This window comes from Macaca mulatta, chromosome 6 (genome assembly GCF_049350105.2).
Source record: "Macaca mulatta isolate MMU2019108-1 chromosome 6, T2T-MMU8v2.0, whole genome shotgun sequence".
NCBI lineage: Eukaryota > Metazoa > Chordata > Mammalia > Primates > Cercopithecidae > Macaca > Macaca mulatta.
In genome coordinates this window covers 68,387,300-68,628,295 of record NC_133411.1, presented here as the reverse complement: position 1 = coordinate 68,628,295, position 240,996 = coordinate 68,387,300, and the positions used below count along the sequence as shown (strand labels likewise).

Below are 240,996 nucleotides of genomic sequence, written 5' to 3'. Positions count from 1 at the left end.
CAAGGGAAGCTGTGAACTAATTTTCTAGACGGGTACATTGTCCTCTCCAACGAAATTAGATTCTGTTAGAAAGAAGGTAAGAGGTGAAGTTTGAGTAAGCACCTGATGTAACCTCACCCACTGACAATCCACCACCATGATGGGCCATTATTTTGCACAGAAGTACATATAATTTTTCAAGTGTCTAAATGGAAAAGTGATTGAACACACTTATTTAGGGCCAGCACTGTGCCTGGCATCAGCAAATGATTAAATCATTACTTTTGGATGAATATATATACACATAAGTTACACATAATGTATTATATATAATAGATTCATTCAAAATGATATACTAATATAATTTAAAATATAGTCTATATATTATAATTCAGTGTATATATTTAACATATATTTTTCCATCAGTATACTATTTGTATAGCCTTTATTATCTTTATATAAATAGTATTGTTGTTTCTCAAGCTGTTACAGTTTATCTATTATTGACTAACAAATCACCCCTAAATGTGATGACTTACAGCTACATCAAAGCTACATCTCTCACTACTTTGAAGGATCAATGATTTGAGAAGCTGAGTGGTTATTGTTTGGGGTCCCTAGTGCAACTGCAGTCAGACTGTGGCTTAACCAGGAACCAGGGGGTTGAGGCAGTGGGGGATGACTGGAGATCTCTGTGTAGTCTCAAGTCCTCTCCGTGTAATCTTTCCCCTTGGGCTACTTTGAGCTTCCTCAGAGCATGGCAGTCTCAGGGGAGTCGGACCGAAGGCTTCAGCAGTAAGCATTCCAGTGAACAAAATGAGAGCAGTATTGCCTTTTATAACATAGCCATAGAAGTCAGGGAATGTCACTTCCCCTGTACAAAAGCCCACCCGTTTTCAAGAGGAGAGGACACAGACCATGTCCCTCAACGGGAGGAATGTAAAAGTTACCTCATAAGAACATGTAGGATGGGAGAAATACTGTACTTGGAAAATACAGTCTGCCACACAAAGTATTACCTAAAATGGATAGGAATACTTATTTTTCTCTTTAGAAGAGTTAAAGCCTATCTTTAATTCACACAGTTCTGGTTTGTATTGACTAGTTCTGTAGATGAAAGTAAGTGCTGTTTTATTTTTTCACTAAGAAAATGGCCCCTTGCACAGAGAAATAGACTCAGATTTGAGTGTAGAGTTGAAGGTAGGTCCCTTGATTAAATGAGAGCAAGGGTTATAGTTCTCTTTGTTTCAAGCAGCATAAGGTACATAATGATTGGGGAGGCGGTGGGGATGGAAATCCCTCTAGATGTTTCTAGCAGATACAACCACAATATAACAGGCCACACAACATGTCTTTTATACCAGGCTGCCCCAGAGAGAGGGCCACAGGGCTCTTCCTGGTGCTGGCTGGGCATGTTCATACCTTTTATTGACAGCCGGTATCAGGTCAGGCTGTACATGTACCTATAACTCAACAAAGTTACAAACTATAACACTCTTCAAATCTAAATATGAACATTTTTGCCTATATTCAAACTACAGCATTATGAAAACATTGCTGCACCTTGTTTGTATTCTAGGACCTACAGGATTCAGTGAGTGTGGGATGCACTCAGGTTACTAAAGGGAGAAAGCTTGGCCTGAGGTAGTATCTCTAAGTGCCCAGGCCACACCAAAGGACACTCTGTACATAGTCCTTACAACTTAAGTAAGAATGATATAAGCATCTGAGTATTTGAATGTGGAGATGTAAACTCAGAGCTACTGTGTTCTTTTTTCTTTTTTTCTTTTTTTTTTTTAAGAGATGGGTCTTGCTCTGTTGCCCCAGCTGGAGCACAGTGGCACCTTCATAGCTCACAGTAGCCTTACACTACTGGGTTCAAGCAATCTTCCTGCCTCAGCTTCCTGAGTGGCAACATGCCTGGATAATTTTTTTTATCTTTTGTAGAGACGAGGTCTTGTCATGTAGCCCTGGCTGGTCTGGAACTCCTAGCAGCAAACGACTCCCACTTCAGCCTCTCAAAGCACTGGGATTACAGACAGGAGCCCCCTTGCCTAACCTTCCATCTTAAAAGTTGCACAAATTCTGGTCAGTGTGTCTTTTGCCCATTAGGGGTTATCTCGCCCATGAATTTATACCTTTCCTTTTATTCTTGTGGCCACCCTCCTTGTTCAGACCCGAATAATTTTTCCTAGATTATCATATTATCCTAGATTATAATATAGTCTAGATTATATTATAATAATATTTGCCTAGATTATAATATTATTATATTATCTCTGTATAAAAGCCTTTCATCCTACTAGATGCTGTCATGGTGAGGAAGCATGGTACACTGGTTGGGAGCACAGCCTGCCTGGTGAAATCCTGACTCTGTTTTTTAATCGCTATATAACCTGGACAGCTTCTCTGTCTCTTAGTGTCCCAACTGAAAATGGAGACAATACTTCTTTATCCAGTTATTGAGGGATATTAGATGAGTTAAAACAGGGAAAACTTTTAGAGCAGTGCTTTCCTTCCAGTTACTCAGGCTAAAAACCTCAGAGTCATCCTCAGGTCCTTTCTCTCTCACTCAACGTCAAATCCAACAAGAAATCCTGCTGGCTTCCTCTCAAAGTATAACCAGAATCTGACCAACCCTGGGCCCTTATCATGTCATGCCTGGATTCCTGGAATAGCTTCCTGTCTGACTCTCTGCTTCTGCCTTTACTTCCCTAAAACTTCTTGTCCAAATAGCAACCAAAGTCATCTCTTGAAATATACATCAGACCATGTAACTCTTTTCTTCCGAACCCTCCAAAGGTTTCTGGTTTTACTGAGCATAAAAACTGTGTCATTGCTTCTCTGTTCTCACCGCGTACAAACCCCCACTTTGCTCCCTCTGCTCCAGCCACACTGGCCTCCTTGCTGGTCGCTGGACCATTGTAAGTGCATTTCCATCTTAGGGTTCTTCATTTATTTTTCTCTGCCTACAGGACTGTTTCCAAAATAACTGCTTGGCTAAACCCTTCAATTCCCTCCTTTGTTCAAATCTCACTTTTTCAGTACTGCAGCCTGCACCCTGATCTTTCTTTTTTCTATACAGCACTTATTACCTTCTAACATGCTATACAATGCATTTAGTTACTATTAATATTGTTTATTAACTGTCTTCCTCATGAGAAAGTAATCTCTTCAAGGGTAGATGATTTTGTCTATTTTGTTCACTGCAAGTGCCTAGAACAATGACTGGCATGTTACAGGAGTTCAATAACTGTTGTTGAATGAATGAATGAAGCACTAAATAAGCATGTGCTATTGTTACAAGTTTTCTTCCTCTGCTCACTCTAGTGGTTTAGGCAATCATCCAACAATTTGTTAAACTCCTACTGTATGCCAACCACTGTGCTAGAATATAAAAAAACAAGTCAAATAATACCAATCCCCACAGAGATTTTCACTTGGCTAGAGGGCAACAAACATGTAAACAAGTCAAGTCAGATATTCTGCTGTTAAATGAGTAGTTTTTGTTTGTTTGCTTGCTTGCTTGTTTGTTTGTTTTGAGATGGAGTATCTCTCTGTCGTCCAGGATGGAGTACAGAGGCGTGATGTCAGCTCACTGCAACCTCCGCCTTCCGGGTACAAGCAATTCTCCTGCCTTAGCCTCCTGAGTAGCTGGGATTGTAGACACCTGCCATCACACCTGGCTAATTTTTGTATTTTTAGTAGAGACAATAAAAACTGGACCCCTTCCTTACACCACATACAATGGATTAAAGACTTAAATGTATAACCCCAAACTATAAAAACCCTGAAGGACAACCTAGGTAATACCATTCTGGACATGGGAACAAGCAAAGATTTCGTGACAAAGATGCCAAACGCAATTGCAACAAAAGCAAAAATTGACAAATGGATATAATTAAACTAAAGAGCTTCTGCACAGCAAAAGAAACTATCAAGAGCATAAGTAGACAGTTTATAGAATGAAAGAAAATTTTTGGAAACTATGCATCTAACAAAGGTCTGATATCCAGCATCTACAAGGAACTTAAACAAATGTAAAAGAAAAAAAAATATTAAAAAGTGGGCAAAGGACATGAACAGTTTTCAGAAGAAGACATATATGCGCCCAGTAAGCACATGAAAAAAAAACTCAGCATCACTGATCATTAGAGAAATACAAATCAAAATCACAATGAGATTTCATGTCACACCAGTCAGAATGACTATTATTAAAAAGTCAAAAAATAAAACAGATGCTGGCAAGGTTGCAGAGAAAAAGAACACTTATACACTGTTGGTGGGAGTGTAAATTAGTTCAACCACTGTAGAAAGCAATGTGGTGATTCCTCAAAGAGCTTAAAACAGAACTACCATTTGATCCAGCCATCCCATTACAGGGCATATATCCAAAGAAATATAAATCATTCTATCATAAAGACACATGCACACATATGTTCACTCCAGCACTATTCACAATAGTAAAGACATGGAATCAACCTAAATGGTTGACTGCATAAGGAAAATGTGGTACAGATACACCATGGAATACATGCAGCCATAACAAGGAACAAGGTCATGCCCTTTGCAGGAAACTGGATGGGGCTGGAGGCTATTATCCTTAGCAAACTAACACAGGAACAGAAAACCAAATAACACATGTTCTCACTTATAAGTGGAAGCTAAATGATGAGAACGCATGGACATATAGAGGGAACAACAGACACTGGGATCTGAGGGTGAAGGCTGGGAGGAGGGAGAGGATCAGGAAAAATAATGAGAGTCTAGGCTTAATACCTGAGTGATGAAACAATGTATGCAACACACCCCCGCGGCACAGGTTTACCTATATAACAAACCTGCACATGTACCCCTGAATTTAAAATATAAATAAGTAAATACCAAGAAGCAGCTTCTCCTCTCCTTCTGGAATCTCTGCCTGGTTCAGCCCACCTGCCTCCTCTCCTGCCTCCACCATGTCCATCAGGATGACCCAGAGGTCCTACAAGGTGTCCACCTTGTGGGCCCGGTGCCCGCATCCGCTCCTGGAGCCTCTCCCAAGTGGGCAGCAGCAGCTTCCAGGGTGGCCTGGGCAGAGGCCATAGTGGGGCCAGTGGCATGGAAGGCATCACCACCATCATGGTCAAGCAGAGCCTGCTGAGCCCCCTTACCTGGAGAGGGACTCCAACATCCAGGAGTCCGCACCCAGGAGAAGGACCAGGTCAAGACCCTCAACAACAAGTTTGCCTCCTTCATAGACAAGGTACAGAGAACAAGATACTGGAGACCAAGTGGAGCCTCCTGCGGCAGCAGAAGAAGGCTGGGAGCAACATGGACAACATGTTCGAGAGCTACATCAACAACTTCAGGTGGCAGCTGGAGGCTGGGCCAGGAGAAGATGAAGCTGAGGAGATCAACTTCCTCAGGCAGCTGTATGAAGAGGAGATCCGGGAGCTGCAGTCCCAGATCTCAGACACGTCTGTGGTGCTGTCCACGGACAACAGCTGCTCCCTGGACATGGACAGCGTCATCGCTGAGGTCAAGGCGCAGTACGAGGAGATGGGCAACCGCAGCTGGGCTGAGGCTGAGAGCATGTACCAGATCAAGTATGAGGAGCTCCAGATGCTGGCTGGGAAGCAGGGGGATGACCTGCAGTGAACGAAGACTGAGATCTCCCAGATGAACTGGAACATAAGCTGGCTTCAGGCTGAAACTGAGCGCCTCGAAGGCCAGCGGGCTTCCCTGGAGGCCGCCATCACAGATGCCGAGCAGCCTGGGGAGCTGGCCCTTAAGGATGCCAACGCCAAGCTGTCTGAGCTGGAGGCCGCCCTGCAGCGGACCAAGCAGGGCATGGCACGGCAGCTGCGTGAGTACCAGGAGCTGATGAACGTCAAGCTGGCCCTGGACATCGAGATCGCCACCTACAGGAAGCTGCTGGAGGGCGATGAGAGCCGGCTGGCGTCTGGGATTCAAAACATGCGTACCCATAGGAAGACCACCAGCGGCTATGCAGGTGGTCTGAGCTCGACCTATGGCAGCCTCACAAGCCCCGGCCTCAGCTAAGGCCTGGGCTCCAGCGCCTTCGGCTGCACCAGCTCCATCAGGGCCATGATTGTGAAGAAGATCGACACCGGCGACGGGAAGCTGGTGTCCGAGTCCTCTGACGTCCTGCCCAAGTGAGCAGCTGAGGCGGCAGCCCCTCCCAGCCTGCCCCTCCTGCGGCTGCCCTGGAGCACGCGAGGGCGACCGCTGTGCAGAGGAGAACAGAGAATGGGAGACCCACCCACCTGAGGCTCAGCCCTAGCCCTCAGCCCACCCCCAGGGGAGTTTACTGCCTGAGGATCCCCCTTGCCCGTGCCTCCAGCTACAAAACAATTCAATTGCTTTTTTTGGGGGGAGGGGAGGGGGTCCAAAATAAAACCTCAGCTAGCTCTGCGGAAAGAGAAAGAAAGAAGAAAGAAAGGAAGAAAAGAAGGAAGGGAAGAAGGGAAGGGAAGGAGAAGGGAAGGGGAAGGGAAGGAGAAGGGAGGAGAAGGGAGGGGAAGGGAAGGGGAAGGGAAGCGGAAGGGAGGAGAAGGGAGGGGAAGGCAAGGGGAAGGGAGGAGAAGGGAGGGGAAGGGAAGGCGAAGGGAGAAGGAAGAAGTTTTTAGCCTGTACAATGTAGGGATAGAAAGGAGAAATAGTTCTATCTGGGCTGTGGGTAGGACTTAAGCAGAGACTTGAAAGGGGAGGTAATAACAGCTGCCTCATGAACAATAAGGGGATGTTTGTTAGACAGAAAATGAGGGAGAAGAGTGTGCCCAACAGGTAATTGCAGATGAGAAAAGGAAAGAAACACCCTGGCCTGAGCTTGAGGAAAATGTGAAAGGCGAGCCCAGTGTTTTGGCTTCAAGAGTGCAGGACCAGGAGAAGTATTGATTGGGATGGGAGGGGCGGGGTGAATGGTGAGTTGTTTGTGGTCAGAGAAGATGATTGATGTTATTTGTTTTCCCGAATGTTTTAAGATTTGTTTTGTAGTATATCTATGGCCTATTCTTGAGAACAATCCATGTGATGAAGAAAAGAATGTGTATTTTGCAGCTGTTGGATGAAATGTTCTGTAAATATCTATTAGGTCCCTTTGTTCTATAGGGCAGATTAAGTCCAACATTTCTTCATTATCTTTTGTTTGGAAGATCTGTCCAATCCTGAAAGTGGGGTGTTGAAGTCTCCAGCTAATATTGTGTTGGGGTCTATCTCTTTCTTTAGCTCTCATAATATTTGCTTCATACATCTGGGTGCTCCAGTGTTGAGTGCACATATATTTACAATTGTGATATCCTTTTGCTGAATTGACCCCTTTATCATTCTATAATGACTTTCCTTGTGTCTTCTTATAGATTCTGTCTTGAAATCTATTTTGTCTGATATAAGTATAGCTACTCCTGCCCTTTTTTGGTTTCCCTTTGCATGGATTATCTTTTCTCATCACTTTATTTTCAGTCTATGTGTGTCATTACAGACAAAATGTATTTCTTGTGGGCAACAGATCATTGGATTTTTTTTTTTTATTTATTCAGCCACCCTATGTCTTTTAATTGGAACGTTTACTCCATTTACATTCAATGTTATTACTGATAAGTAAGGACTTTCTTCTGTCATTTTGTTATTTGTTTTCTAATTGTTTTGTAGTCTTCTCTTCCTTCCTGACTTCCTATTAGTGAATGTTATTTTTTGTGGTGGTATGTCTTAATTTATTTTTATTTTTTATTTTTTTTGCATCTGTTGTATATTTTTAGATTTGAGGCTATCATGTGGCTTGCAAATACTATCTTATAATCCTTGTGGTTTTTTTTGTTTTTTTTTTTTTTTTTTGAGACAAAGTCTTGCTCTTCTCCCACAGGCTGGAGTACAATGGAGCGATCTTGGCTCACTGCAACCTCTGCTTCCTGGATTCAAGCGATTCTCCTGCCTCAGCCTCCCGAGTAGCTGGGATTACAGGTGCCTGCCACCACAGCCAGCTAATTTTTGTTGTTTTTTGTTTGTTTGTTTGTTTGTTTGAGACAAAGTCTCACTCCGTCGCCCAGGATGGAGTGCAGTAGCGCAACCTCTGCTGCCCGGGTTCAAGTGATTCTCCTGCCTCAGCCTCCAGAGTACCTGGGATTATAGGCACCTGTCACCGCATCTGGCTAATTTTTGTAGTTTTAGTAGAGACAGGGTTTCACCATATTGGCCAGGCTGGTCTTGGACTCCTGACTTCATGATCCACCTGCCTCAGCCTCCCAAAGTGCTGGGATTACAGGCAGGAACCACTTCACCCGGCCTTAATTTTTGTATTTTTAATAGAGACGGGGTTTCATCATGTTGGCCAGGATGGTCTCGAACTCCTGACCGATCCACCTGCCTCGGCCTCCCAAAGTGCTGGGATCACAGGCGTGAGCCACTGCACCCAGCCATAACCCATTATTTTAAACCAATGATAGCACTGATTGCATAAGCAAACAAAGTAACAAGCAAAAAGAAAACTAATAAAAACTCTACACTTCACTTCATTTCCCCACTTTTTAATGTTTTGTTGTTTCCATTTATATCTTATTATACTGTGTATATCTTAAAAAGTTATTGTAATTATTTTTAATTGGTTCATCTTTTCATCTTTCTATTTAAGATATGAGTACTTTACATATCACAATTACAGCATTATAATATTCTGTGTTTTTCTGTGTAGTTACTAAGTGAGTTTCATGCCTTCAGGTGTCTTATTGTTGCTCATTAACATCCTTTTCTTGAAGACTGATAAACTCCCTTTAGCATTTATTGTAGGACAGGTCTGGTATTGGTGAAATCGCGTGGCTTTTGTTTTTCTAGGAAAGTCTTTGAATCTCCTTCATGCATGAAGGATATTTTTGCTGGATATACTATTCTAGGATAAAAGATTTTTTTTCCCTTCAGACCTTTAAATATGTCATGCCACTCTCTCCTGGCCTGTAAGATTTCTCCTGAGGAGTTTGCTACCAGACATTTTGGAGCTCCATTGTATGTTATTTGTTTATTCTCTTTTGTTGCTTTTGGGTCCTTTCTTTATCCTTGACCTTTGGGAATTTGATTATTAAATGCCTTGAGGTAGTCTTCTTTGGGTTAAATATTTTTGTACTTGAATATTAATACCTTTCTCTAGGTTTGGGAAGTTCTCTGTTGTTATTCCTTTGACTAAATTTTCTACTCCTCTCTCTCTCTACCTCCTCTTTAAGGCCAATAACTCTTAAATTTGTCCTGTTGAGGCTATTGTGTATATCTTGTAGGTATGCTTTATTCATTTCTATTCTTTTTTCTTCTGTCTTCTGTGAATGTGTTTTTCAAACAGCTTGTTGTCAAGGTCAGTAAATCTTTTTTCTGCTTGATCAGTTCTGCTATTAAGAGACTCTGATGCATTCTTCAGTGTGTCAATTATATTTTTCAACTCCAGTATTTCTGCCTGATTCTTTTAAATGATTTCTATCTCTTTGTTAGATTTATCTGATAGGATTATGAATTCCTTTTGTGTGCCTTGAATTTCTTTGAGTTTCCTCAAAGAGCTATTTTGAATTATCTGTCTAAAGGTCACATGTCTCTATCTCTCCAGGATTGGTCTCCAGTGTATTATTCAGTTTATTTGGTGAGGGGGTGTTTTCCTGGATGGTTTTGATGTTTGTGGATGTTTGTCAGTGTCTGAGCATTGAAGAGTTCAGTATTTCTTGTAGTCTTCACAGACTGGGTTTGTTTGTACTCATCCTTTTTGGGAAGGCTTTCCAAGTATTTGAAAGGACTTGGGTGTTGTGATCTAAGTTTTTGGCCACTGCATCTGTGGTTCTTGCAGACTCATAGAGGTACTACCTTGGTGACCTTGGATAAAACCTGGAAGAATTTTCTGAATTACCAAGCAGAGACTCTTGTTCTCTTCTCTTACTTTCTCCCAAACAAATGGAGTCTCTTTCTCTGTGCTGAGCTGCGTGTAGCTGGGAAAGGGGTGACACATGGACCCCTGTGGCCACCATGACTGGGACTGCACTGGGCCATACCTGAAAGCAATACAGCCCTAGGTCTTGCACAAGGCCCACTGTGACTACTACCTGGCTACTACCTATGTTTGCTCAAGCCTCTAGGGCTCTACAGTCAGAAGGGGTGAAGCCATCCAGGCTTGTGTCCTTCCCTTCAGGGCAGCCAGTTCCCCTGGGTCCCAAGCAGGTCCAGAGATGCTGTCTAAAAGCCAGGACCTAGAGTCAGAAACCTTTGAACTCAACCTACTGCTCTATTCTACTATGGCTAAGCTGGTACCAAAACCACAAGACAAAGTCCTTCCCACTCTTCCCTCCCCTTTCCATAAGCAGAGGTATCTCTCCCTGTGCCCCTACCACCACAGATCCACAGGGAGTACTGCCAGGGTGCCAGCAATGTTCACTTAAGGCCCAAGGACTCTTCAGTTAGCTTGTGGTGAATGCTGCCAGGCCTGGGACTCATCCTTCAGGGCAATGACCTCCTCTCTGGCCCAGGGTAGGTCCAGAAATGCTGTACAAGAGCCAAGGCCTGGCGTCAGGGGCCCCACAGGCCTGCTTGGTGCTCTACCCCAGGGTGGCCAAGCTAGTATCTAAGCTGCAAGACAAAGTCCCCTTTATTTTTCCATCTCCTTTTCTTAATCAGAAGGAGTTTCTCCCTATGACCATCACAGCTGGGAATATGATGGGTTACACATGACGCTAACACATGTGAGTCTCGTCCAAGACCCATGGAGTGTACTACCTGGTTACTCTGCTGATTATTCAGGGCCCAGCCTTCCATCAGCAGGTCATGAATCCTGCCAGGACTCGGTTTTTTCCTTCAAGGCAGCAGTTTCTCTTCTGGCCCAGGGTGTGTCTAGACATGTCATCTGGGAGCTAAGGCCTGGAATAGGGGCTTCTCAACTCTGCCTGGTGCCCTATTGTAATACAGCTGAGCTGGTATCCAATTTGCAAGACAAAATCATCTTTAAGAGTGGTAAGCTACAGTGCCTGGGTTTGTGAGAGGGGTGGTGCAAGCTCTTCCTTAACTGCCCTGGCTTGTGTCTTACTAGGTTGCATGCCCTCCAAGTCCATTGGCTCTGAGCTCACCTAGCACAGCACTCAGACTTGCCTGGGAGTTGCAATCCTTGTGGCCTAGACTTCAAGTTTATTTAGTTCACTAGAGCACTTTAACCTGCAGTGGCGAGGCTTGCTGAAACTCATGTTCTGACTGTTGGCATGGGTGGTTCCCCTCTAGCTAGGGCTGGTCCAAATGCGCCTGCTGTGGACATTGGCTGAGTTCTGCCTAATGTTGACAGCACTGAGTTCCAATGCAAAGTTTCACAGTCACTGTGTTCTCCCTCCCTAAAGTGCACAGATTATCTGCACCACATGGCTGCTGCTGGGGAATGGTGGAGGGGTGGTGTTGGTGATTCAAGACTGTCTTTTCTACCCTCTTCAGCACCAGCACTGTGACCATTCATCTGAGTTTTGGTTCTTATGAAGGTGCTTTTTTGTGTAGACAGTTGTTAAATTTGGTGTTCCTGTTGGGAGGACGATGACTTCTGTTTAGCTATCTTGCTCTGACTCCCCAGGATATGTTTTTATGGCTGAAAAGAGCTAGGTAGCAAACATGGGCACTCACTTATAATTAAAGACAATATGAGCTAATATGGAAAAAGAACTTAGCTGTATAGATAAATAACTTTTACTGTGATACATGAAATAAGAAAGTGGAACAGAGTATTATCATGGTTTAAAAGTAGATAAATAGGTGGGATTCTTCACTATCATGAGAGCTACATTTCAATCTTTTCCCTGTAGTTAGTTGATGATTAAATAACATATCAATCCTTCACAGTCTCTCTTTTTATTGTTTTACAGTTAACAAACTGTTTTTAAAATAAGGCAGAAACGTGTGGTTTAGGTGTTTAAAGACAGTAGAGGGTAGAGACGAGGTCTTGCTGTACTGCCAAGGCTGGTCTTGAACTCTTGACCTCACAAGATCTCCTGCCTCAGCCTCCCGGAGCATTACAGGCGTGAACTACTCTGCCTGGCCTAGAATTTCCTCTGTGTGTGTGTGTGTGTGTGTGTGTGTGTGTATGTGTGTGTGTGTGTTTTAAGGCCAAACAGTACTGTATATAAATACTACTTTTTTTTTTTTTTTGAGATGGAGTCTCACTCTGTCACCCAGGCTGGAGTACAGTGGCATGATCTCGGCTCACTGCAACCTCCACCTCCTGGGTTCAAGCAATTCTCCTGCCTCAGCCTCCTGAGTAGCTGGGACTACAGGTGCTTGACACTGTGCCTGGCTAATTTTTTTATTTTTAGTAGAGATGGGGTTTCACCATGTTGGCCAGCCTGGTCTCGAACTCCTGACCTCAGTTGATCCACCCACCTCAGCCTCCCAGAGTTCTGGGATTACACACGGGAGCCACCGCACCTGGCCGTAAATACTACATTTTAAAATCCATTCAACATTAGGGATTGTGGCAGATAGGTGGCAGGACTAGATGGTAACTTTGACTTGGATGGACAGAACAACATGTGGAGGAACCACACGATCCGAAAAATTCACATAGTGAATTCACATAGTGAATTTTTGCTCCAGAATGACTACAGGAATAAATCAGGAAACCCAAGAGGACCCACAGACCCTCTGAAGGAAGTGGATTGTTCCTGCAGGACCCAGGATACACCCCAAATACTGTTCTGGTATCCACGACTGAGGGACCCACTGACGGTTCACATCACAGGACTCTGTGCAGACAATCCAGTACCAGCCCAGAGCCTGGTAGACTTGTTGAATGGCTGGATCCAGAAGAGAGATAAAAATCACTACACCTTGGCTCTCAGGAAGCACATCCATAGGAAAAGGAGGAGAGTACTACATTAAGGGAATAGTGGGGCAAAAGAATCTGAACAACAGCCTTCATCCCTAGACCTTTCCTCTGACAGAGCCTACCCAAATGAGAAGGAACCAGAAAGCCAACTCCGGTAATATGACAAAACAAGATTCTTTAGTACCCCCACAAATCACACTAGTTCATCGGCAATGGATCCAAACCAGGAAGAAATCAAATCCCTGATTTACCTGAAAAAAAAATTCAGGAGGTTAGTCTTTAAGCTAATCAGGGAGTCACCAGACAAAGGTGAAGCCCAATGTAAGGAAATTTTTAAAATGATATGAGAAGTGAGGGAGAAATATTCAATGAAATAGATAGCACAAAGAAAACAATAAAAACTTCAGGAAACATCGGACACAGAGAAATGCAAAATGCTCTGGAGTGTCTCAGCAACAGAAGCAAACAAATAGTAGAAAGAAATTCAGAACTCGAAGACAAGGTCTTCAAATTAACTCAATCCAACAAAGACAAAGAAAAAAGAATAAGAAAATATGATCAAATCCTCCAAGAAGTCTGGGATTATGTTAAACAACTGAACCTAAGAATAAGCAACATTCCTGAGAAAGAAGAGAAATCTAAAATCTTGGAAAACATATTTGGGGGAATAATCGAGGAAAACTTACCCAGCCTTGCTAGAGACCTAGACATCCAAATACAAGAAGCACAAAGAATGCCTGGGAAATTCATCACAAAAAGATCACTGCCTAGGCACATTGTCATCAGGTTGTCTAAAGTTAAGACAAAGGAGAGAATCTTAAGAATTGTGAGACAAAAGCACCAGGTAACCCATAAAGGAAAACCTATCAGATTAACAGCAGATTTCTCAGCAGAAATCCTACCAGCTAGAAGGGATTGGGGCCCTATCATCAGCCTCCTCAAACAAAACAATTATCAGCCAAGAATTTTGTATCCAGTGAAGCTAAGCTTCATATATGAAGGAAATATACCGTCTTTTTCAGATAAACAAATGCTGAGATCATTCACAACTACCAAACCACCACTACAAGAACTACTAAAAGGAGCTCTAAATCTTGAAATGAACCCTGGAAATACATCAAAATAGAACTTCTTTAAAGCATAAATCTCATAGGACATATAAAAAAAATACAATTTAAAAACGAAAAATTAAGGTATACAGACAACAAATAGCACAATGAATGGAATGGTAACTCACATCTCAATACTAACACTGAATGCAAATGGCCTAAATGTTCCATTTAAAAGATACAGAACTGCAGAAAGTATAAGAATTCACCCCCCAACCATCTGCTGCCTTCAAAAGACTTACCTAACACATAAGGACTCACATAAACTTAAGGTAAAGTGGTGGAAAAAGACATTTCATGCAAATGGACACCAAAAGTGAGCAGGAGTAGGTATTCTTATATCAGACAAAACAAACTTTAAAGCAACCGTAGTTAAAAAAGACAAAGAGGGGCATTATATAATGACAAATGACTTATCCAACACAAAAATATCACAATCCTAAACATATATGCACCTGACACTAGAGCTCTCAAATTTATAAAACAGTTACTCATAGACCTAAGAAACGAGATAGAAAGCAACGCAGTAGTAGTGCAGGACTTCAATACTCCACTGACAGCACTAGACAGTTCATCAAGACAGAAAGCCAACAAAGAAAAACGGATTTAAACTATACCCTAGAACAAATGGACTTAACAGATATATACAGAACATTCCATCCAGCAACCACAGAACATACATTATATTCAACAGCACATGGGACTTTCTTTTATTTGTTTATTTATTTTTGGTTTTATTATTTTTTAATTATACTTTAAGTTCTGGGTTACATGTGTGGAATATGCAGTTTTGTTACATAGGTATACAAATGCCATGGTGGCTTGCTGCACCCATCAACCCATCACCAACATTAGATATTTCTCCTAATGTTATCCCTCTCCTATCCCCCAACCACCACAGGCCCCAGTGTGTGATGTTCCCCTCTCTGTGTCCAAGTGTTCTCATTCTTCAACTCCCACTTATGAGTGAGAATATGCAGCGTTTGGTTTTCTGTCATTGTGATAGTTTGCTGAGAGTGATGGTTTCCAGCTTTATCCATGTCCCTGCAAAGGACAAGACCTCATCTTTTTTTTATGGCTGCATAGTATTCCATAGTGTATATGTGCCACATTTTCTTAATCCAGTCTATCACTGATGGACATTTGGGTTGGTTCCAAGTCTTTGCTATTGTGAAAAGTGCCACAATAAACATACATGTACGTGTGTCTTTATCATAGAATGATTTATAATCCTTTGGGTATATGCCCAGTAATGGGATGGCTGGGTCAAATGGTATTTCTAATTCTAGATCCTTAAGGAATCACCACACTGTCTTCCACAATGGTTGAACTAATTTACACTCCCACCAACAGTGTAAAAATGTTCCTATTTTTCCACAATCTCTCCAGCATCTGTTGCTTCCTGACTTTTTTTTTTTTTTTTTTTTTTGAAACAGAGTCTCACTCTGTCACCTGGCTGGAGTGCAGTGGCATGATCTCAGCTCACTGCAACCTCCACCTCCCTGGTTCAAGTGATTCTCCTGCCTCAGCTTCCCGAGTGACTGGGACTATAGGCATGCACCACCACACCCAGGTAATTTTTGTATTTTTAGTAGAGACAGGGTTTCACCATCTTGGCCAGGATGGTCTCAATCTCTTGATCTCATGATCTGCCCGCCTCGGCCTCCCAAAGTGCTGGGATTACAGGTATGAGCCACCACACCCAGTCGTTTCCTGACTTTTCAATCATCGCCTTTCTAACTGGCGTGAGATGGTATCTCATTGTGGTTTTGATTTGCATTTCTCTAATGACCAGTGATGATGAGCATTTTTTCATATATCTGTTGGCTGCACAAATGTCTTCTTTTGAGAAGTGTCTGTTCATATCCTTTGCCCATGTTTTGAGGGGGTTGTTTGTTTGTTTCTTGAGAATTTGTTTAAGTTCTTTGTAGATTCTGGATATTAGCACTTTGTCAGATGGATAGATTGCAAAAATTTTCTCCCACTCTATAGGTTTTTCCCATTCAAAATAAACCATCTGATGATAGTTTATTTTGCTGTGCAAAAGCTCTTTAGTTTAATTATATCCCATTTGTCAATTTTGGCTTTTGTTGCATTGCTTTTGGTGTTTTAGACATGAAGTCTTTGCCCATGCGTATATCCTGAATGGTATTGCCTAGGTTTTCTTCTAAAATTTTTATGGTCCTAGGTCTTACATTTAAGTCTTTGATCCATCTCGAGTTGATTTTTGTATAAGATGTAAGGAAGGGGCACAGTTTTCTGCATATGGCTAGCCAGTTTTCCCAACACCATTTATTAAATAGGGAATCTTTTCCCCATTGCTTGTGTATATCAGGGTTGTCAAAGATCAGATTGTGGTAGATGTGTAGTGTTATTTCTGAGGCTTCCATTCTGTTCCATTGGTCTATATATCTATTTTGGTACCTGTACCATGCTCTTTTGGTTACTGTAGCCTTGTAGTGTAGTTTGAAGTCAGGTAGCATGATGCTTCCAGCTTTGTTCTTCTTGCCCAGGATTGCATTGGCTATGCGGGCTCTATTTTGGTTCCATATGAAGGTTAAAATAGTTTTTTCCAATTCTATGAAGAAAGTCATGGTAGCTTGATGGGGATAGCATTGAATGTATAAATTACTTTGGGCAGTAAGGCCATTTTCACAATATTGATTCTTCCTCTCCATGAGCATGGAATGCTCTTCTATTTGTTTGTGTTCTCTTTTATTTTGTTGAGAAGTGGTTTGTAGTTCTCCTTGAAGAGGTCCTTCACATCCCTTGTAAGTTGGATTCCTAGGTATTTTATTCTCTTAGTAGCAATTGTGAATGGGAGTTTGCTCATGATTTGGCTCTCTGTTTGTCTGTTATTGGTGTATAGGAATGCTTGTGATTTTTGCACATTGATTTTGTATCCTGAGACTTTGCTGAAGTTGCTTATCAGCTTAAGGGGATTTTGGGCTGAGAGATGGGATTTTCAAAATATACAATCATGTCATCTGCAAATAGAGACAATTTGACTTCCTCTCTTCCAATCTGAATATGCTTTATTGCTTTCTCTTGCCTAGTGCCCTGGGCAGAACTTCCAATACTATCTTGAATAGGAGTGGTGAGAGAGGTCATCCTTATCTTGTGCTGGTTTTCAAAAAGAATGCTTCCAGTTTTTGCCCATTCAGTATGATATTGGCTGTGGGTTTGTCATAAATAGCTTTTATTATTTTGAGATACATCCCATCAACCCCTAGTTTATTGAGAGTTTTTAGCATGAAAGGCTGTTGAATTTTGTCAAAGGCCTTTTCTGCATCTATTGAGATAATCATGTGGTTTTTGCCTTTGGTTCTGTTTATGTGATGGATTACATTTATTGATTTGCATATGTTGAACCAACCTTGCATCCCAGGGATGAAGCCGATTTGATCGTGGTGGATAAGCTTTTGGATGTGCTGCTGGATTCGGTTTGCCAGTATTTTATTCAGGATTTTTGCATTGATTTTCATCAGGGATATTGGTCTAAAATTCTCGTTTTTGGTTGTGTCTCTGCCAGGCTTTGGTATCAGGATGATGCTGGCCTCAAAAAATGAGTTAGGGAGGATTCCCTCTTTTTCTATTGATTGGAATAGTTTCAGAAGGAATGGTACCAGCTCCTCCTTGTACCTCTGGTAGAATTTAGCTATGAATCCGTCTGGTCCTGGACTTTTTTTGCTTGGTAGGGTGTTAATTATTGCCTCAATTTCAGAACCTGTTGTTGGTCTATTCAGAGATTCAACTTCTTCCTGGTTGATTTTTGGGAGAGTGTATATGTCCAGGAATTTATCCATTTCTTCTAGATTTTCTAGTTTATTTGCTAGAGGTGTTTATAGTATTCTCTGATGGTAGTTTGTATTTCTGCGGGATCAGTGGTGATATCCCCTTTATCACTTTTTATTGTGTCTGTTTGATTCTTCTCTCTTTCCTTCTTTATTTGCCTGGCTAGCAGTCTATCTATTCTGTTGATCTTTTCAAAAAAACAGCTCCGGGATTCATTGATTTTTTTTTTGAAGGGTTTTTTATGTCTCTGTCTCCTTCAGTTCTGCTCTGATCTTTGAACTTGTTTTCTCTCCTGCTTTCTCTTATGGGCAATTGGTGCTATAAATTTCCCTCTGCACACTGCTTTTGCTGTGTCCCAGAGATTCTGGTACATTGTGTCTTTGTTCTCATTGGTTTCAAAGAACATCTTTATTTCTGGTTTCATTTTGTTATTTAGCCAGTAGTCATTCAGGAGCAGGTTGTTCAGTTTCCATGTAGTTGTGTGGTTTTGAGTGAGATTTTTAATCCTGAGTTCTGATTTGATGGCACTGTGGTCTGAGTGACAGTTTGTTGTTATTTCTGTTCTTTTACATTTGCTGAGGAGTGTTTTACTTCCAATTATGTGGTCAGTTTTAGAATAAGTGTGATGTGGTGCTGGGAAGAATGTATATGCTCTTAATTTGGGGTGGAGAGTTCTGTATATTCTATTAGGTCGGCTTTGTCCAGAGCTAAGTTCAAGTCCTGGATATCCTTGTTAATTTTCTGTCTTGTTGATCTGTCTAATATTAACAGTGGGATGTTAAAGTTTCCCATTATTATTGTGTGGGAGTCTAAGTCTCTTTGTAGGTCTCTAAGAACTTGCTTTATGAATCTGGGTGCTGCTGTATTGCGTGCATATATATTTAGGATAGTTAGCTCTTCTTGTTGCATTGATTCCTTTACCATTATGTAATGACCGTCTTTGTCTCTTTTGATCTTTGTTGGTTTAAAGTCTGTTTTATCAGAGACCAGGATTGTAACCCCTGTTTTGTTTTGTTTTGTTTTTTCTTTCCATTTGCTTGGTAGAACTTCCTGCATCCCTTTATTTTGAGCCTATGTGTGTCTTTGCACGTGAGGTGGGTCTCCTGAATACAGCACACCAATGGGTCTTGACTCTATCCAATTTGCCAGTCTGTGTCTTTTAATTGGGGCCTTTAACCCATTTACATTTAAGGTTAATATTGTTATATGTGAATTTGATCCCGTCATTATGATGCTAGCTGGTTATTTTACCTGTTAATTGATGCAGTTTTTTCATAGTGTTGACGGTCTTTACAATTCGGCATGTTTTTGCAGTGGATGGTACTGGTTGTTTCTTTCCGTGTTTAGTGTTTCCTTCAGAAGCTCTTGTAAGGCAGGCCTGGTGGTGACAAAATCTCTCAGCATTTGCTTGTCTGTAAAGGATTTTATTTCTCCTTCACTTATGAAGCTTAGTTTGGCTGCATATGAAGTTCTTAGTTGAAAATTCTTTTCTTTAAGAGTGTTGAATATTGACCCCCACTCTGTCTGGCTTGTAGGGTTTCTGCTCAGAGATCTGCTGTTAGTTTGATGGGTTTTCCTTTGTGGGTAACCTGACCTTTCTTTCTGGCTGCCCTTAACATTTGTTCCTCCATTTCAGCCTTGGTGAATCTGACAATTATGTGTCTCAGGGTTGTTCTCCTTGTGGAGGGTCTTTGTGGTGTTCTCTGTATTTCCTGAATTTGAATGTTGACCTGTCTTGTTAGGTTGGGGAAGTTCTCCTGGATAATATCCTGAGAAGTGTCTTCTACCTTGATTGCATTCTCCCCATCACTTTTAGGTACACCAATCAAACATAGATTTGGTCTTTTCACATAGTCCCGTATTTCTTGGAGGCTTTGCTTACTTCTTTTCACTCTTTTTTCTCTAATCTTGTTTTCTCACTTTATTTCATTAATTTGATCTTCAATCGCTGATATCTTTTTTTCCGCTTGATCAAATTGGCTATTGAAGCTTGTGTATGCTTCATGAAGTTCTCGTACTGTGGTTTTCCGCTCCATCAGCTCATTTAAGCTGTTCTCTACACTGGTTATTCTAGTTGGCAATTCATCTAACCTTTTTTCAAGGTTTTTAGCTTCCTTGCAATGGATTAGAACATGCTCCTTTAGCTCGGAGAAGTTTGTTATTACCAACGTTTTGAAGCCTACTTCTGTCAACTCATCAAACTCATTCTCCATCCAGTTTTGTTCCCTTGCTGGTGAGGAGTTGTGTTCCTTGGAGGAGAAGAGGCATTCTGGTTTTTGGAATTTTCAGCCTTTCTGCTCTGTTTTCTCCCCATCTTTGTGGTTTTATCTATCTTTGGTCTTTGATGTTGGTGACCTATGGGTGGGGTTTTGGTGTGAATGTCCTTTTTGTTGATGTTGTTCCTATTCCTTTCTGTTTGTAACCATCCAGCCCCTCAGCTGCAGGTCTGTTGGAGTGTGCTTCAGACCCTGTTTGCCTGGGCATCACCAACGGAGACTGCAGAACAGCAAATATTGCTGCCTGATCCTTTGTCCCAGAGGGGCACCTGCCTGTATGAGGCGTCTATTGGCCCCTACTGGGAGGTGTCTCCCAGTCAGGCTACACGGGGTTCAGGAACCCATTTGAGGAGGCAGTCCGTCCATTATTGGAGCTTGAACGCCATGCTGGGAGAACCACTGCTCTCTTCAGAGCTATCAGGCAGGGACATTTAAGTCTAGAGAAGCTGTCTGTTGCCTTTTGTTCAGATATGCCTTGCCCCCAGAGGTGGAATCTAGAGAGGCAGTAGGCCTTGCTGAGCTGAGATAGGCTCCACCCAGTTTGAGCTTCCCTGCCGCTTTGTTTACACTGTGAGAATAGAACTGCCTACTGAAGCCTCAGTAATAGCGGACGCCCTGCTCCCTGCCAAACTTCAGCATCCCAGGTCAATCTCAGACTGCTGTGCTAGCAGCAAGCAAGGCTCCGTGGGCATGGGACCTGCTGATCCAGGCACGGGAGGGAGTTTCCTGGTCTGCCAGTTGGGAAGACCGTGGGAAAAGCACAGTATTTGAACAGGAGTGTACTGCTCCTCCAGGTACAGTCACTCACAGCTTCCCTTGGCTAGGAAAGGGAAATCCCCTGACCCCTTGTGCTTCCCAGGTGAAGCGATGCCCCATCCTGCTTTGGCTCGCCCTCCGTGGGCTGCACCCACTGTCCAATGAGTCCCAGTGAGATAAACCAGGTACCTCAGTTGGAAATGCAGAAATCTCCTGTCTTCTGTGTTGATCTCACTGGGAGCTGTAGACTGGAGCAGTTCCTATTTGGCCATCTTGGAAGTGACCCTTTTTGTTTTTTGAGACAGAGTCTTGCTCTGTCACCCAGGCTGGAGTGCAGTGGTGTGATCTCAACTCACTGCAACCTCTGCCTCCCAGGTTCAAGTGATTCTCTACCTCAACCTCCCAAGTAGCTGGGATTACAGGTGCCTGCCACCACACCTGGCTAATTTTTTTGTATTTTTAGTAGAGACGGGGTTTCACCATCTTGGTCACGCTGGTCTTGAATTCCTGACCTCGTGATTCACCCACCTTGGCCTCCCACAGTGCTGGAATTACAGGCATGAGCCACCATGCTCAGCTAGAACTTTCTTTAAGATAGACCATATGATAGCCCACAAAATGAGCCTCAATAAATTTAAGAAAATTGGAATTATATCAAGCACTCTCTCTGACCACAGTGGAATAAAACTGGAAATTAACTCCAAAAGGAACTTTCAAAACCATGAAAGTACATGGAAATTAAATAACCTGTTCCTGAGTGATCATTGGGTAAAAAAATGAACTCAAGATGGAAATTAAAAAATTCTTCAAACTGAATGACAATAGTGACACAACCTATCAAAACCACTGGGATACAACAAAGGCAGTGCCAAGAGGAAAGTTCATAGCCCTAAATGCTTATATCAAAAAGTCTGAAAGAGCACAAACAGACAATCTAAGGTCACACCTCAAGGTACTAGAGAAACAAGAACAAATAAAACCCAAACCCAGCAGAGAAAAGGAAATAACCGAGATCAGAGCCAAAGTAAATGAAATTGAAACAAACAAAAACAATACAAAAGATAAGTAAAACAAAAAGCTGGTTCTTTGAAAACATAAATAACATTGATAGACCATTAGCAAGATTAATCAATAAAAGAAGAGAGAAAATCCAAATAAGCTTGATAAGAAACAGAATGGGAGATACCATTTGTTATGCTCTCAGATTCCATGGATCAGAAATGCAGACAGGGCATAGCATACATGGCTCATCTCTATTCTATGCTATGAGATGTTTGGCCTCAGTTGGGAGGACTCAAAAGGCTGGGAGTGTCTTAAAAGACTGAGGCCTGGAACTCTCTGATGGCTGCTTGATTTACATCTGGTACTTGGTCTGAGATGACTTGAAGGCTGGGCTCTGCTGAGACAGTCAGTGGTGCACCAGTAGTTGGCCTTTCCATAACTTGGCTCCTCACAGCATGGTGGCTGGGTTCCACCGGTGTGTATCCAGTGAAGGAACATCTGAACAGAGAGTGGTCCGAGAACATTAGGGGAAGCTGCATGGCTTTGTGGCACCTAACTGGAAATCACATGGTATCACTTTCGTCATACATTTTTGTCTGAGTCACAGGTTCATCCAGATTCACAGGAGGAAACATAGAGCTCACTTCTTAATGGGAGGTATTTCAAAGTGTTCTGAGGCCATGTTTTCAAACCACTGCAGTTTTAGATTTCATGTAGCGCTACTGCACCTTCCAAACTATCCAGGTCATGTGCTGCATTATCAGCTTGATAAATGATGTGTTTGCAGGTAATTTCAGTCTAGCCTTGCAGTCTAAACAGAGTCCTTTAATATACTTTTTTTTTTAACCCCCAAATAGCCCAAGTATTCATTCTCTGAAACAAAATGTGTGGTTCAGCCATCTCAGATGTGTTGGTAGAGCTTTTTAAGTGCTCGATTCTTTTCCTTGTCTTCCCTGGAGCATTCCCGATATATCATTTTTGACATTAGAAAAGGAAATATTTCCTCTGGCTGTCTGGCCTCTATTTTCTTGTATTAAACAGATCAACCAATTGGAGTTATAGTCCCTGCAGAGCAGAACAAAACTGCCCTTGACAACTCCCTGCAGCAATAGGGGCATGAGACCGCTTCACCCTCATGACTACCTTAGAAGCAATCAGAGAGCTAGAGAAGTCTCCAGCCCTGGCTCCCTATCACCCAAAACCAGCTCTTTCATATAGTTCTTAGCTACTTCTATTTCATCCCTGGCATTCTTCCTTTGTTTGTTGTTTGCTCAATTTTCTATTAAAGGTTTTATATTTTTAAAAATAATGGCTCTTTTTATATTTACATAGCAAAGTTTTGCTTTTTTTATTTTAAAACGTAACATTTAAAAACACTCGATTTTATTTTTTTATTTTTTATTTTATTTATTTATTTTTTGAGACAGAGTCTCATTCGGTTGCCCAGACTGGAGTACAGTGTCATGATCTTGGCCCATCGCAATCTTCACCTCCCGGGTTCAAGCAATTCTCCTGCCTCAGCCTCCCAAGTAGCTGGGATTACAGGCGCGTGCCACTACTGCTCAGCTAATTTTTATATTTTTGGTAGAGATGGGGTTTCACCATGTTGGTCAGGCTGGTCTTGAAGTCCTGACCTCAGGCGATCCGCCCACCTCGGCCTCCCAAAGTGCTAAGTGCTGGGATTATAGGCATGAACCACCATGCCTGACAGGATGGCTGCTATAAAAAAAAAAAAAAAAAAAAGAAGAAGAAAAAAAAGAAAATAACAAATATTGGAAAGGATGTGGAGAAACAAACCATTGTGCATTGTTGGTGGGATTATAAAATGGTTCAGCTCCTATGAAAAACATATGGTGGTCCCTCAAAAAATTAAAAATTGAATTACCATTTGATCTGACAGTTCCACTTTGGGTATATATCCAAAAGAACTGAGCAGGGTCTTGAAGAGATATTTGTACACCCATGTTCATAGCATCATTGTTCACAATAGCCAAAAGGTGGAAGCAATAAATTGAAAGATAAATGGATAAACAAAATGTGGTATAGACATACAATATCATACTATTCAGCCTTAAAAAGGAACACAATTCTGACACATGCTACAATATGGATGAACCTTGAGAACATTATGCTAAATGAAATAAGCCAGTTACAAAAAAACAAGTGCTTTGTGATTCCACTTACATGAGGTACCTAGTATATTCAAATTCATAGAGACAGGAAGTAGAATGGTGGTTGTCTGGGGCTGGGGGGAAGGCAGAGTCAGGAGTTGTTCCATGGGTACAGAGTTTCAACACTGCAAATTGAAAAGAGTTCTGGAAATTGGTTGCACAACAATGTGAATGCACTTCCCACTGCTGAACTGTTCACTTCAAAATAGTTAAGCTCATAACTTTTGTGTGTTATCCCTTCCCCTTTGCATTTATTATGACCATCAGATTTGATGTCAGAGTTATGCTAGCATTGTAAAAGGAGTTGGGAAACGTTTGAGTTTTTAAAAATCTTTTAGAATATTTTCACATAGCATAATAATTTTATATAATTTTGAAGAATCATTCCATTTAGTCTCTGGCTCTCCTCCCAGCTATCACTCCTAAAATTCAGACCTTCCTCAACATCCTTTTGGTGGTAACCCTTAACCATTACCACTGCTCTCTGTTTCAAACCATTTCCAGTGCTGGGATGAGCAGATTTTTAGTGGTGCCACGTCTTATGGTGGCAAAGGAGCAGATCCTTTGGAGTAAGGGGGGAATGAAAGTAAAACCTCTGCTAGGCACTTCCTTCCTTTACCCTCTCACCTACCCTCTTTTTCTCCCCTCCAAAGATCCGAATAAATTGCCAGCTCCGGTTCCATTTATGTGCCTTCCCTCAGAGACCCCCACTCTACTTTTGGAGACTTTTGGAGTCTATTTGTTTACTGGCTTTGTGTTCCTAAAGTCTCATCATCAATTCATCAGTTTCAGGCTCGCTTTTGTATTTCTCTACTAGGCATAAAAGAAAAATGGGGAACAGAGAGAGTAATGGAGGGACAGAGAGCTTAGCAAGAAGCCCATTAACTAGATTTCCCATTGTCCATAGAAATCCTTAGAGGGCAAAAAAAAAAAAAAAAAAAAAAAAAAAAAAAAAGATGTATGCTTGTTCAGTGGTGGGAAGTGACAGTGAAATTTCACAGACACCACCCTAGAACACATTACTCGTCAGCTCTCTCTACTACACTATTGCAAAGAGACTTCCAGCTGGCATGCTAACATCCTGCCTTGCTCCAACTAATCATTTCTGTATTAGACAATATCCCTTTTAAAATATAGATCTGGTTATGCCTCTATCCTGCTTAAGCCCTTTCATAGCTTTCTTACTAAGAATACACTGAGAATAAAGACTAAAACCCTTGGCCAGGTGCAGTGGCACACCTTGTAATCTCAGCACTTTGGGAGTTCAAGACCAGCCTGACTAACATGGTGGAACCTCGTCTCTACTAAAAAAAAAAAAAAAAAAAAAAAAAAAAGCTGGTCGTGGTGGCACATGCCTGTAATCCCAGCTTCCCGGGAGGCTGAGGCAGGAGAATCACCTGAACCCGGGAGGCAGAGATTGCAGTGAGCCGAGATCACACCACTGCACTCCAGCCTGGGTGAGAGAGCGAGACTCAACAACAACAGAAGAAGAAGAAGAAGAAGAAGAAGAAGAAGAAGAAGAAGAAGAAGAAGAAGAAGAAGAAGAAGAAGAAGAAGAAGAAGAAGAAGAAGAAGAAGAAGGAGGAGGAGGAGGAGGAGGAGGAGGAGGAGGAGGAGGAGGAGGAGGAGGAGGAGGAGGAAAGAAGAAGAAGAAGAAGAAGAAGAAGAAGAAGAAGAAGAAGAAGAAGAAGAAGAAGAAGAAGAAGAAGAAGAAGAAAGAAAAAGAAAGAATAAGAAAGAAGAAGAAAGGAAGAAGAAGAAAGAAAGAAGAAAGAAGAAGACCCTCAAGGAGTCAGCATCTGCCCAGACTTTTAGCTATAGCTGCTGTATAAGGACCTAAATATTCTTTTGGTTTCTCAAATGTTCAAGTTTTAGGGGTTGGGTGCAGCGGCTGACACCTGTAATCTTAGCATCCAGGCTATGTCTAAAAAACAAAAACAAAAACAAAAAAATGTCCAATTTTCCCAGCTGTGTCTGAACCTGCTCGCTTGACTACCTTCCTCCAGGCTCTATCTCCCCACTAACAAGAACATAAACCCCTCACCCTTGGCTTCAGTAACTTCTACCCATTTTTCAGACATTAGGTCTCAGTTTATATTTTTAGGAAAGCCTCTTCCTAACTACCCAGTATGTATCAGATTCCTTGTTACATTCCTAGAACTTAGTCTATTTTGGGAGTACTTAACCTATTTTTAGTTAAATCAAAAATTTGATCAAAATTTGATTAAAAATCAAATGTATGATCACCTGATTCACATTTTTTGCCTGATTGTTCTGGCTAGGAGTTCTAGTACTATGTTGAATAGGAACGGTGAGAGTGGGCATCCTCATCTTGATCTGCTTCTCAAGAGGAATGCTTCCAGCTTGCGCCCATTCAGTATAATGTTGTCTGTGGATTTGTCATACATGGCTTTTATTATTTTGAAGTATGTTCTTTCAATGCCTAGTTTATTCATGTTTTTAACATTGAAGGGCGTTGAATTTTATTGAAAAAGTGTTTTCCAGATCTATTGAGATGATCATGTGGTTGTGTTTTCAGTTCTGTTTATGTGATTCACATTTATTGATTTGTATATATGTTAAACCAACCCTTGCATCCCAGGGATAAAGCCTACTTAATCATAGTAGATAAGCTTTTTGATGTGCTGCTGGATTCAGTTTGCTAGTATTTTGTATCTATGTTTATCAAGGACATTGGCCTGAAGTTTTCTTTCTTTTTTTTCTCTGTCTCTGCCAGGTTTTTTTTTTTTTTTTTTTTTTTTTTTTTTTTTTATATACTTTAAGTTCTAGGGTACATGTGCACAAGTGCAGGTTTGTCACATATGTATACATATGCCATGTTAGTGTGCTGCACCCATTAACTTGTCATTCACATTAGGTATATCTCCTGATGCTATCCCTCCCCTTTCCCTCAACCTCATGACAGTCCCCAGTGTGTGATGTTCCCCTTCCTGTGTCCACGTGTTCTCATTGTTCAATTTCCACCTATGAGTGAGAACATGCAGTGTTTGGTTTTCTATTCTTGTGATAGTTTGCTCAGAATGATGGTTTCCAGCTGCATCCATGTCCCTACAAAGGACATGAACTCATCCTTTTTTATGGCTGCATAGTATTCCATGGTGTATATGTGCCACATTTTCTTAATCCAATCTATCATTGATGGACATTTGGATTGGTTCCAAGTCTTTGCTATTGTGAATAGTGCTGCAATAAACATATGTGTGCATGTGTCTTTATAGTAGCATGATTTATAATCCTTTGGGTATATGCCTAGTAATGGGATGGCTGGGTCAAATGGTATTTCTAGTTCTAGATCCTTGAGGAATCGCCACACTGTCTTCCACAATGGTTGAACTAGTTTACAGTCCCACCAACAGTGTAAAAGTGTTCCTATTTCTCCACATCCTCTCCAGCACCTGTTGTTTCCTGATTTTTTTAATGATCACCATTCTAATTGGTGTGAGATGGTATCTCATTGTGGTTTTAATTTGCATTTCTCTGATGATGAATGATGATGAGTATTTTTTCATGTGTCTGTTGGCTGCATACATGTCTTCTTTTGAGAAGTGTCTGTTCATATCCTTTGCCCAATTTTAATGGGGTGGTTTGTTTTTTCTTGTAAATTTGTTTGAGTTCTTTGTAAGTTCTGAATATTACGCTTTGTCAGATGAGTAGATTGCAAAAATTTTCTCCCATTCCGTAGGTTGCCTGTTCACTCTGATGGTAGTTTATTTTGCTGTACAGAAGCTCTTTAGTTTAATTAGGTCCCATTTGTCAATTTTGGCTTTTGTTGCCATTGCTTTTGGTGTTTTAGACATGAAGTATTTGCCCATGCCTGTTTCCTGAATGGTGTTGCCTAAGTTTTCTTCTAGGGTTTTTATGGTTTTAGGTCTAACATTTAAGTCTCTAATCCATCTTGAATTAATTTTTGTATAAGGTGTAAGGAAGGGATCCAGTTTCAGCTTTCTACGTATGGCTAGCCAGTTTCCCCAGCACCATTTATTAAATAGGGAATCCTTTCCCATTTCTTGTTTTTGTCAGGTTTGTCAAAGATCAGATGGTTGTAGATGTGTCGTATTATTTCTGAGGGCTCTGTTCTGTTCCATTGGTCTATATCTCTGTTTTGGTACCAGTACCATGCTGTTTTGGTTACTGTAGCCTTGTAGTATAGTTTGAGGTCAGGTAGCGTGATGCCTCCAACTTAGTTCTTTTGGCTGAGGATTGTCTTGTCAATGTGGGTTCTTTTTTGGTTCCATATGAACTTTAAAGTAGTTTTTTCCAATTTTGTGAAGACTGTCATTGGTAGCTTAATGGGGATGGCATTGAATCTATAAATTACTTTGGGTGGTATGGCCATTTTCAAGATATTGATTCTTCCTATCCATGAGCACGGAATGTTCTTCCATTTGTTTGTGTCCTCTTTTATTTCACTGAGAAGTGGTTTGTAGTTTTCCTTAAAGAGGTCCTTCACATCCCTTGTAAGTTGGATTCCTAGGTATTTTATTCTCTTTGAAACAATTGTGAATGGGAGTTCACTCATGATTTGGCTCTCTGTTTGTCTGTTATTGATGTATAAGAATGCTTGCGATTTTTGTACATTGATTTTGTATCCTGAGACTTTGCTGAAGTTGCTTATTAGCTTAAGGAGATTTTGGGCTGAGATGGTGGGGTTTTCTAAATATACAATGATGTCATCTGCAAACAGGGACAATTTGACTTCCTCTTTTCCTAATTGAATACCCTTTATTTCTTTCTCCTGCCTGAATGCCCTGGGCAGAACTTCCAACAGTACGTTGAATAGGAGTGGTGAGAGAGGGCGTCCCTGTCTTGTGCCAGTTTTCAAAGGGAATGCTTCCAGTTTTTGTCCATTCAGTATGATATTGGCTGTGGGTTTGTCATAAAGAGCTCTTATTATTTTGAGATACGTTCCATCAATACCGAATTTATTGAGAGTTTTTAGCATGAAGGGCTGTTGAATTTTGTCAAAGGCCTTTTCTGCATCTATTGAGATAATCATGTGGTTTTTGTCTTTGGTTCTATTTATATGCTGGATTACATTTATTGATTTGTGCATGTTGAACCAGTCTTGCATCCCAAGGATGAAGCCCAGTTGATCATGGTGGATAAGCTTTTGGATGTGCTGCTGGATTCAGTTTGCCAGTATTTTACTGAAGATTTTTGCCTCAATGTTCATCAGGGATATTGGTCTAAAATTCTCTTTTTTTGTTGTGTCTCTGCCAGGCTTTGGTATCAGGATGATGTTGGAGTCATAAAATGAGTTAGGGAGGATTCCCTCTTTTTCTATTGACTGGAATAGTTTCAGAAGGAATGGTACCAGCTCCTCCTTGTACCTCTGGTAGAATTCAGCTGTGAATCCGTCTGGTCCTGGACTTTTTTTGCTTGGTAGGCTATTAATTATGGCCTCAATTTCAGAGCCTGTTATTGGTCTATTCAGGGATTCAACTTCTTCCTGGTTTAGTCTTGGGAGAGTGTATGTGTCCAGGAATTTATTCATTTCTTCTAGATTTTCTAGTTTATTTGTGTGGAGGTGTTCATAGTATTTTCTGATGATAGTTTGTATTTCCGTGGGATCGGTGGTGATATCTCCTTTATTATTTTTTATTGCATCTATTTGATTCTTTTTTCTTCTTTGTTAGTCTTGCTAGCAATCTATCAATTTTGTAGGTCTTTTCAAAAATCCAGCTCTTGGATTCTTTGATTTTTTGAAGGGTTTTTTTGTGTCTCTATCTCCTTCAGTTCTGCTCTGATCTTAGTTATTTCTTGCCTTCTGCTAGCTTTTGAATGTGTTTGCTCTTGCTTCTCTAGTTCTTTTAATTGTGATGTTAGGGTGTCAATTTTATATCTTTCCTGCTTTCTCTTGTGGGGATTTAGTGCTATAAATTTCCCTCTACACACTGCTTTAAATGTGTCCCAGAGATTCTGGTATGTTGTATCTTTGTTCTCATTGATTTCAAAGAACATCTTTATTTCTACCTTTATTTTGTTACATAACCAGTAGTCATTCAGGAGCAGATTGTTCAGTTTCCATATAGTTGAGCAGTTTTGAGTGAGTTTCTTAATCCTGAGTTCTAGTTTGATTGCACTGTGGTGTGAGAGACAGTTTGTTATAATTTCTGTTCTTTTACATTTGCTGAGGAGTGCTTTACTTCCAACTATCTGGTACATTTTGGAATAAGTGTGATGTGGTGCTGAGAAGAATGTATATTCTGTTGTTTTTGGGTGGAGAGTTCTGTAGATGTCTATTAGGTCCACTTGGTGCAGAGCTGAGTTCAATTCCTGGATATCCTTGTTAACTTTCTGTCTCGTTGATCTGTCTAATGTTGACAGTGGGGTGTTAAAGCCTCCCATTATTGTTGTGTGGAGGTCTAAGTCTCTTTGTGAATCTCTAAGGACTAGCTTTATGAATCTGGGTGCTCCTGTATTGGGTGCATATATATTTAGGATAGTTAGCTCTTCTTGTTGAATTGATCCCTTTACCATTATGTAATGACCTTCTTTGTCTGTTTTGATCTTTGTTGGTTTGAAGTCTGTTTTATCAGAGACTAGGATTGCAACCCCTGCCTTTTTTTGTTTTCTATTTGCTTGGTAGATCTTCCTCTATCATATGTCTGGTAGAACTTATGAAGCGCTTTTTCTGATTGTAGGCTTTTTATTTCTGATTCAATTTCAGAACTCATTTTTGGTTTATTCAGGGTTTCAATTTCTTCCTGAATCAGTCTTGGGAGATTGTATGTTTTCAGAAATTTATCTATTTCTTTCAGGTTTTCTAGTTTGTATGCATAATTTCTAATAGTGTCTGGAGGTTTTTTGTATTTCTGTGATGTCAGTGGTAATGCACCCTGTGTCATTTCTAATCATGAGAAAAGCTCTTGTTAACAGAAGAATACCTGTTAAAAATGTAGGAGGAATGGTTGAATTAGAAGATCATTATTTGAAACCACCAGTGTACTAAATTATACAGTGAATACTGTCAAAAAACATTGAGTGAAAGTTTGTTGGGGAACGGGATATTTGTATGGTCGCACAGTATCATCCCACATATTACTTATTAAGTATAAAGGAAAAGGTTATCTTTACAATGGGGACATCTGGTAGGCACTACCCTATCCAAATGATTAAATTTAGCTTTAGATAATGGGACAAACTGACACTACATTCTTCCTGATTTGATACAACTGGAAGTGCATAAAATCATCAACATACTATTCTTGTTCAATTTTCAACATGAATTAAATCATAAGGAACAATCATTATAGGGCATTCTATGATACAAGTGGTCTGGACTTTTCAAATTTGTCAATGTCTAGTAAAAAGGAGAGAGATTATTCTACATTATGGAGAGTAAAGAAACAAACCAAACGCAGTATGTAGTCTTTCTTTAAAATAGCTATAAAGAAATGTTTGAGGTAAATTGGAGAAATGTATATATGAATCATATATTAGATAATATTATTTTATCAAAGTTAAACTGTAAGTGTAAAAGTGGTATTGTGGTGAAGTAGAAGATTCCCTTGTTCTTAGGAGATACCTGTGGAGATATATAGTTCACCCTTGAACAACATGGGGGTTAGGAGTACCAATCCCCTGTGCAGTCAAAAATCCACATATAACTTTTGACTCTCCAAAAACTCAACTACTAATAGCTTTCATATTTTGTATGTTTTATGTATTATTTATTGTGTTCTTATAATAAATTAAGCTAGAGAAATGTTTTCAAGCAAATCATAAGGAAGAGGAAATGTATTTACTATTTATTAAGTAGAAATGGATCATCATAAAGGTCTTCATCCTCATTGTTTTCACACTGAATAGGCTGAAGAGGAGAAGGAAGAGGAGAGGTTGGTTTTTCTGTCTCTGGCAGAGGTGAAAGAGTTGGAGAAGGTGGAAGGGGAGGCAGGAAAGGCACGAACAATTGGTATAACTCTTATTGAAAAATTTCATCAAAATGGACCTGCATAGTTCAAACCCATGTCATTCAAGTCAGCTGTATATGTTCAGGAAAAAAAAAAAAAAGTGTGCATACAGGTGCACGCAGACGGAGGGTGAGTGAGACAGAGAGACAGATGGCAACTGGAACAAAATGTTAACAATTTATGTATGTAGGTGGAGAGTACATAGGTGTCATTGGATTATTTTACCTTTTCTGTGCCTTTGAAATTTTTTCTAATAAAAAGTTGGGTAGGTAAGTGGTTAGATGACTTTAGGTCTATGACTAAACGAGCTTGCTGATACTTCCTTATGCCTGAGTTAGTCATAATTATCTTGTCATAGTCACTCCTAGGCAAGAATAGACTTCTCCCACTTACTGCTCCCTCTGCCCCTTACGTAAGGCCTGGTCTTATAAAATTGATGGCTCAGAACAGCAGTACAGAATTGGTAGATTTTGCAGGCAGTCAGATCCCGCAGATAACCCAGAAGTGTCTGAAACATGCTTTCCAGTTTTACCTCCTAAACCACCTGTTCAGACAAGTTACAAGGCCAGAAATACTCCTCAAGGGCAATGGTTCTTACGCTGGATTGCACATTTGAATCTTATGCTTGGGAATCTTATGCTCCCCGATCCCAGAACCATTAAACTACAATCCATGGAGGTGGAACACAGGCATCAGTAGTTTTGAAACTCCCCAGGTGATTGCAATGTGCAGACAAGCTTGAGAACCACTGCTTTAAGGAAATTTCTCCATGTGGTAATATGACTAAGAGCAGAATAGGTATTCATTCTCAATATCAGTTAAGGAAGAAAATAAACCCACCCGGGGCTCCCAAGTTGGGGACAGAATGCAGATTTAGAAAGAAATATGCTCCTAGGAACTCTTACAATAGAAAGCCTGTATTAGTCCTTTCTCACACTGCTATAAAGATCTACCTGAAACTGAAACTGGGTAATTTATAAAGAAAAGAGGTTTAATTGGCTCATGATTCTGTGGGCTATCTAGGCTTCTGCTTCTGGGGAGGCCTCAGGAAACTTACAATCATGGCAGAAGGCAAAGAAAAGCAGTTACATGGTCACATGGCCAGTAGGAGAGAGAGTGAGAACAAAGGGGGACGTGCTACACACTTTCAAACAACCAGATCTCATGCAAACTCACTCACTATGACAAGAACAACAAAGGGAAAAATCCACCCCCATGATCCAGTCACCTCCCACCAGGTCCCTCCCCCAACATTGGGGATTACAATTCAACATAAGATTTTGGTGGGGACACAGAACCAAACCATATCAGAGCCCTACAATTATTCAGCCCCTACCCTGCTAGAGTTCCTATCCTTGGCTTCAGGGATGGTCCCCAGTGGTACATAGTGGAGAGAATTCCTCCTCCAATTTCCTAGCAGGTGGGCTTGGGGAAGGAGATACAGAGCTTGCCAGTTAGACCCAAGAACGGAAGAGTTTGTTAACATATTTAAGTGTGGTGGTGACATTCAATGGTAATACTAGTAGAACAGTAAATTTGCGGTATTGAGGGCTCAATAGGCTCTTGTTGGGAGTGTTGGCAATCTTTCTATAATGTATAGTATTTCCAGTTTATATAGAATATTTGTGTTTTGAGTTCAAAGAATGTATTTACAAATAAATGTTGGGATTATAATACATTAATACCTGGACTCTTTTCTTTTCCATTTGTCTATCTTTATACCAATGCCACACATTCTTTTGATTACTGTAGTTTGAAATCGGAGAGTGTTAATCCTCCAAATTTGTTCTTCATTTTCAAGTGGCTATTCTAGGTCCTTTGCATTTCCTTATAAATTTTGATATTACCTTGATGTTTTCTATGGCAAATCTCATCTCTGATGAGATTTTGACTGAGATTGCATGAAATCTATAAGTCAATTTTTGGAGACAAGACATCTTTGTTATGTGAGTCTTATGATGCATGGACATTATGTATCTCCCTATTAATTTATGTCGTTAATTTTTTAAGTGTTTTATAGTTTCAGTGTGTGGTCTTATGCATCTTTCATAAGGTTTATCCCTAGATATTTAACCCTATGGGTTTTTGATGCTATTACAAATGACATTTTTAAAAATTCAAATTTTTGATTGTTCATTGATAGCATATGGAAGTGCAACTGATTTTTGTTTATTGATTTTATATCCTGAAAATGGCAAAGCTTTCTTATTAATTCAGTAGCTATTTTGTAGACGTCATAATATTTTCTACATAGACTATAATGTTTTCTGCAAAGAAAGACAATTTTACTTATTCTTTCCAACCTGAAGAACTTTTATTTCTTTTTTTGCCTCACTGCACTAGCTAGAACAACCAATACAATGTTGAATAAAAATAATGAAGGCAGTTGATTGGGGCAAGATGGCTGAATAGGAACAGCTCTGGTCTTCAGCTCCCAGGGAAACCAATGGAGAAGGCGGGTGATTTCTGCATTTCCAACTAAGGTACCCAGTTCATCTCATTGAGACTGGTTAAACAGTGGATGCAACCCACGGAGGATGAGCAGAAGCAGGGGGGGTGGGGGGGTGTCACCTCACCCAGGAAGCACAAGGGGTTGGGGAACTCCCTCCCCTGGCCAAGGGAAGCCAGGAGGGATCATGCCGTGACGGATGGAGCTATTCGGCCCAAATACTATGCTTTTCCCATGGTCTTCACAATCCACAGGCCAGGAGATTCCCTTGGGTGCCTACACCACCAGGGCCTTGAGTTTCCAGCACAAAACTGGGCGGCCGTTTGGGCAGACATCAAGCTAGCTGCAGGAGGTGGTTTTTTTTTTTTTGTTTGTTTGTTTGTTTGTACTCCAGTGGCCCCTGGAAAGCATGTGAGACAGAACTCTTCACTCCCCTGGAAAAGGGGGCTGAAGCCAGGGAGCCAAGTGGTCTTGCTCAGTGGATCCCACCCTCACTGAGTCTAGCAAGCTAAGATCTACTGGCTTGAAATTCTCATTGCCAGCACAGCATTCTGAGGGCAACCTGGGATGCTTGAGCTTGGTGGGAGGAGGGGCATCCACCATTACTGAGGCTTGAGTAGGTGGTTTTCCCTCACTGTGTAAACAAAGCCACCAGGAAGTTTGGACTGGGCAGAGCCCACCACAGCACGGGCAAAGCTGCTATAGCCAGACTGCCTCTCTAGATTCCCCCTCTCTGGGAAGGCCATCTCTGAAAGAAAGGCAGCAGCCCCAGTCAGGAACTTATAGATAAAACTACCATCTCCCTGGGACAGAGCACCTGGGGGAAGAGGCGGCTGTAGGGGCAGCTACTGCAGACTTAAACATTCCTGCCTGCTGGCTCTGAAGAGAACAGCAGATCTCCCAGCACAGCACTTGAGCTCTGCTTAGGGACAGATGCCTCCTCAAGTGGGTCCCTGACTCCCGTGCCTCCTGACTGGGAGACACCTCCCAGCAGGGGTTGACAGACACCTCATAGAGAAGAGCTCTGGCTGGCATCTGGTGGGTGCCCCGCTGGGACAAAGCTTTCAGAGGAAAGAGCAGGCAGCAATCTTTGCTGTTCTGCAGTATCCGCTGGTGATACCCAGGCAAACAGGGTCTAGAGTGGACCCCCAGCAAACTCCAGTAGACCTGCAGAAGAGGGGCCTGACTGTTAGAAGGAAACATAACAAACAGAAAGCAATAGCATCGACATCAACAAACAGGACCACCACACAGAAACTCCATCCGAAGGTCACCAACACCAAAGACCAAAGGTAAATAAATCCATGAACATGAGGAAATACCAGTGCAAAAAGGAAGAAAATTCCAAAAACCAGAATGACTCTTCTCCTCCAAACTCCTCGCCAGCAAGGGAACAAAACTGGATGGAGGATGAGTATGACAATTGACAGAAGTGGGCTTCAGAAGGTGGGTAATAACAACTCCTTCGAGCTAAAGGAGCATGTTCTAACCCAATGCAAGGGAGCTAAGAACCTTGATAAAAGGTTAGAGGAATTGCTAACTAGAATAACCCATTTAGAGAAGACCATAAATTACCTGATGGAACTGAAAAACACAGCATGAGAACTTCATGAAACTATACATGTATGAATAGCTGAATCAATCAAGTGGCAGAAAGGATATCAGAGATTGAAGATCAACTTAATGAAATAAAGTGAGAAGACAAGATTAGAGAAAAAAGAATGAAAGGAATGAACAAAGCCTCCAAGAAATATGCGATGATGTGAAAAGACCAAACCTACATTTGATTGGTATACCTGAAAGTGACGGGGAGAATGGAACCAAGTTGGAAAACACACTTCAGGATATTATCCAGGAGAACTTCCCCGACCTAGCAAGGCAGGCCGACATTCAAATTCAGGAAATAGAGAGAACACCACAAAGACACTCCTTGAGAAGAGCAACCCCAAGACACATAATTGTCAGATTTACCAAGGTTGAAATGAAGGAAAAAAATGTTAAGGGCAGCCAGAGAAAAAGAGTGGGTTGCCCACAGAGGGAAGCCCATCAGATTAACAGCAGATCTCTCTGCAGAAACCCTAGAAGCCAGAAAAGAGTGGGGGCCAATATTTGACATTCTTAAAGAAAAGAATTTTCAACCCCGAATTTCTCTTTTTAAAATTATTTTTATTTTTATTTTTATCATACTTTAAGTTCTAGGGTACATGTGCCCAACGTGCAGGTTTGTCACATATGTATACATGTGCCATGTTGGTGTGCTGTACCTGTTAACTCGTCATTTACATTATGTATATCTCCTAATGCTATCCCTCTTCCCTCCCCCCACCCCATGACAGGCCCTGGTGTGTGATGTTCCCCACCCTGTGTCCAAGTGTTCTCATTGTTCAATTCCCACCTATGAGTAGGAACATGCAGTGTTTGGTTTTCTGTCCTTGTGATAGTTTGCTCAGAATAATGGTTTCCAGTTGCATCCATGTCCCTACAAAGGACATGAACTCATCCTTTTTTATGGCTGCATAGTATTCCATGGTGTATATGTGCCACATTTTCTTAATCTAGTCTATCATTGATGGACATTCGGGTTGGTTCCAAGTCTTTGCTATTGTGAATAGTGCTGCAATAAACATACGTGTGCATGTGTCTTTATAGTAGCATGATTTATAATCCTTTTATATGGTCATAATGGGTATATGATCAGTAATGGGATGGCTGGGTCAAATGGTATTTCTAGTTCTAGATCCTTGAGGAATCACCACACTGTCTTCCACAATGGTTGAATTAGTTTACAGTCCCCCCAACAGAGTAAAAGCATTCCCATTTCTCCACATCCTCTCCAGCACCTGTTGTTTCCTGACTTTTTAATGATCGCCATTCTAACTGGTGTGAGATGGTATCTCATTGTGGTTTTGATTTGCATTTCTCTGATTCAACCCAGAATTTCATATCCAGGCAAACTAAGTTTCATAAGCAAAGGAGAAATAAAATCCTTTACATACAAGCAAATGCTGAGGGATTTTTTCACCACCAGGCCTGCCTTACAAGAGCTCCTGAAGGAAGCACTAAAAATGGAAAGGAAAAACTGGTACCAGCTACTGCAAAAACAAACCAAAATGTAAAGACCATCAACACTATGAATAAACTGCATCAGCTAATGGGCAAAATAACCAGCTGGCATCGTAATGACAGGATTAAATTTGCACATAACAATATTAACCTTAAATGTAAACAGGCTAAATGCCCCAATTAAAAGGCACAGATTGGCAATTCAGATAAAGAGTGAAGACCCATCAGTGTGCTGTATTCAAGAGACCCATCTCACATGCAGAGACACACATAGGCTCAAAATAAAGGGATGGAGGAAGGTTTACTAGGCAAATGGAAAGCAAAAAAAATTTTTTGCAAACTATCCATCTGACAGAGGCCTAATATCCAGAATCTACAAAGAACTTAAACAAATTTATAAGAAAAAAACAACCCCATCAAAAAGTGAGCAAAGGATGTGAACAGATATTTTTCAAAAGAACACATTTATGCAGCCAACAAACATGAAAAAAAGCGAGAAAAGCAAATCAAAACCACAATAAGATACCATCTCCTGCCAGTTAAAATGGAGATCATTAAAAAGTCAGGAAACAACAGATGCTGGAGAGGATGTGGAGAAACAGGAACGCTTTTACACTGTTGGTGGAAGTGTAAATTAGTTCAACCGGCTGGATGCAGTGGCTCATGTCTGTAATCCCAGCACTTTGGGAGGCCAACGTGGATGGATCATGATGTCAGGAGTTTGAGACCAGCCTGGCCAACATAGGGAAACCCCATCTCTACTAAAAATACAAAAAATTAGCTGGGCGTGGTGGCGGGTGCCTGTAATCCCAGTTACTTGGGAGGCTGAGGCAGGAGAATTGCTTGAAGCTGGGAGGCAGAGTTTGCAGTGAGCTGAGATTGCACCACTGCAGTTCAGCCTGGGAGACAGTGAAGACTCCATCTTAAAAAAAAAAAAAAAAAAAAAAAATTAGTTAAACCATTGTGGAAGACAGTGTGGAGATTCCTCAAGGATCTAGTACCAGAAATACCATCTGATCCAGCAATCCCATTACTGTGTATATACCCAAAGGATTACAAATCATTGTACTATAAAGACACATGCACACATATGTTTATTACAGCACTATTTACAATAGCAAAGACTTGGAACCAACCCAAATGCCCATCAATGATAGACTGGATTAAAAAAATGTGGCATATATACACCATGGAATACTATGCAGTCATAAAAAAGAATGAGACCATGTCCTTTGCAAGGACATGGATGAAGCTGGAAACTATCATTCTCGGCAAACTAACACAGGAACAGAAAACAAAACACTGCATGTTCTCACTCATAAGTGGGAGTTGAACAATGAGAACATACGGGCACAGGGAGGTGAACATCACATACCAGGGCCTGCCAAGGGGTGGGGGGCAAGGGGAACGATAGAATTAGGAGAAATACCTAATGTCGATGATGGGTTGAGGGGTGCAGCAAACCACCATGGCAGATGTATACCTATGTAACAAACCTGAACGTTCTCCATATGTATCCCAGAACTTAAAGTATAATAAAAAATAAAATCAAATTTAAAAAGACAATACAGAAAGTTACATGGATGTAATAAAAAAATAATAATAATGAAGGCAGACATCCTTGCCTTGTTGCTGATATTAGGGATAAAGCATTCAGTCTTTCAGCGTTAATTGTAATGTTAGCTGTAGGATTTTCATAGATTCTTTTTATCAGGTTGAGGAAGTTTCTGTCCATTCCTTAGTTTGTTGAGAGTTTTTTTTGGTACCAAGCATCCATGGTTGGTTTTTAAAATCAGGAATGGATGTTGAATTTCGTCAAACGCTTTATTGGTTTTTATGTTCTTGTATCTGAAAAAATCTTTTTAAAATGGAAATTTCAAACATAATAAAAGTAGACAGAAAAGTAACAATAGTCCCTCGTATACCCATCATCTCCCAGCTCCAGCAATTATCATTTACAGGCAATCTTGTCTGTCTCCACCCATGCCCATTCCTCCATATGATTTTTAAGCACATCTTAGAAATTGTATCCTTTAATCATGTATATCTCAAAATATACATCTAAAACAATTGTTTTTAGCATGTGGTCTCCAGACTTGCACATCACAATCTACTGGAAAGTTGTTCAAAATGGAAATTCTCAGGTGCCAACAATGTCCTACTGAATCAGAATTTCTTGGGGACTAGGGCCCAATCATCTGTGTTTTAATAAGTACTCCTGGTGATTCTGATGCCCACTCCAGATCTAGAATCACTACCTGAAAGATTCAGGAGTTTCTTTTTCTTTTTTTTTTTTTAATAACCACAATACAACAATCATGTGTAAAAAATTAAACTGTAATTTCTGATTATCCTCAAATAGCGATTCAGAATTCCAACTTCCAATTATCTCATAATTGCTTTTAAAATTTTTCATTTCATTATGTTTACAGTTCATTGAGTAATGATCTAAATAATGTCCACATACTGTGATTAGTTAATTTGTCTTAAATATCTAAGTCACATTCCCTCTTCCTGCAATTGCAAACACTTGATCATGTATAGAATTTCCCACATTTATAAAATTTTACTCGTTGCACCCCCACCCCTCTTTGCTTCTATCCTCTGCATTCCTGTAAATTGGTAATTGGATCATAATGATGAGGTATGGTCAGTTTTAGGTTAAATTTTCGGGCAAGAACTGTCAGTAGATGGAGCTGTGGTCCTTATTTCTTTAAAGGTTCCTGGTCACAACTTGGCTCTGGCTATTTGCACTGCAGCTTACAGTTGCTCCAACCTCTGCCTCAACATCCTCTCTGATTGTACCTCCTCTGTTTCCATCTCTTTCAGCTCTGTACTTTTCCTGGCTCAGTTTGAAGACTTGACTTGAATCTCTTTATGACCTTTATCTAATATTCCTTTAAGATGCTACTTCTGATAGCTTGAGCTTCAAGCACAGAAGAACAGCAAGAGCTATTCTCTCCTAGGATTCTGCCCAGGTCCTCATGACACTTACTAGCAAGGCCTGCAGAACCCCACTTTCAGCTGTCAGCTAGCTTGCAGGAGGAGATCAGGTAATAATGGCATTTCTGGCTGGACAGGGTGGCTCATACCTGTAATCCAAGCAGGAGTTAAAGACTAGCCTGGATAGCACAGCAAGACCCCTTCTCTACAAAAATTAAGAAAACAAATTAGCCAGGTGTGATAGTCCTAGCGACTCAGGAGGCTGGGGCAGGAGGATAATTGAGCTCAGGAGTTTGAGGTTACAGTGAGCTATGAGCTATGATTGTACCACTGCATTCCAGTGATGTCATTCGGTGACAGTGAGATTCTGTCTTAAAAAAAAAAAAAAAAAGGCCTGGGCACGGTGGCTCATGTCTGTAATCCCAGCACTTTGAGAGGCCTAGGTGGGCAGATCTCTTGAGACCAGGAGTCGAAGACCAGCCTGGGCAACATGGCAAAACCCCATCTCTACAAAAAATACAAAAATTAGCTGGGCATGGTGGCATGCGCCTGTGGTTCCGGCTACTTGGGAGGCTGAAATGGGAGGATTGCTTGAGCCCAGGAAGCAGAGATTGCAGTGAGACAAGAGATAACACCACTGCACTCCAGTTTGGGCAACAGAGTGAGGCCCTGTCTTAAAAAAAGAAAAAAAAAAAAAAAAAAGACATTTCTGTGGTAACTCTTCTGGTCCCTCTCTCCTAAAATCAGCTACTTTCAAGAGCTCTGAAGTCAGGCCTTGGTAACTCTTTTTAAAATACTTTCCAGGGTTCTGGTTTGTTGACAGATTTGGAGGCAACTTCATAGTGAATTCTGCAGAGCCACTCTCTCTACTAATCCCTCATTGGAACTGGAATAAAACCACTGCCGTGCAAATTAATTCCAGGGCAAGCCAAAGGCTTTTCAGAGAAAGTTAGACAAGAAAATGCAGTCAAATAGGTTTCAATGTCTAGAAAGTCACTTTTTAGTTTTAATTGAAACAGGAAAATTCACAAATGGTAGATCCAGTCAAGGCTGAAATTGGATACTATAAGAGTTTTGTCTATTAAATAAAATCCTTTTCTCCTTTTCTCCTTAAGTTTTCAACATTGGTTTTGGGTTATAATGTAGAGGGACTAAATTCCTAGTAACTTGTGTCTCAGCCTCCGTTCCCTTTTTGGTCTGCTATATAATTTTTCTTGCTTCTTTTTTTTCTTACACAGTAAAATATCCGTTTCAGCTACCCTTAGTGAGTAGAGACTGGCAGTGGCATGAGAGCATCTTCACAGGTGCTGGTCGTGCTTTGTTTCTTGAACTTGAACAGCTGGATTCAGAATCCAGAGTGTTCACTATTGCACTGTGGAACTGCTGGAGGAGGGATACTCTTCATATATTGTTTCTTGATCTGGGTGCTGGTTACAGGCTGTGTTTAGGTTGTGAAATTCGCCAAGAAATATAAAGAAGATGTGTGTACTTTTCTCCATATGTGTTTTAGTCCATTCTTGCATTGCTATAAAGAAATACTTGGGATGATAATTCATAAAGAAGAGGTTTAATTGGCTCACAGTTCCACAAGCTGTACAGGAAGCATGATGCTGGCCATCTGCTCAGCTTCTGGGGAGGCCTCAGGAAACGTACAATTATGGCAGAAGGCAAAGGGGAAGCAGGCTCATCTTACATGGTGGGAGCAGGAAGAAGAGAGAAAGGGGAGAGGCGCTATACACTTTAAAATAACCAGATCTCGTGAGAACTCCCTCAAGAGAATAGCACTAGGAGGATGATGCTAAACCATTAAAAACCACCCCCGTGATCCAGTCACCTCCCACTAGGCCCCACCTCCAACACTGGGGATTACAATTTCACTTAAGATTTGGGAAGGGACTTAGATTCCTACTAAAAAAGAATATATATCAATGTATTATAACCCCCCCAAAAGTTAAAACATCAGTTGTAACAAATGCACCACTGTGGTGGAGGATGTTGATAATGAGAGAAGCTATGCACATGTGGGTAAAAGGGTATATGAGAAATCTCTGAACCTTTCTCTCAATTTTGCTGTGAGCCTAAAACTACTCTAAAAAGTCTTTTAATAAAATGTATTTTTTTATACCACAGAGGATTTATCAGATTCAAAACATTTAATATGATTAAATGATAAGCCTATATTTGAACTCTCATTAAAACCTTTGAAAATAAAAGAAAGATAGAAAAAGCAAAAATATTAAGAATAAACAAAAGTAAAATATAAAATCTAATCATCATCAGCAAGGACAAAAGCTTAAAATGATTTTGTTTTTTATATTTTTATATCCTTGCAAGTTTCCGTTGCTTGGCTCTGCCAGAAAATAAGAGCAGCAGCGTTGTGGGCGAATACAATAACCATTGTTGCCTTTGTTAGCCCTTCAAGGTAGCCCAATACATACAGACACCCTGCCCCAACCCCAGCTCACAGACCTTCCTTGTTCCCCAACTGCTTTTGCTCACAATCTCAATTTCATCCTGTTTCTGGCTTAGTGACGCTGACCACTATCCATTTTTTAAAATTTATTTATTTTTTTTCAGAGACAGAATCTCACTCTGTTTCCCAGGCTGGAGTGCAGTGGCATGATCATAGCTCACTTCAGCCTCAAACTCCTGGACTTAAACAATCCTCCCACCTCAGCCTCCTCAGTAACTGGGACCACAGGTGTGTGCCCTCAAGTCTGGCTAATTAAAAAAATTTTTTTTTGTAGTGACAATTGTTTCACTATTTTGCCAAGGCTGATCTCAAACTCTTGGCCTCAAGCAGTCCTCCGCAGTCGCTGAGATTGTGCACCCAGCTACTCTCCACTTCTGATTCTGGGTTCTTGCATGTGCGTGTGGTCCATGGGTCTAGGCATCCAGGACGCTCCGCTGTTGAGTCCAGGTGTAGGAAATTTCCTGTTAAATATCTTCCTGAAGGAAGCAACTTCTGCCTTGAGCACCTTACTTCTTATAAGTGTCTGTAGGATCTGGCAGTAGTGCTTCCCAAAAGTTCTGTATATTCCCCACCCTTCCACCCTGACTTCCTTTTTACGTTTTTAATTGAGTTTCCCCCCCGCCCCTCCCCCCAGCTAAATTAAGTACAGTTGCTATTTCGGGGACCATTTGTGATGAATCTTTAAAAAAAGGCAATAATTTTATCTTACTTTTTTCATTTCTTTTAAAACTGAGCTTAGGTGCCATGGGCCAGAAAACTGATCTGCTAATACTGGATATCAAACAATATATTGTTTGACTATGTGTCAGCTACCCCAAAGTTCAGTAATATGCAATGATTTGTAATTCTGCTAAGGCAGAAACTTGAATCTTGTGCCTTTAAGAGTAAAACAGAGGAGAAGGTCTTTGATGAATGTCCAGAGCTTTAGCCTCCAGGGATGGAGCCAAGAGTGGGACAAGCCCCTATCATAAGATCTATCAAGGGCCCAAGGAAGGCTGAGAGATTGTGGTACAGGAAGAGCCAGGTGCAGGCAGATAAGTCTAGACACAGGGGTGAGGCAGTAGTATGAGGGCCGGAGAAACAGGTCAGTCAAGGCCATAAACCAAAAGGCTTGAAATGGGACATTGGAAAGGTCTTCTGTTCCTCTCTGTATTCTTTCTCCCTCTAACTTCCCCAACTGGACTTTTCTCTATTAGAAAAGTAGAAAGCCATATTGAGCTGAGGATCTCAGGTGGCTGGATGGGCTTAATTACAAGCTGGATGATATTCTCTTACACTCCATCCCCTGAGGTGGGGATTTTAAGTTTTTGATTCATCAAAATTAGAAATCTGTACATATCAGGGATCTTTGGAGCTACTAGCAAATAGTCAAACAGTAAATTAGCTATGGGATCTAGGTACTTCTAGGTACCTCTGTGGGTGGAACCCATAAAATTGAGTTTTATGCACTTTACTATGCATAAGAACCGTGACACTTCTTATGCACAGGAAAGTCTGAGACCCCTTCTCCATGTTCCTTCTTGCTTACTCAGACAATTCTTCTTTCCTTATGGTTAATGGCACAATATTTTTTGCCAGCTTTCCAGAATATATTTGGAGCCTTCTTTGACGTTTTCTTCTCCCTCATCCCTTGTAAATAATTACTCATTAAATATTGACTTTTTTCCTCCCATTCCTACTCTAGCCATAGAGTAACTAGAACAAGCATTTGAGAATTTTGTATGTAAAAGGTACATTAGTTTTGTGTTGGCACATAGGAAATTACTACAGATTTACTGGATTTTAAGCAACATTTATTTATTAGTTCACGGTTCAGTTGGTCAGAAATCTGGCACAGTGTGGTGGCTCTCTGCTCAATGTATCAGGTATTGGGAGGCTGAAATCAAGGCATCAGTCAGCTGAGTTCTCCTATAGAGGCTCTAGGGGAAAATTTGCTTCTAAGCTCATTCAGGTTGATGGAATTTAGTCCTGGCTTTCCTTATACAACTAGTTGGAGAAAATTCTGTCCTTTTAAGGAGCTCATATGATTAAGCAGGACCACCTAGATATTTGTCCTACCTCAAGATCAACAACCTTAATTACATGTGCAAAATCTCGTTACAGCAGTATCTACATTAGTGTTTGGTTAAATAATGGGAAGAAGGTTTATGTATATCAGGGGCTGGGGGTCTCAGGGGCTATAATGGTTAATTTTACGTTAACCATAAAATTGTGGTTAATTTATCTGCCACAGGGTACCCAGATATGTGGTCAAACATTATTCTGAGTATTTCTTGAGGGTGTTTTTGATAGTTTAACATGTAAGTCAATAGACTAAAGTTATTGCCTTCTCTAATATAGGTGGGCCTCATCCAATCAGTGGAAGGCTTGAATAAAACAAAAGACTGTTTCTCTCTTGAGTAAGAGGGAATTTCTTCTGCCTGAATGCCTTCAGGCTGGAACTTTTTTTTTTTTTCTCCTGACTTTAAACTCAAACTGAAACAAACGTCAGCTCTTCCTGGTCTCAAGCCTACCAGACTTCAAACTGGAGCTATGCCATTGGCCCTGGTTCTCAGATCTTTAAACTTGGACTGTAAATATACCATCATGTCTGCTGGGTTTTCTGTTTCCCGACTACAGATCTTGGGACTTATCAGGCTCCATAGTTATGTGAGCCAGTTCCTTTTAATAAATCTCTGTCTGTCTTTGTCTCTTTCTCTCTGTACATATATGTATATGTCTTCTATTAGTTCTTTTTCTGAAATAGGGGCCTTCTTAGAATTCTGCCTACCATATAAGGGAAACAAAATTCTAAGAGCTTTGTATATATTTCCTCAGTTAAGTCTTTCAACAACCCTATGAAGCAGGTACCATTATTATTTCTATTTTACTGATGAGGAAACTGATAATCAGAGAAGTTGAGTCTTGCTCAAGATTATATGGGTATTTTCTCATAACACTCTATTACTCATGGAATTCTATGCCTGTATTCCTTCAGCTGTCTTCCAAATGGCTTTCTTATCTTTAGAATCTTCCTCCTTTAATTTATCCTATATTTCTTGGCCAGATCAATGTTAGTTAAAAACTTTTTTCATTACATCTCTTTCCAAGGTGTAGAGAATTATACTTTACCATATATGCCTTGGCATAACTGTGATGTGTCAGAAATTGAGCTTATTCTCAAATATGAAAATCCATTTAGCTATATTCTTTGGCACAGGTTTTATTATGGTAACTTTGTACTGTAATGGTGTAAGTGTGAGGCGGCAGGAGGTGGAGGGGCAATTATAACACAAGTCATGGAGTATGTGCAGATTGTATTTTCCCAAACTCAAAAGCTCAGAGGACTTTAATGATAAAAAGTAAGAGTTTTAAAAACAAATCTGATGCATTAAAATAAAAATATAAAAGCTAGCTATTATTTTGTTCCCCATACTCATATGAGAAATGGCAAACAGAATGAATGAATCAAATTGATCTTTAAGAAATGAATAACTTCTAAAGCTTAGTTTCATTTGCTCACTCATTTACTCACTCAGTAAATGGTTATTGAATGCCACTATGTGCCAAGCACCACACAAAGCAAATTTATTTACTTTCTCCAATAAGGTATTGTAGCAGCTTCCTCTACTGATTTTCCTGCCTCCTTTCTCACCCTCAATGCCTACCCGAGTCCAGTATCCACACATGGCTAGAGTGATTTGGCCAAAATGACTGGCCAAAGATTAGCAGAGTGATTGTGATCTGTTTTGATCACTCTGTTGATCAAAACTTTCCAATATATTTTCACTAATTCAGAATAGTATCAGAATCCCATGGCCCATAATGTGGCCTGAAAGCCCCACTCCATTCTGTATTCAACCCCATCTTCTCCACTGCCCCTTTTACTCCCTCACTTTAGTCAGCACCAGCCTCCTTCCCATGTCTCCTGAAAGTTTCTCATGGGCTGTTCATTTTTCGGCTTAGAAGCTCTTCTGCAGACAACTACCCCTTACTTCACTCAGATCATCTACTCAGATGTCACGTCATCAAAGATGCCTTCCCTGACTACCTGAACCAAAACAGCAACTTCACCCTACCACCCTCTCCACTTTAGTCTTACTTTTCTTCTCAGGACTCAATCACCACCTGATATATAATACATATTTGAATGTATTATAGCTAGCTTGTCATCCCTTCCTCTACTTAGGAGTCAGCTCCTAGAAGCTGCATTTTATCTATTGCATGATTTCAGTGACTGGAATTACAGCTGGCACACAGTAGTGTATTCTTACATACTTGCTGAATAAGTGAATGAACAAATGTAAAACCTCGATTTCTTTGAGGCATTTATTTATTTATTTAGAGACATCTCACTGTCACCCAGCCTGGAGTGTAGTGGGGCGATCCTGGCTCACTGCAGCTTCCACCTCCTGGGTTGAAGCGATTCTCCCACCTCAGCCTCCTGAGTAGCTGGGACTACAGGAGTGTGCCACCACAGCCAGCTAATTTTCGTATTTTTAGTAGAGACAGGGTTTTGCCATGTTACCCAGGCTGGTCTTGAACTCCTGGGCTCAAGTGATCCACCTGCCTTGGTCTCCCAAAGTACTGGGATTATAGGCGTGAGGCATCACTGGATGACAACCTTTTATTGACCCTTTTGTAGAGAAACAGTGTACATGTTTGTGTTGTGTGGGTGCAGAAGTCTGGGAAGGGTGCTGCACGGCATTGTCCAGATGCCCCCGGCCCCTGCAACGACTCTTTGTGGCTTCTGATATGTAGATCTTTTGGAAGTATGCCTTTCTAGTAATAGCCATCTTGTCTATGGCTAATAACAGGCTCTTGGGAAATGCTCAAGAAGCTGGTATCATTTAAAAAATATATATATATAGTTCTTTTTATTACTGATATATGCTGGGCACTGTAAATATATGCTGAGCACTATATTTAGCACTTTACATACATCCTTACGACTCTGCAAGATAATCATTAATGTTCCCAGTTTACCAGTGCGTAGATGGAAATTAAATAATTAGCTTGAAGTCACTCCGCTGGTAAGTAGTACCAGTCATTATTGAAATCCAGATCTATGGAGTTTCACAGTCTGTAATACTTACAGAACTAGAGAGCTGCATAATGCTGGACACGATGTTTTGTATCAGATTCCAGTTTCACCACCATCATAGACGGTGGCAGGTCTCAGACAGACAAGGCTCTAAAATTTCCTTTCTCCTGTTTCTTGTGTCAAGAACACAAGTATCCCTTTATATTCCTTGCCAAGGACAAGCAGCACAGAAGACAAGCTCTCTTCCATAGAGCTTAGAGGTTAAAAAAAAAAAAAGTTCTGATAAGGATTCACTTACTGGAAGTAACAAAAAAATTTTTAATTGTTTTTTCTAATTACAAAAGCAATATGTATGTATCATCTTGGACATTTCTTGGGCTTTCTAAGTAAAAACCTAAAGCAGCAAATGGGTGGTGGTAGTGGTGTGGTTTTGAGGATGAGAAGAGGTGGGAGTCCAATCCCTTACTTAGGTCTTTCTCATCATGTTATAGGGGAGCCAGAGGTCACTTCCAAGCTGCCTTTTACCTCTTAATGAGCTCTCCAGCTGTATCTAGAAACCACACTGACACCAGGAAGATTACCAGGAGAAAAGTATACACATTTTATTAGTTTTACATACACATGGGGATCTTCACAAGAGAGTGAAGTCTGAAGAAGTGGCCGAAGATGCTTTCACTTATTTTTTTAGACAAAGAGATACATTTGAGAAGAAAAGCCATGACAAAGAAAATTTGGCTAAGGTGTTACAGTATAAGTAGCTAGTCAGGCATGAGCAGGGCAGGAGAGGGCTCCCCCTCATACACACACACATCAGGAATGTCAGGCAGCCATCAGGTGATGGTCAGGCGGTTGTTAATTGTCTCTCTAAAATAATAGTTGGTCACAGCCAGCACCAGGGAAAGGCAGTCTCCTAATAGAAAACACTTGAACTGTTGATCAGAGGCTTCCTGATAAGATCTTAGGAGTTGGGCAAGTGGGCTCAAGTATGCGCATGTGGACAGCCCACCCCAAGGGAAGAATTAGGAGAGAAGTAATGCAAAGCCCCAAAGCAAGACCCCAGAAGTATGCCAACGTATAAAACCCCAGGTCAAAAGGTCAAACTATGCACTAGATCTCTCAAGTCACCGGCTTGGCCCTCTTCCAAGTGTACTTCCTTTCATTCAAAGCTTTTTAATAAATTTTCACTTCTGGTCTAATACTTGCCTGGGTTTCTCCTTCCGTCTTAAGCCCCTCACTCGAATTCTTTCTTCTGAGGAGGCAACGATTGAGGGTGCTGCAGATCTATAGGGATTCGCTGCCTGTAACATACTTTGGGGTGGTGTCTCGGATATGGGCAGCTGCTAACATATTTTGGTGCCCTGTGACTCGAGTAACTTCCATAGCTCACAAAGACAGTAACATTTTCTAGGGAGTCACTAGAAGATAAATGTAAAAAATTTCCTGTATCTCCTAGTGGAAGATAGGGTTACTTCGTTAAGAATGTTTATTCAGGTCAACTGCAGCCTTCAATTCCAAGCCTTTGGTGATACGGACTATTTTCTCACCGTGGTAGGGAGAGGATGCCCGACCCAGAGAAATCTTTATGGCCTGCTGCATCGGAAGAGGCCGGTCAGCTTGCCCTTTCTGAAACTACCATTTCTCCAATGTTTTCCACTCGAAATAATCAATATACCAATTACGCATATTTTGGAATGGCACATCTTCACTCCTTCAACGTCTTATCCTGGGTACTTACAGAGATGACCAAATTTGAGTAGGGTACAGAGTCGTAAGTATATGGAGTTACTTCATTTGTCCCTCTGAAATATTGCAAATCGGACAAGCAATTCCCAGGGGGAAAATTCTAAGCAGTCAAAAAAGGACTCACAACCCTATTGCCAAGGACTAAAAATATCAGTCCAATACAAAACATAGAACTCAAAGGAGAAAAGACTATCAAGAGAACAAACAGAAGATAATCTGGGCTCCCTTCCCGCTCTTTATTGCCCTTACATACTGTCTACGTTCCTTGTGGCCATGTGCTCTCTCTCCCGTTTTTAAATGTCCCTCCATTGGTAAAAGCTGTCGCCTCGCTTCATTTCATTACCTGCTTCTCCCAGAGTTAGCAGCACCTCCAGGTTCATAGTGCACTTGGTAGGGAGGACAGGGATTTATCCACGCGGCCCAAAGCTGGGTTTCGGTCGTTGGGTAACACCCTTTTATTGACCCTTTTGTAAAGAATGCGTGTGTTTGTGTTGCTCCGACGCAGAAATCTGGGAAGGGCGCTGCACAGCGTTGTCCAGCGCGGGAGAGACGCCTCTGGCCCCGTAGTCGCACCTGCCCAGGTGTGCTCGCACGGTGGGACCAGGGTGGGCAACAGATTTCACCTCAGGCAAGTTGGCAGCCGGAGCTCCATGCGCCGCCGGTCTCGGAGAGACACCGACCTCCCCGCCCACTCTGCGCAGTTCCGGTGACGTACCTTCGCGCCGCCCAATCAGCGCCCGGAGCCCGCGGGCTTGGGATTCAAACTGCTGCTCCGCCGGCTGGCGGAGATCGGCGCTGGCGCGGCTGCTGCCGCTGCTGCCTACTCGCCATGGAGCATCGCATCGTGGGGCCCGGGCCTTACAGAGCTACCAGGCTGGTGAGTGAGTGTGCGGGGGCCTGGGCGGAGCCGCCGGTGCCGCGAGCTCCCACTCTACGAGCGGACAGAGTGCTTGTCAGTCTTCGCTTCTGCAGTTCAGCGGGGCCCGGGTGTGGAGCGTTTCAGCTGGGACTGCTGGGGCTGCTTTTTACTGGACCAGGCTCAAAGAAAGGCTAAAGGGGCCCAGAGCTCAGCCGGCCGGGGGTGAGTGCAGCTTTGTCCCGAGATGTTGACTTGGTTTTCGGCAGTAGATGGCACCTCTCTATTTAAAGACCCCAAGACCAGGCTGCTCCCTGCCTTTTGTCCTCTGGAATCTAACGGACCCGGTCGGTAACCTGAGGGCCACCACGTACCCCGTAACGCTCAGCGTTCGCTGCAGTCCAGGCAGGGCGTGTCTCCTTCCTGAGTGACACCTGATGATACCTGACGAGGTATTCGAACAAACGGTGCCCAGAACAGAGGGGCATCGTCCCGGCCACCTTTCCGGCCCCTGGCGTTTCTGTTTCTGTCAGCACCGATCCAACTGAGGAGCTGGCCCGGACAGATGTTTTAGAAGAGTCTTTGCCGACCCAGAGGGTCCCTGGGTCCGTTTTTTTTTTTTTTTCCTGGGAGAAAAGCTTTGGTATTGAGGTGTACTTGGTCTGCTTTATGGCCTGGAGCAAGTAATTTTAGTGATTTCTACCTCAAAGGCTTACTATAATGCAATAAAGGGTGACAATTTGGTAATATCTGCGGCAAGTGTTTAGAGGACTTTCTGTGGAAGTGTAATGGTAATCTGGGAGGACGGTAACTTGCTCCTTGGTCTGCCAACCTCTCTGGCCACATTTAACATGGGAATTACTCTCATCGCTCCATGCATCATAATGAATACACAGGAAAAGGTGGGAACTAAGATCCAAACTCTTACTCAGCTAGACTTATGGAAGAGGTGAGGATGCTGGAATACAGATAATGTAAATAGGGTTTCCTTTTCTTTCCAAAGCCAGCTACACACTATACCAGTAGGTCAAGCCAGAGCTGAGGCGGCCAGCTTCTGGAAGAGAAACCATAGTTGGTGTTGATGGGTCTTTTAAAATGTGGCTCATAGATCACTTTGAGAAGCTGATGAAGATTAAGGATCCTCTTCACCGAAAACTGCACGTGCCACATACTCATGAAATTTTACATGATTTAAGGGAACTTGGGGCTGGGCACGGTGGCTCATTCCTGTAATCCCAGCACTTTGGGAGGCCAAGGTGGATGGATCACCTGAGGTCAGGAGTTTGAGACCAGCCTGGCCAACACAGCAAAACCCTGTCTCTACTAAAAATACAAAAACTAGCTGGGCATGGTGGCACCTGCCTGTAACCCACCTACTTGGGAGGCTGAGGCAGGAGAATCGCTTGAACCTGGGAGGTGGAGGTTGCACTGAGCCAAGAGTGCATCATTGCACTCCAGCCTGGGCAACAAGAGCAAAACTCCATCTCCAAAAAAAAAAAATAAATAAATAAGAGGACTTGGGAGAGTCTGTGACATTGGCAAAAAGATAAGCATTTTATTTGATTATCCTTTGGATCAGTAATCTGGGCTAGACTCATGTCAACGGGTCTTCTGTGGAGTTCACTCATGTGCCACAAGTAATATGACTTGGCTAGTACTGGATGATGGAAGATGGCTGCTTGACTTGGTCCTGGCTATTACCTGGGTCAGATATCTCTAACAGTTTATCGGAGGCATCTTCACCTAGTGGTCTCATGGTTCCAACAAAGCTAAAAGGAAGTTTCAGCTTGTTACTTTTTGTTCAAATCTCATTGGTCAAAGCAAGTTAAACAGCTAAATCCAGATTCTAGAAATTCAACTCAATTTCTTGATGGGCAAAGTAGCAAAGCCACAGAGGTGCATGTGGAGAGGATGGGAAGAATTATTGCACTCATCTTTGCAAACACTCCATACAGACACCAGAATGGGGTCACGGCTATTGGTAGGTCTAACTTTAGGGATAAGGGTTGTACCTTATCAGGGACTTTCAAAAAGGTTTATTCTCTCTGCGGGAAGGAAAATAAGGCATTTGATGATTCCCTTCACCAATTTATTTACAGGACTTACACAAGGTAAACGTAGTGAGGCTCTGGTTCTCGACATGACTAGTCTTCATTCTTCCTGCATTAGACTACAAAAAAAAAAAAGAAATTACCTCATAATTGAAATTGTATTTTAGTCTCATATTCACAGAATTGTATGAGGTACTTCTTTTCATTGATGCAGAGGGCCCATATATAGATACTGCTGGATTCTTGAGTCACATTAAAATATTATCAAAGGAATTTATTTAATTAAAAAAAGGTGCTCTCTGCTCTCTAAAAGTCTTCAGTCTCTAACAAATGATATTCAGGCTAAATTTAGGTTAAGTTAAGAAGATAAATGACGTGGATAATTAATGAAACAAACACCTCAGTTTCACCAGAATTTCCCAGGTAATCATTTCAGTTCTCAACTTTATAGTGTTTGAGGAACATAATATTAAACTAAGATTTGGAAAGCAGAAAAAAATGGCCATTTTTATTTTTTCAAAAGTGAGTACTCCTGCTGTCAGTGATTGCAGCCAACATTGAAGATGCTTCTTTCCATTATAAAACCTGTAATTGTTTCCCCAATGTAATTCAGCTGTGACTTAAAGCTTTTGCTAGGTAAATCATATGTTGAATAGTTTGAGACTAGTCCTCTCTTTACTTATTGGACATAGCTGACCTTTCCTTCCTCCATCCACAACATACAATTTCCCCTTTTCCCATTATGCTCATTCTAAACTTTCTTCAGGGAAAGGTTGGTAAAAATCTATTGGGATACAAAAACTAGGCCTTTATTTTCTCCTTTCATGGCTCACTTTACTTTCTCAAAGCATGTACAGCTCCATTTTTCTAAAGCTCCAAAGTCTTATTTGAAAATAACATTTTATAGATTAGGTAAAATGTTATGGCAAAAGTCAAATAGCCCCAACTCATGATAAATGTGAAGCTAATTAGTCATTTATACATTTTCTTTGAAATCACTTTCATATAAATATGAAGCTAATTAGCCATGTATACATTTTCATTGAAGTCACTTTCATTTTTGTAAACTTGGTGTCAATAGTTCATTCAAGTAGAGAGAAAGAAAATTTTTTTCTAGAAACTGCTTACATCTTCTTATCTTTGAACTTATTCTGAGTTATATATATGGTCTGATGCAACTGATAAACTTTAAAAGACATATAGCTTTCACTGAATCTGAGAGTTAGAATGGCAAGATCACACAACAAGGATGTGGCAAGTACAAGTAGATCTAGAATTGGTTGCACTGAATTCCCACACCAATCAGTTTCCTTTATAGCACTGCTATCATAATATTTTTGGTACTAAGAAGAAAGGAAATGGAAAACCCTGGAGAAAAGAACAGGACGCACAGCAGTAGGTATATGTCTTATAGTTTGCCTCATCATGTTAAGCAAAAACAATTGTGTGATTTTGTTTTTTCCTGAGAAACTAGGGGACTGAAATTAATAAGTAAAGCAAAACAAACAGTGTTTTAAAATCATAAAACAAATGTTTTGTTCCATTTGCTATAAAGATTCTCTTCAAATATAATGTCATGAAAAAAAATTCAAGCTCTTTCTTGTTCTTTGTTGACATAGGATATTTTGTTTCCAAATGTGACTGAGAATGGTATATTGCTAGATTATTTAAAGATAATTATTTTTCTTTCTGAGTGGGGTAGCCAAATAACCCCTAGTTATATTTGGAAATAAGTGGGAACAGAGACCAAGGTGACCTCAGCAGGCTTTGAAAAATCTAAAGTATCTCATATATGAAGGAAATACAACCCATAATGATAAATGCCATTCAAAATCAAAATAAGTAAACTCAAAAGTCTATTTATAAATTGTCTTTTTAAAAGGGGCAATGAGACTTTGATAAAGATGTTTTATTAGACATTTTCTATTTCATATTTCTATTATGAAATAAAAGTCAGTAGCAATAGAGCAGTTAATCCATTCTAAATCCTAATGGATTTTTTTTCCCTGTGTGGGAGAATGCAATGAATTGAAAGCTCCTGCTGAAGAGTAAAAATCTGAGAGTTGAAAAGAATTTTCCCTCACAAAGAGAAATGAACCTCACAAAAAAGTTTTCACGCCGGTTGTAGTGGCTCATGCCTGTAATCTCAGCACTTTGGGAGGCCAAGGCGGGTGGATCACGAGGTCAGGAGATCAAGACCATCCTGGCTAACATGGTGACATCCAGTCTCTACTAAAAATACAAAAATTAGCTGGGTGTGGTGGCACATGCCTCTAATCCAGCTACTCTGGAGGCTGAGGCAGGAGAATCGCTTGAACCAGGGAGCTGGAGGTTGCAGTGAGCCGAGATCTCGCCACTGCACTCCAACCTGGGTGGCAGAGCGAGACTCTGTCTCAAAAAAAAAAGAAGTTTTCACATTCCCTCACAAAGAAGACAGGGGCCTTGTCCTACCAGAGATTTATACTAGGTATTGACTGTAATGACAACTGTATGGTATTACACAGGAACAGATAGTTGTTCAATAGGATAGACACAATCAAGAAATGTGATATGTAAGGTTACTTAATAGTGTTTCTGTTCATTTAGAAAAGCATGGCATAATTGACTCTTGATATGGTTTGGACATTTGTCCCCTCCAAATCTCATATTGAAATGTAATTCCCAGTGTTGGAGGTGTGGCCTAGTGGGAGGTGTTTGGGTCACTGGGGCAGATCATGAATGGACTGTTACTGTCCTCATGATAATTAGTGAGTTTTCACTCTGAGTTCATGTGAGATCTGATTGTTTAAAAGTGTGGCACCTGGCTGGGCGCGGTGGCTCATGCCTGTAATCCCAGCACTTTGGGAGGCTGAGGCGGGTGGATCACAAGGTCAGGAGATTGAGACCATCCTGGCTAACATGGTGAAACCCTGGTCTCTACTAAAAATACAAAAAAATTAGCCAGGTGTGGTGGCATGCGCCTGTAGTCCCAGCTGCTGGGGAGGCTGAGGCAGAAGAATGGCGTGAACCTGAGAGGTGGAGCTTGCAGTGAACCGAGATCTCGCCACTGCACTCCAGCCTCAGTGACAGAGCAAGAGTCCGACTCAAAAAAAAAAAAAAGCGTGGCACCTTGTCCCTCGCTCTCTTTTGCTCCTCCTTGCTGTGTTACGTGCCTCCTTCTGCCTGCTTCTGCTTCACCTTCTGCCTTGAATAAAAGCTTCCTGAGGCCTCACCAGAAACTGAGCAGATGCTGGCACCATGTTTCTTATACACTCTGCAGAACCGTAAGCCGATTAAACCTCTTTCCTTTATAAATTACCCAGTCTCAGGTATTTCTTTATAGCAATGCAAGAATGGACTAACACAATTGTCCATCCAGAAAAAAATAGAGATCCCCTGCCTCCCACCATACAAAATTCAGTTAAAGGTTTACATATTAAAAAAGATACCCTCTAAAATATTAAAAGAAAATTTTGATAAATATTTTAATACCTCTGGATAGGGAAGCTTTAAGAGAATAAACCCTGAACTGATAAAGAAAATAGATTTTATTTCCTTATAAAAACATCAACATCTACAACAAAAATCATTGTATAGCTACAGACTATGTAAATAAATTGATAGACTAAGATAAAACATTCTTAACATATAAGAAAAAGGTTTAATATTCTATATTCATCAGTACATATTAAATGAGTATACTATATGTCAGGCACTGGTCTTTGTTGTGAGGATATTGAACTGAACAAAACTGATTAACTTTCCTGACTTCTATGCCCTTAAACATTAACAGATTAAACAGTTCTTAAAATTGATTTTAAAAAAGAGACAACCCAATAGAAAAATGGCAAATCTCAGAAGAAGAAAGGAACATGACTAAAGGTAAATATATGAAAATGCAAACAAAATACGGATCTATAATTTCTTTTACATAGATTGGCAGAAATGAAAGGAATGATAGCGTCTAGTGTAGGCCAAAGTGTAAGGCTTTAGGCTCCCACATTGTTGGTGGAAGTGTGACTTGCTACAAATGATTTAAATATGCTGATATTTTTTAGAAATCTATCAAAAATAAACAAAAGCCTTGCTACTTTAGGTTATATAAACATGTATATACTTGTAATGTATTTGTAAAAACTGAACTGGGCACAACTTGGATGACCGTTTGTTAGAAAATGGCAGAAGAAATTACGGAACATTCTCAAGAATGGGCTAGATTTGCAGGTATGATGCAGAGAGATATCTATGTTAGGTGCAAGTCTTGTTGTATTATAACATACACAACATGATTGATCTCATTTCTTAAAATGGCAAACAACAACAAACAACACACCTACAAAGGAAAAATTCCGTCTATGTGTCTGTATGTGATAGGTATGGAGTAAGATATGCAAACTCTTTTGTGTATACTTCTGTATTTAATTCGTTTGTTTCAATGAGTGTTATTACTTCTGTAATTAAAAGAACAAACAGAAGAACTGCTAACCAAACTGGGTTAATTAGTGGATATATCTAGTGATATTTGGAAATATTGGGTCCCAGAGAGCCATGTCTTCATTATGTTTATGTAATGCATAAAGTATTATGCAGTAAGTAATTTTAGTTCATGATTATGATTGTTCAACCAACATAAAATAAAAATCTTTTTTATTAACCCTCCCCCCGGCTCTACATACTTCATTATGCCTTTTTGGTGCAAAAATCTAATGATAAATGAAAGCTAGGTATCAGAGCATGTATTAAAAAAATCAATAATCAATGATTAAAAATACGTGAAAATTGTTTAAAGGTGTGATAATATCCATAGGTACTTGGTATAGTGAAATGACTACTTGAAGAAAAGTCCGTAGCACGGGATTCCAGATCTTATTCACAGACTAAGTACCTGAATGACATTTGCTAAGTTGTGTATCCTGCTAAGGTCTTGATTTTGTCCCAAAGATTTTTTTCCAGCTCTAGAATAGATGAACCTTGTAATTTAAGAGATATCCTGGACATTTTATATATTATCCTTATATTTGAGGAACACATTTTTAACAAAGGACTTTTATAGTTATGATCTCATTTGATCTTACAATAACCTTGTAAAGTGGGTGGATAGGTAGAGAAGTTAAATCAGCGTTGTTGGACTCTTTATGGGCTCCCTTTCTACTATTCATTATTTAGCCTTTGCTCTGCTTTTCCTGTTTACATACTTTCCCTCCTTCATCCACTCACTTGGTTTCTTCTCCAACCTCCCTACTCTCTTCCACACCCAGTTTACCACCCCAACCAACCAGTTCGTATTTGCCATCTTTCATGTGAGTAATAATCTACAACTGTGGATTGCTCTTAAGGAGGATTTTAGTATGTGAGCATGTGCGTATGTATATTATGTGTTTTTGTTTTTAGGTGTTAATTAGGCATAACGTACATAAAAATGCTCAAAAAAATTTGTTGAGTTGTATAGAAAGTATACAACTCAACAAATTTTCATAAAGTGAGCATCCCATGTAACCAACACTTAGATCAAGGAATATCATATTACTAGCACTGTAGAAGTCTCCTTTCCCCCACTTGGTCCCTACCTCCTTATGAAGGTAACTACTATCATTACTTCAAATATCACGGATCATTTGGCCTGCTTTTGTACTTCAAGTAAATGGAATCATATGGTATTTACTTTTCATATCTGGCCTCTTCATCTCAGTATTATTTTCTGAAATTCGTCTATGTTGTGGCATGTAGCAATAGTTCGTTCATTTTCACTGCATTCTATTGGTGAATATATTAAAACTTATGTTGATGGACATTTGGGTTGTTTCTGCCTATTATGGATAGTGCCATTATGAATAATGTGTCTTTTGGGGAACATATATATGGATTTCTGTTGGGTATATGCTTAGGAGTAGAATTGCTGAGTTATAAGGTGTTCAGATATTTAGCTTTTGTAGATACTGCCAATCTGTTTTCCAAACTGGTCACACCAATTTACATTCCTTTCAGCAGTGTATGAGATTTCTAGTACTTTCACATTCTTACCAGCACTTAGTATTGCCTATCTTTTTTCTTATGTTTTAGGTCTCTAAAAAATTTTTTTAGTTTTTAAAATTGTAAACTGACAAATTATAGTTGTATATATTTGTAGGGAACAAAATGATGTTATGATTTATGAATTCAATGGAATAATTAAATCAGGCTAATTACCATATCCATCACCTCAAATACTTACATTTTTTTGTTGTACACTTGAAATTTAGTCTCAGATTTTGAATGTACATTATTATTAATATCTTTACCATGATGTGCAAGATACCTCAAACAAAAAAGATAATTTCCTGTCTAGTTAAGGCTTTGTTCCCTTTGACCATTATCTCCCCGTTCTCTACTCCCCTCAGTCTCTGGTTACCACCATTCTGCTTTTTGCCTCTTTGAATTCAGTTGTTTTAGATTCCACATATAAATGAGAATAGGCATTATTTGTCTTTCTGTTCCTGGCTTATTTCACTTGGCATAATGTTCTCCACTTCCATCCATGTCCTTGCAAATGACAACATTTCTTTCTTTTTTTAAAGGCTGAATAGTATTATATTGTATACGTTTACCACGTTTTCTTTATTCATTTATCTGTTGATGGACTTTTAGGTTGATTCCATAACTTAACTCTTGTAAATAGTGTTTCAATGAACTTGGGAGTGCAGACATCTCTTTGACATCTTGACTTTAAATCTTTTGGCCAAATACCGAAAAGTGGGATCGTTAGATCAGCCTGTCTTTCATTTTAGTTATTCTGACAGCCATGTCATGATATTGACTTGTTGAGTTCTTTTACATTGCATTGATAATTAATGAGGTTTAACATCTTTGTGTATGTTATAGGACATTTGAAGATCTTTTTTATGATATGCCTGTTTAAATTTTTTTTTTCATTTTTTAATTGGAGTGTCTTTTTCTTATTGATTTTTTTTGTTTTGTTTAGGCATGACAGATATATCTTATCCTACTCATGGCTTGCCTTGTTTCTGTGTGTTTTTAAATTAAAGATATTAAATTTGGACTAACTTAATTTGGAGCATGACTCATAACAGTGTCAAAAGAAGTAGACAGATTAATGTGGATAAGAATAAAAAGCTATTTCAATTTGGCCAGGAGGAAGACATGATTAGGAATTAGTGGGATTAAATTTTGTGAGGTTGAGAAGTTGGTTAAAAAGAGTAGAAAAAGTGCTGGGTGTGGTGGCTCACGCATGTAATCCCAGCACTTTGGGAGGCTGAGGTGGGTGGATTATCTAAGGTCAGGAGTTCAACACTAGCCTGACCAACATGGTGAAACCTCATCTCTACTAAAAATATAAAAATTAGCTGGGTGTGGTGGCTCATGCCTGTAATCCTAGCCACTTGGGAGGCTGAGGCAGGAGAATCGCTTGAACTCGGGAGGTAGAGATTGCATTAAGCTGAGATCATGCCATTGCACTCCAGCCTGGGCTATATAGTGAGACTCCGTCTCAAAAAAAAAAAAAAAAAAAAAAAAAAAGTAGAAAAAGTGAAAGATCGATTAAGCACTTGCTTACTGAATACCTAGTGTAGGTCACACACTGTGCTACACATCTGGGGTGCATGCATACACAAACCCCACTTCAGCCCCTCAGGCTCCTGCTGTTGTATGCTCAGGAATTATAAATGTGGCTGAGAAGGTTGGCCATCAAAAATAAAAGAGAAATAGAATAATAGTTTCTCAGGTTGTTGGGCAGCAGAGAGTATGAAATCTGGAAGAAAAGACATGATTAGAAGGGAAAACATGACCCAAGGTTGGGCAAAAAAAAACTGCAAAAAAACAAAAAAAATAACTCTGAGATCAGAAATATAGTTTAAAGAAAAAGGTGACATCAGAAAAATATGATTTAAATAGGAAGAGAGCTGAGAAATAAAAGATTCAGAATTTGTAAAATGACAGACTTGAATGAGAGGAGAAAATGAGAATATGACTATGAATTTTAAGGACATTAGGAGGACTGGCAGGGAGCCTATGTTCCGAAAAAGATGTTGAAGTAATTATGTAGGAAGAAATTAGAGATATATTACACAATAAAAGTTGCCTTATATTCCTTCTTCAAAAGAGATGACTTTTCTTTTTTTTTGAACAGTTTGTTATATATTCATTTAGCTTTTCACATGCATATACTAAAGCAGATAGGATCAGATTATATATAGTGTTTTGTATGTTTTTCTTCCACTTAGTTATATTTACGATATCTATTTCTATTTGGAACTATCGATAGTATTTTGTTTTATGGCTATTCCACACTTCAGTCAATTTTATTCAAATTAGTTCTGGGTTTTATCTGATTATAAAATGGCAAATTAGTTCTAATTTTTCTCTGATTATGAAACTTATAAATATAAGTATATAAAAATACTTATAAATGCTTTATCTGAAAAAGCACTCAGGTTTATTAAATATAATTCAACATGTTTAAATAAAATTTAACTTGTGAATACTTTTATCTTTCTTTGAGACAGGGTCTCACTCTGTCGCCCAGGCTGGAGGGCAGTGGTGCAATCATGGCTCACTGCAGCCTTGACCTCCCAGACTCAAGTGATCCTCCCACTTCAGCCTCCCACCTCAGTTTCCCGAATAGCTGCGGCTACAGGCACACACCACTACACCTGGCTAATTTTTAATTTTTTTTGTAGAAATGGGGTTTCTCCATGATGCCTAGGCTGGTCTTGAACTCCTTGGTTCAGGTGTGCTGCCCACCTCATTCTCCCAGAGTGCTGGGATTAGAGGTGTAAACCACTGAACCTGGCCTGTAAATGCTTTTTAATCTCTTATATTGCTGCTTTTATATAGTGAATCCCTAAAAGTAAAGTGGCTGGGAAAAAAAAAAAAAAGAGATCACATATTATATAAGCATTTATTAAACAAGTACTTATTCGATTCTTTTCTAGAGCTAGCTTTAAAACAATATGGAGATGAGACTGTTATTTCCCTTTAACATTTTTGTATTTTCAGCAGACTGTAGGTAGAACATAGGTTTTTTTTTTTTTTTTTTTTGCAGTTGCAAAATTTAATAGAGTGAAAACAGAGCTCTCATACAAAGGGAGGGTACCCAAAGAGGGCAGCCGTTGCCAGCTTGAATGCCTGGGTTTATATCCTAATCATTGTCCCTCCTGCTGTGCTCTCAGGCAACAGATGATTGGCTATCTTTACCTCCTGTTTTTGCCTAATTAGCATTTTAGTGAGCTCTCTTTACTATCTGATTGATCGGGTGTGAGCTAAGTTGCAAGCCCCGTGTTTAAAGGTGGAAGTGGCCACCTTCTCAGCTAGCCTTAGGGATTCTTAGTAGGCCTAGGAAATCCAGCTAGTCCTGTCTCTCAGTTTCCCCTCTCCACAGGAAAAACCAAGTGCTGTTGGGGAGGTTGGCCGATGACTGCTCTAACTGCTTCCTGCTGAATTGGGGCGTAGTAGGGGTTGTGCAGCTGAGATTTCCTCGGGAGGGGTGCCTTCAATGTCATTAACATCGGAGCATGGGCTAGCAGGCCAGTCTAGGGGTCTACGGTAGATCTTGGTCATGGACTGTATCTAGGGCTCCATTTGAAGAATGATTTGTAGTTTTACAGCTTTAATTCTGGAAGGGACAAACTTAACAAGGAGGTTAAAGATACAGAGTCCAAAGAGGTGTAGCAATATTATAGCTGTTAGAGGTCCTAAGAAGGGGAGAATCCAGGGCATCCATTGACTGAGGAGGTCCCAGGGTCCAGTGTTTTGAAGCTCCTCTGCTCTACATTGTATTTGATCTCTAATTTCTTTAACTTTCTCAGTGATGATTCCGGATTGATTAACATAATAGAATTGTCCTAACCTTTGTAAAACATCAATACAGCCATCAGGGTTATCTGAGAATTTACCTAGGTCTATTTTAATTTGCTTTAAGTCTGAGAGAGAAAAAGGTACATGCACTCCGGCTGGGCCAAATTCTCCTCCTCCCACTGCTTGGAGGAGGCATAATCGGGGACTATTGGCACTCTTTGGTTCGTTGTTTACCCCTTTATATATCTCCTTTTGGACTGTTTGGGTTGAAGGGGGGTCCTTATTAGTTGGAGAAGGAGTCAGGGGAATGCTGGGGTAGGGAGGTAGACTCTGAGGGCTTCCTGGAGGGCATAAATCACACTTTTTACATAATTGCGAGTTGTCTCTTAATGAAAAGAAAGTTTGTACATATGGCACTTCACTCCATTTGCCTTCTTTTCTACAAAAGAAGTCTAGCTGTAAGATGATGTTATAATTTATACTTCTCTCAGGAGGCCAGGTTTCTCCCCTTGAAGAGGATATCAGGTGGTACTGCAGAAGAATGTAAGTCATTTCTTCTTAGCGTCTGAGGGTCAAATTGGTCCCAGTTCTCCAGAATACATCTTAGGGGTGTTTTTGCCTTGCGGAGGGGAATATTTCCCATCTGAAAAAAGAACATAGGGATGCCAGTGCCCCTAGTCATTTTCCGATGAGCATTACTCCTAGAGTGTCCTCTATGATCCTAATGCTTATTCCTTTCCAGGGTATGTAACCATCCATGGACCTCTGCTTATCGGATTAGTTATGCTCACCAATGTAGCAGACCTGCATCCCTTTTCCCGCCTTTCTTGACCATAAAGAAAGGGAGCCGGACTGTTGGATTCTACTGGTCCTTTACCAGTGTGCCCAACATTGCCTTTGTGCTCAGGGGTGAGTCCTAGAACTGAACTGGGTTCCTATTTCATAATAACCCAGCTGCCCCATCAAGATGTGTACCCATAAAAGCAGTTCTTATGCAAATTTGTTTCAGTGAGGATGTAGGTAACCTTTTGAGTCAGGATTGAGATAGTCCTTTTTGATTCTGTAAGTACTTTAAGACTTGACGGGCCGGGCGCGGTGGCTCAAGCCTGTAATCCCAGCACTTTGGGAGGCCGAGACGGGCGGATCACGAGGTCAGGAGATCGAGACCATCCTGGCTAACACGGTGAAACCCCGTCTCTACTAAAAAATACAAAAAACTAGCCGGGCGCTGTGGCGGGCGCCTGTAGTCCCAACTACTCGGGAGGCTGAGGCAGGAGAATGGCGTGAACCCGGGAGGCGGAGCGTGCAGTGAGCTGAGATCCGGCCACTGCACTCCAGCCTGGGCGGCAGAGCGAGACTCCGTCTCAAAAAAAAAAAAAAAAAAAAAAAAAAAAAAGACTTGACGAAGTGCAAACAGCTTGTAAGTTTGAGGAGACCAGTTAGTTATTAGGCAATTTTTCTAACTCTGCTTCAACAAGAGTCTTCCTATCAATTACTGAATACCCATTGTGGTTTTTTCCTCAATCACCTGGGAGGAACCATCTATTGTCCTTTCCTGAAGGGAGTTCCTCCTAGGTCTGGTTGGACCTTAGTATGGTAATTAAGATTTAAGTCCCCTGTTAGGATCTGGGTTAAGTGAATTATCAGTGGTTGGTGTTAAATTACCTTTTTCTAACAGAAGAGCCCCATGCTTTAAGATTTTTCAGTTAGTAAGCTACCTTTTTGCTTTTTTGACTTAGAATAATTCTGAACTGATGAGGTGTGCTCACAATGAGGTTTCCTCTAAAAGTTATTTTTCTACTTTTAGCAAAGCAGTTGTTGCTACAGATTGAATACATTCGCGGGTTACTGGGTTAAGGATTTTTGATAGGAAAGCTATGGGTTGTCAGTGGTCTCAGTGTTTTCAGGCTACGCCCTTGTTTACGCTGACAGTGAGGTAGTATTGGAGTGTTATAGGGTCACGGAGAAGACCTTCAATTATCAATTATAGGTTTTAAATTTACCCTGGCTTTTAAAGGAATAGGGCACACTTTTTTTTTTTTTTTTAACTATTTCTTTCTCTTTTTTTCCTTTGACTTCCTCTCTCTCTCTCTCTCCCCCCCGTCTCTCTCTCTCCCCTCTGTCTCTCTCTCTCCCCCCGTCTCTCTCTCTTCCCTCTGTCTCTCTCTCTCTCCCCTCCGTCTCTCTCTCTCTTCCATGTCTCTCTCTCTCCTCCTCTTAGCCATTACAAACTTGGGGTCCTGGCAAGGGTGGTGGGGAACAGGTCCCACATAACTGCTCATGTGGAGAGCTGTATGCCTAAATTGTGAGGGACACCAGGGATAAGACTCCCTGGGTTTATAGCCTAGATGCCTAAGGACTCAGCGTAGAGCTTCCTCAGATCGCTTTGGAGATACAACTTGCTAGAGGAAATCTAAATCTAAAGTCTAAACCATTAGTACCTAGGAGGCAGGGATTGGAGGAAGTAGATTCAGAGGTAAGGAGAATTTTGGGGCTACGCTTTCAAGAAAGTCGTGGTCGGGACCCAGGAGGTATGGTCAGAAGGAAAGGTGGGGGCGCATGCATGGGCAACTGTTGAGTAGAGACTTCTGGCTGCGCCATGATCTGAACCGGCTAATGCCGGGGGTTTGGGACTACAACTTTCTGCCTCTAGTCCGCCCTCAGCCTCCCCAAGAAAACTGAAAGTGGAAGCTGGCTCCAGGCAGACCAAGGACCCCAACCCTTCTGGGGACCAGGCAGACCAAGGTCCCCAACCCAGAAGGGGTTGTTAAAAAGCTCTTCCTCAGATAGCCTCACACCTGAGTCTTAAGTCCCGCGGCCATGCTAATCGTTTTTAACTGGCTGACAGGTGCCCGGTATTTTCCTCCAATTCTAAGGAAGGATAGGACAGAATAGCAAGTGAAAGTGGTCCAATATTACTCACCACTTTGGAGGGCCCTTCGTGGTCGCCAAAATGTTACCTGGGGGTCCTTGCTCCCAGAGCTCCCAAGATGGTCCTGGGCCGTTTCCAAGATGGCGGCGGGTCGCTTCCAAGATGGTGGCAAGCCTTGTGTTCTCTGACCTTGGGTTCTTGGCCTCACGGATTCCAAGGAATGGAATCTTGGGCCATGCAGTGAGTGTTATAGATCTATTAGAAGCCGTGGGTCAAGGAAGAGAACCATGGAACCCAGTGACTAGTGTTCAGCTCGATTAGGATGAACCCGTGCACTTAGCTGTGCAGGAACAATGGCAAGCCTCTAGCCGGATCAGGAGCAGCAGTGGGCGCCTCGCTGGCTCAGGAGCACAGCTGACACCCTGCCGGATCCGGAGGGATGGAAGTCAGCAGCGGGTCTGCGATGGTATCAAACAGCAGTGGTGGACGGCGAGCTGTGGACAGCGAGCGAAAGCTCAGCTTGAGCTGTAACAAACATGGACCAGAAGAGTGCAGTTGCAAGATTTAATAGAGTGAAAACAGAGCTCCCATACAAAGGGAGGGGACCCAAAGAGGGTAGCCTAGAACGTAGATTTTTTAAAATTCAAGTTATAGATTTGAAAATACAGATTGGTTCTACCACTTATTAGCTGGGTAGATTTGAGTACATTTCTTAATTCCGTCTGAAAGATGGTTATTATGAGGATTTCATATATATAAAGACACAGTGGGGAGACAAATTTGGGACATATTGTAGTCTAATGGGAACAAAAAAGTCATTTATTTGCTTCCTGATTTCCTGCTCACTGATGTAACTTCACAGATATAAGGAGAAAGAGGCTGAGTTGTCATGAAGTTATTTGAAAGTAACATTTAAGAGAGACATATGGTTTTTGTCTTCAAGGATGCTATGAGACATGGCAGTTCACGTGCCCCCTAGTGGCATCTTGTAGTGGAAGGAAACTGGATTTTTTTCAGTTCTTAACCATGTGCCAGGCCCTGTGAAACCAGTATATGGCAGAACTGGGATTTGGACTCAGGTCTGACTCCATACCTCATGTTTTGCCCATTCCACAGGGATTGATTCTGTTATCCTGAGGTGGTCCAGTGTTTCTTAACTTAAAGGTTAGGATCATTGGGTGGTGAGCATTGCCAGCAGTGTATTACAATGAGTTAGTATGTACTTGATTTGACAAAGCAAGGTTCCTGAATAAAGTGGAAGCAATGGGATATATATTCCCTGGATTTAACTGAAGTGGATCCAAGCAGTGTGTGGTGTGCTGTTTCTTAGCAGACCTCTCATTTTAATTTCCATGATTTTTGACTCCCAAAATCTGAAATTTTCTGAGCTTCTGGGGCCATGTTTTTATTTAGGACAAATTCCTAGAGAAAAGTGTGAACTGTACCAAAGCCACATAGTTATTGGCAGATGCTGGACTAATGGCCAATGGAGACCCCATTCCGGGGTCTTTCCAATGTACTCACTCAGCTCTGACAGCCACACCCACCCTGATAATATTAATAAATACAGCAGCAATGATGCTATAATGGCTAATGTTTATTAAGCACTTCTTTCGTGACAGACACTGTGATAGGCTGCATCAATATTATCTCATCTGGTCTTTGTAACAACCCTATCATGTGGGTACTGTGTTACACCTGTAGTAACGGAGGCTTACCTAGCAATGAGTCAAAGGTTGCCCGCTGGTCAGTTGTAGAATAGGCCTCTCAACCCAGCAGTGTTTGACAGAGTGCCTGAGCTCTCTCTACCCGGTCTACTTTTCAGTGTGGTATCTGAAGATGTCATGCACACTTAAACTTGTAGGTCCTTTCCAAGGAACCATGAGGTAGTTTTAAACTAATATATATTGTTTGAGGTATCTAGTAGCTATTCTTTCAAAAAGCTTTGTTTTACGTGTAAGTAAAAACTGGCTCATCACTTTTCAAAGGTTTATTCTTTGTGGTTTTGAGCTGTTTGACATCAGGCACTGTATTATCTTTTTCGTCTCTTTTCCTCCCTCCACAATGCCTTTCACATAATAAGCAATCTAGAAATATTTGCTGAATGAAGGTAAAGTCATACTAAACAGGGGGCTCCAAAAAGCAAAGTTTGCATAGTAGGCTTAGTTTTAATCATTATTTATTAATAATGTACGTTATTCATTTATGTAAAATGAATTCTTCATTTATGTAAAAATCCATTAATAGGACAATCTTCATTTATGTAAAATGAAGTTCTTCATTTATGTAAAAATCCATTAATAGGACAATTTGATGGCAACCTCCTCAATAAATATTTCTTGAATGAATAAATGATGAACCACCCTTGAAAAGTTGTATTTTCTTTAGAGTTTTTTTTCTATCAATAATTTCTATTTTTGAGGCTGTGTGCAGTGGCTCACTCCTGTATATCCCAGCACTTTGTGAAGCCGAGGCGGCCGGATCACTTGAGGTCAAGAGTTTGAGACCACCCTGACCAGCATGGTGAAACTCCATCTCTACTAAAAATACAAAAATTAGCTGGGTGTGGTATTGGGCGCCTGTAATCCCAGCTACTTGGGAGGCTGAGGCAGGAGAATCGCTTGAATCTGGGAGACGGAGGTTGCAGTGAGCTGAGATCATACCACTGCACTCCAGCCTGGGTGACAAAGCTAGACTCCATCTCAAAAAAAAAAAAAAAATTATTTTTGTTTTAATTGTGGTAAAATATACATAATATAAAACTATTTTAACTGTTTTTTAAAGTGTATAGTTCTATGGCACTAAGTACATTCACAATGCTGTACAGCCATTACCACCATCCATTCTCCCAAACTTTATTAGAGTTTGAAGCCTGTAGATAAAACATTTTCAAGGCTCTACCTGTTATTAAAGCAATTTAAGTGGAAAAATTGCATTCTTTGCTTTAATTATTTGGGATGTAGTAATCTTAAAAAAAATCAGTTGATTACTAAATGCCATTCTCTTTCTTTCCCCTAGTGGAATGAGACCGTGGAGCTTTTTCGTGCTAAGATGCCCTTACGGAAACATCGTTGTCGTTTCAAGAGCTACGAGCATTGTTTCACAGCCGCCGAAGCTGTGGATTGGCTGCATGAGCTGCTGAGGTGCAGTCAAAACTTCGGCCCCGAAGTGACCCGCAAACAAACGGTCCAGCTGCTAAAAAAATTCCTGAAGAATCACGTTATTGAAGACATCAAGGGAAAATGGGGTCAGGAAGATTTTGAAGACAATCGTCACTTATACAGGTAATGGCAACATGTAAACCTGGAAGGTGAGGAATTGGGGAGATGAGTGAATCTGGTCCAAGTCTGTTGAAGCTTCCTGATGTGTAAAATTTACCTTGTTCACTGAACAGTGGGTCTAGTTGTGATTTGTTGAGTGGAGAACTGAATGTGTGCTACAATAAAACCAGTTGCGATTTTTCTTGGCTTCTTAGAGCACTTCAGAGCTGTGTTTTGTTGCAGTGATGTTTCAGTAAGGAAATCTTTTCTTGCCTTTTGCTCACCTGGGAAGATGGTGGCCATAACTTAGTACTTCTGGAGAAGCTGAAATGGTGGAGCAGTAGCTCTGGGTTCAGCTTTTCTGAGCAATGGGGATTGGTATATTTAGGAGGTTAGTAGCAGAGTGTGTGTGATCTTTAAACAGCTCAGGGCCTATGTGAACAATTATGCTAGAATTCCCTGATGTCTCAGATTAAGCTGACAATGTGAGTCTGCTTTTCTGCAAACATTTTTGCTCATGTTTCAGTGCTATTTTATCATGTGGACACTTACCACCAGATAATCCAAGGGAAAATGAAGATTGCTTGTCCTGCACTTCCCTTCTCACTGCATACTTGGCAGTTTTATTGCTGGAGGTGGAGGGGACCAACCTAAGATTCAGGTGTGGGAGAGGACTAAAGAGGAATGAAGTCACACAGGTCCATAAAGGAATTGTTGAGTTCTCTACATGGATTAAAAGACGGAATGGAGAATATGGACCCTTATTATGTGCTTTTTTTACTCCAGCTGAACAATAAGGAATGTGATTGCATCATATTCAGTGAGGGCATTCCACTGGGACACATGGCTTTGCACAGAGGAAATCTGGCTCTTTCATATCTGAACCATTTCTTTGTCTCCCTCTTGGACTAGCTGCTGAGAAAGGCAGAGAAGGGTGAGAGTGTCTGTCGTGAGTGCGTAGGGTGAAGAACAGACATTGCTGTGCATTAGGATCTAACTTCCTCAGGGAGCTTCATCAGCAGTCTCTTGCGTGCAGATATCAGTATTGTCATCTGGGCAATTAGTCATCTCTCCACTTGGTGGTTAGTTTTGGCTTTGCTGATTCCACTTTTAATTAGGATATTGGGTAATCTTGGCCTATTCTGAGACCTTAGTACTTAATAGCATCAGGCAGTGGAAATTTTAGCCCTGATTCTACATGCCACACTTTATTGGGAATTCTTAAATGATTATTTCTCTTGGAAAACTTTAATTGCTTGTACCCCAACAAGATTTAGCTAGAACACTTCTGAAAGATTCTCTGGATGAGTAACTTCCATTCTATTCTATTGCGACCTTAAACTGGGTACCTCCCATCGAGTCCCAGGAGGCTTTATGAGTCCCAGCAGAGTAAAATAGGAGCCGATTACAGAGCACTAACTGTCAGAACATGTTTCACTTCAATATTAAGACTTAACCATGTATCCCCTTTTAAAAAATAGAGTACACAAGCTAGATTAAATTCATCCATTAAACAATTATTTTTTCCCCCAGTTTCTCTTTTTATACTTTTTATACTTGTGAGTCATAAATGGAACAGTATTTTTTTTTTTTCACCATTTACTACTTGAAGGTTCATTATGGCTTTCCATTTTCCTGAGTGGAAGTTATATAAGTTAACCACTGACTTTTGCCAATTACCTAGATTAATCTGGGATGAAATCCATTTAGACATGTAAGTCATTTGTTAAGGTACTCGTGCCTTGAATTGAGAGTGAGCTGATGAGTGTACAGCCAGCCGTTGCATACATGCAGGCTTCTATTACAGTGCTCCACGAAAAGAGCATTTGCTGTCCTACCTGCCGTGTCTCAACTGCTTTCCTTGGGCGAAGAGTACTACTGCCAAGTTATGAAAACAGAGGAGGAGAGTATAAGCGAGAGGCAGGTTAGATTTGAAAACAGATGGAGAGTCAATGAAATGTCAAAATCCAGGAGCATCCTTCTAAATATCAAGCTTTGTGGAAAGGAGCCTTTAAAAATTTATTTCTTTAATTTATTTAAATTAAATTTTATTAATTTTAAATTTATTTAAATTAAATTTTATTAATTTTAAATTTATTTATTTAAATTTTAGTTTAATTTATTTAATTTTTATTACCATATAATAATGGTATATGTTTATGGAGTACTGACTGATACATTGATCTAAGTATGCAATGTGTAGTGATCAAATCAGGGTAGTTAGGATATTTATCACCTCAAACATTTATCATTTTTTTGTGTTGGGAATATTAAAAAAGCCTCTCCTTTAGCTTTTTGAACATATACAAGAAATTATTGTTATTCAACTTATAGCGCCACTGAACATTAGAATTTATTCCTCCTATATAACAGTAATTTTGTATCCATTAACCAACTTCTTGCTGTCCTCCTCTCCCCTTACCCTTCCTAGATTTAATAACCATAATATTATCCTCTGCTTCTATAAGCTTCTTTTTTTAGCTCCCATATATGAGTGAGATCGTGAATTATTTATCTTTTGGTGCCTGACTTATTTCACTTAACATGTCATCCAGGTTCATCCATGTTGTCATGAATGATAGGATTTCATTCTTTTTTTTTTTTTTTTTAATGGCTGAGTAGTATCCCACTGTGTATAGTGTATATGTATCACATTTTCCTTATCAGTGGGCACTTAGGTTGATCCATCAGTGGACACTTAGGTTGATTCCGTATCTTGGCTATTGTGAATAGTGCTGAAATAAACATAGGGGTACCGATATCTCTTTGGTATACTGATTTCCTTTCTTTTGGATAAATACCCAGTAGTGAGATTACTGGATAATATGGTAATTTTATTTTTAGTTTTTTTGAGAAACCTCCATACTGGTTCCTTTTTTTTTTTTTTTTAAATACTTTAAGTTCTAGGGTACATGTGTACAATGTGCAGGTTTGATACATAGGTATACATGTGCCATGTTGGTTTGCTGCACCCATCAACTCATCATTTACATTAGGTATTTCTCCTAATGCTATCCCTCCCCCAGTCCCCCAGCCCCCTAGCCCCGACAGGCCCTGGTGTGTGATGTTCTCTGCCCTGCGTCCAAGTGATCTCATTGTTCAATTCCCACCTATGAGTGAGAACATGCGGTGTTTGGTTTTCTGTTCTTGTGATAGTTTTCTGAGAATGATGGTTTCCAGATTCATCCATGTCCCTACGAAGGACGTGAACTCATCCTTTTTTATGGCTGCATAGTATTCCACAGTGTATATGTGCCACATTTTCTTAATGCAGTCTATCATTGATGGACATCTGGGTTGGTTCCAAGTCTTTGCTATTGTGAATAGTGCCACAATAAACATATGTCTTTATGGTAGCATGATTTATAATCCTTTGTGTATATACCCAGTAATGGGATTGCTGGGTCAAATGGTAACAATTCAAGATGGATTAAAGACTTAAATGTTAGGCCTAAAACCATACTGGTTTCTATAGTAGTTATCCTAATTTACATTCCCCCCAACAGTGTATGAGAGTTCCCTTCATACACTGTTTCCTTGGTGGTTTCCTTGGTCTATGAGTTAGAGAACACTACCTGAAATATAAGGGTTCTTTTTGTATATTTTAAAGAGAGAGAATTTGCATATATATGTTAGAGAATTTTATAACAAAAATGATGAGTAAAGCCCTTATTTTAGAATGGTCAAAAATGATTTCTAGATTTAAAAAAGGCATGTCATATTTGTTCTGTGAATGCATTTAAATTTGTTATTTTTTTTAAGACTCAAGATGTTCAGTATAGAAAATAGAAGGGAGGAGTGAATTTTAGTGTATAAGAAGGGAAAGCAAGTTTGTAATATCTGAATGCCTATAATAATAATGAGATGTTGCAGAGATGTACTCAGCACTATACTTCTTTCCTGTTAACCAATAGCAATTACTAGAAAGAGTTCTGGGTTTGCTGCTGGTGAAAACAATTTTAGATTTCACTAAATGGTGCTCATGGTTGAACCAGATGCTGTTGTCTGTGTCTTAAAGCTTCATGACCCTAAATTTATAATGGATAAGGAGATTGAATTATACTACTTTATTTGTTTATAAGAAATTTTGGTTTATGAAACATTTCTACTTCTGTGATATCATTTAATCTTTATGATCTCCTCTGATCTTTACGACAATTCTATGAGGTAGACAGGGTACATATTTAATCCTCAGACACTTTCCTCTTTAAAATGTCTAAACAAAATACCAAGAATGTTCTAGTAAAAGAAATTCTGTTCTTACTACTTCTGCCCATCTGCATATGTGAACAATTATGTAATATTATTTAAACCTAATTTAGTGGGTTCTGTACAAATACAAATGTATATTATGATAATTGTTTTGGATTATTTAATGAGAAAAATGTCCTGTTGTAGCTCTTTAGCAGGAAAGGGTTCTCTGGCATGGAGCCTATATATGGCTCCTGACTTGCTCTCATCACTGGTGCTAGCTCTGATGGGTGGCTGAACTGGAAAGGTTTTCATGGCTTGCAGGTAGACATTCACTGGCTCAGATGGTGGGGGCTGAGATTGAACATGTAGGGACCATTTTCTTTTTATTCTCCTGTCTGTCTCATTCCTTTTTTTCTTTCCTTCTCTTTTTTCTTTTTTGTTTCTACCTCCATGTGTGTCATTGTCATGTTTCAACCTCTCTTTTTCTTCCTCTTTATCTCTTTCTATTCCTTTTCTCTCATACTTTCTTATTTTTCTGGCCTATTTCCAAAATACTGATTTTAATTTGAAACTAAAGTTTGTTATGTAGCTATTGCCAATTTATTGAATAATGTTACTTTCACAGTTCTTAATATAACAAGCAGAGGAATCATACTACCCAGTTTTATGGCTTAGTATATAAAGCCACAGAAGTTAACACTATGGTATTGCTGAAGTGATAGATATACAGATCAGTGGTACAGAATAGAGAGTCCAGAAACAGATACATATAAATATGCCAATAGATTTTTTACAAAGATGTAAATTCAATTTAATGGGAAAAGATTAGTATTTTCAGCAAATTATGTTGGAATAATTGGGCATCCATCCATGTATATGCCAAAATAAAAAAAGAGCCTCAACATAAACCTTATACTTCATACAAAAATTAGTTCAAAGTGGATCATAGATTTAATCGTAAAACTATAGAACTTTTAGAAAAACAGGAGAAAAATCTTTGTTTTGGTATTAGGCAAAGAGTTCTTAGACATGACACTAAAAGCACCAAACATAAAGGAAAAATATGATAAACTGGATTTCATCAAAATGAACAATTTTTGCTCTGTGAAAGACATTGGATGAGAGGATGAGAGGACAAGCTACAGATGGGGAAAATATTTGCAAACCACATATGTGACAGTGGAGTGGTATCAAGAATATATAAGGAACTCATCAACTCAACAGTAAGTAAACAATCCAATTAAAAAATGAGCAAAAGACTTGAAAAGATATATCACCAAAAGTATGCAGTTAGCAGATGGGCATTTGAAAAGATGTTTAATGTAGTATACATTAGGGAGATGCAAATTAAAGCGCTAAGGAGATACAACTATGTATCTATTAGTATGTTCAAAATAAAAATACTAATGATATCTAGCACTAGTGAGGATGCAGAGTAACTGGAAGTCTTGTACATTGCTGGTGGACACCTAGATTGTTAGTCACTTTGGAAAAGTTGGTTTCTTCTAAAGTTAGTAAGTACATGGACTATATGATTCAACATTCCTACTTCTGGGTATTTACCGTAGAGAAACAAAAACAATGTTTACACAAAAACTTGTAAGTGAATATTTATAGATTGCCAATAACTGGAAATAACCTAAACATTCTTCCATGGATGAATGGATAACTATTGTTCACCCATACAGTGTAGCACTGTTAGGTGGGAAAAGGGTGCGAATGTAAAGGGAGAGCAGGAAGGAGCGTTTTTGGGAGTAATGGAATAGTTCTGTTTCTTGATTTTGGTGGTAGGTACACATATGTATACATGTGTTGATAGGAATATACACCAAAAATTTTTTTTTACCATATGCTAATAACTTTCTTAAGCTAGAGATTTGCAAAACCTGTATTTGTACCTCCAGTGAAAGAAACTCGAATTTAAGTTGTTTGAGGGAGGTGGCCCTTAAGTCATTTTCTGTGGCCCTGGGAAAAATTCTTTCATCGCTATCCAGTAGGTCTTTTGGACCCGTTTTAGATACCTCACCTTTAAATTAATGGACTACTTCCTCCCTCTAGTGGACATCTTTTGTTTTTCTAGGAAAGCACAGAACTGGTGAGTGTGATTGTATTTTTCCTTTGTCTTTACTCATTTCATTGTCATGGGTTGTTGTCCTGTGATTAGTTGAATAAGTTCTTAGCCTTACTGGGCATCAGTTTTCTCAAATATAAAGTGACAGGGCAACAAAGTGATACCCTGTCTTTACAAAAAGTTCAAAATTTAGCTAGGTGAAGTGGTGGCGTGTACCATAGTCCTAGCTACTCCAGAGGCCGAGTGGGGCAGATTGCTTGAGTCCCGGAATTCAGGGGTGCAGTGACCCATGATCATGCCACTGTACTTCAGCCTGGGTGACAGAGAGAGACCTTGTCTCATAAAAAAAGGAAAAAATGAAAAAGAAAAAAATGACAGGGAGGACTTGATCGTTAAGATCCTTTTTAGTTCTAAACTTTTATGTTTCCAGATATGGAGTACCTATCACATGTTTTCCAATCCGTGGCAGTGAAGGATCTAAAAAGGAAACATAACATGATTCTTTTATCTGCCTGGCTTTGTAATCTCTTTTGAGAGATAGAGTGTGTGTTTATGAAAAAGATTCTGCTATGTAGAAGAATCAAGACAGTATTTAATTAATTACCTAAAATAACCCATAACAAGCAATCAGTTACACTGGCAGTCATTGAGTTGACATATCTGTTTTGTTTGACCAGCATTGTGGTTTAGTCATTAAGTTTTTTTCTATCTTTTTATTTTTAAATTTTGTATATTTTGTGAAGATAATGCATTTATGTGGTTCAAAATTTACAAAGTGCAAAAGGGCATATGCAATGAAAAGCCTTCCTCATATATCCCTCCCCCAGCCACCTAATTCTTTCTCATAGACACCTAGCATCATTAGCTTCTAGCACAGTGTCTTAATACATTATGAACCGTAAAGTCTTTAGATGGGGCAAACTCACTCCAGTGGCCACATTCCCCACCATTTCCCTATAATATTATACCAGACTGTATCCTGATTATGTTATCTGCCTAGCCATTGTAGGAATTGTGTCGGTGATCCAATTGGTGTGGACTGGAGTGTTTGGAACCTCATGGAACAGGAGGAGGACAGGGAGGAGAAGAAGGAGGGGAAGGAGGCAGAGGAGGAGCAGGACTTCAGCCTGGGTCTGGTAAACATGGCAGGATCTGGATAATAAGAAGGGCTGAGAAGGAAAAGGATATTTCGGGTGTCAAAGATGGCACGATCAAGGCTGTCAGTTAGAAACACACAAATAAGCTTCCTGGAAGAAAAGGGAGGAGGATGACCCAGCTGGAGCAGAAATCTTAGGTCAGGAAATCATGAGGGATACATTTGGTGGAATTTCTTACATTTCTGACTGTGGAGTAGGCTTTTATTTCAAAAGGAAAAGTTATTAAAGCCAGGCACAGTGGCATGCGCCTGTAGTCTTAGCTACTTAGGAGGCTGAAGCCAGATGATTCTTTAAGCCCAGGATTTTTTTTTTTTTAAATGATACTTTAAGTTCTAGGGTACATGTGCACAATGTGCAGATTTGTTACATATGTATACATGTGCCATGTTAGTGTGCTGCAGGATTTTTAAGGCCAGCCTAGGCAACATAGTGAGACCCCGTCTCTTAAAGGGAAAAAAAAAAATGGTCACGTGCGGTGGCTCACGCCTGTAATCTCAGCACTTTGGGTGACTGATGCAGGCGGGTCACAAGGTCAGGAGATCGAGACCATCCTGGCTAACACAGTGAAACCCCATCTTTACTAAAAATACGAAAAAAATTTAGCCGGATGTGGTGGCGGGCGCCTGTAGTCCCAGCTACTTGGGAGGCTGAGGCAGGAGAATGGTGTGAACCCAGGAAGCAGAGCTTGCAGTGAGCTGAGATTGTGCCACCGCACTCCAGCCTGGGTGACAGAGCAAGACTCTGTCTCCAAAAAAAAAAAAAAAAAAAAAGAAGAAAGAAAAAAAAAGTAAAAAGTAAAAACAGAGAAGGCAGCTACTGTTAGTGTTTTGAGCAGTGATGGAGTCTTTGTTCTAGAACAGAGTTAACTGAATAATAGGAAGAGAATGGATTGTAAAGCAGAGAAGCTGGTGAGGTATTTAAGGTAACTGATGAAAGCAGTATTGCCTGGATGAGAATGCTAGCTGTGGGGCTGAAAAGGAAGGAAGGGCTTGTGTTTAGTAGGCAAATTTCAGGCTACACCCTGTAACTGCTCTGTATGTAGTCCATAAGCTTTGTTTGAAGTCTAATTTTTTTTAAACAAGTTTAAACATATTGTTCATTAATCTGAAATTGCTCTTTACATTTAGAATCTTTGTTAATGTTTAGCATCTGCTTATAGAGGCTTGGAATGTAACTGTAATCATTTTCAAGCCAATGAACAGTTCTTCGAACACACCTGCAATGTTTAGTGGGTGTCTGTCTTTGTGATGGCTTTGTTCCTAGGTAATGTCTCAAGGATTTTGGAGTCTCTGGAGCTGGGTGACTGTCTCAGAGTCTGCACCCACATCTCCCACAAAGGTCAAGAATGAATGTCTAGGTTGTTGTGGGATAATGATGAAAAAAATATATAGGGGACAACTTTGTTGCTACCAGGCATTTCTTTTCTATTTCTGTTTCTTGCCAAACTCCTTTTCTATTTTGTGGGAATCCCCATTTGTGTGAGTGTTGGTGGGAGGCAGGGCCCTGTACCCTACAGTGGAAGCTAACAGGGGTGAGACACTCCTGCTTCCTACCGCTGGCAGTGAGGGCTCAGGCACGTCTTCTCCTTGGTCATTTATATGTTCCTCCTTAGGACTTTGAATCTTGAATGAGGCATGCAAACGGGAAGCGACAACAATTTCCTGTGACAGAAGTGGTAGACTGCAGGAGCAAGGACAGAAGTACACAGAGGCATTCAGAGCTACTGGCAGTGGCTTTAGGACCAGATTGTTCCTGGAGCATGAACTCGCTTCCTTCTGTGTGTGCTGGGTGGCCTCCTTTTCCTCTTTCATCTTATCCCCCACCCTCATCCTGTTTCTCCAGCTCTCCAATTGATTTTGTGTACTATTTGATATCTCCAAATTCCTTTATGGTTAAATCAGCCAGAATTTATTTCTGTTCCTTACAGTTGCAACTAAGAACCCAGATGGATATAACAAGCAATGACTGTAGAGTGAGCAAGACTGAGGCAGCTTTTTGGGCCTAGGAAATAGCACAGTGACTATTATGTGTATGTGACTGCAACAGATTATTAGATGTATGTGAAAGCAAAGCAACAGATCAGACTGACCTGTAGCAATCAGAGATATTGGGGATGGATTTGAGTTCAGGATCCTTTGTAGGCACCGAGGCACAGGAGCAGAGTCTGCCAAGTATAAGTAGTAGGCCGGTTATATGTGGACCCAAGGTTCAAAGTTATGTATTAAGCTGTTAAGTCAAACTGATTCTGGGGTTATGTTATCACTGCCGTCTTTGCAAAAGAGTCAGTACCGACAAGTGTGTTAAATAGAATATTGAAATATACTGCCCTGAGTCATGAAAGATAATTCCTGGTTATTGATAGACTTTTGTTTTATAATGTTCTTTTTTAGGCTTTTTGGTGATTAACTCATGATAATTTCAAATCCATGGCTTATTCTTCTATCCTGATCCTTCATTTGGGGTCATAGTTCCTGCTGATTTATCCTTTCCCTTTGTATTTATTTGTTTTAAACACTTGGTCTTACCAACTGGCCTTGAAATGCAGTGGCACGATCTCTGCTCACTGCAAGCTCTGCCTCCCGGGTTCACACCATTCTCCTGCCTCAGCCTCCTGAGTAGCTGGAACTACAGGTGCCCGCCACCATGCCCGGCTAATTTTTTTTTTTTGTATTTTTAGTAGAGATGGGGTTTCACCGTGTTAGCCAGGATGGTCTCGATCTCCTGACCTCGTGATCCACCCGCCTCAACCTCCCAAAGTGCTGGGATTACAGGCGTGAGCCACCACACCCGGCCTACTCAGGTTTTTTTGCTGAGAATTCATGATGCCTAGTTATTAGCCACTAGTGTCATTGTCCTATTTATTCCTGAGGTTGCGATTTTTTGAATTTTTGCAATCAGACTTTGGTGGTGACCTTGAGCAGTAGGATAGTAATGACTCCTACATACTTAGCGTTCCAATAATGGAGCACTAGGCATAAATGAGTTTAAATAGGAAATGGAATAAAGGACTCCAGAAATATGAAAGGAGCACGGCTGACTAAAAGCTCCCACTTTACACAGAAGAGAACACTCTTAGAGAGAACGGGGATTTGGGGACTGAACAAGAGTAGTTCTCAGATATTATTGACCTAGAAACAAAATAATAAATATCATTAATCAGTTCTAAACTATAACTTGCTGAGAAAAGTGGGGACTTGCCTTGAGATGTTGGTTGTTAAGACTAGATTCATAAAAGTTGTTGAAAGCTGGGGTATACTATTCCCTGAATTTGTGGAGTTGACAAGCTCTCAAACTAGGAATGAGAGAGGCCCACCAAATGTTTCCTGTGAACATGAGGAAGCACAGTCGGCTTAAGCATTTTATGCAGCTAGTGCCCAGTCAGCATTTCCCCAGTCACTTGATTAACACTTCTTTTCTGGCTTCTTAGCTCGGTTTTGTGTTTTTGGGTCTCTGTTAATTAGATCCTCACATATGCTGCTTCTTCCAGTGCCCCCCCCGTCCCCCCTCCTTTCCTTTCTCAGGCATCATGGAGTTCCTGTTGCATGCCAGGCATGGTGCTAAACACTTTTGATGCATGCCCCTATCTATAGTTTAATTAGAAAGACAAACAGATAAATTTGAATTTACTATTTCAAATGCTGTAATGGATGTGAATTCATTGTTATAGGTGGGCTGAGGAATTTACTTGAATCAGTCAGAGAATGGTTTGCTGTAGAGGTGACACTTGGGTCTTGATGCATCAACAGGTGTTTGTCAGGGAAGGAAGGGAGAGAGGTTGGTCAGGGTGATCAAGGGGGTGGGAACCCAGTAAACAAGTTAGGTATTATTACACAGGCAGTTGTGGGAGATAAGGCTATGAAAGAATTTGCCTTTTACCTCTGTGTCCTCAACACCCAGCATAATGCCCAGTATTTATTGACAAAGAAGTTCAAAGGTTAGTCAGTGAGTTCCTTTTCTTACTGTGAAGGAGTTAAACAATAATCACCCTGCCTCTGTTCCCCAGTTAAGGTAGCTCAGTCCTCCCCATGTCAGGTGAACTGCAGTTAAGTATAATGTGAGCTCAGTATGGGAGGACTATAACAAACACAGGTTTAGAATGAGGCAGGCCTGGGGTCTAATCCCAGCTCTAAGTTACTACCATTCATATGATCTTAAGCGAAATGCTGACACACTCTGAATCTCTGTGACCTCATTTACAAAGTAAGACTGCTAACATTTCTGTTTTTAGGATATACTGGTCACCAAGAATAGCTGTAGGTATGACATGGTTTGCCTCTGTGTCTCCACCCAAATCTCATGCTGAATTGTAATCCCCACATGTCAGGGGAGGGACCTGGTGGGAGGTGATTGGATCATGGGGGAGGATTTCCCCCTTTCTGTTCTCATGATAGTGAGTTATCACGAGATCTGATGGTTTAAAAGTGTGGCACTTTCCCCTTTGCACTCTTTCTTTTTCTCCTGCCACCTTGTGAAGAAGGTGCTTGCTTCTCCTTTGCCTTCTGCCATGATTGTAAGTTTCCTGAGGCCTCCCCAGCCATATGGAACTGTGAGTAAATTAAACCTCTTTTCTTTATAAATTACCCAGTCTAAGAGGTTCTTTATACCAGTGTGAAAATGGACTAATACAAGGTATTTCCCAAGTCTACTGCAACTTGTGCTCAAATTGAATAAGCCAGTTTTTGGGGATACAGTGGGAACATGACAGACAGACTTTTTATCCTGGTGGAGCCTGTACAACAAGCAAGTAAGTATTCTTTTATCTCTGTATCCACCAGACCCAGGTCAGCAAACTTGTTCTGAAAAGGGCCAGATAGTGAATATTTGCAGGTCATATAACTTCTGTCAGAATTGCCTAACTGCAGTTGTAGGGAGAAAGCAGCCATACACAGCATGTCAACGAATGGGCGTGGCTGTGTTCCACCAGTAAGACTTTACATCTAATAACACAAGTGGTGGAATTTGGCTCACAGGACATAGTTGTTAGACTCTCAGCAAGTTTCCTGAGGGCAAAGACTGTTGTTTATTCTTGTATCTCTGTTACCTATTGGTGTCTGATATGTGGCAGGTATTTACATTGTTTGCACTGATCTGAGTTCATTACACATAGATAAGTACAAGTTAATAGGAGACTCTGTTAATTCAGGTCCTCTGAGAAGAGAAGCAAATGCCAAGAGGGAACTAGATGTGCAAGAGATTTAATGCCAGGGGTTGGGGTGGGGCACCAGGAAAGGATAAATGGGGAAGGGAACAGGAGGCGGTGGAGTGATCCTTTAGGCTGTGATGAAGGCCTCACCTCAGGGAAAGCAGAGGGGAAAGAATTGGGTAGGAAGAGCCTAAGACCCCATGCCGAAGTTCTGAAAAAGTTTCCCAGGCCGATGGGGAGTTCCTAAGCAAAGGATGCTGTTAGAAGAGTCTTAGGTCTTCTGGAAGGATTATCTTGGCTCATTACCTTGCTGTGCTCCTTGGTGGGCTGGAAGCAGCCTGGGGAAGTGTGAAAGGTAGAGCAGCTGGGAGCTGTTGGCTTCTTAGAGGGAGATGTGAGCTGTGCACCCCTATGGCCAGCACAGTCCATTTCTTGTGCTTCACAGATCTGCTTGCCCACACTTGTTGGTGCTTTCTTCCTGAGTGAAAACCTAGAAGATAGAAATTACCAGGAAGACTATAGCCCCTGTTGTTGCAGTTGGTCTCATGGCTGCAGCTGGTACTCATTGTCTCCCTCCCTGACTCTTCATCCTCAATCCCCTTACTGTCAGCCATCACCTTGGCAGGCCTTGGGTGCCTTACCTTTGTAGTGTGACCCAAAACTTCATTCCTGAAGATCTGGACCCATGGTAATCATGCACTTTTTCAGCTAATGTTTCTGTACAAACCCATTCACAGTTACAATGGGACAAGGAAGTACCAGGAAGTGCCATGTAGATCTCCTGGGTGCCACAGGTATTTCTCCCTGCCCCTGCTGTGTAAATGCAAGTCTCCTGCCTGCTGATCAGGATCCATGACCTCTGCCAAGATAGTGATTCCTTTTCTCTTCTCACCTGCTGCTCCCTGGCCACAAGGAGTCCAAAGTACCCTTACTGTGTCCCCTGGCAAGAATATGTCCCTTTAAGGGACAAGACTGCTAATTGCAGAGCCCAGGGTTATGGAGATGGGAAGCACAGGGAGGGATGGTAAGTAGGGCCACTCCTGCTTCCACTCTCTGGTTCCTAGTACATGTATTCTTCCTAGGGGGATACAATGCCATATAGAGTCCTCTGACTTAATTTATATACCATTCCATTCTATATGTGTAGCTTGTCTCCAATGAAGTCAGGTAATGTGAGTTCTCCAACTTTGTTCTTTTTCAAAATCGTTTGGATTATTCTAGTTCGTTTTCTTTTTCATATACATTTTAGAATCAACTTGTTTATTCCTGTAAAAATTCTTGCTGGGATTTTGAGTGAAATAATATATTTAGGTGTTTAATCTCTCAGCAGCTTTTTTGTAGCTTTGAGTATATAGATCCTGAACATTTTTAAAATTTTTTTTTTATTTTTTGTTTTTTTGAGATGGAGTCTCGCTCTGTCGCCCAGGCTGGAGTGCAGTGGCATGATCTCAGCTCACTGCAAGCTCTGCCTCCCAGGTTCACGCCATTCTCCTGCCTTAGCCTCCTGAGTAGCTGGGACTACAGGCACCCACCACCACGCCCAGCTAATTTTTTGTATTTTTAGTAGAGATGGGGTTTCACCATGTTAGCCAGGATGGTCTTGATCTCCTGACCTCGTGGTCTGCTCGCCTTGGCCTCCCAAAGTGCTGGGATTACAGGCGTGAGCCACTGCGCCGGCCTGTTATATCTAAGTAGTTCATGTTTTTTGGTGCAATAATCACCCCACCTATTTTTGGGGTGATTATTTTGGTGCAGTAATCACCCCACCTATTGTGGGGTTTGGTGCAATAATCACCCCACTTATTGTGGGGTTGTGCTATTTTAAGTGGTTGTAGTTTTTCTTGTAAATCTTGTATGTGTGTATTTATATATATTATATATGTATGTGTATATTTAAGTCATAGGTATTTTATAGATTTTTTTTTGCTGTTGCAGATGGTATTTTCTAAATAACTACCATTAATTTAAGGTAGGAGTATCTTTCAGATAAGCTCACCTCTCTCCTTAAAAATGCTCACTTGATCCTTTACTTACAATGGAATCTTTATTCATGTGGAATAAGGAAAGATTTCTGAGTTTGGATTTTCAAGCTTTCCTTAGTTTGGTTTCCAGCTTCATCTCCCATTCTCCTTTCCTCAAACACTTTATGTTCCTGACACACTTTCAGAAAGTATTGTGAAGTGTAATCGTTACCAGTTTTTCAGCATTTAGGTGATATATACCACTAATGGGCTCAAGAAATATGTTGGATGGGTTTACAGAGCACAGCAAAACCCTACAAATTGCTATGGTTTTGCATAACTCATGGATTTCTGGGAAATAGTAGTCTCAGAAAGCCCAGCCCATATATTAAACAATATCTGGCTGTGTTTTTTTGTATTGTTGTTTGCTTTTTGTTTTTGGGCACAAAGTCTGTAAATTAGTAAGGCAAGGAGGCAGGCTGGCCAAAGCTGTTGATGTTGCAGATTTCTACTGATGCTTTCACAGTATATAAACTCTGAAAAGGGCTTTAAATCACTGAGAGATCTGTCATTTATCAGTCAAGTTTATTAAGATTTATAACTATGTTTCTTTGTGGTTTAGATGCCTTTGAATAATTTTATTGATTTATTAGGTAATAAATCCTACTTTTTTTTTTTAACAAGTAAATTCACCAAAGGATAGTTCTGGTATGGATTATTTTAAAATTGCTTTTCTCCAGCCAATATTTGGCAGTGGTGGTAGCACTAGGAGACCTGCATTGTTTGGTTGGACAATTAGCTGTAGCCAGTAACTTTTCTGGCCTTAATTTCTTCAGTGTACAAATGTGTAGTTTGTTCTAGATGATTTCTAAGGGACTTTATAATTCTGGAATCCATGATCATGTTAGGATTAAATTTACAGTTTTTAAAACAAAATGAAATGTAGCCCACTAGAGGGAGCTCTGCTCTTTTTAAATGTTCTCAGTTTTATTGAGAAAGACATCTTTCATAGAAGAACATATGCTAATTTTTATTTCAGTAGCAGAAAATATTTGATATTGACTTAAACTTTTGCCAATTTGATGTGTGTGAAATTCTGTTTCATAATATTATTTTGAATTTCCTTGATTACTGATGAGGTTGAGTATATTTTTATGTTTATTCACCATTCCTGATTCCACATCTGGAAATGCTTGGTTCATGTGTTTTGCCTTTTTCCCCAGAAGTTTTGTCTTATAGATTCATTGTGGTTTAAAAAAATATATTCTGGGCCAGGCATGGTGGCTTACGCCTGTAATCCCAGCACTTTGGGAGGCTGAGGCAGGTGGATCACCTGAGGGTCAGGAGTTTGAGACCAGCCTGGCCAACATTGTGAAACCCCATGTCTACTAAAAAGCTACTTGGGAGGCTGAGGCAGGACAATTGCTTGACCCTGGGAGGTGGTTGCAGTGAGATGAGATTGCACCATTGCACTCCAGCCTGGGCAACAGAGTGAGACTCCATCTCAAAAAAAAAAAAAAAAAATATATATATATATATATATATATATGTATTCTGGATATTTTATACATATGTATATTCTGGATATTACTGGATATGTAATCCATATCAGTTATATGGATTACAAAGATCTTTCATGTTTTTCACTTTATGGTGTCGTGATGAACATAAAAGTTCTTAATTTTAATGTAGTTGAATCTATTACTCTTTTTCTTTATGTTGTATGATTTTAATATCTTTCTTAAAATGAGTCTCTTCATTACTCAAAGTCAGAGAGATATAATTTCTTTTGTCTTAGAATAAGAGATATTTTTGTGCCTTATGTTTAGTGGTTTTGCCCATGATTTTTTCATGCTGTAAGTTTGGAATTGTTTTGATTTTGTGTTGCTGAGAAACAATCTACCTCAAACTTTAGTGGCTTAAAGTAACCATTTTATTTTGCTCATGAGTTTTGTGGCAAGCATTTAGAAAGAGCTCACCTAGTAGTTTTTCTCTTCCAACAAAGGTGGCGTCAGTTGGGCTGGAAAATTTACTTCTAAGATGGCTTCTTTCTTACCTCACGAATGTGGTGTCTTTGTGCTTCTTGGCCTCTCTTTCTACATGAGGTTTCATCCTCTAGGTCATCTCCATGTGGGTTGTGCTTCTTGTAGCATGATGGTCTTAGGGTAGTCAGTGCCACCTCTGGGCTGGAGGCCAACCAACACAAAATCAGTCACTAAACAAAACTACAACCAAGGACCCTCACAGAGTCCACTTCACTCCCCTGCTACCCTCACCTGAGCAGATGCTGGTATTCATGGCTGAGGGACCTGAAGATAGATCACATCACAGGAGTCTTGGCAGATACTCCCCCAGTACCAGTCCAGAGCCCAGTATGCACAGGGTGGCTAGACCCAGAAGAGAAATAATAATTACTGCAATTTGGCTCTCAGAAAGCCCATCCTTAGGGGAAAGGGGAGAGTTCCATATCAAGGTGTTATGCGGGGCGGGGCAGCGATCTTTGTTCTTAGAGCTCCCAAGATGGGGGCGGGCCGCTCCTAAGATGACAGCAAGCCTTTTGTTTTCTGACCTGGGGTTCTTGGCCTCACGGATTCCAAGAAATGGAACCTTGGGCCATGCGTGAGTGTTATGGCTCTTAGAAACAGTGGTTCAGGAAAGAGAACCGTAGAACCCAGCGACTAGTGTTCAGCTCAATTAGGATGAACCCTGGGGCCTTAGCCATGCAGGAACAATGGAGAGCCTTTAGCCTGATCAGTAGTGGCAGTGGGCTCCTCCCTGGATCAGAAGCACAGCTTCCGGTCCGGAGGGATGGAAGTCAGCAGGCAGTCTGTGATGGCGGCAAACAGCAGTGGTGGAGGGCGAATGAAAGCTCAACTTGGGATGTAACAAACACGGACCAGAAGAGTGTGCTCAACTCGAGATGTAACAAACATGGACCACTTCTGTTCAACATAGTACTGGAATTCGTAGCTGGAGCAATCAGAGAAGAGAAATAAGTAAAGGCATCCAAACTGGTAAAGCAGAAGTCAAACTGTCACTGTTTCCTGATGATATGACTGTATACATAGAAAACTTTAAAAGACTCATCCAAAAAGCTCCTGGAACTGATCAGTGGATTCAGTAAAGTTTCAGGATACAAAATTAATGTACACAAATCATTAATGTACAAAATTAATGTACACAAATACCCCAACAGTGACCAAGCTGAGAATCAAATCAAGAACTCAATTCCTTTTATAGTAGCACCCCCCCAAAATAAAACCCAGAAAACTTAGGGAATATACCTAATCGAGAAGAGGAAAGCCCTCTACAAGGAAAACTAGAAAACACTGCTGAAAGAAATCATAGATGACACAAACAAATGGAAACATATTCCATGCTCACGGATGGGTAGAATTAACATTGTAAAAATGACTGTACTACCAAAAGCAATCTACAAATTCAATGCAATTCCCATTAATATATCACCGTCATTCTTCGCAGAACTAGTAAAAACAATCCTAAAATTTATGTGGAACCAAAAAAGAGCCCACATAGCCAAAGTAAGGCTAAGCAAAAAGAACAAATCTGGAAATATTACATTGCCTGACTTCAAGCTATACTATAAACCTATAGTCACCAAAACAGCATGGTATTGGAATAAAAAGGCATATAGAGCAATGGAACAGAATAGAGAACCGAGAAATAAAGTGAAATACTTACAGCCAACTGATCTTCAACAAAACAAAGAAAAACATAAAGTGGGGAAAGGACACCCTATTCAACAAATGGTGCTGGGATAATTGGCAAGCCACATGTAGGAGAATGAAAACTGGATCCTCATCTCTCACGTTATGCAAAAATCAACTTAAGGTGGATTAAAGACTTAAATATGAGACCTGAAATTATAAAAATCGCAGAACATCGGAAAAACCCTTCTAGATATTGGCTTAGACAAAGACTTCGTGAACAAGAACCCAAAAGCAAATGCAACAAAAACAAAGACAAATAAATAAATAGATGGGACTTAATTAAACTAAAAAGTTTCTGCATAGCAAAAGAAATAATCAGCAGAGTAAATAAACAACCCACAGAGTAGGAGAAAAATGTTCACAAAGTATGTACCCAACAAAGGACCAATATCCACAATCTACCAGGAACTCAATCAAACCAGCAAGAAGAAAACAATCCTATAAAAAATGGGCTAAGGACATGAGTAGACAATTCTTAAAAAAAGATATGTGAATGGCCCACAAACACATGAAAAAAATGGTCAACATTACTAACGACCAGGGAAATGCAAATCAAAACCACAATGTGATACCACCGTACTCCTGCAATAATGACCATAATCAAAAAATTAAAAAAAATAGATGTTGGCATGGATGTGGTGAAAAAGGAACACGTTTACACTGCTGGTGGGAATGTAAACTAGTACAACTATGGAAAACAGTGTGAAGGTTCCTTAAATAACTTAAAGTAAATCTGCTATTTGATTCAGCAGCCCCATGACTGGGTATTGACCCAGAGTAAAGGACATCATTATACGAAAAAGACACTTGCACACACATGTTTATAACAGCACAATTTGCAGTTGCAAAAATATGGAACCTGCCCAAATGCCCGTTAATCAACGAGTGGATAAAGAAAATGTGGTGTATATATATACCATGGAGTACTACTCCACCATAAAAAGGAACAAAATAATGACATTTGCAGCATTCTGGATGAAATTGGAGACCATTATTCTAAGTGAAGTAACTCAGGAATGAAAAACCAAACATAGTATGTCTTCACTCATAAGTGGGAGTTAAGCTATGAGGATACAAAGGCATAAGAATGATATGATAGACTTTGGGGACTTGGGGAATGCGTGGGAGGGTGATGAGGGATAAAAGACTGTACATTGGTTACAGTGTACACTGCTCCGGTGATGAGTGCACCAAAATCTCAGAAATCATCACTGAAGAACTTATTCATGTATAAGTAAACAAATAAAAAGCATTCTACAAAAAAGAACCCTTAAAAACTGAGTTCCTAGCCATGATGGGATAGGGGGTTGGACAAACTTCAATATGTCCATTCCTTAGTAACCTTTAACCAGATTTCTTCCCTAAGGAGTAAGCAGAAACCAGCTCTGGAAAACAAGAAACAGACGACTCGGCCGGGCGCGGTGGCTCAAGCCTGTAATCCCAGCACTTTGGGAGGCCGAGACAGGCGGATCACGAGGTCAGGAGATCGAGACCATCCTGGCTAACACGGTGAAACCCCGTCTCTACTAAAAAATACAAAAAGCTAGCCGGGCGAGGTGGCGGGCGCCTGTAGTCCCAGCTACTCGGGAGGCTGAGCCAGGAGAATGGCATGAACCCGGGGGTGGAACTTGCAGTGAGCTGAGATCTGGCCACTGTACTCCAGCCTGGGCAACAGAGCGAGACTCCGTCTCAAAAAAAAAAAAAAAAAAAAAAAAAAAAAAAGAAACAGACGACTCATTGCTTTATCATCTTAAGCCAGTCATCTGAGGCTGTGACTGGACTCTTCCCACTTGTTTTGCAATTTCACAATACATCCCTTGCTGAAAACTGGCCGCCATCTCCAGACCGGTTTTGGCTGACTGCTGGAGGATACACAGTGATGGTTTTGTGTCCTCTGCTTTATGTTTTGACATCAGTGGGCTGAAAACTCCATCCTCAGATCATGCTAATGCCACCATTTTTTGAACATGCAACCCACGAAAGGTACATGAAGCTCAATTGCACATGTGCATATTTCTCCTTTCATAAATATTCATGACTCTTCCTTTGGCTTATTAAATATGCATATTTGGCCACCTCGCTCAGCAAAAATTCCTGTTCCCTTTACCCCTCCCTCAAAGTGCTTGCTCTCAGCTGCTTCTGGAGGCTTTGCTTCCCAAACTGTGGGATGGCCAGCCTACAGACTGAAACCCTTTATGAGAGATAAAGCTCTTCTTTTCAAATTTATCCACCTCATCATTCTTAAGTTGGCACAATCCACACCTGGTTATTGCAGCTGTTATAAAAGAAACCAGTTGTCATTTTCATCATTCATCCTGGGAAATTTGTTCGCCAGATCCACTTTTTCTAGTTTCCCTATTACCACAGGTGACAGTTTTACTGAAATTCATGCCACTGTGCAACACAGATTTTTTTCTCCACCTTCCATACTGTTCCACAACAACTGCCTTACTGTTCTTTCAGCTTCTATTAAGAAGTCCTTCTGAGGCCCTTCATGCATCCATTTCACTGCCCGGTCCTGTTGCAGATGCCACAAATTTCGTTTCTAGTTATCTGTTGTTGTGTAATAAAACTGTGTCAAACTTAGTGGATTAAAACAACTATTGTAGTTTTTTCTTTTTTACGGGGAGGGGGGCGTTGTAACCCTTTGATATTATTCACAATATCCTAGAGAGACATTACTTCAAATATCACAGCGGGTGTACACCATGTGTGTACACCGTAATACTATTCGTAACATCCTAGGGAGATATAACGCCTAATATCATATAGTGACTATACACCATGTGTGTATTCCCTTGATAATTATTTGTAATACCCAGGGTAAATATTGTTTCTAATATCACAGAGAATGTATACCCTGTGATATTTTTCATAAAATTTTAGGAAGATATTGCTTCTAATATCACAGTGGGAGTACAAGATATGTGTACACTGTGTGATGTTATTCCTTACATCTTAGGGAGATATTACTCCCAATATCACAGTGGGTGTACACCCTGTGATATTATTAGTAATACCTTAGGAAGCTATTACTCCTAATATCACAGTGGGTGTCCACCCTTTGATATTATTCATAATATCCTAGGGGGATGTTAATCCTATTGTCACAGGGGGTGTACACTCTGTTACATTATTCATAATATTCCAGGGGATGTCACTTTTTTTTTTTTTTGAAACAGAGTTTTGGCTTTTGTTGCCCAGGCTGGAGTGCAATAGCACAATTTCGCCTCCCAGGTTCAAGCAATTCTCCTGTCTCAGCCTCTGGAGTAGCTAGGATTACAGGCGCATGCCACCACACCCGGCTAATATTTTGTATTTTTTGTAGAGATGAGGTTTCACCATATTAGTCAGGCTGGTCTCGAACTCCTGACCTCAGGTGATCCCACCGCCTTGGCCTTCCAAAGTGCTGGGATTACGGGTGTGAGCCACCACACCCGGCCGGGATGTCACTTTGGAAGTCACAGGGGGTGTACACCCTGTGATATTATTCGTAATATCCTAGGTGGATGTTACTCTTCATGTCACAGGGGGTGTTCACCATGTGAAACTGTTCAGAATATCCTCAGAGCATGTTACTTCTAATGTCACAGGAGGTGTACACCCTGTGACATTTTTCATAATAGGAAGATGTTACTGTGCAATTACTAATAATATCCTAGAAGGATGTTACCCCTAACATCACAAGGGGTATACACCATGTGTGTACACACCCTGTGATATTATTCATAATGTCTTAGGAACATGCTACTCCTAATTTTACAGAATATGTACACCATGTGTGTACACCCCCTCCGATATTATTCATAACATCCTAGGGGGATGTTACTGCGTATGTCCAGTGATATTATTTCTAATATCTTACGGGGATGTTGCTCCTAATGTCACATGGACTGTACACCATGTTTGTACACCTTCTGTGATATTATTCATATATTCCAGAAAAATATTATGCCTAATGTCTCAGGAAGTGTAAACCATGTGCAAAAACCGCCTTTGATGTTATTTGCAATATCCTAGGGGGATGCTACTTTTAATGTCACAAACGGTGTACAAAATGTCACAGGGGGTGTACGCCTTGTGATATTATAATATCCTAGGAGGATGTTACCCCTAAGGTCCCAGGGTATTTACACCCTTCAATATTATTTGTAATCTTACAGGGACATATTACTTTAAATATCACAGTGGATGTGCACCATGCGTGTACACTCTGTGATACCTTGTATCCTAGGGAGATATTATGAGTAATATCACAGTGAGTGCACACCCGGTGATATTATTTGTAATATCCTAGGGGAATGTTACTCCGAATGCCACAGGGGGTGTACACCCTGTGATATTATTTGTAATATTCTAGGGGAATGTTACTTTTATTTACTTATTTTTATTATACTTTATATTCTAGGGTATATGTGCACAGCATGCAGGATTGTTACCTATGTATACATGTGCCATGTTGGTGTCCTGCATCCATTAACTAGTCATTTACATTAGGAATATCTCCCAATGCTATCCCTCCCCCTGCCCACCCCACAACAGGCCCCGGTGTGTGATGTTCCCCTTCCTGTGTCCAAGTGTTCTCATTGTTCAATTCCCAGCTATGAGTGAGAACATGCGGTGTTTGGTTTTCTGTTCTTGTGATAGTTTGCTGAGAATGATGGTTTCCAGCTGCATCCATGGCCCTATAAAGGACATGAACTCATCCTTTTTTATGGCTGCATAGTATTCCATGGTGTATATGTGCCACATTTTCTTAATCCAGTCTGTCATTGATGGACATTTGGGTTGATTCCAAGTCTTTGCTATTGTGAATAGTGCCACAATAAACATACGTGTTCATGTGTCTTTATAGCAGCATGACTTATAATCCTTTGGGTATATACCCAGTAATGGGATTGCTGGGTCAAACGGTGTTTCTAGTTCTAGATCCCTGAGGAATTGCCACACTGTTTTCCACAATGGTTAAACTAGTTTACAGTCCCGCCAACAGTGTAAAAGTGTTCCTATTTCTCCACATCCTCTCCAGCACCTGTTGTTTCCTGACTTTTTAATGATCGCCATTCTAACTGGTGTGAGATGGTATCTCATTGTGGTTTTGATTTGCATTTCTCTGATGGCTAGTGATGATAAACATTTTTTCATGTGTCTGTTGGCTGCATAAATGTCTTCTTTTGAGAGGTGTCTGTTCATATCCTTTGCCCACTTTTTGATGTTTTTTTTTTGTTTTTCTCTTGTAAATTTGTTTGAGTTCTTTGTAGGTTCTGGATATTAGCCCTTTGTCAGATGAGTAGATTGCAAAAATTTTCTCCCGTTCTGTAGGTTACCTGTTCACTCTGATGGTAGTTTCTTTTGCTGTGCAGAAGCTCTTTAGTTCAATTAGATCCCGTTTGTCAGTTTTGGCTTGTGTTGCCATTACTTTTGTGTTTTAGACATGAAGTCCTTGCTTATGCCTATGTCCTGAATGGTGTTGCCTAGGTTTTCTTCTAGGGTTTTTATGGTATTAGGTCTTACATTTAAGTCTCTAATCCATCTTGAATTAATTTTTGCATAAGGTGTAAGGAAGTGATCCAGTTTCAGCTTTCTGCTTATGGCTAGCCAGTTTTCCCAGCAGCATTTATTAAATAGGGAATCCTTTCCCCATTTCTTGTTTTTGTCAGGTTTGTCAAAGATCAGATGGTTGTAGATGTGTGGTATTATTTCTGAGGGCTCTGTACTGTTCCATTGGTCTATATCTCTGTTTTGGTACCAGTACCATGGTGTTTTGGTTACTGTAGCCTTGTAGTATAGTTTGAAGTCAGGTAGCGTGATGCCTCCAGCTTTGTTCTTTTGGCTTAGGTTTGTCTTGGCAATGCGGGCTCTTTTTGGGTTCCATATGAACTTTAAAGTAGTCTTTCCCAATTCTGTGAAGAATGTCATTGGTAGCTTAATGGGGATGGCATTGAATCTATAAATTACCTTGGGCAGTATGACCATTTTCACGATATTGATTCTTCCTATCCAATAGCATGGAATGTTCTTCCATTTGTGTGTGTCCTCTTTTATTTAATTGAGCAGTGGTTTGTAGTTCTCCTTGAAGGGGTCCTTCACATCCCTTATAAGTTGGATTCCTAGGTATTTTATTCTCTTTGAAGCAGTTGTGAACGGGAGTTCACTCATGATTTGACTCTCTGTTTGTTATTGGTGTATAAGAATGCTTGTGATTTTTGCACATTGGTTTTGTATCCTGAGACTTTGCTGAAGTTGCTTATTAGCTTAAGGAGATTTTGGGCTGAGATGATGGGGTTTTCAAAATAGACAGTCATGTCATCTGCAAACAAGGACAATTTGACTTCCTCTTTTCCTAATTGAATACCCTTGATTTCTTTCTCTTGCCTGATTGCCCTAGCCAGAACTTCCAACACTATGTTGAATAGGAATGGTGAGAGAGGGCATCCCTGTCTTATGCCAGTTTTCAAAGGGAATGCTTCCAGTTTTTGCCCATACAGTATGATATTGGCTGTGGGTTTGTCATAAATAGCTCTTATTATTTTGAGATATGTTCCATCAATACCGAATTTATTGAGAGTTTTTAGCATGAAGGGCTGTTGAATTCTGTCAAAGACCTTTTCTGCATCTATTGAGGTAATCATGTGTTTTTTGTCTTTGGTTCTGTTTATATGCTGGATTACGTTTATTAATTTGCGTATTAATTTGCGTATGCATCCCAGGGATGAAGTCCACTTGATCGTGGTGGATAAGCTTTTTTTCTGTGTTGCTGGATTTGGTTTGCCAGTATTTTATTGAGGATTTTTGCATCGATGTTCATCGGGGATATTGGTCTAAAATTCTCTTTTTTTGTTGTGTCTCTGCCAGGCTTTGGTATCAGGATGGTATTGGCCTCATAAAATGAGTTAGGGAGGATTCCCTCTTTTTCTATTGATTGGAATAGTTTCAGAAGGAATGGTACCAGCTCCTCCTTGTACCTTTGGTAGAATTCAGCTGTGAATCCGTCTGGTCCTGGACTTTTTTTTGTTGGTAGGTGTTAATTATTGCCTCAATTTCAGAGCCTATTATTGGTCACTCAGGGATTCAACTTCTTCCTGGTTTAGTCTTGGGAGAGTGTAAGTGTCCAGGAATTTATCCATTTCTTCTAGGTTTTCTAGTTTATTTGCGTAGAGGTGTTTATAGTATTCTCTGATGGTAGTTTGCATTTCTGTGGGATCGGTGGTGATATCTCCTTTATCATTTTTTATTGAGTCTATTTGATTCTTCTCTCTTTTCTTCTTTATTAGTCTTGCTAGCAGTCTATCAATTTTGTTGATCTTTTCAAAAAACCAGCTCCTGGATTCATTGATTTTTTTGGAGGGTTTTTTGTGTCTCTATCACTTTCAGTTCTGCTCTGATCTTAGTTATTTCTTGCCTTCTACCAGCTTTTGAATGCTCTTGCTTCTCTAGTTCTTTTAATTGTGATATGAGAATGTCAGTTTTAGATCTTTCCTGCTTTATCTTGTGGGCACTTAGTGCTATAAATTTCCCTCTACACACTGGTGTAAATGTGTCCCAGAGATTCTGGTATGTTGTATCTTTGTTCTCATTGGTTTCAAAGAACATCTTTATTTCTGCCTTCATTTTGTTATGTAACCAGTAGTCATTCAGGAGCAGGTTGTTCAGTTTCCATGTAGTTGAGCAGTTTTTAGTGAGTTTCTTAATCCTGAGTTCTAGTTTGATTGCACTGTGGTGTGAGAGACAGTTTGTTATAATTTCTGTTCTTGTACATTTGCTGAGGAGTGCTTTACTTCCAACTATGTGGCCAATTTTGGAATAAGTGTGATGTGGTGCTGAGAAGAATGTATATTCTGTTGTCTTGGGGTGGAGAGTTCTGTAGATATCTATTAGGTCTGCTTGGTGCTGAGTTGAGTTCAATTCCTGGATATCCTTGTTAACTGTCTTGTTGATCTGTCTAATTTTGACAGTGAAGTGTTAAAGTTTCCCATTATTATTGTGTGGGAGTCTAAGTCTCTTTGTAAGTCTCTAAGGACTTGCTTTATGAATCTGGGTGCTCTTGTGTTGGGTATATATATATTTAGGATAGTTAGCTCTTCTTGTTGAATGGATCCCTTTACCATTACGTAATGACCTTCTTTGTCTGTTTTGATCTTTGTTGGTTTAAAGTCTGTTTTATCAGAGACTAGGATTGCAACCCCTGCCTTTTTTTGTTTTCCATTTGCTTGGTAGATCTTCCTCCATCCCTTTATTTTGAGCCTATGTGTGTCTCTGCATGTGAGATGGGTCTCCTGAATACAGCACACTGATGGGTCTTAACTCTTTATCCAATTTGTCAGTCTGTGTGTTTTAATTGGAGCATATAGCCCATTTACATTTAAGTTTAGTATTGTTATGTGTGAACTTGATCCTCTCATTATGATGTTAGCTGGTTATTTTACTCGTTAGTTGATGCATTTTCTTTCTAGCATCAGTGGTCTTTACATTTTGGCATGTTTTTGCAGTGGCTGGTAGCGCTTGTTCATTTCCATGTTTAGTGCTTCCTTCAGGGTCTCTTGTAGGTCAGGCCTGGTGGTGACAAAATCTCTAAGCATTTGCTTGTCTGTAAAGGATTTTATTTCTCCTTCACTTATGAAACTTAGTTTGGCTGGATGTGAAATTCTGGGTTGAAAATTCTTTTTTTTAGGAATGTTGAATATTGTCCCCCACTCTCTTCTGGCTTGTAGAGTTTCTGCTGAGAGATCCGCTGTTAGTCTGATGGGCTTCCCTTTGTGGTAACCTGACCTTTCTCTCTGGCTGCCCTTAACATTTTTTCCTTCAACATCGGTGAATCTGACAATTATGTGTCTTGGAGTTGCTCTTCTCGAGGGGTATCTTTGTGGCATTCTCTGTATTTCCTGAATTTGAATGTTGGCCTGCCTTGCTAGGTTGGGGAAGTTCTCCTGGATAATATTCTGCAGTGTGTTTTCCAACTTGGCTCCATTCTCCCCATTCCTTTCAGGTACACCAATGAGATGTAGATTTGGTCTTTTCACATAGTCCCATATTTCTTGGAGACTTTGTTCATTTCTTTTTGCTCTTTTTTCTAAACTTCTCTTCTCACTTCATTTCATTCATTTGATCTTCAATCACGGATACCCTTTCTTCCAGTTGATCGAGTCGGTTACTGAAGCTTGTGCATTTTTCACGTAGTTCTCGTGTCGTAGTTTTCAGCTCTATCAGGTCATTTTGGTGATTCTAGTTATCCATTCGTCAAATCTTTTTTCAAGGTTTTTTGCTTCTTTGCAATGGTTTCGAACTTCCTCCTTTAGCTTGGAGAAGTTTGATTGTCTGAAGCCTTTTTCTCTCAACTCGTCAAAGTCATTCTCCATCCAGCTTTACTCTGTTGCTGGCGCAGAGCTGCATTCCTTTGGAGGGGGTGAGGCACTCTGATTTTTAGAATTTTCAGCTTTTCTGCACTGCCTTTTCCCTGTCTTTATGGTTTTATCTACCTTTGGTCTTTAATGATGGTGATGTACAGATGGGGTTTTGGTGTGGATATCCTTTCTATTTGTTAGTTTTCCTTCTGACAGTCAGGAACCTCAGCGGCAGGTCTGTTGGAGTTTGCTGGAGGTCCACTCCAGACCCTGTTTGCCTGGGTATCAGCAGCAGAGGCTGAAGAAAAGTGAATATTGCTGAACAGCAAATGTTGCTGCCTGATCATTCTTCTGGAAGCTTCATCTCAGAGGGGTACCCGGCCATGTGAGGTGTGAGGTGTCATCTGCCCCTAGTGGGTATGTCTCCCAGTTAGCCTACTAGGAGATCAGGGACCCACTTGAGCGGGCAGTCTGTCAGTTCTCAGATCTCAACTTCTGTGTTGGGAGAACCAATTCTCTTTTCAAAGCTGTCAGACAGGGACATTTAAATCTGCAGAGGTTTCTGCTGCCTTTTGTTTGGCTATGCCCTGTCCCCAGAGGTGGAGTCTACAGAGGCAGGCAGGCCTCCTTGAGCTGCGGTGCCTCCACCCAGTTCGTGCTTCCTGGCTACTTTGTTTACCTACTCAAGCCTCAGCAATGGCGGGGGCCCCTCCCCCAGCCTTGCTGCAGCCTTGCAGTTAGATCTCAGACTGCTGTGCTAGCAATGAGGGAGGCTCCGTGGGCGTGTGACCCTCCCATCCAGGTGCAGGATATAATCTCCTGGTGTGCTTTTTGCTAAGACCCTTGGTAAAGTGCAGTATTAGGATGAGAGTGACCCGATTTTCCAGGTGCTGTGTGTCACAGTTTCACTTGGCTAGGCAAGGGAATTCCCTTCCCCCTTGTGCTTCCCGGGCGAGGCGATGCTTCACCCTGCTTCGGCTCTCTTTCAGTGGACTGCACTCTCTGTCCTGCACCCACAGTCCAACACGCCCCAGTGAGATGAACCCAGTACTTCAGTTGGAAATGCAGAAATCACTCGTCTTCTGTGTCACTCACTCTTGGACCTGGAGGCTGGAGCTGTTCCTATTCGGCCATCTTGGAACCCCCCACCTCCCCCACTCCCTGCTTTATTTTTGAGATGGAGTCTGGCTCTGTTGCCCAGGCTGGTGTGGTGCAGTGGCACAGTCTCAACTCACTGACACGTCTGCCTCCTGGATTCATGCAATTCTCCTGTCTTTGCCTCCTGAGTAGCTGGTATTACAGGCACACGCCACCACGCCTGGCTAATTTTTGTATTTTTAGTAGAGATGGGATTTCACGATGTTGGGCAGGATGGTCTCAAATTCATGACCTCAGGCAATCCACCCACCTTGGTCTCTGAAAATGCTGGGATTACAGGTGTGAGCCACTGTGCCTGGCCCATTGTAGTTTTTACGTAATTGTGTGGATCAGGAATTTTGGAAGGTTGCTTAGGTGGGCATGAACTGGGGCTGCTGAGGCTGGAGAATCCACCTCCAGGAATATTTGTTTATTTGCAGATGTGGAATTTTGGTGCTCCTTTACCTCAGTTTCTTTCCTTGCAGTATCTCGTCTTCTAGGGCCTCTTCCTGTTGCTTAGATATTTCACAACATGGTGGTCTCATGGTGGTCATACTTCTTATAAGATGGCTGGTTTCCAAGAGGGAGCTTCATAATAATGAGTTATACAAGAGTGAGAGTTTCAAGAGGCAGGAAGAGAGTTCTAGCCAGGTAGGCTAGTGCTTCTGCCTTATTGTATTTATCAAAGCAATTATAGGGGGCTCACCTAGACTTGAGAGGATAGAGAAAGACCCTCTGCCTCTTGATACAGTAGTGGCAAGTCATATTGCAAAAGAGCATATAGTTAGGAGGTATGATTGTAAACACCTTTGGAAATATGGCAGGCTGAACCAGGATGCAATTTCATTTTTTCCGAATAGGTAACCAGTTGGCTCAGTACTATTTATTGAGCAGTCCATACTTTCCCATTGATCTGTAATGTCTGCTCTATCATAAATCATGTTTCTAAAGAGTAATGTTTATTTGTTTTGAATTCTCTTTGTCTAGACCCATGATTTACAACTGGGGGCCATTTTGCAGAAGACATTTGGCAATGTCTGGAGAAATGTTTGGTTGTCACAACAGGTGTGTGTGTTGTGTGTAGGATGCTACTGACATCCAGTGAGTAGAGGCCAGGGATGCTTTGCACTTAGCAGCATCCCCCAGTGCACAGGACAGCTCCCCACAACAAATAACTATCCTGCCCTAAATGTCAACAATGCGGAACTTGGGGAAGTATGGTCTCTGCCATTAGTATTGCCCTATTATGTTAGTCTTGATATCTGATAGGGCAAGTCACCTCACTTTGTTTTTCTTCTTTAAGAATGTCTTATTTTTGGGCCTTTGCATTTTCGTATAAATTTTAGAATCAGTTGATCTTGTTTCTTGTTTTTTTTTTTTTTTACTTTAGAGATGGGGTCTCGCTTTATTGCCCAGGCTGGTCTTGAACTCCTGGCCTCAAGTGATCCTCTCATCTCAGCTTCCCAAGTAGCTGGGACTACAAATGTAAGTCACTGTGCCTGGCTTGGAATAAGTTTACCATGTTTCATAAAAATTTTTATATTAATGTTTTTATTAAATTTTCATTGTAACTATGTATCTTCATGGGGGAAACTTAACATTGTATGATATGGAATCTTATTCACTAAGCTGCGCACAGTGGCAACTATTTGTAATCCCAGCTACTTAGGAGGCTGAAACAGGAGGACAGGAGGATTGCTTGAGCCTGAGTTTAAGATAGAATCTTATTTACCAGCATAATATAGCTATCAATTTAGTTCTTCTTCAATGTCTTTCAATAAAATTTTCTAATTTTCTTTTTAGGGGGCACACTGTCTTTTTTTTGCATAAATTTTTATAATTTTCTTAAATCCTTTGATTTAAGATTTGGCTTGCAAATCCTTTGTGTAAGATTTAATTTGGCTTGCAAATCCTTTGTGTAAGATGGTTTGTTCTCTTGGCCAGTTGTGAAGCTTTTAAATTAGTTGCTTTCTTCTTTTGAGCCTTAATTTCTCTGAGTGAAAAATGTGGCATTTGAACTGGATCATCTTTAACAGTTGAAATATTACATTATTAAAATGTTAGGTTTAAATTACTAACTTTCAATGCCCAAAATAAAAGTACTCCACTGGAGGGAGCTCTTCTGCATTTTTTCTCAGGCAAAGTTGTCAGACTGCTGTGAAAATAGATAGCACATCTTCTGTTGGTAACTGCAGATGTTACTGACAGCAAAGATCTCATCTTCTTAGTGTGGAGGAAAAAAGTGATTTCCTGGTATCTCTTCAATCACAGTTTTACACGTAACAAATTCTACTTTGGTCTTTGGAAGATATTACTTTTTTTCTGGTTATGGGAATATAAGAAGCATCTTTTTGGACTTAGGAGAAAATTTATGGGTCATCCAATTTAATTCCTTCATTTGACAAATAAATGAATTATTATTTAGAGAGACTTATACTTTCTAAAGAGACATAGATAGTTTGTGAGAAAGCCCGGAACTCAGATCTGAAAATTTTTGTGTCATAGTTGAGGGGATGAAGTGGGAGAGTAAACAGAGGGCATTAGTGGTGGGATGGGAATAGGGATTTTGTTTAGTTTTGAATGAACTGAGAGGTGGATGATCTGTGAACATATCCTATGTGTATGTGAGCGTGTGTGCACATACACTTGCATAAATGCTGTACTTTGTCTGGAAATGGGCATTTGTTGGGATTGTTGACTTGTAAGAAATATAATTGGACTTTTATAAGCCACCCTTTATTTACAAAGAAAGATGCTTTGGCTATAGAGATTCATTTAGTTTATATTTTGGAATCTTTTGGGAACACCTGCCTTGGTAACTTGATTACCAAACTGTAAGCTATCTCTAACTTGATTCAGTGATTTCCAGATCTTTCTCTTTTTTTAACTGACCCCAAACTGATGTTTAAAATAGTTCTTGGATATTCTTTTCAGAAAAGATGAAATGCAACTTTTCTCCAGTAGTCATTCCTTTTCAAATCTATTGTGACTGTTTTTGAAACGTTTCTCTATTTGAAGATGAGAAATTATAGTTTTTGTCAACCTTCAGAAGTTCATACTTGGGACATATTCCTGCAAGAAAAGACAGATTAACAAGAGAAAAACGAGCAGGTTTGTTAATGTGTGCAGTGCACATTCCATGGGAGAAAAATAACTAGATGCAGTGCCTTAGAGTCCTAGCTTATATCAGGTCTTCAACAAAAAGCAATAAATTTTAGAGAAGCATCAGGTCACATGAAAGCAGTTTAAGGCTTCCAAAGACAGGAAAGTGTGGGAAAGTAAATTTATGGGGAAACTAATAAAGTCTGCTTAGATTCCTCTGGTGCAGTCTCTAAGCTGATAAAGGTTGTAAAGGAGAATTTACATACTGTTTTGAGGCAGGAAAGAGGGAAAGATCAACCTTTTGTCTTTATATTAATAATTCTCCTGCTCTTAGAGGAAAGAGTGCTTTTCTGTATTTGCTTCAAAAGGCCTTTAGATCCAAAAAATTATGTCAAAGAGGAATATTTTGAGGTGACACATTCTGTTTCCTTTAGTACTCTTGTTTGTGATTCTCTGGATTCACCTTCATATAAACTTCCCTTGAACACTATAGACATTTTATAATTCTTTATTTCTGCATTTGCTTTGAGATAAGGTCTTTCGTTATTTGTATGATTTTTTTTTCTATGGATAATATGGATTAAGCTGTTATTTTGGCTTAAGTAAATAAAAAGTCAAAATAAAAGTCAACAACCCACTGCCTTTTATATCAACATTAAGAACTAGAGTTCTTACATTGCTTTTGCAGTGCAATGTAATGCATTGTATCCTTTTCTAACAAGCCTACAGAAAAAGATTCTCTGATAAAAACTATGTATTCAATCACCTTTCTGTTATTTACCAGGTATGGTATAGAGCAGTTTTAAAAATTAAAATTTATTTAGACTTTTAGGTATTAGTCCAAGGAGTGATGCTGTCAATACACAGGAAGGCTAGGAACAGGGGAGAGTGTGGAAGGGCAGAATAAGGACATGGCCACTTTCTAGCTCCTTCCAAGATGGGTTTCTAGACCGAAGCTCCAATCTCAGTGTGAAGTGCTAGATATTCAATGGAAAAAGGATTAATCTTTATTAGAAATAGTAATACAAGTGAAAATTAAGCCAAATGATTTTTGTGTTAATGTATTCTTTCTTAGCAAGTATTACTGAGGATTTCTCTACCAATAATTTCTATATGCAGCTCACCATGTATGCATTTTGGCTGGAGTTATGAGGCAGTAAGGATTTTAGCTCAGTGAAAGAAATGGCTTAGTCTAGCATCTCCTTAAGAACCTCTTTGATCATGGACATCACATGATAAGAGAACAAGTTTTGTTTATTTATTTAAAAATGTGCCACATATTCAATTCCTGTTTTTCTCCATAAATGTTATTTGATGGGCATAATGAATGAATATTAAAAAGAAAACCATATTATTGTTGGGTACAATTAATCATGTGTAATAATTTGATTAAGTATGAGCTCATTTATTATCTGAAGTTTGTAATTACTGTATAACTTTACAGGGACACAAAAGTGGAGACTATTGTTAAAATATCTGTGTCTCCCACTGACTGCAGTAATAGAGAATTTCTTCTTGGGTTTTAGATTTCCTCCTTCTTCACCCCTGAAACCATATCCAAAGAAACCCCCATACCAAAAGGATGTTATTAAGTTTCCAGAATGGAATGATCCCCCACCAGGCACTTCACAAGAGAACATCCCAGTGAGGCCAGTTGTGATGGTAAGTGCCATAACTGAAAGACAGAGGGGCTGGCAGCAGGGAGAATCATCCATGAACTCTTAGGCTTGGTCTGTCTCTCTGTGGTCCTTTATGAACAATAGTTTAAACAATAGTTTAAAACAAAATCATACCTGCCAACAGCTGGGAGACCGGTAACAAAGAAAGACTGACTCTTGCAGTTTTTCACTCTTGCATGTAAATAGTTGTTGTATTGTTTAGGGCAGCAGTCCCCAACCTTTTTGGCACCAGTGATGGGTTTCGTGGAAGACAATTTTTCCATGGACCAGGGCTGCTGGGGTGGGGATGGGGGTGGTTTCAGGATGATTCAAGTGCATTACATTTATTGTGCATTTTATTTCTGTTATTATTACGTTGTAATATAGAATGAGATAATTATGCTACTTACCATAATGTAGAATCAGTGGGAGTCCTGAGCTTGTTTTCCTCCAACTAGATGGTACCATCTGGGGATGATGGGAGACAGTGACAGATCATCAGGCATTAGATTCTCATAAGGAGCACACAACTTAGATCCCCCAGATACACAGTTAACAAAAGGGTTCACGTTCCTGTGAGAATCTAATGCTGCGGCTGATCTGACAGGAGGTGGAACTCAGGCAGTATGTGAACAACAGGGAGAGGCTGTAAATACAGATGAAGCTTCACTCACTTGCCCAACGCTCACCTCCTGCTGTGCAGCCTGGTTTATTATAGTCTATTAACTGATACCAGTCTGTGGCCTATGGGTTGAGGACCCCCGGTTCGGGGAATAACAAGAAAAAATATCTACATGTTCTGTACAGATGAAACCATCCATTTTTTCCCCCGAATATTTTCAATCTGTGGTTGGTTGAATGCAGAGATGCAAAACCCATAGATATAAAGGGTCAATTGTATATGGCAGCTGTTTTTGTATGTTCAGACTGAGCAGGTTTTTGTTAAAACTCTCTTGTAACCGCCTTTTCCTGTATGTTCTATAATTTATTACTCTTTTTCCTCTTTGTCTCTTCCTCCTAAACTTTGTTATTATTGCCAGTTGAGGGTAAGAAGATTAGGGCATGGAATATTGTGGAATAGCCCCTGACCAAATATATAAACAAAGGTAGATTCTTCTAGTCTTGGAAAACCTAAGCTCATTATAGAATTGACTGCCTCTTTTTTTTTTTTCACATTTTTTCCTTAAAATATCCCCAGTAGAAGACCACCAGGATTGAGGTAATGCTAAAAAGCAAACAAACAAAAAAAACCCTTCTCTTCCTTTTGCCATCTTCAGCTGTCCTTGTGGAGCCTTTTGCAGATGCCTAAGATTTGGGGGCTACTTTCAAACATTGCACTTACTTGATATTTGCTTATAAAAAAATAGACAACCCTCAAAAGTAATACATTTTAATTTCATTTTCAATAATCAATCTGTACTGTGTGTGAATTTAGATATGTATTCCTTAATTTTTAATTAACAAACTTTTATTTCACTGCTATGTCACTGATTAGTTGAAACATCCCCAGGGAAAATTAGCTAGTTAATGCCATACTTATTGCCATAGCTCTTTTGTAATTCATGAATATTCATTTATAATGTGACCTAGTCTTAAGAATCACTCTTTGCTTCTCTGAGGTTCGCAAAGAAAGTTAGTTTATGTTTCTAATTATTATTTTAAGTCAAATTACAGGTGACCAAATCAAAGACATTTCTCATAAAAATCACACCACCTTATATTGAAATATTTATTCTCTCTCTTTCTACTGTTTCTCCTTCCCTCCCTTCTTACATCCCCCTCCATCAGAATTCTGAGATGTGGTACAAGCGTCACAGTATTGCTATTGGAGAGGTTCCAGCTTGCCGTCTTGTCCACCGCAGACAGCTGACAGAGGCCAATGTAGAAGAGATATGGAAGTCTATGACATTATCATAGTATGTACATTTGATATTAATGAGAAATTTTAGAGATATTGTTTCCTATTTTGCTACTTCTTCACTCTCTGCATATTTAATTTTCTGAAATTGTATATAAATATCTCCACTTTGCATTATTTGCAGTTGTGCTCAGTCAACATAGTTTAGCGGAATTCTGGGGATTATCTCCTGCTATTTATATAATAGGAGTTTAAAAGTTCTTAAGTGTAATAAAATACATAATAGAAAATTTGGTCTCCTAGATATTGATGTACTATTCGTATAAAGTTAATCATATACAGCAAAATTTTGTTTCTCATGAAGATATGCTAATAGTAGTTTCTTATCATTGGGTAAGTTAGTTTTTGTGTTGTAGTAATTTTACTTACAAAATTACTTTCTTGTCATTTGGCGTATTACTAAATCTGTGAAGCAAAATGTTAATAGCAAAAGGATATCTTTTACATTTGTTTTATTGTACTCCATTTCTACCCTTTTTGTCCCACAAAGATTGGGTGCAGTGCATGAAAATAAAGCATTATGAAGATTGATTTTTTGTAGTACCAAGTTTTTGAGTAAATATAATATGAAAGAAAGAACTAATTAATATAATTACTTATCTTTTAGTTTACAGAAAATTCTTGGCCTGGATTCCTTAGAAGAAGTTTTAGACATCAAACTTGTCAATTCGAAGTTCATCATCCATAATGTATATAGTGTTAGCAAGCAGGGAGTTGTTATTCTTGATGACAAGTCAAGTAAGTGCATACACATAATTTTGTTACTTATTGACACAATATATTGGCTGCATAGGTCCATCAGCTCCTGTTTGACCCTTCCCTAAACCCTGAATAAGTTTGTTCCTTCATTACATATATTCTTTCTAATACTTTTTAACAAATTGTTTGGATTAAGGCAATGTCATAGGAAGATGAATATCTAGGAATGAGAGCCTCAGCAAAATCCTTCCAGAAGCTAGTTCAGTGTTAGCCACCTTGGGCATTAAGTGGTTCCATATTCCCAGGGAGATCTCTGAAAAGTGAGAATATTCAAGACATAACTAAGAGTTTGAGTCAGTTTTTAGGTGGGCCCTGGGATCTGATTGCTTTTAGAATTCTCACTTACATGTTTGTTTTGGTTTCTCTGTGTTAGATTTTCTGGAATAGTCTTGGTTCTTTTTAATAAGGTAGTTTTTAAAATATTGATGTTGCTTTTTCATATTTCCCACCCTGGGCCAGTTTACAAATCAGAAAAACAAAACAAAATAAAACAAAACATATAACAGCCACCTAACCTGGTTTTTGATTTGTACAAATGTGGTTAGGGTACTGACAGTGGACCACAGCCCCCACACTGATTTTAAATCTTTCTGTGGATAAGGACCAGATTTGGATGGGCTCATTGATTTGTTCTTCCTTTAGTTCAAACCCTCGATGCTGGGAATTGGCTGGAACTTGATGATCTTTGGATGTGAGAAGATGGCATAATACTTTTTGACTTTTTAGAAATATGATTAAATTTAGGGCGGGAGGCTCCTGGGAAGCAGACAGAATATAGCAGAATAGCCTGAGCAGTGGTGAGAGGGGAAGAGATTTTTCTAGGCCATGTTTGCTGACAGGAGCAGAACCTGCAGAACCTATCTTCAGACCTGAAACACTTCTCCGTTTATAGTCACTATATAAGGAATGGAGAACAATGAGAATAAATTTGTGGTGACTTTATGAGTTGTGAAGTTAATATCAACATACAAAATTAAGTTCCATAGAAGGAGGGGGAGAGTGCAGCCTTTGAAATACGTCTAAAATTCCTCCACATTCTCTGAGTGTAACAAATTAATACTTTTAGTTATCAGTTAGATGATCAATCATCTTTCATTTTATTAAGTAAGATCTTAAGAAAGAAGAGAGCATTTTACAAGACTCCGGTTCGTTAGATCTAACACAATTCATCAAGTGTCTTTGCAGTTTTACAGAAATAGAGAAGGTGAAGTGGCAGCCCGAGTGCTAGTCCATCTCATCAGATGTCTGTGGCAGGGCCTGGAGGGAAGAGATTCTGTACCAAATGGTTCAGCTGGGATTTTTTTGTAGCAATGTTAGGTTACTGTTATTTAAAGGTTGTCCTAATACTAATAGCCTAACATTAATATGTAAGTGGAACTTTCTTGGCCTAAAGCATTTTGAAAATGGAAACATGTAAAATGATACTTACATTGCACCTACAGAATTACCCTTTTTGTGGGGCTGGTGGTGTTTGGTGAACTCGTTTCACAAATGTGTTTGATGACTAATATTTTTTCTTTTCTTTTTCTTCTTTTAATTCTTAAAATAATTGGTTTCTCTTTTGGTTTGTTTGGAGCAAACTGTGTGTGTGTGTGTGTGTATATATATATATATATTTTACTGTAGCTTTAAAAGGTGCATTGTGTCCTTAGAGAAATCTGTAGGCATGATTTATGTAAGCACATGTTGTTACTGCTGCCAAGGAAAGATTTCCATCTTTTAAATGTTCTAATTACATAAATTGGTGATTTGTGATTAGCAGATATGGTTCACATTACTTGTGCAAGTAATGCATTCTTATGATACCAAGTATGTATATGATTTCATGAGTTATATGGAATTGAATTAAAATTTTCTTCTTCTTTTTATTTTTCCTTCAGAAGAACTTCCTCATTGGGTGCTGTCAGCTATGAAGTGTTTGGCAAATTGTAAGTACTAATTATCTGACAGTTTTGTGAAATTAACAGAAATTAGTGCCCTAAATTAGAAAAAATTTCTGCTCAATGGCCTGAACATTGATTTGACACCTGTGAGACTGGCAGTTAATTATTTTGGGACTACTGTGCTTTTAGTGATAAATTTGTGACTTAGTGAAAGGACTGAATTCTAGAACAATTTTAAAGGGGTTTAGTACTTGTACTTTCTAGTAGATCCATCCACACTAGTTCTAATTGCTTCATCACAGGATGAAGGATGGTTTGGAAGGAGAAGAACCTGCATGTAGAGAAACGAGAAAGACTATTCCAGTAATTTGGATGTTAGATGACAGGGCCTGGACCACAGTGGTCCCTGTGAGGATATTTATAGGTGTATGAAATCCATTTCATAGGCATGTGATTTCGAGATCATTGAATATCATAGGTACTGTGAAGGCATTAGTTGTTATAGTATCTCAGAAACGCTACCATTCTTCTGGGAATTTTCAGACGGGTTAACCCAAAGAAGGGATTTTAATGATCAATGGCTTAACCCAAACAAGTAATTTTGATGGAAAGAGTTCCGGTTCTTTTGGCTGACTGATAATAGTGATATTTGGTCTGGAGTGCCTTTTGAGTCTCACAGATACCACAAGGTAGTAGTTTATTTTCCTTTCTTTTGTACAGGACTAGCATTACAGATATAGGTGTAAATTCTCTTTAAATTCGTGAGTTAGTAGACCCTAAAATATGGGTTTAGCTGGAATTAATTTTGTTTGATTATAGAATGAAACTAAAATAACTCTTAAGCTTAATGTGGGGAATCTTAGTGGTAATATATGGAACATGATCCTATGATTTTGAATAGCCTTTTGAATGAGTGTTATTCATTCTATACTATCCTTCTGTATATGAATAGTAACCACTAGTTTGTGTGAATCCTAAGTTTCTCTGGGTTTAATTATTAAAATTTTCATTGGTTTTTGGTTAAAATTTTGGAACTTCTGGGTTGCAGAGTACTATGGTCTTAGTAGGGGAAGTACTTTTTATTCTTCCTGCTCAGGCGTTTGAAGTAAATGAAATTTAAATTGCATCTTTGTCTAGGGTTGGAAATGATGAGATAGAAAGTATAAATGGGAAGTTAAACTTCCCATTTCCGAACTGGCAAACCAAGGATTTAGAAGTTGATCAGCTAGGAATGAACATAGGAAGCTAGTATAACCAATTTAGCCTGTAATATATTGTAAAATACATAGTAAGATGTTTATGATGTTGAATTTTCAGTGATGACTGAAATGTAGTAAAGAACATAATTTTCCTGCAAGCAACATGTGCACCTAAAGCCAAAAAACTTCTACAGAAAGCTTAGAATAACTCTTAATTTCTTATCAATGGAGAGCAAAGATGTGAGGGGTGAATTATTAATGATCTTCATGTGTGTGAGGTGGAATGATACTAGGTGGCAAGTGCTGGGAAAAGGGAACTTGTCTTACATGTATCAAGTACAATGCTTTGTGAGTGGTTGGCATATCTGTAAAGATGTTTATGTGTCAAACAAATAAAGGTGGCCAAAGGGCAAGATTAACCTTTTGAGTAACTTTATAAAGTCTGTGTTTTCTGAAATTACTGTTGACCCTCAAAATCTACTTCGAGTCCACCAAAGTCACGACCTGTTTCTTGTCCGTCCTGTCCTTGATAAGTCCAGATTTGCGTTACAGTCATCTAAAAGGGAACAGAAAGGATAGGCTGATTGTATGGTATTTTGAAGGCCTGTTGCCTCCTTTTCTGTTCGTGTGCTGCTCGCCTCTTTCTCTTCAGGCCCATCTGTGTTTATTGTCACACCCGTGTGCACATGGGCCTGTATACATTCATTGTTGGCCAGCCTCAATGCTGGTTACATAAATGCAAAACCAGGTTAACTGTGTTTTTCTTCTTTGCACATGTCCAGGATTCAATAAAAAATAGATACAGAAAAGTCAAAGCATTTCTTTTCCAGAATCCGTCAGCAATAACATTTATGAAAAAAATATTTATTATTATTAAAGTTCAAGATCACTGAGAAAGAAAATGTCATAAAAATATGGCTTCCTCTCATAGGGCTCACTATGCACTGTTTTTTTTTTTTAAACCTTTAAAATTTTTTTGCATATTTCTAAGAAGGATGATGAGATGTTCACAAAGGGGTACAACTGCTTAGAATGAACCACATACTTATCCTGCCAGGGAGTAATTCTAGGCAATGTGTATTGCTTGCTGAGACATATCAACCTAATTATTTTAATTGATTAAGCTTGGGATATGTCAGAGGACGAGGCAAGCAAAATGGCAACTACCTTTGCTGCTGGATTCATGTGGTACCACACACATAGATATTTCACAACATTCATTATTTTAGCCAATCAAATTATTTTATAAGAAGAGAACAGAATATTGAAAGGTAAGAGAGTCTTTAAGGACGATGAAAAAGCCATTTGATCCTGTCACGGTGACCTCAAAATGTGAAGACCTGGAATGCTTTACTGCCCTTTTTAACTTGATCCCCTTTCTTTAGTTACAGAGATTCTGTAGGAAGAATTTCCTTTCAATTTATCTTGGCTGCTGCTTTTGTTCCTCTGGGGATAGAGGTCTATTTGGGTACAGTTGTTTAGTCTTCTGCTGGGCCAGAACTAGCCAATGAGGATGTGGTCCTTTCTTCCATGCTGTAATGGAAATAGAGAAGGCTGGCTACACTGTTCCTCATGGGACCACTTGCTATTTTCCTCAAGGTGCAGGCAGCTCCAGTTCATCTCTCAACTTGGCATTGTAAATCTGTGGTCTGTGGATGGATTGGTGGGGCAGTTGTTGCCAACTCTGTAGATAAATTTCTTGCTCCTCTTTGGGCCATACACAAGTGGATGTTTTCCTTGCTTGTTGCTGGAGTAGGGTATGGTTGGGAGCAGGCCGTTTAAGGGTTTCAGTGGTTGCTTCAACTTTGCAGTATGACTTTGCTTGATAAACTGTCTTTTGATGGTTGGTCAGGGATCAAATAGAGCGTTTATAATCAGAGTGAATCAAGACAAAATATAAAATCCCCTTTTAAGGATTTAAGTTTAAATATTTATTAGTCTGAAATAGAGGCAGAAATTGATTATTTTGCTCAACTCTATGACTGTAGGATTTTATAATATAGCAATGATGAAATAATGAAAAGCTTTAAAAATTGCTTTATAACTTGTCTATTACAAATGTGAACTAATTGTTATCTTGGTCAACTTTATTAAGACTAGGATAATGTTGAGTATTTCAAAGAAAATTATCATTGTTTACATTTAATAAAAATGCCTTTCAGAAGAATTTTTTTAAAAAGACAGGTTTCTTTTAAAATGGAAGTAAGCGGGTGATTTTCTTCATTGTATTATAATAGATTTCAATTTAGACACAAAGCATATGTGTGTAGGCAAAATATAAAATGTCTATTTAATGAATGTCAATGTAGAATGCCTATTTAATTAATGTCAATTTTCCCCATAAAAACTTTTCTGTATATGTTAAATATCTGAATATCTGTACATGCCACACATATTCACAGAGAATAATACTTAGAGGTAATTACTCCATTAATATTTCTCTTTCACTCTCTTTTTGAAAATAGGGCCCAACTGTTCTGATTTGAAGCAGCCTATGTACTTGGGATTTGAAAAAGATGTCTTTAAAACCATAGCTGATTACTATGGTCACTTGAAAGAGCCTCTGCTTACATTTCATCTTTTTGATGCTTTTGTCAGTGTACTGGGTAAGTTGGAATATAATGAACATATATATGCATCACTGATATTGAATCGTTTTATTTTTCACTATCTTGAGACTTCCATTAGCCAAAGCTCATACCATTTTAAAAATAAAAACTGATAGAGTATTTGGCATAGCGAGAGTCTTGTTCTGTTGCTCTGTGAAGAAGTAAAAAAAAGTGGTTAAGCTCTATTAAGAAACTCAAAGCAAGGACCAGTAGGTTTTGTTTCTTAAGAAAGAATATAATATGTTGTATGTCATTTTTATTCAAAAGACTATTAATTTTATTGGCAGAGGAGAATGTAAGTTTGACATTTACTATTGCTGGCTAAATCTATTATTCTGGCTATGACTTCATGAATAGTCAAGTGTGGGAGGTGTATTTTCATTTAGAAATCTAACTTTTTTTAATAAAAGAAACAGATTTTTGTAGGGCTTTGTAATTTGAGACATATAAAATAAATATATTGACTTTATCATTCATTAAAACTTGTAGCTATTCCTCATATAGATTTATACTTTAGAATTTACACTGTGAAAGAAACATGGTAGAAAGGAAAGCAACATTATTGTTATAGTTCGTTCTGATACTCCTTTCTTTAAGGACCAAATTATTGTGTGGGTATCATATTCTGTTAGGTAAAGTTGTAGGAATTAGCATACTTTTGTTTTTGAATGTTGTTGGGTTTAACCGTCTTACCCTTTCCCTTCTTTTTCCTTGCTTACTCTTCCTCCTCTTCCTTCTCTATGTCTTTCTTTCATTTTGGAAACTATGGATGCTATCCTTGTATTGTAACAAAGTATCAGCAATGTGTGAATAAGTTACTTGATCTCATGAGAAATACTTTGGATTTTAAGCTTTTGTAGATTTCCTGATAATAACAAAATACAACAATTATCAATCATGTAAATAAGAGTCAGTGTTTTCCGACAGAACAATATTGGAACAAATTAAAGGATTAGGCCTATTACTGGGTTTTGAGACTACTGGATCTTCTTGGTATTTTTGTTCCAACTAAGGAGAATTGAGGGCCCATGGACTTGTGAGGGTCATGCCTAATGATGAATATATGCTTATGGACTAATTGGGTAGATTCCTATTACAGCCACTGTATTAGGAATTGCATTGCTGCAGAGAAATACCTGAGACTTGGTAATGAGTAACGAAAAGAGGTTTAATTGGTTCTGCAGGCTGTTCAAGAAGCAGTGTCTGCCTTTGGGGAGTCCTCAGGGAGCTTTTACTCATGGCAGTAGGCAAAATGAGAGCAGGCATCTTACATGGCAGCAGCAGGATCAAAAGGGATAGGGGAGGTGCTACACACTTTAAAATAACTAGATCTGGGGAGAACTCACAGTTGCAACAACGTCACCAAGGGGGATAATGCTAAGCCATTAGAAATTGCCCTCATGATCCAATCACCTTCCACCATGCCCCACCTCGAATGCTGGGGATTAGCTTTCAACATGAGATTTGGGCAGGGATGCATATCCAAACCATACCAGCCACTTACTGCCTTTATGTCACTGTTAAAATAAGAGTTCTGAAGATTGTATTAAAAATAACTTCTTATATTTCATTCTCTTTTTCTGTTTTTATAATGTTCTGTAGTAAAATCTGTTTTGGAAACTTTTTCAAAAACAAATTCCAGTTTGTATCAGTTATAATTATGATGTCACTGCTTTATTTTATCACAATTGTTCATTTTGATCTCAACTAGGAATGAAAGCTGGCTGTTTCTAAATTGGTATCAGAGTCAGCTACCCTCTAATGTATCATCTTTAGAGGCTTTAGGGTGGCATGGGATGGGCAGATTGGGGGAATTTATTGCCCTTAGGTATCAGCATGAATAAACTAATGCATGTGGATGGTAATTCATTAACCTTGTCTAATCCAGTCCTGTTCAAGTGAATATATTTGAGATATCCTACATCGAAAACTATTTTCTTAGATCCTTACGTAGAGGAAGTAGGAAGAAGAAGGTCTTCTAGATACAGAAGACCATAGTTTGTTTATATGTTTAACAGAGATTATCTAACATAGCAATCCTGTTAGAATCTATGGGAAAGGGTAAATATCTAGATATGTAGGTTGGATCCCAGTGGAGTTGACCCATCCTTTCAACCTTTTACTTACTTTGATTGGAATAGGATGTCATTAAAGTATTAAAGTAAATAATAAGTCTACTTTGTGTAGAAGCTAAAAATTCTACAGCATTTTCAATGGAAGTGATGTTCAGCTTAGTTAATGAACTTCTTTTGAGGTTTCTTCCTTTGCTTGTGGCATGGTTGGGCTTGGTGGCAAAGCTGTATGAGAGCAGTTAGTCATCACTGATACATGAGATGGGACATCTAAAGGTTCTTTAAAAAAGACTTGGCAGTTTTGGAGATGAGAATTTGTTACTTATATTAAAAAAAATTATTTAATTTGACCCAGCTGTCTGACCTACCAGTATGACTCCATTGTAATTGATCTTCATTTCCAAATAGAAATTCCCTGTAGTGAGATCAGAGCTCAGCTGACTCTTGAATGGGGTGATTGAGATAGAGTAGCATTCTTTACTCACACTCCACACCCAACCTAGAGTCCGTTGAGATGTGTAGCATGCTGTAATTTGGCATGTTGAGGAAAAGACGGAGGCAGATAGGAAGCAGAAAAGGCCACAGGAGCAGGGTAGACTGTTGTGGAAAACTGAGTGACTTGTAGGTTGTATAATCTGAGAACCCACACTGTTCGTCTGTAGGCCAAAGCCCACATAAATTCACCATGAATACATCTGATTTGACTTGTGTTTTTAAAAAGAGAATTTAATTAAATTGCCAATCCTTAAGAAATAGGAGATTCACATAAGAATTCATATTTCTGGCTTTTTAAAAAAATTTAGAAGATCTGACAGCCCTGGGCTTGAATTTTTGGTGGCACAGACTGCTGCAGCTGCATAGTGAGTGCTTCCACTAGAAGCAGCAAGTGTTTAAGGGGCATGAACTCCAGTTTGCCAAATCTCTAATATTCCTGATTGCTTCTCAGACTCTGAAGCCAAGTTCACTTGATGCTCTTCACTTATTTATTTCATTTGTCTGTTCCTGTAGGCAGTTGAGCTTGCAACTCCTGGTTTATTTGTTAGGAGACTGAAATACTGAGATAATAGCTCTTTGCTGTTCCCTTTCTCCTAAATGTTAAATATAGAAAATGCCATAGACATTCACTAGATTGATTATGCACTGGATCATTTAACTCAATAGGTTGAGATCTTCCGTTGTGATTTTTAACCTAGAAGCATCCATAAGGTTAGAATTTCCATTCATTGGTTCTTTTGTCTAGTGCCTTTAAGGAGACCCTCTGGAGCGGTGAAATCTTTGCCTTATTACCTCTCTGCCCTTATGTTCTTCAAGTTATGTCAGGGTCCCTATCCCATGGTAATTCTTAAGGGAAAGCAATTCTTTGTTTTTTTTTTTTTTTCAGAGTGCCTAGTTTGTGTGCTTAACCAGGCAGAGAGCTCTTGCTCATGTTAGTCCAAAGTTCTTGCTGATGGTGCTATCTGCTCTCAGAGCCCAGGGCTTATGGCTGGAGTTTTTTTTGTTTTGTTTTGTTTTCCTCTAGAGATGGAGTTTCACTCTTGTTGCCCAGGGTGAAGTGCAATGGCACGATCTCGGCTCACCACAACCTCCACCTTCTGGGTTCTAGTGATTATTTTGCCTCAGCCTCCTAAGTAGCTGGGATTACAGGCATGCACCACCATGGCCAACTAATTTTCTATTGGCTGGCGCTTTTAAAGATGCAGATGGGGTAAGGATGTTGAATTACCTCAAAACATAATGATTGCTGCCTACCATGATTGTCAGAATAAAGTGGAGCTAGGTATTCATTAAAGGTGGAAATTTAGTGAAATGCCTAGGTATAACCTGGTATAACTAAATAAACAAGCTATTTATTTATTTTTATTTAATTAATTAATTAATTAATGTTTTTGAGATGGAGTCTCACTCTGTCACCCAGGATGGGGTGCAGTGGCGCAATCTCGGCTCACTGCAAGCTCTACCTCCCAGGTTCACGCCATTCTCCTGCCTCAGCCTACTGAGTAGCTGGGACTACAGGCACCCACCACCATGCCTGGCTAATATTTTGTATTTTTAGTAGAGATGGGGTTTCACCGTGTTAGCCGGGATGGTCTCGATCTCCTGACCTCGTGATCCCCCTGCCTCGACCTCCCAAAGTGCTGAGATGACAGGCTTGAGCTACTGCACCCGGCCTATTTACTTTTATTTTTTAAGAGCATTGGGAATGATTTATTTCCAAGATTCATGATTGCAGATAATGTGTGGACAGCAAGTGGTCACAAAGGAGGTTCGCTGTATGTATCTGACTTGGAAGGAAAAAACTCTGATAGGACAGTGAGTTCTTTGGCTTCCTCATTCAGACCATGCATGCCAGTGCTTCTGTTTCCTCCTTCTTGGCCATTGCTTGGTCTCTAGGCAGATTAAATTCTTAGAAGGGTGCTGGTCACCCAGAGATTGCAGTTATGCAAAAGTTGGCTTTTAAAGTTTAGTGTCCCATAATTGGATTTTTCACTGCTGCAAACACTACTGCATGCCACTCTCTGCCATTTGCCTATGCGTCCAAAGGTGCCTCTTTTACATTTTCATCGGTAGTAGCTTTAAGTCCCTGACTCACACACCCAACATTGTGCTTCCTGGATTTGTGGGTATAATTTGTGAGTGTAAAGGGGCATCCTATACTATCTATTTCTGAGGCATAGTTTCAAATAAAATGGTATTTTATAGCCTGCATTAATGGGAAATTACTTTCAATTAGGATTCTGAGTAATTTGCATGTAATGTTTATAATGTGAAGGAAAAATGTCAAGCATTTCACTAACAAATGAAAGCAAAGCTCACAAGACTCTGCCAGAAATGAATTCCAAGAACACTTTCTTTATCATTTCTCCTTTCCGCTAACAAATCTACAGGCTGGTGATTTAGCCTGGGCAGCTCTTCAGGTCTCAGCTGGGCTCACTCCCAGGACTGCAGGCTGTTGGTAGGGGCCTCCCAGGTCTGGAGGTTGGCTGGGGTGACTCAGTTCTGCTCCACACGTCTCCCTCCAGCAGGCTACCCCTGGCATGTTCTCACAGTGAAGACAGAGCTTCTGTTGGAGTACTTGCCTACAGCTACTCTTTTTCCAAGCCTCCAGCATAGCTTTCTTGTATGCTTCCCAAGTCTGTTTCACAGTTTCTCCAGAAGAATTCAGTCATTTTACATGGAGTAGACAGATAGTCTTGCAGATCCTCTTCTTGGCCAGAGGAAGTCACCAGAGTAAGGAAGGAAAGAAGAGGTGAGGAAGGCAGCAGGGCCAGCTCCTCTTGGTAAAGTGTGAACACTAACTGAATAGTACCTACCATAGAGAAGGCAGGAGAGTAACTTCAGGGGTGAGGAGTCCTGTCCAGGCTCTAGAGAGAAACAGACGTTGATTCCAGTCCTGGCTTCTCTACTCACTGTGGGCAAGTTATTTATCCCCTAGCCTCAGATTCCTCAGAAGTGAAATGGGATAATGCTATTAACTACCGCCATAAGGCCTTTGTGAAGTTCAGATACACACAAAGAGCTTGGCACAGCAGCTGGCACATAGCAGGCACTCAAGGAAATGATGATTGTGGTAGTACTTAGGTGAGGGCATAATACAGGTTTTAAAAGGAATGCCCCGGCCTGTGGCTTATTCTGCTGGCTTATTCAGGACAAGGACAGGGATAGACATTTCCCCTGACTTCTCTTCACTTCCAGAAGTGCACTGGCGACTTGCCCCAGTCTTCTGTCCCCAATACCACCACACTCACCTAAAATCCCAGACCTGGATGCTGCATTATCCTCGCAGCTGTTGAGGTCTCCATTCCCCAGGCTGGCTTATATAAAGGAGCACCAGGGACCCAGCCTAGAGGCACCCCTGCTAGTTTGCCAGTGGTCCCTGGTGGTCAAATGTCCAAGGCCTTGGGCACTGAGTGCTTTAGAGGCCATAGGCCCTTGAAGCAAGGCCCGTGCTGGGCACTGCAGAAGGCAGAGGCCAGGTCGGGAGTGGCCACTGCTGTCCAGCTTTGGTCTTGTGGGGCCAGATGCACCCATGACTCTTAGGCAGGAGCTGGATATTCTGGGTAAGTTATATGTGGCCGCTGGGCTTAACTTCGCAGAGGGGGTGCTCTCGCCAGGTGGGTGGAGGCTGCAGGATTTGGGGCTGAGTGGGTCCAGGCTACAACCAAGGCAGGTGGCCTGGCTGGCTGCTCAGTTCGCAGCAGCTGCCTTTCCCCAGCATGCCTATGGTGGTGGCATCAATGATCTTGGCACGTGGGATGATGCCTGGCAGCCAGTTTGGGGTGAGGAGTGGCTTCCAGGACACGGGCATGGAGTGCTTCAGCCAAGTGTTGCCATTGCTGTGTCCCCGTGTGTTCTGAGTGGCCTGGGCTGCCCCGCCAGATGGCCTCTTAGTGCCCCTGGTGCCCCAGGTTCAGGCAGAGGGCACAGTGCCCAGGCGCAGTTTCATAGTTAATTAATGCAACAGCAACAAAATAGACAAAATTTTCCACTGGTCCTTTAGATAGGTTCTTTCCAACAGCTTTGGAGAGTGAGGGTGTCTCTTCATCCTCATCAGCACAGGACATCATTCATGTTGAACAGTTTTGACATTGTGTACACCAGGAATAGGTTTCGTGAGCAGGGAGATTCCCAGGATAGCCAGGATGGTTACAAAAATGGCAAAGTTCAGATAGTGTGCTCCACTTATTAACTTAGGACAGCCACCAGCCACCAACCAGTTTTCTGTTCTTTGGGTGAACTCTGTGATCCTATGAATAAGACTGACCACAATTTCAGTTAGACCCTAGAGCCCCCTGTTGATTGACTCTTTTATAGTAGATGGCAAGGAAGAAAATAACTATAATTGGAGGCCCTGTAATGAGCAATTTATTCTGGGTAATAGAAGAGTGGCCGATTTGGAGATATCTGTGCTAATAGGACCCATATGATCCAAATGAGACTTGCCAGGATGAGAAATAACCTGGAGAGTCCTTCTCATCACTTACCCTTTCCAGAATCCACTTGCTTTCCCTGGCAGTTGCTGATATATTGCCAGTGCCTTCTTCCTTTTCAGATCTGGTTTCCACAGATCTGCAGGGAGCTGGAGAGTCCTCCCCGTCACCTATACTCTCCAGAATCCACTCTGGATCACATGAAGTTGATGACATGTGGGAACATGTCATTTCCCTGAGAAGAAATCTTCCTCATTTCTGCTGAGAAGATCCTCAGGAGCAGCTGACAAGTCTTCGTCTTTACAGCTGCCCTCATAGATGGTGTCCAGGGGCTAATCATATTCGTTGATTCTTGAGGCTGCCATTGTCTTTTTTTTTTTTTTTATTATACTTTAAGTTCTAGGGTACATGTGCACAACGTGCTGGTTTGTTACATATGTATACATGTGCCATGTTGGTGTGCTGCACCCATCAACTTGTCAGCACCCATCAACTCGTCCTTTACATCAGGTATAACTCCCAATGCCATCACTCCCCCTTCCCCCCTCCACATAATAGGCCCTGGTGTGTGATGTTCCCCTTCCTGTGTCCAAGTGATCTCATTGTTCAATTCTCACCTATGAGGGAGAACATGCGGTGTTTGGTTTTCTGTTCTTGGATAGTTTGCTGAGAATGACGGTTTCCAGCTGCATCCATGTCCCTACAAAGGACACGAACTCATCCTTTTTTATGGCTGCATAGTATTCCATGGTGTATATGTGCCACATTTTCTTAATCCAGTCTATCATTGATGGACATTTGGGTTGATTCCAAGTCTTTGCTATTGTGAATAGTGCCGCAATAAATATACGTGTGCATGTGTCTTTATAGCAGCATGATTTATAATCCTTTGGGTATATCCCCAGTAATGGGATGGCTGGGTCATATGGTACTTCCAGTTCTAGATCCTTGAGGAATCGCCATACTGTTTTCCACAATGGTTGAACTAGTTTACAATCCCACCAACAGTGTAAAAGTGTTCCTATTGCTCCACATCCTCTCCAGCACCTGTTGTTTCCTGACTTTTTAATGATTGCCATTCTAACTGGTGTGAGATGGTATCTCATTGTGGTTTTGATTTGCATTTCTCTGATGGCCAGTGATGATGAGCATTTTTTCATGTGTCTGTTGGCTGTATGAATGTCTTCTTTTGAGAAATGTCTGTTCATATCCTTTGCCCACTTTTTGATGGGGTTGTTTGTTTTTTTCTCATAAATTTGTTTGAGTTCTTTGTAGGTTCTGGATATTAGCCCTTTGTCGGATGAGTAGATTGCAAAAATTTTCTCCCATTCTGTAGGTTGCCTGTTCACTCTGATGGTAGTTTCTTTTGCTGTGCAGAAGCTCTTTAGTTTAATTAGATCCCATTTGTCAATTATGGCTTGTGTTGCCGTTGCTTTTGGTGTTTTAGACATGAAGTCCTTGCCCATGCCTATGTCCTGAATGGTATTACTAGGTTTTCTTCGAGGGTTTTTATGGTTTTAGGTCTAACATTTAAGTCTCTAATCCATCTTGAATTAATTTTCGTATAGGGATTAAGGAAAGGATCCAGTTTCAGTTTTCTACTTATGGCTAGCCAATTTTCCCAGCACCATTTATTAAATACGGAATCCTTTCCCCATTTTTTGTTTTTGTCAGGTTTGTCAAAGATCAGACAGTTGTAGATGTGTGGTATTATTTCTGAGGGCTCTGTACTGTTCCATTGGTCTGTATCTCTGTTTTGGTACCAGTACCATGGTGTTTTGGTTACTGTAGCCTTGTAGTATAGTTTGAAGTCAGGTAGTGTGATGCCTCCAGCTTTGTTCTTTTGGCTTAGGTTTGTCTTGGCAATGAGGGGTCTTTTTTGGTTCCATGTGAGCTTTAAAGCAGTTTTTTTTTTTTCGAATTCTGTGAAGAAAATCATTGGGAGCTTAATGGTGATGGCATTGAATCTATAAATTACCTTGGGCAGTATGGCCATTTTCATAATATTGATTCTTCCTACCCATGAGCACAGTATGTTCTTCCATTTGTTACTGTCCTCTTTGATTTCACTGAGCAGTGGTTTGTGGTTCTCCTTGAAGAGGTCCTTTACATCCCTTGTAAGTTGGATTCCTAGGTATTTTATTCTCTTTGAAGCAATTGTGAATGGAAGTTCATTCATGATTTGGCTCTCTGTTTGTTTGTTACTGATGTATAAGAATGCTTTTGATTTTTGCACATTAATTTTGTATCCTGAGACTTTGCTGAAGTTGCTTATCAGCTTAAGGAGATTTTGGGCTGAGATGATGGGGTTTTCTAAATGTACAATCATATCATCTGCAAACAGGGACAATATGACTTCTTCTTTTCCTAACTGAATACCCTTTATTTCTTTCTCTTGCCTGATTCCCTAGTCAGAACTTCCAACACTATGTTGAATAGGAGTGGTGAGAGAGGGCATCCCTGTCCTGTGCCAGTTTTCAAAGGGAATGCTTCCAGTTTTTGCCCATTCAGTATGATATTGGCTGTGGGTTTGTCATAAATAGCTCTTATTATTCTGAGATACGTTCCATCAATACCAAATTTATTGAGAGTTTTTAGCATGAAGGGCTGTTGAATTTTGTCAAAGGCCTTTTCTACATCTATTGAGATAATCATGTGTTTTTTGTCTTTGGTTCTGTTTATATGCTGGATTACGTTTATTGATTTGCGTATGTTGAACCAGCCTTGCATCCCAGGGATGAAGCCCAGTTGATCATGGTGGATAAGCTTTTTGATATGCTGCTGGATTTGGTTTGCCAGTATTTTATTGAGGATTTTTGCATCAATGTTCATCAGGGATATTGGTCTAAAATTCTCCTTTTTTGTTGTGTCTCTGCCAGGCTTTGGTATCAGGATGATGTTGGCCTCATACAATGAGTTAGGGAGGATTCCCTCTTTTTCTATTGATTGGAATAGTTTCAGAAGGAATGGTACCAGCTGCTCCTTGTACCTCCGGTAGATTTCGGCTGTGAATCCCTCTGGTCCTGGACTTTTTTTGGTTGGTAGGCTATTAATTATTGCCTCAATGTCAGAGCCTGCTATTGGTCTATTCAGGGATTCAACTTCTTCCTGGTTTAGTCTTGGGAGAGTGTAAGTGTCCAGGAAATTATCCATTTCTTCTAGGTTTTGTAGTTTATTTGCGTAGAGGTGTTTCTAGTATTCTCTGATGGTAGTCTGTATTTCTGTGGGGTTGGTGATATTCCCTTTGTCATTTTTTTATTGAGTCTATTTGATTCTTCTCTCTTTTCTTCTTTATTAGTCTTGCTAGCAGTCTATCAATTTTGTTGATCTTTTCAAAAAACCAGCTCCTGGATTCATTGATTTTTTTGGAGGTTTTTTTGTGTCTCTATCTCCTTCAGTTCTGCTCTGATCTTAGTTATTTCTTGCCTTCTGCTAGCTTTCGAATGTGTTTGCTCTTGCTTCTCTAGTTCTTTACATTGTGATGTTAGGGTGTCAATTTTGATCTTTCCTGCTTTCTCTTGTGGGCATTTAGTGCTATAAATTTCCCTCTACACACTGCTTTAAATGTGTCCCAGAGATTCTGGTAAGTTGTGTCTTTGTTCTCATTGGTTTCAAAGAACATCTTTATTTCTGCCTTCATTTTGTTATGTACCCAATAGTCATTTAGGAGCAGGTTGTTCAGTTTCCATGGAGTTGAGTGGTTTTGATTGAGTTTCTTAAACCTGAGTTCTAGTTTGATTGCACTGTGGTCTGAGAGAAAGGTTGTTATAATTTTTGTTCTCTTACATTTGCTGAGGAGTGCTTTACTTCCAACTGTGTGGTCAATTTTGGAATAAGTGTGATGTGGTGCTGAGAAGAATGTTTATTTTGTTGATTTGGTGTGGAGAGTTCTGTAGATGTCTATTAGGTCTGCTTGCTGCAGAGTTGAGTTCAATTCCTGGATATCCTTGTTAAGTTTCTATCTCGTTGATCTGTCTAATGTTGACAGTGGAGTGTTGAAGTCTCCCATTATTATTGTGTGGGTGTCTAAGTCTCTTTGTAAGTATTAAGTACTTGCTTTATGAATCTGGGAGCTCTTGAATTGGGTGCATATATATTTAGGATAGTTAGCTCTTCCTGTTGAATTGATCCCTTTACCATTATGTAATGACCTTCTTTGTCTCTTTTGATCTTTGATGGTTTAGAGTCTGTTTTATCAGAGACTAGTATTGCAACCCCTGCTTTTTTTGTTTTCCATTTGCTTGGTAGATCTTCCTGCATCCCTTTATTTTGAGCCTATGTGTGTCTCTGCATGTGAGATGGGTCTCGTGAATACAGCAAACTGGTGGGTCTTGACTCTTCATCCAGTTTGCCAGTCTGTGTCTTTTAAATGGAGCATTTAGTCCATTTACATTTAAGGTTAATATTATTATGTGTGAACTTGATCCTGCCATTATGATATTAACTGGTTATTTTGCTCGTTAGTTGATGCAGTTTCTTCCTAGCCTTGATGGTCTTTACATTTTGACATGTTTTTACAATGGTTGTTACCGGTTGTTCCTTTCCATGTTTAGTGCTTCCTTCAGGGTCTCTTGTAAGGCAGGCCTGGTGGTGACAAAATCCCTAAGCATTTGCTTATCTGTAAAGGATTTTATTTCTCCTTCACTTATGAAACTTAGTTTGGCTGGATATGAAATTCTGGGTTTAAAATTCTTTTCTTTAAGAATGTTGAATATTGGACCCCACTCTCTTCTGGCTTGTAGAGTTTCTGCCGAGAGATCTGCTGTTAGTCTGATGGGCTTCCCTTTGTGGGTAACTCGACCTTTCTCTCTGGCTGCCCTTAAGATTTTTTCCTTCATATTTCAACTTTGGTGAATCTGGCAATTATGTGTCTTGGAGTTGCTCTTCTTGAGGAGTATCTTTGTGGTGTTCTCTGTATTTCCTGGATTTGAATGTTGGCCTGCCCTACTAGGTTGGGGAAGTTCTCCTGGATGATATCCTGAAGAGTGTTTTCCAACTTGGTTCCATTTTCCCCCTCACTTTCAGGCACCCCAATCAGACGTGGATTTGGTCTTTTTACATAATCCCATATTCTTGGAGGCTTTGTTGATTTCTTTTTCCTCTTTTTTCTCTAGACTTCTCTCTTCATTTCATTCATTTGATCTTCAATCATTGATAGTCTTTCTTCCAGTTGATCGAGTTGGTTACTGAAGCTTGTACATTTGTCACGTTGTTCTTATGTCATGGTTTTTATCTCTATCAGTTCTTTTATGACCTTCTCTGCATTGATTATTCTAGTTATCCATTCTTCCATTCTTTTTTCAAGATTTTTAATTTCTTTGCACTGGGTACGTAGTTCCTCCTTTAGCTCTGAGAAGTTTGATCGACTGAAGCCTTCTTCTCTCACCTCGTCAAAGTCATTCTCCGTCCAGGTTTGGTCTGTTGCTGGCGATGAGCTGCGTTCATTTGGAGGGGGAGATTCGCTCTGATTTTTTGAATTTCCAGCTTTTCTGCCCTGCTTTTTCCCCATCTTTGTGGTTTTATCTGCCTTTGGTCTTCGATGATGGTGATGTACTGTTGGGATTTTGGTGTGGGTGTCCTTTCTGTTTGTTAGTTTTCCTTCTAACAGTCAGGACCCTCTGCTGTAGGTCTGTTGGAGATTGCTTGAGGTCCACTCCAGACCCTGTTTGCCTGGGTATCAGCAGTGGAGGCTGCAGAAGATAGAATAATGCTGAACAGCAAGTGTTGCTGTCTGATTCTTGCTCTGGAAGCTTCATCTCAGGGGTGTACCCCACAGTGTGAGGTGTGAGGTGTCGTTCTGCACATAGTGGGGGATGTCTCCCAGTTAAGCTACTCAGGGGTCAGGGACCCACTTGAGCAGGCAGACTGTCCATTCTCAGATCTCAACGTCCGTGCTGGGAGAGCCACTGCTCTCTTCAAAGCTGTCAGACAGGACATTTACATCTGCAGAGGTTTCTGCTACCTTTTGTTTAGTTTTGCCCTGTCCCCAGAGGTGGAGTCTACAGACACAGGCAGGCCTCCTTGAGCTACGGTGGGCTTCACCCAGTTGGAGCTTCCTGGCGGCTTTGTTTACCTACTTAAGCGTCACCAATGGCAGGTGCCCCTCCCCGAGCCTCACTGCTGCTTTGCAGTTAGATCTCAGACTGCTGTGCTAGCAATGAGGGAGGCTCTGTGGGCGTGGGACCCTCCCGGCCAGGTGTGGGATATAATCTCCTAGTGTGCCATTTGCTAAGACCCTTGGTAAAGCGCAGTATTAGGGTGGGAGTTACCTGAGTTTCCAGGTGTTGTGTGTCTCAGTTTCCCTTAGCTAGGTAAAGGGATTCCCTTCCCCCTTTCGCTTCCCAGGTGAGGCGATGCCTCGCCCTGCTTGAGTTCTCGCTGGTCCTGCTGCACCAGCTGACCAGCACCGATTGTCTGGCACTCCCCAGTGAGATGAACCTGGTACCTCAGTTGAAAATGCAGAAATCACCTGTCTTCTGTGTCACTCGCGCTGGGAGCTAGAGGCTGGAGCTGTTCCTATTTGGCCATCTTACTCTGGGACCTGCCATTGTCTTTCATGGGACCTTTTCCACTGCCCAGTAATGAGGAAGCTGTTTCAATATTTCCTCAATGGGAAGGTTTTCACTTGCTTTTGAGTCTACCTTGACCACAAATAAAGTCTCCTCCTCTGACCTGTCACCTGGAGGCTCTTCGACCAGGTCTTCAGCCTGAGCTTCAGTGAATTATTCCTTAGGATGTATTCTGTTATGTGACCAGATGTGGATTTTTTTCACCCACTGCTTGGGGTGGGCAGCGGATCTTCCGGACCACTGAAGACATGTTCTCATAATCTCAAGGCAAAATTCTGAAGAAATCTTAAAACTGTTCCCACCACAAAATGTTCTTTGTAGGTCGTTCATGTCTGATACAGTCTTCTAACATTATCCACAATGTAGAGGTATTTCTGGAGGTTCACACCCTTTCAATAACAGGAGCACAATATTCTGCTGCATACAGATGTCTTCAGCAGTAGGAGTTCTTGCACTCATTTGTCTTCTGAGAATATTGTTGAAAATTTGAACACGTCTTTTTGGTTCTTAAAGTCAACGAGCTGTGGATTGGCTCCTAAGTGCTAAAGAGCCCACAGTTGCAGAGTTCCTGAGTGGGTTGAGTGCACCTTCAGTCTGTGGCTGGTTTTTATTTGTGCCTGCAGAATTTCCTTCATGGCAACCAGAATTTTGGAAACTTCTGTAGTCTTTTCTGCTTCTTTGTTTTGTTTTGGTTTGATTTTTGGTTAGAAATGCTTTTCTTTTCCAGAACAGCCATGCTCTTCGGGGCCTGCACAGTGCCTGCCACAGATGTGCAAGGCATCCCAGGAGAAAGCAAAGCCCCCACTGCTTGGTGGGGCCAGGTTGCTTGCTGTTGGTCTCCATGTCCTCCCCTTTCCCATCCAAGGCTGTTACTGGCTTGGGCTGCTCCCTTGGTTCTTGCAGCCATGCCGAGTGCACATCTCCCGATAGCTCCTACTCTGGGCAAGGAGCTGACTCGGCAGTGGACAAATTGAGGCAACCAAATAATAAACACAAATGGATAGTCAACACATTTTTTGAAAGAACATCTGAAAGACAAAATGGGGAATGGCAAGTCTGTCTAATACATGATTTTGAGAAAACTGGATATTCATATAAAGAAGTATGAAGAGGATTGTTATGTTGCACCACACACAAAAATCAACTCAAATTAAAGACCTAAACTTAATATCAGAAATGATGAAACTTTTAAAAGCAAACATAGAGTGAATGTATGTTTAGGGAAACTGAAATTCATGCTCACAGGTTGGAAAAAGAAAAATATGGAGAAAAACATAGAGGAAAATGATTCTGCCAATAATGTGGGTTGGAAATAATTTTTTCCTTTGTCACAAAAATCATTGCTAACAAAAACAAAAATAAGTGTGGGACTATAGAAAACTGAAGAGCTTCTGCATAGGAAAGAAAATAATCAACCAATACAGAAGGCATCCAGTAGATTGGGACAAAATTATGGGGGATTATATATCAGGCTTGTTATCTAACATGTACAAGAAATTAATACTACTATGTAGGAAAAACAACAACAACACAAAACAACAACAAATAACCAAATGGAAATTGGGCAAATAACCTGAATAAATGTTTCTGAGTAGAAGACATGAATTTGACTACTAAGTAAAAGGTTCTCAACATACCTAATCATCATGAAAATGTATATGAAAACTCACTGAGATATCGTCTCCACTCTAATTGGAATTAATGTTATAAAAAAGAAAGAAATTTTTTACAATGCAGTGATCAGTGTGGAGTTGGACAAAGGGGTACTATTACACTATTACACAATGTAGGGTGGAATTTAAGTCAGTATGCACACTATGAAAAATAGTTGGAAGTTGCTCAAAAAATAAAATACAACTATCATTTGCTGTAGTAATTCCACCACTAAGTATTAAGAATATTATACATTTCCATTAATTTTAAGCAAATGAAATCAGTGTATTGAAGAGATAGGTGAAATCCTACATTTCTTAACACATTATTCACAATACTCAAGATATGGAATCAACCACCTGTCCATGAGCAGATGAAGAGATAAGGAAAATGCAGTATATACATAGTGGAATGCTCTTCATCATAAAAATTCATGGAATCATGTCATTGCAGTAACATGGTGGACAATGTAAGAAAAACTCCCCGGAGAAGCTGTACAGAAGCTCCCTCCTCAACAGTCAGGGCCAGGGATGGGAGCTGTTTTTTTCCCAGGACAGGGCCCCAAGTCATCCCAAAGCTGCCATGGCATCCCCTCAGTCGCGTCATAAGGAAACCTACACAAGCTATTTATATCAGTGATCACTAGGATAATCCATAGAACTTTTGGGAAAGAAGTTTATGACCTTTCTCCCACCATTTCAGCAGGATAAATTCCAACTGGATTAGAAAATGAAATGTTAATACTGCAAATAAGTACATATTTATATCTGTATATAAAATACAGTTGATATTTGCCTGGTGTTTAGGTGTGTAAAGGACTTTCTAAGCATAAGAGCAAAAAAAACCATATAAATGCTATAGCAGTTTGAGACTATGCAGGAAAGCACATCATCATGTGCATGGATGAATCTGTATCTAATTTTAAACAATTCCCAATGGTGCCTATTTCCTTTTCTTTGAAAATCTCTGGAGAAATAGTTCCTCTTGCTGTATCTTTCTTTAGGCAAGACTTTTTACTGATTGATGTGTAGTCTGAATCCTGGCTAAGTATAAACCTTTTGTTTTTTATACCTGTTCTTAGCGAAAATGAAACTGTGACTTTTTTTTTTATTCCTTTGGTTGGTCAAAAACTGCAATTAACTCTTCTGAGTTTCTTCTCTGGCTGAACAAACAATGGTCCCATTGGCCTTTCGAGGAACTCTAGGCCCTCTCAAAAGCCTTCGTATTTCATTTCTTTTCAGAGCTCCCAAAAGGAATAGCTTGCTCTTGATGTTATACATGTTAGTGAAATGATCAGGCCTACTTTGCAAAGATGAAAAATTTGTGTTTCTAAGGATTTGAAAATAGAAATCCGATGTAACTTTTAGATACTGGGAAAGAGGGTGATGAAGGTAGATAACACCCAAAGCACCTAACAATTCTGAATAATTCTGTACTTAACCACTAATAATGTAGAATATTATACATTTCCATTAATTTTGATTGCATTTGTGTGTATCATAGGAACAGCTGGGTTTCCTTGAGTGTTAAATTATTTATTCACCTATTCCACTACAAGCCAGCTAAATGATTGTTTCCCTGATTGAAAAAGTCTCACAGATTGCACAATTTATTTGGTTGGATTGTTTATGCTCTTTTTATTATTTATTCTTGTTTCACCAATGAAAATATCACTAAGTTCTTTGGTTTGTTGACCTGATTGTACTTACTTTGACAAATCACTGCCTTTCTGGACCCAGTTTTCTCATTAAGTGGCAGTGATACCTGTCCTACTTACAGATGTGAAAACATGAAAGTTAAAGTATTGGGTGATACTTTCCTCCTATCTTTTTTTTATTTTGAAAAATATTAAAAATTGGCATAATGCATTAGTTAAGATGGAATAATCATATATTGATATCCAGCCATAATCTCTCAAATGATAGGAAGGTTTTTATGTGAAACTACTTGTGAGAGATCTTAACAATCTGTAGTTAGAGAAAGCATTATTATATCATTTGAAAATGCAAGAAACAAGTTACCTTTGGGGCAACAGAGGCCCTTGTCATTTTCTCAAAAGAAGGAAGAATCAGCATTTTGATGATGATGTTGAGATTGTAGAAATGATGAAGGTGAAAAAGTTATTCTGAGCTTATGTTTAGCAAAATGAAATGAACCCAAATAATAAAACAGTTACAAAATTGAATCTCTTTGGGGAAAACTTGAATGCTAATGTCCTTCAGAACTTCTTAAACCAGAACCTTAAAAAAAAGAAGCTTTTTAAAAATCAGTAATAGTTTATGATCTTGAAGGGTTTCAAAATATTTGATGAAGATATCTCTTGAATTTATTCTTGTGTATTTAAAAGCTAAGTTATCTTGTAACCATTTTTTTCTATACTTTTGTCAGTAATCTCTTAGTGATGAAATAAAAAAGATTAGGTAATCATCCAGCAATGGGAAAGAAGTTAAGGAACAAAGAGCTCAGATTAAACTAGTTTTTAGAATCTAAGCATTTCTACATGAATTTGAATCATGGAAAACAAAATGTAGCACTCCAAGATTCGATGCAAAACTAAAAGTGGAATACTGCTTTGACGTTTGAATGAATTGAAAAATAATTAACATCCTTAGAACTGTATGTAAAGAAGGACTTCACAAGTATTATAGATACCCACAACCTTAGCCCTTTTCCCATGTATCTCTTTGATCACATACCTACCTCATAGATCACCCATGTGCTGAGGACTTTCAGTTCTGTATCTTTATTCTAGATCTCCTGAACTCAAGATGAGAATATCTTTCTGACTTCTGTGTATTTCTGGATGTTATACAAGAACGTCAGTTCAAACTCAGTAGTCCCTAAACCATTGTTTTTGAAACTTTATGTTGGATATGAAATCTGTATTGTAGAATAACATTAAAAAAAGAAAAAATAGAATAGTATACAAAATATCAGAGTGCATTGTATGTAACAAGAGTAGGTATTTTCATAAACTTTTTTGTTTTAATTAAACACATGTATATGTATTGTTGCAGTCTAAAATGTATTTCTTAATTTGGATAAATATTAATGAGGATGTGGATAAATTGGAACTCTTGTACATTACTGGTGGGAATATAAAATGGCACAGCCATTTGGTAGAAACAGTTTGGCAGTTCCTCAAAAAGTTAAGCATACAGTTAATATGTGATATAGAAATTTTACTTCTAGGTGTATACCCAAGAGAGTTGAGAACATATGTCCACACAACAACTTGTACACAAATGTTCATAGCAGCATTACTCAGAAGAGCCAAAAAGTGGAAACAACTGAAATGTCCATCAAATGATGAAGGAGTAAAATGTAGTATATCCATACAATGAAATGTTATTCAGCCATGAAAAGGAATGCAATGTTGTTACATGCTATAACAACTTGGATGAATCTTGAAAATATTATTCTAAGTAAAAGATTCCATTTTTATGAAATGTCCAGAATAGGCAAATCTATAGAGACAGAGATAAGTGGTTTCCAGGGGTTGTGGGGAGGAGAAAATGGGAAGGTGACAAAATGTTCCAGAATTAGATAATAGTGATGGGTATAACTTAGTGACTATATAAAAAAATCACTGGACTCATATACTTTAAAAAAGATAATCCCATAAAAAAGATCAAGCAAAGAAAAATAACTAAATTTGACTTTAGTAGTTAAAAAGAATATAGTATCTCAAATGAAAACTTTGCTGGATAGGATTAGGGGTAGATTAGACACTCTAGAAGTTAAAGATCAGTGAGCTTGAATACATACAATAAAAGCTAGTCTAAACAAAGCACAGAGAGTAAAAAGAACAAAACAAACCTCCCACAACAAAACAAAACAAAAACCAGCAAAAAATACAGCCTCAATGACCTATAGGAAATATTTAGCAGTCTAATATACATGTAATTGGAGTTCCTGAAGGAGGAAGAGGGTAGAATGTATCTTTTTTTGTCCCCTATGACCGCTGTTAGGATTTTATTATTGATTTTTAGGAATTTCATTATATCTTGGCGTGGTTGTTTAAACAGATGTATAGCTTATCAACCAATGGTGGAGATAAAATAGAATATTTGAAAATACTTATGGATTCACAGAATCTAAGATGGCCTCCAATTTTCCTGCTACCTTGTACTCTTGAGTATATGTGGGACCTGTTACTTGCTTCAAACCAATAGAATCTCACACCAGTTAGAGTGGTGATCATTAAAAAGTCAGGAAACAACAGATGTTGGAGAGGATGTGGAAAAATAGGAATGCTTTTACACTGTTGGTGGAAGTGTAAATTAGCTCAACCATTGTGAAAGACAGTGTGGCGATTCCTCAGAGATCTAGAACTGGAAATACCATTTGACCCAGCAATCCCATTACTGGGTATATAACCAAAGGATTATAAATCATGCTACTATAAAGACACATGCACATGTATGTTTATTGCGGCACTGTTCACAATAACAAAGACTTGGAACCAATCCAAATGCTCATCAATGATAGACTAGATGAAGAAAATGTAGTGTATATACTCCTGGGAATACTATGCAGCCATAAAAAAGGATGAGTTCATGTCCTTTGCAGGGACATGGATGAAACTGGAAATCATTCTCAGCAAACTATCACAAGGACAGAAAACCAAACACCACATGTTCTCACTCATAAGTGGCAGTTGAACAGTGGGAACACATGGACACAAGGAGGGGAACATCACACACCGGGGCCTGTCTGGGGGTAGGGGATGGGGGAGGGATAGCATTAGGAGAAATACCTAATGTAGACAACGGGTTGATGGGTGCAACAAACCACTATGGCACATGTATACCTATGTTACAAACCTGTACGTTCTGTACATATACCCCAGAGCTTAAAGTATAATAATAATAATAAAAGAATATGTATGTCAAGGGTGACACGTAATTAAGCAAAGCTCAGTAAATTTAAAGTGTTTGAAATTGTACTAAGTTTTCTGACTATGCTAGAATTAAGCTAGAACTCCAGGTCTAGGTGGCTTACTGATCAATTTTACCCAACACTTAGGAATAAATAATGACATTTGTACGAAAGTCCTTTCAGAAAATAGAAGATGAGGAAATATTTACTGAATCATTTTATGAGGCCAGTATTCACATGGGTAATAAGACCAACAAATACATTACACAAAAATAATGTAGTGCATGATGTCCCTGGTAAAACCAAATGCAAAAATACATTAAATTTGCAAATTGAACTCAGCAATAGATAAAAAGGACAATAATACGTCATGGCCAAGTAGGGTTTATCCCAGCGAGGTAAGACTGGTTTAACATCTAAAATCAATCAATATAATTCATCATATTGATAGTATGAAGGAAGAAAACTCATGTGACCATCTCAATGATTGCAGAAAATATATGTGACAATATTCAACACCCATTCAGGATAAAAATGCTAAATAAATCAGAATAGAAGAAAACTTCCTCAGCCTTATCAAGGGTACCTATGAGAAAATTATGGATAACATTTTTCTTAGTGGTGGTAGACTGAATGCTTTCCCCTATGGTCAGAAAAATACAAAGCTCACTACTTCTATGCAACATTTCATGAGAGGTCAGCAGTGCTTTCATGCCTTAAAGGCATGAAAATGAAATAAGTGATTTAAGATTGGAAAGAAGAACTAAAACTACATTTGCTGATATCAAAAATCCCAATAAATCTGCCCCCAAAAAGCACGTATGAATTAATAATTAAACTTAACAAGGAAGCAGGTAAGACCACTGTACAAAAATCAATTGGAAAACTAAAACAAAACCCGAAAAAACCCAACCTAATAATCTATTTCCAATGACACCACAAAAACATGGAATACTCCGGGATGAATTACAAGTAGGAATAAACAAGGTGTATGCAAGACCTGACCATGAAAACTATTAAATGTTGTTGAGAGGAACTAAAGATGACTTACATAACTGGGGAGACACACTATGTTCATGGACTGAAAGATATGCAATATTGATAAGATGTCAATTCTTCCAAAATTGATCCATGGATTATTTAGCTTGGTAAAAATCCAAGGGCTTTTTTTGTAGAGTTTTCAAGCATTTTGTAAAATTTATTTGGAAATACAAATAATCTGAATAGCCAAAACAATGTGGAAAAAAGGAGAAAAAATTAGAGAACTTATATTACCTGTTTTTAAGACTTACTATAAAATCTTACTATCAAGTGTGATATTGGTATCTTATTGTAAAGTCTTCCTGTAAAGTATATTGATATTTAGTGTGATGTTGGCATAAGGATAGATATTCAAGCCTATGGAATGGAATAGAGGGTCCAGGAGTAGATTCACATATCTGTAGTCAATTGATTTTCAGCAAAGAAGCCAAGGGAAAGGGTAACCTTTTCAGGGTAGTGTTGGAGCAACTGGATACCTATTATGGAAAAAGTGAACCTTGCTGTATGTACTCGAATTTTACTTTGGAATAGATCATAGATTCAAACATAATAGATAAATCTAAAAACCTTCTAGAAGAAAGTATAGGAAAAAAATTCTTGCAATTTTGCATAGACAAAGATATCTTGGTTCCCAGAAAACATAAACCATAAAATAAAAATTATATCAAATAGACTTCATCAAAATTGGAAATTTCTGCTTTTTGAAATATACTGTTAAGAAAATGAAAAGACAAGAAAATTCCCATTACATAGCTCACAAAATACTCATAAATAGGATATGTAGAGAACGCTTCAATAATAAGACAATGCAATAAAAAATAAAAATTGGATACAACAGGAGTATATATGAAATACTCATAAGCACATGAAAAGATTATTAACATCATTAATCATACAGGAAATGCAGATTAAAACCACAATGATATACTACCATGTACACACTAAAATGGCTAAAGCCAAAGACACTGTCATAAGTTTTTGGTGAAATGTGGGGCTCCTGGAGCCCTCAGACGTTGCTGATTGGACTGTGAAATGACACAGCCACTTTGGAAAATGGGTTCATTGTTTCTAACTAAGTTAAACACACATATACCTTAATTTCATTCCTAGGTATTTAAGAGATAAGAACACGTGTGTTCACACAAACTTTGTGGTGCTTATAGCAGCTTTATTCATAATATCAAAACATTGGAAACAATCTACATGTCTATCAGCAAGTGAATGGAAAAACATTTTGTAGTGTATGCATCCAATGAAATATTACCCAGCAATAAAAATAAACTATGGATACATACAACAATATAAATGAATCTCAAAAATATGCTGAGTGATAAAAGCCATTTTGGTTCTATTTACATGAAATTCTAGGAAAGGGGAATCTATGGAGGCAGAAAGCAGGTCAGAGGTTGCTTTGATCTAGGGGATCGAGAGGCCTTACTGCCAAAGAGCACCAGTAGATTCTTTGGGGGGATGGGAAGAGTTTTATATTTTCATTGCTGTGCTGTTTACATGGGGGTATGCATTTGTCAAAACTCACTGAGCTCTACATTTAAAATGGGTACACTTTTGTAGTATGTTAATTATAAATCAAAGTGGAACAAAAAAGTAACACATGTTATTTGAGGACTTTTCATCTACTTTTGAGATTTTAAACTTGGGATGCCCTTGACTCATTTTACTCAAATATTAATTTGAGTAAAAAGTCATGTATATGCATGAAATACTAGCTGCAGGGGTGGCTTGTTCATCATAACTTTTCTCATAATAACTTTGTTTGTTTGTTTGTTTATGTATTGATTAATTTTTGAGATGGAGTCTCGCTCTGTCACCCAGGCTGGAGTGCAGTGACATGATCTTGGCTCACTACAATCTCTGCTTCCCAGGTTCAAGTGATTTCTCCTGCCTCTGCCTCCTGAGTAGCTGGAATTACAGGCATGTGCCACCATGCCTGGCTAAGTTTTGTATTTTTAGTAGAGACGGGGTTTTGCCGTGTTGGCCCGGCTGGTCTCGAACTCCTAACCTCAGGTAATCCACCTGCCTTGACCGCCCAAAGTGCGGGGATTACAGGTGTGAGCCACCGTGCCTGGCCTGCTAATAATAACTTTAAAAAACCTAACATTTCAAATTTGGATAAAACTCATATCCAATTGAAAGGGAAATACATTATTTAATAAATATATTACATCTAAATATTAATAAATTCGTATCTTATATGGTAAGTTAAAAAAAAGAGAAGAGATTAAGCAGGGGCTTAGAAACATAAACCAATATAAACAAATTTTACAAAACTGAATGGATTAGCAGGGTGTTGGGGCACACACTTGTAGTTCCAGCTCCTTGGAAGGGTGAAGCAGGAGGATCCCTTGAGCCCAGCCCAGGCAATAAAGCAAGACCCTATTTCTTAAACAAAACAAATAAAAAATGATTGGAGGAAGACATAGAAACTAGAAAAGAAAGTGTAAAACAACAAAAACACCCTAAAACTCACAGAAATTAAAGTGATTTTTAAAAGTTGAGTTGTTCATTTATTGACTATGAGCATGACTGCTCTACAGTCAGAAAAGATAAAATCGAGGCTCAGATGGGGAAATGCATGGTACTGCTTTTAGAACCATGCTCAGAAAGATTTGGTAGAGTTTAAACAAACAACTTCAGGCTTCTGTTGCCCTCTTTTATAGGAGTGAAAGAGAAAGGGAGGAAAGATTCATAAAGGTGTAAATTCCCTTGATACCGTGGACCACAGAGGCTTAGCAGAGAATGGTTCCTGTAAGACTTGAAAACTGAAAGTACAACATAGCTGCAATTTGTGACTAAGTATCACTGGTACAAAGGACTTAACTGATTAAGATATATCAATAAGTAATCTCTTGGGTGATCATACAGGAATGCTTAAAACCTCAGACCCAATTAATGGCAAAACAATGACCCTACATCTGTTTTATACACACACACACACACACACACACACACACACACACACACACACAAATGTTACAGCCTTTTTTCATGGACTGTCTTAGTTCATCTCATTTTGAGGAAATAGTTATTGAATGACTTCTGTGTGTATCTGTGACATTGTATTAAGTATTCATATACTTACTTCAATACAGACTTAAAAAAGTAACTTCCTCTTATGGCTATTATATTTTAATCTTCCTGGGAAAGATCATTATCGATTACCTGTCAGTCTCCTTGGTGCTTCCATGATATCCCCTTGACACATCTCTACTGTTGTCTTCCACATTGCTTTGTGATGGCTTACGTTCATCATCTTCACCAGACTGAGCTTCTTGATAACAAGATCTTTGTCTTTGTCTCACTGTTTTGGGATTCTTAGATCTCAGCACAGTCCTAGAACATTTTATGCTCTTTTCAAACCTTTGTTGAATGAATACATTAATGATTCTCAAGTATATATTTCAAATGTTGACCTGTCCCCTAAATTCCAGCTCTGCTGTCGTCATCTGCCTGTTGACTATTTCCATGAGTCTACTGTCTTTCACAAACCCAAATTGCTTCTCTTCCGTGACAAGTCAGCAGCCCCTCTGGCTCCACTGTTTTTGAAGTAGGCCCCCTTAAAACTGAAGATTCACAGTTTATTTGTCCATAATTGCCCTATCTTAACACCCTATTTTAAAATGTGTTTTTGTTATGCAGATTTTAAAAGGGTTAAATCATGGCCTTCAAACTGGTTTAGAGAAATTGAAATCTCACAATGAATATCTCATGAGAAGAGAAGCATAACGAAGACTACAAAAATATATTGCATTTTAAAAGCAGCATGTAGCTCTTGTGTGTGTATAGCACGAGAGAAGCTTAGAAGAGTGACAATATCTCCCAGGTGTCACACTTTTATTTTATATCCTTCAGTTATTTGTGGCAATGATGGAAACCATAACAGTATCATTGACATCCTTAGACTATTCATAACACTGTTTTTAGCCTGCGTGTGACCTTGCATTCCCTCAGACCTTTCACCATTTCTCTTTTAAACAAATTTTTAAATTTTCTAACAATCTCCAGTTTATAAGAATGGCTATAGTACAGTCCAAATAACTCTTTTTTTTTTTTTTTTTCTGAACCATTTGAAAGTAAATTGCTAGTCAAATGTTCTATCACCTATAAATACTTCTGTGTGTTTTTCCTGCAAACTAGGTCACTCTCCTATAGGACCAAAATATAAGCATACAAATCTGAAAAGTAACACTGATTAATTACTATTACATCTCATTCAAGTTTGCCAGTCATCCCAAAGTTCCTCTCTTTTGATTTGTCTGATGTTTCCTCATGATTAGATTCACACCATGCATTTCTCGAAGGTTATAACAGACACAATACTATGTTCTTCTTATTACATCCCAACAGGTAGTGCACAATCTTGATTTGGCCTATTACTGGTGACGTGCACTTTGATCACTTGATAAGGTGGTATCTGTCAGGTTTTTCCACTATATAGTTACAGTTTTTCTTTTTGTAATTAATAGTATTTTATGGGGTGGTAGCTTTGAAAAATGTTTAGGTAACTTTTCCCACATTAAACTTTCAATTTACTTAGCAGTATGGACTCCTGACTTTGTATTTTATTCACTGGGTAATAGTCCATTGCCTGATGCTCAAACTGTCTCAGAATCAGCCAGCAGGAGGCCCATCAAGCTGGCCTCTGTGTCCATTTGCCACTTGCCTGTCATTCTTGGACCACTTTCATTTATTATTATTACTATTTTTTTCCCCTTAGAAACAGAATCTCACTTTATTGCCCAAGCTGGAATGCAGTGGTGCCATCATATCCCACTGCTTCCTCAAACTCTTAAGGCATAAGTGATCCTCCTGCCTCAATTTCCTGAGTAGCTGGAACAACAGGCACTTGCCACTATACCCAGCTAATTTTTAAATTTTTTGTAGAGAAGGGTCTTGCCATGTTGTCCACGCTAGTCTTGTATTCCTGGCTTCAAGCAATTCTCTTGCCTTGGCCTCCCAAATTACTGGAATTACAGGCTTAAACCATCATGTCCAGCCATATTTTTTGTGTTTGGATACTTCAGGCTCATCTTGTACTTGCTTTTTTTTCGTGGAATTATTGTTTTGGGGTATTGCTCATGGAAAGAGAACAAAATTCATGAGTTCGTGTCCTTTGTAGGGACATGGATGCAGCTGGAAACCATCATTCTTAGCAAACTATCACAAGAACAGAAAACCAAACATCGCATGTTCTCACTCATAGGTGGGAACTGAACAATGAGATCACTTGTACTCGGGAAGGGGAACATCACACACTGGGGCCTATCATGGGGAGGGGGGAGGGATTGCATTGGGAGTTATACCTGATGTAAATGACGAGTTGATGGGTGCTGACGAGTTGATGGGTGCAGCACAGCAACATGGCACAAGTATACATATGTAACAAACCTGCACATTATGCACATGTACCCTAGAACTTAAAGTATAATAATAAAAAATAATTAAAAAAAAATTCTCAAACAACACTAAAAAGTGACCCTGCAATTTGATTTTCGAACTTCCATCAAATGTACTATTTGTGGGAAGGATTGTGATTAAATTGGCAAAACAGTAACATAAGACATCTGTGTATCCATCACTCTGATTTGCATTGTTGCAGTGATATCAGTGTGTTTATATCTAGAAGCAGAATTGTTAGATTGTTTGGTATTTACTTCCTTCCTAGGTCTAGCAAATTGCTTTCCAGAGTGGGTGCAGCAATTTACACACTAATATACTATTGGTAGTATATTCCTATAAGCATTTACTTACCAATCCTTGGTTTCATCAGGCTTTAAAATTTTTCTAGTCTGATGGGTGTGAAAAGGAATCTTATTGCTGTTTATAGGTCATAAGGGTTTTTTCTTGAGTGAAATGCTTTTTCTTTTCTTTTCTTTTTTTTTTTTTGGAGACGGAGTCTCGCTCTGTCGCCCAGGCTGGAGTGCAGTGGCCGGATCTCAGCTCACTGCAAGCTCCGCCTCCTATCCATTACCCATTTTTTTTGGTGGGGAGGGGAGTTTCTTTTTTTGTCTTTCTAAAAATATATTCTGGATAAAATCTTTTGCACCTTAGCCTCAAAAATACTTCCTAGTCTGTGGCTTATCTTTTGATTTTAATGAAAATATAAAGAACTTCTATGTTTAAGTCAAATTAGTTTGTGTGTTTTTTAAAAAATCTGTATCATTCAGTGACAAAGAGATTGTGTACTTCCAATATTTTAGTTTTTTTAATGTTAGGTTTCTAATTTCTCTTAATTCATTTAGTTTATCTTTAAAATTAACTTTATTGATGTATAATTAATATACAATGAAATACACTAATCTTAAGTACAATTCAGTTAGTTTTAATAAATATGTACTTGTGCAATTAATATACAGACCATTTCCATCAACCCTAAAGGTTTTCTTGTGCTGTCTCTTGGTCAGCCCTCTACCCCATCACTGGCACCAGACAACCAGAAATAGAAACTTTCTGTTTAGTTAGGTTTTCTTTTTTAAGAGCTTCATACAAGTGGAATTATACAGTGTGTACTTTGTATCTGGATTTTTCTGCTCAACATGATGGTTTTGAGATTTTTTTTCATGTGGGGCACGTATCAGTAGTTTGTTGCATATACCAGCAGTAGTTTTATTGCTAAATAGTCTGTTGCCTGATATATCACAATTTCTCTCTTCACCTGTTTAGGGACATGTGGATTCTTTCCAGTTTTGGGATTTTATGAATGAAGCTCCCGTGAACATCCATGTATCAGTTTTTATATGAATATATATGTATATCTTTATTTCTTTTGGATAAATAGGAGTTGAATTTCTGGGTTACATGGTGAACTTATGTTTACATTTATATGAAGTACTTTTTTCTAAAGTAGTCGTGCCATTTTACATTTCCATCAGCAGTGTATGAGAGTTTCAGTAGCTCTACGTCCTTATTAATACTTGGCATTGTTAGTCTTTTAAATTTTTGCTACCCAAGTGGGTGTTTAGTGGTATGACTTTGTAAATTTGCCTTTTTCTGATGACTGGTAACATAGGCATGTTTTCATTTGCTCATAGGTCGTCCATAGATTTTCTTTTGTGAAGTGTTTATTCAAATTTTCTGCCCGTTTTTTAAATTGGTTTGTTGTATTGTTGAGTCATAGAGTTATTTGTGTATTCTGCCTGTACATCTTTTGTTAGATATATTTATTATGAATGTTTTCACCCAGATTTTTTTTTTCATTTTCTTAACAAATGTCCTTTGGAAAGCAGAAATTTTTAGTTTTGATAAAGTCCACTTTTTATGATTCGTGCTTTTTGTGTCTCAAGAAATCTTAGCCTACCTATAAATATTATACCATTTTATGTATAATGTTACTCCCCTACAACAACATTCTTTAGTGTTTTCCTCCTGCTCTTTGTGTTATTGTTGTCATACATTTTACTCCTACTTATGTTATAAACTGTACTATATGTTATTATTTTTTCTTTAAACAGACAAGTTCTTTCAAAGAAATCAAGAAATGAGAAACAAGTTTTATCTACCCACATATTAGTCTTTTCTTGTACTCTTCATTGCTTTGTATAGGTCCAGGTTTCCATTTGGTACTACTTTCTTCTGCTTGAAAAACAACCTTTAACATTTTTTGTAGTACAGATCTCAGCAACAAATTCTCTCAGCTTTTTCTGTTCATTTGTTTCTGGTGGAAAGTGGTGGGGAGGATCTGTTTTGACTAAAGTTTGAAAGATACTTTCAGTGGCTATAGAATTCTAAATTGCTAGTTTTTCTTCGTTCAGCACTTTAAAGATGTCAGTATCCTGTCTCCTGGCTTGAATAGTTTTTGCTGAAAAGTCTGTTGTCATTTTAATTTTTGTTCCTCTGTTCATGTGTGTGAATTTCTGACTGTATTTGAGATGTTCTGTATCACTGATTTTTTTTTTTTTTTTTTTTTTTTTTTTAGGAATTTAATTGTAAAATCCTCTTATAGTTTTCTTTGTTTATTGTGCTTTGATTTACTGGATGTCTTTGATTAACTGATTTGTAAGTTTCATTAAATTTGGAAATTTTTTGGCCATTATTTCTTCAAATATTTTTTCTGTGCCTCCTTCCCCTTTTCTAATTACATATATGTTAGATCACTTGAAAATTTCCCACAAGTGGCTGTAGCTCTATTTATATTTTTCTACTTTTTTTTCTCTTTGCTTCTATTTCAAGTAATTTATATTACTATGTATTCAAGTTTTTTGATTTTTTTTCTTGCTGTGTTTAATCTGCTTTGGTTCTCATCTAGTTAATGTTTTCATTTGAGACAGCATTTTTCATCTCAAGAAATTCCATTTGGTTCTATTTCGTATCTTCCATTTGTTTTACACACATGAACATAGTTAGAAAACCTTTTTGATAACCTTTTCTGCTAATTTTTTTTTATCTCTATTGTTTCTGGGTCTGTTTTAATTGATATTCTATTGATTTTTCTCTTGTATATTGGTCACATTTTTCTGCTTCTTGGCATGAATAGTAATTTTGATATTGAACACTGAATTCTTCATTGCCGATTGTCTAGATTTTATTGTCTTCCTTTTAAGAGTATTGGGCTTGTTCTGTTAGTCAGCTAACTTACTTGTGTTTCTGCTTGCCCATTTCTATCTTATTTTTAAAGCTATTGTTAGGACAGAACTACATTAGCCTTTACTGAAGGGAAAATGTAATCTCCCTACTGAAGCACACTCTTTCTGGGCTTTCTACTGAATACCCTCAGCTGTCAGCAGGGTTCTTTTATTATGAGGGCTCTGGGAATTGTTTAGCTCATAGCTCACTGGCAATTTTTTGTGTGACTTCATTGAGTTTCACTTTATACACGTATATATATTTCAGTATTCCTCAAAGTTTCAAGGGGATTCTTATGCACATTTATGGAGCCATTTTTGTGCATAGCCCCTCCACTTGGAACTCTGCTTCAGAACATCCGGCTGATTCAGCCTCGCAGAACTCCATTCTTTGTCTCTTCCACTCAGCCAGAACTCCATGCTTGAGATTCCTGTCTCTGATCCATGGCTTGCAAGGCCCTTCTAGGCAGAGTCTGAGGATGATTGTAGTGCTCATTTGTCTTGTTACCTTTCTCAGGGATTATGGTCCTGTACTGTTGACCTTCACTCAGAAACAGCTGTTTCATAAAATTTGTCCAGTTTTCTGTTGTTTTTGGCAGGAGGGTTATTTGGTTCTTGTTATTCCACTACGATTGGAAACAGAATTTCCTGTTTTTCAATAAGGTAAGAAATTGTCATTTAATTTTTGTCATTTAATTTTTTTCTTACATGTGGTTATGAAATTGTTCCAACACTGTGCTTTGAATACAGTATACTTTTCTCAGTGATTTGTAATGTCGGTTCTGTCATATGTCAAGTTCTCTCTTGTACATACTTAGACCTGTTTCTAGGCTTTCTGCTTTATCCCATTCATCTTTTGTCTATTCTTGTGGTATATTATACTGCTTAATTAATACAGCTTTAGAGCAAATCTTGTTATCTTGTAGATTGAATCCCTACTCCTAATCTTTGCCATTTATAAACATTGCATAACTCCTTTTGTGTTTTTCCCAGTAAACTATCTATTTGAATTAATTGGATTGGAGTAAGAAGTAAATACAGGTCAGCAATTGTGGTTTGTCTTTGAAATCTTGTGTTCAGCCATGAACTTACTTTATCAATTAGCAGGTGACAAGTTATTAAATGCAATGCTTTTTCCTAGAAGTGAAAAATTCAAAATAGTGCTTTTATTAGTATAACTTTAAGAATACTGATAATAACTAACTTATTAGTATTTACTGTGTGTGTCACACTGCTTTCACCACTGTAATATACTACCTCATTTAATTTTACAACTCTTAATTATTTTCTCCATCTTACAAAAGTCCAAGTTAGGGCTTCCAGGTCAGATAGCTAGTTAGGTTGCAAAGCTTGTATAGGAACACAGGTATTTCAGTTTCCAGATAATCTTAATTGCTATGCCAACTTGTCCAATAGGCCTTTGCATATTCCTAGACCAGAGCAAATGTTCAAAATTCTAAATACTTACTGAACTTGGGAAAATCTTTACCACAGGGGTTTCTCAGTGGGAAATATGATTTAAAAAACAGAACAACTTTTCACCTGGATTTTAAGGTAGTGGCCTTGTACATTATACAGGCATACCTTGAAGATATTGCAGGTTTGGTTCCAGACCACCATAATAAAGTGAATATTGCAATAAAGTGAGTTACACCAATTTTTTGGTTTCCTAGTGCACGTAAATGATGTGTTTATACTATACTGTAGGCCATTAAGTGTGCAATAGTATTATGTCTAAATAAACAGTGTGGTGTATTACTTAAAAATAATTTATTACAAAAAATGCTAATGATCATCTGAGCCTTCAGCGAGTCATAGTCTTTTCACTGTTGGAGGGTCTTGCCTTGATGTTGGTGGCTGCTAACTGATCAGGGTGGTGGCTGCTGAAGATACGGTGATTGGCAATTTCTTAAAATAAGACAATGAAGTTTGCTGCACTGATTAATATTCCTTTTACAAAATATTTCTCTGTAGCCTGTGGTGGTTATTTCATAGCATTTTACCCACAGTAGAACTTCTTTCAAAATTGGAATCAGTCCTTGCAAACCCTGTGGTTGCTTTATTAACTAAGTTTATGTAATATTCTTAATCCTTTGTTGTCATTTCAACAAAGTTCACATCATCACCAGGAGTACATTCCATCTCAAGAAACCACTTTCTTGGCTCATTCTTAAGAAGTAACTCCTCATCATTTCAAGTTTTATCATTAGATTGCAGCAATTCAGCCCCATCTTGAGGCTCCACTTCTAATTCTAGTTCTCTTATTTCCACTATATCTGCAGTCACTTTTTTCACAGAGACTTAAACCCCCCAAAATCATCCAGGAGTATTGGTATTACTTATTCCAAACTTCTGTTAATGTTGATATTTTGACCTCCCATGAATCATGAATGTTCTTAATGACATCTGGAATAGTAAATTCTTTCCAGAAGATTTTCAGTGTACTTTGCTCAGACCCATCAGAGGAATCACTGTCTATGGCAGCTATTGCTTTATGAAATGTATAAATAATAAGACTTGAAAGTTGAAATTACTCCTTTCATTGTTTCCAGGCATGGAAACAATGTTAATTTCCTTGTACTTCTTTATCAGAGCTTTTGGGTTACTAGGTGCATTGTCAGTGAACAGTAATATTTGAAAGAAATTGCTGGCGATTTTTGTTTTTGTTTTTGTTCTGTTTTTTTTTTTTAGCAGATCTCAACAGTGGGCTTAAAATATTCACTAAACCATGTGTTGTCATTTCTAGAGTGCAGGTAGAATAGATGTAGCATAATTCTGGTTTTTTTTTTTTTTAGGTAGAGTCCTGTGCTGTCGCCCAAGCTGGAGTGCAGTGGCGCAATCTTGGCTCATTGCAACCTCCACTTCCTGGGCTCAAGCAATTCTCCTGCCTCAGCCTCCCAAATAGCTGGGACGACAGGCATATGCCACCATGCCTGGCTAATTTTTGTATTTTTAGTAGAGACAAGGTTTCACCATGTTGGCCAGTCTGGACTTGAGCTCCTGACCTCAGGTGATCTGCTCACCTCAGCCTCCCAAAGTGCTGGGATTACAGGCATAAGCCACCACACCCAGCCAGTTGTAGCATCATTCTTAAGGGCCCTAGCCTTTTTGGAATGGTAAATGAGCAGTGGCTTCAACTTCAAGTCACCAGCTGTATTAGCACCTAACAAGAGAGCCAGCCTGTCCTTTCAAGCTTTGAAGCCAAATATTGACTTCTCCCTTCCAGTTACAAATGTCCTAGATGGCATCTTTTCCCGTTAAAGGCTGTTTTGTCTACATTGGAAATCTGTTATTTAATGTAGCCACTTTCATCATGATCTTAGCGGATTTTCTAGATAACTTGCTGCAGCTTCTACATTAACACTTGCTGCTTCACCTTGCACTTTTATGTTATGAAGACAGCCTCTTTCCTCAAACCTCATAAACTAGCCTCTGCTAGATTCTAACTTTGCTTCTATAGTTTCCTCACTTCTCTCAGCCTTCATAGAATTGAAGAGTTAGGACTTTGTTCTAGATGAGGGTGGGGCTTAAAGAAATGTTGTGATTGGTTGGATCTTCTATCTAGACCATTCAAACTTTCTCCCTATCAGCAACACACTGTTTCACTGCCTTATCATTTGTGTGCTCACTGGAGTGACACTTTAGTCTCTTTCAAGAACTTTTCTTTGCATTCATAACTTGGCTAGCTGTTTGGCACCGGAGACCTAGCTTGTGACTTCTCTCAGCTTTTAACCTGTCACCCTTACTAACGTCAATCATTTCTTTGATTTAAAGTGAAAGATGTATGACTTTTCTTTCACTTGAACACTTACAGGCCATTGTAGGGTTATTAATTGGCCCAATTTCAATGTTGTTGTGTCGAGAGAATAGATAGGCCCAAAGAGAGGGAGAGAGACGAGGGAACCACCTATTGATGGAGCAGTCAGAACACACTCATTGGTTGATTAAGTTCACAGTCTTATGGGCATGTTGTGTGGTTCCCCCAAACACTTATAGTACTTATTGATCGTAGGTCATAATGATAGATAAAATAATAATAAAAAATGGAAATATTCTGAATTACCAAAATGTGCTACAGAGACATGGTGTGAGCACATGTTGTTGGAAAAATGGTGGTGATAGCCTTGCTTAACACAGGGTTGCCACAAAACTTCAATTTGTAAAAAATATAGTATCTGCAAACATTTCTTTTGGAAAGAAATGTCCTTAGTCAGATTGGGAAATTCCAGAAAGAGTCTCTCTCAGTGCTTCAGGAAAAAGGATCAGAAAGACTAGAGACCAGGCAGGTCAGAGGGAGACCTGGAGGTGCTTCTTTAGTTCACCAGATCAAATGTCAAGTGTCAGTATTTTAGGGTATTGTTTGCAGACCCCCAGTGCAATGATACAAGGCAAGTTACTGTTGGCATCAATAGCAAGCCCCAAGTGTGGCAGCACAAGATTTACATTCAAAAAGCAGGCCATAATAGTACACATTTACTTTGCACTATGTGGACCTTAGAGCTTGAATCCCTGGTGGCTTGACTGCTCTAGAGTGAAGGCAGGGAAACAAAGGAGTTTACACAGCCTGCTCTCTTGCCTCTGGGTGAGGGCCACATTCCTCGGGAGCAGTCAGGAGTTCAAGGGAAGGGGAGAAGTGGAAGCTCACTGAGCTCCTAGCCTGGCCCTGCTGGTCTCATTCGCCAGCCATAGTATAGACCTTCTGCCCTGTGAAAGGCTCCAGGAATGGCAGCCCGGCTGTACACTTTTCCAGGAGTGCACTCAGGACAATCCCATCAGGAGGTGATGAGGACCATTTGTTTGACCATTCCCTGATCAGGGATAATGGCTGGCACTGATAATGAGGCAACAGTTTTCTTCCTTCTGCTAATTAAGAGAGTCTGCCTTGGACTCTAGAAGCTGCAGAAACTGCCAAGTCATGCATTTAGATCACTTTTAGTTTTTACAAGTGCTGAATGGATCTTAAGAGTTAGTAACTTACCTTTCAAACAGTTAAGGAAGCATTTAAAGCATTTGCTTATATACCACTTATTAATTACAGAGACTGCCAGACTTCATCTTAAATGGTGTCGAAAGTATCATTGGTGTTGAGAGTCTTTATTGACACCTTGGTAAAGTTCAGTGTTGTCACTGTGACATTGATGATATTGGCATTTTGTTAGGACTGATTGTTAGAAAGTTGATAGATGTTTATTACCACTCTCCCATCACACCTACTTTCTTCTAAACAGGCCCAAACTGTCCCTGCTATAGAAATATAAAAAGAAGTTTCCTCACTAAGTTTCCCAGACAAACTTTGTCATAAACCATTGTTTGTTCTCAGGTCCCATTCAATTCCCAAAGGGAATTATTGACGATACATTATCTGGTCATTGGGTCCATTCATTCCCCCTGAAATTCATTGCTCTTGCGCCTCCCGTCTCCTCTTCCTCTGTGGTAGGGGGTGTATGGGCATTTGGACCCTACTGGGTTGTTGAGTGATCATTCTCTTGCTATTGTCCCATGCTATGCATGTTAGAATAATTTCTCCTGTTAATCTGTCTTTTGTCAATTTGTTTTCAGTGAACCTTCAGAGAGTGAAGGGGGGAGCTTTCCCTCTTCACCCCTATGGTATAAAAGTCACATCTATCTTGTTCACTAATATATATCAAAGGCTCAATAAAAACCTTGTTGAATGAATTGTAAAAAAAAAAAAAAAAAAAAGGGAAGTTCAATAAAACGAGGTTATACCTGTATATTAATAGGTGACTCCAATAAAGACTTCTGTAATCTTTTACAAGGGGCCAACTATCAAATGGCAACTGCAAAGATAGTTCTCTCATTGAAGCTAACAAAGACATCTACAAACTTTCAGCTGAAAAATCAAAAAAGTTTGAGTTGTTTAGGACCTTCTAACACCAGGGAACAAGACATATCTTTTTGTATGTAATAAAAATGCAAGTCTGAAAATCTTCCAGTGACTCACAGAGTAATAACTGTGACAGAGGCTTTCTGAATTACACATAGTGAATTTTACAAAAACATAATATGTGGATGATGTTTATGTAAGTTTATATCTTCTTCCGTACTATGTAATGTGGTTCTACAAGTGTTTAGGCATTTAGGGTTTAGGAGGGCATAATTAAATGATTTATTATTCAATAATATGCTTGTGTTGGGACATTGTGGAATTTTACCTGCTGTTGTTGTGAGGCCCAGAGCCAAATTTCATCTTATCTATTAGTGCACAATACATTTCTTAACCAGATTTTAAAGAAAATCTAGCTAAAGTTGTATGTGATTTATGTTGTGTCTTCCTCCTGATGTTAGTTTTAATGCTTTAAGGTAGTAGTAGCTATGACTGATGCCATTGAAACTTTCAGTTCACTTGACTCCTCTATATAGCCCATGGATACCCAGTATAGTCCATTGATTTGGTTTTTTGACTATTGATAACATTTTCTGATTTATGGAGGTTGACTTGTCCACAATCGGTGAGAGCTGGGATTTAATCCAGATATTCTGGCTACAATCCCAATAAGAGATGGGTCATTCTTATTCTTCATTCATGTATTCAAGTATTCATTCATTCATTCATTCATTCTTTACACAGAAATGTATTGGTACCTATGATGTACCAGGTATTTTTCTAGTTACGGGAGGCATATCAACAAACAAAAGTGTTAAGAATCCCTACCCTGTGGAGCTTAAATTCCAGTGGGGCAGAGGGGAAACAATGGTAGATAACATGATAAGTAAATTCTGTAGTATATTAGGTGGTAGTAATGTATACTTTGAAAAAAGTAAGCAGGTAAAGGAAATTGAGCATACCAATTTTATACCTCTTTGGAGGGAGAAATGAATTAAGTTTTCAATTTTATCTCATAAATTATGTCAAAATGATAGGTTTTGTCCCAAGCCTTTCCAAGCAGGTAACTTGGAACAAGTGTTCTGCTCTTCTCCTCCCTCCCCACTACTCAGAACACTGCTATAAAAGATGGCTAAATTACAAGATCAACTTACAGAGTCCTACTTAATTCATTATGTAGCTCAACTGTGGTTCAACGCTAGTAATGTTATAGACCTAACCAGTCCTTACAGTGGGTTTTCTCCCCAGTCTGGGAAACTGTATTCCATGTTCCAGCTGCAGGTGACAGGACCTCATCCTTTCATGCTGCTCTTTTAGCTTTGGGAGTAAGCAACTCCCTCTCCCTCCACAAGACTTCCTTCCATTAAAGATACTGATAGTGGCTCCTCCACTACCAGAAGCAGGAGGATGATCTTGGGGAATGATTATGGGTTTAAAGGAGGAAGAGATAGTAGCATAGGATTCTGTTTTCACAGGAAATAGGAAGGTTGACAGTTGGAAGGAATTGTAGAGGAGTCCCAGCTGGGATCAGTGACAGGAGGGAGGAAAAGGGAGACCCTGGTCTCACAGGAAGGTTGAGTTATTGGGATGTTTATGAGTCAAGGATAGTCGCTCATCACCCTGTATGTAGGTTTGTGTAGATAAATTCCTGAGATGGATTTACCTATGCCTTCTTCCTTGATTTCTTGTTTGCTTCTTGTTTCTTTCTCCTTTTCCCTTTCCTTTTCCTTTCCCAGGGTATTGCTCTTTTGCCGAGGCTGGAGTGCAGTGGTGCAATCATAGCTCACTGCAGGCTCAAACTCACAGGTTCAAGTGATCCTCCTGCCTCAGTTTTCTAAGTAGCTAGGCCCACAAGCATGCACCACTATGCCTATCTAATTTTTTTAAGTTTTTTGTAGGGATAGGATTTTGCTATGTTGTCCAGGCTGGTCTTAAGTGCCTGGTCTCCTCAGGTGATCCTCCTGTCTTGGCCTCCCAGAATGCTGAGACTATAGGCGTGAGCCACCATGCCTAGCCTCACTTAATTTTCACAAAGTCTGAAATTATTATCTACTCTAAGTTTGGCAAGGAACTGGTTGTTTAGAATTTAGTAATAATTTTTTGAAAAGATACAATGGATATAATTTTACATATTTGCTTAATATCATCCTCACAAAGAAATTTTTAAATTTCTTTTTATAAAATTCTGATTATTTTACAGCCCTGATGTACTCTTAATTTTAAAGTATATTTCTTTTTTAATAAATTATTTTTCATAAAGGCTTTATAATCATACTTTTATTATTTTTAAAAAATATTGTACTAATATTGTTGCATAACTTCAAAAATTATCATTTAGTAGCCATGTAATACTGACTAATAATATAATATAATATACTATAATATGTAGTCTATTGATAAATATGTATTTGAGTGTTTATCTGTTTGCCTTGTATTATACTAGGAAATGTGGCTTGCCAAAATAAATGTATTATGCTTTCAGTTAGCTTGTAGTCTCATTCATAAAGCAATGTAGATACAGTGTAGTAAGGATAAGGTGAAATCTGCCTTTGCAAAGGGATTTTTAATTTGGGAAAAGAAGGGATTTGTGGGACAATGAGATAGAAGGCTTTACGGAAAAACTAGATGGCTTTATGGAGAAAGAGAATTTAACTAGTTATTACCAGTTCAACTGCTACATCCCCATTCAGACCATCAGCATGCTGTGTGTCTTCCTTTTTCCCTGCTTTCCCCTTGTAGCCTACAAAGTTCTGCACAATCCGCCCCTTGGCTGCCTCTCTAACCTGATTTCTGACTTGTGTTTTTCTTACACTCACTGTCTCTTGACGCTGGCCCCATTCCTGTACCTTACACATTCCCAGCATGCTCTCACGTTATAATCTTTGTAATTGCCATTTGCTCCACCTTGAAAGTTTGTCTCTGCACTATTTCCCTGGCTTGCTGTCATTTCCTTTGGATCTCTGCTCACATGTTACCTGCTTAGAGAGGGCCTTCCTGAAAATGATAGAAGTGTTTTTTTGAGCACATTCCCTCACTCCCCAGCTCCTCTCCAGTATATTTTTCTCCATAGCATCTTTCTGCCTGACCTTGTGTTTTTATATCTTTTTGCTTTTCATCTTCTGGAAAACAAGCTCCATGAGATCACACAGGGATTTTGCTTTATTCCTCACTATATGTCCCCTCCTAACACAGTTCCTGGAATACAGGTGAGGCTTCATAAATATTTGTTGAGTAAATGAAAGAATATATTAAAATATGATCGTAAACCTTTTTTCTTTCCATGATTTGATGATGTGGAATTGAAAACAGGTCTACATAGATGATAATGATGTAATCAACAGCATTCCCGAGTATGTCTAGGATCAGCACTTGGTCTAGAAAATCTCTGTCTTCTGCCCTCCTTTCCTGTCCATGCACATCCACTGCCTTTGAGAATAAACCCAGTCTCCTTCATCTGGCAGTCAGGGCCTTCTGAGACCTCATCTCTGTTGATCTTTCTAGCTTTACTTCTACCAAGTCATTCCCCTCATAACCTGTGCTGCAGTCATATTGAGTGGCTTATAGTTCCCCTCCTGTGGCCCTTGCAGATATTTCTTGCATTGCCTTTCATTTGTCACTTATTTGTTTATGGGTTTCTCCTCATAGTGCATAAGCTCTTCAAAGGAAGAGGCCTGGTATGTCTTTGTATTTCCGGGATCTAGCACAGTTCTTGTATATTGTAGATGGTCAGTAAATACTTACTCAATATAAAAGATGTTTTTTGCCTCCCAAAGACTAGTGGTAACTTGAAATGGTTGGATATAGGACAGATAAACTGATAGAAGCAGTTTTACCTCATTAGAGGGCTTGGATATAAGTGTGTCCAGTGACAAATATAGTAAAAAAGAGAGCAATATTATAATATCCTTTAAAAAAAAAAGAGAGAGAGAGAGTCTGGCTGTGTTGCCCAGGCTGGTGCCATCATGGCTCACTGTAACCTCAAACTCCTGGGCTCAAACAGTTCTCCTCTTCAGCCTCCTGAATAGCTAGGACTACTGGCGTGTGCCACCATGGCAGCTAATTAAAAAAATTTTTTTTTTTTTTTTGTAGAAATGGGTTCTCACTATGTTGCCCAGGCTTGTCTCAAATTCGTGGCCTCAAGTGATCATCCCATCTCAGCCTCTCAAAGTGCTGAGATTATAGGCGTGAGCCACTGTGCCTGGCTAGAATATTTTAGCTTTTAGCAAAATCATACCTGAGATGAGGAAGGATGACATATAATATGATTGAATCAGCACACTTAACTAAGAAAGATAGCCTAACTGGAAGGAAGGATTGTTTGACAGGCCTTGTTTAGAAAGAAGGGGAGCCATTTGGCGGTGGACTATGTGGGCATTAGTCCTTTGTTTAGTCATTGAGAGTCATGCAAGGTGGTCAGCCTGCTGACTGATGACACGTTCATGTTCTTTCTATTTTGGACTAATTAACAATGTGAGTGTTGAGGGTTAGGGCAGTGTTAGCCTGGCTGCTCCTGGTTCAGGAAAGAATGCTATGAAAAGTGAGATATAGCTGTATAGTGTATGGGAGGAGAAAATGGCTGTATTTGGTTCTATATATTTGTCATGCCTGGTTGATGGTTTGTATTTTCTATAGCGATTTGTGAGTGACAATGGATCTATATTCAACTGACCCAGTATAGTTGAATATGTGATAATATTTTATGTAATTTTACTAATATATATTTTGTTAAAATATGACCATATAGAATCTACTAGGCTATAGGTGTTGAAAGATAACAATTTTTTTTTTCCTAAATCAGGTTTGTTACAGAAAGAGAAAGTGGCAGTTGAAGCATTTCAGATTTGCTGCCTTCTCCTGCCTCCTGAAAATAGGAGAAAGTTACAGCTATTGATGAGGATGATGGCAAGGATTTGCTTAAACAAAGAGATGCCACCCCTGTGTGATGGCTTTGGTACCCGAACACTGGTAGGTTGATTTTTAACATCAGATATGACTTTTTGGAATGAAAGTTGACTGAGTAAGGTGTATTAGTTTGGGTGATCAGAGGGAAGTACAAAGCAGGCTTGCTTAAAAGAGCCACAGTCAGTGTTCACCCAGACTTGTGGTCATGCTTTTGGTCTAAGTGTCTTAAAGAACATAATGAGAAATGGGGACTTGAGTAGGGGGCAGACTCTGTAGAGAGATCTGCTACATCCTGTTCTCCCACTTAAAATTATTTTAAATTTATTCTTAATTGACAAATAAAAATTGCATATATTTATGGGGTACAATGTGATGTTTTTTTTTTGTTTGTTTTTTGTTTTTTTTTTTTAATTTATTTATTATTATTATACTTTAAGTTGTAGGGTACATGTGCATAACGTGCAGGTTTGTTACATATGTATACTTGTGCCATGTTGGTGTGCTGCACCCATCAACTCGTCATTTACATCAGGTATAACTCCCAATGCAATCCCTCCCCCCTCCCCCCTCCCCATGATAGGCCCCGGTGTGTCATGTTCCCCTTCCTGAGTCCAAGTGATCTCATTGTTCAGTTCCCACCTATGAGTGAGAACATGCGGTGTTTGGTTTTCTGTTCTTGTGATAGTTTGCTAAGAATGATGGTTTCCAGCTGCATCCATGTCCCTACAAAGGACACAAACTCATCCTTTTTGATGGCTGCATAGTATTCCATGGTGTATATGTGCCACATTTTCTTAATCCAATCTGTCACTGATGGACATTTGGGTTGATTCCAAGTCTTCGCTATTGTGAATAGTGCTGCAATAAACATACGTGTGCATGTGTCTTTATAGCAGCATAATTTATAATCCTTTGGGTATATACCCAGTAATGGGATGGCTGGGTCATATGGTACATCTAGTTGTATACATTATAGAAAGAGTCAATCAAGCTAATTAACAGATTCATTACCATACCAACTTATCATTTTTTTTGTAATGAGAATGTTAAAAATCTATTCTTTTGGCAATTTTGAAATATACAATTATATTGTTATAATTGTGGTCACCATGCTGTGCACTAGAGCACTAAGACTTGCTCCTCCTGTCTCACTGGATCTTTGTACCCTTTGACCAACATCTTCCATTTCCATGCCCCTGTACCTCCCAGCCTCTAGTAACCACCATCTAATCTCTGCTTCTATTGGCATATGTTTTTAAAGAGAGTTTATTTTAGAATTTATTTACTAGCAAAATCTCTTAATTTTCCTCAAAAAATGTCTTGGAGGAAAACTGGTGCTTCAGTGGAATGTATGTGCTTTCCATATCCTGCTAAGCCACTGTGTACTCCCTGGGGATTCACTGGCCCTGTTTTAGAAGTAATAGAGTAAGATCAGAGGAGCACTTAGTGCCTAGGAGGGTTCTTGATCTCTGTATTGTTTTGGAGTGAGTGAATGGCTAGAGAGGCTAATGGACCTTTATGAAAAGCGGAAGAAAACTTTATATCTATTCTGCATGTAGAATACATGTGCAAAACTTTGCATGCAGTTTCAAGGCAATCACAGAGTCCCTGGGGTCCATGGTCTCCAGGCAAAAAGTTCTCTGCTTGTGTGTCTCTCTAAGTGAAGATCATTCGCAGTGTGTTAATGAAATGAAGTCTTAGCAGAATTACATGATTTTATGCTTAAATATTTTGAAGGAAGATTGTCAGCAATAAAAGTAGTGGGGGAAAAAAAAAAGCTAGTCCAAAGAACAGTATTAAGAATGGAGTAATTAGGCTGGGCGTGGTGGCTCACTCCTGTAATCCCAGCACTTTGGGAGGCCGAGGTGGGTGGATCACCTGAGGTCAGGAGTTCTAGACCAGCCTGACCAACATGGTAAAATCCCATCAAAAATTAGCTGGGCATGGTGGCGGGCCCCTGTAATCCCAGCTACTTGGGAGACTGGGGCAGGAGAATTACTTGAACCTGGGAGGCGGAGGTTACAGTGAGCCAAGATCACACCATTGCACTCCAGCCTAGGTTACAGAGTGAGACTCCATCAAAAAGAAAAAAAAAAAAAAAAGGAGTAGTTAATATAAATTATATGGAAATTATTATATTATATTGATACTATAATGTATTTTGTATTTCTGCTTGCTGCAAAGAGTCTCATCACTTAATGTACTTCTTGAAAAGTCCCATGGCTTTGTTCAAAGGTGATTGTCAAATATACATGGAAAATCCTAGAGAAAATAAGTTAACTAGGAAAAGATGTAATGGTTGAGGCATGTGGACTGTGTTAGCGGTTTAAAACAAATCAATAATGAAATTAGGATAAATAATAATTGACTAAATGGCTATAAAGTGCTTTGAACTTAATAGTGCTGCATGATTCAAGTCATGGTGATAATGATTTTCGAAATTTGTTTTCATATATTCATATGTGTGTATGTGTATATATATGTATGTATGTTTAAAATCATGTGTAAAAGAGGTACCTTTAAAAATTGCTCAGATAAGCATCTCTCTGCAGTCTCTTAATAGGAAGATGCACATTTTGTTTGTTCTGGTTGTTGAGACCACCAGCCCATTTGAGATAGCCGGGTACTCTTGGTAGAATGTGCACCCTGTGCCTTAGACCATTTATTATATTTGCTTTTTGCAAATTAGTTTGCACTCAGTTCAGAAAAATACTCACTGCATTTACTCCCCTCGCCCCGCTCTTTTTTTAGATGGTTCAAACATTTTCCCGGTGCATCTTGTGTTCCAAGGATGAAGTGGACTTGGATGAGTTATTAGCTGCTAGATTGGTAACATTTCTGATGGACAATTACCAGGAAATTCTGAAAGTCCCTTTGGACTTGCAGACCTCTATAGAGGAGCGTGTGGCTCATCTACGAAGAGTCCAGGTAAAGGAGAGGATATTATCAGTCCTATAAAATTGGCAATATTGAGTCATGTAAGCTTGCTAGTCTTCTTGGGGCATTTTATTGTGAGGATTAAGTGAATTAATGTTTATAAAGTACTTACAACAGGTCTTGGCACATAGAAAGCCCCTGCATGTGTTTGTATTATCATTGAAAAGTTTATAGAATGCACATTTGGTTTTGTTATATCAATCCATGCAGCATATTTTTTATTGCTAATTCCTTGAATAAGTTTGTTCAGAATCTACATATACGTACTGATGGAAATGATTTTATGTGCAATTAGTGTCTTGATTCATAATTGCCCTGTGACCTAGTTTAATATTGCCACTTTTTGCATGAAAAAGCTAAGGCACAAATTACTTAAATAACTTTGTTTAAGGCTACAGAGCCAGAATTCTGATGGATGCAGTCAGCCTCTGGAATCAGTACTCTAAACTATCATTCCATATTCCCTGTCTAAAAATCATAGTACGGTAGAAGAACACTGGCATGAGAGCCATGAAACCCTGGCCAAATTCCTAGCTGTATCCTTTCCGTTGTGTGACTCTGGGCAAGTCCCTTAACCTCTTTGGATTTTACTTTCTTTCCTCAGGCGTTAAAATGGGCCATTCTTACTTTATAAAGTTGTGAAGATTAGAACACTGTACTTTACAATTCTTAGGATGAGTTTCTGACATATGTCAGGTATTCTTTGAAAGGTAGCTGCTGCTATTGTCATGGTGGTTATATAAAAACAATGCAAAAGAAGTGTAATAATATATTACAAGAAGTGTAATAATAATATTACATAATAATAATAATAATAAAAGAAGTGTAATAATCATATATATACATTTTTATTATACTTTAAGTTCTATGGTACATGTGCACAATGTGCAGGTTTGTTACATATGTATACATGTGCCATGTTGGTGTGCTGCACCCATTAACTCGTCATTTACATTAGGTATATCTCCTAACGCTATCCCTCCCCTCTCCCCCTTTCCCACAATAGGACTCGGTGTGTGATGATCCCCTTCCTGTGTCCAAGTGATCTCATTGTTCAATTCCCACCTATAAGTGAGAATATGCGGTATTTGGTTTTCTGTTCTTGCAATAGTTTGCTGAGAATGATGGTTTCCAGCTGCAACTGTGTCCCTACAAAGGACACGAACCCATACTTTTTTATGGCTACATAGTATTCCATAGTATATATGTGCCATGTTTTCTTAATCCAGTCTTTCACTGATGGACATTTGGGTTGATTCCAAGTCTTTGCTGTTGTGAATAGTGCCGCAATAAACATATGTGTGCATGTGTCTTTATAGCAGCATGATTTATAATCCTTTGGGTATATCCCCAGTAATGGGATGGCTGGGTCATATGGTATTTCTAGTTCTAGATCCTTGTGGAATCGCCACACTGTTTTCCACAATGGTTGAAGTAGTTTACAGTCCCACCAACAGTGTGAAAGTGTTCCTATTTCTCCACATCCTCTCCAGCACCTGTTGTTTCCTGATTTTTTAATGATTACCATTCTAACTGGTGTGAGATGGTATCTTATTGTGGTTTTGATTTGCATTTCTCTGATGGTGAGTGATGATAAGCATTTTTTCATGTGTCTGTTGGCTGTATGAATGTCTTCTTTTGAGAAGTGTCTGTTCATATCCATTGCCCACTTTTTGATGGGGTTGTTTTTTTCTTGTAAATTTGATTGAGTTCTTTATAGGTTCTGGATATTAGCCCTTTGTCAGATGAGTAGATCACCAAAATTTTCTCCCATTCTGTAGGTTGCCTGTTCACTATGATGGTAGTTGCTTTTGCTGTGCAGAACCTCTTTAGTTTAATTAGATCCTATTTGTCAATTTTGGCTTTTGTTGCTGTTGCTTTTGGTGTTTAGACATGAAGTCCTTGCCCATGCCTGTGTCCTGAATGGTATTACCTAGGTTTTCTTCTAGGATTTTTATGGTTTTAGGTCTAACATTTAAGTCTCTAATCCATCTTGAATTAATTTTCGTATAAGGAGTAAGGAAAGGATCCAGTTTCAGCTTTCTACTTATGGCTAGCCAATTTACCCAGCACAATTTATTAAATAGGGAATCCTTTCCCCATTTCTTGTTTTTGTCAAGTTTGTCAAAGATCAGATGGCTGTAGATGTGTGGTATTATTTCTGAGGGCTCTGTTCTGTTCCATTAGTCTATATCTCTGTTTTGGTACCAGTACCATGCTGTTTTGGTTACTGTAGCCTTGTAGTATAGTTTGAAGTCAGGTAGCGTGATGCCTCCAGCTTTGTTCTTTGGCTTAAGATTGTCTTAGCAATGCGGGGTCTTTTTGGTTCCATCTGAACTTTAAAGCAGTTTTTTCCAATTCTGTGAAGAAACTCATTGGTAGCTTAATGGGGATGGCATTGAATCTATAAATTACCTTGGGCAGTATGGCCATTTTCACAATATTGATTCTTCCTCTCCATGAGCATGGTATGTTCTTCCATTTGTTTGTGTCCTCTTCGATTTTACTGAGCAGTGGTTTGTAGTTCTCCTTGAAGAGGTCCTTTACATCCCTTGTAAGTTGGATTCCTAGGTATTTTATTCTCTTTGAAGCAATTGTGAATGGAAGTTCATTCATGATTTAGCTCTCTGTTTGTCTGTTACTGATGTATGAGAATGCTTGTGATTTTTGCACATTAATTTTGTATCCTGAGACTTTGCTGAAGTTGCTTATTAGCTTAAGGAGATTTTGGGCTGAGACAATGGAGTTTACTAAATGTACAATCATGTCATCTGCAAACAGGGACAATTTGACTTCTTCTTTTCCTAACTGAACACCCTTTATTTCTTTCTCTTGCCTGATTGCCCTGGCCAGAACTTCTGACACTATGATGAATAGGAATGGTAAGAGAGGGCGTCCCTGTCTTGTGCCAGTTTTCAAGGGAATGCTTCCAGTTTTTGCCCATTCAGTATGATATTGACTGTGGGTTTGTCATAAATAGCTCTTATTCTTTTGAGATACGTTCCATCAATACTGAATTTATTGAGAGTTTTTAGCATGAAGGGCTGTTGAATTTTGTCAAAGGCCTTTTCTGCATCTATTGAGATAATCATGTGTTTTTTGTCTTTGGTTCTGTTTATATGCTGGATTACGTTTATTGATTTGCATATGTTGAACCAGCCTTGCATCCCAGGGATGAAGCCCACTTGATCATGGTGGATAAGCTTTTTGATGTGCTGCTGGATCCGGTTTACCAGTATTTTATTGAGGATTTTTGCATCAATGTTCATCAGGGATATTGGTCTAAAATTCTCTTTTTTTTGTTGTATCTCTGCCAGGCTTTGGTATAAGGATGATGTTGGCCTCGTAAAATGAGTTAGGGAGGATTCTCTCTTTTTCCATTGATTGAAATAGTTTCAGAAGGAATGGTACCAACTCCTCCTTGTACCTTTGGTAGAATTCGGCTGTGAATCCGTCTGGTCTGGGACTTTTTTTGGTTGGTAGGCTATTAATTATTGCCTCAATTTCAGAGCCTGCTATTGGTCTATTCAGGGATTCAACTTCTTCCTGGTTTAGTCTTGGAAGAGTGTAAGTGTCCAGGAAATTATCCATTTCTTCTAGGTTTTCTAGTTTATTTGCGTAGAGATGTTTATAGTATTCTCTGATGGTAATTTGTATTTCTATTGGGTCGGTGGTGATACCTCCTTTATCATTTTTTATTGCATCTATTTGATTCTTCTCTCTTTTCTTCTTTATTAGTCTTGCTAGTGGCCTATCAATTATGTTGATGTTTTCACGAAAACAACAACTCCTTGATTCATTGATTTTTTGGAGGATTTTTTGTGTCTCTATCTCCTTCAGTTCTGCTCTGATCTTAGTTATTTCTTGCCTTCTGCTAGCTTTTGAATGTGTTTGTTCTTGCTTCTCTAGTTCTTTACATTGTGATGTTAGGGTGTCAAGTTTAGATCTTTCCTGCTTTCTCTTGTGGGCATTTAGTGCTATACATTTCCCTCTGCACACTGCTTTAAATGTGTCCCAGAGATTCTGGTATGTTGTATCTTTGTTCTGATTGGTTTCAAAGAACATCTTTATTTCTGCCTTCATTTTGTTATGTAACCAGTGTCATTCAGGAGCAGGTTGTTCAGTTTCCATGTAGTTGAGCGGTTTTGATTGAGTTTCTTAGTCCTGAGTTCTAGTTTGATTGCACTGTGGTCTGAGAGACATTTTATTATAATTTCTGTTCTTTTACATTTGCTGAGGAGTGCTTTACTTCCAACTATGTAGTCAATTTTGGAATAAGTGTGATGTGGTGCTGAGAAGAATGTATATTCTGTTGATTTCGGGTGGAGAGTTCTGTAGATGTCTATTAGGTCTGCTTGCTGCAGAGTTGAGTTCAATTCCTGGATATCCTTGTTAACTTTCTGTCTGGTTGATCTGTCTAATGTTGACAGTGGGGTGTTGAAGTCTCCTATTATTATTGTGTGGGAGTCTAAGTCTCTTTGTAAGTCTCTAAGGACTTGCTTTGTGAATCTGGGTGCTCCTGTATTGGGTGCATATATATTTAGGATAGTTAGCTCTTCCTGTTGAATTGATCCCTTTACCATTATGTAATGGCCTTCTTTGTCTCTTTTGATCTTTGATGGTTTAAACTCTGTTTCATCAGAGACTAGATTGCAACCCCTGCCTTTTTTTGTTTTCCATTTGCTTGGTAGATCTTCCTGCATCCCTTTATTTTGAGCCTATGTGTGTCTCTGCATGTGAGATGGGTCTCCTGAATACAGCAAACTGATGGGTCTTGACTCTTTATCCAATTTGCCAGTCTGTGTCTTTTAATTGGACCATTAATCCATTTACATTTAAGCTTAATATTGTTATGTGTGAACTTGATCCTGTCATTATGATATTATCTGGTTATTTTGCTCGCTAGTTAATGCAGTTTATTCCTAGCTTCGATAGACTTTACATTTTGACATGTTTTTGCAATGGCTGGTACCTGTTGTTCCTTTCCATGTTTAGTGCTTCCTTCAGGGTCTCTTGTAGGGCAGGCCATGTGGTGACAAAATCTCTAAGCATTTGCTTGTCTGTAAAGGATTTTATTTCTACTTCACTTATGAAACGTAGTTTGGCTGGATATGAAATTCTGGGTTTAAAATTCTTTTCTTTAAGATTCTTGAATATTGGCCCCCATTCTCTTCTGGCTTGGAGAACTTCTGCTGAGAGATCTGCTGTTAGTCTGATGGGCTTCCCTTTGTGTGTAACCCGACCTTTCTCTCTGGCTGCCCTTAACATTTTTTCCTTCATTTCAACTTTGGTGAATCTGACAATTATGTGTCTTGGAGTTGCTCTTCTCAAGGAGTATCTTTGTGGTGATCTCTGTATTTCCTGAATTTGAATGTTTGCCTGCCTTACTAGGCTGGGGAAGTTCTCCTGGATGATATCCTGAAGAGTGTTTTCCCACTTGGTTCTATTTTCCCCGTCACTTTCAGGCACCCGAATCAGACGTAGATTTGGTCTTTTCACATAATGCCATGGTTCTTGGGGGCTTTGTTCATTTCTGTTTACTCTTTTTTCTCTACTCTTCTTTTCTTGCTTCATTTCATTCATTTGATCTTCAATCGCTGATACTCTTTCTTCTAGTTGATCGAGTTGGTTACTGAAGCTTGTGCATTTGTCATGTAGTTCTCCTGTTATGATTTTCATCTCTATCAGTTCTTTTAAGGTCTTCTCTGCATTGATTATTCTAGTTATCCATTCATCCATTCTTTTTTCATGGCTTTTAGTTTCTTTGCACTGGTTACGTAGTTCCTCCTTTAGCTCTGAGAAGTTTGATCGACTGAAGCCGTCTTCTCTCATCTCGTCAAAGTCATTCTCCGTCCAGCTTTGTTCCATTGCTGGCGATGAGCTGCGCTACTTTGGAGGGGGAGATGCGCTCTGATTTTTGGAATTTCCAGCTTTTCTGCCCTGCTTTTTCCCCATCTTTGTGGTTTTATCTGCCTTTGGTCTTTGATGATGGTGATGTACTGATGGGGTTTTGGTGTGGGTGTCCTTTCTGTTTGTTAGTTTTCCTTCTAACAGTCAGGACCCTCAGCTGTAGGTTTGTTGGAGATTGCTTGAGGTCCACTCCAGACCCTGTTTGCCTGGGTATCAGCAGCGGAGGCTGCAGAAAATAGAATATTGCTGAACAGCAAGTGTTGCTGTCTGATTCTTGCTCTGGAAGCTTCGTCTCTGTGGTATACCCTGCTGTGTGAGGTGCGAGGTGTTGGCCTGCACCTAGTGGATGTCTCCCAGTTATGCTACTCAGTGCCAGGGACCCACTTGAGTAGGCAGTATGTCTGTTCTCAGATCTCAACCTCCGTGCCTGGATATCCACTGCTCTCTTCAAAGATGTCAGACGGGCATTTACCTCTGTGGAGGTTTCTGCTGCTTTTTGTTTAGCTATGCCCTGTCCCCAGAGGAGGAGTCTACAGAGGTAGGCCGGCCTCCTTGAGCTGTGGTGGGCTCCACCCAATTCGAGTTTCCCAGCGGTTTTGTTTACCCACTTAAGCCTCAGCATGGCGGGCGCCCCTCCCTCAGCCTCACTGCTGCCTTGCAGTTAGATCTCAGACTGCTGTGCTAGGAATGAGGGAGGCTCCGTGGGCGTGGGACCCTCTGGGCCAGGTGTGGGATATAATCTCCTGGTGTGCCTTTTGCTAAGACCCTTGGTAAAGCGCAGTATTAGGGTGGGAGTTACCCGATTTTCCAGGTGTTGTGTGTCTCAATTTCCTTTGGCTAGGAAAAGGAATTCCCTTCCCCCTTGGGCTTCCCAGATGAGGCGATGCCTCGCCCTGCTTCAGCTCTTGATGGTCGGGCTGCGCCCGTGGTCCAGTGCCAAGTGTCCAACACGCCACACTGAGATGAACCTGGTACCTCAGTTGAAAATGCAGAAATCACCCGTCTTCTGTGTCGCTCACGCTGGGAGCTGGAGGCTGGAGCTGTTCCTATTCGGCCATCTTGGGCGCGCCTCCCAGTTATAATATATGTTATCCTGTGGACCCCAAAGTGGGGTTTTTATGTCAGTCTATGGGAGCAGAAACTCGGTAAAGGCAGACAGAAGGTCCACTTGACTCCTTCTGACTGACTGGACCTCTTCTCATTTGAGATCTTTTTGAGGCACCACAATTAAGGACCAGTGAACTGCGTCCTTCTGAGGTATTACAAAAATAATTAACTGTGCAGCTCTTTCTAGAAGGCAATTTTAAAATTAAATTTTTTTCTTATTTTTTTGCAATGATCAACCTAACACATTGAAGAAACCTGGGAAATATAGAAAAAACCACACCAAACGGTATCAGTGTTACACTAAAATGTTCATAGTCAGTATTACAGTTTTTCAGATTTTTTTTCTGTGTCTATATCCATGCCTGCCTTACTCTCTTCCCTCTCTCCTCTCTCCTCCCTCCCCTACCCTCCCTTCATCCCTTTCTTCCTTCCTCCTATCCTTCCTTCCTTCCTTCCTTCCTTCCTTCCTTCCCTCCTTCCCTCCTTCTTTCTTGCCTGCCTCCCTTCCTGCCACTTATGTTCTCTTAACATTGAGAAAAAATTCCCCCATCATTAATTATTCTTGATTGGCATGAGAGTGGCCGAGAGCACAGACTCAGGAGACTTTGAATTCATGACATGCTTTTTGTTAGCTGTGTGACCTTAGGCAAATTATATAACATGTCTCTGCTTCAACATCTGTCCCAACATTTCTCTTTCTCATCTGTAAAATGGGAATAATAGTAGTTAATATTTACCTCATAGGGTTTTTCTGGGGAATTAATACATATGATTAATACATGTGAGCTTAATACATGTGAAATGCTCACAATAATGTTTATCATATTGTAAACCTACAATTAGTAGCTGCCTTTGTTGTTGGTATCATCATTATTGTTATATTATTCTATAGTAATATTATTGGCCACACAGTATTCCATAATATGGATATACCATAATTTATTTAAATGATACTTTTTGGATGGTATTTAGATTGTTTCCATGCTTTCCCCCGTTTTGGAAGCAGTTACAGTAAATATTTTTAAAGGTAGATTTTTTTTTTTTTTTTTTTTGGCTGATCTGTGATTATTTTCTAAGAATAAATTCCTAGGGACAGCATTGCTTGGCCAAAGGCCATGAACATATTTAAAGTATCGATAGCATATTGCCAAATTTCCCTTTAGAATGATCATTTAAATTTACATTTCTGTCAGTGGTATAAGAAAGTGAGTGTTCATTTCTCTGCACCTTTGCCTACTCTGGATATTATTAATACTTGTACATACCTTTGCCACTTGCATGGGTGAAAAGTGTAATCTTAACTGCTGTTTTAGTTTAATTTTTTTTCCTCTGATATTTTTATGAGCCAAACCTAAAGAAAATAAAAATGAACCAAAATACTTCGCCAGGTTTCGCAAGGAAATGTTATAGCAGTGTATTAGTCTGTTCTCATGCTGCTAAGACATACCCAAGACTGGGTAATTTGTAAAGGAAAGAGATTTAATTGGCTCACGGTTTAGCATGGCTGGGGAGGCCTCAGGAAACTTACAATCATGGCGGAAGGGGAAGCAAACACATCCTTCTTCACGAGGCAGCAGGAGAGAGAAGCACCGAGCAAAAGGGAGAAAATCCCCTCATAAAACCATCAGATCTCATGAGAATTCACTCACTATCATAAGAACAGCATGGGGGTATAACTGCCCTGTGATTCAGTTACCTCCCATCTCCCACAACAAGGGGATTATGGGAACTACATTTCAAGATGAGATTTGGGTGAGGACACATCCAAACCATATCAAGCAATAACTATGTCGCCCTATATACTTGCTAGGTTTGTGTGTTCACATGCATAGCACAGGCATATATTGTAGTAACAGCCTTGTGAGCCCTTTACTATTGAAGTTCAGAAGGCTGAGCTATGGTGATTAATTTAACTGCAGGTAAACATGATCTTGTGAAGAGACACTGTGCTCTGAATAAAATCAATAGTGATTAATTTGTCCAGTTACCTTTTCTCTCTTGCAAATACATATTAGAATTGCCAAGCAGTTGTTCCATTCAGCACTCAAAACCTATAGATCATTGTTATCTTGATTAGGCTCCTAAGCCTCTACACTGTATCACATTTAGGGGAGTGCTTCTCTGAAAATGCAGTGTTGCTTGGATTATTCCAGTGATTGTTTTAGGACAGTTTCAGGGCTGACCCTGGGATACATTATGAGGTAGACAATGTTTTTGACACAAGCCTTCTGTGATCCTCATCTGCAACCTTCTGTTTCAAAAGACTCCAGACTCTGAAATTAAATATTTTCAATGTATGTTCATTTATTCACAGGTCTTTTTTTTCTTTTTTCCTCTTATTTCTTCTCCCTTATCCCTTCTGCACTGTCTGCACATTTGTTGTTTTACTTGATTCTCATGGGTAAGATGTTAGAAAATGGTTGTAGTACTCCTCTCTTCCTAAAAGCTTAGCTAAATGCGTGCCACTACTATCCTCAAGGCATTGAGAATCCGACTCTTCAGATGTGGGAAGGCGCCTGGATAGTTCCAGTGAATGTCCAACATTATCGATGTTTGAATCATTTTAGTCAATGTGTTTAATTTATGCTTGAATTTCAGATCTTGTTAAAAGAGGGCATGCCGAGACTAGCTTGGTCATGGAGACCCTAACCCAGTGTCGCTAGAGGAATTAAAGACACACGCAGAAATATAGAGTGTGGAGTGGGAAATCAGGGGTCTCACAGCCTTCAGAGCTGAGAGCCTTGAACAGAGATTTACTCACATATTTATTGACAGCAAACCAGTCATTAAATTTACTAAAAGTATTCCTTATGGGAAATAAAGGGATGGGCCGAAATAAAGGGATGGACTCTGGATGGTTATCTGCAGCATGAACATGTCTTTAAGGCACAGATTGCTCATGCTATTGTTTATGGTTTAAGAATGCCTTAAGCGGTTTTCCACCCTGGTGGGTCAGGTGTTCCTTGCCCTCATTCTTGTAAACTGACAACCTTCCAGCATGGGCGTCAAGGCCATTACGAGCATGTCACAGTGCTGCAGAGATTTTGTTTATAGCCAGTTTTGGGGCCAGTCTATGGCCAGATTTTGGGGCCTGTTCCCAACAAGGGCACAAGCTTTTTTGTTATTGAAATGGCTCTTGGGTTTACAAAGGTAAAAATCCCATTTAAAACTGTGGCTTTAAACAATAATATTTTGAAGTTATGGGAATGCTTTTACTTTTCAATATAGAGTTTCCCCCAATCAAATTTTGAGGACTAACATGGCATCGCTATGTTAGTACAAGGAGGTATCCCGCATTTGATCTGAACTAATTCTTATAATTTATTTGAAAATATGCTATATTCTTTCACTCTTAATCCTTTTGCCTCAGATAAAATACCCAGGAGCTGATATGGATATCACTTTATCTGCTCCATCATTTTGCCGTCAAATTAGTCCAGAGGAATTTGAATATCAAAGATCATATGGCTCTCAGGAACCTCTGGCAGCCTTGTTGGAGGACGTCATAACAGATGCCAAACTCTCCAGCAAAGAGAAGAAGAAGAAACTCAAGCAGGTAAAAGGATATTCTTTTTATTTTATTTTATTTTATTTTATTTTATTTTATTTTATTTTATTATTATATTTTAAGTTCTAGGGTACATGTACATAACGTGCAGGTTTGTTACATATGTATACTTGTGCCATGTTGCTGTGCTGCACCCATCAACTCGTCAGCACCCAACTACTCGTCATTTACATCAGGTATAACTCCCAATGCAATCCCTCCCCCCTCCCCCCTCCCCATAATAGGCCCCAGTGTGTGATGTCCCCCTTCCCAAGTCCAAGTGATCTCATTGTTCAGTTCCCACCTATGAGTGAGAACATGCGGTGTTTGGTTTTCTGTTCTTGTGATAGTTTGCTAAGAATGATGGTTTCCAGCTGCATCCATGTCCCTACAAAGGACACAAACTCATCCTTTTTGATGGCTGCATAGTATTCCATGGTGTATATGTGCCACATTTTCTTAATCCAGTCTGTCACTAATGGACATTTGGGTTGATTCCAAGTCTTTGCTATTGTGAATAGTGCCGCAATGAACATACACAGATCTAGAACTAGATGTACCATATGACCCAGCCATCCCATTACTGGGGATATACCCAAAGGATTATAAATCATGCTGCTATAAAGGATATTCTTTATAAATCATTTTTCTCCTCCCTACTGTTTTTTTTTTAATTTTAATAGGCTTCATATAAATCTCATCTTCTGAGCCATAGCAGTTTTCTAAGTATACTAGTCAGTTCATACATTCCAGAAGTCTCAATGATTTACTCACTATGGTCAGTTTCCTAGATCTATATTCTTCAGTGTAAACCTGTTACCATTGCCAAACTCTTCATTGACAGAGTTATTCTCTAATATTTGTCCTTTATTTTGGTATGTGGCATGATGTGAATTAGCAGAGCATCTACATTAATCTCAGAGTAAAGATCAGTGAGGGTGGATTTCTTTTCATGTTTTCAAAAGGCAAATCCGATGGAATTCACAGATGTAAAATATCTAGAGTTTGAAAGTCACTGGTTTTAGATAGCCACTATCAAATTAGTTTCTTGCCTCAGGTATCAGTACAAGTTTTTAGTTCCTCTTATGTTAGGGAACACAGCTTAGGGTTCCAGAGAATTGTTTTTAACTCACAATATGTTAATTTTGACTATTCATCACGATTGATCCATGATCAGGTGAGTGGTTGTTGTTTTTAAAGACCGAACTCTACATAGTTGGATTCGGGAAACATCGTACGTGTAGGGTTACACATAGAGCACCAGAGTTCTGGGTTTCTAATCATATTATTCTCAGAGTAATTCTGGAGGAGAGTTTGGTGGTGAAGATCAACAGAAAGTATACTGCCTCTCTTTTAAGCTTTTCACAAAGTAATATACACCAGAATATTCCCTCTTCCATTTGGGCAGAAGCTGGTGGGACTGAGTTGGAGAAGCAGAGAAATGGTGAAATGTAATTGGGACAAAATTTTATTTAGCTGTGTAGAACAGAAGTTATTTTGAAGTCAGAGTTACTTGTGAATATTTAAAAAGTGAGGTCTATTTGTAGTTGGCGGTGGGGGAAATTTTAAGAAACATGATTAAAAGGGGAACTTACTTGAAGCTTAGATCAAAAGAAAGATAGATTAACTCTATAGAAATTGGAATCAAATGGTTTAACAAAAATAAAAATAGGAAAGTACAGGCTCAGAAACTCTTACAATTTGGCTGCCTAATTTTATTGGCTTTTCTGTGTCTTTTTTTACTCTTCTTGGATCATTCGTTATTTTAGTTTCAGAAATCCTATCCTGAAGTCTATCAAGAACGATTTCCTACACCAGAAAGTGAAGCACTTCTGTTTCCTGAAAAACCCAAACCGAAACCACAGCTGCTAATGTGGGCACTAAAGAAGCCTTTCCAACCATTTCAAAGAACTAGAAGTTTTCGAATGTAATAATACTTCCACAGCAACAGGCGCCAGAGACCACTGTTGTTGTTTTGAGTGAATGGTGGTTAGGAGAAAGACTTCGGTGGTGGAAGAAAGAAAAGCATAAAACAAAGACTACTGAAATGTAGATAAAGATTGCCTTAGTTTTTAAAAATGTTTAGTCATTAGTATTTTTATAAAACTCAATGCTATTTTTAAAGTGTATAAATTGGTTAAAATTTATGAGTCAAATATATAGTGATAATGTTAACATGTTTGTAATTGTTACAAAATTTAAGGGCATTTTTATCTCTGCTTTCTTTTTTATGGTGTTTATTAAATAATTGTGTATATACATCCTAGCTACTAATATCTTTATTACAGCCTTAAGACTTAATTTTAAGTCTTAAAAATAGTGTGTATACTTGAATAAGAAAGACACTGGGTACTGTTAATATGATGCTATTGACTTAGTAGCCAATTATGATTTCTCCTGTATAAATTCCGGTTTTTATTGCTGCACATAAATTTTGTAATGTCTTATATTGTGATGGCTATGTCTTTTATTGCAGATTTATTGGATATTATGACAGATTTTACTAAAGCTAGTGTTTTTATAACGTATATATTAGTTGATGTTTACCTATAAGTGGAGTAGATTTTCATCTGCCTGCAATGGTATAATTTCAGTCCTAGCTAAAAATGGAAAGTTGAACTGGATAAATTCTTTGGGTACCCTTAGACCTGTGATTCTAAGTCAAACACAAATGGGTTAAATAAAATGAGACTACTTCCGTTATATATTTTCATCCTTTTGAAAGTAAGTGAAATGTAAATAAATTTATTTTTTTTTTAAATGCCATACCTCGTGTTTCTTTTTTCGCATTTATTTAGATCAGTTAGAGAGCATCCTCAAATGCCTTTGCCAATGATCTTCATCAGTCATTAATTTCTATGAGAAAATAGAAAGTAAGATTTGGGCTTTTGTATTGACTGGCCTTTAGGTGAGCACTTTGTTAATTTTTTAGCATTGCTTTGCCCTTTTGTAAAATTGTGGTGCACTTGGATTATGGAGCAGCTGAAAGTCTTCCTCTGAGCGCAATTACCCAAAAAGCTGAGAGCAACACCTACTAATTGACTTACAGTACTCCTTGGACTGATTTTTCTTTGCACTTAAGATTTGCTCCTGTTTTCTTGTAGCAAAATACCTCCTACAATTGATGCAGATTTTGCTTTTAAAAATGGATCAAAGTATTCCTAATGGTTTGGGTACCACCTTACATTCCAAATACGTAATGTAATGGGAGATTTTTAGTGTTTCGGGATTCATTCTCAGACTTTGGCATTCTGTTTAGAGCCAAGAATAATTACTCTTTCTGCTCTATTTTCACTCCAAGGTAGAGTTTATTTTTCAGAGTCTCTTTTCCTGTTGCTTATCTTTGAAAGTATATGTAGTTGTTTTCTTTCCTTTTTTTTTTAAGATTACTTTTTTAAAAAAATATAACATACTTATGGAGAGATCATAAAATATAAGCACCAACTAAATGTGAAATAGATGACTAGATAATAGCAGTTATCCAAAGTGGTTGTCCCAATTAACACTCCCATTAACAGTGTATGAGAACTCCTTTTGTTTAATATCCTCACCAAAACTTGATATTGGCAGAGTTTGAAATGTTGTCAATGTGGTGGGTATTAATAGTGTCTGATTGTGGTTTTAGTTTGCATTTCCCTGATTATTAATATGGCTGAACATTTTTTCCTTTTTTTTGACTTTTTTGTCTTTGTACAAATTTTAATATCAGATCAAGCCTACACACCACGCACACAGAGACACACACTCACCCTGTTGAGTTTTTTTTAAATTTTGATTGTATTATATCTATAAATCAATTTGGAGAGAATTGCTATCTACAATATTAGGTCTTCTAGTCCATGACCATGGTTTACCCTTCCATTTGTTTGAAATAAACGAGAAAAAAGTTGTTCTTTTCTTTGAAGATTTACAAATCTTTTGTTAGATTGTTCCCAAGTGTTTGATACTTTTAAAAAAGTATCAAAATTTTCAAAGAAGATAGTACCCATTTCTTGTTTCAACAGTTACTCAGCTGATCAATGTTGATGTTCAATTCTTTTGTAAATGGTGGTGGTGTAAAATTTCCTTATACTGTTTGTTGCTTGTGTATGGTATAAAACTTAGTTTTCCTGAGTTTTGTATACAATGAGCCTTGCTAGACTTGCTAATTCTAGACATTTGTGTGATTCTTTTGCATTGTCTACATATTAGGGAAAAAACAACTTTTGCTTTGCCGTTCTGTGGTAGACAGCATCTATATTGTCCTCAGTGATCCTTGCTTCCTGATATTTAATGCCTTGTGTAGTCTCCTGTCCTTGAGTGTGGGTGGAGCTAAAATGACACATTTCTAAAGAATAGAATACATCATCAGTGATGGGGTATCACTTTTGAGATTAGATTCCAAAACTCTGGCTTCATCTTGCTTGTCTTCCTTCTTATTCTCTCCCTGGCTTGCTCTGGGGAAAGCCAGCTGTCATGTTGTGAGCTACCCTTTCAGAGGCCCACCAGGCAAGGAACTGATGTATCTGGCCAACAGCCACCGTGGATGTGAAGCCTACCAACATCTTTATGAGTGATCTTGGAAGTGGATCTTCCCTTGGTCAAACCTTGAGGTGACTCTAACCTTAGCTGACACCTTGATTGGAGACTTTTGAGAAACTGTAAGCCAGAGGACTTAGCTAAGCTGTGCCTGGATTCCTAATCCACCGAAACTGTGATATAATAAATGTTTATTGTTTTAAGCCTCTTAATTGAAGAGTAATTTGTTATAAAGTGACCTAGATACAATATACTTTCCAATCTTTATTTCCTTCCTTCCTTCCTTCCTTCCTTCCTTCCTGCCTGCCTGCCTGCCTGCCTGCCTGCCTGCCTGCCTCCATTATTTCTTTTCCCTGGCTCCCTCCCTCCTACCCTCCATCCTTTCCTTCTTTTTTGTCTCAGGACACTGGAGATCTTCAGTATAGCAGTTCCTTGTTTCCCCTTTATCTGCTGTTTCACTTTGCACAGTTTCAGTAAGCCATGCTCGACCACAGTCAGAAAATATTAAATAGAAATTTCTAGAAATAAACAAGTTTTAAATTGTATGCTGTTCTTATAGCATGATGAAATCTTGGACTGTCCTGCTTTGTCCACTCTGAAAATGGCTTATCCCTTTGTTGCATGGATCCATGCCTGGTAGACCAGGTGCATTGTCTATGAGCGGTAATATTTTGAAAGGAATCTCTTTTTTTGTTTTGTTTTGTTTTGTTTTTGTTGTTGTTTTAGCAGCAGCTCTCAATAGTGGGCTTAAAATATTGAGTAAACTATGCTGTAAACAGATGTACTGTTATCCAGGCTTTGTTGTTCCATTTATAGAGCACAGGCAGAGTAGATATAGTGTATTTTTTAAGGGCCCAAGGATTTTTTGTTATTTTTTTGTTTTTTTGTTTTTTTCATTAAAGAACGTTTATTTTGTGATGTGAAGTTTACACAACTCTTTTTATTTATTTATTTATTTATTTATTTATTTATTTATTATTATACCTTAAGTTGTAGGGTACATGTGTATAACGTGCAGGTTTGTTACATATGTATACTTGTGCCATGTTGGTATGCTGCACCCATCAACTCGTCATTTACATCAGCTATAACTCCCAATGCAATCCCTCCCCCCTCCCCCCTCCCCCCTCCCCATGATAGGCCCCGGTGTGTGATGTTCCCCTTCCTGAGTCCAAGTGATCTCATTGTTCAGTTCCCACCTATGAGTGAGAACATGCAGTGTTTGGTTTTCTGTTCTTGTGATAGTTTGCTAAGAATGATGGTTTCCAGCTGCATCCATGTCCCTACAAAGGACACAAACTCATCCTTTTTGATGGCTGCATAGTATTCCATGGTGTATATGTGCCACATTTTCTTAATCCAGTCTGTCACTGATGGACATTTGGGTTGATTCAAGTCTTTGCTATTGTGAATAGTGCCGCAATAAACATACGTGTGCTTGTGTCTTTATAGCAGCATAATTTATAATCCTTTGGGTATACACCCAGTAATGGGATGGCTGGGTCATATGGTACATCTAGTTCTAGATCCTTGAGGAATCGCCATACTGTTTTCCATAATGGTTGAACTAGTTTACAATCCCACCAACAGTGTAAAAGTGTGCCTATTTCTCCACATCCTCTCCAGCACCTGTTGTTTCCTGACTTTTTAATGATCGCCATTCTAACTGGTGTGAGATGGTATCTCATTATGGTTTTGATTTGCATTTCTCTGATGGCCAGTGATGATGAGCATTTTTTCATGTGTCTGTTGGCTGTATGAATGTCTTCTTTTGAGAAATGTCTGTTCATATCCTTTGCCCACTTTTTGATGGGGTTGTTTGTTTTTTTTCTTGTAAATTTGTTTGAGTTCTTTGTAGGTTCTGGATATTAGCCCTTTGTCAGATGAGTAGATTGCAAAAATTTTCTCCCATTCTGTAGGTTGCCTGTTCACTCTGATGGTAGTTTCTTTTGCTGTGCAGAAGCTCTTTCGTTTAATTAGATCCCATTTGTCAATTTTGGCTTTTGCTGCTGTTGCTTTTGGTGTTTTAGACATGAAGTCTTTGCCCATGCCTATGTCCTGAATGGTACTACCTAGGTTTTCCTCTAGGATTTTTATGGTATTAGGTCTAACATTTAAGTCTCTAATCCATCTTGAATTAATTTTCGTATAAGGAGTAAGGAAAGGATCCAGTTTCAGCTTTCTACTTATGGCTAGCCAATTTTCCCAGCACAATTTATTAAATAGGGAATCCTTTCCCCATTTCTTGTTTCTCTCAGGTTTGTCAAAGATCAGATGGCTGTAGATGTGTGGTATTATTTCTGAGGACTCTGTTCTGTTCCATTGGTCTATATCTCTGTTTTTGTACCAGTACCATACTGTTTTGGTTACTGTAGCCTTGTAGTATAGTTTGAAGTCAGGTAGCATGATGCCTCCAGCTTTGTTCTTTTGACTTAAGATTGTCTTGGAGATGCGGGCTCTTTTTTGGTTCCATATGAACTTTAAAGCAGTTTTTTCCAATTCTGTGAAGAAACTCATTGGTAGCCTGATGGGGATGGCATTGAATCTATAAATAACCTTGGGCAGTATGGCCATTTTCACGATATTGATTCTTCCTATCCAATAGCATGGTATGTTCTTCCATTTGTTTGTGTCCTCTTTGATTTCACTGAGCAGTGGTTTGTAGTTCTCCTTGAAGAGGTCCTTTACATCCCTTGTAAGTTGGATTCCTAGGTATTTGATTCTCTTTGAAGCAATTGTGAATGGAAGTTCATTCCTGATTTGGCTCTCTGTTTGTCTGTTACTGGTGTATAAGAATGCTTGTGATTTTTGCACATTAATTTTGTATCCTGAGACTTTGCTGAAGTTGCTTATCAGCTTAAGGAGATTTTGGGCTGAGACAATGGGGTTTTCTAAATATACAATCATGTCATCTGCAAAGAGGGACAATTTGACTTCTTCTTTTCCTAACTGAATACCCTTGATTTCTTTCTCTTGCCTAATTGCCCTAGCCAGAACTTCCAACACTATGTTGAATAGGAGTGGTGAGAGAGGGCATCCCTGTCTTGTGCCAGTTTTCAAAGGGAATTTTTCCAGTTTTTGCCCATTAGACTAACAGCAGATCTCTCGGCAGAAACTCTACAAGCCAGAAGAGAGTAGGGGCCAGTATTCAACATTCTTAAAGAAAAGAATTTTCAACCCAGAATTTCATATCCAGCCAAACTAAGTTTCATAAGTGAAGGAGAAATAAAATCCTTTACAGATAGGCAAATGCTTAGAGATTTTGTCACCACTAGGCCTGCCTTACAGGAGACCCTGAAGGAAGCACTAAACATGGAAAGGAACAACCAGTACCAGCCATTGCAGAAACATGCCAAAATGTAAAGACCATCGAGGCTAGGAAGAAACTGCATGAACTAACGAGCAAAATAACCAGTTAATATCATAATGGCAGGATCAAGTTCACACATAACAATCTTAACCTTAAATGTAAATGGACTAAATGCTCCAATTAAAAGACACAGACTGGCAAACTGGATAAAGAGTCAAGACCCATCAGTCTGCTGTATTCAGGAGACCCATCTCACACGCAGAGACATACATAGGCTCAAAATAAAGGGATGGAGGAAAATTTACCAAGCAAATGGAGAACAAAAAAAAGCGGGGGTTGCAATACTAGTCTATGATAAAACAGACTTTAAACCATCAAAGATCAAAAGAGACAAAGAAGGCCATTACATAATGGTAAAGGGATCAATTCAACAGGAAGAGCTAACTATCCTAAATATATATGCACCCAATACAGGAGCACCCAGATTCATAAAGCAAGTCCTTAGAGACTTACAAAGAGACTTAGACTCCCATACAATAATAATGGGAGACTTCAACACTCCACTGTGAACATTAGACAGATCAACGAGACAGAAAGTTAACAAGGATATCCAGGAATTGAACTCATCTCTGCAGCAAGCAGACCTAATAGACATCTACAGAACTCTCCACCCCAAATCAACAGCATATACATTCTTCTCAGCACCACATCGTACTTACTCCAAAATTGACCACGTAATTAGAAGTAAAGCACTCCTCAGCAAATGTACAAGAACAGAAATTATAACAAACTGTCTCTCAGACCACAGTGCAATCAAACTAGAACTCAGGACTAAGAAACTCAATCAAAACTGCTCAACTACATGGAAACTGAACAACCTGCTCCTGAATGACTACTGGGTACATAACGAAATGAAGGCAGAAATAAAGATGTTTTTGAAACCAATGAGAACAAAGATACAACATACCAGAATCTCTGGGACACATTTAAAGCATTGTGTAGAGGGAAATTTATAGCACTAAATGCCCACAAGAGAAAGCAGGAAAGATCTAAAATTGACACTCTAACATCACAATTAAAAGAACTAGAGAAGCAAGAGCAAACACATTCGAAAGCTAGCAGAAGGCAAGAAATAACTAAGATCAGAGCAGAACTGAAGGAGATAGAGACACAAAAAACCCTCCAAAAAATCGATGAATCCAGGAGTTGGTTTTTTGAAAAGATCAACAAAATTGACAGACCACTAGCAAGACTAATAAAGAAGAAAAGAGAGAAGAATCAAATCGACGCAATTAAAAATGATAAAGGGGATATCACCGCCGACCCCACAGAAATACAAACTGCCATCAGAGAATACTATAAACACCTCTACGCAAATAAACTGGAAAATCTAGAAGAAATGGGTAATTTCCTGGACACTTTCACTCTTCCAAGACTAAACCAGGAAGAAGTTGAATCCCTGAATAGACCAATAGCAGGCTCTGAAATTGAGGCAATAATTAATAGCCTACCAACCAAAAAAAGTCCAGGACCAGATGGATTCACAGCTGAATTCTACCAGAGGTACAAGGAGGAGTTGGTACCATTCCTTCTGAAACTATTCCAATCAATAGAAAAAGAGGGAATCCTCCCTAACTCATTTTATGAGGCCAACATCATCCTGATACCAAAGCCTGGCAGAGACACAACAAAAAAAGAGAATTTTAGACCAATATCCCTGATGAACATTGATGCAAAAATCCTCAATAAAATACTGGCAAACCGGATTCAGCAACACATCAAAAAGCTTATCCACCATGATCAAGTGGGCTTCATCCCTGGGATGCAAGGCTGATTCAACATTCGCAAATCAATAAACATAATCCAGCATATAAACAGAACCAAAGACAAGAACCACATGATTATCTCAATAGATGCAGAAAAGGCTTTTGACAAAATTCAACAGCCTTTCATGCTAAAAACGCTCAATAAATTCGGTATTGATGGAAGGTACCTCAAAATAATAAGAGCTATTTTTGACAAACCCACAGCCAATATCATACTGAATGGGCAAAAACTGGAAAAAGGATTTTTTGAATGATAGATGAGCATTTGCTTCAGCTTCAGGTCACCAGCTGCATTAGCTCCTAACAGGAGCGTCAGCTTGTCCTTTGAAGTTTTGAAGCTAGGCACTGGCTTCTTTATAGCTATGAAAGTCCTAGATTACATCTTCTGCCAATAGAACACTGTTTTATCTACAGTGAAAAGCTATCGTTTAGTGCAACCACCTTCATTAATGATCTTAGCTAGATCTTCTGGATAACTTGCTGCAGCTTCTCCAGCCTTTGTTGCTTCACCTTGCACTTTGCAGTTATGGAGATGGCTTCTTTCCTTAAACCTCATGAGCCAAGCTCTGCTAGCTTTCAACTTTTCTTCTGCAGCTTCCTCACCTCTCTCAGTTTTTACAGAATTGAAGAATTAGGGCCTTGCTCTGTATTAGGCTTTGGGTTAAGGGAATATGTGGCTGGTTTTATCTTCTGTCCAGACCACTCAAATTTTCTCCATTTCAGCAATAAGGCTGCTTAGCTTTTGTATCATGTGTATGTTTACTGGAGTGGTGCTTTTAATTTCCTTCAAGAACTATTCCTATCTGTAAAGGATTTTATTTCTCCTTCACTTATGAAACTTAGTTTGGCTGGATATGAAATTCTGGGTTTAAAATTCTTTTCTTTAAGAATGTTGAATATTGGCCCACCACTCTCTTCTGGCTTGTAGAGTTTCTGCCAAGAGATCTGCTGTTAGTCTGATGGGCTTCCCTTTGTGGGTAACCTGACCTTTCTCTCTGGCTGCCCTTAAGATTTTTTCCTTCATTTCAACTTTGGTGAATCTAGCAATTATGTGTCTTGGAGTTGCTCTTCTCGAGGATTATCTTTGTGGCGTTCTCTGTATTTCCTGGATTTGAATGTTGGCCTGCCCTACTAGGTTGGGGAAGTTCTCCTGGATGATATCCCGAAGAGTGTTTTCCAACTTGGTTCCATTTCCCCCCTCACTTTCAGGCACCCCAATCAGATGTAGATTTGGTCTTTTTACATAATCCCATGCTTCTTGCAGGCTTTGTTCATTTCTTTCATTTGATCCTCAATCGCTGATACTCTTTCTTCCAGTTGATCGAGTTGGTTACTGAAGCTTGTGCATTTGTCACATATTTCTCGTGTCATGGTTTTCATCTCTTTCATTTTGTTTATGACCTTCTCTGCATTAATTACTCTAGCCATCAATTCTTCCACTTTTTTTCAAGATTTTTACTTTCTTTGCGCTGGGTACGTAATTCCTCCTTTAGCTCTGAGAAGTTTGATGGACTGAAGCCTTCTTCTCTCATCTCGTCAAAGTCATTCTCCGTCAAGCTTTGATCCGTTGCTGGCGATGAGCTGCGCTCCTTTGCTGGGGGAGATGCACTCTGATTTTTTGAATTTCCAGCTTTTCTGCCCTGCTTTTTCCCCATCTTTGTGGTTTTATCTGCCTCTGGTCTTTGATGATGATGGTGACATACTGATGGGGTTTTGGTGTAGGTGTCCTTCCTGTTTGATAGTTTTCCTTCTAATAGTCAGGACCCTCAGCTGTAGGTCTGTTGGAGATTGCTTGAGGTCCACTCCAGACCCTGTTTGCCTGGGTGTCAACAGCAGAGGCTGCAGAAGATAGAATATTTCTGAACAGCGAGTGTACCTGTCTGATTCTTGCTTTGGAGGCTTCCTCTCAGGGGCGTACTCCACCCTGTGAGGTGTGGGGTGTCAGACTGCCCCTAGTGGGGGATGTCTCCCAGTTAGGCTACTCAGGGGTCAGGGACCCACTTGAGCAGGCAGTCTGTCCCTTCTCAGATCTCAACCTCCGTGTTGGGAGATCCACTGCTCTCTTCAAAGCTGTCAGACAGAGTCATTTGCCTCTGCAGAGGTTTCTGCTGCTTTTGTTGTTGTTTATCTGTGCCCTGTCCCCAGAGGTGGAGTCTACAGAGACAGGCAGGTTTCCTTGAGCTGCTGTGAGCTCCACCCAGTTCGAGCTTCCCCGCGGCTTTGTTTACCTACTTAAGCGTCAGCAATGGCGGGCACCCCTCCCCCAGCCTCGCTGCTGCCTTGTGGTTAGATCGCAGACTGCTGTGCTAGCAATGAGGGAGGCTCCGTGGGCGTGGGACTCTCCCGGCCAGGTGTGGGATATAATCTCCTGGTGTGCCTGTTTGCTTAAAGCGCAGTATTGGGGTGGGAGTTACCCGATTTTCCAGGTGTTGTGTGTCTCAGTTCCGCTGACTAGGAAAAGGGATTCCCTTCCCCCTTGCGCTTCCCAGGTGTGGCAATGCCTCGCCCTGCTTCAGATCTCGCTGGTTGGGCTGCAGCAGCTGACCAGCACCAATTGTCCGGCACTCCCTAGTGAGATGAACCCAGTACCTCAGTTGAAAATGCAGAAATCACCGGTCTTCTGTGTCACTCGCGCTGGGAGTTGGAGACTGGAGCTGTTCCTATTCGGCCATCTTGCTCCGCCCCGCTCAAGAACTATTCCTTTGCACTCACAACTTGAGTAACTGTTTGGCACAAGAAGCCTAAACTTTCCTTCCATCTTGGCTTTCAACATACCTTTCTCATTAAGCTCAATCATTTCTAGCTTTCGATTTAAAGTGAGAGACGTGCGACTCTTGTTTCACCTCAACAGAGGCCATTGTAGGGTTATTAATTGACCTGACTTCAATATTGTTGTGTCTCTGGGAATAGGGAAGCCCAAGGAGAGGGAGACCTATGGGGGAATGGCTGGTGGCTAGAGCAGTCAGAACACACAACATTTATCGATTAAGTTCTCAGCCTTATATAGGTATGGATTGTGACACCAACAAACAATTACAATAGTAACATCAAGTTCACTGATCACAGATCACCGTAACAGATGTAATAATAATGAAAAACCTTCGAGTATTATAAGAATTACCAAAATGTGACTCAAAGATATGAAGTGAGCACATTACTGTTGGAAAAATGGCACCAAGAGACTTTCTCAATGCAGGGTTGCCACAAACCTTCAATTTGTAAAATATGCAGTGATCTGGATACAATATACAATATAATCTGTGAAGTGCAATAAAACCAGATATGCCTGTGTATATAGTGTTCAATACTATATGGTTTCAGGGCCAGGCATGGTGGCTCATGCCTGTAATGCTAGCACTTTGGGAGGCCAAGGCGGGTGGATTGCTTGAAGCCAGGAGTTTGAGACCAGCCTGGCCAACCTGGTGAAACTCTGTCTGTACTAAAAATTCAAAAATTAGCCAGGTGTGGTGGCGGGCTCTTCTAGTCCCAGCTACTCTGGAGGTTGAGGCACCAGAATCGCTTGAACCTGGGAGGCAGAGGTTGCAGTGAGCCCAGATCATACCACTGCAGTCCAGCCTGTACAACAGAGTGAGACACTGTATCAACAAAACAAAACTATATGGCACCTATGGGGGTCTGGCATGTCCGTAGCAGATAAGGGGGTGTTACTGTTTAATATGGAATAGAGTGGGGATTGCAGCAGCATCATCTTGTTCCTAACTTCAGAGAGGAATCTTGTAGCATTAGAGTATTTGTAGATACCCTTTTATAATTTTAAAAGAAGTTATTTTTTATTTCTATTCTATTGTCAAAAAAATTTTTATTGCTTGTTTTAATCATGAATTGATGTTGAATCTTAATCAACTACCTTTCCTACATTTGTTGAGGATTTCATAAGTTCTATCTTTTAGTCTATCATTGGGGTTATATTGCATTAATTGATTACTAATATTAAACCACTTTGCATTCTGGGAGTGGCATAAATCTAATTATGATGTATTATCATTTGAATATATATATCTAGATTCTGTTGCTCGTATTTAGTTTATAGTTCTTGTATCTATGTTCATGAGTAAAACTGTCCTGAAAATTTCCTTCTCTTATGATCTTTGTTGACTTTCTGATCAAGGTTATAAATTAAGCTGAAAATTACTCTTTCTATATATGGTTGGAATGATTTCTTTCTTGAATCCTGGGTGGAACTTAGTTACCTTTTTTAAAAATTAATGTAATTACACTGAAGTCATAAAAATGGTTTGTATAATTTCAGTCTTTGAAATTTGTTGAGACTTGTTGTGTAGCCTAGTATATGGTCAATTTTTGTTAATATGCTGTATACATGAAAATAATATGAATTTTGCAGTGATTACAGTTTTTCTCTCTGTATAAAATCTTGTTTAAATTTCCTACATTCTTACTGATTTATTTTGCCTGCATATATATGTGTGTGTGTGTGTGTGTACATATATATATGTGTGTATATATATCTATGTTTTTTCTCCCCTTTTCTTTTTAGAGACAGGGTTTCACTCTGTTGCCCAAGCTGGAGTGCAGTGGTGCAGTCATAGCTCACAGCAACCTTGGCCTCCTGGGCTCAAGTGATGCTCCTGTCTCAGCCTCCCAAGTAGCTAGGACTAATTATGCTCAGCTAATTTTTTTCAACTTTTTTAGAGATTTTTGTCTTGCTGTGTTTGTTACCCAGACTGGTCCCAAACTCCCAGTCTTAAGTGATCTTCCCACCTTGACTGCATTTATATTTATTACTGAGAGAATTATTATAGATTTCTGATAAAATTCATTTTGAATTTTCATATTTATCTGGTGGACTGACCTTTTTATTTATTATTATAAAAGTCATTCTTTATCATTAGTAATGTGTTTGTCTGCAGTCTTTCTGTATTGTATTTTAGGTGTATCTCTTATAACCAGCACGTAATTTATGTTTTAAGAAGCCAACTTCACAGTCTTTATTTTTAATTGTAGCATTTAGACAGTTTATATTTAATATGATTACTCTAATTTTGGGTATACGTCTACTCTAATTTGAGTAAAAACGTCTTTACTGGTGCTTTCTAACTGATTATCTTCACTTTCTTGCCTTTGTTTGGATTTTGGAAATAATTTCATGGTTTCTTCTGCTAATTTGAAACCTATGCACTCTGTTTCTAATCTTCTTGTTGGATTCCCTAGGAATTATGTCTTTTATAGTAACATATCCAAGTTTAAAGTTAGTGTCAGTGCGTTTTCCCTCATCTCAGACTATTTAGGGACCTTAACACAGTAAGAACACCCTTCTAATTAGATATTATTACAATGCATTATGTTTTATTGCTTTTTAAACTTCATAATATATTGTTGTTATTTTATATAGTCTTTGTTTACTAGACTTACCTACGTATTTTACCATACTTTTTTTCTTCTTAAAGTAAATTATTTAGAATTTATCTGCAGTAAGGGTTTGCTTTGTTTTTGTCTGAAAACTTTTGAAATTTTTCCCTCATTCTTTTTAACAGCTTTATTGAGACATAATTCACATAACCATACAATTCACCCACTTAAAATGTATAATTTAGTGATTTGGGGTATATTACGTTTTTTTAAAAGTTGTGGTAAAATATAAATGGCAGAAAATTAGTATTTTAGCCATTCAGTGTACAATTCAGGGTAAAGAATGCCATCATTGTTTAAAGATAGTTTAACTGTAAGTTATGGACTAAATGTCTCCCCAGAAAACTCATGTGTTGAAATCCTAACCCCCAAAGTGACGGTATTAGGAGATGAGGCCTTTGGGAGGTGATTAGGCCAAGAGAGTAGACCATGAATAGAATGAGTGCCCTTACAAAAGAGAACCCACAGAGCTCTCTTGCCCTTTTTCTATCATGTGGGGATACAATAAGAAGTCAGTAGTCTACAACATGGAAGAGAGCTCTCAGCAGAACTGGACCATGCTCACACCTTGATCTTGGATTTCCAGCCTCCAGGACTATGAGAAATAAATTTCTATTTATAAGCCACCCAGGGTATGGTACTTGTTATAGCAGCCTGTACTGACTAATACACTGCATATAGAATTCTATGTTGATAGCTATTTTATTTCCATATACTGCAGTTATCCCTTTGTTAGCAGGCTTCCATTATTGCTGCTTAAAAGTCAGCTGCTGCTCTAGATATCGCTTCTTTATCAATAATGTGCCCCTTTCTTGGCAGGCTGCTTTTCGCTCTGTCTTTCATGGTCTTTTGATTGATGTTGCTGTATCTTGGTGTGTACTTTTAAAATAATTATCCTGCTTGGGATTTGTTGGGCTTCTTGAATCAGAAGTTTGAGGTCTTTCATCAGTTTAAATATTGCCTTTGTCACAATCTCTCCTCTGCTTTTGAATCTTTAATTAAATATATGTTAGATCTCACTCTATACTCTGTCTCTTAATCTCAATGTATGTCTGTATTTTTGTCTTTCTATGCTGCTTTCTGGATAATTTCTTCAGAATGTTCTTATATTTCAGCCCTTCCAGTCTCCTGTTCAATTCATATATCCACTACTATGGATTTTACATTCATTTTACTATCCATTTTACAGCTTAGGAAACTGAGGCTCTGTCAGGTTGGGTAATATCCCTGAGATTACTCAGCTTGTGAGTAAAATAGTTGGCAGTCAAAACAAGCACTGTCTAACCGCAAACCCCAGGCTCCTGACTAATGCGTTGTGTAGTTTCCAGTGAGCAATGTTTTATGGTTTTTAGCACATTTACTTTGGATACTTATGTATAAGCTCATATGTCATTTTTCAACCTATACTTTAAAAAATTTAAGATCTCAAATTTCTTTTTGATTTGCAGCATTTTCGTTGTCTTAACCAGTTTTGCCAAATTCATATCCAATCTCTTTTGGTCTCTTTCTACAAATATATGCTAAAGATTTTTCATTGAATTTTCCACAAATTCCCACAAAAGATACTGCAACAGTGATGAAAACAAAGTCTTTCTTTGATGCTCTATAGACATGAGCATGTATTTGTTTTATTTTTAGGTATGATTTTTAAAGTATTTTTTATTTTTATGTATCATTGCTTTTATTTTTGGGTATAATAAGTCAAAAATATCATAGGGAGTATCATTGCCCTAAGAGACTCTAGTAAGAAGTTTATCAAATGAATGTTCCATACAGAAAATTTTTAAAGAGTACTATAGCAAAATTTCAAGGTTGAAGACCCTCTGTGTAGGAGCAGGGTGATGGAATTCAAGCCATTTCTCATTTTTATTTCTCACACATCTTTGTGTTCCTGCATCTGCCTTCAGGGAAGTCATGTCTGGCAGTCTCGCAAATTTAATAGACATATGGGTCACGACTTAGCACTTGTGTTATCCAAGAGTTTGGTTTTGATTCCCACGTAGAGAAGAGAGTTTCTGCACATTGTTATAGGAAATATAACTTTTAAAAAGCTGATGTTTGTGAGTTGCTTGTATACAGGAAGAAGAAACTAAAAATTTCTTATATTTGGAATGTCACAAAAATCTTAAATCATGATTAAAGGAGGAATCAGTTAAAATCGTCCTTAGTTATATGGGTGTGGCTGTGATGAATGATTAGTTTTACCCTCAAGAACAAAAACCTACAAATGTCAAAGACCTAGGGAAAAGTAGTTTTATTACCTATGAAAGTCAGTATTTAGGAGAGATTCAACTGTATTTATATTCATCATCATAGTATTTTGAAGTACTCACTTCAGCATGAAACATAGAAAATTCTAATTTTACAGCATTTTCAATCATGCATTTTCTTGCTTAAGACAATATATCCTGCAGAGTATAATACCTTGACATCATTGGGTGTTCCAAACAAGTTGCCATAAAACATAAACTATGATTATTGAGTCTTAAAGAAATTATTTGTTCATGGGTACTCAAGTAGTTTGAAAGTTGGGATCTAAGACCACATTAATAAACAGAATTTGCTACTTTGTATCAACTTGGAAATATATTTTTTATTTAATTTTGTAGAACAAATATACTTCCTGGGATACGTAGAGGATATATTTATTAACAGTGTAATAAGTACCCTGTGATGGATTTTTTCAGTGTCTAGTTAATTTAACGTTTAAAATTTCAATTTGAGGAAATAAACTGGGAACAGTAATGGGACAATAGGGTGCTAACCCAATAAAAAATGTCACTTTCAGTTTGTTAGTGCATATTTATGTTGCAATGTAAGTTTCATAATTAAGTACTGAATCTAAGTTAAAATTCTATGTGCAGTTTTTGCAAATTTCACCTTGGAGAATTGTTGAGTGAATTGTTTGCTTCATTTGAGGATGTAGAATAAATTATATTTTCCATAAAATGTCACCAACTGTGCTTATTTCCAAACAAAAAATAATTATGTATTTGGCTAGGTCTGCTTATTTTGTAATACCTCTTTTCAGGCTCTTCTGTCAGAACTAAAGACACTTAGAGTATCTAGAGCCTTTTCTAGAGAATATAACAAAAGCTTTTCTCCCTCCTCTAGCCCCCACAAATTTAACATCTTGCTGCCAGCATATCTTTCAAAGTAATAACAAGGTAGTCTTCTTGAGTAGTTTATAATGGATTTCTTTCTATGTTTAATAAAACAGATGAAACTTTATTTTTTAAAAAACTCAAGGACTAAAAATTATTTTCATGAGACCTAAGTAAAATATAATTGATATTTGTATTAGTCCATTCTCAGGGTGCTATGAAGAAATAGCTGAGACTGGGAAATTCATAAAGAAAAGAGGTTTAACTGACTCACAGTTCTGCATAGCTGGGGAGGCCTTAGGAAACTTACAATCATGGAGGAAGGTGAAGCAAACACATCCTTCTTCACAAGGCGACAGGAGAAAGAAGTGCCAAGCAAAGGGGGAAAAGCCCCTTATATTACCATCGGATCGTGTGAGAACTCACTATCATGAGAACAGCATGGGGATAACTGCCCCCATGATTTAATTACCTCCCACTGGGCTCCTCCCACGACACGTGGGCATTATGGGAACTACAACTCAAGATGAGATTTGGGTGGGGACACAGCCAAGCCACATCAATATTGAAAATTGAAGTACTTCAATTTTGAATTAGTGTAGACTAATGCAACATGCGAATGTAGAGGCCTTTTGCTCACTCTTCGCACTAAGAACTTTTAACCTTTGAAGGGTCCTGACAACAGACATTTCAGTGATAATTTACCAAGACAGCAGAACTGTTTGTTGCTAAAAATAGTTATGCAGGATAAAATGCAATCTATACTTTTATGAGAACCTGTGATGTTAGTTTACCTCCAATTACAGATATCCATATCTATGTATGTATATTTTTTAATCAGATGTGTTTTGGGCTCAGAAGTTATTAAAAATTCAGTCGAATGATGGGAGTGGTGTTTTGAAGATTAGAATCATGTAGCTGATTCACATGAGTTATTAGACCATGATAAGAGGCACAGAGGAAATATAACAAATGAAATCAGCCTTCTTGCCTACTGATTCTGCATAATTTTAAAAATTAAATTTGGGTTTTTGTCCATACGCAAATTTGTCCTAAAAATTCCAATCTTTTGAAAGCGTTTTGATACTTAGAAAAAAAATTTAAGACTTTTCTAAATAGAATATACAAGATGGTACAATCTGATTGGATAATAATGCATCAGTGTTCTAAGTTAATAATTATCTAAGGCAATAGTTAACATTTAAAACATACAGTGACATCATTTCTGAATTTCTACTTTTCCTTGTCAAAATGCCAAATATAATTATACACAATTATTGCTTAAAGACGATGAAGGTTTTGATTCAGAAAGTTCATCACTGTTACCTTTTTACAGAGAATTAAATTTGATGATCTATTAAAGCCCTAGCAGGTGTCTGATTTAGCATATTTGACTATTTTCACAAGTCACGATCCATCTAACAAGGACAGACGTTCCCAGTAGAGGTCAGTCTTGTGTTGATAGTTATTGTATCATAAAGGAAAACTAGGGATTTTATGTTTAAGTCCAGTATATTTGATATAGTTAGCCATTAATTGTGGAAGAAAGAAACTTAAAGATTGGTCATCTTTATTGTAACAAAAATTATTGTGGGTAATATTTTGGCTCCTTTATTACCATATGTTTTCCTCAAAACCCCAGAAGGCTTTACTGCTTGCTAAATACTCCCTAAAAGGGACTTATCAATGGTAGAAATTAACAATTATCTAAATGTAGCAACAGATAATTTGGGATAAATGTCAGATTACTGGATTTTAAAGTTAAAATATTTCTTGCAAATTTCAGTTTGAGAAGAAACACAGAGGTAGGATAATTTTACGCATCAGCTTCTCACCTTAGCTGTCTTCTCTGCAATATGGGAACAACTGTGCCTGTTCTCTTTCCTTCAGATAAATCTTGTTTTATTCCCCAGACTAATGTTTTGGTCTCTAAACCAAGATTGTATAATAAATGCAGATATGGCAATCTGAGATAAAACATTTGTTTACAAGTAATGCCTTTGGAGTTGTTGATGCCAAAATACAATAAGCAGTCAAACCAGCATAGCCCAGGAAACATCTTTGAGGTTACTGAGATGATAAATGACTTTACTGGAGGTAGATGGTGTGATGGAAAGAGCAGTGTGTTAGCAGCAGTGATTCTGCCACAAGATAGCTTGAGGAGGCTTTAATCTCCCACACCCTAAATAAATATAATTAAGTAAACAGTGTGTTTACTATGCAAATACAGTCTAAAAGCAAGACTTCTAGTTCCTTCTTTCCAACTAAATTATTACACAACAGTCCTTCCCAGTAGAATTTGTAGCACCAATATTAGTTAGAAATCAGAATATTTGGATTTTAACCTGTGGCACTGCCAGTTGGGCAAGTGACCTTGAGCAAGCCACAACCTCTCTGAGATTTGTCTTTTTCTCAGTAAAGTGAAGGGATAGGATTTGGAAGGAACAAACTCCAGTGTTTCCCAGGACAGGAAAATATTAGAAGTTACTGAGAATGGAGGGGTCAGTGGAGAAATGGAGTGTGTGGGTCTTACAATTAGGTATCCGATAGAGATAAAATGTTGAGTGCTCTATGTTGGCCAAATTTATGCTATATGTAGAGGCGGGCAGACAGATGAAGATGAGAAAACTGGGAGAGAGGTGCCCAGTTACAAATGCAAAACTTCAACTCTGGTCTTCTCTCCGATGATGTGGAGTTCTTCCCACTTCACCACACTAAGTCTTGTCGCTGACAGGAGTGTGTGGGCTTGATCCAAGCAAATCCCTGAAAGAGAGGGCTTATATTTGGTTCCCTTTATCCTCCATCTATGCTCCTTCTTTATTGTTTGGGTCCCTTTCTCTTTATCCACTACCTCCTTAGTTGTGTTCAGGTGTTTCCTGAGCCTGAGCTTTGTAGGAGGCACCTTTCAGGAGCTGAAACAGTCCAGTCCCCACCTCTCTTTTCAGGCTCCCCACTATGATGTTGACATTTGCCCTCCACAGAGCTTATACCAGGCTGCATTATGTTTCTTCATGAAGACTTGTTAGCTAAGCAAGTGCTTAGAGCCTTTTCACTCATTCAGTTTATTGTAGAGCCTTAATACTGCAGGTGCTAGGCTGGGCAATGATGGAGGGAGAAAGACGGCTTTAACTCTGAAGGAGCCTCAGCCCAATGAGGAAAGCAAATATGTCTACGTGTAACTCTAGCCGATGAAGTCAGACCCCTGTAGAGTGCAGGGTACGCAGAGGAGAGGTAATTTTTCCAGGGCAGTGGAGGGATGTGCAAGGTGTTACTGAGGAGCTAATATTCAAGCTGAGGCCTGAAGAATGTGTCCACCAGTGAGGAAGGCAGGGAAGAGGCATTTTCTCAGAGGAAATAGCATGAAATAACGGTCTGGTGACAACTAGAAATGATTTACTGTTCCATGTGGTCCAGGTAATGCTAATACTTCAATATAAAGTCTGACATGGCTCTCTGTAAAGGACTGAGTAATAAGGTGATTTCATGAACTGTGACCAGGCAGTCAGGGGACTTATTTTTAAGGAGTTTTTTGGCACCTCTCAAATAACATCTCTGAGATGTCTTCTTCTTCTACATATTCCAGGTCAGTTTATCCAGATCTCAATGCTCTTTGGAATTTTTTCGATTCTTATTAGGTTGCTGCTACACCATGGTTTCTCTTTCCACATTTTCACAGAGCATTCCTGCATTAGTCTGTACTGACGAGTTTACAATGGTTGCAGTAATCGTTGGTGTTGATGAACCTTCCTTATGCTTTATGTAAAAGAGTGATCCTTTTATTGCCAGTTTCTACTTTTCCATCAACAGCCTGTTGTTGGTGTTGATGAACCTTCCTTGTGCTTTATGTAAAAGAATGATCCTTTTATTGCCAGTTTCTATTTTTCCATCAATAGCCTGTTATTCCATGCCTCTGGGTCTATACTGTTCCATTTCATAACATTTAATGAATGTTAGAAGTGGCTCTGCAAATGCATTGCCTTAATCTTGTTGCCTGCAGTGAGATGCTTTTAATATTTTCTCCACATATGAACTCAGTGTTTTCCTTTAGCTTTTCTTTAATTTCCATGTGGTTAATCTCACTACTGCAGGGAGCCTGGATATTTATAGATTTTTCCCTTTCACTCTATCTTCAATAATTTGCTTTCGCATTCAGTGAACACATCCATCACAATAAATGGTCCTTTTCTCATTTGTATTGACTTGCATTTATATAAACCAGACTGCCTTTTTATAGTATTATTAATGTTCATGGCAATTTTCAGTAGCTTGGGGAGCTGGGTATGAGAGTTGGCACAGAGCTTCAAGTTTTCGTATTAGATCAAATGACTCATGTCATGATGCCTGGTTTCAAGCTTTATCATTAAGTCAAAACCAAGGTTATATGGTTTTTTTTCCTTAATTGCCTCAATATAAAATGAGAGTATTAAATAAGCATCTCTAAATTATTCCCCATTTCATTAAATGTTCTTGATTTGATAACCGTTTTGTGCACTGAAAGATGTAAAAAATTCCAATTACATTGTTGACTATTTTCATAATCAGTTCAATGTTATAAACTTGTATAGCTCCTAGTAGAAATAAATAGGGAACTGAGTTATACACAGTTCATATTGATCATTCTTAGATGCTGTTGTTTTCTGATAGCTCAATTTATTTTAACAGAGTCTACAATGATGACATTTTAAAATTATTATATTATTTTGATACTTCATTTATATTCTTTTTTTTTTTTTTTTTTTTTTTTTTGAGAGGGAGTCTCGCTCTGTCGCCCAGGCTGGAGTGCAGTGGCGCGATCTCGGCTCACTGCAAGCTCCGCCTCCCGGGTTCACGCCATTCTCCTGCCTCAGCCTCCCGAGTAGCTGGGACTACAGGCGCCCACAACCGCGCCCGGCTAATTTTTTGTATTTTTAGTAGAGACGGGGTTTCACCGTGGTCTCGATCTCCTGACCTTGTGATCCGCCCGCCTCGGCCTCCCAAAGTGCTGGGATTACAGGCGTGAGCCACCGCGCCCGGCCTATTCTTTTAATATAAGTTAATTTTTTCCTATCACTGGGCATGTCATTGGTTTGCAGATTGTTGGGAAGAATATCATTGGCAGGACTTGTATTGCTGTTCTTTGGGCAAAAGCAAACTGGTCTAGAGATCATCAAACTTTTTCTAGCTTGTGAAGGCCTCTCAGAAAATGTCTTTCAGAAGCAGCTCTGTGTGCTGAGACCCCTGGAACCAGTCATTCTGCTGCAACAGAGGCCTGTACTTTCCTTTTGCCACCCATTTTCACTTCTCAGCAGCCTCTTCAGATATTAATGGTATTTCCATAATTCCAGTTGCATATGCTTTTTTAGTTTCTTATCTATGTCACTTGAATATTGTGACATTTTGGGAGCACTTAAATATTTGCTTCAAAACTTCACATATTTGTGGTATTTTTCTATAGTAACTTGTGGTTGTTAGAAATGCTGAAAATAAATGGTGCTGGGGTAACTGGGTAGCCAAATGCAGAAGACTGAAACTGGACCCCTTTCTTTCACCATATAGCAAAATCAACTCAAGATGGATTAAACACTTAAATATAAAACCTAAAACTATAAGAATCCTAGAAGAAACCCAGGAAATACCATTCTGGACGTCAGACCTGGCAAAGACTTTATGATGAAGATTCAAAAAGCAATTGCACCAAAACCACAAATGGACAAGAGGGACCTAATTAAACAAAAGAGCTTCTGCACAGCAAAAGAAACTCTCAACAGAATAAACAGTCAACCTACAGAATAAGAGAAAATATTTGCAAACTATGCATCTGACAAAGGTCAAATATCCAGAATCTATAAGTAACTTTAAAAAATCAACAAGCAAAAAACAACCCAATTAAAAGTAGGCAAAGGACATGAATACAGTTTTCAAAAGAAGAGACATGAATGGCCAGTAAGCATGTAAGAATGCTCCACATCACTAATCATTAGAGAAGTTTAAATCAAAACCACAGTGAGATACCATTTTGTACCAGTCAGAATGACTATTCTTAAATAAAAGTCAAAAAATAACATGCTGCTCAGGTTGCAGAGAAAAGGGAATGCTTATACAACTGCTGGTGGGAAGGTAAATTAGTTCAGCCACAGTGGAAAGCAGTTTGGCTGTTTCTCAAAGAACTGAAAACAGAACTACCATTCAATCTAGCAGTCCCGTTACTGGGTATATACCCTAAGGAATAGAAATTGTTCTACCTACCATATAGACACATGCATGCATATGTTAGTTGCAGCACTATTCATAGTAGCAAAGACATGGACTCAACCTAGATACCCATCAGTGGTGGACTAAAGAAAATGTGGTTCATACACACCACAGAATACTACACAGCCATAAAAAAGAATGAGAGATCATGTCCTTTGCTGGAACATGGATGGAGCTGGAGGCCACTAACCTAAGCAAATTAATGTGGGAGCAGAAAACCAAATACCACATGTTCTCATAAGTGGAAGCTGAACATTGAACACACATAGACGCAAAAACGGGAACAAGAGACACTGAGACCTAGTTGAGAGTGGAGGGGGGAGTAGGGTGAGGATTGAAAACTACCTATGGAGTACTATGCTCATTATCTGGGTGATGAAGTAATCTGTACCCCAAACTCCTATGACATGCAGTTTACCCATAAAACAAACCTGCACATGTACCCCCTGAACCTAAAATAAAAGTTGGAAAGGCAAAAAAAAAAAAAAAATGCTGAAAATATATTATTCCATTATCCCAATAAGCTTTTACTGTAATATTTTATCTTAGTGACTTTTTGGGGGAGTATATCTCCAATATAATTTAAAATAATCACTTAATTTTTGCTTTCTGGATTCAGTCATCTTTATTATCATATTAAATTACTTCTAAGACATATATTTTTTCTCCACATTTTAGCATCTCTGAAACTAGAATGCATCTTTCAACTAAGGATATATGATAGTCTAATTGGCAACATTTTTTTGTAGTGGTAGAAAAATTAGTGGTATCCAAGATTTAATAAAATGTGGCATTTTATTTTTATTTTCCAAGGACAGATAATGGAAGGTGGTTCATGATGTCAGTGATTTCATCTGTTTTATGCTTTGAGTAAGCATTCCTGGGTATTCACTGAGCTTCTTTTCTGTTCTAATCTTTTCTATGCAAGTCTGTCTTCTATCTTGTTCATTTATTTATTCATTCTCTGCAATTAGTGGAAGTATTTAACAGAAGGTAAAAGCATTTGAAATTTGTTTACTCTCCTCTCCTAAATTTCTGTGCATATGACTTTATACGTGGTCAGGCCAAGGAATTTTTCTGTAGCAGGGGATGGGGGAAGGAGAAATTATGGGAATAGTGGTGGGATTAGGACTTTTATAACAAGAATGCAAAGAAGAACCAGTGTTCAGCTTTTAATTACTATAGTATGTTTTTAATAATGCTGGCAATGAGGAAAGCTTGACTTTGTCAGGCGAAGGAAGGATTTTCTAAATTTCTTTAAACCTCAGAAATGTAGTAAAAGAACTATTTCTAGAATTTCTTCCAGAGTCTCAAGGTATTGGTTTATCTAGAAAGAATGATTTGGATTAGAGCAAGTAGATGCCCTCCCCTTTTGGTCTCATGGAGTAAGAGTCCTGTTTTTTCCTTAAGGTCCTTGCTTTTCCCCTTCTTAGAGCTGTGCCTCAAATGAGGTGAATGTAGAACATCAGGAAAGGTTTGGAAGAGTCTGAGAACATTTGAGCTAGTGGTCTGCTCCTCTGTCAAAGCATGAGGGAGACCACAGACATTAGTTGGCTCCACTTCAGCCTTCAGGTCTGGGACATGATCAACAGTGAGAGAGCAATGACATGGAGGTAACCTTGGAGACAGCTCGAAGGATTGAGACTGAGGATGGGTTCCTGGCTCCCCAGGGCCTGCGGTTGGCAGGGGATTGTGTGGCTTTTCATGCCTGGAGGTTTTCTACTGCCTCAGGGACCTCTGAGGCCAACCGATCAGAAAAGGTTGTATCAGAGTGAAGAGACTATAATAGAAGGTGCCTTTAAGACTAGAGGCCAGGATCAGTTTCTAGTAGTGGTTGTCCACACTTTCCACCCCAGACCAAGTATGAACAGTTTTACTCATTGTAACTGGTTCAGGGAGCTGAGCGACCTACCTACCTAAAGTAGAATGCTGTGGAGATTCAGAGAACAGCTCCTGAATCTGAGGTCTGCCTCTCTCTGTCTCTCTGTCTCTCTCTCCCTCTCTTTCGCCTTCCAAAAAGAATAAAGTAAATGTCTTCACATACCTAGATGCCATCTTTGGGAGGAGAAGAGGTTAGGGATAGAACTCTGAAACGCAAGTGTATCTGTTTGGATCCAATCAGGAGATAAGAGAACATACAGTAATCTGAACAGGGGAATTTTAATATAAAGATAACTATTAATATAAATATAATTATTAAATAATGACGTAAGACGTATTTATAAAACGTAAGAAAACACGTTATTGTACCCTCTGACTGAATGAGAGTACTCAGGAAAGACAAATTCGGAAGGAGAGCCCTCTTCTTGAGACCAGAGTTCAGACCTCATTGGAGAACATGAGATGCAGATCTCTGGATGTTAGAGGAGTTTCCGTGGTTTGCCCATGCCAGAGCTGGTCTGTAGTCACTGGGCAAGCAGAAGCAATTATCTGGAGTGCAGGTGGGGCACAGGTGAGCTGCAGCTGGTGGCTGGGTGGGTAGGCACGTAGAGAGAATGGGGATGCTGGTGGCAACCCTCTGGGGAGTGGCAGTTTGCAGTTACCCATGGCTGTGTAAGAGGAGTGTACTGAGGGTTTGGGGGTACCAGTGTAGGCAAGAGGCCTAGAGCATGCACTATGCAGATTGTGAGGGTGTGGCAGTATGCAGATTGTGAGGGTGTGGCAGTATGCAGATTGTGAGGGTGTGGCAGTATGCAGATTGTGAGGGTGTGGCAGTATGCAGATTGTGAGGGTGTGGGAAGGTGATCAGGAGTCCTGGCTTAGGCTGTAAGGTAGCCAAGGAACTTCACCTTCTGGACCAACGGGTGAGGCAGAACACCACTGGACTCCTCACACTCACACCGCTGACCCACTGTGCAGTAGCCAGAAACAGCTGAAGCGTCATTTCCTTCTACATTGCTCCTCCAGCACTTTTAACTGTGAGAGTTTAGTATCATACACACTATAAAGGAGAAATGCTCAAAGGAATTCTGTTCATTATCACAGAGCATGTATTGAATGGTGAATTTGGAGCTCAAAGGTGGTAATGTGTTGGGAATTGGTGGGTTCTTGGTCTTGCTGACTTCAAGAATGAAGCCGTGGATCCTTGCGTGAGTGTTAACAGTTCTTAAAGATGGCGTGTCCGGAGTTTGTTCCTTCAGACATTCAGATGTGTTTGGAGCTTCTTCCTTCTGGTAGGCTCGTGGTTTCACTGACAGCAGTGAAGCTGCAGACCTTCGCAGTGAATGTTATAGCTCTTAAAGCCCGGCGTCTGGAGTTGTTTGTTCTTCCTGGTGGGTTCACGGTCTCGCTGGCTTCAGTAGTGAAGCTGCAGACCTTAGGGGTGACTGTTACAGCTCATGATGGCGGTGTGGACCCAAAGAGCGAGAGGCAGCAAGAATTACTTCAAAGAACAAAAAAACAAAGCCTCCATAGTGTGAAAGGGCACCAGAGTGGGTTACCTGTGGCTGATTCAGGCAGCCTGCTTTTATTCCCTTATCTGGCCCCACCCACATCCTGCTGATTGGTCCATTATACAGAGAGTTGATTGGACCATTTTGACAGGGTGCTGATTGGTACATTTACAATCCCTGAGCTAGACATAGAGTGCTAGACATACAAGTTCTCCAAGTCCCCTCTAGGTTAGCTAGATACAGAGTACCCAATGGTGTATTTACAAACCTTGAGCTAGAGGCAGAGTACCTATTGGTATATTTACAAACCCTGAGCTAGACACAGAGTGCTGATTGGTGCGTTTATGATCCCTTAGCTAGACATAAGTTCTCCAAGTCCCCACTAGGTTAGCTAGACACAGAGTACTGATTGGTGTATTTACAAACCCTGAGCTAGACACAGGGTGCTGATTGGTGCGGTTAGGATCCCTTAGCTAGACATAAATGTTCTCCAAGTCCCCACTAGCCTCTGGAGCCCAGCTGGCTTCATCTAGTGGATCCCACACCAGGGCAGCAGGCGGAGCTGCCCTCCAGCCCTGAGGGAGCCTGCACTCCTCAGCCCTTGGGCAGTTGCTGTGACCAGGCGGCAGGAAACAGGGGGCGGCGCCCATCAGGGAGGCTCCTGGGTGCAAGAGCCCACCGCAGGGGGTGGGGCTCGGACATGGCAGGCTGCAGGTCCCGAGACCTGCCCCGCAGGGAGGCAGCTGAGGCCAGGCTAAAACTTGAGCTCAGCACGGCCGGCACTGCTAGGGGAGCCCGGGCACCCACTGCAGCTGCTGGCCTGGGTACTAAGCCCCTCATAGACCTGGGCCGGCAGCGCCTGCCAGAGCCGAGTGTGGGGCCTGCCTAGGCCACGCCCGTGCCCGGGGAATTCGCGCTGGCCTGTGAGCGAAGCTCGCAGCGCCAGTTCCCGCCGGCGCCTCTACCTCCACACCTCCTGACAAGGAGAAGGAGCTGGCTCTGGCCGGCCAGCCCAGAGAGGGGCTCCCACACTGCAGTGGCAGGCTGAAGGACTCCTCAAGCGCCCAGAGTGGAGGCTGAGGCTGAGGGTGCTGAGAGTGAGGGCTGTTAGCACATTGTCACCTGTCAGTAAGTTGATAACTGGCACAATAAATCGTTTTTCAGAAGAGACTAAATCATCCAAAAGAGATTCTAACAGCTGGCACTCTTTTAATGGGCCTCCAATGAACAGAGTTGTTGGATTAACCAATGCATTCTGTATCCTCCATAAAAGTGTATATAGATTCATGGCCACTGTGTGGTGTTGACTCATAGCCAGTTGGCTATGCTCTACTATACCATTATACCTATGTTTCCATACCATTTGGGAGCTGTGTTTATTCCCCATATGTTCATACTAGTTGTATTAAGTATCTATTCCAAGCCTATTTATAGTAGTTGTGTTAGTTTTCTATTTCCTAACACACTTTTATTTCTATTTTATAACAGTCTGAAAACTTAGTGACTTAAAACAACAATAACTTAACAGCAGTGGACACTTAGTCTGCCACAGTTTCTGCAGGTCTTGAATTCTGGTTTGCATAATCTGGGTAGTTCTGACTTGGAAGTTTCTCAGAGGTTGCATTCGAGTTACTGGATGGACCTGCAGTCATCTGAAGACTTGACTGTAGTTGTAGGAAGGATTTCCAAAATGGCTCATTCATGTGGTTGGCAAGCTGATGACAGCTGTTGCCAGGAGTGTCAGTTTGTTGCCAATGAGACATCTCCACTAACTGAGTACCCTCATGACATGACAGTTGGCTTACCCCAAATTGGGTGATCTTAAAGATAGTGAGGCAGAAGACACAATGCCTTTTAAAACAGTTTCAATAAGTCACAAAGTGTCATTTCTGCAATATCCTGTTGGTTACACAGCTCAACCCTTTTTAGAAGAGGACCACACAAAAGGGTTAATACCAGGAGAAGCCACTGGAAGCTGTCTTGGTTACTGGCTACCACACTAATTATATCTGTTATTGTAATCAGAAAATTTAATTAAATACCATAAAAACATTGAAACATGAATATAAAATTATTTTTTATAAAAACTAAATGCTTTCAGAAAACTTCTTGAAGTGTAAAAAAAAAAATCTGTTGTATAAAATGAGGCTAAGACAACTAGGAAATTGAGGACATTTTGTAAAAATCTGGATGGATTCTGCTCCCAAGTAACTTTGCAAGTGACATGAACTTTTTATACCACTTTAAATAAATTAATTGGTGGTGCAAAAAGTTTTGGGGAAATAAATGGCTTGAATGTTAAAGGAAAAACACCCAACCCAGCATGATACTCATGTACTGAGCACCATTAGGGAGAAACTATCTTGCTGTTCTAAAGAGTAATGAAGTTAATGTCAATTCTTGAGAGACAACATTTGATTGAAGAACAAGCCTACAATACCACATCATAAGATATTATCTACAAAAATAAGAGCTTAGATATGAGGTTTTAATAAATAATTTTTTACAACAATCAGTAATATTTGCAGCAATGCAACTAGAGTAAAAAAATTGCTGTTATTGGTAAATCGACAAAAGAGGTTTTAGAAATTAAAAATGTATTATTAATCTAACTACAATACCAAAAATGAATTTGGAAGAATTCTGAAGTTTTCATCTATCATGACAGTAGAAATTTAAAAAAACAGAAAACAACCACCCAAGCCATGGTATCTATTATCAGTTTTCAATTGTAGCTTAACCAAAATCACCCTAAAACTTAGTAGTTTAAATAAATGGTTTATACAACAATCATGTTATTATCTCTCAGGCTTTCTGTGAGTCAGGAATTCAGACAGAGTACAGTAGGGATGATGGGTTGTTTTCCCATCGTATCTAGAGCCTCATCTTGGAAGACTTGTAGGCTGGGAATGACTCAACAGTTGGAGGTCTGGAATCATCTGGTGGAATCTACATTCACTTGTATTGCAGTTGATTCTGCTTATCATTTGGAATTCCAGCTGGGCTTGCTAAAGCACATACACGTGGCTCTTCCATGTGACCTCTGTATTTGTTTGGGCTTCCTTACAGCAGGGTGGGTGCCTTACAAGAATAAACATCACTGAGAAAACCAGAAGAAAGCTGTATTGCCATTTAGGACCTCGCCTTTGGAAGTCACACAGCTTTATTTCCTCTGTAGGCTTCATCTTGCTCAGATTCAGGTAGAGGGACCATATACCCCATATCTTGATAGGAGGGTGGGTGTCAAAGTCACATTGTGAGACGGTCTTGCAGGATGGGAAATACTATTGTGTCAGTATTGGAAAATGCAATCTGTGTGTGCATGTACACACACACACACACACACACACACACAGAACACTCTTACTTCCGAACTGTATGAACCTTAAGGATGACGATATATAAAGGCCATATTTTTACCACTGAATATCATGAGAAAGTATTTTAGTTCCATTTTGAAAAGATGGAACAAAAGAAGATGAGTCTTATAGAGTTGATAAAATTCCTCAGTTGATATGGTTTGGTTCTGTGTGCCCACCCAAATCTCATGTTGAATTGTGATCCTGAGTGTTGGAGGAGGGGCCTGGTGGGAGGTGATTAGATCACGGGGGCAGATTTCCCCCTTGCTGTTCTTATGATAGTTAGTGAGTTCTCATGAGACCTAGTTGTTTAAAAGTCTGGCACTTCCCCATTCTCTCACTCTGTCTCCTGCTCCACCATGGTAAGTCATTCTTGCTTTCCCTTCACCTTCTGCCATGATTGTAAGTTTCCTGAGGCCTCCCAGCCATGCTTCCTGTGCAGCCTGAAGAACTATGAGTCAATTAAACCTCTTTTCTTCATAAATTACCCAGTTTCAGGAGGTTCTTTTTAGTTTAGTTGAGAACTACTAGAGAAAATTCGTACCAGAGAAGTGGGGCATTGCTATAAAGAGACCTGGAAATGTGGAATTGACTTTGGAACTGGGTAATGGACAGAGGTTAGAAGAGTTTGGAAGGCTCAGAAGAAGACAGGAAGATGAGGGAAAGTTTGGAACTTCCTGGGAATTTGGTGAATGGCTATGACCAAAATACTGATAGTGATATGGACAGTGAAGTCCACACTGAGGTGGTCTCAGATGGAGATGAGGAGCTTGTTGGGAACTGGAGTAAAGGTCACTCTTGCTATGCTTCAGCAAAGAGACTGGCAGCATTGTGCCCCTGATCTACAGATCTGTGGAACTTTGAACTTGAGAGAGAAAATTTAGGGTATCTGGTGGAAGAAATTTCTAAGCAGCAAAGCATTCAAAAGATGGCCTGGCTGCTTCTAAAAGCCTACCTCATTTGCATAAACAAAGAAATGAACTGAAAGTAGAACTTGTATTTAAAAGGGAAGCAGAGCATACAAGTTTGGAAAATTTGCACCCAGGCCATGCAGTAGAAAAGAAAAACCAATTTTCGGGGTAGAAATTTAAGGCTGCAGAAATTTGCATAAGAAGAGTCAAATGCTAACAGCAAAAACAATGAGGAAAATGCCTTCAGGGCATTTCAGAGGCTTTTGTGGCAGCCCCTCCAATCACAGTCCTGGAGATCTAGTAGGGAAAAATGGCTTCATGGACCAGGCCCAAGACCCTGCTGTTCTGTGCAGCCTCGGGACATGGTGCCCTGCATCGCAGCTACTCCAGTTCCAGCTGTGGCTAAAAGGGGCCAAGGTATAGCTTGGGCTGTTGCTTCAGAGGGTGCAAGCTCCGAGCCTTGGTGGCTTCCATGTATATTGGGCCTATGAGTGTGCAGAAGGCAAGAGTTGAGGTTTGGGAGCCTTTGCCTAGATTTCAGAGCATGTATGGAAACACGTGGATGTACAGGCAGAAGTGTGCTGCAGGAGTGGAGCCCTCATGGAGAACCTCTTCTAGGGCAGTGCAGAGGGGAAATGGGAAATGTGGGGTTGGAGCCCCCACACAGAGTCCCCACTGGGGCGCTGCCTAGTGGAGCTGTGAGACGGGGGGCTACCATCCTTCAGACCTCAGAATGGCAGATCCACTGACAGCTTGCTCTGTGTGCCTGGAAGAGCTGTAGGTACTCAACACCAGCCTGTGAAAGCACCCATGGGGGCTGTATTCTGCAGAGCCACAGTGGCGGAGCTGCCCAAGGACTTGAGCCCACCGCTTGCATCGGTGTAACCTGGATGTGAGACATGAAGTCAAAGGAGATTATTTTGAAGCTTTGAGATTTAATGACTCCCTTGCTGGGTTTTGGACATACATAGAGCCTGTAGCCCCTTTGTTTTGGTAAACTTCTTTCTTTTGGAATGGGAGCACTTACCCAATGCCTGTACTCTCATTGTATCTTGGAAGTAACTAACTTGTTTTTGATTTTACAGGCTTACAGGCAGAAGGGACTTGTCTTGTCTCTTCAGAGTCTCATCTTTGTCTCTCATAAAAGATGAGACTTTGGACATAGACTTTTGGGTTAATGCTAGAATGAGTTAAGACTGTTGGGAAAGCATAATTGTGTTTTGAAAGATAGGAAGGACATGTGATTTGGGAGGGGCCAGGGCAGAATGCTATGGTTTGGCTTTGTGTCCCCACCCAAATCCTATGTTTAATTGTGATCTTGGTGTTAGGGGTGGGGCCTTGTGGAAGGTAATTAGATCATGGGGGCAGATTTCCCCCTTGCCATTCTCATGAGACCTGGTTTTTTAAAAGTATGTAGCACGTCCCCCTTTGCTCTCTCTCCTGCTCCACTCTGGTAAGACATGCTTCCTTCCCCTTCACCTCTGCCATGATTATAAGTTTCCTGAGGCCTCCCAGTCATGATTCCTGTACAGCCTGCAGAACGGTGAGTTAATTAAAACTCTCTTCTTATACCATTGGATCCAGCAATCTCATTACTGAGCATTATACCCAAAGGATTATAAATCATTCTACTATAAAGACACATGCACATGTATGTTTATTGCAACAATATTTACAATAGCAGAGACATGGAACTAACTTAAGTGCCTATCAATGATAGACAGGATAAAGAAAATGTGGTACGTATACACCATGGAATACTATGTGGCCGTAAATATGAATGAGATCATATCCTTTGCAGGGACATGGATGAAGCTAGAAGCAATCATCCTCACCAAACTAACACAGGAACAGAAAACCAAATATTGCATTTTCTCACTCCTAGTGGGAGTTAAACAATGAGAACACCTGGACACAAAGAGGGGAAAAACACACATCCAGGCCTGTTGGGGGGTGGCGGGTGAGGGGAGGGAATTTAGAGGACAAGTCAATAGGTGTAGCAAACCACCATGGTACATGTGTACCTGTGTAATGAACCTGCACGTTCTGCACATGTATCCCATTTTTTTTTTATACTTTATGTTCTAGGGCACATGGGTACAACGTGAAGGTTTGTTACATATGTATACATGTGCCACGTTGGTGTGCTGCACCCATTAACTCATCATTTACATTAGGTATATCTCCTAACACTATCCCTCCCCTCTTCCCCCACCCCACAACAGGCCCCAGTGTGTGATGTTCCCCTTCCTGTTTCCAAGTGATCTCATTGTTCAATTCCCACCTATGAGTGAGAACCATGCAGTGTTTGGTTTTCTGTTCTAGCGATAGTTTGCTGAGAATGATGGTTTCCAGCTGCATCCATGTCTCTACAAAGGACATGAACTCATCCTTTTTTATGGCTGCATAGTATTCCATGGTGTATATGTGCCACATTTTCTTAATCCAGTCTGTCACTGATGGACATTTGGGTTGGTTCCAAGTCTTTGCTATTGTGAATAGTGCCGCAATAAACATATGTGTGCATGTGTCTTTATAGCAGCATGATTTATAATCCTTTGGGTATAGACCAGTAATGGGATGGCTGGCTCAAGTGGTATTTCTAGTTCTAGATCCTTGAGGAATCACCACACTGTCTTCCACAATGGTTGAACTAGTTTACAGTCCCACTAACAGTGTAAAAGTGTTCCTATTTCTCCACATCCTGTCCAGCAACTGTTGTTTCCTGGCTTTTTAATGATCGCCATTCTAACTGGTGTGAGATAGTATCTCACTGTGGTTTTCATTTGCATTTCTCTGATGGCTAGTGATGATGAGCATTTTTTCATGCGTCTGTTGGCTGTATAAATGTCTTCTTTGGCGAAGTGTCTGTTCATTTCCTTTGCCCACTTTTTGATGGGGTAATTTGTTTTTTTCTTGTAAATTTGTTTGAGTTCTTTGTAGGTTCTGGATATTAGCCCTTTGTCAGATGAGTAAACTGCATAAATTTTCTCCCATTCTGTAGGTTGCCTGTTCACTCTGATGGTAGTTTCTTTTGCTGTGCAGAAGCTCTTTAGTTTAGTTAGATCCCATTTGTCAATTTTGGCTTCTGTGGCCATTGGTTTTGGTGTTTTAGAAATGAAGTCCATGTCCACGCCTATGTCGTGAATGGTATTGCCTAGGTTTTCTTCTAGGGTTTTTATGGTTTTAGGTCTAACATTTAAGTCTCTAATCCATCTTGAATTAATTTTTGTGTAAGGAGTAGGGAAGGGATCCAGTTTCAGCTTTCTACTAATGGCTACCCAGTTTTCACAGCACCATTTATTAAATAGGGAATCCTTTTCCCACTTGTTGTTTTTGTCAGGTTTGTCAAAGATCAATGGTTATAGATGTGTGGTATTATTTCTGAGGGCTCTGTTCTGTTCCATTGGTCTATATCTCTGTTTTGGTACCAGTACCATGCTGTTTTGGTTACTGTAGCCTTGTAGTATAGTTTGAAGTCAGGTAGCATAATGCCTTCAGCTTTGTTCTTTTGACTTAGGTTTGTCTTGGCAATGCGGGATCTTTTTTGGTTCCATGTGAACTTTCATTTTTTCTAATTCTGTGAAGAAAGTCATTGGTAACTTAATGGGGATGGCACTGAATCTATAAATCACCTTGGGCAGTATGACCATTTTCATGATATTGATTCTTCCTATCCATGAGCATGGAATGTTCTTCCATTTGTTTGTGTCCTCTTTTATTTAACTGAGCAGTGGTTTGTAGTTCTCCTTGAAGAGGTCCTTCACATCCCTTGTAAGTTGGATTCCTAGGTATTTTATTCTCTTTGAAGCAATTGTGAATGGAAGTTCATTCATGATTTGGCTGTCTGTTTGTCTGTTAGTGGTATATAAGAATGCTTGTGATTTCTGCACATTAATTTTGTATCCTGAGACTTTGCTGAAGTTGCTTATTAGCTTAAGGAGATTTTGGGCTGAGACGATGGGGTTTACTAAATGTACAATCATGTCATCTGCAAAGAGGGACAATTTGACTTCTTCTTTTCCTAATTGAATACCCTTTATTTCTTTCTCTTGCCTGATTGCCCTGGCCAGAACTTCCAACACTATGTTGAATAGGAGTGGTGAGAGAGGGCATCCCTGTCTTGTGCCAGTTTTCAAGGGAATGCTTCCAGTTTTTGCCCATTCAGTAGGATATTGACTGTGGGTTTGTCATAAATAGCTCTTATTCTTTTGAGATATGTTCCATCTATACCAAATTTATTGAGAGTTTTTAGCATGAAGGGCTGTTGAATTTTGTCAAAGGTCTTTTCTGCATCTATTGAGATAATCATGTGTTTTTTGTCTTTGGTTCTGTTTATATGCTGGATTACGTTTATTGATTTGCGTATGTTGAACCAGCCTTGCATCCCAGGGATGAAGCCCACTGGATGATGGTGGATAAGCTTTTTGATGTGCTGCTGGATTCAGTTTGCCAATATTTTATTGAGGATTTTTGCATCGATGTTCATCAGGCATATTGGTCTAAAACCCTCTTTTTTTGTTGTATCTCTGCCAGGCTTTGGTATCAGGATGATGTTGGCCTCATAAAATGAGTTAGGGAGGATTCCCTCTTTTTCTATTGATTGGAATAGTTTCAGAAGGAATGGTACCAGCTGCTCCTTGTACCTCTGGTGGAATTCGGCTGTGATTCCATCTGGTGCGGGAGTTTTCTTGGTTGGTAGGCTATTAATTATTGCCTCAATTTCAGAGCCTGCTATTGGTCTATTCAGGGATTCAACTTATTCCTGGTTTAGTCTTGGGAGAGTGTGTTTGTCCAGGGATTTATCCATTTCTTCTAGGTTTTGTAGTTTATTTGTGTAGAGGTGTTTCTAGTTACTCTGATGGTTGTTTGTATTTCTGTGGAGTTGGTAGTGATATCCCCTTTATCATTTTTTATTGCATCTATTTGATTCTTCTCTCTTTTCTTCTTTATTAGTCTTGCTAGCAGTCTATCAATTATGTTGATCTTTTCAAAAATCAGCTCCTGGATTCATTGATTTTTTGGAGGGTTTTTTGTGTCTCTATCTCCTTCAACTCTGCTCTGATCTTAGTTATTTCTTGCCTTCTGCTAGCTTTTGAATGTGTTTGCTTTTGCTTCTCTAGTTCTTTTAATTGTGATGTTAGGGTGTCAATTTTAGATCTTTCCTGATTTCTCTTGTGGGCATTTAGTGCTATAAATTTCCCTCTACACACTACTTTAAATGTTTCCCAGAGATTCTGGTATGTTGTATCTTTGTTCTCATTGATTTCAAAGAACATCTTTATTTCTGCCTTCATTTCGCTATGTACCCAGTAGTCATTCAGGAGCAGGTTGTTCAGTTTCCATGTAGTTGAGCAGTTTTGATTGAGTTTCCTAATTCTGAGTTCTAGTTTGTTTGCACTGTGGTCTGAGAGTCAGTTTGTTATAATTTCTGTTCTTTTACATTTGCTGAGGAGTGCTTTACTTCCAACTATTTGGTCAATTTTAGAATAAGTGCAATATGGTGCTGAGAAGATTGTATATTCTGTTGTTTTGGGGTGGAGAGTTCTGTAGATGTCTATTAGGTCTGCTTGGTGCAGAGTTGAGTTCAATTTCTGGATATCTTTGTTAACTTTCTGTCTCGTTGATCTGTCTAATGTTGACAGTGGGGTGTTAAAGTCTCCCATTATTATTGTGTGGGAGTCTAAGTCTCTTTGTAAGTCTCTAAGGACTTGCTTGATGAATCTGGGTGCTCCTGTATTGGGTGCATATATATTTAGGATAGTTAGCTTTTCTTGTTGAATGGATCCCTTTAACATTATGTAATGCCCTTCTTTGTCTCCTTTGATCTTTGTTGGTTTAAAGTCTGTTTTATCAGAGACTAGGATTGCAACCCCTGCCTTTTTTTGTTTTCCATTTGCTTGGTAGATCTTCCTCCATGCCTTTTTTTTGAGCCTATGTGCGTCTCTGCATGTGAGATTGGTCTCTTGAATATAGCAAACTGATGGGTCTTGACTCTGTATCCAATTTGCCAGTCTGTGTCTTTTAATTTGACCTTTTAGCCCATTTACATTTAAGGTTAATATTGTTATGTGTGAACTTGATCCCGTCATTATGATGTTAACTGGTTATTTTGCTCATTAGTTGATGCAGTTTCTTCCTAGCCTCGATGGTCTTTACATTTTGGCATGTTTTTGCAGTGACTGGTAGCACTTGTTTCTTTCCATGTTTAGTGCTTCCTTCAGGATCTCTTGGAGGGCAGACCTGGTGGTGACAAACTCTCTCAGCATTTGCTTGTCTGTAAAGTTTTTATTTCTCCTTCACTTATGAAACTTAGTTTGGCTGGATATTAAATTCCAGGTTGAAAATTCTTTTCTTAAGAAAGTTGAATATTGGACCCCCTCTCTTCTGGCTTGTAGAGTTTCTACCGAGAGATCTGCTGTTTGTCTGATGGGCTTCCCTTTGTGGGTAACCTATCCTTTCTCTCTGGCTGCCCTTAACATTTTTTCCTTCATTTCAACTTTGGTGAATCTGATAATTATGTGTTTTGGAATTGCTCTTCTCGAGGAGTAACTTTGTGGTGTTCTCTGGATTTCCTGAATTTGAATGTTGGCCTGCCTTCCTAGGTTCGGGAAGTTCTCCTGGATAATATCCTACAGAGTGTTTTCCAACTTGGTTCCATTCTCCCTGTCACTTTCGTGTACACCAGTCAGATGTAGATTTGGTCTTTTCACATAATCCCATATTTCTTGGAGGCTTTGTTCATTTCTTTTTACTCTTTTTTCTCTAAACTTCTTGCTTGATTTCATTCATTTGATCTTCAATCACTGATACTCTTTCTTCCAGTTGATTGAGTTGTTTACTGAAGCTTGTGCATTTGTCTGTAGTTCTTGTGTCATGGTTTTCATCTCTATCAGGTCGCTATGGACTTCTCTGCATTGGTTATTCTAGTTATCTATTTGTCAAATCTTTTTTTCAAGGTTTTTAGTTTCTTTGCACTGGGTTCCTAGTTCCTCCTTTAGCTCTGAGAAGTTTGATCAACTGAAGACTTCTCTCAACTTGTCAAAGTCTTTCTCTGTCCAACTTTGTTCCATTGCTGGTGAGGAGCTGCATTCCTTTGGAGGGGGAGAGGTGCTATGATATTTTGAATTTTCAGCTTTTCTGCACTGCTTTTCCCCCATCTTTGTGGTTTTATCTGCCTTTGGTCTTTGATGATGGTGATGTACACATGGGGTTTTGGTGTGGATATCCTTTCTGTTTGTTAGTTTTCCTTCTAACAGTCAAGACCCTTAGCTGCAAGTCTGTTGGAGTTTTCTTGATGTCCACTGCAGATGCTGTTTGTCTGGGTATCAGCAGCAGATGCTGCAGAAGATAGAATATTGCTGAACAGCAAGTGTTGCTGTCTGATTGTTCCTCTGGAAGCTTCGTCTCCAGCCATGTGAGGTGTGAGGTGTCAGTCTGCCCTTAGTGGGGGATGTCTCCCAGTTAGGCTACTCAGGGGTTAGGGACTTGAGCAGGCAGTCTGTCTGTTCTCAGATCTCAACCTTCATGCTGGGAGAACCACTACTGTCTTCAAAGCTGTCAGACAGGGACATTTACATCTGCAGAGGTTTCTGCTACCTTTTGTTTGGCTATGCCCTGTTCCCAGAGGTGGAGTCTACAGAGGCAGGCAGGCCTTCTTGAGCTGCGGTGCCTCCACCCAGTTCGAGCTTCCTGGTGGCTTTGTTTACCTACTTGGACCCCAGCAATGGTGGGTGCCCCTCCCCCAGCCTTGCTGCTGCCTTGCAGTTACATCTTAGACTGCTGTGCTAGCAATGAGGGAGGCTCCGTGGGCGTGGGACCCTCCAAGTCAGGTGCTGGATATAATCTCCTGGTGTGCTGTTTGCTAAGACACTTGGTAAAGCACAGTATCATAAATTGTTTTGGCTCTCGCTGGTTGGGCTGCACACACTGTCCTGTACTGACTGTCCGACATGCCCCAGTGAGGTGAACCTGGTACCTCAGTTGGAAATGCAGAAATCATCTGTCTTCTCTGTTGCTCACACTGGAAGCTGGAAGCTGGAGCTGTTCCTATTCAGCTATCTTGGTGCCCACTCTCTATATCCCATTTTTTAAGAAGAAATCAATGAATCAATCAAACAAACAAAGAAATCTTTTCCTTGTAAATTGCCCAGTCTCAGGTAGTTCTTTAGAGCAATGTGCGAAAAGACTAATATCAAAGGTCATTGTTCATAATGCAGTACTGGAGTGAAATGTGTTAAGAAAAAGATTTCCAAAACTTGGAAATAGCCATATTGGAGAAATGTGTAACAGATCCATCATTGATGATTTAATTATTTAAGGCTATTAACTTTAATTTAACTCTATTGATTGGGATATTTACAACTCTATGCATAGATGGTGACTTATGAAAACTAAGAGTGGTGCAAATAAATTCTTTCCAGTAGAAAACAACACTCCAGGGGATATAGTTAATGCAGGACATCAGCCAGTTTTATATCTCTTTTAGCATTTTTTATTCAGTCATCTTTTTTTGATAACTGTAAATATTCTGCTTCTCCTGTATTCTTTTTGCTCACCTTTGCTACTTCATTGGTTCCCAAAATAATGAGTTAAATAAATCTTTGATACATGCTTACTTTATTTTATATGAGAGTCAGATTTTTAAAATTATACTTTGACAAATGAACATCCTCAGCGAATGTGTACTAAAGCTTGAAAAAAAGGATGGCCTGGGGCTGATAATACTATAAAACAAGAGTTGGCAGACTATGGCCCCATGGGTCAAATGCACTTGTAAGAACATTTTATTGGAACATAGACACACTCATTGATTATGTCTTGTCTATGGGTTTTGTTCTACTATAGCAGAATTGAGGAGTTACAACTATGATCATATGGCTCATAAGGCCTAAACTATTTATTATCTGGCCTTTTACAGAAAAATTTTGCTAAATTTTGCTGAATTCTGCTATAGGAAATCCTGAATTTTAAGACTAATCATGAACATAATTTGTTAATCATTCTCAGAAAATTGACAGCACTAATGATTTATAAGACAACAAACAATAGAATAATTTGATTTACTAGAAAATTATGAATAATGCAGAATAATATATACTCTAAATTAAACTTACTGATCTCAATTTAGAAAACAGAAATTAATGAAGAGATATAATCAAATCTAGAGCCAAAAGTGGCCAATAACTACCTAAATATTAGCATATATTAAACATCAAATGGAATCAACTGTCAAGAATTTAATTAAAGGGTGAAAGGACTATGCTGTGAAAAAAATCTATCATCTTAACAACTTAAAAGAACTCATTTTATTAAATGTATGTACATTTAGTTTAAATGAAAATAATTATAGTATTTGTGTTATATATTGTATTTCTCACTTTGACTTTTTAATTAAATATGTCTTGATTTCATCAGATAAGAAGACATCTGGTGTATTAAGTTTCATTAATTGAAAAATCTCCACTTTTTTATTGCCCAGCAGAGTAGAGGCTTGCTCAGAAGCTTGGACTAGCAACAATAAATAGCTTTTTTTTTTTTTTTTTTTTGTCTTTCCTTCTCTTTTCTCTCCTGCTACCTTAATGTAGGGTAATTGAATTTGCCACCTCAAAGCTATCTATAATGCTTCAGGCAAAATAACCACAATATGGGTTTGTACATAACTTGGGAAGGAGTTCTTCTTCTGTCCCTTCTTCCTTTGGCTAATGCCTCTTAAATCACAGTTGTGTTGGTTGAACAGCTCTATGAATATGTGAAAAGCCACTGAATTGTGCACTTAAATTGGATGAGTTGCATGGTATGTGGAATACATCTTAATAAAGCTGACACCCCAAAAAAAATCACAGGAGAAAAAAATTTGTACCCAGTTAATAGTATATAAGGAAAAAGAAAAATTGATGTTCAGTGCCTACTGTGTGCTAGAAACTTACAAATGGACAGATACATGAGTATCAAAATCAAAAGTGCACAGCAACCTAAAACAGCTCTGTCAGCCAGGCTGTAGTGCAATGGCCTGATCGTGGCATACAGAAGCCTTTGCCTAAGGAGCTCAAGGGCTCCTCCCACCCCAGCCTCCTGAGTAGCTGGGACTACAGGCATGTACCACCAAGCCTGGCTAATTTTTTTTTTTTTTTGTAGAGATGGGGTTTTGTCATGTTGTCCAGGCTGGACTTGCACTCCTCGACTCAAGCCATCTGCCCACCTCGGCCTCTCAAAGTGCTGGGATTAGAGGGATGAGCCACCGTGTCTAGCCTAGAGTTCTATTTTCTAGGTTTAAAGTAATTAAATTATAGATCTGTAAGCCCAAATAATTTTTATAAGTTATAATTTTTCTTATTAGTTATAAAGTATTCCCAGGGACTCTGTGAAGTCCTGTTATGTCTGGGCTTATGTATGAGGCACATAAGACAGGCAGTAATGAGACTGCTTTTAATCTGTAAATATATAAGCAAACATTCAAATTAATTCCATTATTTTAAAGAGTGAGATTAAGAAATGTTAAAATGGACTCATTTTAACAATGTTTCCATTGTGCAAACATTTTTGGCATTATTTTCTTTTTCAGGCAGGAAAACCAGTGTCAAAACTTTATCATCATGTCTTATTTGTGTGTGTATGTCCATATAAAGTATTAATTAGCATCATTGCTTGTTTCCAAATGCCTTTTGTCTGTTTCAAAACTCAAATCTACCATCAAAGGAAAAAAATTCACACAATTGAGAATATTCCAAGGAAAGAACGGGCCTAATGGGAATCACAGAACTGGTTGGAAGACTGAGACTGAAGATGTAGGCTCAGAAATTTGGCATGAATCTTGGCAGTGTGTGACACAGTTCAGGTCACACCACAAAGTAATCTTGTGTAGCATGTGCCACTGGCATGGCCACAATTAGACTTTATCCTCACTGGCACCAATTGGCAATGGAGTGTTGTACCACTTCCTTTAGATGCAGTCATTCCAGGTGGGAGTGTTCATGCAAGCCAAGCTTATGTGCCATGCACCAGATGCCAGTGGATGGGGGTGTGTGAATCTGTTAGGTAGCAGAGCACAGTTTGCCACCAAAATAGACATGATGGAGGGTTTCCCCACAATTGCCCATTAAAAATCTTTTACATTAAACATTACTGACATTATAGAAGTGTCTTTGGATTCTTTTATTAGTTAAGATGAGCATGTATTACGTTTGTAATTTTAAAAGTCAAGTACAGAATAATTATAAAAAAGAGATATTTTTTTCTTTCAGGTTTTAGGTACAGAGATAGTCTCTTTGCTTCGATATGGGGTACACTAGAAAGGGTTGTTACACCTCAGCTCATTGCTCCACACTCTCCCAAGAGGGAGCATTGAATCTTGACCTTTAGAAAATTCCACTTAATGCTGCAATAACTTGTACGTAGTGTAAGCTGGTGGGAGAAATCAAGTAAGAAGAGGAAAGAACTGGCCATAGAATGAGCACACATTTCCTCTTCACCCCGTTCCCCCGCCCCCCCGCCCCTCCAGTCATCAGTGGTGCTCCATTTGGCCCTCTTTACCTCAACTTAAGTTTCACCTTTTTCTGCTTTGGAAAGGGAAAACTACATTTTTTTGTTTTGAGATGGAGTCTTGCTCTGGAGTGCACTGGTGCGATCTCGGCTCACTGCAACCTCCCTCCCAGGTTCAAGTGATTCTCCTGCCTCAGCCTCCCGAGTAGCTGGGATTACAGGTGCATGCCACCACACCCGGCTAATTTTTGTATTTTTAGTAGAGATGGGGTTTCACCATGTTGGCCAGGCTGGTCACGAACTCCTGACCTCAGGTGATCCGTCCTCCTTGACCTCCCAAAGTACTGGGATTACAGGCGTGGGCCACTGTACCCGTCCAAATTACGTTTTTTTAAAAAAGTTAAAAAGCAAAAACGAAACAAAAGTTGAGAAGGCAAGTGTTCTGCTCCATTTCATTAGGAGGCTGACGTTCCTAAACTCTCCAGGAACCTCTCCTGGTGGTTGGGACCGTTGTTACACGGTTGAGAACTGTGAGTGTTCGGACACCCAGGGGAAACATTTTTCCTCATTTATTTCTCAAAATAAGGTAGGAATAAGGCATGGAAAAATATAAATGAGTAAATATAGTCCTTGCTACCTTGGAATAATTGGTGATAACGTGCAGGTGCATCTTATTTTCATCCTATCAAGTCATTTTCTAATTGGATGTTCTTGAAACAGTGGCTCATTGCTTGCACTTGTTCACTCCTATTTTCTTGCTAATATCCTGTTTTGGGGGCAGGGCAACTCTACTCTGGTGAACGATCAAATGTTTAGGCAAATATATCCTGCTGTTATAAGCTCATTAAATTTCTTGTCATTTCTTGCAGTGTGCTGGGATGTGCTGTTTGTGGCCCGTTTTTGCAATGTTGAATCTCTTTTGTGAGAGCCATGGAAGTTCCTTCTTTGATAATTAGTCTCTTGCTTTAGGCAGTGCCATTAAGAACTCCATATAAGCTGCCAACACTTTGTGGATGTGCAGAGCCCCATGAGCTTCCTATAGCTACTACTGCAAGTAAAATTTTCAGATGCTTCTGAAGTCTTACCCACTTATCTTAGCGCACAGGTTCTCAAGCTTCAGCACTGGAGGATCACCTGGAATTGCTTGTTAAGACACACATTGCTGGGATCCACCTCCAGGGTGTCAGACTCATTAAGTCTGGGGTGAAGCCTGAGAAAGTGCAAGTCTAACCCGTTCCCAGGTGATGCTGATGTTGCTGGTTTTGAGACCATACTTTGAAATCACTGCCTTGGATTGAGAGCTGACCTGGGATTTAAAGCTCAAGTAGCTAAGTAAGCATCCTAAGGAAAATGGAAAAACCAGTGCAGTGAGTGATTGAATTACTGTTTGTTCAATATCACAGGGAGCATAGTATTACATAAGGGCTTTGGGGAACATTTTAGGTAAGTATATATAACTCTTGCCACCTAGGATGTTCAAAGTAATTATAAGACAGTATTTTTGTTTTCCAAGTAATTTTAATGATCCTGTAGATCCTCTTCCTTTTGGTATATAATATCAATCTAATAGTTTCTTGTTTGATATAAAAATGAAATCTTATTTTACACAAGCAGCAAGCAACTATTTTTTCAGATTTTCCCCCTATAATTTAAGGGAAAGTTACTTTAAAATAGAAAAGATGTGGGCTTCAAAAAAAACTGCAAATATGTTGCAATAATACAAATGATTTCACTATTGAAATCCATTTGTGAAAGTAGGCTTTGCTTATATTTTGGGTCCTGCCTTCTATAAAATGGTCAGAGTTGCTTTTATTAAGATCATACACTCAGTGACCTAAGGACAAGATGGAGGTTATAAGCAGCCCTTTAAGGCCTCAGAGCTTGGCCTAGAGAGTCAAAACAGCTCTTTGAACTGGCATCTCAGCTTGTCATTTAGGCAAATTGTTTATTCTCTAGAAAGAACCAACCTTAGGCTTTGTTGATCTACCTATGTATATTTGTTTTTTATTTATTTGCATTATGTCATTCATTCTGTTTTCTTCGACTTTGCTAGTTTTCTTTGAAGTTTGTGAGATAAATGCTTAGATCATTGATTATCAAAATTGTGTCTATTCTAATATTTATAATAATATATTATATATATAATAAGGCTATACATTTTCCCCTTAGCACAGCTTTAGTAGCCTCCAACAAATTTTGATGTGCTGCGTTTTTATTATAAATCAGTTTGAAATATATATTCTAATTCTATTATGATTTCTTGGGCCTATGGATTATATATAAGTGTATTTCCTGTAAACATATGGGGATTATTTGATGTCTTTAAGCCTCAGATTTTCTATTTTTAAAATGAGCTAATGCAACCAAAATATTTGGCATAATGTCTAGCAAAGTCAGTGTTTAATTAATGGTAGCTATTGCTGTAATTGTTTTTCTTTGCTCCAGGGGTCTGGGTAGAAATCTTAGCTTACATTCCTGTACAATAGTTTGGGTTGCAAAAAATCCTAACTTCTATCTATATATAAAGATATATATGAAGCACCCATATGTTTGTACTCTACAGGGATTTACCCAATAAAAATATTCTGACTTATGAATTTTAACTACTGTATTCTTTTTTAGGGCTTACTTTCCTGCTAATGTTAGGTATTGCAAAGGCCAAGATAAAGTTTGATTCTAGCCTTTAAGTGACTTTATATCCTAAAGTCTAAAATGAAAGTATATTTTTAACATTTAAAAAATTAAGATGAACCTGTATTCTATGTGTACATTTAATGCAGTACTCTTTTAACTCATAAAACTTTTTAAAAATAATTTCAACTTTCATTTTAGATTAAGGGGTATGTGTGCAGGTTTGTTACATGAGTGTATTTGTGTGATAGTGAGATTTGGGATATGAAAGATCACATCACCCAGATAGTGAACATAGTACCCAACTGTTAGTTTTCAACCTTGTCTACCTTCCTCCATCCCCTGTCTGTTAGTCTTCAGTGTCTATTCTTGCTGTCTTTATGTCCATGAGTACCTAGTATTTGGCTCCCACTTATTAGTGAGAACATGCAGTATTTGGTTTTCTGTTCTTGTGCTAATTAGGATAATGGCCTCCAGCTACATCCATGTCACTTAAAAGGACATGATTTCATTCTTTTTTTATGGCTGCATAGTATTCCATAATGTCTATGTACCACATTTTCTTTATCCAATTCACCACTGATGGGCATCTAGGTTGATTCCATGTCTTTGCTATTGTAACTCACAAAACTTTGATAAACTAATGTTGTATATTAACATTTGTTGTGTCTTATAATTGAGGACATATAATTATTATTTTAATTCAAAGGGTTTATAGCATGCTCATATTGTTGAGTAATTCAAATGATTCTGAGTAATTTCAAACATTTTTCTTCAGGACTTTTCTCATCTACATGCTTCCCAGAGTCAGAAAAGATATTATACAGAGGATAGAGCCTGAATTTGTCCCAGTACCACCAACTACCAGGCTTCGTTTAGTGAAACTCTACTCACAAACATTTTTGGGAAGATAAGTAGAGTAACCTGTTTCCCAAGGTGTTTTTGTTTTAAATGAAGTTTTCCCAAAATATTTAATTACTATTTGAAAATAAAATTACCCAGGTGATTACAATGTTCAGCCAGGGTTGAGAGCCACTAGGGAGTTGATCTAGGGCAATTCATTTTCCCACTTTGTCAGCCAGCTTTTCCCAAAAATAACTCCACCCCATTTGACCATTTCAACAGATACTGCTTCTTTTGCATACTTAGAGATAAAGATTAAATTGCAAAAACCTCTGGGAGTTACCAAAAAAATTAAACATAGAATTATATGAACCAGCAATTCTACTCCTACTTTTATACCCAAATGAACTGATAACAGGTGATCAAACAAAAACTTGTACACGAAATGTTCACAGCAGCATTGTTCATAATAGCCAAAACATGAAAATAACTCAAATGCCCATCAACACATGAATGGATAAACAAAATGTGGTGTATCCACACAATGGAATACTATTCAGCCACATAAAGGAGAAAAGTACTGGTACATGCTACAACATGGCAGAACCTTGAAAAGATTATGCTAAATGAAAGAAGCCAGACATAAAAGATCACATATTATATAATTCTATTTATATGAAATGTCCAGAATAGGTAAATCCAAAGAGACAGAAAGCAGATTAGTGGTTGATGAGGATTGGAAGACAGGGAGTGGAGAATGGGGTGGGTGACTGTTTAATGAGTACAGAGTTTCCTTGGGGTAATGAAAATGTTTGGAAACTAGATAGAGATGGTATTTGCATAACATTGTAAATGTACCGGAAAATCTGCATAGAGATGTCATTGACCACAAATGCAATATTTTTCATTTATTACCAACAGAAAAATCCCCCCCAAAACCCCTAGAGTTGTAAATAAAGGGTTAAAGTGAAACTACTGGTGCTTTAGTTAGACGCTCACTTATTTGTATGGTTCCATTTTAAGTTCCTGTGTGGAACCTTTGCAATGTCTTTAAAACTAAGGTACTTCATCTATGAGATCTAAGAGCATTGTGGAGATTAATTGAACTAATGTAACAAAGTTCTAGATTTTGTAAAACTTACCAAAGTAATATATTTTAATTACAACTAGTTAATATTGTTCTTTCTACTCTGACTTCTGGGTCATACTTCCCTTTGGGTTACAGTTGTGAAGTGGTCATAGGCATTGTTGGAATCCAGCTGATGGGAGGTTGGATTTGACATATATTTAGTTTGGATTATGTGGGAGATATTTATGTGATAGTATAACTTAGTGTGATAGGCTGTATAGTGGCTTCAAAGATATCCAGGTCCTAATCCCTGGAACCTGCAGATGTTACCTTAAATGGCAAAGGAGACTGCAGATGAGATTAAGTTAAGCATCTAAGCACCTTGCAACAGCAAGGTTATCCTAGATGGGTTCTAAATGCAATCACAAGTGTCCTTATAAGAGGGAGGGGTGACACAAAAAAGATGAGACCACTGAAGCAAGATGCTACACTGCTGGCTTTGAAGGTGGAGGAGGAGTCTACAAGCCAAGGAATACTGGAAGAGGCAAGGGACCAGACTTTCCTGTATAGCCCCTGGAGGGGGTGTAGCCTGCTGACACATTGATTTTGGCCTAATGAAACTGATTTCACATATATGGCCTCCAAAACTGTGAGAATAAATGTATATTATTGTAAACCAGAGAGTGTGTGGTAATTTGTTATAGCAGCCATAGGAAACTAATGTAGATAGCTGAGTCCTTGCTGGCTAAAATGATGTTGGAATGGCTTCCAGTAACACTTCTATTGCCCACTGTGTCAACCCACCAGCAGAGTAACAGGAAAGGAGAGAGCCAGAATGTTAGCATGATGCAAATTGCATCATATAGAGTCTAGCACCAGAACTGTGTATGCAGTGTAGCAGAGTTTAAAATGTAGATAGCCAGAAGGCAGTCTTCTGAAAATTGGAAAGCAATTCCAATTTTCAAGCTTGTAAAATTGTTTTCATTGATTTCTACTCAAATTGGAAATTCTTTCCTATCATCAACATGTTTGATGATGCCTAATAAAAGCTACAAATTCATCATACCGTTTTTTTCTTTTTTTGCTGGAAAATGTACAAAATAGAATGTATCTGAATTTCCATGTAGGGCCCAAACATGCTGTCATAATACAAACAGTATGCATACATCTCTCTCTCTCTTTTCTGAGTGTGTGTGTGTGTGTGTGTGTGTGTGTGTGAAGTCACATGTTTTATGCTTTCCTATATATCAGATTATGTTTTAGCATTTCAGAGGCACTGTGTCCTGCTAAAATCCTGTGGTTCCAGATGAAATGGCAAACACTATTGCCAGCAATGTGATAAAACAACCAAAGAAAGTGTTCAAGTGACCCGACTCATAAAACTCACCAATAAGTCAATATATGCAGTAAAAGAGTTATTATAAGAGCAGCTAAGAGTAATTAATGTGAATAAGTGTGTAGCTTAACACAGTGAAGTATCACTTTTAAATGCATTTTCATTTCTCTTGGGTAAGAGTTAGCAAACTCTGACCTGGGCACCAAATTCAGCCTACTGTTTTATTTGTAAAAAGTTACACTGGAACACAGTCCCACTCATTTATTAACATACTGTTTATTGCTGCTTTTGTTCTAGAAAAGCAGAGTTGAGTAGTTGAAAAAAAGACTGTGGCCAGGCACAAATGTCTCATGCCTATAATCCCAGCACTTTGCGAGTCTGAGGTGGATCACTAACTGGTCACTAACTCCTGGGCTTAACTGGGTGGATTACTTAAGCCCAAGCATTAGTGACCAGCCTGGGCCACATGGTGAAACCCTGTTTCTACAAAAAGTGTAAAAATTAGCTGGAGGTGGTGGTGTGAACCTGTAGTCCCAGCTACTGGGGAGGCTGAGGTGGGAGGATGACCTGAGCCTGGGAGGTCAAGTAAGGCTGCAGTAAACTGAGATCATGCCACTGCACTCCAGCCTGAGTGGCAAAGTGAGATCCTACATCCAAAAAATAAATAAATAAATAAAAAAGACTGTAATATAAGGCCCCCAATGTCAAAAATATTTATCTGATCCTTTACAAAAGTGTTTGCTAACTCCTTCCCTTGTGTATGCTTTGATTTCAGATTAATTATATCTTATATGTTAGATATGTGATATATAAGATATATATATATCTAATATGTTATGTATTTAAGAATTATTCACTATGCCATGAACTATAGATACAAAAGGAGTATCTCTAGGGAAAGCCAAAAACAAACACAGAAAGAAAGCAGGCTAGCAGAAGCTTCAAAATATCAAAAACTCTCTTACTGTGTGGCAATATAAACTAAAAACTAATGCTCAAAATCATGGAGCTAGAAAAAAGAATCAAGACAACCAAAAAATATGGTTAATAAAAATGAAGACAGAAGACATAAAGATGTTTATGAGAACCAGGGTCTTTTCAAACAGGAGGTGAAAAAAGATTGAGGAGATGGACATGGCAATGAAGAAGAACTTAATTTGCACACAGTCAACAGAGGGGGCAGGAGGACCAACACAGCTGCAGTTCTGCCACATTATTTATTTTGGTAAGTACTGTCATCTTTTGTTATGAGCCATATGTCATTCAACAGTGTTTAATGGCTTTTTTCCAAATCATGACCCCATAATATTTACTGAGAATTAAACAGAACTTACAATAGAAAAAAGAGATAATTCTTAATTAGATATTTTGGGAAAAAAATCATTGTCATATGACAAGATAACCAAAGAGTAGTCAGCTAAAACTATACGAATGAAGTATTCTAAAAATGTGTCAGACAGCTAATTAACACAATATTTTATTTTTCTAAAGATCTTGCAGTGTTTGTTATCTTTATCACTATTAGTCATCTTTATCACCTCTTTAAGTTTGCATTTTATTGTCACTTTAAAAAATTTTAAATAAATGTCCATTTTGTATCTACCATTCTGTATCTTTATGTAATAGTATCTTATATTCTATATCTGTATCAAATATTCTATATGTACTTTATATTCATTTTACCTTATTTTATTTATTTATTTATTTAGACAGAGTCTTACTCTGTCTCCCAGGCTAGAGTGCGGTAGCACAATCTTGGCTCACCACAACCTCCACCTCCCAGGTTCAAGCAATTATCCTGCCTCAGCCTCCTGAGTAGCTGGGATTACAGGCACACGCTACCACATCCAGCTAATTTTTGTATTTTCAGTAGAGATGGGTTTTGCCATGTTGGCCAGGCTGATCTCAAACTCCTGACCTCAAGTGATCTGCCCCCCTTGGCTTCCCAAAGGGCTGGAATTACAGATGTGAGCCACCACATCCAGCCCCATTTTATCTTAATTTATAAGAATATATAATTATGTTTATAATTTTATTCATTTTATATTAATTTTTCTATTACTTAGATGAAGGCTAAAGCTCTAGTTTCCTTTGTATTTTTCAGGTAGAGGATTTTAATTCACTGAGTACCTGATCATTTTACATACCTAAGTCAAATAAATATGAAATTTGAAAAATTAAGTTTTTAAAATTCTCAAGTGCTTACAATACATTGAAGAAAACAAACATTGCTTAAGCAGTTTTTAAAACCTTGATAAGAGGTCATCAACATGATTTAAATGTGAAATTAGCTAATGTAACTAGCAATTGGAATGAGATTTAGCTTATATGTGTGGAGGTATAATGGAAAACTCTTGTGAGGAGTCTTTTATTGCACACCAAGAGAAACATGAGAAAGAAAAATAAGTTGCATTTTTCTGTATTTTTCCCTAAATGAAATGCGTGGCAACATCCTCAGAAAGAAAAAGAATAAACGAGTAATATGAAAGAAAACTATATAAAGGATTTAATTATTTCTAAATTGCCTGGGTTTTTTTTTTTTTTTTTTTTTTTTTTTAGTGCCTGTTTCTTTTTCAACCGGGAATAACTGTAGAAGCTTTTATTTATTTATTTTTAAAGGAATGGTTACTATTCTTAGGAAAAGTGGCAGTAAATATAGTTAATAATGGTAATTACAATTTTATAAACTCATTCAAAAGTCTTGATTTTAAAGGTGATAGTAAAAAAATATATATCTATTTATCTTGTTCCCTGAAGAATGGTAGTAAGAATGGTAGTACTCCTGACTGCTGAGAGACTGTCCTCCTTGGGATATTTGATGGCCTTCAAAGCCATCATACTTCAGTATTCAATGTCAAAAATTTATTTCCATTTGCAAACTTTGCTTAGAACTCACCTATATTTACCTTTCCTCCTATGACTTATAAGATAATATTAACATCTACATAACAGAACCTCACTCACAGAATGTTCGAGCCATGAAGGTGCTCTGAGACCCTCTGCCTCAACAGCCTCATTTCATAGATGAGAGAAGCCCAGAGAGGTAAGGGCGCCTTCCAAAACTCTAGTGCCTGTTTCTAGACATGGAACCAGAACAGCCCTTGGCATTTCCCATCACACTTTCCTGCTTATTATGTGGCATGAGCTTGTCTTTAACATTGAATTAGAATTATTGCACATTACATTGCATTCATCAAGGCCTGCCCTTCAGGCAGTCTTATGTAACAGTCTATTATAAAACATCTGAGAAAAATCATCCACTATCCTTTCAGATGTTTTCAAAACAATTTATATTAAATGCTAATAAAATGAAACAGAAAATGCCAGATAAACTTTTTAAAATAAAGATTTTGTGATTCATTGGGTTTAATTATTGGTTTTATTTTAGCATTACTTTGATACATTTCATGAAGCATACAGACAGAACTAAAGCCACATTTAAAAGGCAATTAAAAAAACCCAGACATTAAGATATAATTTACATACATTTAAATCTATTTAAAATGTACAGTTCATTCATTTAGTATAACCATAGAGTTGTGCAAACATCACCACCATCTAACTCTAGAACATGTTAGAACCCCAAAAGAAACTTAATATTCATTAGCATTTTGCATTCCTGGCAGCTCCCTCTTGCCACCCTGTATCCTCAGTCTTAGCAACCACTAAGCAACTTTCTGTCTTCATAGACTTGCCTATTCTAGACATTTCCTATAAATGGCATCATACAATATGTGGTTATTTTGTGACTGGCTCTGGCTTCTTTCACTTAGTATAATGCTTTCACATTTATCATGTAGCATATGTACGTGTCTTTACCTTTTATAGCTGAGTAATATTCCATCGTATGTGTATTCCACATCTTTATTTATCCATTCCTCACTTGATGAATATTTGGATGGTTTTCACTTTTTGGCTACTATGAACAATGCTGCCATGAACATTTGTGAGCAAGTTTTTGTGTGGCATTATGTTTTCATTTCTTTTGGGTACATATCTAGAAATAGACTTACTGGGTCATAGGGTGACTCTATGTTTAATATTTTTAGGAATTCCCAGACTGTTTGCAAAGTGGCTGCATCATCTTACAATCTCACCAGTAAGTATGGCATGAGGATTCCAATTTCTTCACAGCCTTGTAAAAGGAAAATTTTACAATTATAATTATTTGGCAAAAATTCAATGAATTTTTTTAGCATCTATTTTGTGAAAGGTCTTGTTTGAGGTGCTATAATTTTTTTAACACTATCAATTTTTGTTGAAAAAATTAGAACTTTTCTAAAGGAGATCATTTTTAAAGTTTTTTAATTATTATTTATTTTTATTAATGCATACTATTTGTATGTATTTATCGGTACATGTGAGAGTTTGATACATGCATACAGTATATAATGATCAAATCAGGGTATTTAGAAAATCCATTACCTCAAGCATTTGTTATTCCTTTGTGTTTGGAACATTTCAGATCTTCTCTTTCAGCTATTTTGAAATATGCAATATAGTTTTTGTTAACTATAGACACTCTATTGTGCTATTGAACACTAGAATTTATTTCTTCCATGTAACTGTATGTTTGTACCCATTAACCAATCTCTCCTCATCCCCCCAGCCCTTTCCCAGTCTCTGGCATCTATCATTCTATTCCCTGCCTCCATCAGATCAACTTCTTAGCTCCCACATAAGTGAGTGGGAACATGTGATACTTGTTTTTCTGTGCCTGGTTTGTTTCACTAAACATAATGACCTGCAATTCCATCTCTGTTGCTGCATATGATGAGATTTCATTTTTTATGGCTGAATAGTATTTTGTTGTGTATATACCACATTTTCTTTATCCATTCATCTGTTGATGGACTCTTGGGTTGATTTCATACCTTGGCTATTGTGAATAGAGCAGCAATAAATATGAGGGCTATGGTTAACCCTTTCATTTATTGATTTCCTCTCCTTTGGATAGATGGACAGTAGTGGGATTGCTGGGTCGGAGGGTAGTTCTATTTTTAGTTTTTAAAGACAATTTGATACTGTTTTCCGTAATGATTGTACTAATGTACATTCTCACCAACAATGAGTAAAGAGTTCCCTTTTTACTCATTGTAAATGAGTAAATCAGTAATCCCTGATTACATAATCACCAGCATCTGTTATTTTTTGACTCTGATAATAACCATTCTAACTGGGGTGAGATGGTATCTCATTGTGGTTTTGATCTGTATTTTCCTGATGAGTAGTGATGTTGAGCAGTTTTTCCTAAACCTGTTAGCCATTTGTTTGTTTTTTTAGAATCGTCTATTCATGTCCTTTGCTCACTTTTTAGTGAGATTATTTGATTCTTTGCTATCGAGTTGTTTGAGTTCTGTGTATATTCTGGATATTAGTCTCTTGTTAGATGAATAGTTAGCAATTTTTTCCCCATTGTACATGTTATCTCTTCACTCTATTGATTGTTTCCTTTCCTGTGCAGAAGCTTTTTAGTTTACTGTAGTTCCATTTGTCTATTTTTCTTTTGGTTGCCTCTGCTTTTGAGGTCTTAGCCACAAAATCTTTGCCTAGCTCAATATCTTGAAGCATGTCCCCTATGTTTTCTTTTAGTAGTTTTATAGTTTCAGGTCCCATATTCAATTCTTTAATTCATTTTGAGTTGATTTTTATACATGGTGAGAGATAGAGGTCTGGTTTCATTCTTCTGCATGTGAATATCCAGTTTTCTTAGCACGATTTATTGAAAAAAATGTCCTTTCCCCAGTGTATGTTCCTGGCAACTTTGTCAAAAATTGCCTGGCTGTAAATGTATGAATTTATTTATGGATTCTCTATTCTGTTCCATTGGTCTATGTATCTGTTTTTATACCAATAGCATAGTGTTTTGGTTACTAGAGCTTTGTAGTATATTCTGAAATGTGTTAGTGTGATGCCTTCAGCTTTGTTCTTTTTACTGAGTATTGCTCCTATTTGGACTCTTTTATGGTTCTATATGAATTCTAGGATTGTTTTTTTCTATTGATTCGAAGAATGTCATTAGTATCTTGATAGGAATTGCATTAAATCTGTAGCTTGCCTTGGGTAGTATAGTCATTTTTAACAATATTAATTGTTCCAATTATGAGCATAATATGTCTTTCAATTTTTGGTATCCTCCTCAATTTCGTTCATCAGGTGTAGTGTTTTTTGTTTTGTTTTGTTTTTCGTAGAAATCTTCCACCTCCTTGGCTAAATTTATCCCTGAGGATTTTTTGAAGTTCTAAATGAGGTTGCTTTCTTGATTTCTGTTTCAGTTAGTTGGTTACTGGTGTATAAAAACACAACTGATTTTTTTATATTGATTTTGTGTCTTGTAACATTATTGAATTTGTTTACCAGTTCTAAGAGGATTTTTTGGTGGAGTTTTTAGGTTTTTCTATGCATAAAATCATATCATCTGAAGGAGAGACAATTTGGCTTCTTCATTTTTTTTTTAATTGGAATCTCTCTGTCACCCAGGCTGGAGTGCTCTGGTGTGATCTTGGCTCACCGCATCCTCTATTTCCCAGGCTCAAGTGATCCTCTCACCTCAGCCTCCTGAGTAGCTGGGACTACAGGTGTGTGCCACCATGCCTGGCTAATTTTTGTATTTTTCATAGAGACAGGGTTTCATCATGTTGTCTAGTCTGGACTTGAACTCCTGGGTTCAAGCGATCTGCCCACCTCAACCTCCCAAAGTGCTGGGATTACAGGCTCGAGTCACCACACCTGGCTGGCATCCTGTTTTCCAGTTTGAATGCCTTTCATTTCTTTCTCTTTCTGGAAAGAGAAAGTCTGGCTAGGACTTCCAGTATAATGCCGAATAAGAGTGGTGAGAGTAGGCATCCTTGTCTTATTCTAGTTCTTAGAGGAAAGGCTTTCAGTTATTCCCCATTCAGTATGATGTTAGCTGTGGGCTTGCCATATGTGGCCTTTATTATGTTAGGGTATGTTCCTGCTATACCTAATTTGTTGAGAGTTTTCATTATGAAGGGCAGGGGAAAAGGGATTCTTTTCTAAAGGGCGTTGTGTCACTCAGTGTCTGATGAGGATATAGAAGTAGGTGTTTGGTGAGAGATAGTAATTCAAAGAGGGAAAACTTACTATAAAGAATTATTAACTGGTAAAATGTGATTAACTACAAAAGGGGTAAATTACATGCTAAATAACACAGAAATACCAAACATTGGGAGGAGCTGCTACTTCTAGGACTGAGGGAGGATACCCAAGAAAGGAACAAGCATGGAAGGGTCTTTCTCCTCAGCCTTTCCCCTCAAGGCTGAGATTCAGACCTTGTTGGAGAGGGTGGGGCTGTGGTCCCCAGGATAGAAAAGTTCCTTGAGGTGCCATAGACCAGGCCTGGTGAGTAGGGTGCTGGCTGTTGGGTGTCAGTGGATCAGCACTGTGGTCAGAAAAGTGCCTTCTAAGGTGCTGGCAAAACCCACTGGAAGGTGGTCACCACTGGGTCTCCTGCGTACTGCTGGCAAGGAAATTGCCTGTTTGGGTGACAATAAAACTCAATAGGAAGCCCTCACTTGGTGCTGGTGAAACTCACTGTAGGGTGACTCTCCCATATACCACTGGTGGCGGCCACAGGTAAGAAGAACCAGGAAGAATCAAGAAGGAATGATCCTTTCTTTGCTATACTTTGTTTTATTTTATTTTATTTTATTTATTTATTTATTTATTTATTTATTTATTTATGACAGAGTTTTGCCTTTTTTCCCTAGCTGGAGTGCAATGATGCGATCTCGGCTCACTGCAACCTCTGCCTCCTCTAGTGAATCTCTTGCCTCAGCCTCCCAAGTAGCTGGGATTACAGATGCGTGCCACCATGCCCAGCTAATTTTGTATTTGTACTAGAGATGGGGTTTTACCATGTTGTCCAGGCTGGTCTCAAACTCCTGGCCTCAGGTGATCCTCCTGCCTCTGCTTCCCAGAGGGCTGTGATTACAAGCATGAACCACTGCACCTGACCCCTTTGCTATACCTTGTAATGTTTTTCCTACACTCTACCAACAACACATGACATTGCACTGGCTGACCAAGGAGCCAGATTAGTATTATGGAACAGAGCAAAGAAGGGTGGATTTGGAGCTGAGAGGCAATATATTGGTAACTGTCTCAGTCAACTCCTTTGGCTTCTTAGCTTCCATATGCATGATTATATATATATTTGAACTCTGTATAACACAGAGTCAACTCTGTTCTTCGGAGAAGTGCAGAGTTCTCATCCCTTTCCCCAAATGAGGAGACACACATTTCCAACAGTCATCGTAGTCTCAGCTGACTGTCTTAAATACTCCTCAAATCAAAGTCCCACTGAATATTCTGTTACCTAAAGGCTAAATTGTAGAGTTTACATTCAAAAGCTTTCATACAATAATGAGAAGGAGAGAAAAAGGAAAATTGTTAATATATAAAAATACACTCATATACATCACATGCAAAAAGAAAATACACAAAACTATCAGAATTCTCATTTTTGTAATTGATTGAGAGGCTATAGTTGGTATCTATGGCATCCTTCTTCTACTGCTTATTCTATATTTCCATTGCCCTTAGATGGTCAGGGTTCTTTGTCTGGGGAGTGATCCAAACTTTCATTTCTAAATGGCCTGAATCCTCAATAATCCTGCCCCCTCCTTTTGACTCCTGCAGTTTCCCATTAATCTTTATTTCACACCTTGAGTCCAGGTTCTATGGAGGTAGCTAATGTTGGAGATGATGCATCTGGTCCTGGGCAGGTGTCCGGTGAGATGATTGCTTTTCCCTTTGGTCCTGGTCTTTGGACCTCATACATTGCTGTTGAGCCTGTTTCTGTCTGCATGGCATATTTACCTCGGAGGCTGTTTCCACTATGTTCATGTGACACTTGAGGGAGCTGCATCATTACAGTTTCTTCTCCAAAATGCTGGGGTGGAGGGGGAAGGGCAGCGGGGTGGAGGAAGAGGGATCCAGAATCCCTGCACGGACTCCTCTGGCTGGATGCCAGATGCAGCCACTCTCTCCCCCATCTCTGTGCTCCTCTTCTGGGTGGTGGTAGGGTGAGATGGGAAATTCTTGTTGGTCTTGGATACTTAGTAAAGACATCAGTACATTTTGTTAGCTTTAAAGGTTTAGTTCTTAGCACTTTGCCATCCTGGTAAATCAGTGCCAGCGAATCCCATAGAACTTGTCTGCTTTTTGCCTCAATTTACCTGTCCCTGAAGACAATAAACAAAGAGCCGGCATTCTGCTTATAAAAGGGTAGTATAGTAAAAAATGAATAACATATTATATCTCACAACTCATTTCCCATCTTTTAATAAATACTGATAGGTTTAAAATAGCTAAAATTGAAAATAGATGCCTATTTGAAAATTGACTAATTACATTCTAGCAGTTATACATGAGATATTTATTATATATCACGTGTACTATAAATTTAATTATCTGTGGTATAAATAGACATTCCTAACCACTTCCTTTTAAGCATTTTCTCTTGAACTTTCAACATCTGTATTGGATTCAGAACACGAAACAAGCACAACTCTTAAAAGTGTCAGACATGCTAGATTTCTTTCTCGCTCCCATGGAAAAAGTAAACACAACATAAAACACTCGTCAAATTTTAGATGTTAAGAGTGTGCTTTATGTAGTTTATCCTAGAAAAATCCTCAAGTTATACAAACTTTTAGATTATGAATGAGTTATGGTCATTTGGAGATGGCAACAGAGCAATTGGCAGGTTCAAGAATTTATACACAAAGGTGAAAGGCTTTTGAAACAACCAGAGTTTTCTTTCAAGTCTAACTTTCTGAGTAATTTATCTGAAAAACTGTGAGATGCCATGCAGGAAGACTTTAGAAATCATCCCAATGTCCCTCAATCAATCTGGTTCAAATATGCGGAATTGGAGGACAGATCAAGAAAGCAGATGCTGAAACAGGAGGAAATGAAGTTGGCTTATCGTGAACATGACTTTTTCCCATCTAAAAAAAGATGATAGTTTACATTATTTTGAGAATTGTGGAGTGGGAGAAGCAGATCAACCCTTTCATACTGCTGAAATATAATTTTCCTGGCCACACATCTTCCTCATTAATTGTCTCCAATTCTTTGAATTGTTCTTTTTTTAGTTAGAAGTTAGACTTGAAAGAAAACTCTGGTTGTTTCAAAAAGCCTTTCACCTTTGTGTATAAATTCTTGAACCTGCGAATTGCTCTGTTGCCATCTCCAAATGACCAAAAAAAGAACAAAAGAAAAAAAAACTTTCCTACGTTTTTTTCTATTATAAAATAATTTCATAGTTGTATTTACCAAATCTTTAAGCATGAATGTGGTAACCAGTGAAAACAGCTTATTCTGTGGTGGCATGAAATGATACAAAAAATGTATATATTCTCTTTTATTTTCTCTGTCTTTATTCTCCATCCATATCAACTGAAGGGTAGCTAGAGGGTTTTCTGCAGAAGTCTGAGTGTCCCTTGTCCCAGGAGAGAGTTGAGATGCTTTTGTTACCTAGATCTGTGCTTCTGGAGCTACTTCACTGGATTGATGTTTAGGGAGGACTAGAAAGTTGAAGGGGAGAAGTCTAACCATGAAGGATGTTGGAGTGCTAAGATCCCTGATTGTGGTACCTATAGATAAATACTGTGGCTTTGAGAGGCAGAGCAAAGACTCCAGTGGAATCTGTTTTTCAGTGAGCAACAGCATCACCCACCATGGAATAAATCACTTGGGGGTGGATAATGTATTTCAAGGTTCTGTGATTCAAGATTGTGGGACAGACCAGAGGCCCTTCCCCAAATAGATTTCACAAGCCCCAGTCTTCTCATCTTGGTGATGGTGGCCAGAGAATGACTGAGTTTGGGTTTTCTGTCAGCCCGAATGGGAGAGGCTTATTCACTTGGAATTAGATTTGTAAAAGGTAAAGAAATATGGTATTTCAGGTACCTGTGGATTGTGAAACAAATTCATGCTCACTACATTTGTTTCAAAAGCATAAATAGGCCCTGCCTTCTGCCTTTATCTACTCTACACATATAGTGTGGAACAGTACGATCAGGCCACTGTAAGACCATTTCAGGTTCCTTTTTGAGCCAGAAGATTAAGTTCCATAAAAAGTGAAGAAAAGTCAACAATTTAACACAAGAAATGTTTACCGACTAACTACTCTAGGCTAGGTCTGTGAGTATGAAGAAATAAATGTGACATATCCCTTGAGAAAGCACAAATAATCCAAAGAATTCATAAATATACAAATGATTAACTACATCAATAAAAAAGTCTTTTTGATGGGTGTGGCCAGGTTTGGGGCTGGAAGGCTCACCTCTGCATTGCAAAAGAATTAGTCTTCAGTTGTGTTTCATGGAGTAAAAGAGATATGTTTAGGCCGAAAGAATTGGAGGAAAGGGATAGAAATCTCATTTTTGTTCATCTGCAGTATTAGTTTCCCCATAATCAAACACGTTCATGTAAAAAGCAGTTTAGTAGCCAAGAAATCACCAAAATTGTTCATTATGAAAATCTGGAGACTTAGGCACAGATAAAGTTGATGTTCTGAAGCTCACAGAATTTGCTAACCTATTACTTAGGGGGAATATACCCCTGAAGATCTTTACTTGAGGAAAAAATACACATTTCCTTTGGAAGAAAGTAAAAGCAGAAATCTTGAGGGTTCTCTTGAAGAAAATCAGACCTGTAGTTCTAACCAGTCCACTGACCTTAGTTGAGAATGTTAATGTGCCAGAGAAACAAATGAATGCTCACTTTTCCAAGGAAGATAGTAGAAAATAACCCCCTTGACTATCTTCAGCTGGAAGAAAGAACTCTTTTTTTTTTTTTTTCTTCGATGGAGTTTCACTCTTGTTGCCCAGCCTGGAATGTAATGGTGCAATCTCAGCTCACTGCAACCTCTGCCTCCCGGGTTCAGGCAATTCTGCCTCAACCTCCCAGGTGGCTGGGATTACAGCCGTGCACCACCATGCCCGGCTAATTTTTGCATTTTCAGTAGAGACAAACTTTCACCGTGTTAGTCAGGCTGGTCTCGAACTCCTAACCTCAGATGATCCACCCGCCCCAACCTCCCAAAGTGCTGGGATTACAGGCGTGAGCCACTGCGCCCAGTTGAAAAAAGAACTCTTTAATCCACTATGCCTAACCTTTTCCTTTATCCTTTAGATTTAAATGATTAACTTCTGATAATGCTGCAGACATTTTTTTCTGCAAGATTTGTTAATGAATGGATTTCTTTTGAAGGAAGTCGAGGTAAGAGCACAGATAGACAGAGAGTTCCAATGATGACCAAATGTGAAACATACTATGGTATATAAGAAACATACTATGGTATATAAGAATCCTCTAGAGATGTAATTGTAACACCAAGATCAAAGCACAGGGGACTGTATCAGTGCATTTCCCTGCAGAAGATAGGACTCTGTAAAGTGAAAGGCAAGTAGCATGTAGAGGAAGAAGGACACTGGGAAGAGCCCTAACTGCTGACGGGAGAGCCTAGGCTAGCTCTGGTCCTTCACTGGTCACTGTGAGATCTTAGGCAAATCACTTGCTTTCCTGGGCCTTCATTTTCTCATCTGGAACCGAGGTAATTGGTAATTGAATTAGGCCCTTCTTTAAGTCCTAAGATTCCAAAATCTCCAATGCAGGCACATATTAATATTGTACCAGGTAACCTTTGTCTTACATTGAATTGCAGGTATAGTTTGTGCATATTTGTCTCCCATCCAAAAGTCTGCAGATTCACTAAGGAAGAATCAGTTAAGGGCCAGTTGGGGGATTTGAAGGATTCAGAGCTGCAGGAGCTATTTTTTATTCCTGGGTAACTCTAAACCAGAAGATGGAGAAGCTCACCTAAAAGCTCTGCCATCAGGTGTGTGGGTATTGTTGTACCAGGGTGTGGAGAGAGGAGAATGTCTCAGGATACCACGTAAGGGTTCGTACGATTGCAGAACCAACCAAAGAGCCTTGGAGGTACCAATGATGAGATTTTCTCTAGTTCTTTGAAAGCCAGGAACTGGGCCATATTATTTTCTGTGAAAGAAAAGAAAAATAAGTGAAAATGCTTCACAGAATATTTTATAGCAACACACTTCTCAGGACTAATTAATAGTTTTAGAAAATGGAGGGAAAGAGCTCATCTGTATAAAGGTTTGAAGATGCACATATCATCTTGAAAAAAAGAGGCTGTTATTCCATCATTTCCACATACATGGTTTTGTTATAAATATAATTGAAAATTCAACTCTTTCAAAAATAGAATACATGGGCACTGGAGTTTAGGTCACACATAATCAAATTCTAAATTTCTTTTCCAGCAAAGTTGTCCCTACTGAGGTCAGAGTACAACGAAGAAGGGATGGTGGGCTAAACGCCAAATGAATGAAAAGCGAAGATTTTCAGGCAGGGAGTCATCAGCCTTGTCACATGCTGCTGATATGAAAGGACTGACCACTGGATTGAGCAACATGAAGGCATGTGACCTCAATACAAGCTTTTTCTGTGTTGGAGTGAGATAAAAGAGAACAGGGAGAGAAGTGGAGTCACCAAGTGAGGACAACTCTTTGAAGGAGGTTTGTGGAACATTTGTTGTTATACAGAGGGAACTGCACAGGGGATTTTATGATGAGGGAACAGCTCTGTTTGAGAACTGGATGTAATTGCTCTTGAGACCACAGAGAGTCAAGGTTCTCTGTGATTTAATTATTCAGGAAAGAGGCTTCCTAGAAAGTTTACACTTTCTTCAAAGAAAGTCAGTTTCTCTCATTTGCATGTCTCTCTTTTCTAAGTGACTTAATGAAAATTCCTTTCCCACTAACTTGAGTTTTATGTATCTTGTATTGAGTAGACATAAGAAGTGCTGGTTGGCCTGATTTGGTGCAGGACAGGATCCCACAAAGAGAACAGTTTCAGTCTTAAAACCTTTCTTCCTTTGACTTTCTGTGATTAGTTTCCTGAGTGTCTGGTAACAGCTCTGGTTCCTTTGCTGTAGTGTGGTGAGCGTCATCTCTTAGAACAAATTGGTTCACAGGCAGGAGGGATGAAATCATTGTTTTGCTTCAATGTTGGTTCTCCCCCGAGAGGTCTTTCACAGCAAGGGAGTCTATATTTTTAGAATTAGCACTTTCTGTTTCAATGTTGTGAACATTCATTTTAAACCTGCTATACTTAGTAGAGGTTTAATTACCCAAATTGGGAAACTAGTTTCAAACCATCACCTTCTACTTGGTTAATCAAAACAGTCCCCGCCACCAGCAGGGGAGACTGGCAATTTCAATCACACAGCCACACCTGGTGAGGGTAACTGACAAAAGCAATTCCATTGCCTGAGTTCAGCATCTTCAGCACCCATCCAGCCCTGTTGTAGCCCCTCTTTCTTTCAGTAAGACCTTCCTGAAATATACCCTCTGTGGGCCAAGGCTGTGGGGATGTGTCCGCTCCAATGTCTCTGGGGAGTGGCTTTTCTTCCCACACAAAAGTCGTGATTATATTTTCCAAAATAGCACTCAGGAAACAGAATCTCTCCGTGGCATTTACAGATATGTGAGATGTTGAGGAACTATGGTCTGAATGATGAAATTTCTTGGATTTTTCAGCAATGTCATTTTTTCCTTCATTTACTCACTCACTTCTGGAAGGGCCAGTCTGAGAGCTGGGCTGAGGAGTCCAAGGCTGATGCAGTCATGGATGAGTCTGAGGCAGGGAGACCACTGGTGGGAGAATGGGTAGTGCCAACTGGCTTTAAAAATGCTCAGATAGAAATATGAATTTTGTACATTAATTCAGTCACTTGGCAAATATTGATTGGTTGTGGGATAAGCCATGGAGCCTGGCACTAGTTTAGTGAGACAGATACACAGGAAGAGGAAAAAATTATCATAATAAATGCACAGTTACAGAGCGAGAGCTCTGAAGGATCATTTTCTGGGTATGCGTAACAGGAACCCGATATGATTGATCAGTGAAGCAAATTGGCACTTGAACTGAGAGCCACAGTGGTGCTTCCCAAACTTTATGTGCATATGAATATCTGGGGATCTTGTTAAATGCAGATTTGTGTGCTGCTTCTGGGGCTTGGGGAGGAGCCTAAAATTCTGCATCTCTAATAAGCTGCCATGTGATGCTGACGCTGCTGGTACCAAGGATTCTAAAGGACAAACATAACGGAAAGCAGGGGTTGGGGGAAATAAGTTTCACGGCGAGGGAACAGTTATACACAGCAAGAACATAGTCTGCATAGTGCTCTTCTGGTCTCCAACCACTGAGGCAAAAGTCAAGTAATTGTTCTACCCTCTTCCATGACTAATTGACAGGATATATGTTCCCCTGACAGGACATTTCCCAACTTTAAGGCTGCTGTTTATGTTTACTTCAAAATTCCTTTTACCTCTTGTAAATATTGGGATTTCCATTTAAAAGGTCAGACAAAAGATATGTCTTCTACCCTTCTCCTTAGAATTTGCCAGAAGACAAGGACAGAAATATGAATTTCACATTTGATAAACCTTGAAGACTACCAGAAGATAACATTTGGAGAGGGCTCTCAATGCAGTGAAAATCAAATATGGGTGCAGAAAGGCTTCTGGAGGGAGGGCTTGGGAACACAGAGCTCAGATAAAGCTGGCAGGAAACTGTTTTCTTAAGTAGATGGCACTTTGAGGGCAAAACCAACCACCCCTTCTTTGGAATCACAAGAAAGGCAGGTACATGGAGGGTAGAGCTGGAGCATCCCTTTACCCCATTTGACCTCACAGGAAAGTGGAGCAAGCAGAACTGCAGAAAATGTGCAGAAATGCTACAACCAGTCTGTGTCCTGGTGAGGCAGGGTGGAGGAGAGAGGCTGAATTGCCTCCTGCTCTGTAGCTGCCAATGCCTGTTGGCCGGAGAGAGGTAAAAATTCAAACACACACACATAGTCTTGTCATCATGAGTTTGTCCCTGAACCAGGGAGAATTCTCGCTAGTCTGGAACTGCTCATCCCCTTCTCAATAAGACCCTGGACCACTTCCAACATCAGGAAGAACATACTTCATTTAAAGAGGAGTAAGGAAAAGGCAACTAGCACAGGAGCTATACAAACAAGTTACAAGACAAAAGGAGGAAGAGGGCGGGGGAGCATAAGGAATCCTCACCAATAACAAGTTGCCATTAAGAAGTAGAAAATTATGACAAAATAAATGTCTATGAACAATGAATTTAATGAAACAATGAAGAGGCTCAAAGCAGAGCAATTGAGAGATCAGGGGAAATAATAGGGCCACCACAGAAGGAAATGAAACAAGAACTTCTGAAGGTCAGGAAGGAAGCAGAAGAGAAAAATAAAGCTACCATGGAAATGCAAGCATATTGTAATAAACACTAAGAAGAAACACTGCTAACATCACAGTGAGGAATAGGAGAGCAAGATTAAGACATAAACAAAAGATATAAGCAAAATAACCAGAAATGAACAAAGTTAGAGTGAACTAGAGAGAACATGAAAGATGGAAAACAAAAGAATTGCAACATATGCATTATTTGTATCTTTTAAGAAGAAGTCTGGAGATATCACTCAGCAAAACTCTTTAGAAGTAAAATAAGACTTGAGTCTACAAATGAAAAGGGCATACTGTAGCCCAGAAAAAATTGATACAGAATAATCAACATTGAGATGTATCCAAGTAAACATACTGGCCCTCAAGGCCAAGGAAAAATTTTAGAATCCAGGCAACAATAAAAAATAAGAGTGAAAAATCAAGTTGGCATGATAACAAAATAGACTATATAGTGGAATATCAAAAGCAAGAGAAGGGAATCCTAACATAAATGAGAGTATAACATTTCACCATATTACCATAATGATAAGTTTAAATTGTCAAATTCACCAATTGACTCAAATTTACAAAGAAGGAAAATCAAATTATTTGTAATATGTGAGATGCATCTAAAATAATGAAACTCAGGATAAAGATAAAAATTAGGCAAAGACATGAAAAGTAAATGCAAAAAAAAAAAAAAAAAAGAGCAGCTAACATAACTATGGTTGCATTCAAAACAAAAAACATAATATAAGACAAAAGGGGAACTTGATAATAATAAAAGATGTAATTCACAATGCAATTCAATATGATAGATAAATTGACATGGAAAACATGGGGTCAAAGCTACATAAAATAGGAATAGGCAGAAATCCTTTAGCAGTAGAAAACTTTAATTCTTATCTTTTAACTATGGAGAAATCATATGGAAAAAAAGCAAGGATAGTTTTAATAGCTTTACAACAAACTATATAGTATGAAGACAGATTAAACTTTCCTTTCAAGTATTAATGGAGCAGTTACAAAAATTAACTACATATTAAGCCACAAAGAAAACTGCGATGCAGTCCATCAAGTAGAAATAGTACAGACATTATCTCATGCCGACACAGAACTTCAAACATTAAAAATAAAGAGAGAAAAAAAATAACCTTACCTCCTGGAAATTAAAGAACACTCTCTATATAATTTTTCAGCCTCAAAGAGAAAATCATCAGTAAAGATGCAGAATATTTGGAAAGCAACACGAATTAAAACACTGTATATTAGAGACTGAGATTTTGTTACAGCAGTACTTAGGGGAAAGTTCATAACTTCAAATACTTGTAATAAATAAGAATTAAATTAAATGAATTAAGCATCCAATATCAGAATGTATTAAAATAAAGACAAGGCAGAATAGAAATTAGTACAGATAAAAACAAATTAATTAATTTGGAAAATTTTTAAAATGCCAAAATAAAGTCTATGAGTTGTGTTTGAAAAATTTTTAAGTAAAACTGTTTGCTATGCTCTTTTTTTGAAATGATACTTTTTAATTGTGGTTAAAAATATAAACCTAAATTTGCTATTTTAGCTATTTAAAAATATACAAATCCATGGCATTAATTATATGCAAATGTTGTACAATCATCACCAATATTGATTTCTGAACTTTTTCATCACCCCAGCAACTCTGTGTCCTCTAAGCAGTAACTCCCCATTCTCCCTACCCCCCGGCCCCTGGTAACCTTCAGTCTACTTTTTGTGCCTACGAAGCCTATTCTAGATATTTCATATAGGTGGAATAACATAATATTTATCTTTTTTTGTCTGGCTTATTTCACTTAGCATGTATCAGAACTTCATTCCTTTTTATGTATGAATAATATTCTGTTGTATGTAACATACCACATTCTGTTTATACAATTGATTTTGTTATGTGCTCTTGGATGGTTCTACCTTTTAGCTATTGTGAATAATGGTGCAACACCCATCTGTTTTTTTAAAGGGAAAAAGCAGGAATAGATGATATAAGAAAACGAGAATAGAGAAATAATTATAGACAGAGCAAATTAAAGGAGATTATAGTACTTATATGTACCACAAGCAAATAAATGTAAAAACCTGGATAAAACATGTAATTTCTAGAAAAGATAAAGTTCTAAGGCTGGCCCCAGAAGAGTTAGAAAATCTAAAGAGACCAATTGCAATAGAAAAAACAGTAAACTCAGGCTATCCCTCTTCCAAACTATCAGGCACAGATATTTTTACAGGTGAGTTCTTCATAACCTTAATGACTCAATGACCTAATACTTTTAAAATTCTTCTAGAAGAAAAGACTCTAGTTACTTTTTATAAAGTGGAGGTTACATTGGTGTCAGTCTGCCACAGAACAACAAAAATAATAAAAAGAAAGAAAAACCACAGTCTAATGTCTCTTGTGACTATCGATACAATCATCTTCAATAGAATACTAGCAAACACATTCCAGGAGGACAGTAGAATATCCTTCCTTTCAGGAAAGGAAGGATAGTTTAATATTAGGAAATCTATTGATATTGTTTAACATCCTAGTATATATGAAAACAGTAAAACCATATGCCCACACTCACGGTTGCTGAAAATGTTTGCTATAAAATTAAAATCCATTATTGATTGTGAAAAAACACCTCATAAAGTAAAACTAAATTTATATCACATTAATAAAATATATTAGTCTTACCTCAAAAGCCAGGTCATCTTTAATGGGCAAACCATACACTCACATTAAATTGGGACAACGATGCCATTGCCACAACATTGTTGAACATTGGTCTTGAGGTACTAACCAACTTTTAGATAAGAGAAAGAAGAGTGGTATGTACAAGTTGGAAAGGAGGAGGTAAGATAATTATATTTGCAAATAATGTAACTCTGTGCCTTGAAAACCCAAGAAAATTAACCGAAAGATCACTGCCAACAATAGTTAAAAAAAATAAGAGAATTGAGTAGTGTGGCTAGATAAAAAAATCAATAGCCTTTACACACATAAACAACAATTGGTGCTAAGATATGCAAGAAAGGACTGTATGCCCAGAGAAGCTAATTCTACAGTTTATATGGAAAAATAAAAAAAGCAAGAATAGCTAGGAAGCATCTTGAATCAGAATAGTAATGAGAAGCATGAATGCTCTGATGAACACATATTATAGAGTTATAATTGTTACAGCACTATGGTAGTGGTGCACACATAGCTACATCAATGGAACACAGGAGAAAGTTTATTTCTTTTTGTAGATCACAGTAAAAAAAGTAGCTTGCAAAACCACTTTCCTATGTATGTCATATGTAAATTTTACATAAAAATACATGCACATATATACTTGTATATACATAGAACAGCTTTGGAAGTATATTCAAAATATTCAAGAAATGCAACAGTTGTTGGGTGATAGGGGTAGGAAGTACTGTTGTATTTCACTATATTTTTGTGTACCTTTGAATTTTGCACTATTTGTGGTATTATTTCTTTAAAAAAGCAATTTATTTTATTATTTTTTTTCAAACCCAGAGCAGAATATGAACAAAGTAGATAATACATAGGACGGATATGGAATGATCATCTGAACTATTCATATGGTTGTGTTTGGAAGCTCCCAGGGTCTAAACATTGTAAGATTTCAGGGATTTATACCAAATCAGACTCATAAACATTTGATTTTCCTCATTTTTGAACATTTTTTTCCCCTTTGGCCTTTCATTTATTCATTTAGTCTTCAGTAGAGAGGCCAGGGATGGCTTGGATTTAGGGGCTTAACCACCTCCATCTTCATCAGCTCCATTCAGCTGAAGCTGATGCTGTTCTTCTGAAAAAATCCAAGGAGCGTCCCAATAAATATGCAATCTATGTAAAAGCAGTGTGTTTGCAAACACAGCTGCAAGAAAAGCCTCCTACAGCAAGTATATAAAAAGGTACTCAATATCACTAATTAGGCAGATGCAAATCAAAACCACAGTATTACCTCACACCTGTGAGAATGGCTATTATAAAAAAAACACAAGAGATAACAAGTGTTGCCCAGAACATGCATAAAAGGGAACCTTGTATACTGTTGGTGGGAATACAGAGTGGTGCAGCCATTGTGGAAAATAATGTGGAGGTTCTACGAAAAATTAAAAATAAAATTCTTATATGAGCCAGCAATTCTGTTTCTTAGTGTATATCCAAAGCAAATGAAATCATCTTATAGAGATATCTGTGCCCCCATGTTTCACAGCATTATTCACAATAACTAAGATATGGAAACAACCTTTGGCTCTCAATAGATGAATGGATAAAGAAATTGTGTGTGTTTGTGTGTGTGTGTGTGTGTGTGTGTGTGTGTACACACATACACAATGGAATATTATTCAGTCTTAAAAAAGGAGATCCTGCCATTTGTGTCAACATGAATGGACCAAGAGGGCATTATGCTATGTGAAATAATCCAGACACAGAAAGAAAAATACTACATGATGTCACTTTTATGTGAAATTTTTAAAAAAGAAACAAAATTCAAATATGTAGAAACAGAGTAAAAAGGTGGTTACCAGGGGTAGGAAAAGTAGAGGAGTGGGGAGATGGAGGCCAAAGGGTACAGAGTTTCATTTATGTAGAATAAATAAGCCTAGAGATCTAATGTATAGCATGAAGACTGTAGTTAATAATATTTTGTTTCATAAGGAAATTTGCTAAGAGAGTGGATTTTAGGTAATTTTACTACACACACACACACACAAAAGGTAACTGTGTAACATGATAGATATGTTAATTTGCTTGATGTTGTAATCATGTCATTATGCATATTGTTAAATCAAATTTATGGACGCTCTCCTTCTAGGTCCCAACAAACGAAAGCAAAATGGAGTCCCACATGCTAAGTGCCACATGATTAAACTGAAATTTTAAGAAAGCAGGTAAATTTCCAAACAGACCAGATATTTTTGAAAACAGAAGAGTCACAGAAACCAATTGGAAAGGGCCTAGTCAACCTGAGTCAGTATAATAAGGGAATCTCCACTGTTTTAACCCTTATAAGAAAAGTAACCTGAAGTAACCTGATGTTAACTGATCTGCCTTTTTCTATTATTCTGTTTCCTTGTTCCCATTTTACAAAAACCAACTGTTCTGCCATGCCCAGTGGAGCACTCACTCTATTTATAGAATAAAATACTGCTGAATTCTAGAATCACAAATAGAAGCCAATTAGATCTTAAAACTAAATTTGTTATAATTTTGCCTTGTGACAATATGTATATCAAAACATCATGTTAGGTATTGTCTTAGTCTGTTTTCTGTTGCTATAACAGAATACCACAAACAATAATTTACATAGAAAGAAGTTGATTTGGCTCACAGTTCTGGAGACTGGGAAGTCCAAGAGTATGGCGCCAGCATCTGGTGTGGGTCCTTCATGGTGAAAGGGTGGAAGGTGGAAGTGAGCACTAGAGACAGAGAGCAAATGGAGGCTGAACTTATCCTTTCATCAGGAGCCCACTCATGGGGCTCTGCCCTCATGACCTAATCACCTCTTAAAGGGCCCACCTCCCAATACCATTACTTCGGCAATTAAATTTCCACATGAGTTTTGAAGGGGGCATTCAAATCATATCAAGAAAAAAAAAAAAAAGAGTCAAGTCCCCTAGGCTTCTCTTCTAGGTAGATTCCTGCTTCAGTCCCTTCCTATATAGAAACTCTGGAGTTTCCCCTACCTCATACTCTTGCCTGTTTTCCAAGGCTCCAAGAGAAAAAGAATATCCTCTTTGCTTCTGAAAAAAACACTACAGTTTATTGGTCAGCACCAAGTGTGTTTAACTTTAATTTCAGATGGCAACTCGCACACAGATGTGTTTATGTTGCCCTTTATCAGTATTATCATTGGCAAAGCCTTTGGTAAGCAACAGGAGAAGTGGCTGAACAGAATAATTCCAGGCTTGAAGTTCCTTTTTCATCTGGTTCCCTGTGGGAAAAGGCCATGAAAGCTAAGGGTGGTGGCCAAGTCCTGAAGGCCAAGGTCACCGTCAAACATTTTCTGAGAATCTACCAAAAGGTCTGTATTAGGTCAATATGCACGCAGTTGTGCTTGGAAGGAATGAAGCTTTCAAATATGAGAACTCTACCTGAAAAATCCTTGCCATCAGTTCTTTGAAATGAAACTCTAAGCTGAGAAGAACTCTCTGCTTAGGGGAAGTAGGACTAAAACTTGACTTTTGATTTGGAGAACATTCAAAAGACTCTAAGTTCATGAGTGCTCAATTTGTAATTTTTTGCCCTTGAAAAAAATATAAGCAGGTGCAGTGGCTTATGCCTGTAATCCCAGCACTTTGGGAGGCTGAGGTGAGTGGATCACTTGAGCCCAGGAATTCAGGATCAGCCTGGACAACATGGCGAAACCCCATCTCCACTAAAAGTACAAAAATTAGCCAGGTGTGGTGGTACATTCCTGCATGCCAGCTCTGGGGAGGATTGATTGAGCCTGGGAGGTTGAGCCTGCAGTGATCCGTGATGGCACCACTGTACTCCAGCCTGGGCAACACAAAAACCCTATCTCAGGAACAACAACCACAACAAAGAAGCAACAAAAGGAAATTTGTATTTTTAGCCATAGAGCCTTGAAGTTTGTTATTACCACCAGGGAGAAAATCCTTCATTTCTACTTCATTCCTGAAATGGGTTAATCACTGATTATACATAGAAAATCGACTCAAAAGAAAAAAAACCACAAAAACACCAGATTTTACCTTTAAATATATTTTCTTGGTATATATTTTAGGTTCTGGTAGCAAAAGGTGCAGAGATAAGGAATATGACAGGGGTTATTTATTGCACTCTGCATACAACAGCAAGAATGCTTTTCCTAAAAATTCTTTTTGCTTAAGTCCTTTTTTGCTTAAGTCTCTTTTCCTAAATATCTTTTTTGCTTAAGTCCCTTTTTTGCTTAAGTCTCTTTTCCTAAATATCTTTTTGCTTAAGTCCCTTTGTTGCTGCCGACATCATTTGATTTCCCACAGTTATTATAAGCCTTCATTATCCTGTTTCTCCTCCTCCTCTGAATCCTCCTCTCCAACAGCAGGATTTCTATTTCCTTTCTTAGCCAACTAGCTGTGTGGCTAAGATTAAGTCACTGCAGTCTCACTGTCTCTTTGTCTGTAAAATTATGATTTTGGAGTAGGCAGAGTCCTGGCCTGCTATGGGGTGTATCAGAGTCAGGGTGAAAGGGTCTTAAGGTATTTGAAAATAAAGCAGCAGATAAGCTTGACATGGAGAGTAGCCTGCCTCTGGCTCTGTCTTCTGCATTTCCTTAGGAGTGAAAAGCCGGTGGTGAGCAAGCAGATTCAGTGCTAAGGTTGTAGCCACATGATCAAAGGAAGAAATACGTATCTGTTTTTGTTTTTTTTTTTTTCCCCTGAGACGGAGTCTCGCACTGTCGCCCAGGCTGGAGTGCAGTGGCGCGATGTCGGCTCACTGCAAGCTCTGCCTCTCGGGTTCACACCATTCTCCTGCCTCAGTCTCCTGAGTAGCTGGGACTACAGGCACCCGCCACCACGCTTGGCTAATTTTTTTTTTATTTTTTTTTATTTTTATTTTTTATTTTTAGTAGAGATGGGGTTTCACCGTGTTAGTCAGGATGGTCTCGATCTCCTGACCTCGTGATCCGCACGCCTCGGCCTCCCAAAGTGCTGGGATTACAGGCGTGAGCCACCGCGCCCGGCCGAAATACGTGTCTTTTAGGATCTAAAGAAAATTGTCTCAAAGTTACTGTTGTGTCCATCTTTCTTTTTTTTCTTGTTACTGAACTTATTTCAAAAATTTAAATAACATTAAAGGAAGGTATAAGATTTTTATGGCTATCCAAAAGCTGCATTAAAAAAAAAGTAACTTAAGGATTTCTAAGTCAATTTCCAGCTCTGAAAATCAAATAATCTGTGAACATATGCCCTTTCTCGGTTCAGAAAGCCATTTAGAGCAAATGTACTTATTTACTTCATCCAGGCTCTGCTTACTCCTTTCCACAGCCATCTCCTCCATTGGAAACGCTCTTCTGTGCCATTTTTGACAGACCCCGAGCCTCCTGGCTTCCCTGCCTGAGATGCATTATATTCTATCTGACCTGGACCACTGCATTCAGCTTGGGAGCCTCCCTGTCTCTAAGGTATGGGGCAAAATATAGATGAGAGTAGCAAGGCATTAGGAGTAGTAGTAATAGTAGTAAAAACAAAAACAGTATTTTTTTTGATAATAGTAGCTAACATTTGTTGAACTCATTTTATGTGCCAAGCATTTTATGTTTATTATCTTACCACCCTTGACAAAGACCTTATGAGATGGGTACTATCAACCCAGTTTCTCAGAAGGGGAAACTGAGGCTTATAAAGAGTATACAACTTGCTCCAAGTGGTAACTAATGGAGCCAGGATTTAAACCTAGGCCCTTCAACGCCCATAACCCATGCACTTAATTGCTGTTCATAAACAGTCACCTGCGTATGTTCATCTTGCTTTTACCTGTGTTCATCCCATCTTTTTTGTAAAAATCCTGGAAAGCAGGTCATGTCTTCTTTCATTCTTTTGTACTATCTGAGAGGGCTGTAACAATACATGCTCAGGAAACATTTCTGTTCAACCTGCATGAAGTACAAGGCAGGCTGAAATATAAAGAAATACATAAATTACCCTGAGAAAGAGCAGATCCTTTCATATAACTTTTTCCTGGCATTACCTCTTAGAGGAAAATAATTCTCAAGCAAGCTGTACCTGAGCTAGTTACCAAAATCAGAATGAATTCTCCCCAATCATGGGGGACATTCCGTAAGCCTTTGGGGTAAGGTCTATTTTAAGGATTTTGTTCAAGTTCCTCCTTCTTGTTTCCTGGCCACACTGCCGAGCACTGTAATTGGCTAATAGGGATTCTGAATACGAAAGATACAGGCAGCTCACTTGAAAGTTACGTTAAGGACAAATAAAGATCCTGGAGTAATTTTCAACAAGATAAGATCAGCATCCTAGTATTGAGTTATTTTGCTACATTAATTAATTTCAATTTGTTCTAATGGTCTTTGGCCTCCTGCTTAAATGCCAATTGAGGCAACAGATAGTGGCTTGTCATGTCTTGTTACTTAGTTCTGGGTTTTATAAAGTAAGAACTAAGATGGATATTTATCAATCGAGCAGATTTCTATGTTGTGTCCTCTAAAGCCCTTAGGGTCAGTGTCTCACTGTAGCATCATAAACATCTTTCATGGAATCAAGTGATTAATAAATGTGTCCTAATGGGACTGTGATGCTTTTGAGCGTTCATTTTAGACACCTTAAGAATTAGTCTCAAGAGTAGCTCAGTTATTTAGTGATTTTGGAGTTGCATCATGTCAGGGAAATAATCAAGAAGAAACCATTTTAATAGCGTAAATTTCTCTGAGATAGTGAAGATAAAAGAATGCTACTAGTTTACCCACTCCTTACTGTCTGAGTCAGAAAGAAGGTGGAACATCCTATTCCTTCTTCAACTCTCTTATCTCATTTAGAAAAATTTGACTATTTCTGCTGTTAGTTCTCTTTTTATGTTCCCCCATTTTTGGAAGATGACTTTCTCCCTGTCTTAGAATAAAAGGCCCAAAGGTAGGAGAGAAGGAGATATGTTCAGGAGTTACCTGTGATGGCTTCCTCTCCCTTGCTTCAGGCACTGGCTCGCCACTCCTTTTTCTATTTTCAGTTCTTTTTTATCTATTTCCTTTTCTATTCCCTGCTTCTTTCCTATTGTCCTGACTTGCATGACACTGGCAAGCTACAAGGAACAATAGCAACTGCCTTAGAAGGCTGACAGGATTCACGGGAAGCACCCTGAGCAGAGCCTAATTCCTAATGAGTGGTCCCTACATATTAGGATCATTTTCTTTCCTTTTGAGCTTCTGGTTTCTTGGCCTCTGGTCTTATCCTCCTTCAATATGTTCTATATAGGTAATCAGATTCACCTTCAAACAATGCTATTTTGATCTTGTCATCTGGTGCAGAAAAAATAAAACCTTCAGTGGCTTTCTAAGACTATGAAATCAAATTCAAATGTCTCTTTATGGTATTCAAGGTCTTCTGTAATCTCCCCCTAGCCTGTGGCTCTTACTGATGCCCCATTCTTCTATTGCTCAGGATGCGTTGGGCTGTAGCCGCTAGGTTGACAAGCATCCTGATGATGCTGATAAAAGTGCTCAAGGACATTTTGGGAATTTTTGCTTTAGTGTTATCTAGGATGCTACTGTATGCAATGCATATTTTTATGTATAAATCTTATTTCTGTCTATGTTAATTGCCTTGAAACAAAAACTGGGCCTTTATATCTGTGCAGGAAAGAGTAAACATAGCAGGCTTGACTCTGCTACCTTTAGAAAGACCCGCTTGCCAGGTTAGCCTTTGGTTGGTAACTGGGAACCTGGCCCTTGGAGGTCTCTCAGTCAACAGTCCATTGTTAAGTGTGGTTCACTGTGCCTAGACTTTTGTGCAAACAACACAGTTTATGCTTGAACACCTGCTTGCCTGCTTGGAGTCTGGAATATTTTGATGTGCTTGGCAGAGGGTGCCCATGTGATCAGCCCCATGAAAAACCTTGGGCGCCGAGTTTCTAAAAAGAAGCTTCTTCCATGGACTGAAACATCACATACAAGTTGCTGCATTTTCCTTGCTGTACTCTATGTTATCTCCCATGGTAGGCAGAAGCATAAGGAAGTCTGCACATAAAATCCTTCAGACTCTGCCTGTGGCTCTCCCTTATGATCTGGCTGTGTATCCTTACTATATCACTAGAATAAATCTTAGCTTTAGGTACCGCCATACACTGAGTCCCATGGGGTCCTTCTAGTGATGTCCAAATGTAGGGGGAGGGGTGGCAGTCTTGGGTATGCCTGACATGGTATCTGTTTCAAAACAAATTCTTAGAGTAGGTGCTTAATAAATATTTTGTGATTGAGCATCACAAATCCCCCAAACATTGCAGATGCTTAAAAAATTTAAACACTTCTGTTTCTTTGTACCATTTTCAATTTCTTTGGGCACCTTTAAGTTTTATTTATATGCCATCAGGCCAGCATTTATAATATATGGTAGATCTGAGAATGTTGTTCTACTGCCTACAAATAATTGT

The 240,996-nt window shown here is 39.2% G+C and overlaps 1 protein-coding gene, 1 long non-coding RNA gene and 1 pseudogene across 6 annotated transcripts; 2 read left to right on the top strand and 1 right to left on the bottom strand.

Annotated features, from left to right (window-relative positions):
* Nucleotides 1-5,079: 5,079 nt before the first annotated feature.
* LOC713337 (keratin, type II cytoskeletal 8 pseudogene) lies at nucleotides 5,080-6,134 on the top strand (annotated as a pseudogene).
* Nucleotides 6,135-50,251: 44,117 nt separating this feature from the next.
* DEPDC1B (DEP domain containing 1B) lies at nucleotides 50,252-166,940 on the top strand. Of its 5 annotated transcripts, none has more exons than XM_001103700.5 (11): nucleotides 50,252-50,410; nucleotides 68,099-68,364; nucleotides 101,704-101,839; nucleotides 103,624-103,751; nucleotides 104,361-104,491; nucleotides 106,393-106,440; nucleotides 110,060-110,200; nucleotides 150,570-150,736; nucleotides 153,425-153,601; nucleotides 163,998-164,183; nucleotides 165,944-166,940. In XM_001103700.5, exons 1-11 carry the CDS (start codon nucleotides 50,363-50,365, stop codon nucleotides 166,103-166,105), a joined length of 1,590 nt encoding a protein of 529 aa, XP_001103700.2. In that variant the 5' UTR covers nucleotides 50,252-50,362; the 3' UTR covers nucleotides 166,106-166,940.
* A 49,993-nt stretch (nucleotides 166,941-216,933) lies between these two features.
* LOC106998748 (uncharacterized) lies at nucleotides 216,934-235,642 on the bottom strand. The gene is made up of 3 exons (XR_001445280.3): nucleotides 235,226-235,642; nucleotides 226,426-226,605; nucleotides 216,934-222,779 (listed from the first exon to the last, which is right to left on the bottom strand). It is a non-coding gene; the product is annotated as an uncharacterized LOC106998748 (long non-coding RNA).
* Between the last annotated feature and the right edge of the window lie 5,354 nt (nucleotides 235,643-240,996).

Excerpts from the sequence above, each read along its gene's own strand:
- DEPDC1B (XM_001103700.5), top strand. The coding sequence starts at position 50,363 with ATGGAGCATCGCATCGTGGGGCCCGGGCCTTACAGAGCTACCAGGCTG. Across the intron at positions 50,411-68,098 it reads CTTACAGAGCTACCAGGCTG|TGGAATGAGACCGTGGAGCT; the intron begins GTGAGTGAGTGT and ends TCTTTCCCCTAG. Across the intron at positions 106,441-110,059 it reads TATGAAGTGTTTGGCAAATT|GGCCCAACTGTTCTGATTTG; the intron begins GTAAGTACTAAT and ends TTTTGAAAATAG.